The following is a 288,358-nucleotide window of genomic DNA, read 5'->3' as shown; positions in this document are numbered from 1 at the left end:
ATGTTGTATAGTAACTTCAAGCAGTATGATTTGGTTTTGGTCTGAAGATTGTAAAAGGACCTCTAACTTCTGCCCCATCCATCCTCACTTTCTGTTTGCAAAGATTCTAATGCCCCGTACACACGACCAGACTTTTCAACATCAAAAGTCTGACGGAATGATTCCGGCAGACTATTCGAACGTGTGTGGGCTGCAGCGGACTTTTGATTTGCAAAAGTCTGACAGACTTTAGAAATGGAACATGTTTCAAATTTTTCCGACAGAACTCTGCCGGACCCAGTTCCTACTGAGAAATCCGCTCGTGTGTATGCTAGTCCAACGGACAAAAACCGACGCTAGGGCAGCTATTGGCTACTGGCTATGAACTTCCTTATTCTAGTCCAGTCGTACGTCATCACGTTCGAATCCGTCGGACTTTGGTGTGATTGTGTGTGGCCAAGTCCGTTCATTCGGAAAGTCCGTCAGAACTCTGTCAGAACTCCGTCAGAACTCCGTCGAAAGTCTGTCAGACTTAGTCCCTCGTCTGGTCGTGTGTACGCGGCATAAGAGTCTTAGGCTGGATTCAAACCTATGCATTTTTTGTGCTTTTTGTATTTTGTAGATTTACAAATCTGCAAAATGCAAAAAGCACTCTATGCAGTTTTAGTGCCTTTTGCATTTTGCAGATTTGCACTACAGTCCACTTAACGTGGTTTCCTATGGAACGCAATCTGTAGGGAAAATATGCAAAAAGCACAAAAAATGCATAGGTGTGAATCCAGCCTTAATGTTTCAATATCCTTAAATTTTATTATTTGCATGGGCACAATGGGCTTGTCCTGGTATTCCCTTTTAAGTGATAGTTTTCTAGAAAACAAGTTTATGTCCTTTACACACTCAAATAGAATAAGATCATGAGTGGGAACAAAGAACAGACCTTTTTGAGAACTGCAACATGCACAGAGGATAGCAATGTTTTTGACAGATTAAAAATCTGCAGATCGCTGTTCTCATCATACACTTGTAAAAACAAATGGAATACCATAAGGAAACCATCAACGTAAAAAAACATAAAAAGTTTGTCCGTGATTCCAATGACTTTGCAACTGGCAAAATCTATGTTTGGTCAAAAAAAAAAAAAAACTTTCATAGTGGAACAGAATATGACTCAGAAACATCTAGAAAACTCTGAAAGAGATGAATCTGGGCAGAGTGATAGTAGTGAGTCCAGAAAGGAACTTGGTGCATGAAAGGGAGAGGCCAGGGCAGAAGAGAAGATCAGGAAATGCCTCTAGAGGCAGAACTGATGCATTTTTTTTGGGGGGGGGGGGGGGGGGGGTTTACCCAACTGAGGAATAGAGAACAGAGGAGATATACAGGAGCCGGGGGGGGGGGGGGGGTTACATATGTCCTCCCGAAGAACAAATTTCTCTCAGTCTGTTTGTCTCTATCTGCACTGCAGCAATTAGGAGTATATAAAGGAGTAAGGATGAGCTCCAGCGTGTTCGCACAGCCCACGTGTTGAGCCCACCAGAAAGTCGGCACTGCATTGCTCTAATCACAGGCAGTGAGGCATTTCCCGATCTCTGCAGCAGTGCATCGGGACAATGTCTCATTGCCTGTGATTAGCGTAGCGCAGTTCCTGGTGGGCTCTGTGAACACACCGGAGCTCATCCTTAATGAAGAGGTATCAGAATTGTGCTATCGCTGTTCAAATGCACCCTTGAAAAAGTATCCCTATCGCTGCTACATTTTCTGGACCCAAAGGACTGTCTAATGCTGCAGTGTACTAACACTCATAGTGTTTCAAATTAAATTCTACTATAGTATGGTCAGCTTAAAGCCATTTTTTTTTTATCTTGCATCTTACCAGTTCTTACCAGGTCTGTTGTTTTCAACAGGGCAGCTTGTTGTAGCAGTTAGAGGGTTGAACAAACCATTTACCATGGACAGGGGGTGCTTACAATGATCAGCTTTTAATTTGTGTAAAACTGTTGCTGCACACACAAGTCCGTTTACACCTAGGGGTTATTGGAAGGTCCGATGAGGTCTGCCTGAAAAACTGACAGGTGGACCTAATCGGAGCCTTTGTGTGAAAGGGGCCTTACCCAGGAGCACTGCCCAACTGCAGGCTCTTGTCTTTGTGGATACCATCCACCTGTCCCTAATCAGACTTTTAAATTGTTCTACCTGATTTCTGCCTCTCAGGCACCCTTTCTTTGCCAACAATGTCTCTCCTATAAGGCCCGGTTCCCACTGGTGCAACATCTGACTTTGAAAGCACGTCAGATGACGTGTATAAATCAATGATTCCCGTATGAGAGCTGTCTTAACTGGTCCAACTTTGGAAAAGGTACAGTTACTATTTTGGTCCGACTTCAGCCTATTAAAAATCATTGAACTCGTATCCAAGTCAGATCAGCATCTTAACTGATCAGACTTGTGACATGCGACTTGTGCTCAGAGGCAATGTTAGCACTGCAAAATCTATTAAAAAAAAACCCAAAAAATCTATACCAGACCCAAAATGCACACATCACAAGTCAGATCCTATTCATTAAAGGGGTTGTAAACCCTCGTTTTAAAAAAATAAAATAAAAATTTGTTATACTTACCTCCACTGTGCAGTTCATTTGGCACAGAGTGGCACCTATTCTCCTCTTCTGGTGTCCCTCAGCGGCTCGAATGGCTCCTCCCCGCATCCAGTGTCCATGCTGGAGAAGCGCTCTCCTTGGTGGACACCCGTGTGGGCGTGCTCCCGAGTCCCGCATCTGTGTCCATTCACACAGAATGCAGGGCTCGGCCCCACCCCCCGGTGCCACGTCATTGGATTTTATTGACAGCAGCGGGAGCCAATGGCTGCGCTGCTATCAAGCTATCCAATCAGGACACGAGACACCAGGTAGAACTGATGTGCTCATTCCCAACCAGAGAAAGATCAGGGTCAGGTAAGTAAAACGGGGGCTCGGGGGGGGGGCTGCAGCACCAGAGAAGATTTTTTTCACCTTATTACATAGAATACATTAAGGTGAAAAACCATGAGGGTTACAACCCCTTAAAAGTCTGACCGATGTTGCAGGGCAAAGTTGGATCGGAAGTTGTGGGACATTCATGTTGGAGCAGAGTAACATATATACACACTCACACTGTATACATGCTAGGGATGAGGTTCAGGTTCGCCATTACCATGAACCTGTTGCGAATCCTGCGTGTTCAAGGATTGCTGTCTTGGCAAATTAAAGCTTGTTCATAATATATGCAGGAACCTGCATTTTTCTGCTCTACGAAAATGCAGGCCTCTGCAAGAGCACACCGAAAACAATTGCTTTCTATGTGCCCTGTTCACACTAAAATGCTGGAGTCCTATGCAGCAGGTCTGAATTTCTTTGCCCAGCAAAGCACATTAAATGCATTTAAAACACACAAACGCATATAAAAGAATTGCAGCTCTAAAAAGGCAAAATTAACTTATGACACTTATGATCAGGTTAAAAAAAAGCACGTCGACTGATGTCAAAGTGCAAAAAAGTGGTGTGAACACACATCTATGCACTGCATTTTTGTATGTGTTTTTTATGCAGTATAATGTGAACAAGCCCTCACTGCAGGAGTTCAACAGACCACCTTTTTTTTTTTTTTTTTTAACCATAATGAACTGCAGCCACAATTTGAGGTTAGAATTAAGGAGGTCTTTACTATAGCGCAGTAAAAAAGTGGAACTCCTTCCCCCAGGACATGGTACTAGCTGAGAGTGTTGACAACTTAAAAAAATGTTTAGATGTGGTCCTTAGGAAGCAGAATATACAGGGCCATAGGAATTATTAGATAATAAAAATCACATAGTATGCAGTCATGTTGGAACAGGAAGGGGCTATCCTCAAATTGTTCCCACAAAGTTGGGAGCATGAAATTGTCCATAATGTTTTGGTATGCTGACGCCTTAAGATTTCCCTGCACTGGAACTAAGGGGCCAAGCCTAACCCCTGAAAAACAACCCCACACCATAATCCCCCTCCACCAAATGCTTTTGACCAGTGCAAAAATCAAGGTCCATAAAGACATGAATGAGCAAGTTTGGGGTGGAGAAACTTGACAGTCGTCCTGCCCTCGACCCGATAGAACACCTTTGGGATGAATTAGAGTGGAGACTGCGAGCCAGGCCTTCTCGTCCACATCAGACATCAAACATTCCCATGGACGCACTACCTTTTTCGTCTTTTGTTAGATCTTAATGCTCCTGCTGTTCTGCAGCCTCTTTGCAACCGTCACTGTCCACATGCACTTCAGGGATAACAGGCTGTATATGTTTTTTCACAGGGCATATTAATGGTTGCTGGTTGCAATTGTTATTTCATAAGCCTTTTTTTTCCCCATGAAATTAGAAGGTTCACTTTATTGAAAGTACCCCAACCCCCATATAGTCAACCCACCTGCAAAGGCAATGTGAAAAAAAAAAAAAAACTCTCGCTCCTGGCCTCCAACACTTCAGGGAGACACCCCTGGGATAGCTGGGTACTGTCACATACCTGACCTGCAGACGAAAGGCCTCTCGTACAGCCCCAGGTCAGACACTACCGATGTTGCAGCAGTGGCCATGAGAACGCAATGTTGTAAGGGTGCCTCTACAGTCTTGCGTGTCACGGGTGCCTCACCAGGATGGAATGGATAGCTGGTCAGCGGGTGTTTGGCAGGAACAGCAGACCCTGGGCTGGTGGCAACAGGCAGGTAGGCAGTGATGCAGGAAGACTGATGGCCCATGATAGAGGATGCTCCAGCAGGAGCCAGTCAGGTGCATGCAGAGCAGAAGAGACACAGGATGCGTGGTCAGGAAAGCATGGATGTATTTTCTTGACATTCGTGATGAAAATGTACAATACGTGTGTACACTAGTGCTGCACAGATTAGTGTATACCAAAGCAAATAAATTTAAAAGCTAAAATCGTAAAATGTAATTTATTGTTCAAAAATGCCTAATAATACATCATACAAAAATAACAGAAGAGTGATCAAAACAAGGTTGACATGGTATTTGGAATCTGTAGAACAGAACAATGCAGAGCTTTTTCTGATATGGTAGGCTGACTAACCTAGCATAAAATATAAAAACAATAATGAACACAACAGTGCAACATATGTAACATCTTTATTTGTAAAATACAACATGATTCTTCGGACATGATTACTTCCCCTGAAAAAAAAAAGTAAAAATAATAGCAAAAGTGCAAAAATCTAAAACCTTTTTTAGTAAAACCCAACATCAGCTGTCAGAAGCGATTACTTCTCATTAAAAATGTTGTGCATTATTTTTTCCTTTGTCATATTTTTTACAGTTAAACCAAATTGTCAATACCCTTACTTGCAACTATGACTTAGGGCTCATGCACACAAGAGTTTAAAGGATCAGTTCACCTATGTAAAAAAAAAAAAATGAACATCTTTTTACAGGTAAAAAATGTGTAATTATTATTATTTTTTTTTTTACTAGGAGCTTGCAAAGCATTGCACCCGCGATCAGTAGGGCTCTTGCAGACTGATTGTGTAAGCTGTCTGTAGATTGTGTGGGCAGGCAGTTACATACCGACAAGAAGCAACAATGAATAACCTAGAGTGCTAAAAAAGCGTTCTGGTAGTTCTTTGTGAACAATAAGCGGAGAGCCGCAAAGGCTGTTGGTATTTGTGGTTCTTCCATTCACAGAACTCTGAATGAATGACGTGGCCGGGTGGGCGGCGCTCCATCAAGCAAGCCATATTTTATCATTTTGACAGAAAATGTGGAGAGAATATTCCCCTGCTACCTGTCACAATAGGGGGGGGGGGGGGTGGTGGTGCCAGGGCTGCTGCAACAGTGACATGTTATATGTTACACCTTGAATAGGTGTAACTCCATATGTTACAAAAGGTGGAATTATGCCGCGTACACACGACCAGACATTCCGGCAGACTAGGTCCGACGGTCTTCCCGACGGACTTTCGGTGGAGTTCCGACAGACTTTCTGAATGAACGGACTTAGCAAAACATAAATGGACTAAGTCCGTTCGAAAGTCTGTTCATTTTGAACGTGATGACATAAAATGGGATTAAAAAAGGAAGGCCAGTAGCCAATAGCTTCCCTTGCGTTGTATTTGGCCATCTGTTTTCCCAACAGGAATTGAGTCCATCGGACATATTTAAAACACGTTCTATTTCTAGGTCCGTCTAATTTTTTAAAGGAAAAACGATTGGATTAACCCACACACGATCAGATTGTGCGATGGACTGATTCTGTTGGACCTAGTCTGCCAGAAAGTCCAGTCGTGTGTACGCGGCATTATCCTTTAAAAGCCTGTAAAAGTACCTCTGTGTATGCCTATGGGCTTGATTTAGTACAACTGGAGAGTGAAAAATCTGGTGCAGCTGTGTATGGTAGACAACTTCTAACTTCAGATTGTTCCATTAAGCATTGACACAAACAAACCTGGAAGCCGATTGGTTTCTATGCAAAGCTGCACCAGATTTCTCAGAAAAACATGCCTAAATACATATAAACACAAGATGTTTTTTAGCATTTGAGTGCAAATGCATTCCAATGGCCTGCATAAATTAGTATTCATTCATTTATGGTCAACAAATTGCATAAACTCATGTGCAATACGTGGTCTTGGCACATTTTTTTAAGCAGCATTTTCAGGTCAGGAGTTCAGAGGGGCTTAAACAGACACCCAGCATGCATGAGGCCTTACCCATGTCAACAAATTACTGCTAGTACACTATCATGAAATTATTAAAGACATTTTCAAGTTGATTCTTCCATGTGGACAACTATGATTACTGTACAGGTGGGTAATAGGTGTTTATTGACTTATCACAAACATGCAAATCCACATAAGATGCTTCCAGCTTCCTGCTCATCTGTTTAGTTAGTAAAAGCTCATCTTTTGGTTCCACTGTACAGTTTTGCAGATTAAAATCTTTTGTGAAACATATTTCAATCTGTCCCAGAGTTTGAGCATCTTCACCCTGAGAAAGACAATGAGACAAATGATTGTATGTTACCACATATTATTTAATCCTGTATAATAATAATAATATTCTACAGTTCACCTTTTATTACCATAGAACATTAAATCAAAGGGGGATTTGTTTTGTCTTTTGACACTGATAGTGTAAATATAAAAATAGTTTCTCTTATGTCAAAGTGAAAACAGATTTCTTAAATGGTATTCAAATTAATGGAAAAACATGAATAGATATTTTTAGAACATGTCTAAAGTAGTCACATGATTGGATAAACAGACATCACCTGTGTGTAATCAAGGGGTTGCAGTTTAAATATGTACCATAAATCTGAGGATTCAACTTCTGATGCTTTGGTATTGTGGTATAACCTTCACTATAAAAGCATAAAAGAACACCCAAAGCTACTATATGGAAAAGGTGACCGAAAAGCACGTCAAGGAATACATACAAGAACATTTCTAAATCATGGATCATTCCTTGGAGCACGGTTAAATCACTAAGAAATAGAAACAATATGGTACAGCTGTAAACCAATGCAGAATAGGTCATCTATTAAAAGTGAGTGGTTGTAACAGCAGGTTAGAAGCCACTAAGAGACCTATTACAACTCTGAGGGTGTTACCAGCCTCAGTATGTGAGATTAACAAAGTCTAATAGCACCTATAATTTGCCAAAAGGCAAGTGTTATACTCTTAAAAGAAGAGTTTGTGTTGTAAAATAACAAAATATTTATACTCCCGTAGCTGTAGATGGCTGCAGCACTGATCCAATTCTGCATCTGCCCTCTGATCGCTCAGTTCTCACTGCTGAGACAAACACCACTGATCACTCAGTTCTGCCCATCTTCTCTGAGCAGAGAGCCGTGACTGTCAGTCAGGGGCTCTCTGCTCTCCGCATACAGTGGAGCACTGGGCTGTGGAGGGGGCAGGAGGGGATGACTCAGGCTCTCATCAGATAGCTAAGAGGTGCCAATTCAGGCTTCTGGGTGGATCCTGACCACATGGTCAGGATCTTCCCCAAGCCTGGATAAGCTCAGTGACGTCAGCAAACAGCAGGCTTTCGCCTACTGTCAGCTGAAAACGGGTCACAGGACTGCAGAATGAACTGCACTCCTGTGATCAATAAGAGAAGTTTGGCCATACTTCAAGTCAGCTAGAAGGTTCTATGATCTTGTGAGACCAAAGTTGAGCTTTATGGCCATCAGAAGAAAAGTTTTGGCAAAGGTTAAAGACTGCGCATGATCATAAAACACACCATCCGCACCATAAAGCATGAGGCAGCATCTTGCTTTGGGAATGCTTTCCTGCAGCAGACCCTGGATGAGTTATGAGAGCAGAGGGTAGAATTAAAACAAAATACAGGGAAATCCTGGAGGAAAACCTGATGCAACCAGCAAGAAACCGAGCCTGGGGAGAAGATTTGTCTTCTAGCATGGCAATGACCTCAACCAAAAAGGCAAAACTACACAAGAATGTTTTGAAAAATGACCAGTTACAATTACCGGTAACGGGTTTTCTAGGAAATCTTCCAGGACGGCATACCTGAGATGACTGGTCCACCTGACAGGAAACACAATCAACAGCAAGTTTAAAAGTCCCCACCCCTCCCTCAGACCCTCAGTTATGGCAAAGGAAAAACCCCACACCAGTGTCAGAGGGAACATTCTGTGAGGAATGAATATACTACACCAACAAAACAAGGGTAGGGAAGTAGGCCTGCCGTCCTGGAAGATTTCCTAGAAAACCCGTTACCGGTAAGTGTAACTGGTCATTTTCTCTAGTCATCTTCCAGGACGGCACACCTGAGAGGATGAGCAAGAAGTTCAGGCCTACCTTAGGGCGAGACAACCGCTTGTAGGACCTTCCTGCCAAATGTCAAGTCCTGAGAGGACAACAGCTCCACTCTGTAGTGCCTCAGAAATGTCTTGTGGCTCGTCCATGTTGCTGCCCTGCAGATCTGGTCGATTGAGGCGCCTGCCCTTTCTGCCCAGGAGGTCACCAGGGACCTGGTTGAATGCGCCTTAAGGTGGGTAGGCACTGGTTTACCTGCCTGCCCATAAGCTATAGTTATGGTCTGTCTGATCCATCTTGCTATCGTTGGCTTAGAAGCTTGCAGATCCTTTCTCTTCCCTGAGAAGGTGATTAGTAAGTGACTGGATCTCCTAAAGTCTCTTACTCTCTCTAAGTACACTAGGAGACAGCGCCTGACGTCTAAGAGATGGAACCTTTCCTCTTCCTTATTCTTAGGATTCAGGCAGAAGGACGGGAGAATAATATCTTCTGTTCTGTGAAAACCCGAAGCTACCTTTGGCAAATAAAGGGGATCCTGACTGAGGATTATCCTATCCTCTAGTATACGCAAAAATGGCTCCTTAATCGAAAGAGCCTGTAAATCACTAACCCTTCTGGCCGTGGTAATGGCCAGAAGGAAGGATAACTTAAATGATAATAATCGAACGGAAACCTGAGCCACCGGCTCAAAGGGCCCTCTTGTCAGGGCATCTAACACCAGTGATAAGTCCCACGGAGGGCACCTGACCGACCTGACTGGGGTCACCCTTTCCCTGGCAGAACATCTTTTTATCAGGGGTTCCTGTGCTAGTCTCCTGTCAAAAAACACAGACAGGGCTGCTACCTGGACCTTAAGAGTGCTAACTGCCAATCCCTGGTCCACCCCCTCTTGAAGAAAATCTAGGATGGTAGGTATCATCTGGAGAGCCCCCTGCTTAGACTGTAACCAACAGGAGAAAACTTTCCAGACCTTTGCATAAATTCTCCTGGTGACTCCCTTTCTACTGAGGAGAAGAGTATCTATCACTTTCTCTGAGCAACCCCTATCACGGAGGATTTCCCTCTGAAGAGCCATGCTGTCAGAGAGAGACGTCCCGGGTCGGGGTGAAAGACTGGACCTTGAATGAGCAGGTCTCGTTGTACCGGCAGATGCAGCGGGGGAGCTACTAAACGGTTCTGAATGGAGGGAAACCAAACCCTCTTCGGCCACCAGGGTGCTATCAACACCAGGTCTGTCCTTGACTGAGCCAACATTTGTAGAACTCTGGGAATGAGTGCTAGTGGGGGAAAGGCATACGCCAGCCTGAAATCCCACATCTGTACAAAGGCGTCTACTCCCTCTGCTCCCTGTTCCTTGAAGAGGGAGAAAAACCTGCGGACCTTCGCATTCCTCCGGGAAGCGAATAAATCTACTTCTGGTCTGCCAAAATGTCTGCACACCAGGGCAAAGACCTCTTTGTTCAACCCCCATTCTCCTTGAAGGATGGGTTGTCTGCTTAGGAAATCGGCCTGAAAATTGAGGGACCCCTTTAAATGTACCGCTGAAAGCGAGAGGATCCTCCCCTACGCTTCTTCTAGGATCTCCTGAGTCAACTTCCTCAGTCTGCCTGACCTTGTCCCCCCCTGGTGGTTTAGGTAGGCAACCGTGACCAGGTTGTCCGAGAGGACCTGGACCTCTCTGCCCTAAAGCTGCTCTTGGAAGGAGCTTAGTGCCTTGCCTACTGCCAGAAGTTCCCTGAAATTGGAGGACTCCCTGGCTTGGCTGCAGTTCCAGGACCCCTGGGTATACCGGTCTCCCAAGTGAGCCCCCCAACCCCAGGCGCTGGCGTCCGTGGTTAGGACCAGCGGGTCTATCTGGAACCAGGAGCGACCCCTCGATCAGAGTCGAGCCACCACCGTAGAGAGAGAGCAACCTCTTCTGTGATAGACACTTTTCTTTCCAATGCTTCTTTTCTTCCTCCCCAGGAGGCAAGAAGGAAGGCTTGGAGTTGCCGAGAATGGAGTTGCGCCCAAGTCACTGCCGGTATACAAGAGGTTATGAGACCCAAGAGTCTCATGATATACCTCAGGGAGGCTACCCCCCTTGGAGGAGGGTGATAACCGCAGCCTGGACTTTCGCTACCTTTTCTGCTGGTAAAAACACCCTCTGTGACTGCGAGTCTATCAGGTAGCCCAGGTAAAGCTGGGTCTGAGATGGAGTAAGCGAGGACTTTCCCGGCTGACCATCCAACCCAAGGTCTCCAGGGTCCTCAGCACTGTGTCCCTGTCTCTCAAGGTCTGCGTCTGATCCCCCCTGTAGACCAGTAAATCGTCCAGGTAGGGTATCAAACCTATTCCCTGGAGATGTAGGTATGCCACCACCTCGGCCATTACCTTTGTGAAAACCCTTGGACTGGCTGCCAGACCAAAGGGGAGTGCCCTGAACTGCCAGTGCTCTATCTTCTGCTGCATGTGTATTGCGAAGCGTAAGTATTTCTGGTGTTCTGGAGCAATGGGTATATGCAAATATGCGTCTTTCAGGTCCAGAGTGACCATAAAAACTCCTGCCTGAAGATGTCTCCTTACAGAATAGATGCTTTCCATTCTGAACTTTTTGTGTAATAAGTAACGGTTGAGATCTCTTAAATTTATTATCAACTGAAACTTGCCCGAGGGCTTCGGAACCACGAAAACATGTGAGTAAAAGCCCTGGGTCAACTGACTGACTGGTACCGGAGCAATAACGTCTTGCTCTGCCAGTTCTCGTATACTTCCCAGCAGACCCTCTGCCTTGGTAGGATCCCTGAGGAGAAAGGTGACAAGAAAATTTTGTGGAGGGGACAGTTGAAACTCTAGTCCAGGGATATGCAATTAGCGGACCTCCAGCTGTTGCAGAAATACAAGTCCAATGAGGCATAGTAAGACTCTGACAGCCACAAGCATGACACTCAGAGGCAGAGGCATGATGGGACTTGTAGTTCTACAATAGCTGGAGGTCCGCTAATTGCATATCCCTGCTCTAGTCTGTACCCCTCTCTTAAGAGGCTTAAAATATATGGACTCTGCGTAACCTTCTGCCACTCTGAAAGGAAACCGCGGAGCCTTGCGCCTACCTTTACGGTGGCGTCATTTGGCTTCCTTATGGGAAGGAGCAGAACCGGAAAAAAGGATCGCACTTTTTTCCTTTCCCTTCCCAAGACCCCACTTCTTCCTCTGGTCACAAATTTCTTGCCCTTTTCTTTTTTAGGTTTCACCGGGAATTTCTTTCCCCTCTCTGTGGACCGGGAGAGGACCTGATCCAAACCTGAGCCAAAGAGCAGGGAGCCCTCAAAGGGAATCCCACAGAGACGAGACTTAGAGGTGAAGTCCCCGTCCCAGGTCTTTACCCATAGGGCCCTCCTGGCGGAGTTTAGAAGTGCCGCTGACTTAGCTGTGGGTCTGACAGTCTCCACTGCTGCATCTGCCACATATGTTACTGCTCTGCTGATTACCTCCAGCGAGTCTACAATCTCTTTAGCCTCTTTGTTACGCGAGACGTGTTCCATTAGTCTGTCAAGCCACGCGTCTGCATTTCTGGCTACACAGGCCGAGGCTAAGGCGGGGGCCATAGCCGCCGCATTTGCCTCCCAAGCCCTCCTGAGTAGGATCTCTGACTTCTTGTCCATCTGGTCCTGAATGCTTCCTGAATCCTCAAAGGACAGATTGGACTTTTTGGACACCTGTTCTAAGGCTGCATCCAGGCGGGGAGTCTTAAAAACTTTTCTTCCTCCTCGTCCTTGAAAGGACACCTTCTCTTCCAGGCTTTTAGCCTAAGAAGCTTGTGCTCAGGCTCCTTCCATTCCCTGAGGATTATATCCTTCAGGGACTGGTGCACAGGAAAGGTTCTGGCCTGTAACCTCCCTAAGCCTCTATATACCCTATCCTGGGCTGATACCTGAGTAGAAGGTACTTGTATATCCTCTGAGGCATAGATGGCTTTTAATAAGCCTTTCATATCGTCTGTCGAGAACAAGAGACCTCCAGGTTTAGCCTCTCCCTGGCTATCCTGGTCCGAATCCTCCTCCCCCGTACTAAAATCTGGGACCTGACCTTCCTCTGCCTCAGATAGAAAAGAGACCTGGTCCTGGGAACCCGTGTAGGACGTAGATAAGTCTTCTTGTGAAAGAGGGGTATCTCTCCCAGTGGGGCCCTCATCCCGACCTTTCTCAAGTGTAGTACGGAAGGCCTGAAGGGTAGCTAACATCTCTGACTGTAAGGCCGACAATCCTTCACTACCTGAGTGGTCTCCTTGCCAGCGAGCTTAAAAATGCACTTATTGCAGAAGGGCTTGCTGTGGTCTTGTGGCAGCTTAGAGTTACAATACCCACAGCGCCTGGACTTAGAAGCAGCCTTACCCTTGGACCTACTGGCTGACCCCTGGGCAGAATCCTGGGTCCCTAGAGACAATAAAAAAGTTCCCATTAGCTACACATGTCTTAAAGGAGAAGGGGGGTCTCTCAGAGTACCCTGCTCCTACAATAAACAGTCGGATCACTCACCCCCTGTGGCGACCTCACTGGCTGTCTGCTCGGATGCCCCTTCTATGTCCATGGCATCTTCACTGCCCCGCAGGATCGCTAAAGTGGACCGGGTGCTGTCCTGAGCGTCCCCTCCTGTTTGCTGCCAAAGTAGTGTGGTCCTGGGTCTGGATCTGCGGTCAACCCGTCTCCAGCCCTGTCCGTGCTGCCTGGGTGCTTTCCACTGCACCAGCTACAGCGTCTTGTCCTGGTGGTTGGCGCCATTTTTCAAGAAGTCCGTCGCCCGGAAGTGACGTTCGGACTTCCGGGCATGCGCAGAGACGCTGGAACGCACGCCGTCGTATCCAGCCACTATGCACCGCAGAAGGAGAGAAACTCACCACGCTTACACCAACACTACCCAGGATCCCTAAGGTAAAGGGGGGCAAACAGTACGAATGGGGAACAGAGCTGCAGAAAACAACTCCCCTGTTTATGCAGCCTGAACTTTTCCTGTAACTAGGCAGGAACCCCCCCCGAGGGTCTCTCTGGACTAACGCAGGCTCCCTGCCTACTTGAGCCCAGCTGGGGGAAAAAGGGGTTTAAGAAAAACAAGGGGTCCCCGACCCCTTTTCTAAGGGTCCCCCCTCTAGGTAAGGGAGGCAAAACCCTACAGACGGGGAGCAGCGCTACCAAGACAACTCCCCTGTCTTGTGAGCCTGTAATCAGTCTCCCTCAGGAGAAGATCACCCCATGGAGGTGAGCATCCAACCTCACTTGAGACTACCGCAGACTCCCTGTCTGCTCGAGTCTCAGTCTGGGGAAAGATTTAGAGGAAAAAGGTCCCAGACCCTCCAATTACAAACATAAAAAAAGAAGAAAATTGGTTTCGCTGCCACTTGTGGGAAACACAATCAATAACTGAGGGTCTGAGGGAGGGGTGGGGACTTTTAAACTTGTTGTTGTGTTTCCTGTCAGGTGGACCAGTCATCTCAGGTGTGCCGTCCTGGAAGATGACTAGCGAAAACTTGGTTTATAAAGTTCAGATATAGGATGGGGCGCCAATCCTCCCACTGACACCAACAATGGGGCACTAGTCCTCCCAATTATGGGGTACTATTCCTCCCCCTAATGCCAAAAGTGGTAATGTTTACCTCTGATGCCACAGTTCAGCCCCACTTAAGTCTGAAGGACAGTAAACCGACCCTTTGGAGACCCCTGATCTAGATTAACAACACATAGGGAAGCATGCCCACCTAAATACTTTTAAGTCAGTTGTGTAACTGATTAAAAATTGCTTAGATGGGTATACTTACCTATATGTTGTTAATCGAAATGGCCTCTTGCTCTCCTGAAAAAGTGAAGTACATTGAGAACAGCTTAACCTAAATGGCTCTTTAACAGAGTTTGAGGTGGTTGCACTCACTGGCTTTCTAAAAGAGTTGGAGCAAGTAATACATCCTCCTCATCTTCCTTGTTATGAGCATTTAAACCCTTGCAGTCTGAGGTAGAATGGTGAAGGGGGAATTACAAGGGTACATTTTGGCTAATTCCTGGAGATTGGCTTTAATGTTCTTCCCCCCTGCCTCTGCCCTTTACCTCTAAGGCCGCGTACACACGGGCGGACTGTTCGCCCAACTCTGTCCGCTGAACAGTGTTTCAGCGGACAGTCCGCCCGTGTGTGGGCTTTCAGCGGACAGTTTCAGCGGACAGTTTGACGGACAAAGTCTTTCGGAAATTCCGAAAAACTGTCCGCTGAAACTTTGTTTGAGCGAACAGTCCGCCCGTGTGTAGGCTACTTTCGAAATGAGCAAACTGTTCCCGCTCGGAGGAAAGTCTGCTCATTTCGAGCGCGTGTGAAGGTAGGCGGGGCCCGCGACGGAGACGTCGCGGGCTCCGCCGCCTGGAATGGACTTAAAGGGGAACCCCAACGCCGAAAAAAATCGGCGTGGGGGTCCCCCCAAAGTCCACAACAGACCCTTGTCCGAGCACGCTACCCGGCCGGCCAGGAAAGGGGGGCGAGCGAGCGCGCCCCCCCTCCTGAGCCGTACCAGGCCGCGTGCCCTCAACATGGGGGGTGCCTTGGGGAAGGGGGGGCCGCGCGGCCCCCTCACCCCAAAGCACCTTGTCCCCATGTTGATGAGGACAAGGGCCTCTTCCCGACAACCCTGGCCGTTGGTTGTCGGGGTCTGCGGGCGGGGGGCTTATCGGAATCCGGGAGCCCCCTTTAAGAAGGGGGCCCCCGGATACCGGCCCCCCACCCTATGTAAATGAGTATGGGGTACAATGTACCCCTACCCATTCACCTGTAAAATAAAAGTACCCAAAAAAAAAACACAACACACGAGAAAAAATATTTTATTGCACAGCTCCGGGGGTCTTCCGTCTTCGGGGGTCTTCTCGCCGGACTCCTCCGCTATCTTCGTGTAGCTCTTTTGCTAGCGGAGGAGTCCGGCTTTCTTCCTCCCCGCCGCCGGCCTCTTCTCCCGACTTCGGGGGTCTTGTCCCCCTCTTCGGTTCTTCTGCCGGGCCACCGCGCCTTCTTGTAGCTCTTTTGCAGGCGGTGGCCCGGTCTTCTGTCGCCGCCGCCTTCCGTTCTTCTGCCGGGCCACCGCGCCTTCTTATAGCTCTTTTGCAGGCGGTGGCCCGGTCTTCTGTCGCCGCTGTCGCCGCCTTCCGTTCTTCTTCTTCTTCTTGTTCTTCTTCTTCTTCTCCAGGAGATGTTGACACGACGCTCTCTCCGGCCGGAATGCCAGAGCCGCCCTGCGCTGCCACTTATATAGTGACAATGGGGCGGTGTCACATGGTATATGTCACATGGGTTGGTCACATGGGTTGATGTCACATGGTGACCCCGCCCCCTTACGATGTCATAGTCCCCATGTGACATCAACCCATGTGACATATACCATGTGACACCGCCCCATTGTCACTATATAAGTGGCAGCGCAGGGCGGCTCTGGCATTCCGGCCGGAGAGAGCGTCGTGTCAACATCTCCTGGAGAAGAAGAAGAAGAACAAGAAGAAGAAGAAGAACGGAAGGCGGCGACGGCGACAGCGGCGACAGAAGACCGGGCCACCGCCTGCAAAAGAGCTATAAGAAGGCGCGGTGGCCCGGCAGAAGAACCGAAGAGGGGGACAAGACCCCCGAAGTCGGGAGAAGAGGCCGGCGGCGGGGAGGAAGAAAGCCGGACTCCTCCGCTAGCAAAAGAGCTACACGAAGATAGCGGAGGAGTCCGGCGAGAAGACCCCCGAAGACGGAAGACCCCCGGAGCTGTGCAATAAAATATTTTTTCTCGTGTGTTGTGTTTTTTTTTTGGGTACTTTTATTTTACAGGTGAATGGGTAGGGGTACATTGTACCCCATACTCATTCACATAGGGTGGGGGGCCGGTATCCGGGGGCCCCCTTCTTAAAGGGGGCTCCCGGATTCCGATAAGCCCCCCGCCCGCAGACCCCGACAACCAACGGCCAGGGTTGTCGGGAAGAGGCCCTTGTCCTCATCAACATGGGGACAAGGTGCTTTGGGGTGGGGGGGCCGCGCGGCCCCCCTTCCCCAAGGCACCCCCCATGTTGAGGGCACGCGGCCTGGTACGGCTCAGGAGGGGGGGCGCGCTCGCTCGCCCCCCTTTCCTGGCCGGCCGGGTAGCGTGCTCGGACAAGGGTCTGTTGTGGACTTTGGGGGGACCCCCACGCCGATTTTTTTCGGCGTTGGGGTTCCCCTTTAAGTCCATTCCAGGCGGCGGTGCCCGCGACGTCTCCTTCGCGGGCCCCGCCTACCTGTACACGCGCTCGAAATGGGCGGACTTGCCTCCGCCTTACGTGGGCGAGTCCGTTCATTTCAAAAGTTGAGCGAACTGTTTGGCAAACAGTTCGCTGAAACAGTCCGCTCGTGTGTGGGCAAGTCCGCTCATGCAAATTTTGAGCGGACTGTTGCGGCAACTGTTTGACGAACAAAGTTTCAGCGAACAGTCCCCGCGTGTGTACGCGGCCTCAGACTAAGCCCCATTGGGTAGGGCATAACACTTCAGAGGGTGTGGCTTATGGAGTGGTGCAAGGCTTAGGCCATCTCACGTTAACTACATTGACTGGATTGGTAGAGCAGCACATTTTTTAAGTAAGCTTTACTATGCAATTTACATATCTTCTGGACATTGCTATATAATGTATTGTATCTTAAAAACTGAATGAGTGTAATATGATGTTCAGAGTGTAGAAATCCTAACAACCTATAAGCCCGATTAATCCTGCAAGCATATCCCGATGGAGGAATAAAAAGCAGACTGTTTTCACAAATCAATAGAGAGGAGTAAACAACTTGAAACGGTGACCCTAAAAAAAAAAGAAAAAAAAAAAGGTGCTTGTGGGTAAACCAAAGATCCCATACAGTTTGGTACTGTACAGAAGGGAGTCCAGAATAAGGTGGTAAAACCATTTAATGAGCTGAACAGAATCAACCCTAGTTGCAACTTGTTCAAAAGGGAAAATTCAGTGACTTCAGTTACAGTATATATTTGGGACCAATGTAACTATGCATACACCATACCAGTAGGATCCCTCTGTGGAAATCACTGTAGTAGACACTGCCACTCCAGTGATCTCCACTAGCTTTGAGGTTCTGTGCTGAGTGGCTACCCTGCTGCAGTATCCTGAACAATGCTTTCCCCACCATGATTCCATCAAGCTGCCACAATATAACTATGTAAAAAAAGCCATACCTGGGGCCAAGATCTATGACTGTACAGGGAATACATCAAAACCTAGTGTTTAGTTATTCTGGCAGTTATGGTTATCCAGATCTTCTACCTGAGTAAGGGTGTTAAATATGGTTTCATGGTCACAGCAGAGGATTTTGTGAGCTGGACGGCTACAGAGTTTTCATCATGCTTGGTCTCCAGGTTATCAGGCCATCTCCTGATAAAAACGTTTATGTGTTCTGCAGTTCACAGTCTATGGCAGGTGGTAGATATCGAGACAAGACCCGTGGAAAGGCCAGAGAAGAAAAAAAAAAAGGCCCGCAATGCTATCTTGGAGCATCTTGGGCTGCCAAAGCTGTCCCTGCAAGTTTGCTATTAGGGGCTAGGGCTTCCACACTGTGCATTCTTCCTCTGCATGCATTGCTCTGGCAGACTGGGGGGTACAGCAAGAAAGGAGTATTAAGTCCTTGTTTAGCCCTTGAAATCCTGGCTTTAGTGTTCTTGGTATAGCAGAATGATAGGGGAGAGCACCAGTCCCATCCTGAACCATGCATGTACCCCTTAAATATGAACTCTTAACAGATGATATGTGTTTGCTCCTTCAAACATTTTAACATATTGGACACATTGCAATTTGAAATTATAGGATTTTTTGTACTCACCGTAAAACCCCTTTCTCTGCAATTCACCGACCGACACAGCTCCTCTCTGTAACAAAATGGGTTGTCAGCCCTATCACTGGAGATTACTAGGCAAGTTGTAATACAACACTTCAGAACTTTTAGTTCCGCCCAGGGGGCGGTCCCTAGGCTACAACCCCACAGCCTGCTCTAGCAAACTCAGTATGTCAACAAGCAGTATAACGTAAAGAGAAAAAGGAGAGGCGGGTGCTGTGTCGGTCGGTGAATTACAGAGAAAAGGATTTTACGGTGAGTACAAAAAATCCTATTTTCTCTTATATTCACCGACCGACACAGCTCCTCTCTGTAACAAAATGGGACGTTCCCAAGCAGTGCCAAACGAGGGGTGGGAAAAACAGCATAAAAACTTCACCCACCATGGCAAGTGGGAACTAGTGAAACTAAACCCACATAAAAACAGCAGTGTGTCGAAAAACACCACGACATAATCGGGTATCCTCAACAGGAGTGATCCCCAAGACCGCAACCAAATGCGGAAGTAATGCAACAGTGCATTAACATAACAGTATTGCGTTTCTATCGAAAAAACAGGAAAAAATAAAGATTGCATATTTAATTGCAACTACACGGCCGCCTGCAAAACTTTGCGGCCAAAACAGGCATCAGCCGATGCACCGACATCTACCTTGTAGAACTTGGTAAACGTATGGACAGACGACCAGGGCTCCGCCTTACACACCTGAGCGACCAACACTTGGTGTCGAAAGGCCCAAGACGTTACGACTGCCCTCGTAGAGTGGGCCGTGACCGGAAAGAGGGGCACCTGCCCCTTCAAGGCGTAGGCTTGTACTACAATCTGTCTGATCCACCTGGAAATGGTGGCCGACGAGACCGCCATACCCTTCTTTGGACCAGACACCGAAACAAACAGTGAGTCTGACTTCCGAAAGGGAGCCATGGCAGCCAAATACACCCTCAGGGACCTCATCACATCCGGAGCGTGAAGGGCCACCTCTTTGGGGTGCTTCGGCTTAGGACACAGCGATGGTAATACAATGTCCTCATTGATATGAAAAGCTGAGACCCCCTTCGGTAGAAAAGATGGTTGCGGACGCAACACCACCTTATCCCTGTGGATGACCAGATAGGGCGACTTGCAAGACAAGGCCGCCAATTCCGAAACCCTCCTGGCTGATGTGATGGCCACTAGAAAGACCACCTTCTGGGAGCGACAGGGAGTCAACAGGGAAATCTCCCTGATATTTATAAACGGCGGTTTTTGAAGCGCCGACAATACCAGGTTCAAATTCCATGGGGGTAACGGTGGGCGCACCGGAGGGACTACATGTCGTACCCCCTGAACGAAGGTACCCACCAAGGAGTGCGATGCCAGGGGTCATTGAAAAAAAAGACAGCCAAGGCTGAGATTTACCCCTTGATGGTGCTCAATGCCACTCTGGAAAAGGAACGTGGATGCCATCCTTTCTCCTCACACATGGAGATGTAGGCCTTCCATGTACAATGGTATATCTACCGAGAAGATTTCCGTGCCCTCAACATAGTTGGAATCACCGAGTCCGACAGACCCCGATTCCTCAACACCTGGCTCTCAATAGCCATGCCGTTAAAGCCAGCGATGGTAAAGCAGGAGGAAACATTGGACCTTGAGATAGGAGGTCCTCTCGCAACGGCAGTCGCTAGGGAGCGTCTGCCACTAGACGCACCAGGTCTGCGTACCAGGGCTGCTGAGGCCAATCTGGGGAAACCAGGATTACTGGAATCCCCTCGGCTTCCATTCTGCGAAGCAGACGTGGCAACAGTTCCAGTGGATGAAATGCGTATATCAGCTGGTACTGATCCCACGGAGCCACCAGCGCGTCTGCTCATGGCTCTCTTGTCCTGGACACGAATCTTGGCACCTTCCGATTGAGACGGGAGGCCAATAGATCCACATCTGGTGTGCCCCACTTCCGGCACAGCAGCCTGAATATCTCTGGATGTCTCCGGATGTCCATTCTCCTGGGTCCAGCATCTGTCGACTCAGATAGTCCGCCTGCCAGTTTTCCACTCCTGGTACGTGTCGCTCTGCCCACCAAAGTATGTGAGCGACCTCCCGAGCAGCGGCTAAGCTCCTTGTTCCCCCTTGGTGATTTATGTACGCCACAGCCATGGCGTTGTCCGACTGTATCCTGATCGAACGCCCTTGAAGACTCATCGAACATGTGTGGAGGCACAGCCTGATCGCTCTCAATTCGAACAGATTGATCGGCAACTCGGATTCTTTCGTCGACTAGAGGCCCTGAGCCGAATGAATCCCCATCACTCCACCCCAGCCGGATAGACTGGCGTCCGTAGTAATCACCATCCATTTCAGAGGAAGGAACAACTGAATCACCGGAGACCTCAACCACCAGATCAGAGAGTCCCTGACTGGCTGGCTCACCTGGATCTATCGATTCAGGGACAACTATTTGTCCCATTTCAACAAGATCTCCTTCTGCAGTACTCTGGTGTGGAACTGGGCGAAGGGTACTGCCCCAAAGGAGGCTACCTCGAGTCCCAATACTCGCATGCAAAACTGGAGCGACGACCACTTGCGGTTCATCAGCAGTTTCACCGCGGAACTGAGAGTCTGCAATTTGTCTGAAGGGAGAAAAACTCTCGCTTCCCTGGAGTCCAACGTAAACCTAGGTACTCCAGACGCTGGGTCGGCACAATCACAGACTTCTGTGATCACAGGTTCAACAGCCACCCAAATTCTTGCAGGGTCTGCATGGTGATCGCCATATCCTCCTCTAATTCTGAGGCAGAAGATGCTCTCAGGAGGAGATCATCCAGGTAGCCCACAATCGCGATCCCACGTTGTCTCAGCAACGCCAATACTGGAGCCAGTATCTTGGTAAAGACTCTGGAGGCTGATGCCAGACCAAAAGGAAGAGCCACAAATACCAATTGCGTATTCCCCGACTGCAAAACGCTGAAACTTTTGATGCTGAAGGCATATGTTCAGGTACGCATCTTGGATGTCTAAGGACGCCAGGGTGTCCCCTTGATGGAGTGCAGCGACTACTGAGCGAACTGATTCCATCCTGAACTTCTGCACTTTTACAAAGTGATTGAGGGCTTTCAAGTCCAAGAGCAGATTTAGCCCTTCCTTCTTGGGAACCACAGATTTGAGAAGAATCCCTGGAAGCCTTCTGATTCCGGAACTGGTACAATCACCCCTCGATTCAGCAAGTCCCTTACCGCCCCCAACAGGTTCTCCCGGTGAACCGGGGATACTGGTATGCTGGAGGGGAAGAATCTATTCGGTGGCCAAGAGAGAAACTATCTTGTTGCCTGTGGAAATCAGATCGCAGACCCATTGGTCGGATAACCGGGAGGACCACCGGGCTGCAAACTCCCAAAGGCGACCCCCCACCCCAGAAATGGGTGGGGGCAAACCTTCATGCGGTAGCACTTTTGTTCGCAGGCTTGTTAGGCTTGCGGTTCCAGGGACGCTTTTGACCGTCCGTGGGCATCCTGACGGGCTGGGGACATTTTGTCGAAGCACCGGGCAGACGAAAAAGCCGCATGTGAGCGGAAAAAGAGGGCCCTTGCCTGCGGCGTGGCTCCTTAGCCTTCCTGGCCTGTGGGAGTAGAGTACTCTTACCACCGTATCCAGGGCCGCGTCACAGACGTACTTAAGGCCTTGCACTCGTTGGTCTGCTAGTTCCACGCAGACAGGGGAGGCCTGTTGCTCTCCCAATTTGCCGTGCAAAACTTTTGCCCACTCTGTGACACCAGTGCGGATGCCAGTACAGGTCGCAAGGCTGACCCCACAACCGTAAACAAGGAACGAGCCACCGCCTCGGCCTTCCTATCCGTGGAATCCTTGAATGCAGGAGTCCCCTCAACCAGGATCTTGGTTACTTTGTTTAACCTGGATACTGGGGGGTCCACAACCGGAGGAGCCAACCACTTCTTTAGAAGGCTTTCCTCAAAGGGGTAACACACCACCATGTATTTGGGGACCGCAAAGGTTCGTTGCGGGCGACCCCATTCCTTGTAAATTAACTTATCAAAATAAGTCCAATACGGGAACACCTTAGGTGAACTTGCTGGCTTGCGAGACCCAAAAGGGACCGGTACATCAGCAGAGGGATCCGCTGGCTCCTGAATCTTCAGGGTATCACGCACAGCTGTGATAAGTGCCCCAACTAGTGCTTTGTCGCACACGGACCAGGACAGGGACTCATCCTCACTGTCCAAACGGTCCTGGTCAGTGTCATCTGACAAGACAGAACAGGGGTCACCGGCCTCAGCAGGACCCGAGTCTGCATCAGAGCTCTCCCCAGAGGAGGGGGGGCAGGGGCCGCTTTTTAGCACCTTTCTTCCCACGTACCGCCTCTATCTTGGCAACAAACAAATTGAGGACCACCGTGCAGTCCGTCGGTGACCCGGTTGCAATTCCCTGGATTTCGGAGGTAGAAGCACCAGTTTCTGAAGCCATGCTGACCCTACCCTGTCTGCCACCCGAAGGGGACTTAGGACAGTGACAGTCCCAATCTCCTGCTGCCGCTGGCTGAGGGACTCTAACCCGCTGGACTCACCACCCTGTGCCGTTCCGCCCTGTATTACCGCAGTGCCCGATGATCCCCAGCACTCCCAGATGCAGAGATAGCAAAACTGTGTCGGTGGCTGGCCAGTTGCATGATCGGTGAACGATCGGTGGGAGATCAAACACACGTGTTCAGAACACAAAAACTTCCCAGCGCCCTGTGATGACCAAACAGGAAGCAGAGGGCACAGGGGCAGCTGCTAGAGAAAAAAAACACGGTCCGGCTACAAGAAAATGGCCGCTGGTGTTCTCAATAGGAAATCACCAGGAAAATGGCTGCCTGAAGCCAGAAGCCAGTCTGACCCTTGCCCATACTTAAAATGGCTGCCGACCAGCGCTATGAGGGACTAGAGAGAACATGTGGCAGACGCTGCACCAACACAGGGGCAGACCACACAGGCATCCAGCAAGATTAAGCTGCAGGACCCAGGCACCCAGCTCAGCTAAACCCCCAGGTGAGAGCCCAGGCACACACACACCGCTCAGCACATGTACAGCCCCCCCCATGAGGGGGGAAAGGAGGGGAGTTAGGGACAGGGGAGAGAAGAGAGAGGGTGAGGGGGGCCCCCGAATCGACCTCCCAGGGAATGCCCAGCTGCTCCACCCTACCAAGACAGGGAGAGCTGTACTTACCAGTCCTGAAGCTGGGAGACATTCCACGGTAGTCCACCGGACTGGTGCGACTACAAGGATAAGTGAACCAGCCTGTCACCCAGCTGGCTGTTGATAGAAGATCACAGGATCATTCATCTTGCGCAAAAAGCCAAGCTTCTGCACCAAAAAAACATGGACCTATGGACCCGCAGGGTTCCTAGGTCTTATCTCCTTACTAGGCAAGAAAAAACTGAGTCTGCTAGAGCAGGCTGTGGGGTTGTAGCCTAGGGACTGCCCCCCTGAGCGGAACTAAAAATTCTGAAGTGATGTATCACAACTTGCCTAGTAATCTCCAGTGATAGGGCTGACAACCTATTTTGTTAGAGAGAGGAGCTGTGTCGGTCGGTGAATATAAGAGAAACAAAGATTAGGGCCGAAACAACTAATCAATTAACCGACAACTAATCGATTATGAAAATAGTTGTCAACTATTTTCATAATCAATTAATCGGCCAGCCAATTAAATTAGATGGCCTGCATACAGAATACATAATTTTTTTTTACATATCAGGAAATACAGTGCAGCCCACATACAGCTCAGTACACTGTCGATACATGCCAGTAAGTGCCTGAGAACTTGTGAATGTGAGAGGAGCAATACCTCATGGGACATGTAGTCCTGGGCAATATATTATTATTTTCACTGTTTCACGGTCTGATGATATTTACCAGATTCAACCTCTAATAGTATATACAGTATATCTCTTCTGTCTATTATTCCCAGAGTAGATTAGAGATTTTGCTCTCTAACCATAGAATTGTTTATTTAGATTTACCACTGCATAGAGATATTTAAGACTAAATTGCCTTTTTTTAAACTTTACATATTAACTAAATTGTACACCACACTTTAAAAAAAAAATCATCCGATTAATTGAAACAATAATCAGTCAACTAATCAATTATGCAAATAATCGTTAGTTACAGCCCTAGAGCCATTGTCTGTCCTCCTGTCCGCCTGCTCTTCATGTCTCCAAGATGAGGCGCACAATGACTAAAGATCATACAACACAAAATGAACATGTGACCTAAGACTGCTTGAACAGGATTATACATATACATATTACAATAGCATATTTAGCTGTTTTGGTACATGTTACACCTTAAAAACAAAGACAAATATTTATGTTTAAAAACAACTAAAATGACCCAGCTCCACAAAGCAGATATCTCCAGGTCACAAGGCAGGAAGCTGGTGGACAGCGCACCAGAATGTTTGAGATCATAGCCACTCTGAAGGTAAAGCAAGCCAGTGTTCAGACACTTAAAACACACCTGTTTAACCGCTTCAAGCACTGTCCTCACTGGATGTATATCCTGTCAGAATGTGTGGTGGCAGTGTTGCGATCCCGTGATGGTTATGCCCATTGGAGGGGGATGGCTATGCCCATTGCAGCCCATCAATAATCTCTGTGCAGCTGATGATTTTACTGTTCAGCTACACACAGAATGCAGGCATCAGTCAACAGTGCACCAAGCACCATCTATCCCTGTCTACAGTGCACAAAAACATCTGTCACAGTGTACCAAATAATTTTTTTAAAGAAAGTGTAAAAATAAAAAAAAATTTGAAAGGGACCCTGCTCCCCTCACATTCAAAGGTGATCGCATGCTTTGGACAGGTACGCATACCTAAACGGCGAAACTAATTTTATTTAAATTCTTTAATTTCCAAATAATTGTGGGAAAAATGTACAACTTTAAATAACTCACCATGCCCCTCACAAAATACCTTGGGCTGTCTACTTTCCAAAAAGGGGTAATTTGTAGGATATTTGTACTGTCCTGGCATGTTCGTGTCTCAAGAAATGAGACCATCATCAGGACTTATCAATTTTCAAATATGCACCATAGGTTTGTAGACACTCTTTCACCCAGACTGAATAATATACACCGATTTGGGTTAATTTTAACAAAGATATGTAGCAGTATAAATTTTGGTCAGAATTTATGAAGAAAAATTACTTATTTGCAAAATTTTATAATGGAAACTATGTTTTTTTCTTTGTAGCGCAAAAAATGAAAAACCCAGCGGTGATTAAATACCATCAAAAGAAAGCTCTATTTGTGTGAAAAAAACTATAAAAATGTCATAAAAGGTACAATATGCTAAATGACTAAGTAATTCTCATTTAACTGCTTGCTGACCATCCGCTGCAGATATACTGCGGCAGAATTGCTCGGCTGCGCAAATCGCCATACCGGTATGGCGGTCCTTTTAAAGACTATAGCAGGTGCCCGCGGCTCATGGCCAGAGCCGATGCGTGTGCCCGCCGGTCACCCCCGATCGCACCACAGAGAGCCCGGACGGGGATCTGTCAATGTAAACAAACAGATCCCAGTTCTGAGAGGGCAGTAAAGAGAGATCTGCTTTTCCTAGTAATCAGTAACAGCGATCTCTCTCTACTCCCAGTCAGTACACTCCCCCCCACAGTTAGAAACACCTCCCTAGGGAACACTTAACCCCTTGATCAAGCCCTAGTGTTAACCCCCTCCCTGCCAGTGTCATTTATACAGTAATCAGTGGCTATTTAGTAGCACTGATCACTGTATAAATGTCACTGGTCCGCAAAAAAAGTGCCAAAAGTGTCCAATCTGTCTGCTGCAATCTCACTAAAAATTGCTGATCACCGCCATTACTAGTAAAAAAATAAAAAAATTAACCCCTTCAGTCCAGAAGGGAGAACCGCTTCCTGACTTGGCCCTTTTTTTGCGATACGGCACTGCGTCGCTTTAACTGACAATTGTGCGGTCGTGCGACGCTTTACCCAAACAAAAGTGATGTCCTTTTTCCCCACAAATAGAGCTTTGTTTTGATGGTATTTGATCACCTCTGCGGTTTTTATTTTTTGCGCTATAAACAAAAAAAAAGACAGACAATTTTGAAAAAAAAAAAAAAAAAAGCAATATTTTTTACATTTTTTTCTATAATAAATATCCCCAAAAAATATATAAAAAAACTAATTTCTTCCTCAACTTAGACCAGTATTCTCCAACATACAAAGAATAAATAAAAAATTGCAATTAGCGTATATTAATTGGTTTGCGCAAAAGTTATAGTGTCTACAAAATAGGGGATTTATGGCATTTTTATAATTTTTTTTTACTAGAAATGGTGGCTATCTGCGATTTTTATTGCGACTCCGACATTGTGGCAGACAGATTGGACACTTTTCACACTATTTTAGGTCCATTGACATTTATACAGCGATCAGAGCTATAAATAGCAATTGATTACTGTGCAAATGTCACTGGCAGGGAAGGGGTTAACACTAGGGGGCGATCAAGGGATTAACTGTGTGTCCTAGAGAGTAATTCTAACTGTGGGAGGATGGGACTGCCTGGGGGAGGAGACCGATTGTTGTTCCAAGTAGTAGGAACAGCAGATCGCTCTCCTCATCCCTGACAGAACAGAGATCTGTCTGTTTACATTGACAGATCTCCCTTCTCTCCTTCTCAGGAGCAATCGCGGCCGCCGGCCACACGCACGGGCTTTAGCGTAAACCAATCAATATACACTTATTGCAAAAAAATTTTAACAAAAATATGTAGAAGAATACATATTGGCCTAAGCTGATGAAGACTTTTTTTTTTTTGGATATTATAGCAAAAAATTAGTTTTTTTTCCAAAATTGTCTGTCTTTGTTTATAACGCAATAAATAAAAACCGCAGAGGTGATTAAATACCATAAAAAGAAAGCGCTATTTGTGGGGGAAAAAAGGACATCAATTTTGTTTGGGTACAACGTTGCACGACAGCGCAATTGTCAGTTAAAGGCAGTGCCGTATTGCAAAAAAATGGCCTGGTCATTAAGGGGGTAAAACCTTTTGGAGCTGAAGTTTTAAATTGTGAAAGCACTGAAAGCTGAAAATTGGACAGGTAGGAAGGGGGTAAAAAAGTGTCCAGTATTGAGGTGGTTGAAGGATTTGGGAACACTTTACTAGACAAGATGAGCCTAGAGGCATGCTCTAAACAGGATTCAAAAGCTTTCTGCTTTACGTTTAAGTGTTAATCTTGTTAAAAAATAAAAAGTAAATTAAGAAACAAAAATAGTCCACAATTCATAAATAATATACTATATTGCTGGTGCTACTTTTAAATGAACTGACCTAATGCATTTAAAGGAAGTGCTATCAACTGATGGAGCAGCACACCTACAGATGGTTATGATAAATATACAGAATATACACTTCAAGTTCTTTTGTTATTTATTATAGATTATTAGCAATCATAAAAAAAGTTAACAATTTCTTAAAGGCAACTGCAACTTACACATTGTAACAGATCTTATTACATGCTTTTTTTCTCAAAAAAAGGCATTGGTAAAGTTTGATATTACCTGCTGTGGTGGAATACACTGAATTTTTGGTATCACTCCATATACATTCAAAATCACATTTTCAATCTCTTCTACCTGAACAGAAATACATTAATGAAATTGATTAGCATTAGCTTTGTTCAAATGAAGTTCAGGCATATATCAGTGCTGGTTGTGCACACAATTATACCCTTTATTCTGACAATCAGAATTCACATTAGAACAAACCCTGTTATAGTGAAATGCTGCAATGTCAGAAAACATTTGATAATTCTTTCACATAATGTACAATTCTATAATGAATATATATATATATATATATATATATATATATATATATATATATATATAATATGTGTTAAGAAACACTCGGATTGAGCTGAATTGTTGGTTTAGATTATTTTCAATAGTCTAAAAGGAAGCTCAAGTAAAAAGTCGAAGGCGTTACTGCACTTTACAGCCACATTAGGGAAATTGGCACTACTTCCTGTTCCAGAAACAAGGTAGTTATTTGGACAGGAAGTGGGGGAAGACCCCTAAAATAAAAGAGCTATAAAAAGGATACAATATATGCGGAACCTAGCCTTCTCCCCACTCCACAAAAAAAAAATATATATTTTTACTGCGGTTGTGTCCTATTGCTGGCTTAATTAAAAGTTGCTGATTTTAATTATAACTATAACATACATATTTATTCTTTCACAACCATAGCCTTCTACACATGGCTCCCGATTAGCTGATTGACCAGCTGACAACAATGTAAATATGGCCGAAACCAAATACACATCCTACATACAGGCATCACAATAAAGAGCCCAGTACACATTCCTAACAATCACCAACCTAAGTACTCTATGGCTGTATGCCATACCTATAGCACTGCTATAAGATTTGTCATATGTTGTATATTAAAATTAGTAGTACTTTATCACTTTCAAAATCCATAGTGACATTCAAGAATATGTGCTTTCATGTATAGAAGGAGACATTTTCTCTATCCATACTTTTTAAACTGTTCTCAACAATGTTTTATTAGATTCACACTTTGATTTGCCACCATTTTGTGAACTGGGTAAAATAATCTTTCCAGCCTTGCTTATACTAACCTTCCCATCTCCCAATTATTATTAATTATTATTTACAGGATCATGGATTCTTCTACCAAAACCCCTCCCCATCTATTTCTTAATTATTTTAGCTTTCATTCTGTCTCTAGGTTCCCGCTTCTGCCAATTCTTGCAGTTGTTTCTTTTAACTCATATTTTCTTCAAGCTCTTCATCTTTCTTCTCTATTCTGTGTAATACCTACCTTCAGCGGTTCATTGTTACCACACACAAAACACAAGAATATAATATGCTCAGATGAACGTCACCATCTTATTCTCTTTTCAGAAGTTTGTTCTTTCCCCAACCACAACCTTTCTACTCAGCATATTTAATGTGCTCTTCTTACTTCCTTAAATTCATTTATTGTTGACCTAGTTGTTTTCAAAACCATCCTCATCCACATTATGTTACTTTCTTCTAAAGCTTTATTATATTCCATATCCTACTAATACTTTTTTGTCTCTCTCTCGCTCAATATTTTCTGTGTCTTTAAACACAGCTCTCTGCTGAACTCTGATTAATTTGTACTCTTTCATGGTTTCTCTAATTCATACTTTTACTGAGTTTCCACAATGCTTTTCTTTAGTTATTGCAGAACATAAAATATCCCCTTTTTGCCATAATAAAGCTTAGTTCTCTTTGTATGTCTAAATACTGCTACTTTTGGTCTGCCCTTGAGTCACATAGTATGGTGATCTGTGCCGCAATCTGGTTCACTACAGTCATGTACATCCAGGAGTTTTGATTTAGATCAGCTATCATCAAGCGATCAATAAATTTGGTCTCCCCAAACATATCCTTGTCAAGCAATCTTTCTTGTCGGATTACTTCTAAGGATTTTTACCTCTTTTTTACCTCTTACCTATCACCGGCTTTCTGGCATACATGGCCTCTGTGACTGAGCAAGGCCCTGTCACTGTGAAAATGGAGGAGAATATGACACAGGATTTGCATTGAAGGCTGGTTCACACAACAAAAAACACACTCCAGATCCAATCCAGGTGTGTTTCTGCCTGTGCATTTTGAACGCATTTCCGGATGCATTCCAGTTTTTTTTTAGTCTTTTTCACTGTGTGAGTCCGGTGCATTTTTGATATGTTTTGATGCGTTCCAATGCATTTTTGTTGCCAGTACAGTTAGTTACAGCTATAGTGCTGGAAAAATGCAGCATGTTCTACTTTTTTCTGTAACTGGAATGCCCTGGAACTGATGGCACCGGTGTGAACTATACCATTGGAAACCAAACATACCATAACGACCATGACACTTTCCATGCATCCTGTTTGAATACACATGAGTGCAGGGTCATTATATACTCAAGTCTGAGGATAGCTCAGGGCTCCCAGTTTGGGAGATGGAAGGTTTTATCCAGGGGTCAGAGGAGCCCCAGCCAGGAGCCAAGAGACAGCAGACAGGAGACCTCAACCCAGAGGTTAGAGGTGCCCCAGCCAGAAGTCAAGAGACAGGAGGTCTCACACAGGGTTCAGAGGTGTCCAAGCCAGCAGCCAAGAGGTCTCATTCCTGGAGTCAGTTCAGCACCTATTGGGGTGTCAGTAGAACCCCTATCTAGAAGTCAGGACTGGGCTATGCAGCAGGGCACTGCAACTAAAGGGAACCAGTAGAGCTGGACAACACTACCAGAGGGACTGGTAAGAAGAGCAGCGGTGCTGCTAACAAGGGAGCTAAGTGGCTCAGTATTTTCGGATGACTGTTCATGTTGATATGGAAGAATACCTGTGTGGACAACTGATGTCTAGATGAACATTCCATTTTTTTTTTTTTTTTTATAAAAGTGGGCTACCATGCTCTTAAATGCAGTTTTGACAGGCACAACTCAAGGGAAAAGCACCTACCACACTGGTATAATCTCCATCCTTCATTTCCTCTGACATGATGTTCCTCGATAAGCACTTGAATTGTAATAGTAATTTTTCTTATTTGTCCATTTAAATGCAGTATGGATATACTTTAATCTACTGGCACAAAACAGAGGGTGTTTCTATGCAACATGCATCGTAAAGTCAGTTCCACTTGAAAATGGTCCTTTCCTTTCTCACCTCCTTTTTTTTAAAGATTTCAACTATATTCCCTTATTTATTTTTTTATGTATAGCTTTACTTCTGCAAGGCTTCCAATAATATTATCAGAACTAAATTTACCATTTTTGACATCTCTTCTTGTTTCTATACAAATCCAAAACGTATATAGAGGAGATAGCTCAAAACAGAGACTTTCATTGTCAAAATTTTGATGAAGCACAATCCATCTTTCCCGTTTCTATATAGTTAATACTTTGCAGCCTTAGTACATTTTTCTTTAGCTCTAGGCCAGCCTCCGATCCTGGAGGACCAATGATTTTCTGTTAGCATTTTCTTTATTAAAGGGAAGTGGCTTTAAAGAGGAACTGCTGTCTGCTCACATAATTTGTAATAAAAACATCTTTGCCATTCTGAAGCTTCCCTCCAACAACTTTGCATCATTTTATACATACTGCGATTCTGTACTTGCCAAATATGCTGCAGAAATCTCCCTCCACTGAGTCTGGCTGCAGCCATTTTTAACTGTGGGCAGCTGAGGCTGCTGCCTGTTCAATTCCTGGATTTACACAGGCACATAGTGTTTTACTATCCAAAGTTAAACCAACAAGGGCAGAAGATTTAATAGCTGGAAAGATGAAAAATGACTGAAGGTTTTCTTTAAGAGCAATCCCTATCCTGGGGGGGGGTTAGGTGTCAAGCACATGGATAAACCGAAACAAAAAAAAAATTCAGCAGTTTTAGGTGTGCAGCAAAAGCAAAACAATTTTTGGAAACTATAATTTACGAGGTTAGATAGACAAACTAAAATAACTGCGCACAGTGTTTTTCACCTTGTATGTGTTTGCGGGTTTAATGCCGGACTTCTCGAGAGCACTGGAAAATAAAACATGTAAATAATTTTCAAACTGTTCAAACTCTACAATATAGTTTATACGCTCAATATCGGAAACACACAAACAAATTCATGCAATGCAAATATATTCTGAAATGATTAATATATTTTAAAGTCAAGCAATAGGCAACAGCTTAAAAAGAAAGCAGATAAGTAAGAAAATTGGAATATGAGCTGATATCTACTACTGGTCTGTCGAAGAAGCCATCTCATTGTCACACAACAGGACCCCAATTAAAATTTCTTATAAATTATGGAACCTACTTGGGTTCAGTTAACAGGCTGTTTGCCGAAATGCTATTAAGTTCTGCCTGTTAATCCAAACCGCTTTGAAGTCAATATGGGCCGAATCTTTAAAATCTATTTTGGCCATTTTTAAAGCCAACAGGAAAAGGATCAAATAAAAAGGCGTGGGGGGAACTAGGCACTGCCCTGGCATGTAAAAATGAAAACAAATATTCTTAAAATTCTGTTTAGTGGGGGACAGCTCTTTTAATAATGCATAAAGAGCCCCATTAATAATGCACAATTATTTTAACTAACATGCTTGGGGATGCCTTAAACCTGCCTGCAAAGTGGTACATTTGTAGGATGTAGAACAGCAAAATTGACATTCACGAAGAAAAAAAAAACATTTGTTGCTAAATTACATTTACTATTGGAATGCTTATTGTTGTAAAAAACACTACAAGAAACCCCCTAAATCAAACAAAGAGCATTAGTGAGTTGGGCAATACCATGAGGGATATGAACCAATTCAAACTTTTTTCAGTTCTTTTAATATGATTTAAAGATCAACATAAGTGGTGTAGTGGGTAGAACTCTTGCCTAGCAGTAAAAAGGGTCGCTGGTTTGAGTCCCAACCACGACACTACCTGCCTGGAGTTTGCATGTTCTCCCTGGGCCTGCGTGGGTTTCCTCTGGGTACTCTGGTTTCCTCCCACACTCCAAAGACATACAGATAGGTTAATTGTCTTCTGTCCAAAATTGGCCCTAGTATATGAATGGGGATCTTGGATTGTGGGCTTCTTGAGGGTAGGGACCGATGTGAGTGTACAGGGATGGGGATGATTGTAGACACTCACTCAGGTTGAACTGGATGGACTGGTGTCTTTATTCAACCTTACTAACTATGTAACTATTAAAAATGCAAAATTACTTTAAAAAGCATGCTTGGGGGTTACCCTAAACTTGCCTGTAAAAATGGCACATTTATAAAATACCATTTAAATTGTCAGAAAATGTAATCTCATGGTGCCTTTGTTCTGTCTGTAAACAATGTGGCTGGGGATTCCTTTAACCCTCCCGGCGGTAATCCCGCGTGTGGCCCGCGGGTTAAATTTCAGTCGATTAGTCGTAACCCGGAGCCACAGGCGGGATTGCATTGCAGAATCCTGGTACAGGTTACTTACCCCTGTCCCCAGGATCCTCTGATGTTCCCCGCTGAATTATCCGCCCAATGTTCTCTGTTCCAGGCTCCGTTCCCTGCAAGCGTTGGAACGCATGGGGGTGGAGCCCGGAGTCAAATTCAAAAAGTACAAAATACATAACATACATTACTGTATCAAATCATTTCACATCACATCCCTTTTGTCCAGTGCCCTGCATGCACTTTTATATTATATACTGTTCTTTCTGCCTGAAAACTTGAGATTATCCATGGCAACCAAAAAGTGTCCCTCAAGTCAAAAGTGTACGTCAAAAGTGGTTTAAGACCAGCTAGAAAACAGCGATAGTAAATTAGAATTCCAGAATTGACCGATAATGAATCGTGGGGAAATTCATTTTATTATTATTATTTTTTATAATGGTTTATAGTTATTATATTATAATTTTGTGTTTCAAACTTTATCATACCCGGGATGTCTACTAGACTCTGGTTTGGACAGATTTACGTGTGTTATTACTAAGAATTACAGGCCTACAATATAAAACACCAAATTCTATGCAAAACAACGTACCGCTTTGAGATTCAAAATTTTAACATAATCATACTGCCAGGGAGGCAAATCTACACCAGACCATTATATTAAATGATAACCTGGTACAGATGTTAATGTGGATTCCACAAAAAAAACAAAACAAAAAAAAAACACACACAACATACAGGGAGGGTATCTTGCTTTGACCACAATTTGATGAGGACAATGGCCTCCTTCACACATACCTCACCTGTTAAAGGAGGACTTACCAAAATCATGGAAGGTCCCTTAAAATTAAGGGGTACCCCAGATACCAATCCCTGCTATGTGAATGAATAAGGAGTACACTGTATCCTTGGTTACTCATTAAGAACAAAAAAAAATGTAAGTAAAACACACTGACACATTAGTTTATAATTAAAAATGAAAAACAATGTAGATCCATTGTCATTCATGATAAACAACACTCGCTGACGTGTCAAAACAAAAATGAATGACAATCTGCCGAGATAATCCACTAATCCACTCAAAAATAGAGAGAATCCCCAGCTAGCAGCAGGATTGTAAACAAAGGTTCGGGGATGTTGGTTGATGTCATTGCCCATATATGTCTATGGCCATATTTGGGCAATGTCAGCAAGTATTCTCCCTGCTTTGTTTACATTTAGCTGCTGGCCAGGAGATAAATGGGGGGCGCTGGCTTCCTAGCAACCGGGAGCCCTGGGCAGGAAGCTGTCACATTTAGCAGCAATATTAATGTACCTCATTTAGTTAATCCAGTGGCACAACAGGGTTTGAACTGAACCTTACACTGGTCTAAACACGAAGCTCATTCCTACAAATAATGCAACAATAAAAAAACAAATCTTCCTCTGCTGCAGAGCAAGGCCACTTTCAAAGAATCTTCACATTCAACACTACCTGGTGTGACAGATTTTAACATGTTCCTCTGCATGGTTTCTCCTGCCAGCTACTATGTCACTACAGGACAAAGGCCACCAGTTCAGCAGGAACCTGCCAAGATACAAACCATGTATGGGTAGGCTAAATGTACCAAGTTGATTGATCACTGGTATAGGGATTCCCCTGTCAACACGGTCTGTGTTGATGGGGGAATCAAGCAAATTTCTTAGGAAAGAAATCTGCTCCGTGTATAGCCTGCTCAAGTGAAACATACACTCCAGGCATATATCTGTTAGATTATTTTGTCTATGTAAAGCTGCTGCGGAGGGGTTTGTTACACTGTGCCAGTATAACCAATGGGTCCAGCATTTCTCTGTAGCATATGAAAGTCCATGTTAAAGAAATCTGCTGTAAAGCAATTTGATAGAAGATGCTGTAGTAACGTGTAAGGTGCTTATCTGGAGTACAGATAGTCAGAAAAGGGCAGATTCCAGTTGTGGTTGCTCGAACAGGCACTGGGTGAGTGACTTCAAAAGTAGGAAGCTAGTTTAGCATGACACCAGTCAGCTAGTAGAAGGGGAAGCCAGCACATGGTAAATGCCATACTTCCTCTGAAGAGGTTTGCTACAATAGGTTTTCCGATTACTGTCTGAACATTTGTGGCTCACGTCCATCTGTTGCAACCGCCCTCCCCCTTTCCTCCTCAGAAAGCCAAAGTGCAAATGAAGTAAAGAAAAAGAGCATAATACCTTTAAGAATAATGAGTTACAGTACCTGCTAAGACTGATACGTGTATACAGTTCCAGACCTTTGCTAAAGTACTTGTGCTGAGTGTTCATACATGGTAAGGATGCTGCACAGGTTCCATGCTTTTGCCATTCATGCTTCCTAAACAGGAAAAAAAAAGAATAATGATAGTAACCATCCCAGCTTCCCGAAGCTCTGTACAGAAAAAGACAAAACAGGTTTCCATAAAATATAACAGGGTTTTTATATTACACAATATTTCAACTAAGCTACCTGTGCATAACAGTAAGGACACTTCTCTCCCATAACTCTTGTGAATTAACTTTTATTGATGTTCTTACAAATTTCTGCTGGGAAAAACGTGGCATTTTAAAAAGTTTGTTCAAAATGCAATTGATTTTCGATTAACTTGTTCCAGTAATAAGCCAGAATAACTAGCATAATAGAAACCAGTGCAAAGAGAAACCTGGATGCTGCCATTGCTGACCTCCTTATAAAAATATGAATTGCTGGTCTGTAATGCTGCTCTGACCTCAACACAATTTGAGCCACCTGGAACAAGCATGCAACAAATAAAAGTCAAATAGGAGTCAGAACTCTTAAGCTGTATACACACACTATACAATTTTCTTTAGATTTTTTCCTTTAGATTTACCAAAACCATATAATCAGGTCAAACCTAAACACTTTCAATTTGTATGCAATCAGGCTAGCCCTTGCACTTCATAGTTGAAGTTAAATCTAAAAGAAATCAAACAACAAAAGTTGTATAATGTATATCCAGCGTTAATTAGCATGGTAGTTCTAGATCAGTAACTCAGAAAGATGTTAGATCAGCAAGACAGTCAGGAAAATAGCATTTTCAGAAGACAGCAATGGCTACACTCCATGATGTTGTTACAGCAGGATCCTTTAAATTACATATTTTTTTTACAGAAAAACTATTGTTAATTTACTTATTATTATGATCACTTTAAGCTTTTATTGTATAAATCTGGAGAAAGTGAAAACACTGAAATGAACAAGTATAAAAATAGTATGTCACTGCTGCATATCAAAAATATTGATGCATGAACGAAGAAGCTACCTGAATTTCCAAAAATGGTTGTCTAGAGTGCACTCACGCTGGGCATGGTAAAATGAACCGTGCCAGAGTTTGACTTTCCCTCCCCACTCCCCTGTCACAATGGGGTTGATTTACTAAAACTGTACACTGCAAATCTGGTGCAGCTGTGCATGGTAGCCAATCAGCTTCTAACTTCAGCTTGTTCAATTAAGCTTTGACAGCTGCAACATATTTTGCTCTCTCCAGTTTTAGTAACTCAACCCTACTATGCTTCAAAATAAGTGTTTCCGGGCATACTTACGCCATCCAGACCAGAATGATCCCTGCTTCTGTGCTCAGTGATTTATGGAGTGTTTTGTGCTCAGCAACGGATCTATTCTGGACCACCTCTTCCAAGTGGTCCGTGAAACAGCAGTTCGGAGCACTCACACTAACGGGATCAAGGTGATGAGCCATGCCTGAGCACAGTTAAAAGCTCCAGTTGTCAGTGCACCCTTAGTGTAGATTTATACCGGCCATACACGGTTCGAATTTCAAAAGAATTTTCTTTCGAAAATCACATCTAAGAATTTTCGTAAGAATTTCGCACCATTAGTGGGCTGTAGCAACAGCCGATTTTCGTGTGGAAATCAAATTTGAGAAATCGGACATGTTGGAAATTTTTAGAAAAACAAACAATTTTCTAATCAATGATGGGAGAATTGTGCGAGAAATGTAATAAGATAAGAAAATTTACAGAGAGAAAAGAAGATTCCCGGCCACAAAAATTCTTTTCTGTAGCAACATGAGGTGAAATTGAAGGCTTGGTCGGCCGAATTTAGAAAATCAATGGTGGCACCATCGGATCACAAAAATAAACAAATTTTCTGATTTCGAAAAGAGAATTAGTTCGAAATTCGACCATGTATGGCCTGCATTAGACATGCAGCTAAATATTCCTTTCCTCTGAAGCACATTCCGCGTTTAGATTGGGCTCCAGAGGATACCGAGAGGCGGTGAAAAAACAATGCAACACCTTCTCACTGCCTGTTTTAAGCACATTTTTGAAGACAAATGAGTCATAACCCTGTGTATTGTACTTGGTTTCAGGGCGTTTGTGGCGCTTCCCCATTTATTCGAATGTGTAGCTACATGTCGGGTTAAACAGCTGCGGGTGTGAAGCCGTGGCACGTAAACACCCTCTCCACTGTTTATTGTAACTTAAGGTAGCACGGTTGAAGGGCATGAAAAAACGTGGCTCTACTGCGCATTTTTGATGCCCCCAACCACATGTCTAAATGAGGTGTTAGTCACCCCACAACAAAAATAGTAATAAAACATATACATCTTCATTCATTCCTTAATTACAGAAATAATTGTTTACCAGAGCTGAGTACAGTTTGGATGGAGGACATCAGGCCACCACTTGTTCATATCTGCCAAAATGTCCTGCAAAAAAAACAAAACGTAATTTACTGATATAAAATGACTTTCTAACACAAATGTACACATAACACATGTAACTGGTATGCAACTAATCCGGTTAAACAGTGTGAAGAGTATGTATAACGTGCAGTACACCTTTAGAACTAGACTTCAGTGAATTATGACTTTTGTCTTGGTGCATTTTGCATTTTGTCATACTAAATAAGGCAGAATAAGTAGCAGACAGGGGATTGGGTTTTGTAAATGACATTTAAGGTCTAAAAAGTGTTTCAGTTATGTTTTAGTCATAAATCGTCAGCCATAAGCTAGCTTTTTAATGTGGTAAGTTCAGAGGTCTAGGAATTAAAATAGATATGCAAAATCTCACCTTTGTGGATGGAGTTAGGAATTTGGTAAAAACCATCTATTTTTTGTGCTCATTCTCTTAGTATTGCTATTACTAAATGTCTGACCACAGAATGGATGACATTTGCATACTTAAGCAGCGCAGACAGGGTGGGGGATTTTACCAAACTGGAGCAGACAGAATCCGAGGCAGCTGTGCATAGTAAATACTGGTGGTGAAATATTCCATTCCTATGTAAAAAATCTAGTGAACATAATAATGAAATCTTATGCGATTAAAATTGCGATCATAAACAATTAAAAATCCTATGCGATACTCACAATGTCAACCTGTGTAGCATACACACTTCTATATACACATGTTGCATTCATATGCAGCAGAGAAATATGCAACCTTGTGAGATAATTGTGATACATGCAATAATTGCAGTGACAAATTGTAATTTACATAAATCTATATAAAAGTCCATCAATATACAATAATCAATATAGAAATAAAGTAACCTGTGTTTAAAGTGCTCTAGTGCCAAACTAATTCATGCCTTAATCTGTGTTCACAGAATCGCAACAAAGTCCATTCATAACTACTCCATTCTTCTGATACTCTTTGCAGCTGATAAAACCGTAAAGTGCTCGAGTCCACTCTTGTGCTCCCCCTTTGGTATAGGCGCTCACCTTAGAGCTTGTGACCTTTCACCTAAGCTTGGTCAAACTACGCTTTTAAACCACCTCTGGGTTTATGGTCGGCATTCAGATCCCTGGAAGGTTGCTTGCAACAATATTCATATGGAAAACAGAGGAACTTGGATAGTATATTACCGTTTTAAAAGTTTTATTTAAAATGACAATATTCCTTATATTAGGGTACTCACATTTAATAGGCAAACATCTGACTTACAAACAACTATTTACAAACGGAGAGAGACAACAGTAAGTGAGATCAAATCTATCCCTAGGAAAGGAAATTCATTTTTGTAAGCCGTTTTATGGGAAAAAGATGTCTCCACTGAAGGTTTATAACCAATCCTTGTTTCCACAACAACCCTAAATGTTCAAAATCCAATTGTCATTGGGACAGAAAATTAGGTGAAAACTTCTGATCAGGGGCACAGACAGCAAAACAAACGTTACAGGGGTGTTAAAGCGGTTCTCCACCCTAAAGGGGAAGTTCCGCTAATCTGATTTCCCCCCCCCCTTCCGGTGCCACAATCGGCACCTTTCAGGGGGGTGCGGTTACCTGGATAATCCAGGTATCTGCACCCACTTCCGGGACAGACCGTTGCAGACCCCCGCAGATGCCCTGCCCCCCCCCCCCGTTGTGTTCTGGGAAACACACAGTTCCCAGGACACAGCGGGGACCAGAAGATACGCGCAGCGCGACTCGCGCATGCGCAGTAGGGAACGGGGCAGTGAAGCCGCAACGCTTCATTGCCGATTCCCTGACAGAGGATGGCGGCGGGGGCAGCAGAGAGACGAGCGATCGCTCGTAATCTGCCGCCGACGTCGCTGGACCCTGGGACAGGTAAGTGTCAATTTATTAAAAGTCAGCAGCTGCAATATTAGTAGCTGCTGGCTTTTAATATTTTTTTTTTTTTTTTTAGGTGCAGAACCGCTTTAATCCTTCCTTATTGCTATCCAAAAAGCTTAAAAATATTTTTTTTTGGATGGAGTTACACTTAAAAAAAAATGTACCTGTTCCGACTTACAAACAGATTCAACTTAAGAACAAATCTACAGACCATATCTTGTTTGTAACCCTGGGACCCCCTGTACTCTAATACAGTTTCCTCTGTTTTTCATATGAATATCGTATTATAATTCTCTTTTGTAAACACTTTTATTGCTGTCACAAGCAATTTAAACATCCCTTGTGACAGCAATAGACATATCACAGGTACTCTTTATGGAGGGAATTGGGTCCTTTAAAACCCCCGATCCCTCCTCTGCACTTTAAAACGGCATGCCCCCCCCAGTCCATTACCAGGCCCTTTGGGTCTGGTATGAATAGTAAGGGGAACCCTGAACCAAAAATTGCGTGAGGGTCCCTCCAAAATCCATACCAGGCCCTTCATGTCTTACGTAGGGGTCCCCCCCAAAATCCATACCAGACTAGACCCTTACTTGAGCATGCAACCTTGCAGGTCGCAGGAAAAGAGCATCCCCCCCCGAACTGCACCAGGCCACATGCCCTTAGCATGGGGAGTAGCCCCCCAAAGCACCTTGTCTCCATGTTGATGAGGACAAGGGCCCTTTCCCCACAACCCTTGCCCGGTGGTTGTGGGGGTATGTGGGGGGGGGGGGGGGGTGTCGGAATCTGGAAGCCCCCTTTAACAAGGGGACCCCCAGATCCCTCCCCTCCATGTGAACTGGTAACGAGAAATGTCAAAAATAGTAAAAAAGACAGGAGAAACTTTGAGACAAGTCCTTTATTAACCACTTAAGGACCAGGCCTCTTTTCCAGACTCGGTGTTTACATGTTTAAAACAGTTTTTTTTGCTAGAAAATTACTTAGAACTCCCAAACATTATATATTGTTTTTTTCTAACACCCTAGTGAATAAAATGGCGGTCATTGCAATACTTTTTTCACACCGTATTTGCGCAGCGATCTTACAAGCACACTTTTTTTGAAAAAAAAAAAAAACACTATTTTGAATAAAAAAAAAAAATTAAACAACAGTAAAATTAGCCCAATTTTTTTTTATATTGTGAAAGATAATGCTACGCCGAGTAAATTGATACCCATGTCATGCTTCAAAATTGCGCCCGCTCGTGGAATGGCGTCAAACTTTTACCCTCAAAAATCTCCATAAGCGACATTTAAAAAAATTCTACCAATAAATGAGGGCTCTACTACTGCCAGGATTATATGGGATACTCTTAAGGCCTTTCTAAGGGGATTAATAATACAGCAGGTTGCAAAGGTCAAAAGGAACTCCAGGGAATGGGAGGATAAGGCTGGGAAGGAAGTTATAGAATTTGAAAAACAATATGTAGAAGATCCAATTCCAGAGAAACAAGATAAGTGGCTGAAAAGGCAACAAAAGTATAAAAACATTGTTACTAAGAAAGCTGAAAATAAATGGATTTTCCAGAGCCAATCTGCTTTCGCTGAGGGTGAAGGTGCATGCTCTCCCGGCTGGTGAAGACAAATAACACTCCTTCAGTGATTGCAGCAATTAGGACTCCTGAGAGGATGATTACCTCTTGGGCCCCAGAAATTCTGGATGCTTTTACACAGTACTATACAAAAGTTATATAAAGCCAGAGCAGGAGAAAGGATGAGAGAGATGGATCTTTTCTTTGAAGGAATCAATGCACCTGCTTTCTCTGAACAGGAAAAAAGCGAATTAGATTCCCCTATAACCCTGGAGGAACTAAATTCTGCTGTTGCCAGGATGGCAAATCAGAAGTCCCCCTGGTCCTGATGGTCTACCCACTGAAATCTATAGGCGATAAAGTGAGGTAATGCTGCCGGAAATGCTTAAGATGTTAGAAGAAGTGGCTGCAGGGGGGAAGTTGCCTACCTCAATGTCAGAGGCTACAATTATAGTCCTGCCAAAAAAGCGGAAAGATTCCACTACAGACCTCTTCCTACAGACCGATATCATTAATATGCACAGAGGCTAAAATACTGGCAGGAGTATTGGAGGATAGATTGAACAAGTATATACAAAATATTATACACCCGGATCAATCAGAGTTCATCCCTAACAGAGCTACCAGCATTAATATAAAGGCGAGTATATCTTAACCTCCAGACCCTGACGCAAGGTGGGGGAAGGCGAGCTGTGGTCACCTTGGATGCTGCTAAGGCATTCGACAACCAAGGGGGAATAGAGGGATTTAAAAGAGTCAGGTGAGGAAAAGATCGCACTTTATGCGGACGACATTTTGTTATTTCTAGGAGATATGGATTTGTCTCTTGCCACAGCTATGAGTATTGTAGAAGATTTCGGAAAATTCTCATGCTTATCAATTAATTGGGAGAAATCTGCCTTGATGCCGGTTGACACAATACAGACCATACCACCTTTGGCGGGGCAATTAAGGGTGGTGGACAGGGTAAAATATTTGGGGATATGGCTAACAAAGGACCCCGACCAATATATAGAGGATAATCTCGCCCCATTGGTGTTTAGGGTTAGACGCAAGTGCGATATCTGGAGCCGTCGCCCCCTGTCATCCGCTGGTAGAATTAACTTGATTAAGATGATCTGGATGCTGTAATAGCTGTACCAGTTACACAATTCCCTGGTCTGGATTACAATGGACTAGTTTAAGAAAATTGAAACCTTGTTCAGGGAATTGATCTGGAAGAAGGGACAGGCACGAATAGGCTTACAGATATTGCAGCTACCTATAAAAGAAGGGGGAGTGGCGGTTCCACACCCACGCAGCTATTTTTTGGCTGAACAGTTGCAACATCTGAGGGGACGTAGTATTGCAGAGGACAGGAATGCAAATATATGATTGATGCTGCAAGGAGCCTTGCACAGTGATTTGGGAGAGACTTTGGAGGCATACTCCTTTTCTCCTGGACTTCTTACATTAAAAATGATGGTTAAGGTATGGCAGGCAGCTAAAACAATCATGGGGTATCGGGGGATATCTGAAGATGCCCCTATCTGGGATAATAAATTTCTCCCAGAGTTGATCCCCGTGGGTAAGATAAAAGAATGGGAGGTTTGCGTCATCAGAAAACTCGCTCAACTGTATAAGGGGGAGTACACTCAAATCATTTGCTGAGCTGAGAGTGGAGTACGGTGTCCCAAACCACTAATTTTATCGGTATCTTAAAATCAGACAGGCCCTGAGCGCTCAATTTACAACACAAATAGAATGGTGTAGAACCCCCCTCAAATAGTTAAAGGTTTGATATCCAAGATATATGAACAAATAAGTGGGAAAATTGTTAACAGTGAAAGACTGGCTAAAAATAAAAACAGATGGGAGGTAGATCTGGGAGTAAAAATTACTGAAGAACAATCGAAAAGGATAATGGAAATGAGTTCCTAAGTGTTAGTATCACCCTCACAAAAAATGTCACATTTATTTATGATACATAGGGCTTATTACACCCCAAAAAAACTTTCGGTATGGATATAGAGCTGATGATAAATGCCCAAGATGCCACGGAATAGGGGATTTGGTCCATATGATGTGGAGGTGTCCATAACTATTTAGGTATTGGAATGATATACTGAAGGAAATGAATAGTACCTTTGGGACCAAGCTGGAGATGGACACCACATTATGTCTGCTGGGTAAAATAGAAGATAATAGTATATCTAAAAATATCAAGACCGCTGTAATAAAAGGCTTAGTTCAAGCACTAAAATTAATTGCTAAAAATTGGCAATCTGTAAAGCCCCCCACAATGGAGGAATGGGGGAGGGTGATGGATGCTAATGTATGAAGGGAAAAAAAAATTGATTTTTTAAACAGCCTACCTGTAAAATCCTTTTCTTTGATGTACATCAGGCGACAGTGCCATAGTAATAACTATGTGGGTTATATTGGACCATCAGGTGCTGGACACTGGCACGCCCCTTAAGGCGTGAACTTCCCCCATGTAACCCCTCCCATTACTGGGAGTCCTCAGTTTTGTAGTCAAGCAATCAGTGTATAAGAAGAAGGGAGGGACCTCTGTGTCCCCTCATGTACAGCAAAGAAAAGGATTTTACAGGTAAGCTGTTTAAAAAAATCCTATTTTCTTTTCTTACATCAGGGGACACAGCGCCATAGTAATAATTATGTGGGATATCCCATAGCAATGGCAACTGGGGGGGGGGGGGGGGGGGGAGAGAATCAAGGAAACAGGAGGCCAGAGGACTCATACTGCAGCCTGCAGTATATGCTGTGTCCAAAGGCAATATCCTCGTGACCTTTAATATCGATTTGAAAAAAACAAAAATTGGATAAACGTCTGAACCAAAGACCAATGTTGCGGTCTTACAGATCTGAGCCATAGAGGCCGGATGATGCACCACCCAAGAGGCACTAATCGCCCTGGATGAGTGTGCTCTTAATATGAGAAGGAAGAATTTTCTTCTTTAAGCTGAAGCTTGATCAATCACTTGACAACCCCATCTGGAAAATAGTGGATCTCGACTCTGCCGGTCCATATCTTGGACCCTCTGGCAGTACAAACAAAACCTGTGTTTTGCGAACCTGAGCGGTTGCCCTTAAATAGATTCTGATTGCTATTACTACATCAAGAGACTGTAGTGCTTTCTCTTCCCCATATTCAGGCTTCTGGGGAGAAAGAAGGAAGAATAATATCTTGGTTTAAATGAAAACCTGTTACCACTTTTGGTAAGAGTCCAAAAAGAGGACATCAAATCACCTCGTCCCTATACATGATGAAATATGGCTCTTACAAGAAAGAGCAGTTAGTTCCAAAATTCTTCTAGCAGAAGAAATGGCAAGCAAAAGATTATCTTTCTTGTCAAAGAACCAAGAGAATTTCTCGTAAGGTTCAAACGGCTGATTTAACAAAGCCAACAAGACCAATCTTAAATCCTAAGGATTTAGAGGTGCCTTGATAAGGGGAATAAACCGTGTTACCCCCTGAATAAGCTATGCACCAAGAGTGGGAAGCAAGAGGCTGTAGGAAAAGACATAGACATCGGCCTGGATCTGGCTCCTGATAAAAGTCAAGGCCAGCTTCATTTCAGATCCCATATGCAGGAATCCTGCCTATTGACATACCTCCTGGGGTGCAAACCCCTGGATCCATACCAAGAAACCTACGCCTTCCAGATTCTATAGTAAGTGATTCTGGAAGCCGCTTCCTGGCATTAGTCAAAGTAGACACTACTGAACAAGATCACCCACAATCTCTTATAGAGTGGGATTCAACAGTCAAGCCTGTTAAACTCCTTGTCCGTAAAGTAGGATGAAATACCAGACCCTGTGCAAGAAGGTCTGGCTATAATGGCAGAGTCTAAGGACTTCAACTGCCCTCCTTATGATCTCGATAAATTCAGATCTTCTGGGACTCGCTGGGGCCACCAGAATCACCTCCTTCTGTTCCTGATTAATCTTGCTGAGAAGGCGTGGACGTAGCAGAACTGGAGGAACTGCATAGATCAGTGAGAACTGATCCCCTGGGAAGACTAATGTGTCTGTTCCACCTGCTAGCAGACCCCCTGTTTGACATAAAGTTGTCGACCTTACTAATGAATGTGGACATGAATAGGTCCATGTCCAGTGTACCCCATCTGACATACTGGTAGGAAGATGTCGGGGTGAAGAGATCATTCTCCCGGAAATAATTGTTGGCGTCTCAAGTAGTATGCCTGACATATTAAAATTGCCGATAGGCAGGGAGTGTTGTGTTCTGCCAAAGCTAGAACAATATCCACCCCCTTTTTTTTAAAATGTATTTATTTTTTGATGTAGGCCACCACTGTGGCTCTGTCAGACTGAATCCTGTCAGGACAGTCCTGTCCTGACAAGACCGCCACGATTATATGGCCAGATGTACTGGCTGAAACTTCCAACAAAGTTGATAAGCAAGGTCCTCTAACCTGGACAATCTCCCCTGGACAGAATCTTCTTCCAGGGCTGCTCCTCAGCCTAGAAGGCTGGCATCTGTTGTAAACACCTTGCAGGATAAAGATTTTCCCTCCTGCTGGACAACAACCACCAATTTAGGCTCTGACCTATGTCGGGAGCCAAGCGTATTGGAAACAAACCAGGCCTGAATCCTCTTTATTCTGGACCAACAGGATGGTGTCTTGAAGCAGTCTTTGAATAAAACTGCGTGTAAGGGATGGCCTTGAAGGAGTCCACCTTTCCCATAAAAATCTCCTGCAGCCAAAATGAAGGAATTTTCCTTTCCTGATAAGTTGAATTAGACCTACAATGGAACTGATTCAAGACTGGGGTAATACCTTCTTCTGTATGGTATCTATAACCAGCCCCCAAGTAACCTCCTTGAGGGTTTTAAGGAGAATCTTCCTAGGCTGAGAATCCAACCTAGAGATTTCAGCTATCTATAGGTGAGATCAGACTCTGGCTTTAGACCTGAGACTGAATCATTTATTCAAAGTAGATCTTCTAATAGGCTAGGGTCGGTATGCCTTGAGCCTTTAACCTGGCTAAAGGAGGTGTCAGAAGCTTTCAGAACACTCGTAGTGCTGTGGCTAAGCCCGAATGGCAGTGCCACGATTGCTAAAAATAATTTTATATTTCAAACCGCAGAGATTTCTGGTAAGCGGGAAACTTTGGCACATGGAGATATGCAACTCCCCTCCTTGCAGGATGGACACAGCCGATCGAATTATGAAAGGATCGGATGTTTAAGTGCAGATTCAGATCTCTGAGATCTAGACTGGGTCTTACCTCTCTGCTTGGCTCTGGGACCTTAAAAGATTTGAGCCAAAAAACCCTGTTCCACTAAGGGAATTTCTGATATCACTGACTGGGTTAACAGCTGACCCAGAGACCAGAAAGAGACACTTCTCTTTTCTCTTTCTTCTTCCTCTTTTTTTTTTTCTCTGGAACCTTAGGAGCATTCTTTGAGGAGACAGACACTCTTGCATAAGACTGTAGCATCAGCAGCCCCAAGGACCCCACAGGCAGCACCCAAACCCTCGGATCGAAAGCAGACTGGGCCATCCGGGCTCTTGAAACTCTAGATGTAACCTAGAGAAAAAAAATTGCAGAAATCACTCTGCTCTCAACATTGTTCCTGCCAGACTTTGAGAATCACAGGACCTTTCCCCTTACTCAAACAAGTGGGGGTGCTCCTTCATGAGAAGGCCTTAGCATTCTGCTTCATGGGCTCTCCTGGTGCTTCCCCTGGGAACTTTCTCCTGAACCGGACGATTGAGACCGTTGAGACTGCCTAAAGGCAGACACCCCAGGCATAGGAAAGGCTGCATGATTAAAGGAGAACTGTTTGAACCTCCTTTTACTGCCTTTTGGATGTACTTATCCACTCTAAATAGTCGTACCCCAGGAAGGGACACAGACTGGCTAAGGGTTTTCACCTGGTGCTTCAGCTGACCAATATCTCAGCCACGGACCTCTGCAAAAATGCACTAGTCCAAGTATAAGCCATAGGGCTTAAATGATTGAGTCCTTCATAGCATCTGTGAGACACAGTGCGTCAAATATACCAGCCCCTTGCCAGGCCTGCTGATTAGGCAGAATTTTCCGGTATCTTACACCTGTTCCTTAACCCCTTGGAGTCCACATTCCAATGCATTGGCTTGACTCAAAATGTGCTCCACCACAATAGTGGAGCAGACGTTGAGGGGTAAATGGACTGAGCCACTCCAATTGAGAACTGCAAAAGACATCTTGTCTTTAAAAGGAAAATCCAACCTTAACTTGCTGGATCCTTTAACAAGAGTGCATTATCCACTGGACATGTGAGTCTCTGCTCACTGAGGTGATTGCAGCACTAATAGCTGGACCCCCCCACCCCCCCCCCACTTCTTTCATAAAAATGTTCCCATGCAGAAAACATAGTTATGCATTTTCAGTGCTTTTTGCATCTTGCAGATTTGCACTACAGAACTTGTTCAATAAGACACCATGTTAAACGGACTCCCAGGTGGGGGAGGTTCAAATGGACCCTATGAGAGGTAGATACCTCAAGAGTCTGTGGCAGGCAACAAAAGGGTTAAGTAAGGGAGTAGACTAACACCTGACTTGTGCGACTACTCCCTCCCTGTTAGGATCCTCTGAAGAGGAAAATAAGTATCTTTCAATATTTGGGAAGATCTACCTGATCCCCAGCCTCCTGCACCTCAACAAAAGGGCCCAGAGGACTAGATGGGAATCTGCTATGTTTAGTCCTACTATGGAGAGACAGCATAGCAATAATCTATTAATGGTAGGAGAAAAACCTGTTTGTATGAAATACAGGGACAGAAGTGTTCTACCCTTGACGGCTTCATCTGAATGGCCGTATTTTTCTTTTTACCTCTCAGGGAAGGAAGACAGACATTCTTTTGGAAGGGTTTTTAGTTTGTTGTATACCATTAACCCCTTAGAACCCTTAGAGGGGTTCCTGGTCCCTTTGTTACTCATAGCTTACAGTACAAAGCAGAGGCAGTACCAGCAAAAGAATGTTACACTTGCTAGGCTATAGTACAGTACAATAACTGCTATTAATCCTAGCTATACAGTACAATGTTGTCAACAAAAAGGAGATGTCTGTGTCACCAAACCTGACCAGCAACCACTCTGCTCTGTCCCTCCACCGCTAGACTTCAGCTTTTCCTGCATAGCTTAAAATACTTCCTCCACATGTGGCCGGCATCTGACGCCATTTAGCCACGCCCCCCTTCCCACTAGGGAGTGTTGGTAACATGGCGGCCGGCGATGGGGGGTTAAAACGGCCGTGAATTGCCCCAAAAATAAAACTTTTTTTTTTCCTTTGGGCTGGCATCCAAAGGAACAAAAAACACCACTCTGGGGCCCAGGAGGTGATCAGAACCCCCCTTCATACCTGAAGGCTTGAGCTGGCTTGAACGGAGAGGAGAGTGAAAGCTGCTGCTGTTTCCAGCGTCAGAAGGGTGAGTGCTCAATACAGCCTCCAGTGGTGACACATAGAGATGACATGACAACATAAATACATGGAAGGAGAGATTCCTTGCAGATAATCTCCCCTACCTTTCCGCTGCAGGGCTTTATCAGAGATAAAACGCCCTATCTTTGCCCTTCACGGTAGGCTCCGAGACCTTGAAAGGAAACCTTCAGGAACAGGGGTACAGTCAGGTAATCCCGCAATCCTGGACCTGCAAGAAGACCTTGCTAGTAAACTTTTATTGGCCTTACTAGCAAAAAGTACTGGATCCCAGGGCCCAGCTTAAAAGCATTTGCAAGCAAAACCTTGTGTCTTGGGATGACAAGGCCTGGGTACCGTTCATTTAGTCCATTACAGAGGCATCAGAACGGATCCGGTCAGGATGGCTGCTCGCATCAAAGGATTACTGACTTGGAGCTCAGTACACACATCCTTACATGTGCGAAAAAACTGAGGACTCCCAGTAATGGGAACTGTTATATGGGGGAAGTTTACGCCTTAAGGAGCATGCCAGTGTCCAGCACCTGATGGTCCGATATAACCAACATAGTTATTACTATGGCGCTGTGTCCCCTGATGTAAGAAAAGAAAGTGCTATTTACAAACGGAAGACATTGGATAAATTCTTAAAAATGTGGACGCCATGGCTGGATAAAATGGGGTGCCCATTATAGAGGTTAAGGGAGATTATAAAGAAAGTTCAAGGAGAGAGAAAGTGGGATATAGCGAGGACTGGGATGGGAAGATAGGTGGTAAAGAGTGGGTAATTAATAAACATTACCTTTTTGTCTCTGAAAATTCAAACAACTAATGACGTGATAGATGGGGAAGGCTAGTTTAGGTTGCATGGGAAGGTGGGAGGGGGAAACAGGGAGGGGAGGGTTTAAAAGAGGGAATTGTTATTAAATGCAGGAAGGGAAATATGATAGGTGCAGCACATACATTTTGGTTTGCCGTCCCTGTTCAAGAGATTATTTCCTGATATGTTCCATAATGATTTGCTCCCACCATCAGTCGAGGGAGGACGGGCAAAGAGTGGAGGGGCTACTATAAGCTATAGAGGGTCTGCCCGGCTCCGTCGACTGATGAGGGGAGGCAAAAATGGCATGGTTAAATGTTCCTTTTTCTGTATTTATTTGATCAAATCGTATGAGCCTCTGGAGAGGTGTTGTATTTGTATTATATGTATGAAAGAAAGAAATATATAATAATAAGAAAGTAGTAAAAAAAAAAAAATTCTACAGGTTGCATGTTTTGCATTACAGAGAAGGTCTATGGCTAGAATTATTGTTCTCGCTCTACCGATCATGGCGATACCTCACATGTGTGGTTTGACTACCGTTTTTATATGCGGGTGCTACTCACATATGTGTTTGCTTCTGCATGCAAGCTCGCCAGGACAGAGTGTTTAAAAAAAAAAATCTTATTTATTTTACTTGATTTTATTTATTTTTACACTGTTTAAAAAAAAGGATCACTTTTATTCCTATTACAAGGAATGTAAACATCCCTTGTAATAGAAAAAAGCATGACAGGTCCTCTTAAAAATGAGATCTGGGTTCAAAAAGTACTCAGATCTCATATCTGGACTTAAATGCAATAAAAAAAAATGTAATTTGAAAAAATTACATTGAAAAAAATGTTCCTGTAAGAGGTATGGGCGGAAGTGAAGTTTTGATATCGATTCCGCCCTCCTATGGTATAGAGATGAGTGGGGGCCATCTTAGCCTCACTTGCTTTGATACCCAGCACAGGAAAGGACCCTACTGCCTCCGCCGCTGCTGACGGCTCCGGTAAGTGGGGTGAGGGGGGGCGGGAGAGCGGCGGGAGGGGGGGTGGCCCCTCTCCCGCAGCCGGTAACAGTGATGTCGCGGCGAACCCGCCACGGAGACCACCATTATCGTAAACAGGACCGCCTCCTGTAAAGATGGATCTCTCGGTTGTGGCAGCAGCTGCTGCCATTACCGAGATATCCCTCTTCAAAGTACCAACATATATATATATATACACAAGAGGCGGTCCTTAATCACTTAACCCCCGGACCAATTTGCAGCCAAAGGACCAGGTCCCTTTTTGCGATTCGGCACTGCGTCGCTCTAACTGACAATTGCGCGGTCGTGCAACGTGGCTCCTAAACAAAATCGGCGTCCTTTTTTCCCCCACAAATTGAGCTTTCTTTTGGTGGTATTTGATCACCTCTGCGGTTTTTATTTTTTGCGCTATCACAGGCATCTACCAATGCCAAAAGCCATTTTGTATGTCCTGCAAATTTTGTTATCCATGGTCAGAGAGAATTCACCATTAAAAGGCACCACATATAAAATAAAAGGAATTGACACTTCTTCCTAATTTGTGGTTTATTTTCTGGCTTGTCCATGTGGATTATACTATGTACAGAGGGTATAAAAAAGAATCACCACCCTTAAAATAACCAAATTTAGTGGCTTTGCCGCTTGAAATGAAAACAGACACAGTATTTGTTTTATCCAGCTGTATTTACTCAGTGCAACTTATAACATCCAAAAAAAGAAATAGATATAACATCATCATATCAGAAAAAAATAGAATTACTCAGTTGGAAAAAGGATCACTCCTTGCGTCAGTATTTTGTTGGACCATCTTAATCTTTAATTACAGCCTTTAGTTTGGGATATGTCTCTGCTAATTTTGCACATCTAGACTTTGCAGCACTCGCCCACTCTTTTTTGCAGAACTGCTCAAGTTCAGTTAAAACTGATGGTGATCGTTTGTGGACTGCAGTCTTCAAGTCATTCTACAGATTTTCAATGGGGGTCTCTGACTAAGCCATGCAAGGACATTCACCCTTTTCTCCTCACAACCACTGTGTGGTCACTTTTGCTCTGTGCTTTGGGTCATTGTCATGTTGGAATGTAAACCTTCTTCCCATTGACAACTTTCTGGCAGAGGGCAGGAGATTTTCCTCAAGAAGTTGATGGGATTTTGCCCTATCCTATTTTTCTTCTATCCCAACAAGAGCTTCAGTCCCTGCTGCAGAGAAACACTCCAATAACAGGATATTACCACCTCCATGCTTTTGGTGTTGAGGCCAAATAATTCAATTTTAGTCTCATCTGACCACCTTATATGCACCCGATCTTGAGGCCACATGGAAAAAGTTGTTATGGTCAGATTCCACCGCAACTTTCCTGATGCCACTTCGGGAGCATGCGTTCCACACGAACTGCATGTGTTCCACCGTGGTCCCAGAACAGTGACGGCCATCTTGACTTGACAATGCTATCTTTCCTTGTAACTGCTGGCCAGCACAGACAGATGTAAAGACACTGACAGGAGCTCTGCCAGGAATGTCATGCTATGACGAGCCTATAAAACATCCCCTTCTTGTAAGTGTTTTTAAACTGTGATCCTTAAAGCGGACCTCCACCCTGAAGTGGAAGTTCCGCTCATCTGATCCCTCCCCCCCTCCGGTGCTACCATTGGCACCTTTCAGGGGGGAGGGGGGGTGCAGATACCTGGATAATCCAGGTATCTGCATCCACTTCCGGGACAAGCTAGCCACAGATGTCCACCCCCCATTGTGTTCTGGGAAACACACAGTTCCCAGGACACAGCGGGGACCAGTGGAGACATGCAGCGCGACTCGCGCATGCGCAGTAGGGAACCGGGCAGTGAAACCGCAATGCTTCACTTCCCGATTCCCTGACAGAGGATGGTGGCGGGGGCAGCGGAGAGACGAGCGATTGCTCGTCATCTGCCGCCATCGCTGGACCCTGGGACAAGTAAGTGTCAATTTATTAAAAGTCAGCAGCTGCAATATTTGTAGCTGCTGGCTTTTAATATTTTTTTTAAAGGTGCAGCTCCTCTTTAATAAACTGCTGGCAATCTGAACTTAGAGACATCTTCTTTGTTTTTTTTTATCCTTTTCTGCTTGAGTTGCTTTTACGCTCCAAAGAGCTGCCGTAGTGCCTTTTCCAGCTGTGCGATTACCATTTAGTTAATGACCCCACTACATCCATGTAGGAAAGTTTCACCAGGCAGAAGCACCCCGATATCTCTTTCTGATAAAAATTGTATATACTTCTCACAAAAAAGTTGGTTGGCTTCTCTTGAATGGGAATGTTGGAAACGTTTATTCGATCAGCACTGAAGCATTGATCAGTGTGTTCTGACAGAGAAGGGGAGGATTTCTTTATCCACATCGAATGTGTGGATGGGGGAAGCCGTTGGAATTTTTTGATCAGCCAGCTGGTTGATCAAAAAAAAAAATTCTATATATTCCATATATGGCCAGCCTCAATGTTAGTTACTAGTATGCTTATGTCAGCTCTTAGCAACCATGGCAACTGAAAATCAAACAGAGGCTTAGATAGCAGCTTCCTTGCATAGGAGGGTTTAGTTTTCAAGGAGCTTACTGTACTTAGTTTTAAATTATAAAAGCATTTGGAAGTATTCTGTGTGTTGTTCTAAATCTTTAATATATTGCAATTTCTGAAAACATTAAATTGGTTCTAAACCCTTATATATACCCAATAAAGTGACTGGTCTCAGGTGATATACAGAGATTAAATAAATCCTGTACCTGTTTATGTGTCTTATCTACATCCGTTCAATGTCCAGAATTTATAAAGCTTGTCTGAGTTGTCAGAAAAAAGGGGGGGAGTTGAAATTACCCCACAGAACTCAGTGAGGAGAGCTCTGAGAGCTGATTTGAGGGAAGGGACACATTCCTCTTTACACAGCACATAGGAACAGAGCTAAGGCTGTCAATTACAGGCTGTGTGATGGAGCTCCCTCCTCCGTCACCTTTTTTCACTTGGTATAAAAAAAACGTGTCAAAAGTATTCATGCCGATAGCAGGGGAACAAAGTAGCAGACAAAAATGACACTTAGTGCTCTTAATTGAGACAAGTACACACTGTTCATATGTCCACTTTAACTACCGGGCTGACTTTTATGTATGCCCAGCAAACATTTCAATAATTGCAGTAAGACATAGAACAGTAGCTTCGTCTTAAAGTAATTGTAAAGTCCAGATTCTTTTTTTTTTTTTTTTTATTAAAATAGCTAACATGTCATACTTATCTGCTCTGTGCAATGGTCTTGCACAGAGTAGCCCGATCCTCCTCTTCTAGGGTCCCCCACTGGAGCTTCTGGTTCCCCCTATTCTCTGTGTGTCCCCATAGCAAGCCGCTTACTGAAAAGCTTGCTGCAAGGCTCCTGCTGCTGCCAAAGTCCCTGTGAGAAGAGGAAGAGAGGGGAGAGGAGACTGCTGACAGGCACAGCGCTGGATCCCTGAGAGGCTCAGGTAAGTGTTTGGAGAGGGGGCTTAGGGAATTAGTTAGTGGGGTGTTTTTTTTTACTCTACTTTACTTTTTACTTTCACTGCGAGGTCCATACGTCACAGCCACCAGGATTGTGTGTGAAACGGACAGGCAGACTGCTGCCTGTCAGGTGAAAGCATTCAGGCAGCAATGCTGCTGCCCGATTGCTCACCCCCCCCCCCCCCCGGTATTGGCACCCCCTGCCATGCTTTCCAGGCTCTGTTTGGCAGGCCTGGGAGTGAGATGGCAGGTGCTAGCAGCTGGAGAGGAAGGAGAAGACCGCTTTCCTCCCCTTCTTGTTGTGAGCCGGAAAGCGATCTCACTCATATCACTTCCACATTATTTTTGAGGCCCCCCACACACCCAGATATATGCACATACGTACTCAAACGCATATGTCGGGGGCACCTACATGTGAAAACATCAATTGTGATACACATATCTTAGGGATTTGTACCACAAAACAAAAAATAGAAAGGGCATAAACATTATATGACAATCTCTTCAAAACATCATTAACCCAGTATGGGCAGTGTCACTCTGGTCAAAAATGCTATATGCCTATCAAAAAAACCTGGTTTGTCCCTGTCTACACTGGCAGGAACCAGACGACCAAATGAGTGTCACAGCATACAATGTGAAGATAAATAGTAGAAAAAATGTATTTATAATTTACAAAATACACATACTATTCCAATCGTGGACGATAAAATGGTTAACACCTACAACTAATTACCGTATTTATCAGCGTATAACATGCACTTTTTTCCCCTTAAAATCAGGGGAAAATCACGGGTGCGTGTTATACGCCAATCCTCCGCGATTTCTGGGCTCTGGGCAGCCTTCAGCCGCCTTTGGCTCTTCTTGGCGGCCGAAAACCATCAAGAAGGGCCGAGAGCGGCCGAAAGCTGCCGAGTACGGCCGTAGGCAGTCAAGAGCCGCCGAGTACGGGCCGAAGGTGGGCAAAAGCCGCCGAGTACGGCCGAAGGCAGCCAAGAGCCGCCGAGAACTACCGGGCACCGCCGAGATACACAGGACATCTCGACGGTGCCATTTTTAAAAATAAAAGCTGACATCACTGAGGGGACAACGATGCACGAGGCTGCAATGACGGACAGGCTGCATGACAGACAGGCTGCATGACAGACAGGCTGCATGACAGACAGGCTGCATGACAGACAGGCTGCATGACAGACAGGCTGCAATGACAGACAGGCTGCAATGACAGACAGGCTGCAATGACAGACAGGCTGCAATAACAGACAGGCTGCAATAACAGACAGACTGCAATGACAGACAGGCTGCAATAACAGACAGACTGCAATGACAGACAGGCTGCAATGACAGACAGGCTGCAATGACAGACAGGCTGCCATGACAGACAGGCTGCAATGACAGACAGGCTGCAATAACAGACAGGCTGCAATAACAGACAGACTGCAATGACAGACAGGCTGCAATAACAGACAGACTGCAATGACAGACAGGCTGCAATGACAGACAGGCTGCAATGACAGACAGGCTGCCATGACAGACAGGCTGCATGACAGACAGGCTGCATGACAGACAGGCTGCATGACAGACAGGCTGCATGACAGACAGGCTGCATTCAGACAGGCTGCAATGACAGACAGGCTGCATGACAGACAGGCTGCATGACAGACAGGCTGCAATGAAGGACAGGCTGCACGACAAGGCTGCACGACAAGGCTGCAATGAAGGACAGGCTGCACGACAAGGCTGCAATGAAGGACAGGCTGCACGACAAGGCTGCAATGATGGACATGCTGCAATGATGGATAGGCTGCATGACAAGGCTGCAAATGACACTGACAAGTGACAAGGCTTCAGATGGACGCTGATAAGGCTGCATTGATGGGTACTTAAATGTAAGTTTTTTTTTCCTTAAAATTCCCTCCTAAACTTGTGGTGCGTGTTATACGCCGGCGCGTGTTATACGCCGATAAATACGGTAACCTCCAGAGATACCAGTGTTATATTGTCTCTGAATGTAACAACCTAGAGGACAACATCACATAAAACACTATACATACAACATAAAACAAAGTGTCCGGACGCCAAGAATCTTTGTGCGGGTGTCCCTGCCACGTCAAAACGACATTCTAGTATAAGGTATAAGGCCTCATGCACATGAGACGCAGGTGAAAACTGCTCAAAAAAAGCTGAAACACGTGTTTTGCCGCGTTTGCATGCCGCTTTTAGACGCGTTTGCGTTTATAAAGATAACATCATGTAGACCCTCCCCAAGCTCTCAAAGCATGTTTTTTTTAACTATTTCTGCTATTTTGATCAGAGTGAGCAGCAGCAGCATAGAGAGCAGTTGTACACTTGCATTTGCCTCTCTTTCTGTATATATTTTGAAATGGATCCCATATTGAATATATGTCAGGAAATGCTCCTGATGTTGCTAATGATGAGACAACAACGTTGTTGCAAATTTCGTGAGAGGTCCAGAGTCAGAGCTCATCGATATTGGACCCATCCATTGATGGGACAGCGAATGTCCGTTGGATATTTCACAAACATTTATGTGCAGCTGTGTACCTACCCCGACAAGTTTTTTAATTTTAGCCGGATGTCCATTGTCACATTTGATCTGCTCTTAGAAAAAGTACGACCTGGTCTGACATTCGTGGACACCAATATGAGAAACAGTGTGTCACCAGAGGAACGTCTGTTGGTAACAATCCGGTATGTGTATATATTTATAAAATATATTTATCTATAGATGTACAGATGAATTTTTTTCTCTGTCCTTTATTTTAAAAAAAAATAATGTCTATTTATAGCAAATTATCCAATTTTTTAAAATATCTAAAATTTTCTTGTGGCAATTTTTAACACAGAGTAAGAGCACAGAGTAAGAGCAGCCTGATGCATACTTACATGCCTTTCAGTACACACGCTCAGTGAAGCCTGGTTCTCCAGAGGTCTCACATCTCCACTGCAGTCCCTGCCACAATAAGGTAATACAGGGGTCCCACGTAGTCTGGGGGTCCCACGCAGCTCTGATGAGATTCCTTTTCCCCCCTGGATTCCGGCGGTCCTCGCGCGCTCTCTGGCTAATGGAGGAGGGAGAGTGTGGTTGTGAGCCGTGCACGTTGGTGTGCACGGCGCTGTACTGCGCAGGCACCAGGCGGCAGTTTTAAAAGCCTAGAGCGTCAGGGGGCTGTAAGTGAGAGACACAGGAGCTGTGGGCAGTAAGCATCCCAGGGGATTGGATCCAGGCAAACCTTAGACACCTACTCAGCATCAGGTTGTGCAGTATTAAGCATATATATTTTATTGTGAGACTTTTAGCACAACAGTGATTGCACTTTGTATTAGTACCTCTGCTTTGTAGCTTAGGACTATGTCTCCTCGTAAGATGGTCTCAGGGGGAGGTAACAAGGGCACTGGTAAATCACCGCCTAGGTCCAGGGGTTCTAAAAATGCCTGCAAGTTACCATCCAACCCTGCAAGACTGGAGCCAGCCTCACAGGATGAGTCAGTGCCCCTGTCAGGTTTTGCAGCCTCTCCTAATGTCTCAGCCCCGGTATACGTCACTGAGGACTCCCTTAGGGCTACATTGGAGGGTTTTGAAGGGAGAATCATGAATTTTAATATTATTTTCTGCTTCCCTGAAAGATAGCAGGAAAAGGGGTAGATCCCCTCCCTCTGCTGAGATTCCTCTTTCAGATGATTCTTCTGACAATGAGGAGAGATCCCTATCTTGGGACAGGGATCTTGAGCAGTCGGAGGAATCAGAGGAAGAGGAGAGAGTCAGAAAGCAGGTGCAGTATTATACTGAATTGGTGCGTTCCACATTCAGAATGCCTGCTGCTGAAGTCGCTACGTCCTCTGTTTCTTCCCTGGGAGTCAGAAAAATCACACAGACTGCTTTTTTCTTTCCAATTCATCCCTTAATGGATAAATTGATGTATGAGGATTGGAGACATCCCGATAAACTGTTTGCTCCTCCTAAAAGGTTTTCTATGCATTATCCTCTGGAGGAAAGTTTCACCAAGAAGTGGGGGGGTCCCATCTGTCGATGCGGCTGTTTCTTGCGTGAATAAAAACCTGACCTGTCCGTTGGATAATGCTCAGGTATTTAAAGATCCAACTGATAAGAGGTTGGAAACATTATTAAAAGCCTCCTTTTCCATGACTGGCGCTGTGGTGCAACCTACAGTCGCAGCCGTGGGGTTGTGTCAGTTCCTCAAGGAACAGGTTAAGCAGATGCTTGGCCTCCTTCCCAGTGAGGAAGTGGAGAATTATGCAGAAATACCTCAAATTCTGTGTTTTATGATTGATGCGATTTTAGACTCTGTCCAACAGGCATCTCGTTTGTCTCTCCTGTTGGTACACATGCGAAGGGCCCTGTGGCTAAAGAACTGGGCAGCTGAGTTATCATGCAAGAAGCATTTGATTGGGTTCCCGTTTAAAGGGGAACATTTGTTTGGAGAAGAATTAGACAAATTTGTCCAAAAAATTTCAGGGGGTAAATCTACTCCCCTTCCAGTCAAAAGGAACAAACGTTCATCTTTCAGGCGTTCTCTCTCTCCCGAAGCATCAAGCTCTAAGCAGTGGCGACGGCCTTCTCAACCCTCCTCTACAGGAAAGGTTCAGGGCTGAGCCCAGGGGCAGAAAAAGACTTGGGGGTGAAAGCCTGCCAAGCAGAGCCCAAAATATTTCTTGTGAAGGGGCGCCCCCGCTCGGCCGAGTGGGGGGGAAGGCTTCGGCAGTTTGCGGAAGCCTGGCGGGAAGAGATCCGGGACAAGTGGGTGATCTCTTCGGTATCTCTGGGCTACAAGCTAGAGTTTCAGGAGATTCCACCTTCTCGCTTTCTAAGGTCAAGGATCCCCAGGGACCCAGTAAAGCAAAAACCACTATTTCTGGCCTTAGATCATTTACTATTCCAGGGGGTGATAGTAGAAGTGGACCCAAAAGAACAGGGTTCAGGGTTTTACTCGAATCTCTTCACCGTTCTAAAGCCAAATGGAAGTGTCAGACCTATCCTGGATCTGAAGGATCTGAACCGGTTTTTACGCATCCGGTCCTTCCGAATGCAGTCAATTCGCACTGTGGTCTCCTCCCTGCAAGGGGGAGAATTTATGGCATCAATAGACATCAAGGATGCATATCTCCATGTGCCAATTTTTCCCGCACACCAAAAGTATCTAAGGTTCGCGGTAGAGCGGCGCCATTTTCAATCTGTGGCCTTGCCGTTCGGGCTCGCTACGGCCCCTCGAGTCTTCACAAAGATTCTGGACCCTCTCTTGGCAAACCTAAGAGCTCAGGGTATAGCCGTCATGGCTCATCTAGATGACTTGCTTCTCATGGAGAAAACAGTAGCGTTCCTGAACCTCAGTGTTTCCAGAACGCTAGAACACCTGCAGCGCCTAGGTTGGATTATAAACATAGAAAAGTCGTCCCTACAGCCTGCTACCAGGTTGGAATACCTGGGTATGTTTATCGACACCGCTCAGGGCAAGGTGTTTCTTCCAAGGCCAAAAGCCTTGGCCATTGAGGATCTGGTGCGGGAGATCTTCCCCCATTCGCTTGTGCATGAGACTGTTAGGGAAAATGGTCGCCTCCTTCGAGGCCGTTCCATTTGCCCAGTTCCACTCAAGGCCTCTGCAAAGATGCATCCTTGCGGCTTGGAACAGGAAGCCCCAATCCTTGGATCTTCCTATGCGTTTATCCCCAGGGACACGCAAGAGTCTCATCTGGTGGTTACAAACCGAGAATTTGCTGAAAGGCAAAACTTTTCTTCCTCTTCCATGGAAGGTTATTACGACAGATGCCAGCCTGACAGGCTGGGGAGCAGTGTTAGAAGAGACGTGCTCGCAGGGGAGATGGTCTGCGATCGAGAAGCTATTGTCCATAAATGTCTTGGAGATCCGGGCAGTTTACATGGCTCTCATAACTCCGGCTAGATCTGCTCTCCCAAGGTCCGATTTACTATCCTGCTTTACACAGTCTGAATTTGACGGTTTGGCTGCTGAGACCCACATTCTGAGAGACCGTGGGCTTTCGGGCCAGTCCTTTCTACTCTGGTTAATGTCAGAAAGCCGGCCTCCAGACTTATTTACTACAAAATCTGGAGGACATATGTTTCCTGGTGTGAACTCAGGAAATGGCATCCTAGAAAGCATGTCATTAGCAGGATCTTGGCCTTCCTCCAGTCAGGCCTAGAAATTAATTTGGCCGTAAGCACTATCAAGGTGCAGATTTCGGCCTTGTCAGTGTTTTTTCTGAAGCCACTTGCATCGCATTCCCTGGTGCGGGCTTTCATCCAGGGGGCTATGCGGATAAGGCCGCCAGTCAAACCTCCGGTATGCCCATGGGATCTGAATTTGGTTCTCTCGGCTTTGCAGGGGCAACCTTTTGAACCTTTGCATCTGGCTTCACTGGTTCTTTTGACCAAAAAATTGGTTTTCTTGGTAGCCATATCCACGGCTAGAAGAGTGTTAGAACTAGCAGCCCTCTCCAGCAAAGAGCCGTATCTAATTGTTCATAAGGACCGGGTGGTCATGCGCCCCAACAGGTCCTTTCTACCTAAGGTGGTTTCGGGATTCCATTTGAATCGAGATGTAATCCTACCATCCTTTTTTCCGGACCCACAGTCCGCAGAAGAAGAATCTTTGCACACTTTGGATATGGTTAGGGCAATCAGTATCCATCTTCAAGCAACTGCTCAGATAAGGAAAACTGATTGCTTATTTATTTTGCCGCCAGGCCCTAGGAAGGGCCAGGCGGCATCAAAATCCACTCTCTCAAGGTGGATCAGACAGACTATTTCTCAGGCCTATAGTGTTAAAGGGAAAATCCCTCCTTTTCAAGTGAAGGCACACTCTACTAGGGCTGTAAGTGCTTCTTGGGCAGTGCATCACCAGGCCTCCCTGGCTCAGATCTGTAAGGCTGCAACTTGGTCATCAGTCCACACATTCACCAGATTCTATCAGGTGGATGTCAGAGGGCAAGAGGATAGCGCCTTTGGGCGCAGTGTACTGCAGGCTGCAGTTTAGGTCCTCCGGCCCATAGCGGTCTATAATTATGATCTGTGTCTCCCTCCCCTCAATCTGAGCATTGCTTTGGGACATCCCATTATGTAATGAGCTCATGTGTCCCGTGATGTATGATCAAGAAAATAGGATTTTTATATACAGCTTACCTGTAAAATCCTTTTCTTGAGAGTACATCACGGGACACAGGGCTCCCACCCCTCTTGGGTTTTACGTGGTTTCCTATTGCTTTGCTACAAAACTGAGGTGCCTCCCATATGGGAGGGGTTATATAGGGGAGGAACTCTCCTTAATTGGGGTTAACCAGTGTCCAATCACCAGAGGTGCCTATATGACCCACTATGTAATGCGCTCCTGTGTCCCGTGATGTACTCTCAAGAAAAGGATTTTACAGGTAAGCTGTATATAAAAATCCTATTATTAGTAGTAGTTCACAGCGGATACATGGCGGAAATGTATGGATATGCGAGAATCCAAAATTATAGTCACTTATGTAAAGACACTCCAATATGATAGTATCGCTACCCGGATACTGGTTCCAAGTTTGCTGGGTCACTTATAGTATTGAACCCAGATGTTGGGCCTGTATAATAGCCATGTAGCACGCTTATATAGGCAGTATGTGCAATAGAAGATTGGCATACGATACCCACTCCGCGATACTATTATAACCACCAGGTTTTCCCTGGGAGATGGTGTGTCCACTGATGTGATCTCATTTCTGGAGTCCCATAGGTAACAGTGTGGATCTGTTTGGCGCTCAACGGCGCAACGTATAACCACCTCTATATGTTCCGTTGACCGTATAAGGCTCCCTGTATTAAATATTACAGTCTCCCCAGTCCATCAGGCCGCTATCACATCACAGGCTTGCTTCCGGGATCCGTGACAGAGTGGCGTCACGTGACGCGTATGACGTCAACTCGTTTTGCAAACTAAGTTGCGTAGCTTCGTCTGGACGCATGTTCTTCCTTGCGGTTGCGTTATTTCTTGTTATGGCATACCGCCACTAAAAGGTACCCGACCCTTATTAATTTGTTAAGGGAACATTGTGTTCAACGCGTATTGTCTATTTGCAGGTTTTCCCAGGGCCGTCTTTAGCGCAGGGCAAACGGGGCACCTGCCCTGGGCCCAATGTTTGTAGGGGGGCCCGCGCTGCTACCCGCGAATTGGGGCCCCAATGAAGGTTTTGCAGAGTGCGCAGAGGACACAGGATGGGAGGCTGTATTCCCGTGCTAGCCAGCTGAGAGGGGGCGGGGCCGGGAGCTCCACTGACGCTCTGACCCCGCCCCCGTGCAGCCTGTATGCTCAGAACAGAGCGGCTGTAGTGAGAGCCAGTGATCGGAGTGGGAGCGTCAGTGGAGCTCCCGGCCCCGCCCCCGGACCTCTGTATTCCCCAGCCAGTATAGAGGGGGCGGGGCCGGGAGCTCCACTGACGCTCCCACTCCGATCACTGGCTCTCACTACAGACGCTCTGTTCCGAGCATACAGGCTGCACGGGGGCAGGGTCAGAGCGTCATTGGAGCTCCCAGCCCCGCCCCCTCTCAGCTGGCTAGCGCGGGAATACAGCCTCCCGTGTCCTCTGTGAACTCTGCAAAACCTTCATTGGGGCCCCAATTCACGGGTAACGGGACCCCCCTACAAAGCATCAGTGGAGCTCCCGGCTGTTGTAGTGAGATCTGAGAATGGAAGCACTGCCCACATACCTCTAAATGTATGTAGTGTGTTTGGCTGCCCAGGTATGTCCTTGCATCCATAAAATGCCTGACTGCTTAAACCCTGAGCTGTGTTATCCAACTGTCAAGATGTGCGTTGCTAAAAGTTCTCTGACCATCACCTGTAGCATGTACGCAGTCTCTGATTGTCTCCTGCAGTATGTCCGCAGTCTCTGATTGTCTCCTGCAGTATGTCCGCAGTCTCTGATTGTCTCCTCCAGTATGTCCGCAGTCTCTGATTGTCTCCTCCAGTATGTCCGCAGTCTCTTATTGTCTCCTGCAGTATGTCCGCAGTCTCTTATTGTCTCCTGCAGTATGTCCGCAGTCTCTGATTGTCTCCTCCAGTATGTCCGCAGTCTCTTATTGTCTCCTGCAGTATGTCCGCAGTCTCTTATTGTCTCCTGCAGTATGTCCGCAGTCTCTGATTGTCTCCTGCAGTATGTCTGCAGTCTCTGATTGTCTCCTGCAGTATGTCCGCAGTCTCTGATTGTCTCCTGCAGTATGTCCGCAGTCTCTGATTGTCTCCTCCAGTATGTCCGCAGTCTCTGATTGTCTCCTCCAGTATGTCCGCAGTCTCTTATTGTCTCCTGCAGTATGTCCGCAGTCTCTTATTGTCTCCTGCAGTATGTCCGCAGTCTCTGATTGTCTCCTGCAGTATGTCTGCAGTCTCTGATTGTCTCCTGCAGTATGTCTGCAGTCTCTGATTGTCTCCTCCAGTATGTCCGCAGTCTCTGATTGTCTCCTCCAGTATGTCCGCAGTCTCTTATTGTCTCCTGCAGTATGTCCGCAGTCTCTTATTGTCTCCTGCAGTATGTCCGCAGTCTCTGATTGTCTCCTGCAGTATGTCCCCAGTCTCTGACTGTCTCCTGCAGTATGTCCCCAGTCTCTGACTGTCTCCTGCAGTATGTCCCCAGTCTCTGACTGTCTCCTGCAGTATGTCCGCAGTCTCTGACTGTCTCCTGCAGTATGTCCGCAGTCTCTGACTGTCTCCTGCAGTATGTCCGCAGTCTCTGACTGTCTCCTGCAGTATGTCCGCAGTTTCTGATTGTCTCCTGCAGTATGTCCGCAGTCTCTGATTGTCTCCTGCAGTATGTCGCCAGTCTTTGATTGTCTCCTGCCGTATGTCCGCAGTCTCTGATTGTCTCCTGCAGTATGTCCGCAGTCTCTGATTGTCTCCTCCAGTATGTCCGCAGTCTCTTATTGTCTCCTGCAGTATGTCCGCAGTCTCTTATTGTCTCCTGCAGTATGTCCGCAGTCTCTGATTGTCTCCTGCAGTATGTCCCCAGTCTCTGACTGTCTCCTGCAGTATGTCCCCAGTCTCTGACTGTCTCCTGCAGTATGTCCCCAGTCTCTGACTGTCTCCTGCAGTATGTCCGCAGTCTCTGACTGTCTCCTGCAGTATGTCCGCAGTCTCTGACTGTCTCCTGCAGTATGTCCGCAGTCTCTGACTGTCTCCTGCAGTATGTCCGCAGTTTCTGATTGTCTCCTGCAGTATGTCCGCAGTCTCTGATTGTCTCCTGCAGTATGTCGCCAGTCTTTGATTGTCTCCTGCCGTATGTCCGCAGTCTCTGATTGTCTCCTGCAGTATGTCCGCAGTCTCTGATTGTCTCCTGTAGTATGTCTGCAGTCTCTGAACCTCTCCTGTAGTATGTCTGCACTCTCTGACACTCTCCTGTAGTATGTGTATTAATGTGCCCCTTTACTTGCTCAATTATTTAGGATTGCTCCACTGCCCAGTGAGAGGTAATGATGTGTATTAGCCTGTAGCAACCAATCAGCGAACAGTAGTGATCTGCTTTAATCTCTAGCAGCCAATCAGTAAGTGGTAATGATGTACATTAACCTTTAGCAACCAATCGGCAAGCAGAAATTATGTGTTGTAACCTCTAGCAACCAGCCAGCGAGCAGTAAGGATAGGCTGTAACCTCTGGCAAACAATTGCAATCACTGCGTGATCTGCTGCAGTAAACTGATTTTGAGTCTACCTGCTATTTTTTGTATGTCTCAGAATGGAGGGGGGGGGCCCCAAGAAAATGTTTGCCCAGGGCCCAATCAAAATTAAAGACGGCCCTGGGTTTTCCTATGTGTCTACTGTGCAAGTACAGCAAAAGGGAAGAAAAGACAGGAAGAAAGGGGGCAAGAGAGGCACAACGAGGAATAGAGAATAGAAAGTAGAAAATGGAAAATAGAAAATAGAGGGTAGGTAGTAGAAGGTAGAGGGGAAAGGAAAAGACCTGTGGCTGCTATAACATGACATAGACATTAGGGTATAAAAATCCCTGTGTATATATCATTCTGTGCATGTTTATAATCAGTCACATCAAAGGCAATGAAAAACGAAAACAATCACAAAGACTGAGACCAAAACATAAAAAAAAAAAAAAAAAAAACACCCCACAGATATAGGTACAGATCCTATACTGCATCTTTATAAGATGTATCTGGATAACATGTCTGAGGTCTTGTCTAAATGTCATTGGTGGGGGAGGGGGCGGGGCAAAAATCTACATTTTTATATATGGTAAACATACTGAAGTTTCAGCATATAAATGCCTTTTTACTGTCATACCTTCCAGTTTGCCATCGGGGTATTGGGTAAATTGTTTGGCTAGGAGTTTTTTAGGGTCTTTTGCTTTTATCTCACGCATATGTTCCCCTATCCTAGTTCTTAAGGTATGTTTAGTCTTGCCAACATACATTTTTCTGCAGGGGCATGTTATCATGTAGACCACTTTAGAGGAGGCACAACTGATGAGGTCTCTAATTTCAAATTCTCTTTCCCCTCGTGCATCCTTAAATGTGTCCGTTCTGTCCACATATGGACATATCTGGCAATGTCCACATGAGAACATGCCCCTGCTCCTTAGGAATTCCGAAAACCACATTACATCCCCCTCCTTTTTGAATTCCGATATTAGTAGGCCACCTAAATTCCTTGTTCTCCTAGCTACCATGGTAAGTGAGGGGCCTACTATTTTAGCTAGACCCGGGGTACTAGTCAGTATGCACCAATGTTTTTCTAGAATCTCCCTGGACATCAAATTGTGTGACCATTCTAATGGGGCCTTGTGTAGTTAGATTGGATTTCCTAGTGATCGTCCTTTCTCCTGTTGTAGTTGTTAGTAAATCCTCTCTACTGCAGGTAGCTACCTTATTTTTTGCTCTTCTAAGCTGGTTGTGTGTATATCCTCGTACTCTGAATCTTCTATAGAAATCCTTACTTTCTCTCCTATAATCTGCAGGTTCTGTGCAGTTACGTTTCAGGCGGAGAAACTGTGCGACTGGTATGCTATTTTTCAGCCATCTAGGATGATAGCTATCCGTTCGAAGGAGGGTATTCGCAGATGTGTCCTTCCTGTATGTACATGTGGTGATTATATCACCCGATATTAAAATCCACAAATCCAAGAATGAAATCTTTGTTTGATCAAATGTATATGTTAAATGGATGTTTGAGTCATTAACGTTCAATTGTTCCATGAATTTGTGCAGTTCAATAAGGGTACCACTCTATACTAGCAGGACATCATCTATGTATCTTACCCAGGTATGTACATGGTCAAGATACATCTGATTGGTGAATACTTTTTCCTCCTCCCATAGTCCTAGGTGTAAACAAGCATACGTTGGGGCCCAAGAGGCTCCCATGGATGTCCCTTTGATTTGCTGGTAAAATGTATTTAAAAATTGAAAGCAATTATGTTCTAGTGCATACTTTAACAATTCAAGTATGAACTCATTCTGGTGAGCACATCCATCGAAGTGTAGGTCAAGGAACCCCTCCACTGCCTTTAGCCCACATTTGTGTGGGATCGAGGTGTAGATGGATTCTACATCCACTCCAACCAGCCATGCATCTTTGGGAATCTTTAAGTCTTTAATCTTGCCAAGGACATCTCTAGTGTCCTTGACATATGATCTAAGTTGTAGGACCATCTCTTCGAGTAGGGAGTCTAAGTACCTTCCAATTTTATCCATTGGGCTTTTTATAGCTGACACTATGGGTCAACCTGGGGAATTTTTTAGGTCTTTGTGTACCTTGGGGACTATCTAAAAGATCGGTATATTATAGTCTTCTATCCTCAGGTATTCATATTCGCGCTCACTTAATATACCTACTTCTTTTTAAATTTTTCATTTAATGCCTGTATTATTAGTGGGAAAGGGTTGTTCTCTAGTTGTTTATAAGTATCTCTGTCCCTTAACAGGCGTTTTACTTCCTCTTCATATTGTTTTTCACTCATTAACATGTTTCCACCCTTGTCACTCCTTTTATTTACTATCCCTTTAGCGTCTTGTAGTTCTTTTAAGGCTATTCGATCAAACTTCAACCATTGAACAGTCTTTAACTTGGGATCAGAGGGTTGGGAAGGAATTCAGGTACTCTCAATGTCAAAGTCTATAAACGTAAAAGAAATGCGCTTGCTTTGACTGCATTCAGAGAATAGCCATTCGCAGTTGGATGAACACTCAGGTTGGACAGTCCCTCTCTCACAAGGCCTAGCAGCCAACCAGGTGTTTATTCAGGAACAAAGTCTTTAATCACTGACGTTGTTGCAGAACACATAGGTAATCTAAGCTGTAGAACACTTGTAGGATACCTGGATCTTTCAGCCTGTATGGCAATATCCACAAGACCGGATTCTCTCGCTTACTTCAGCCCTTTCAGGCTCTTGTTAAGAAAACCAAACTCACACATGGTATTCTTCTAAAGAGTCCTCCCCTGGAATGCTCGAAGTTCAATGGGTCTCTCCCGAACCGGAGACAGCACCCATCCACCTTGGAATCCTTCCTTAGTTCCCTTGCCTTGGGCTAGCAAACCTCGAGGCATTAAAGTCGGGTGGATCTGCACCCCAGGCCATAGCCTTCCTGGGGGCTAGTCAGGAGGACCAGGACCATGTAATCAGCACAGCATACTGGACCAAAACCCCGAGACGTCCGCATCTTAAATACCCTCTCCCAGAGGGCACAGCGTGAGGGTCACTCCCAATGACCTGACTCCGAGAGAGAGTAAATTAAACGCCCAACCAGACCATAGTTCCACGCCTGCCACCAGAGACAGCGCCCCCCTGTGGCCAGGCTGAACATCTCACAGCCCAGTCAGACTGGCACAAAGTGGTCTAAATGATAACATGCCCCTGCAAAAAATGTATGTTGGCAAGACTAAAAGTACCTTAAGAATCAGGATAGGGGAGCATATGCGAGAGATAAAAGCAAAAGACCCTGAAAAACCCCTAGCCAAACAATTTACCCAATACCACGATGGCAAACTGGAAAGTATGACAGTAAAAGGCATTTATATGCTGAAATTTCCCCCAAGACGAGGAGATTTCAATCGTATATTGTTGCAAAAATAAAAATGGTGGATTTACCATTTAAAAAGTTTGAGTCCATTGGGTATAAACACAGAATTAAACCTCCAAGCCTTTTTGGAAACGTAACAGAATCTAAAATGCCAATGTGGATTATTATGTATCCATCTGAATTAATATCACAAATAAAGACAGTATGTTTACCATATATAAAAATATTGATTTTGCCCCGCCCCTCCCCCACTAATGACATTTAGACAAGACCTCAGACATGTTATCCAGATATATCTTATAAAGATGCAGTGTAGGATCTGTACCTATATCTGTAGTTTTGTTTTTATGTTTTGGTCTCAGTCTTTGTGATTGTTTTTGTTTATTTAAATTTTTGTCTCGATTAGGGTCTTCTATACTTTGCCCTTTACTCTCTGTTTCATTGCCTTTGATGTGACTGATTATAAACATATGTACAGAATGATACATACACGGGGATTTTTATACCCCAATGTCCATGTCTAGTTCTACTACCTACCTTCTATTTTCCATTTTCTACTTTCTATTCTCTATTCCTCATTGTGCCTCTCCTGCCCCCTTTCTTCCTGTCTTTTTTTCCCCTTTGCTGTACTTGCACAGTAGACACATAGAAAAACCTGTAAATAGACAATACACGTTGAACACAATGTTCCCTTAACAAATAAATAAGGGGCGGGTAACTTTCGTGGCGGTATGCCATAACAAGGAACAACACAAAGCCTGCCCATACGTCCAGACGAAGCTACGCAACTTCTTTTGCGAAACGAGTTGACATCATACGTGTCACATGACGCCGCTCTGTGCCAGATCCCGGAAGCAAGCCTGTGATGCGATAGCGGGCTGATCGACTGGAGAGACTGTAATATTTAATACAGGGAGCCTTATACAGTCAACGGAACATATAGAGGCGGTTATACGTTGCGCTGTTAAGCGCCAAAACAGATCCACACTGTTACCTATGGGGCTCCAGAAATAAGATCACATTAGTGGACATACCATCTCCCCGGGAAAACCTGGTGGTTATAATAGTATTGCGGAGTGGGTATCGTATGCCAATCTTCTATTGCACATACTGCCTATATAAGCATGCTACATGGATATTATACAGGCCCAACATCCGGTTCAATACTATAAGTGACCCAGCAAACTTGGAACCAGTATTCGGGTAGCGATACTATCATATTGGAGTGTCTTTACATAAGTAACACTAATTTTGGATTCTCACATATCCATACATTTCTGCCATATATCCGATGTAAACTACTACTAATATATACATTATGGTCATTGTTAACATTAGTTGCCAATATTTATGGTACCGTAAACAAATTAGTAAGTGGATATTAGATTAGTGGTCATTATAGCCGGCATATTCCTCCCCATCTCTTTCTATACTTAACAGGCTCGAGTCTTCCGGGGACCTCTGTACAGATGCCCCTGCTGAATTGGGATATTTATGCCTTACACTAGAATGTCGTTTTGACGTGGCAGGGACACCCGCACAAAGATTCTCGGCGTTCGGACGCTTTGATTTATGTTGTATGTATAGTGTTTTATGTGATGTTGTCCTCTAGGTTGTTACATTCAGAGACAATATAAACACCGGTATCTCTGGAGGTTATTTCGTTGTTTTATCGTCCATGATTGGAATAGTATGTGTATTTTGTAAATTATAAATACATTTTTTCTACCATTTATCTTCACATTGTATGCTGTGACACTCATTTGGTCGTCTGGTTCCTGCCAGTGTAGACAGGGACAAACCAGGTTTTTTGATAGGCACATATCAGAGGGAGAGCAATAAATCTAACATAAGACCACCTTCTTAACACTAAACAGATGAGCTATAAGGGGCTTTTGAAGTGTTGCCTATAGAAAACATAGGGTATCTATTTACTCAGTGCAACCTCGTCTTTTATCCTTAACCAAAAATTTGGGGCGTTTATTTGCCCTAAAATTCGTTCAAGAGTGTGTTTTTTACAGAAATTTTGTGTTCCCTAGACCTTTGTGGTAATAACGGAACAGAATTAACACCATTTTATTGTCTAGGGTGGGGGGTCGGCAACCCGTCAATCATGATCTACCTGTCGACCGTGGGCAGGTGACAAGTAGATTGCCAATGAGTCAGTGCCCCGTCGACCCACAAGTGTTCCTGCGATTTGTAATGTGTTTTGTGCATAGCAATACGGATAACTGTTCTGTGGGGTGATATGTGCGGCTGATTCACAGTGCAGGTCTAGTGCATCTTTTTGACAGTGCAATGCAAATTTGTGCTCTATAGAGATCAATGGGAACTGTCAGAAGGCAATGTATTTTTGGTTTCCCCTCTGCTATAGACATGAAGCTTTAACACTGTTACCGAGCAGAGCGTCCCTGTGTGTGCAGCGAGACAACGGTATGAGAGGAATGTAACAGGACAGACCATGCCCCCCTCCACACAGGTGCCAGGCGGGACAAGGCTGCTGAGTGTAGGAGCAATGATGCACTACTACTGTACAGTAGCGAGCATTGGTAGTTTTCTCCCTTCTGCCTCCCAGCCCCCATGTCCTCCCTGTCCATACTCCTCTGTAAGATTGTCCGGCACTGCTTCTCTCGTTGCCTCCCCTCACATCTACCTCCATGTCAGTCCCTGCAGATCACTTCCCTCTTCTCTCGCTGACCCGCCTCCGATTTGTTGTACGTCATGGCGAGGGCCTGGGTGGAGGTAATGCCATCCCAGTTGGAGGCAGTCCAGGGATATTACAATGGAGCAGCTCCTCAAGAGAGAGAAGGTGAGAGCAGAACATGGGGAGAAGGTTAGATGTGAAAGATTAAAAAAAAAAATAATAAAAAAATCTGCGCTTAGTAAAATAAAGTCAAATCAGCAGCTGAACACCATAACCCAGATACTGGGCACGCAAAAACAGAAAAAGTAAAAGTGCAGCGCTTAGCCTCTAAATATGAATGTGACTTAATAGAAAAATTATATATATATATATATATATATATATATATATATATATATATATATATATATATATATATATATATATATATATATATATATATATATATATATATATATATATATATATATATATATATATATATATAAATAGTGTGAAAAACCTAAATACCGTATATACTCGAGTATAAGCCGAGATTTTCAGCCTCTTTTTTGAGGCTGAAAGTGCCCCCCTCGGCTTATACTCGAGTCATCGCCGTCTGACTGCTCGATCAGCGTATCGAGCAGACAGACGGCGGACATACTACAATTTGAAAGCCGCGCCTCCTTCTCCGCCTCCGCCTGTGATAGGCGGAACACTGAATTTCCCAGCAGCCTGTGTTCCGCCTATCACGGACATCGTCTCATCCTCGTCCGTAGTACGAGGATGAGACGATATCGGTGATAGGCGGAACACAGGCTGCTGGGAAATTCAGTGTTCCGCCTATCACAGGCGGAGGCGGAGGCGGGGCTTTTGAATTTTAGAATGGCCGCCGAGGCGATCCTGGCAAGGCACGGGACGGAGGCAAGGCAAGGCACGGCACGGGACGGGACGGAGGCAAGGCACGACACGACACGGGACGGAGGCAAGGAGGCAAGGCACGGCACGGGACGGAGGCAAGGAGGCACGGCACGGGACGGAGGCAAGGAGGCAAGGCACGGGACGGAGGCTCGGGACACAGGTAGGCTGGACACACACACACACACACACGGACACACACACATGGACACACACACACACACACAGGGATGGATGGATGGAGACACACACACACAGGGATGGATGGAGACACACACACACAGGGATGGATGGATGGATGGAGACACACACACACAGGGATGGATGGATGGAGACACACACACACAGGGATGGATGGATGGATGGACACACACACACACAGGGATGGATGGATGGATGGACACACACACACACAGGGATGGATGGATGGATGGACACACACACACACAGGGATGGACGGACACACAGGGACGGACACACACACAGGGATGGACAGGCATGTCTCACCCTCGGCTTATACACGAGTCAATAAGTTTGCCAGTTTTTTTGGGGGTAAATTGGGGGCCTCGGCTTATATTCGGGTCGGCCTATACTCGAGTATATACGGTAATGTGAAAAATCATTAGTGAAGCATACTTTCAAAACTCAAATGTCCAATAAAGTCAAAAGACATTTATCTTTAACTCAAATGTCCAATAGAGTGAAAAACAAACTAAAAAAACAAATAATCATAAAAAATTATGTGACACAATATAAAGTCCCATGTGAAATATGAAACAAAAAGTGATTAATCTTGTTTGTTCAAAACAACAATAATGATGCTTGACCATGTGGACCCTTCACCTCTGTAAACCAATAGTGAATGGAGGCTTACCAGATCACCAATGACCTCCTGTTAAGGGAGGTCAGTCTGCGCAGATACGATCACATAGACGTTTCGATACAGGAAGCCGGAAGCCGACCCAATCCTTCGATACAGGAAGCCGGAAAACGACCCAATCCTTCGGATATGACGAAATTTCCAAGTCCGCTCGGATCCTCTCATAGGCCTGGAGGAGGGGTGCTTTACCATTAGAAAACTGCTGTCATAGTCATGACCACCGAAACTCAGGAGCTCTCAGAATTGTCTGCAGGTTTGGCTTGGAGGAATGGACGAGGCTGGAGATTGCTGTAACAGCTTCCTGTATCGAAGGATTGGGTCGGCTTCCGGCTTCCTGTATCGAAACGTCTATGTGATCGTATCTGCGCAGACTGACCTCCCAATCTCCAGCCTCGTCTATTCCTCCAAGCCTATGAGAGGATCCGAGCGGACTTGGAGATTTCGTCATATCCGAAGGATTGGGTCATTTTCCGGCTTCCTGTATCGAAGGATTGGGTCGGCTTCCGGCTTCCTGTATCGAAACGTCTATGTTCCTCTAATGGTAAAGCACCCCTCCTCCAGGCCTATGAGAGGATCCGAGCGGACTTGGAGATTTCGTCATATCCGAAGGATTGGGTCATTTTCCGGCTTCCTGTATCGAAGGATTGGGTCGGCTTCCGGCTTCCTGTATCGAAACGTCTATGTGATCGTATCTGCGCAGACTGACCTCCCTTAACAGGGGGTCATTGGTGATCTGGTAAGCCTCCATTCACTATTGGTTTACAGAGGTGAAGGGTCCACGTGGTCAAGCATCATTATTGTTGTTTTGAACAAACAAGATTAATCACTTTTTGTTTCATATTTCACATGGAGCTTTATATTGTGTCACATAATTTTTTATGATTATTTGGTTTTTTAGTTTGTTTTTCACTCTATTGGACATTTGAGTTAAAGATAAATGTCTTTTGACTTTATTGGACATTTGAGTTTTGAAAGTATGCTTCACTAATGATTTTTCACATTATTTAGGTTTTTCACACTATTTATATATATATATTTTTACTTTTTCTTTCTTTTTGTAGATGTGAAAGATGCTGAGAAAATTCTACAGTCTGGGACACAGGGCTGGGGGACTTCTACATATTGAGGGGGACTGAGACCTCCTCTCCCCTTTCTACACATTGAGAGGGACTGAGGACATCCCATATGTGGGAGAGTGGCAGAAGCAAGCAGGGGGCGAGTCCTGGACATGCTGGGACTTGTAGTGTGCAGGCAGCAGAGAAACCGCTGTGTGTCATGAATGGTCCCCAACCCGTGCTGCCTCCCTTTCCCATTTGATTTTATACCTGAACAGGAAGGACAGCAGGGGTGGCATATACAGGAACTGATTTCCTGTATTTTTCTCCTGCAGCTGCAGAAAGCTGGCTTCTCCTCCTTTCCCTCTCACCGGCATTCAGTGGCTTCAGGAGGAAAATACAGGAAATCTTAACTGTACATGCTGCCTTTTTTGTCCAGGCTACTCTTTAAATTGTGTTGCCCAGGCCCCTTGTGTACTCCCCTCCCCCACTGCATTGCCAGCTTCCCTCCTTTTCTCTCCCACCAGCTGCTGCTTTCAGGATGGAGATCAGAGGAAGGGGCTGGTAAGAATATCAATTTACAGCCCCTTCCTTTCCTGAATGAACACAGTGAGTGATTGGTCCCCCACTTGAGCTTCTGGTTCCTCCTATTCTGTGTGTCCCCATAGCAAGCCGCTTACTGAGAAGCTTGCTGAAAGGCTCCTGCTGCTGCCAAAGTCCATGTCAAAAGAGGAAGAGAGGGGAGAGGAGACTGCAGTGAGTGATTGGTACCAATCACGCCTGTGCCCATTCATAACTGAAGCATAGTAAACTATTTACTATGCTTCAGTTTGTAAATGAACAGGAAGCCTCAGAGCACTTCCTATTCATTCATTCTGTGCAACTGAGGCTGCAGAGATGGAGGCTGAAGACTGTGTCCTAGATCTGGATTCTCTGTCTCAACAGTGACAAATCAGAGGTTTATTTAGACCCCTGACAGGGCTGCTAAAAAAAATAAATAAATATGTGTAAAAAGCAGTAAAAAATAAAACCCACCTTAGGAAGAAACAAGGGTTGCGGACGCAGCACCACCTTATCCTTGTGGAGAATCAGATAGGGAGACTTGCATGACAAGGCCGCTAGCTCAGAAAGACAACCTTCTAAGAGAGCATACATAAGGGGATCTCCCTAATGTTCTCGAACGGTGGTTTCTGGAGAGCATTAGATTCAGATCCCACAGTGGCACGGCGGGCGTACCGGGGAAGCCACATGGCGAACCCCCCCTGAATAAACGTGCGCACGAGTGAGCCACCAACGGCTGCTGAAAAAAGATAGCCAGAGCCGATATCTGCCCCTTGATGGTGCTCAAAGCAAGCTTCTGATCAACTCCACGCTGCAGGAACACCAGGATCCTAAATACCGAATAGGAACGCGGATGCCACCCCACAGCCTCACACAAAGGGATGCAAGTATTCCAGGTGCGATGATAAATCTTCTGAGACACGGACCTTTCCGATTGAGACGAGAGGCCAGAAGATCCACGTCCAGTGTGCCCCACCACAGGCAAACGAGACTAAACACTTCCGGATGCAGTGACCACTCCCCCGATCCAGCAACTGACGGCTGAGGTAATCTGCTTGCCAGTTTTCTACGCCAAGAATGTAAACGGCTGACAGAGAAAACACGCTTGTCAGGAACCATGAAACAGACAGAGACAGAAGTACAATCTAATCACACTTGTTTATTAATAAAAATAAAAAGATAAATAGGAAAAAGCGTAGTCAAGCAAGCCAGAGTCTAGTAACCAGATCGGGTAGTCAGCCAGTCCAAAGTTCATAAGCCAGATCGGGTAATCAGCCAGTCCAGAGTTCATGGATCCACGGAGAGCAAGTGCAAGCAGGATGGAAGCCCGGAGGGATGTTAGCAAGCCAGTCTTGAAACAACAGCAGGAGATGATTCCTAGTGATGTGACCAAACGTGAAGGCAAAGGAGAAATGAGCTGGAGACTTATATATATAGGCAGGCCAGACGAGCATCATGGGGAACAGCTGGTAACTGAAGAGACAGAAGAGAGCTGGCAATTAGCCGACAGCTGAGCGGCCAGACCAGAGGAGGAAGGGCTAATGCCGCGTACACACGACCGGACTTTTCAACATCAAAGGTCCGACGGAACAATTCCGGCAGACCATTCGATCGTGTGTGGGCTGCAGCGGACTTTTGATTTGCAAAAGTCTGACAGACTTTAGAAATGGAACATGTTTCAAATTTTTCCGCCAGAACTCCGCCGGACCCAGTTTCTACCGAGAAATCCGCTCGTGTGTATGTTAGTGTGTGTATGATTGCGTGTGGCCAAGTCCGTTCATTCGGAAAGTCCGTCAGAACTCGGTCAGAACTCCTTCGAAAATCTGTCGGACCTAGTCCCTCGAAAAGTCCGGTCGTGTGTACGCGGCATAAGCCAGCCCTGACAACGCTCTGCCCACTGCAGAATGTGAGAGACCTCCAGCGACCCTGCTGAGCTCCTCGTACCCCCCCTGATTGACGTAAGCCACCGCCGTGGCATTGTCCGACTGGATCCTGACCGGGCAATTCTATTCCCGGAATGAAGACTGTCGATAGGCAAGGTACATTGTTTTCTGCCCAAGATACAATTCACCTTTCTCTGGGCCGCACGACTTGTCGTGCTCCTTGGTGATTGATATAGGCCACTGCTGTGGTAATGTTGGATTGGATCCTGACAGGACAATTCTGTAACCTGAACATCCAGGCCCTCAGGGCCAAGCGTGCTGCCAGGATCTCTAGAATGTTGATGGGCAAGGTCATTTTTGATCTGGACTATGTCCCTTGGACAGTCGCTCCTTCCCGGACTGCTCCCCAACTCAAAAGGCTGGCATCTGCTGTTACCATATTCCAGGTAGCTGATAGGAAAGACTTTCCCTTATGCAGATTCTTGGTTATCAACCACCAACTGAGGCTCCGGTGCACCCTGGAGACAGACACATTGCAGCGGCCTCAAATGAAACTGAGCATAAGTAACGGCCTTGAATGAAGCCACCATCTTTCCCAACAACCTCATGCAAAGTTGAAAAGAAGGATTCGCCTTTGCTATGACCATCTGAATCAGTTCCTTTATGGCACTGATCTTCGCCTGGGGCAAGAATACCTTTTTCTGGGCTGTATCAATAATCAGACTAAGTATTCCAATCTCCTTGATAGTTTTTTTAAGGAGGATTTCTCTAGGTTGAGAAACCGACCTTGATCTTTCAGGTAGTTGACTGTAGATCATACTTTGGTCTAAGTGGGCTACCGACTGGTCTAGCAAGAGCAGATCATCTAGGTAAGCTATAATCGTTATTCCAGCTACATGAGGGGCCAGACCTTTGCACATATAGTTACATAGTTATATAGTTAGTAAGGCTGAAAAAAGACACCAGTCCATCCAGTTCAACCTGAGTGAGTGTCTACAATTATCCCTATCCCTGTACATTGCACACTCACATCGGTCCCAACCCTCAAGAATCAAATAATACAAGGTCCCCATTCATATACTAGGGACAATTTGTGACAGAAGTCAATTAACCTACCTGCATGTCTTTGGCGTGTGGGAGGGAACCGGAGTACCCGGAGGAAACCCACGCAGGCACAGGGAGAACATGCAAACTCCAGGCAGGTAGTGTCGTGGTTGGGATTCAAACCAGCAACCCTTTTTACTGCTAGGTGAGAGTGCTAACCACTACACCACTGTGCCGCCCTAAATACTCGAGGTGCAGTAGGTAGACCGAAAGGCAGAGCTACAAACTGAAAAAGAAGATTTTCTACCTCGAAACGCAGATATTTCTGGTGAGCGGGAAATATAGGTACATGGAGGTATGCATCCCTGATGTCTATTGATGCCAGAAGTTCTCCACCTTGTAAGACAGAGACCACTGATCAAAAAAGAGTGGATATGTAGAACAAGTTTAGATATTTGAGATCTGGGTCTGACATACTCATTTGGTTTTGATACCATGAAAAGGTTTAAATAAAACCCCAATCCCTGCTCTTGCATGGGTACCACTAAGATTAATCTTTTGAGACAAAAAGATGGTCCAGTGCTTGAAAGAGAGACTTCTTTTTCTCTGGAGTCTGAGAAAACGAGGAGACAGTGACCTTCGGAACTCAAGTTTGTACCCTAGAGTTATTGAGGAAGTCGCCCATCTGCAGCCTACGGCACTTGCCAGTCCTGGGCGGGCTCCCATCCAGGTACTGACAAGGCTCGTAGGATAATGTGGCCGTAGGCTCCGACACTCTTCCTGCCAGACCCTTGAGAACTGCGGAAGTCTTCCCCTCAAGCGAGCGAGCGGCGGTGCCCCCTCATAAGGAGGCTTCAGTTTCCTTCTTGAACTTGACGGCGGAGGCCGTCGTAACTGCCTGGAAGCAGATGCTCCTGGCACTGGAGAAGGAGCTTGTATAAATGAAATACGTTTACTCCTTGTCCAAAACTAGCAAAAGGATACTTTTTCCACAAAAACCTTTTTGGATGTATTTATCCAAATTATCCCTGAACAGCCGTTCACCGTGAAAAGGAAAACTAGCCAGGAGCTTTGCATGAAGCTTCGGCTGACCAATTTTTCAACCATAAAATTCTATGCTTATGAACCAGCCAAGCATAAGGCGCTGGACTTGAAGAATAGAACCTCTCATGGTGTCTATTGCCAAACATAATTTGCTGGTAACTTGGCTAAATCCTGGGCCTGCTGATCAGGAATAACCTTGAGCACCTGTTCAGACTGGTATCTCAAGGATTGACAGACACCAATTGCTGCTAGTGCAGGTTGAGACATCAAAAAAAGTTTTGTTTTTGTTTTCAGCAAAAATTTGAGTCTTTAAAAAGTACCCCTGTGCTGGACGTTGCTGCACGCCAATGCTGCGCTAAACCACAGCCATTCCATCGTCCCACTGTGCCCTGCCTCTCCTCTTTAAAAAAAAAAAAAAAAAAAGAGTGTTTTCCCATTTCTCCCTCTACTCAGAAAGAGGGGGAGAGCTTTTGTCTGGGTGGGGGGTGGCCTGAGACTGCTAGCCAGAGAGAGGTCTGTCAGTGTCTTCTGACACAGCATGATCTGAGAAAGCATGACAAGGTACATGCTCTATACAGCCCCCAGTGGTGACTTTTAGGCATGACGACATTTACTTTTTAAAGGAGACAATTCACAAGAAACTTTAAAATTCTTCAGAAGTCTCCACTTACCTTTCCCGCAACAGGGTTTTCTGTGGTAAAATGAACAGACCCAATCTTCACCTCTCACGGTGGGCTCCGTTAAAAAAACCTTCAGGAACCGGAGACCCTCAGGGGATCCACACTCCTGGACCTGTAAAACACCCTGCCAGAAAAAAACTTAAGGCTGAAAAAACCGAAAGCACTGGATCCCAGGGTCTAGCTCTCAAGAGAAGCATTACGGGCTAAACCTTGTTTCTTCCAGCACGAGGCCTGGGTACCATTCAATTCGGCCTAAAAAGACACTTTGAATGGATCCGGCTGCATAGGTAGCCCCAGCAAGGATTTCACCAGTGGAGCTCAGCACAGCACACCTTTACTTGTGACCAACACCTTAGACACTGGCGAAAAAAAACTGAGGTACTCCCTGTACTAGGAGGAGTTATATAGGGAGTGGACTTCCTGTCTTAGGGTGTGCCAGTGTCCATCAATTGAAGGTGGCCTATAACCACATAGTAATTACTATGGCTCTGTGTCCCATGATGTACGATTAAGAAATTTGCTGTGTATTTTCTGCTAATCATGATTTTAGTGGATTTTTTGCAAAAATATTGATTTGATAAACATTTGCGCAAATATTGTGGGACCTTAGAAATCAGTAGCAGCTTCTTTTTATTCTACTGATCACGTGCTTTCATAAAATATATGGTTTGGGGGGGTGGGGGGTCTTTTACAAACTTTGTAAGCTATACGTGAAAAATAAGAAAGCAATGGAAAAATTGCACAAATGGTCTGGCCACCTGAGTATACAAAATGGAGCACAGGGCCTGGCAGCGAAAGGGTTAAAGTAACAATCAGACTTCCTATTGATATCTCGTTAGAACATTTCCAAAATGGGTGCTTTAAAGGGCTTAAAGGCTTGACAAAACCTTTCAAAAGTTTGTTGAAAATTTCATAAAAGCTTGCTGTTCACACTGCTGTTATTTAAGCTGAAGCCCCTGTGCAGGAGCCTGGCACCGTACCCAAGATCTGCTGACCGTAGGTGAAATGCCTTACAGGTTGTGGTGTAAAAAAATTTAAATAAATGCACATTTGTTTTTACCTTTAAAAAGATGTGCATTTATTTAGTTATTATAAAAGGTAAACTTATCCTTTAAGACTGTATCTAAACAAAATAATATATGAAAACCATGCTTACATATTTAATTCTTATTTCTTACAACATACCACTTTAATAACATGTAACAATGAAAGCTCTGTGTGTTTACCTTTATTTCAGAGTAATCAAAGGGCCAGGATTTATTGCACATTTGTGCCTTATCAGTCCTAAAAAAAAAAAAAAAAAAAAGTTGAAAAATATAATGGCTAAATAATTAATATAGGAACTAATGAGACCGTTTTAAAGGATGGACATAAGCATATAATTTTAAAGGCATACAAAATCTAAAGCCCCAAAACTGGTTATAATGTTATAAATACATTTCTGCTATGGGCTTTGATTCAGAAATAACGTTGTCATTATTGAAGCAATACATATATGCTTTTTTTCTAGTCAATCTAAGCACAAAGATGTAACACACATAGTTTTTGTTCTGGTTTTATCAGTATTATTCTGAAAATAACAACAGTTACTGTTAAAATAATTACTATTACCGTAAAAGTAGGTTTATGGTGTTGAGTTTCGTTATTACAATAAATGTTTTGAATTTTGGGTATTTCTTCTTATTATTATCTTATATGATGCTACAAAAACAAAACCAATGTACTTGCATATGAATGGTAAGGTAAAAAAAATGAATATGTAAAACAAAAAAAAAAAAAAAAAAAGCACAGGAACACTTTTAATAAACCTATACTTCCCTTGTGAGCAGTGGTGGCCCGTCCTTTAGCGGTGCACGGGCACCGCTCGCCCATCCATGCATTCCAGCCCCCTGATCTACACAAGATGCATGGATTGCAATAGTGGGGTGTGTTTTTTTGAAACATGAAATTAGAGACAGACTTCAAGAAAGGGTGGGCTCGGAGCGCAGAGCACTGTGCCCCGATCCCACCCAGTTGTGTGACAATAGCAAATTAATATTCTCTATCACCACACTGATCCTCCTCCCGGCCAATCAGGAAGTGGGTCTTGAGACCCATCACCTGATTGGCTGAAAAGACAGGCGATGCTTTTGGACCCTTAAGAGGAGGAGCTGCTGTGATGCAGAAGAGGAGGAGAGGGCACGGGAGCTGCTGCCCATCACCAGTAGTAGACTGCAACCTAGATGGGGCAAGTCCCGGGAGGATGCCATAGACCGACCAACTGGAGGGGAGAGTGGTTATTTGCCACCCCCCCCCCCCCCAAAAAAAATAATAATAATAATAATAATAATAAAAACACAGCAGCCGCCACTGCTTGTGAGGTTGCTTTGAATGAAGATATGAACTGCATATAAAAAAGCAAGTCTAAATAAATACAATGGGGGAGATTTACTAAAAATGAAAAGGTGCAAAATCTGGTGCAGCTATGCATAGTAACCAATCAGCTTTCAGGTTTTATTGTAGCTTAATTGAACAAGCTGAAGTTAGAAGCTGATTGGTTACTATGCACAGTTGCGCCAGATTGGGAGTGCTCCAGGTTTAGTAAAGCTCCCCCACTGTATTTATTAAATAAGCTGGTAAACACTGTTTGTCACTGTGTTTCCTGCAGAGACCAGGCGGGTTCCAGTGATTAGGTGAGGTACAGGGGTCACGATAAGTGATACCCAAGGTACTTAGATGACAATTTTTTTGCCTAAAGCCCCTTTCACACTGGGGCGGTGGGTGTGCCGGCAGTAAACCGATATTTTTAGCGGTGCTTTACCGCCAATTTCACGGTGCTATTGGGCCGCTAGCAGGGAGATTGTACCCCCGCGCTAGCGGGCGAGAAAGGGTTAAAACCACCGCAAAGCACTGCTGCAGCAGCTCTATTCCGGAGATATAGCCGCGCTGCCCCACTGATTTCAATGGGCAGGAGCTTCTTCACCACTCCAAAGATGCTGCTTGCAGGACTTTTTTTAGCGTCCTGCCAGCGCACCGCTCCAGTGCGAAAGCCCCTCGGGGCTTTCAAACTGGAGACACAGCAGCGGCTCTTTCAGGGCACTTTGCAGGCAATATTTTTAGCACTGTAGCGCCTGCAAAGCACCCTAGTGTGAAAGGGGTCTTAAGAGCCAATTCACACATAAACGCACAGCAACCATGGCAATTTAATGTGCAGTAGCTGTCTGGGTGCAGTGGCACGGCGGTAGGAGGCGGGGTGGTGCACAATTCAACACATAATGCAACTTCCATTTTTTTCGACCAAACTTTACTTGCAGTGCACAGTGTGTTGTGCTGCTGCACTGCAACATTTTATCCTGTCCAGTGCGCTGCAATAAAACAAAGCATGTCTGCATTTTATCGCAGAGCACTGCAGCACAGCTCCAGCTGCGTTTCAGTGTGAACAGGACATACAGAAAACAACTGTTTCTGTGTGTCCTAGCGGTGACTGGTGTTCCTCTAAAGTAGAAAAATGCCGGTCACTGCAATAGTGTGAATTGGTACTAAAATCTGCAACAAACTAAAGTGGTTGTAAACCTCTGACATGAAATATGAACAAAGCATATTCTTCTTTAGTGTGTACTTCTGACAAGTTTTCCTGACACCAAGAAGTAAAAGGAGACAGCACCCAGCCTGTAATTGACAACCTGAGCTGGTTTCCACTGTGTTTTGTAAGGTGGGCTGTGTCCTTTCCCTCCAATCAGCTCTCAGCTCTCCTCACTGGAGCTCTGCAGAGTGTAACTTCAGCTCCCCAACCCCTGCTTTTGGGAAAGCTCAGACAAGCCATTTCATGTCTGGACTATGAACAGCTGTAGAGAAGAGAAGACTGCAGATAAACAGATATGACTTATGTAGATGTAGGAGGATTTGTTATATCTTTGTGTATCCCCTGAGGCCAGTCACTTCACTGGGTATTTATAAAGGTTATGTAAGGGTTAACAACCACTTTAAAAGGGGAGATTGTTTACAGTTTTCCCCCAATATACACACAGCTGGACAAGCCACTATATCAGGGATATGCAATTAGTGGACCTCCAGCTGTTGCAGAACTACAAGTCCCATGAGGCATAGCAAGACTGACAGCCACAAGCATGAGACCCAGAGGCAGAGGCATGATGGGACTTGTAGTTTTGCAACAGCTGGAGGTCCGCTAATTGCATATCCCTGCACTATAGCAATAAAATAAATATGTAACATTTTTATAATGTAAAATATCCATTTTGTTGTAGAAATCCAGTTCCATTCAGGTCAATTACAGCTTTTAGCAAACTTTATTTCAGATCTTTGTGGGTGCGTTTTCACTTTGCCATTGTAGGCTGCACATAAAAAGAGTGTCTTATGTAGGGTCAAAAACATCTGGTCTGTCAGTGATAAGTAAATAATAGATAGTAATGAAACATATTTATTAATGTTACCACAGTCCATGTAACGTCCAGTAGTTTGGAACGTCCTCACATTTTTGTTCAGCCATCTGAAAATGGAAACACCAAAACAGAGAATGAGGAGAGCGATTTAGTTAGAGTAACATCTGTAATCAAGCAGGAATTTGTTGGGAAAAAAAAAAAAAAGGAAATGGCCAGAGATGTTTCTGGCACTTTTTGTTTACAAGTTTAAATCAGTATTTTTTGCTAGAAAATGATTTCTAACCCTCAAACATACATATATTCGTTGCGATTTTTTATGTCACATGGTATTTGCGCAGCGGTTTTGCAAACGCAATGCTTTTTGGAAAAAATACACTTTAACGAATTAGAAAAAAAAAAAAAACACGCAATACACACTTTTTTTGTATAATATGAAAGGTGATGTTACGCAGAGTAAATATATACCAAACATGTCATGCTTTAAAATTGCGCATGCTTGTGGAATGGTGCCAAATTACGGTACTAAAAAATCTCCACAGGTGATGCTTTAAACGTCTACAGATTACCTGTTTGGAGTTACAGCGGAGGTTTAGTGCTATATTATTGCTCTCGCTCTAACGTTTTACGACGATACCTTACATGTGTGGTTTGAATATGGTTTGCATATCCGCACTTCTGTGTAATTATTTTACTTTATTATTATTTTACTTTTTATTTTTACACTGCCCCTTTCATTTTTTTATCATCTCTTTTATTCCTATTACAAGGAGTGTAAACATCCCTTGTAATAGAAATAAGGATGACGGGTCCTCTTATGGAGAGATCTGGGGTCAAATCTCTTCTAATGCAAAATATAAAGAAAACAAAATGTGATCTTTCGCTTTAAAACAAAAAATTGTTTTCTTCCAGCCCAAGCCGGAAGTGGGTTTATGACATCTCACCAGGCCTCCAAGGCCATAGATTCGATTAAAGAGTGTTAACTCTTTGATCACCTATGGGAGCAGCCGGCCGCACTGTTGGATCGTTTCTCGGGTGTACCAATGGAAACGTGCAGGGGCACTGGCCCAGAGGCTCATGAGCAGCTCAAACCGGTTTCATGAGACAGTCGGCCACCTGCAGATACAGTTTGTGTATCTCCCACTCACAAAAACACACAAGGCAAAAATAATAACTTTGAGACCATTATTTAGGTGTTTAACTTCAAAGTTATGATCTGTAACAGTTATGAAAGCATACTAATTATACTAAAACTACAAATTGAGTATTGTAGTTTGTCAATTCACGAGCATACACAATTTTCTGCCTTAATCTATGTGCTATTTGTTGAGTCTCATATTTTATATTTAGATACAAATTTGGAGATTGCATTGTACTTGTGTGTTTTTGTCAATGGAAAAAATAATGTATTTTATTTAACCACTTCCCGACCAGCGCACGACGATGTACGTCGACAGAATGGCACGGGCAGGCATATTGGCGTACATGTACGTCCAATATTCGTTGCCGCCGTGCCATCGGGAGCGCGCCGCCGGCGGCGCGCTCCCGCGCTGGTCGGGGACCCCCGTGAGTCCAGTCGCGGGACCCGCGGACTCGATCGCCGCGGGCATCCCCGCGATCGTCTCACGGAGCGGCCGAATGGAGGAAATGCTGTATAAACAACATTTTCCCATTCTGCCTAGCAACTAGTGACGCTGATCTCTGCTCCATGTGATTGGAGCAGAGATCAGTGTACACTAAATGAAAGCCCAACCCCCCCACAGTTAGTAACACACCCCTAGGAACACTTAACCCCTACACTGCCACCCACAGGTTAACCCTTTCACTGCCAGTGTCATTTACACAGGAATCACTGCATTTATATAGCAGTGATTACTGTATAAATGACAATGGTCCCAAAAATGTGTCAAAAATGTCCGATGGGTCCCCGACAATGTCGCAGTCACAATAAAAATTGCAGATCGCCGCCATTACTAGTAAAAAAAAAATAATAACAAATTATTAATAAAAATGCTATAAAACTATCCCTATTTTGTAAACGCTATAACTTTTGCGCAAACCAATCAATAATCGCTTATTGCGATTTTTTTTACCAAAAATATGTAGAAGAATACGTATCGGCCTAAATTGAGGGAAAAAAATGTTTTTTTATATATTTTTGGGGGATATTTATTATAACAAAAAGTAAAAAATAATGCGTTTTTTTCAAAATTGTCGCTCTATTTTTGTTTATAGCGCAAAAAGTAAAAACCGCAGGGGTGATCAAATACCACCAAAAGAAAGCTCTATTTGTGGGAAAAAAAGGACGTCAATTTTGTTTGGGAGCCACGTCGCACGACCGCGCAATTGTCAGTTAAAGCGACGCAGTGCCGAATCGCAAAAAGTGGTCTGGTCTTTGACCAGCAAATTGGTCCGGTCTGAAAGTGGTTAATACTTATTATTAATGTGCTTGTCTTTCTTAAAAGACAATGTATTAAATAACCAGTTTTCTTGTACTTATATCTTCTCTTTAGCCCTCATTCACATCGGCATGATTTGATAGGCCAAATATCAAATCGAAGCATATTGCAATAGGAGCGTTCCAATTGATGCAACGCCGAGTTTGCGGCAACGCACCAAGTTCTAAAAGTAGTTTCTGCACTACTTTAGGTGACTTCGGGGAGATTTCAACAGACATGAACCCGCACGGATATCTTTCAAGTTGCCCATGAAGTCGGAATGATATGTGGCTTTGAAATCGCGCGAGTTCAGGGGAACTCGCACACAATTTCAAAGCCATGTTTAGTGTGAACGAGAGCTTAAAATGGATGTAGACCCGATTCATGAAATTTGACCTTATCTTATCTCTATGCAAAGCCCTTGGGCTTTCTTGTGCTCTGTTCTTCTTTTATCAGCATGATAACCTCTGACAAGTTCTCCAACAACTGTGATAAAATCAGGCTGAATTTTGTCAGGATGGGTGCTATAAATAGATTAGCAGAGAGCTGGTCTATTCACAGCACAGCTCTGCAAGTAATTAGAAAACTAAGTAGAAGTGGTGCTGACCCTATTAGCTCAAGTAGCGAACAATCTTCTCAACATACTATACAAGGACTATTTTATGAGAAAAATGCAAGACTATACATAAAAGGGAAATATAATACTAGAAAGAAAATAAGTAAAAATATGAATGAAATTTTTTTGGGGGAAAACTTGTGTTAAAGCCCCTGGCGGGTATTGGTAAGTGCTAAGAAAGGTAAGTGTTAAACCTAGTACTGTGTTAAACCCAAAAACTCTATAAATACATCCAATCACCTTATATATCATAACCTGTGTGGTAGTTGTTTACATCAAAAGTGAAATCATTAGAATAAAACATACTAAAAAGGAAAACCTGGAAAAAATGCAAAAAATATGAGTCTATGTAAAGCTTATGGAATGACTAGTGAGTGATAGGGGCAGCACCAATTCTACTTAGTTTTCTAATTATATACATATTCCGCCTGTGGGGGGGAATAAATTGTAGAGGCAGCTTTAACTCCATAACGTATAAAAAGGCATTTTTTAATAGTTTAATCCGTAGCACAGCCTCATCCCACTCCCTTTGTTCAACAGCTCTGCAAGTCTCTGCCTATGTGGAGGGGGGGGGGGGGGATGGGGGGTGTGTGCCTTTCCTCCAATCAGCTGTCTCACGGTGTATGCCAAGAATCCACACCCACAGGTGAATCTGAAAAGGTGAAAATTCTAAAAAGACGTGCACTTTCCAAACAGTATATAAAGCTGAAGACAGCAGATACAGGCAGTCTCCGAGTTACGGACAGGTTAGGGACTTCCTGTTTGTTCTTAAGTCGGTTTTGTTCGTAATTCGGACACGCATGCGCAGAACGTCGTTTTCCGATGTGCCCGCCGGCGCCGCTTGCCGTTCGTAAGTAGGAGTTGTTCGCAAGTCGGAGGTTCGTAACTGGGGGACTCCCTGTATACATGTAAAAACGTATATAGGGCGATTTGTTTCATCACTGTGCATCATCTGAGGCTGTTCAATTCAGTGGGTATATGTGAGGGTTTACATCCACTTTAAAAGGCAAAAATAACATCCTGCCCTGCTTATTTTTCTGCGATCACCCATAGCATTAAGACCCCCTTGTTACTAGGGAGACTAATAAGAATATTGTGTTATTTCCTTCAGTTTTTCTATATGTGGCTAATCACACTTTTCTTTAATTTTTTCCCTAAAATAGTTACATGGAACAGTAGACTAAAGGAAAAAAGTTCTCTCTTTTTTTTCTTTTTTAAGTATCTAAATCCAAACACAAAATGGTTATACATTGGCAGCTTATAAGTTTTTAGAGGAAGTGATTGCATTTGTTTTACTTTTTTCAGGCTTCTTTCTTTTTTAATAATTTAGTAATACTGATAATAAACACATTTCATGTACTAAAGTCGGTACGCTTAATCCTTCAGGGCGCGTTAATACCAGGTGGATTGAGCTGTGTTGATCTGCACTGATTATTGCAAGAGCACATAGAAAGTTAATTGTTCTCCATTTGCCCTATTCATACCATATATATGTGCATTGGTGTGTGATTTTATGCAGCGCAACACACATCAATGCATGTGGTTAACTTTGAGGCTGGGTTCACACTTATGCGAATTGAATGTGGATTTCTCCGCATCCAATTCGCATAGCAGGAGATTGTGACCGGCTCCCTATGGAGCTGGTTCACACATCTCTCCGCAGCGGCTCTGACGCGAATTGCACATGTAAACACTGATACCTTGTAATATACTGCACTCCAGCAGACACTAATGTGAAAGGGCCCTTTTTGCATTTACAGAGGGAGCCATGGTTGCCATTCAGGCAGGACTGCAAACATGTTTACATGGGGGTTTTGAGATAAATAGAACATTGTTTTTGCTTCCAGGCAATCTCACAATAAGTGACAATGCATTTCTGGCAAGATTAACAGGTATTATTGTATTTGCTAAAAATGAAAATATACAATATGCAAAACAAGTTTAAATACAGTAGTCACATTAGTAGGTTGCTAGATAAGTCCGCTTACCTTGCACACTGTAACTGGCCAATGATGAGTCAAAATAAGTTTTTTCCATTCTGGAGTATTCCTACAAAAATATTGTTTATTATTAATTGTAAAATAATATGTAAAAAATACTTTGCATTTCATGGATTATGCAGCGTATCTTCAGATCACTCAGAAACAGACAGAGACAGTATGTCTGCAAATAGCTCTACCCCTGCCCCACCCCCCCTTTGCCAGTGGTCCTCCTTCTGTTGGTTCAGCTGGCGAAAGTACCCTGTGCTTCTGGGTACATTGGGTATTTTAGTGTGTGAATGTCATAAGGAGCAACAGCGGCAAACTGAAAAGGTAAGTAAAAAAGGTGTGTGTGTGTGTCTCCTAATATGTAAGGAAGCAGTTTTAAATCACTCTGCCATTTACAACCAAGATATGCAGAATACCATCTCTGAACATCGAACCTTGAAGCAGATGGGCTACAGTGCCTTGCAAAGGTATTCACCCCCTTGCCATTTTTCGTGTTTTGTTGCCTCACAACCTGGAATTAACACGGATTGTTTGAGGATTTGTATAATTTAATTTACATAACATGCCCACAACTTTGAAGATTTTTTTTTTTTTTTTTATTGTGACGCATACAACAAATAGGAAAAAATAACAGAAAAAGTCAATGTGCATAACTATTTACCCCCTAAAGACAATACTTTGTAGAGGCACCTTTTGCCGCTTTGGCTGAGTCTCTATGAGTTTGCCACATCTAAACCATTGTGATTTTTGCCCATTCCTCCTTGCAAAACTGCTCCAGGTCCTTCAAGTTGGATGGTTTGCACTTGTGAACAGCAATCTTTAAGTCTTACCACCGATTTTCTATTTGATTAATGTCTGGGCTTTGACTAGGCCATTCCAACACATTGACATGTTTCCCCTTAAACCACTCAAGTGTAACTTTAGCAGTGTGTTTGGGGTCATTGTCCTACTGGAAGGTGAACCTCCATCCTAGCCTCAAATCACACACAGAGTGGTACAGGTTTTGCTCAAGAATATCTCTGTATTTAGCACCATCCATCTTTTTCTCAACTAGTTTCCCAGTCCCAACTGCTGAAAAACATCCCCACAGCATGATGCTGCCACCACGTTTTACTGTGGGGATGGTGTTCTTTGGCTGATGTGATGTGTTGGGTTTTCTTTTATGGTCAAAAGGTTAAAATTTTAGTCTCATCAGACCAGAGCACCTTCCTCCATACATTTTGGGAGTCTCCCACATGCCTTTTCTCAAAGTCAAAACATACCATTTTGTTTTTTGCTGAAAGTAATGGCTTTCTATTGGACACTCTGCCATAAAGCCCAACTCTATGGAGCGTACAGCTTATTGTCGTCCAATGTACAGATACTCCAGTCTCTGCTGTGGAACTCTGCAGCTCCTCCAGGGTTATCTTAGGTCTCTGTGCTGCCTCTCTGATTAATGTCCTCCTTGCCCGGTCCCTGAATTTTGGTGTGCGGCCGTCTCCTGGCAGGTTTGCTGTTGTGCCCTGTTCTTTCAATTTTGTTATAATAGATTTGATGGTGCTCCTAGGGATCATCAAAGATTTGGATATTTCTTTATAAGCTAAACCTGACTTGTACTTCTCAGTAACATTGTTCCTTATTTGTTTGGAGAGTTCCTTAGTCTTCATGGCAGTGTTTGGTTAGTGGTGCCTCTTGCTTAGGTGTTGCAGCCTCTGGGGCCTTTTAAAAAGGTGTGTTTAAGTAATGACAAATCGATCATGTGACACGTAGATTGCACACAGGTGGACATCATTTCACTAATTATGTGACTTCTGAAGGTAATTAGTTGTACCAGAGCCTTTTATGGGCTTCATAACAAAGGGGGTGAATATCCATTTCCCACCCGGCCAATGTATATATACGGCCGGGTGGGAGCCGCCTCCTTCTGACTGGACGTTCAGGAACGTCCTTCAGAAGGAGGGGGATCGCGCGCACGCGCGTGCCCATGCAGCGGCACGATCCCGATGCGCTCGAGTCACCCGGACACGGCACATCTCAGATCGGCAGGAGGGCTCTGTGATTGGCCCTCCTGATCACTTGACGGCCGTGTCCAATCACGGCCGTCATGTGATGTAAACAAACAGCCGGTTGCTAGGCAATCGGCTCTCCTCTCCTCACACGGAAGTCGTCGCTGAGGAGAGGAGAGCAGATCGCTGCAGCCGGCTGGTGATCAGTGAGTATGAGCTGTTTTTACTCACTGATCACTAGTCTAGTATAAACCTACAGTGTAAACCACACATGTCACCACAATACACGTCACCACACATGTCCCCAAATAATAAAAAGACATGTCCCCAAATAAAAAAAAAAACACATGTTCCCCACATATGTCCCACTAAAATCACATGTTCCAATGATTATCTGCACACATATGTACATGATCATTTGCGTACATATGTCCGTGATCACACAAACCAATTATTATACACTTAACGGATTTTTTTTTACCAAAAACATGTAGCAGAATAAATTTTGGCTTAAATTTATGACAACATTTTTTCCCAAATTTCCGCTTTTTTTGCGCTTATAATTGCAAAAAATAAAAAATGGAGTAGTGAATAAATACCACCAAAATAAAGCTCTATTTGTGTGAACAAAAGATAAAAATTTCATTTGGGTACAGTGTAGCATGACCGCGCAATTGTCATTGAAAGTGCGAGAGCGATGAAAGCTGAAAATTGGACTGGGAAGGAAGGGGGCGAAAGTGCCCTGTATTGTAGTGGATATATACGCACATGCCAATTATCAGTTTTTTATTTCTGAAAAATAGTTATGTGTGTATATTATTTTTCTAATTTTACTTCAACAACTTAGACTAGACTATTGTGTTCTGATCCATCACATATAATTCAGATTAAAAAAAAAAAAAAAATTAAAAAAATGGCTGTAATGTAACAAAATGGGTAAAAGCCAAGGGGGTGAATACTTTTGCAAGGCACTATACATCAGCAGAAGACCAGACTGGGTGCTACTTAAGAACAGGAAACGGAGGCTACAATTCACACAGGAGCACCAAAATTGAATAGAAGATTGAGGTTGTTTGGTCTGATGAGTCTCAATTTCAGCCGCAATATTCAGATAGTAGGGTCAGAATATGACGTAAACAACATGAAAGCATCCATCCTGCCTTGTATCAATGGTTCGGGGAGGGGATGAAGGTCTATTGGTGTTGGGGAAATTTTCTTGGCCCATTTTAGGCCCTTAGTACCAATTGAGCATTATTTAAACATCATGGCCTACCTGAGTATTGTTGCTGACTATGTCCATCCCTTTATGGCTACAGTGTACCCATTTTCTAAAGGCTACTTCCAGCAAGATAATGCACCATGTCACAAAGCTCAAATCATCTTAAACAGGTTGAACATGACAATTAGGTCACTGTACTCCAATGGCCTCCACAGTCACCAGATCTCAATCCAATAGAGAACCTTTAAGATGTGGTGGAAAGGGAGATTCGTATCATGGATGTGCAGCCGACAAATCTGCAGCAACTGTGAGATGCTATCATGTCAATATGGATCAAAATCTCTGAGGAATGTTTCCAACACCTTGTAAAATCTATGCCACAAAGAAATGAGGAACGAAGAATTAAGGCAGTTCTGAAGGCAAAAGGGGGTAAAATCAAGGTGTGCCTAATAAAGTGGCCAATGAGTGTATATTCTCCTGTCTTTTTTTTTCTTTAAACAAATTGTCCAAATCCTTGAAAATAATGCACTCTGTTGGCTGATCCTCAACAGCTGCCAAGTAAAGTCATAGTAGTAGCTAACCTGTTGTGCCACTAACAGCTAGTCTCTAACATATTCTACATGTAATACAACAAAAAGAGGAAGCACATTAAAGTGTAAATGGCACATGAAATATTACTATAAAGTAAATAATGCAAAAAAAAAAGAAGTCAAAAGATGTGATTCAATTAATCAATTAGTTACATTTTAAAAACAACAAAGTCCACGGAGTCAAAATCTAAACAAACTAGATTCAGGACTGATATACAGTATAAATCCACCAAATATCAGCAGTAAATAGAATGCAGCTCTTCCACAATATCAGCATAAACATAAAAATTTGTGCAAAATAAATAAATGTCAAAGTTTCTCTAACTCGGGGTCGGCAACCCATCGATCGCAAACTACCTGTAGGTGACGGGTAGACATTGATCCTTCCATGCTGACCCAGAACTCAGACAGGAGGGGTGGCAGGGGCAACGCCTACTAGTACTGATCCCCTTTCCTCCTGCAGCCGCTGAAAGAGGCCTCTCTTTCTCTCCCTCCAACTGGCATTCAGCGGCTGTAGGAGGAAAGGAGATCAGTATCTGTAAATGCCGTCCCCACCCCGCCTGTCCTCGTTCCTTTTCTTTTAGCTACCGAGCCCCCTGTGTGCTCTCCTGGTCCTAGGCCTAGTTAGGCCTTACTAATTAATTTCTATAAGCAAATAATGGCGACAAACCCTGGTGAACTTTGATCCCTTTCATGTTGTTCAGGTAGCTCTCCACCTCTCAAAAGGCTGCCTACCCCTGATCTAAGTATAGTAGTCCAAGTATATCACACGTGTGCTTCAACACCATGCAGCAGTGATCTTTATGTGTAAGCCCATCACTGACAATTAGAAGGCTTATATTGCACTCCGCATGTATTAGCCTGGGCCCGCATCAAGATACTTCTTCTCCCCCTTTACCAGCCAGGGCACAGATGAAGGAATAACGTCTAAGGAGCAGATTTCACAAGGACCAGCAGATCTTTGCTACCAATCCTCATATTCATATCTGACATCTACAATATTATAAATATATGAGGCAAGAGTGTATAGCCTAGCCATAGTTGAAGCTAATTTGGACAAGTTGGAGTAACTTGGACCTATTAGTTTTGCACAAATTTTTTTTTATGATGTTCACGTTAATATTGTGAAAATGCTGCATTATAATTACTGCAAACACATTACATTTTTTTTTTTGACATAAAGGTTTATCTGATCTTACTTACCTTGTAGACAAGGAGTTATCCATAAAGCTGCTATGTATAGCACACAGGCTGCAAGTGACCAACAAAACATATCGTAGAGAGTTTTCCATGTTGCAAAATCTAAAATTAAAAAGCACAAAATTTAACAAAAACAACAAAACTATAAGCCAATCTGTTCTTCTGTGTTACTACCATAACAAAAACAACAATTTGAAACATTTGAATAAATGTTGGTGGTATAGTTCAAATGTGAGCAAACCCCAAAACACCAGAATTTCAGACAGCAATGCGCTAGTTTCTGGGACCACAGCGGAAAGCTGACAATTATTCTTGCAACCAAACAGAACATGTAGTGCTGCAGTGCCCAGAAAAATTTTACTGAATGAAGGTTACATTTTATAATTTTAAATCCCAACTTGTGTGTAGGGCAAAAAAATCGAATTGGTCATAAAGTTTGCAGATAATATGCATAAATTATATTAAATATTTAGAGGCACACATAATGTATTTATTAACTGCCGTAAAATACCAGTCCAATAATAAGTGTACACAGACACATCCATGCACTAGCCATTTGTAAATAGAACTTAACATAATTGTTGGGTATACACGTTTAGTTTGATTGAATGATCCCCTCATCAACAAAAGCAGGCAAAATAAAAAAAATGTACGGTATGTATGTATGTATGTATATATTGATAGATAAAAAGATATATATCTCCTTATGCTGCTAGAATTTGTAAATAGATAGGAAGGTATATCATATTTACTTGTTTAAAACTTTTAACATTTCTTCAATCACTTCCTAGTTTCCAGAGGCCTTGTCAAATGATGTCACACATCCCAGGAGTCTTCAGGAAATGGGGTTTCTCAGCTAAGCACACTCTCCTGCATGCCTGACTTAGCTAAGTGCAGATGGATTCCAGGAAGTAAATGAATGAATCATATGCCCTTATTCAAGATGGCCATGGTCAGAAATGCTAGGGAAGGGTTTTTTTTCCAGCAAACTAAAGCATGGAGGCATAGATTGATGGAGGAGTTTGCCTTAATTATTAAAAATGAATTAAATTCTGGGACCCTCTAGTCCCCTGTCAGAATACACAGGCCAGAGCTTGTGACCATTGGCTGTACACATACCGGGCCTTAGTGAGGAGTTAAGTTTGAGATCGCTCTAATGCCCCACCATCAAAAACATTGAGGGTACGTTTACACCACATGCAGTGAGACTGCATTGAGTGATTATTCCAATGCAGTCCTACTGTATGACAAGGCAAAATGTCTTGCCTCCCTATCTACCCACCACTCCGTTGCAGTGGTATGCGGGCAGTGTGGGGTAAAAAAAAAAAAAGAAAACTGTGCACAGTCCTTATTTCTCATAGCAGCGCAGTGAGGAAATCCCCTGCTGCACACCAAACAGTCAACAATTTAACTTTACGTCTGTGCGACATCTAAATGAAGTTTGTTTTTAAAAAAAAGGTACAGCGTGATGCGCCAAAATTAGCGCAGCGCAACATTGCTGATCCAGCTGGGCACTGCACACTAACCACTGTGTTCTAACTAGGGCTGAAACAATGAATCGATTAATCGACAACTAATCGATTATAAAATTAATCAATTACTATTTTCATAATCGATTAATCAGCCAGTAACCTAATGGGGTTAAAAAATAAAATAAAATGAGCCCTTTATAGTATAAAAAGAGCAAATAATCTCTACTGTAAATATTACTTTCACTGTTCCACAGTAAAAAAAATTATTAACCCCTTACAGTAGCGATTTGCTCTTTTTGTACTATAAAGGGTTAATTTTAGTTTTTTTACTAAACGTCTTAGGCCTGGTTCACACCTATGTGTTTTTTGGTGCTTTTTGCAGAAACACACTACAGTTCATTTACCGTATATACTCGAGTATAAGCCGAGATTTTCAGCCTCTTTTTTGAGGCTGAAAGTGCCCCCTCGGCTTATACTCGAGTCACCGCTGTCTGACTGCTCGATCAGCGTATCGAGCAGACAGACGGCGGACATTAAAATTTAAAAGCCGCGCCTCCTTCTCCGCCTCCGCCTGTGATAGGCGGAACACTGAATTTCCCAGCAGTCAGTGTTCCACCTATCACGGACATCCGCTCATTCTCATACTACGGACGAGTATGAGAGGATGTCCGTGATAGGCGGAACACAGGCTGCTGGGAAATTGAGTGTTCCGCCTATCACAGGCGGAGGCGGAATTTTGAATTGTAGAATGGCCGCCGAGAAGAGCGGCGATCCATCGGCACGGCACGGGACGGAGGAGGCACGGGACGGAGGAGGCACGGCACGGGACGGAGGAGGCACGGGAAGGAGGAGGCACGGCACGGGACGGAGGAGGCACGGGACGGAGGAGGCACGGCACGGGACGGAGGAGGCACGGGACGGAGGAGGCACGGCACGGGTCGGAGGAGGCTCGGGACGACGGCGGCTCGGGACGGAGGCTTGGGACACAGGTAGGCTGGACACACACACAAGGCTGCACGGACACACACACACACACACACACACACACACACACACACACACACACACAAGGCTGCACGGACACACACACACACACACACACACACACACAGGGATGGATGGATGGATGGATACACACACACACACACAGGGATGGATGGATGGATGGATACACACACACACACACAGGGATGGATGGATGGATGGATGAATACACACACACACACACACACAGGGATGGATGGATGGATGGATGGATACACACACAGGGATGGATGGACACACAGGGATGGACGGACACACACACAGGGATGGACAGCCATGTCTCACCCTCGGCTTATACACGAGTCAATAAGTTTTCCAGTTTTTTGGGGGTAAATTGGGGGCCTCGGCTTATATTCGGGTCGGCCTATACTCGAGTATATACGGTAACATGGTTTCCTATGGGGAACGTTCACATCTGTACTTTTTTTTTTAACCACTGCGTATTTTGAAAGGGTCAAGGACTTTTTTCAAAGCAAAATGGTGCTTTTTTGGTTCAATATACTTTTAGGCTGGATTCCCACCTATGCAGTTTTAGTGTTTTTTGCATTTCGCAGATTTTCACTACAGAACGTGTTCCATAGGAAACCATGTTAAATGAATTCTAGTGCAAATCTGCAAAATGCAAAAAGCACAAAAACTGCATAGATGTGAATCCAGCCTAATGGAGAGGCTGCAGAAAAGCATGTAGTGTATTTTTGCAGCAATTTGTTTTTTTTTATTATCTGCCCAACAACAAATTAGCCAAAAAAAAAAGCATAAAAAATGCAAACACGCAATTCGCAGCAAAATCACGCAAAAATCAAAACGCCCTGCAAAAAGCACTGCAGAAAGAGATAAAAGCAAACTGCATAGGTGTGTACCGAGCCTTATGCTGGCCACATGGATCAATTTTCTGACAAGAATATTCATAAGAAAAATCTTTGTAGATTCGCTGAATGAAAGAATGTTGTTTGAAAAATTCACTTGCTTTTAACATTCTGTTTTAAAATTAATGTAATTTTTAAACAAAAACCATATACACAGTCTAAAAATTCCTTTGATCAAGAAGTTTTCTATTATTTCTAAATTTTCCCATCACTGTGGTTGAAAACGAATGTCGATTTTACCCCACTAATGATTAGAAATTGAACAAACGTTCTTAAAATTAAATTTTTTTTTTTTTTTGAAGGAAGACATTTTTTTCCTTTTGTATGGCCAGCATAGAATAGATTACAGTTCTGTTTAGGGCTGCAAATAACAATTATTTTCATAATCGATTAAACGGCCAATTATTTTTTCGATCAAATAAAATCATAAAAAAACAAAAACAAAAAAAAAAAAACGTAATATGCCATTTTTCGGTTTATTTTAAAGTAATAATGAAAAAAACTGAGTGTTACACTCAAACTGCAGAATAAAACACCAATGATGGGGTACTATTCCTCCCGGGAACACCAATGATGGGGCCCTATTCCCCTCCCCCCTCTCAGGATAGGCCAATGATGGGGCACTATTCCTCCCGGGAACACCAATGATGGGGCACTATTCCTCCTGGGAACACCAATGATGGGGCACTATTCCTCCCGGGAACACCAATGATGGGGCACTATTCCTCCCGGGAACACCAATGATTGGGCACTAATCCCCTCCCCCTCCTAGGAACACCAATGATGGGGCACCATTCCCCCCTCCCAGGAACACCAATGGGGCACTATCCCCCCCCCCAGGAAGACCAATGATGGGGCACTATTCCACCCATACCCGGAACACCAATGATTCCCCCCCAGGAATACTTAGGAGTTACTTAGGAGGATCATTCATGGGGCACTTGTCATAAAAATAACGTACTGAGTTTTTACTGTGTTATTACTAGGCATTAGCTGCTATGTTTCACACACAGTGTGCAGCTCAGCTCTCCTTACTGCTGCTCCTCGCCTCTCTGTTCCCTTTGAGGCAACAGTGGGTGGGGCTGAGAAGATCAGTGGGGAGCTGACGTCAGCAAGGAGGAGAGGCGCGGACGTGTGGCGAAGAAGTGCCTGGTCACATATGGTGGCGCCTTGAACACAGGAGGATTTTAACGGACAGATAGGGAGAAAAGTGCAGACCAACTAATCAATAATGAAAATTGTGGACAGCGACAGTTTCAGCGCTAGTTCTGTTTGAAAATCTGCAAAACACTTTTTTTTTTCTTTAAATAAACAAAAAAAATAAATGAAAAAATAATGATATTGGAGTCTGATATTTACCAGCTTCAGTCTCTAAAAGTATATACAGTATATCTCTTCTGTCTGTTATGCTCAGTGGATTAGAGATTTTGCTCCCTAACCATATAGTTGGTTATTTATATTTACCACTGCATAGAGATATTTAAGAATAAATTGCCTTTTTTTTTAAATTTACATATTAAACTCAATTTTTAAGGTTATTAACTGATTAATCGAAACAATAATCGGCCAATGAATCGAATATGAAAATTCGTGTTAGTTGCAGCCCTAGTTCTAAACGCAAACAAAATGGAACAGCAAAGAGCGCCAGACTAAGTACAGTAGTACGAGTACAGTTTTTATTAAATGACAATTGTCAACTTACGATTAGCTGTAAGAACAAAGCATGTCTCCAGGATTGAAAACCCTGCTCTAAATGGGTCCGAAAGGTGGATAGTAAAGATGCTGCTGTGGCCACCTGCAGGATCAGAGGAAGAAGCCACAGGACTTTAAATTGCATGACCACGCCCCTCTGCTTCCTGTTTCTCCACAGTGACATCACTTCCAATCTAGTGTCCCTGTGTGTACCAGCCTGGCGCTTGGCATTACCTGGCTCATCCACCAGTGGTATCTGATCCTGCTGGTGGCCACAGCAGCATCCTGACCATCCACCTTGCAGTGCCATGGTCCATTGAAAGCAGTGTTTTAAATCATGGAGAAATGCTTTGTTCTTAGAGCCGAGTTGCCAATTGTATTTAATAAAAACTGTGCTCATTCTACTGTACTTAGTCTGGCGCTCTCTGCTGTTCAATTTTATTTTCTCAGAGGTCACTTCACTCTTATGGAGGAGCAACCGCTGGTGTTGTGTGGAGCAGAATACAGACTTTATTGACTTATTTACATGGACTTTCTGGGGTTACCAAGGAACCTATAGATTTATAGCTTATTTTCTCTGCCTTTCCCCCCTCTTCCTTGTTCACTGGTTAATAACTATGAAGCTCCTGAACAGTGGGCACAATAAGGCGCCCGCATCATGGAATTGTAGTCATCAAAAAAAAAAAAAAAAAAAAAGAAAAGAAGGAGAGCGGGTTGGTCACGAGGCAGGGAGCGGGAAAACGTTTTTGCCTCAGACTAGGAGGCTATATAAGCTCCTGCAGGTTAGACCCGCACACATTTGCCCTGAGGCAACTTAGAGCTTGAGTGCCCCTTCCCTCCCATCCTTGTCGCTGGCACCATTATGTGGTTATGCCCCCCTTGAATCAAGGGGGGGGGACTTTCTTTGTGAACTGATGTATTTATAGTTCGAGTCCTATGACTGAGCGACTTAGAATTGGTTTAAGTTGAAATAAAATATATTTATATTTCATGGATTTGAATAAAGTCATTTGTTTTGTTTAAAAGGTGCCGCTGCCATTTAAACACCATTCTGTTGTGATGTGATTACTTATAATAAATGTATGACCTACAATTCCATGTCTTGCACCATTTGCTTGTGTTTGGTTTGTGTTGTTACTCAGCAGCTGATGTGAATATACCCTTACTCAAGTGACCTGTGCCACGCAGACCAAACAATCAAAATCCCATTTATTGTTTCCTATAGCAATTTTTTGTAAATTAAGGAACTATTGGACTTTTATGGTATTTAAAAGTAGCACTGAAAATGCTTTTTAAAAACATATAAAAAAAAAAAAAAAAAAAAAAAAACCTTTATCACTACTACTACTACAAAAAAAAAAAAAAAACACAGAAGTTCGGTACAATGACTAGTTTCATATTATTGTCAGCATTCTTGTCAGCCGATATTGAGCACTTTTGTTCTAGTTTAACACAAACAAAACTCGCTGACAAGAACAAAATGACATGCACAAAAACCACAAGCAGTGGAAGTAGATTATTTCAAGTCTCTATGGAAATATGAGGACAACATTGCAAATGCTAATATATGTAATAATAAACAAACATACTAGATAAAAAATAGATGTCTAGATGTACATTGCCCTAAACATTCCATCTGCTGATGACAAAATCAGTGCTATACTGTAAGGCCCTTTTCATATGTAATGATCCGCCCCGTGATGATCCGCTTGCTCAGCGGGGATCGCTCCGTTGTCCCCGCTGAGCCGGCGGCGGACAGGGCGGTCCCAGCACACTGTGCAGGAACCGCCCTGTCAGCTCTCCGCTCTCCTCTATGGGGGATCGGATGAGCACGGACCATCTGTCTGTGTTCATCCGATCCGCTCTGCAGACGGATAGAAAAATAGGATTTTCCTCCGTCTGTAGAATCGGACAATAGCGGAGGCGGACGATAGCGGGTGTCTGCGGATGTTTATCCGCAGACACCCGCTATCCCATAGGAATGCATGCATGTCCGTATTTCATCCGCAAACGGATGGATGAAATACGGACATAATGTCCACATGTGTGAAAGGGGCCTAATTCTGATCCACTGCCCCTAAACGGAAGGGAACAGAGTATCCTTTGGTTTTTGTGAGAGGACCTAATCGAAACGGGAGGTAGGTGGGTGTAAACAGACACAAGTGCATTTATACCTACCTGTCTATAGGGATAAATGGACTTTCCGGTCAGGTCCGCATAAAAAAGGAATAGGCAGACCTGATCGGAACTCCTGTGTGAAAGGGGCCTAAAGGAAAAGTTTGATTGTGCCCACAGCCACAAGATAGAAATAGATTTCATCAGTAGACAGATTTTTTTATTTATTTTTTTAACCTGAATGGTTGTATGGTAATGAACCCAATGTCTGCCACCAATAAATGTGTTATTACACAGGAAACCACTTAAAAGCACCAACCTAGGGTGTGACATTGTCACTTACAAGCCACAACTGTATTGCAGGGTGACCTATACTTTACAATGGTGATGCCTAGTTTAAACAGCATTTATAGAAAAAAAAAATAACAAAAAAAATAAAAAATCACAGTTTGATTGGTGCATTTTGGAACAGCCCCCATTCAAACAGCCACAGGGATGCAATCTAACTTCCGTTTACATTTCTTAGAGAGCGGGAGTCCAAAAACTATTCTACAACAGCTATTACCCAGATATATTATATATAGTTATTATTATATAGTAACTTGACCCCCCCCCCCCAAAAAAAAAACCCACACTTCACATACTCACCTGCCCAGCAAATCTAGCATTATCCTGCTGTGATCTGCCAATCTGCTGCCACAGCCTGGGTCCTCCAGCACCATCTTCTGCAATATCATCAAGCACCAGTTGTCTTTTAGGTTCAGGCATCAGGGATGATGAGGGACCAATGATGCAGGGCTAACGCTACCCACCAAACGCTGTGTGCCCCTGCAGCCTCCTGGGATGCCTGTCATAAATATCCCAGGAGGCTGCGGAAGCAGGGATACATTATTCTAGCCTAGGCTGGACTTAAAAAAATTAAAACATGTAAACAAAAAATATATATATATATATTGCTTTTTAACCACTTAAAGTGATTGTAAACGATCACCTTGTAAAACAACCCATTCGGTTTAGAAAAAAAAAAAAAGGCAACATTTTTTTGTATAGATAAAAAAAACACACACAACCACAACCACACACACACACACACACACACACACACACACACACACACACTACAACATTATAAATACCTTTTTTCTCTTAAAAAAAAAAATAATGATCACATTCCCTCTGTTCTCAGCTGCATAAGAGCGGGGGGAGAAAGAGCAGCACACTGTGCAGCGTGGATGGCAGGACAAGTCTGATCATTGGAGAAGAGTACACTGAGCTCCCAGCATAGCTAGAGAACTGACCATGTTGTGCTCTCCTGACTAGTGTGGTCAGTTTTTAATAGGAAAGCAGAGGGATTGGCCTGGAACACCAGAGATTTCACATAAAGGAAGCTATTTAAAGAAAACAGAATACTTTCTCATACAAGTACATGGTACAGCAGGCACATATCAGGAATATAAATCATTGGGATAACAAATGCTTTAAGCTCTGGAAGATTTTACCCCTTTCACCACCAGGGCATCGTTTTGCTATTCACCACTGCTCTACTTTAACTGGCAATTGCGCTGTCATGCAACACTGTATGCAAATTACATTTTTTATCATTTTTTTCTCACAAATAGAGCTTTCCTTTGGTGGTATTTGATCACCACTGGGTTTTTTTGTTTTTTCTGCTATAAAAATTAAGAGAATAAAAAATTAAACTACTATTTTCTACTTTCTGAAAAAATATCCAATAAAATGTATTCTATGTCTTTGGGGGGAAAAAAAATCCCAATACGTGTCTATTGTTTTGCATTAAAGTTATAGTGTCTACAAACTAAGGTTTGATATTTGAAAATATATAAATTCTGATGTACTGATGGCCAATTTATTGAAGCTTGTAAAATGCCAGGACAGTACAAATATCCCCCAAATTACCCCTTTTTGGAAAGTAGACAGTCTGAGGTATTTAGTAAAAGGCAGAGCGAGTTTTTTGAAGAAGTTGTAATTTTTTTTTATAACAGTTTTTTGGAAACTTACGAAATTCATTTTTTTTCTTTCCACGAGTATTTTTTTTACAAATTGTCCCCAGCGCAACTTCAATACAGGGCACTTTCCCACCTTCCTGCCGAAAACCACATTTTCAGCTTTCAACAGTGTTGCATTTTAACCACTTAAGTACCAGGCCTCTTCTTTAGATGTATTTACAAGTTAAGAATCTGCTGCAGAGACCACTTTTATCTTGTAGCGGACTGCCAGCCGAACATGAGGGTACTCGGGTTACAACGTAAACCCATTATCAAAGTAAGGACGTATATCGGCATTCGGCGGTCCGGAAGTGGTTAAATGACAATTGCGTGGTCATGCAGCACTGTACGCAAACAACATTTTTACCATTTTGTTCCCACAAATAGAGCGTTTGGTGATATTTGATCACCACTGGGGTTTTATTTTTTCGCTAAACAAATAAAAAAATTGGTACCGTATATACTCGAGTATAAGCCGAGATTTTCAGCCTCTTTTTTGAGGCTGAAAGTGCCCCCCTCGGCTTATACTCGAGTCATCGCTGTCTGCCTGCTCGATCAGCGTGTCGAGCAGACAGACAGCGGACATTCTACCCTTCAAACGCCGCGCCTCCGCCTTCGCCTGTGATAGGCGGAACACTGAATTTCCCAGCAGCCTGTGTTCCGCCTATCACGGACATCGTCTCATCCTCGTACTACGGACGAGGATGAGACGATGTCCGTGATAGGCGGAACACAGGCTGCTGGGAAATTCAGTGTTCCGCCTATCACAGGCGAAGGCGGAGGCGCGGCTTTTGAATTTTAGAATGGCCGCCGAGGCGCCGACGAAGAGCGGCGATCCTGGCAAGGCACGGGACGGAGGCAAGGCAAGGCACGGCACGGGACGGGACGGAGGCAAGGCACGACACGGGACGGAGGCAAGGCACGGCACGGGACGGAGGCAAGGCACGGCACGGGACGGAGGCAAGGAGGCAAGGCACGGGACGGAGGCTCGGGACACAGGCTCGGGACACAGGTAGGCTGGACACACACACACACACACACACACACACACACACACACACACACACATGGATGGAGACACACACACACACAGGGATGGATGGATGGATGGAGACACACACACACAGGGATGGATGGATGGATGGAGACACACACACACAGGGATGGATGGATGGATGGACACACACACACACAGGGATGGATGGATGGATGGACACACACACACACACAGGGATGGATGGATGGATGGACACACACACACACAGGGATGGATGGACGGACACACAGGGATGGACGGACACACAGGGATGGACGGACACACAGGGATGGACGGACACACACACAGGGATGGACAGGCATGTCTCACCCTCGGCTTATACACGAGTCAATAAGTTTGCCAGTTTTTTTGGGGGTAAATTGGGGGCCTCGGCTTATATTCGGGTCGGCCTATACTCGAGTATATACGGTATTTTTTTTACATTTGTCTTTGTTTCTGTTATAAAACGTTGTAAGTAAGTAAGTTTTCTCCTTCACTGATGGGTACTGATGAGGCTGCACTGACAAGCACTGATAAGGTGGCACTAATGAGGTGATACTGATGCGGTAGCACTGATGGGCATTGATAGGTGGCACTGAAGGGCAGCACTGATAGGCCACACTGATAGGTACTGATGAATAGGCACTGGCAGGCATTACTAATGGGCACTGATTGGCATCCCTGGTAGACATGGGTGGGCATCCTTGGTGGGGCTTCACTGATAATCAGCGCAGGACCCCCCGTCAGTAGAGCAGCTGATCGGCTCTCCTCTACTCATGTCTGTCAGTGCAAGTGGAGGAAAAGCCGATAAACATCTTCCTGTTTACACTGTGATTGGACACAGCTGATCACATGATAAAGAGCCTACATCAGAAGCTCTTTACCTAGATCGGAGATGCGGTGTGTTAGACTGACATCACACCAACAATCGCCAGCACTGAGTGCCCCAGCGATCACAGCTTATCCTGCTGGATGTCATGTGACGTCAATTCAAGATAACAACCACTTTGCGCACACCATTTTGCTATATGGCGGACGGGATGTGGTAAAAGTCCACCCTCTGCCGCCCACATATGTGTTACATGGGTAGCAAGAGGTTAATAAGTCTCAGATTCCATTCAAATAGCAAACATGGACAAAATTTAATTGGACTTTCAAAATAATGAAGTTGACCCAATGATGACAAGAAAGAATGTTTTGACCAATGATTTGTCCACCAATTTTCTAAGGAAAATCTTACTATGTGTGGCCAGTTCTAGTATCTGTTTATTTAAAAATCAAACAGATGACTTTGCCACTTTACAAACATTCTCAATTTTTCAGTTTCAATTGTTTTTTTGAAAGTTTTTGAAGCATAAAAGGATAACCATTACAAAGCAGAGCACCGAACAATCCTCGCTAAGCTCTGTATATTCAAAAACAAATACATAATAGAAAGAGAAAAATGATAACACAGGGGACATAGTAGAGCCATGGCAAAGAGGAGGAACTGACTGTGGCCTCCCCCATAATCCCCTACAAAGAGGGAGATCAAATATATGATAAATAGCTACTTAAAGCGGAGGTCCACCCTAAAATGGACCTCCGCTCATCGGAATCCCCCCCCCCCCTCCGGCGCCACAATCGGCACCTTTCAGGGGGGAGGGGGGTGCAGTTACCTGGATAATCCAGGTAACTGCACCCACTTCCGGGCTAGCTCTCTGCGGAAAGGGGCGTACGTTACGCCCCTTTCCGCAAGCGCCCGCCCCCTTCAGCAAGTGCCCCGCTGCCTGCTGGGAAACACACAGCTCCCAGAGGCAGCGGGGACCGTCCGGATTGCGCCACGCGGCTCGCGCATGCGCAGTAGGGAACCGGGAAATGAAGACGAAAGGCTCCATTTCCTGATTCCCATACCCAAGATGGCGGCGGCAGGACCCGACAGACGAGCGAGCGATCGGCTTCGGGTGCCGACATCGCGGGCGCGCTGGACAGGTAAGTGTCACTATTTAAAAGTCAGCAGCTGCAGTATTTGTAGCTGCTGGCTTTTAAAAAAAAAAAAAAAAAAAACGCGGAGTCCCGGTGGACTCCCGCTTTAACTTAGACCCATAATGGCCTAAGAAATGAATGAGGGCCATCAAAGAGACAGCTTGTTGGGTCTATCTGTGATATACGTAGAGATGATATGTATGATATTTAACACATCAAAAGTGCGTGACCTCTATGAAGAGATCCTTAGATTAATAAGGCAATTAACTTATGTTATACAATCCAACTGCTCTCTCCATTGTCATACAACTTTCAACAATCTTTAAAAGATTAAAGAAAGGAGAAAAAAAAGAAGGTGAGTCTGTTCGGAATCTACCACCAAGTGTTCCTGGAGTCAAGACCGTGTGTTTGGCACCTGCAAGTAGACGAGCCAAGGGGACCACATTTTAACGAAGAGGGGTTGTTTGTCTCACAAGACGTTTATTACTTTTTCATTTAACGTGATCCACTTGAGTTTATGTTTCATTAATGAGGAAGTAAACCCTGATGGTTTTACTTCCTCTTTATTCCCCTGCAAAGTAAAAGCATAATGGGTTGATATGCATCACATACTGGCCCATTATGTGGCACTTACCTGCAAACAAAGCCTGCTATAACCACAATGTCCCTGCTGGTGGAAGCATCCATCTTCGTCCCTCTTCCTTCAGTGGCTGCCGACCCTGGCTCTGTGACTGGCTGGAGCCCCGTGACGTCACTCCCGCACACGTGCATAGGAGCCACCAGTCAGGGCACACACTGGGGAAGAAACGGGACTCATGTGTCAACGTGTGGTCCGCTACAAGACAAATATCTCCTAAATGGCACACATTTAGGAAATATTTTCAGTACATATAGGTAAACCTCATCATAGACTTACCTATATGTAAAAATGTCCCCTTTAAAGCTATGTCTAAGGCTGGGCTTTTACAAGCAGTTACAATAGCAATATTGGCTGCTAAAAACATATAGTATATCATACGTGTGTCTTGTTGAATTTTGAACTGGTTTATTTAGTAGGGCAACGCTTGCATCTTTAGTAATAGTAACCAAGGTGACTGAAAAGATAAAGGAATGTACCCTCATCCAAAAAAACAATGCACTTTGAGATAAGTCCAGCATCTGTGCAGAAACAAAGACTTTCTCCATTTTTGTCTCAAAATGGACAATCCCCTTAAACAAGATATAATCCATTATTTTAAATAGATGGGAACTGGGGAATGCACATTTTGTGAAGTGACAGATTTATGTTTTTCTGTTTCGCGTTTTAGTTTTTTAATTCTCATATTCATGTGCCGTTATAAATACTAGTAAGAACAAAAAAAAAAGAAGAACAACATAAGTAAAGAAAGATCAGATAGGCAAATCCAACATGACAAGAAACAAAAGGGAACTAAAACAGGAAGTAGATATACATAATAATGCAGTAAGTTCCACTTTAGTCCAGCTCCAGATTTACTCTGAACACCTGCCTGTAGAGTAACAACTTGTGTAACAACAGAAATATAGAAAAAAACTGCTTTGGATATATGATTTCTCCTGCTTCATAAAAGGATTTTAAATTAAAGCGATAAAATCTCTATCATAAGATGTTTGCCTAACATGGTAATAGAGGTAGACATCTAAGTTTATATTCCAAATATGTGCCTGCTGTACCATCTAGGTGTATGAGAAAGTATCCTGTTCTCTTTGTATTGCTTTCTTTGTGTGAAATCCCTGGTGTTCCTCCCAGTCCCTCTGCTTTCCTATTAAAATTTGACCACATTAAGCAAGGGAAAACAGCGTGGTCAGTTCTCTGGTTGTGTTAGGAACTCAGCCTGCTCTCCTCCAATGAGAAGACTTGTCCTGATAGGCCTCCTCTGCACAGCCATTCACTGGGAAACTCAGTGCACTGTTGCCCCCCCGCTCTTATGCAGCTGAGAACAGAGGGGATGTAATCACTTGTGAAAGAAAAAAAAAAAGTGTTTATAATTTTTTTTTTTTAGATCTATACACAAAAGTTTTGCCTTTCATTTCTATTTTAAACTGAATGGATTGTTTTACAAGGTGATTGTTTACAATCGCTTTACCCTAAGAGCCAGTTCACACAGGGGCGACTTGTCAGGCGACTGACAAGTCGCATCCCATTCTGTACTATGGAACCGTTCTAATAGGAGCGACTCAAGTCGCTCCGACTTAGATAAATGTTCCTGTACTACTTTGGGGCGATTTCAGGCAACTTGCATTGACTTCTATACAGAAGTCATTTTGCAAGCCGCCGCTGAAGTCAAGTGCAGGTCGCCTGAGGCAGTCCCGCTGCAAGTCATGCTGCCTCAGTGTGAAACGGCTCTAAGTACATCAACAGAGGTAAAAGCAAAGAATCTAAAATAAATATTTATTTATTGTACATGACCAAATGTCTGCCCAATATCAGGGGACATTTCTAAAAGGTTTGAAGATCTCACTGAAGTCATTTTATACTAAATGAATGTATGTAAAATATTATTGGTGGTAAGTTGAAGATTACCTTCAAGAGGAAAGAGGGGAGAATCCCTTCTGGTTACTCACAAGTCAGCTATAGGTTTCTAAATGGGGTGCTGGGAGCTACATGTTCTCATTTTATATGCTATTTTCTACTTTGATTCCTCACCTGGGTTTACCTTTCCTAACACCATGCTTTGGGCTTTAGTCCTCCCTATATCAGACATCCACTATTTACATTGACATGTACTTTATTACTCTCCACAGATTGTCCTTTGAGACACATATTGCATCACTTTTGATTTTCAATGGGGACATCACTCCCATGGCAGTCCATTCACAATTTCTTGTGTTCTCGTGCCGCTGGCCACAGCTCCCAGAGAAGTGTCCCCCATTATGTCTATGGCCTTCACCACCCCATTTGGAACCCATAGCTGACTTGTGTGTAACCAGGAGGGATCCCCCCCCCCTTTCTTTGTATCAAACCAAATATTTTATATATATATATATATATATATATATATATATATATATATATATATATATATATATATATATATATATATATATATATATATATATATATATATATATATATACACACCCATCAATGTATTTCTTTATATTACTTGGAGAGGTCTAGGTTATTAACCAACAACATGGCGGTGAGGCGATAAGTATGTACATACAGGTATCATGTGTTACTGAGCAACATTATTTATTTACTGTATTGTGTTACAATTCAACACCTGTGTATGTACCAATAAACTTGATATTATATATTGATTTTTTTTATCACCTCAAAACCGTGTGCTTCACTTAAAGTCCCAAATTTCCCTTCTATTTTATCTGCACCAGGGATGGAGGCATATGACTCTACCTAGTCACTGCCTCATTCAAACTCGCACCTATTTCCCCCTTCTCAAATTTTTTACAGCTAATTGGCAAACTATTGCAGACCAAAGAGAAAAAGTTTGCAATCAAGCCTCTTTACCAAACCGAAAAAGTGGTTGGTAGAGGAGGACACATTTGCGCTTGTATCAGCCAACTGTTGGTGCAATGAACTGTCACATCACCGGTTTATGTTTGGTCTGATTGTTTATTTATGTATTCATTTATGCACAAGTTGTTGAAGCGCTGCACTTCTACAGTAAAACCTTGGATTGCGAACATAATTCGTTCCAGAAACATACTTGTAAATCAAAGCGATTTTCCCCATAAGAAATAATGGAAACTCAAATGATTCGTTCCACAACAATTTAATCATAAGTCCTTCCATTTATAGTCCATATAAAAATATTATAGCAATGTGATAGGTTGTGTAAACATAAAATGTCCATTCACAAATGGAAGCCTTCACAAGGGGATTAGAAGCAAAATCCAGCAGGAGCTACAGAGTATTAAAGAGAAGAGAGCTACCTCTGTAGCAATATGTTGCCAAATGTTCTACCTTTATTAAATGTAACTGTATTGCTACACTTAGAGGCGCCTCTCCTCTCTTTTATACTCAGTTGTGACGTGACGCTACTTCAGGGGTTGACAAATGTGCTTTGAATTTAGGAGCCAGTTAGAAAAGTTAGGAGCCAGTTTTTTTTTTTTGTTTTTTTTTGAGTGGTATGGATTGTCAGCTCCCGGGGTAAGGCCACTCATTTTCACCCCCTATCCCCTACTCACAATGGAGCACCCAGTCAATAACTCAATTGAAACGCTGTTACATCAGTGTTATGGGCTGACCAGAAAGAGTAAGGCTGGCAACAGATGGAACTGGCTGGCACTGGCAGGTGGCACTGGCTGGCACTGGCAGGCGGCACTGGCAGGCACGTGGAACTGCCAGATGGCACTGACAGGTGACACTGGTTGGCATTGGCAGGTGACACTGGTTGGCATTGGCAGGTGACACTGGTTTGGAACTGGCAGGTGGCACTATTGGAACTGGCAGGTGGCACTGGTTTGGAAGTGGCAGGTGGCCCTGGTTGGTGATGGCAGGTGGCCCTGGTTGGTGATGGCAGGTGGCCCTGGTTGGCGGTGGCACTAGTTGTCACTGGCAGATGGCACTGATTGGTGGTGGCACTGGTTGGTGTTGGCAGGTGGCACTGGTTGGTGGTGGCACTAGTTGGCACTGATTGGCAGTGGCACTGGAAGGTGGCACCGATTTGTGGTGGCACTGATTGGTGGTGGCAGGGATTGGCAGTGGCACTGGTTGGCACTGGCAGGTGGCACTGATTGGCGGTGGCAGGTGGCACTGGTTGCCACTGGCAGGCATGTGGAACTGCCAGATGGCATTGGCAGGTGACACTGGTTGGCATTGGCAGATGACACTGGTTTGGAACTGGCAGGTGGCACTGGCAGGTGCCCCTGATTGGCAGGTGGCACTGGTTTGGAAGTGGCAGGTGGCCCTGGTTGGCGGTGGCACTAGTCACTGGCAGAAGGCACTGATTGGTGGTGGCACTGGCTGGTGTTGGCAGGTGGCACTGGTTGGCGGTGGCACTAGTTGGTGGTGGCACTGGCAGGTGGCACTGATTGGTGGTGGCAGGTGGCACTGGTAGGTGGTGGCAGGTGGCACTGGTAGGTGGTGGCAGGTGGCACTGGCAGGTGGCACTGATTGACGGTGACACTCGGCACTGGCAGGTGGCACTGACTGATGGTGCCACTGATTGGCACTGGCAGGTGGCACTGGCAGGTGGCACTGGCAGGTGGCACTGATTGGCGGTGGCACTGGTTAGTGGCAGGTGGCACTGGTTGGTGGTGGCACTGACACTGGCAGGTGGCACAGATTGGTGGTGGCAGATGGCACTGGCAGGTTTCACATGGAGCACTGTTACTGAAATGTAACAGAGGAGCTGTCAGAATTGAGCTTAATGTCGGAACGGGCGGGACCCAGCCGGGGTGTGAAACTGACAAGTAACAGAGAGGCGGATCTGTCAGATTTGAGCTTGATGTCGGGGTGGGCGGGACCCGGCCGGGGTGGGTGGTGCTTAGTCGGGTGGGCGGGACTCAGCAGCTATCAAACACCAGCCAACTATTGGGCTGCTTAAAAAAAGGGGTGGGGCCACATACACGTAGCGGCCCGCCCCGATCCTATTGGCTGGTGTTTGATAGCTGCTGGGTCCCGCCCTCCCCGACATCAGGCTGAAATCTGATAGATCCTCCTCTCTCCGTTGCTTGTCAGTTTCACACACTTAGTGCGGTGCCGCTGAGTGTGGAGGAGGGAGGAGGACGGCAGTCAGTATTCATGTGCTGCATGTCTGGGGCATCAATAGCGAGTGGGCTGGTGGCAGCTTAGGCGCCAGGTTGCGATTTCTGGTCGCATTGGCGACCTGGCGCCTGGGGCTTGTCGAGCCCTGCGCTACTTGTATATCAAGTCAATGTTTATTTAAAAAAATTAGCTCGTCTTGCAGAACGCTCTCAAACCAAGGTTTTGCTGTATATCACATAATTCAGATGGGTGCTGGGACCTGTCCTCCCCGCTGAGCTGCTTTTTGCTGCATATGCATCCACCTCAGAACTGTGCACAGGCGGTCCATATAAGTAAATGCAGATACAGCAGCTGCCACGGACAGTCGCATTTCAAAATTTGACAACTGGGCAGGAACAGGGGCATGGCTCTGACTGCACTGTGCCTACATTCAGAGCTGTGCACCTGTTCCTGCCAGTCTACAGTTAAAAAAAAATAAAAATGCAAGTCTGTTTGCACCCCCCTACCAATATATCTACTTTGTGTCCATGGAAAAAAGGGAGCTAAACACTGAATGGTCACGGCACAAAAGTGATATCCATCCATCCTACTCCAATTCAGTAGGAGATCTGTTCACAGACAGGACTAGGTGGCGCCCTTGTAAAAGGGGCCAAATTACTCAGTTAAAACGATTTTAAAGGCAGTTTTTTATTTATTTATTTAATGCATTCTACACATTCGGATAAAAATCCTTCTGTGTGCAGCAGCCCCCATAACAATTACATGCGGTCCCCTTAGTTCCAGCGATGTTGCACAAGTGTCTCAGCCGCCCAGACTCCCTTCCTCATTGGCTGAGACAGCAGCGGGGCAGCCAATGAGTAGAGAAAGAGGGCGGTGCCGGCCCGTGGCTCAGTGTCTGAATGGACACACAGAGCTGGGCTTGGCTTGAGTGCCCCCATAGCAAACTGCTTACTGTGGGGGGCACTCAACAGAAGGGAGGGGCCAGGAGAGCCAAAGAGGAGGAATGGGGCTGCTCTGTGCAAAACTATTTTACAGGGGAGGTACGTATAACATGTTTATTATTTTTAAACAGGGGGGGGGGGGGGGAGGGTTGAGAATTTCAAGCAAAAACTTACTGCTATTAAAAATGCTCCCTGCCCCTCCCAACCCCTATTCTGACTAACTTGTGTACGAAGGATCTGTATACTTACAGTACCTGTTTTCAGGTTGCTCCAGTCCGGTCATGTGATCTCTCCTGTCAGCCAACTATGGCTGGAATGCCTGGGAGCAGCGATATCACCCATGGGCTCCTATGGACCATCCATTGTTGGTGCTTCCTCCTCTCCCCTGCAGCCAGTGCTGACACAGGGGTGATCACAGGAATGGGCTGAAAATATGGAAGTATACAGATCTTTCTTACACAGGCGAGTCAGAATAGATGTTGGGAGAGGTAAGAGAGCATTTTTAAGATTAGTTAGGCTTTGCCTGGATTTCTACTTTAAGAAACCCCCCCCCCCCCCCCCCCATAATAGGTTCAGCTGAGCTGGAAAGTTTATTCACACTGGACTGGACTGGTTCTGAACACCACTATGAGAGGTTATGTCAGAGATCTGACCCAACCTTCACCAGAGTGAGAACCTGCCATTTATCACCCAATGTACTAAACAGTCTCTGTACATTGGCATCTTCTTATCACCCTGGAAAGGAATCCATTCCATCTGCTAGATAGGATTTCCCCTAATCAGTATAAAGTATACAAAGACATTTCTCCTCCATATACAGAACACGCTCCCAGTGTACATACATGGGGATGGGAGGATTCTCAGCACACAAATAACAACCTGCCGCTCCTTTACTTACCCGTCTCCCGGTCTTCATACGAACCCCAGGTGATCTTCTCCAACAACAATCAGAACAATCCAGGAACTTGCAGAGCCGCAGCTTAGCCCCGCCCATAAACACAGACTTCCTCTTTGGTTGGTTGAATGGACGGCGCTTCTTAGCAAAGGGTGCTTTGCTGCCACCTGCTGCTGCTTTATAGGCATTACACTTCTATAATAAACCCCCTAAGCAGAGAGGTGACCGAGGAAGCGTGTGAGAAGGGAACTAATTACACAATCGTGAGGACTGGCTGGTTTCACTACCTATTTGGTCTCAGCACGAGGGCGAAGGTCTGCAAACTTTTATGTACATTCAATATTTTACTAGTTCTCAAATCTCATGGGCTGCAAAAACTGTTTTATGAATCAAAATACCCATACAATCGGGAATATCCAGCAGAGTACTGCTTAATACAGAAATGCCTATCAGAGTGCCCCTTTACATTCAAGAGTGCCCATCAGATTCCCCCTGATATCCAGGAGTGCCTAGATTCCCCCTTTCATGTGTGCCCAATGGGTGCCCAAGGTCAGTGTGTAGTGTAGTGTGGTCAGGTCAGTGTGTAGTGGTCAAGTCATTGTGTAGTGTAGTGGTCTGGTCAGTGTGCAGTGTAGTGTGGTCAGGTCAGTGTGTAGTGGTCAGTGTGTAGTGGTCAAGTGATTGTGTAGTGTAGTGGTCAGGTCAGTGTGTAGTGTAGTGTAGAAGTCTGATCAGTGTGTAGTGTAGTGGTCAGGTCAGTGTGTAGTGTAGTGTAGTGGTCTGGTCAGCGTGTAGTGAAGTGGTCTGGTCAGCGTGTAGTGTAGTGGTCTGGTCAGCGTGTAGTGTAGTGGTCTGGTCAGCGTGTAGTGTAGTGGTCTGGTCAGCGTGTAGTGTAGTGGTCTGGTCAGTGTGTAGTGCAGTGTAGTGGTCTGGTCAGTGTGTAGTGTAGTGTAGTGGTCTGGTCAGTGTGTAGTGTAATGTAGTGGTCTGGTCAGTGTAGTGTAGTGGTCAGTGTGTAATGTAGTGTAGTGGTCTGGTCAGTGTGTACTGTAGTGGTCAGAGTGTAGTGTAATGGTCTGGTCAGTGTGTAGTGTAGTGTAGTGGTCTGGTCAGTGTGTAGTGTAGTGTAGTGTAGTGGTCTGGTCAGTGTGTAGTGTAGTGGTCAGTGTGTAGTGTAGTGGTCAGTGTGTAGTGTAGTGGTCTGGTCAGTGTGTAGTGTAGTGGTCAGGTCAGTGTGCAGTGTAGTGGTTAGGTCAATGTGCAGTGTAGTGGTCAGTGTGCAGTGTAGTGGTTAGGTCAATGTGCAGTGTAATGGTCAGTGTGCAGTGTAGTGGTTAGGTCAATGTGCAGTGTAATGGTCAGTGTGCAGTGTAGTGGTTAGGTCAATGTGCAGTGTAATGGTCAGTGTGCAGTGTAGTGGTTAGGTCAATGTGCAGTGTAGTGGTCAGTGTGCAGTGTAGTGGTTAGGTCAATGTGCAGTGTAATGGTCAGTGTGCAGTGTAGTGGTTAGGTCAATGTGCAGTGTAGTGGTTAGGTCAATGTGCAGTGTAGTGGTCAGTGTGCAGTGTAGTGGTCAGTGTGTAGTGTAGGGGAAGAAGCAGATTTGAGATAATTATATACAAATGATTACTCTTAAAAATGTAGACTGACAATGTATAATACAAAACAGATTACAGCGCACACATGCAAAAATTACATTTATCCTGCAAGGCTAGTTAAAAACACCTGAACATATTCAAAAATACGGGGGTGACAATGTATAATGGGGGGGGGGGGCGATACAGATTCTTGCCAAGGGAGCTGGAGACCCTAGGTATGCCTCTGGTGCCCATCAGAGTCTGCCCCCCCTTTACATCTAAGTGTGCCCATCAGAGTCCCCCCCTTGACATCTAAGCGTGCCCATCAGAGTCCCCCTTACATCCAGGAGTGTCTAGAGTCCCCCCTTTCATGTGTGCCCATCAGAGTCCTTCTTACACCTATCTGTGCCAATCAGAGTCCCCCTTACATCCAGGAGTGTCTAGAGTCCCCCCTTTCATGTGTGCCCATCAGAGTCCTTCTTACACCTATCTGTGCCAATCAGGGTCCCCCTTACATCCAGGAGTGTCCATTGGATTCCTCCTTACATCCAGGAGTGCCTATAGTCCTTCTTTCATGTGTGCCCATCAGAGCCCTTTTTTCATCTATCTGTGCCCATCAGAGTCTCCCCCCCCCCATCCAGAAGTGCCCATTAGATTCCCCCTTTCATGTGTGCCTATCAGGATCATCATTACATCTATCTGTGCCCATCAGACCCCCCCCCCCCCCCCCATTACATACATTCAGGAGTTTCCATTAGAGTCCCCCTGACATCCAGGGGTGCCTAGAGTCCTCCCTTCCATGTGTGCCCATCAGAGTCTTTCTTACATCTGCCTGTGCCCATCAGGGTCTCCCCTTACATCCACCAGTGCCTAGAGTCCTCCCTTTCATGTATTCCCATAAGAATCCCCTTTACATCTATCTGTCCCCCTTACATCCAGGAGTGCATATTCGATTTTCACTTTCATGTGTACCAATCAGAGTCCTCCTTACATCAATCTGTGCCCATCAGAGCCCACCCCCTTACATCCAGGAGTGCCCGTTACAGTACCCCTTCACATCCAAGAGTGCCCTTTCATGTGTGCCCAACAGAGTCATCCTTACATCTATCTGTGCCCACCAGAGCCCCTCCTTACTTTAAGGAGTGCCCAGCTGAACCCCTTTACATCCAAGCATACCCATCAGAGTCAGGGCAATCGTGTCAGCCAACAATAGGGGAAGGCGTATCTGCACTGGGGACTGGGGCAAAGCTGGCTGACCTACTGGCGGGGGATGTTCCAGTCCCTATATTATAAAGATAAGATAAATTTGTTCTGAAATCGCAATAGCTTATACACATATATATATTCCATCAGGTGTTAAAGGGGTATGACCACATGTTAACACTAAACATTCTGAATGAAACCTCTGCACCCTGATTTACACCCTTTCTAGCAAACTTTTGAAAGACCCTTTTTGTGTCTTTCAGTTCACAAAAAGGGAAAGACCCTTTTTGTGAACTGAAAGATACAAAAAGGGTCTTTCAGTTCACAAACATTGCAATACAGTTTTAACCATTTGCTGACAGCCTTTTAGTCAAATGATGGCTTCAGTCCACTGACATCCGCTGCTATCCGATTTGATCCTGCCTGCAAAATCCAGACGGGTGGTGGTCCTTTTTTCCATCCGTCTGGTGGATTGTATAGGATCAGATGAAAATGGACTAGCAGATAGGGATGGGTGAACGGTTCAGCCGAATTCGGGAAAAACTTTAGTTGTTCGGCGAATAGCCGAACAAAACGGGGTGGTTTGACCGGCCCCCCGAACAGACCACAATGCATTGAGGTGCTGAACAGTGCATTGCAAGCCCTGATTGGCTGAATCAGTGCAAGCTTCAGCCAATCAGGGCACAGATTACTGTCAGAGTCATGATTGGACACTGTCATCGTGACTTTATCCAATTATGGCTCATTCCCGCCCCACAGTATAAAAGTATTCTTTCAATGGCAGTCATTTTCAGTGTGATTTCGGCACGGAGATAGATAAAACAGGGCTCTGTTCAGTGCTATTAGTTAGTTAGTGTGCTATACTGTGATATTTTGCTTCAACTGTCAGTGTAGAAGATTCGTTTAGTGTCAGTCTAGGGATAGTGTGAGTGTAGTGAGGAGGACCATCATTTAGCTTTGCATAGTGTGCAGCTAGAGTAGGAACAGCTCAGATAGTTTCGCTGTCGTGTAGTGAGATTGTGTCATTCATATATACATACATACATTAGTGTAGAGTAGGGACAGCTCAGATAGATTCAGTGTAGTGTAATGAGACTGTGTCAGTAATCTTTACATTAGTGTATAGCTAGAGTAGGTACAGTTCAGATGGCGTCAGTGTAGTGACGGTTGAACACCGTCTATTCGATTGCGCTACTGCCAGTTTAATGCCATTACCTTCCATGTGCGTTACTGCCAGATTAACGCCATATAGTTCTGTGTGTGTTACTGACAGTTTAACGCCATATCGTTTTGTGCATTACTGCCAGTTTAACGCCATTTACTTTTGTGTACGTTACTGCCAGTTTAACGCCATATAGTTCTATGTATGTTAATGCCAGTTTGACACCATATAGTTCTGCGTGCATTTCTGACAGTTTAACACCATATCGTTTTGTGCATTACTGCCAGTTTAACGCCATTTACTTTTGTGTACGTTACTGCCAGTTTAACGCCATATAGTTCTGTGTGTCACTGTACATTTGGCGCATTATATTGCAGTATATTATAGTGTATCCGTTGAGTGTGTCTGTGTAGTGTACTGCCAGTTAAACCACCATATAACACTGTCAGCTACTGCAACTTTAACCACTTCAGCTCCAGACCAATAAACACCTTAAGGACCAGAGGTCTTTTTGCAATTTCGCACTGCGCTGCTTTAACTGGTAATTGCGCGGTCATGCAATATTGCACCCAAACGAAATTTGCGTCCTTTTCTTCCCACAAATAGAGCTTTCTTTTGATGGTATTTGATTGCCTCTGCGATTTTTTTTTTTTGCGATATAAATGGAAAAAGAGCGAAAATTTTGAAAAAAAAAGATATTTTCTTCTTTTTGTTATAAGAAAAATCGAATAAACTAAATTTTAGTCATACATTGAGGGCAAAATTTATTCAGCCACATGTCTTTAGTAAAAAAAATGTCAATAAGCGTATATTTTTTGGTTTGCGCAAAAGTTATAGCGTCTACAAACTAGAGTACATTTTCTGGAATTTACACAGCTTTTAATTTATGACTGCCGATCTCATTTCTTGAGGTGCTAAAATGGCAGGGCAGTACAAATCCCCCCCAAATGACCTCATTTTGGAAAGTAGACACCCCAAGGAAATTGCTGATGGGTATGTTGAGCCCATTGAATATTTATTTTTTTTGTCCTAAGGGATTGAATAATGACAAAAAAAAAAATAAAACATTTTTTTTACAAAAAGTTGTCACTAAATGATATATTGCTCACACATGCCATGGTTATATGTGAAATGACACCCCAAAATACATTCTGCTGCTTCTCCCGAGTACGGGGATACCACATGTGTGGGACTTTTTGGGAGTCTAGTCGCGCACGGCACCCCGAAAACCAATCACCACCTTCAGGATTTCTAAGGGTGCAAATTTTTGATTTAACTCCTCACTACCTATCACAGTTTCGAAGGCCATAAAATGCCAAAATAGCACAAAACCCCCCAAATGACCCCATTTTGGAAAGTAGACACCCCAAGCTATTTACTGAGAGGCATGTTGAGTCCATGGAATATTTTATATTTTGCCAAAAGTTGCGGGAATATTACAAACTTTTTTTTTTTGCACAAAGTTGTCACTAAATGATATATTGCTCACACATGCTATGGGCAGAAGTCAAATTACACCCCAAAATAAATTCTGCTGCTTCTCCCGAGTACGGGGATACCACATGTGGGGGACTTTTTGGGAGCCTAGTTAACTAGCTACCTAGCGACACTAGCGACACTGATGCAGCGTTCAGAAAAATTATCGCTTAGTGACACTGGCAAAAGGGGGTGAAAGGGTTAACTAGCGGAAATCAGGGGGTTAAAACCATTATTGGGTAGTATATCGGGGTACCTAGCGCTATAAAAACCTGGCGGTGAACCTAAAAAAATAACTAGCTACCTAGCGACTGTAGCGACACTAATGCAGCGATCAGAAAAACGATCGCTTAGTGACACTGGCAAAAGGGGGTGAAAGGGTTAACTAGCTGCAATCAGGGGGTTAAAAACATTATTGGGTAGTATATCGGGGTACCTAGCGATATAAAAACCTGGCGGTGAACCTAAAAAAATAACTAGCTACCTAGCGACACTAGCGACACATGCAGCGATCAGAAAAATGATCGCTTAGTGACACTGGCAAAAGGGGGTGAAAGGGTTAACTAGCGGCAATCAGGGGGTTAAAAACATTATTGGGTAGTATATCGGGGTACCTAGCGCTATAAAAACCTGGCGGTGAACCTAAAAAAATAACTAGCTACCTAGCGACTGTAGCGACACTAATGCAGCGATCAGAAAAACGATCGCTTAGTGACACTGGCAAAAGGGGGTGAAAGGGTTAACTAGCGGCAATCAGGGGGTTAAAAACATTATTGGGTAGTATATCGGGGTACCTAGCGATATAAAAACCTGGCGGTGAACCTAAAAAAATAACTAGCTACCTAGCGACACTAGCGACACATGCAGCGATCAGAAAAATGATCGCTTAGTGACACTGGCAAAAGGGGGTGAAAGGGTTAACTCTAGGGGCAATCAGGGGGTTAAATCTTTATTGGGGGGTGATAGGGGGCTACCCTGGACCTAACACTAACTGTCCTGACAGTTTTTACTGTCACAACTGACACTGAATGCATTGATCAGTAAAGAAATGATCAATGCAATCAGTGACACTGTGACTGGGGGGGGAGGGGGGGCGGGGGGGGATCGGGGGGGGATCGGGGGGGGTTTGTGTGCCTGTGTGTACCTACATGTCAGTGTAGTGTTCGTGCAGACTTACTTTTACTCTTCTCCTCGTAGTCCGGTCAAAAAGACTGCCCCGAGGAGAATGACATCACTTCCTCCTTCCTGTGTAAACAATACACAGGGGAGGAAGCTTCTCATTGGCCAGGAGCGATCCAGAGGGGGTGGCCGAAAACGAACGGCCATCCCCTCATCACGGAGCGCTCCTGGACCGAATCGGACCGCCGTAACCAGCGGGAGGGGGTCCGATGGGACCCCCCACCCGCTGGAAGGCAATCACGTAGATGTACGTGATTATGCCTGCCTGTGCCATTGTGCTGACGTACAATGGCAATACGGCGGTCCTCAAGTGGTTAAAGGCATATAGTACTGTTTGCGTTACTGCCAGTTTAACATCATATAGTTCTGTGTGCACTACTGCCAGTTTAACATCATATAGTTCTGTGCTTTTCTGCCAGTTTAATTTCATTTACTTCTGTGTGCGTTACTGCCAGTTTAACGCCATATAGTTCTGTGTGCGTTACTGCCAGTTTAAGGCCAAATAGTCATGTCCGTTACTGCCAGTTTAACGCCATATGGTCCTGTGTGCATTACTACCAGTTTAATGCATATAGTTTTGTGTGCGTTACTGCCAGGTCACTCCTGGGGCAAGGCATCATTTCCTCTGTTTAGTGAGTTTGCCCTTGCTATCCAGCCACAGCAGGCAGAGGAGGTGGTGGACTGGCTTTCCTCACCGTCTTCATCCTCTGTCATGCAAGCAGAGACATGTGTGCAGTCCCCTGCAGTTGCCAGAGTGCATAAACCTGCCTCCTTGTCCACATCTATTCCTACCATAGCCCCAACATCAGCAATTGAGTATTCAGCTGAATTATTTGACCACAGCGCCAGCCACTTGCACCTTGATGATGCCCAGACATTACTGGATTTAGATGTTGGTTCTGAGGTTTAGAATGACAGGAACATGAGCCTAGGGAGAGGGGAGAACACTGGTAGACAAATTGGCATTCATGTTCCCCAAGCCACAGCGTATTGCCAAGTTGTCTCCAGTGGTAATGAATGAAGATGGCAAAGATGGAGATGATGATGATGAGGTCATTGATGTGACTTGGGTGCCAAATAGAGCAGAGGAGGAAACTCAAGGTGAGGCGGCACAACCCCAAGGAGGCCGACATCAAGAAAGAATAGAGAGTGCCCATCCTGTTCCATCACATTCTGCAGCTCCCAGCCCACTCCTCAAAGCTCAGCTGTCTGCGCCTTTTTCAGCACATCTGCAGCAGATCACACTGTTGCTATCTGCAAACTGTGTCTCAGGCACATCAAACGTGGCAAAAACACCAACCATTTGGGTACCACATGCTTAACAAGGCATTTACTGTCCAACCACTTAGCCCCTTGGCAAGAGCACCTAAAAGCCACACAAAAGGGGCACAAACCTGTCCCTCCTCCTCACCCACGTCAGTCTGCCCCTGCTATACCGAGTCATTACCTCTCAGCAGCCTCCACTGACAGGTATGATAGTATAGCACAGGGTGTCCCAGGTCCTAGCAGCACATCTGCCAGCAGCACACCACCAGATGTAGACTGTAGCTGGTAAATTCCTCTGCCCCATCTGCTGCAGCCGAAAAAAAAATACAGTCATTGCCACCCACATGCCCAGTGTCTAAATGCAAGCTTTTCGAAGCTGTTGGCTCTCCAACTTCTGCCTTTCAGCCTGGTGGATTCTGCCCCCTTCCGTGAATTTGCACAATGTGCTGTACCACAATGGCAGGTTCCCAGTCACTATTACTTTTCACGTAAGGCCGTTCCATCTCTCCATATCACATGGAAGGGAATGTTCTGGCATCATTGGGCAAGGCAGTCAGCTGTAAAATCCATCTTACTGCTGACATGTGGTCCAGCAAGCATGGACAAGGACAATATATTTAATTCACAGCACATTGGGTAACGCTGCTTGCAACTCAAAAGGATGCAGAATGGGGCTCGGTGCTGCAGCTGGTTGTGCCCTCATGTCTCCATACAGCTGGTGGTGATGCCAGACCTGTGAGCTCTACCCCCTCCTCCTCCTCCATGCCCTTCTCTGCAGAATTGTCCTATGAACATCAGGTACCACCTAAGCGTTCAAAGGGCTATTCCCAGAGTCAGGCTAAAAGGTGCCATGCGGTGCTTTAGCTGGTGTGTTTAGGGGACAGGAACCACACCAGAGCAGAGTTTTTTTCAGCTCTGCAGGGACATGCCCAGAGGTGATTCACACCACACCAGCTGGAGCCAGGAATGGCGGTGTGCGATAATGGCTTAAACCTCCTGTCTGCCCTTAGGGAAAGTTGACACTTGTGCCATGCCTGGCACATGTCCTCAATTTGGTGGTGCAGCGTTTCCTAAATACATACCCAGGGTTGACATGTGAAAAATATGTCACCGGTGCAAAACTATATAAATCTATGTAAAAAAATGTGTAAATGTGCCTTTAACTAGATGCTGACTGCCGGCCGTCAAATGACGGCCAGGCGGCGCACCTAGTGTGGCGGGAGGCAGTCATATGACGGCCTCCCGTTTAAACAGGGAATGCGTGCAATCGTGCGTGTGCACCCCTGTTTCTTCGGTGGCGGCGTGTCACGGAGACACCGTTCGCCACCGAAGGGGGTGAACAGCCATTGGTTATGGCTGTTTACCACGTGATCAGCTGTGATAAAGTCACGGCCGATCACAGATGGTCACACCCCGACTGTGCACGGCGCATGCGCACGTTCATGAGCGCGCTGCGCGTGCACGTTGGTGGTGGTGTGTTTCCCGGGAACACTGCTCGTCACAGACGCTGGTAAACAGCTATTGGCCGCCTGTTTACCCACGTGATCGGCTGTGATCCTTTCACAGCCGATCACTAAAATGTAAACAAACCGCGGTAACGAGATGTTACCGGGTTGTTTTCCTCCTCACACACCGATCGTGTGTGAGGAGGAGATTGCGGTAACATCTCGTTACCGCCTAGTGTACACCAATCACACTGATTGCCTGCCTGCCCCCCCCCCCCAATAAAGAGGACCTGTCACCACCCCTCATAGTACCTGTCAATCACAGTCCATCAGAGTACCTGTCACAGTCCATCAGAGTATTTGTGTACCTGTCACAGCCCATCAGAGTACCCGAGTACCTGTCCCAGCCCATCAGAGTACCCGAGTACCTGTCCCAGCCCATCAGAGTACCCGAGTACCTGTCCCAGCCCATCAGAGTACCCGAGTACCTGTCACAGTCCATCAGGGTACCCGAGTACCTGTCACGGTCCATCAGGGTACCCGAGTACCTGTCACGGTCCATCAGGGTACCCGAGTACCTGTCACAGTCCATTAGAGTACAGAGTACCTGTCACAGTCCTCCAGGGTACCCGAGTATCTGTCATAGCCCATCTGAGTACCCGAGTACCTGTCACAGTCCATCAGGGTACCCGAGTACCTGTCACAGTCCATCAGGGTACCCGAGTACCTGTCACAGTCCATTAGAGTACAGAGTACCTGTCACAGTCCATCAGGGTACCCGAGTACCTGTCACGGCACATCAGAGTACCCGAGTACCTGTCACGGTCCATCAGAGTACCCGAGTACCTGTCACGGTCCATCAGAGTACCCGAGTACCTGTCACGGCCCATCAGGGTACCCGAGTACCTGTCACGGCCCATCAGGGTACCCGAGTACCTGTCACGGCCCAACAGGGTACCCGAGTACCTTTCACGGCCCAACAGGGTACCCGAGTACCTTTCACGGTCCATCAGGGTACCTGAGTACCTGTCACGGTCCATCAGGGTACCCAAGTACCTGTCACAGTCCATTAGAGTACCGAGTACCTGTCACAGTCCACCAGGGTACCCGAGTATCTGTCATAGCCCATCTGAGTACCCGAGTACCTGTCACAGTCCATCAGGGTACCCGAGTACCTGTCACAGTCCATTAGAGTACCGAGTACCTGTCACAGTCCATCAGGGTACACGAGTACCTGTCACGGCACATCAGAGTACCCGAGTACCTGTCACGGCACATCAGAGTACCCGAGTACCTGTCACGGTCCATCAGAGTACCCGAGTACCTGTCACGGCCCATCAGGGTACCCGAGTACCTGTCACGGCCCAACAGGGTACCCGAGTACCTGTCACGGCCCAACAGGGTACCCGAGTACCTTTCACGGTCCATCAGGGTACCTGAGTACCTGTCACAGTCCATCAGGGTACCCGAGTACCTGTCACAGTCCATTAGAGTACCGAGTACCTGTCACAGTCCATTAGAGTACCGAGTACCTGTCACAGTCCATCAGGGTACCCGAGTATCTGTCACAGCCCATCTGAGTACCCGAGTACCTGTCACAGTCCATCAGGGTACCCGAGTACCTGTCACAGTCCATTAGAGTACCGAGTACCTGTCACAGTCCATCAGGGTACCCGAGTACCTGTCACAGCCCATCTGAGTACCCGAGTACCTGTTCCATTCCATCTGAGTACCCGAGTACCTGTCACAGTCCATCTGTGTACCAGAGTACCTATCACAGTCACCGCACTTCAGAGTACCCAAATACCAGTCACCAAACCATCAGAGTACCTGTCACCAAGCCATCAGAGTACCTGAGTACCTGTCACCAGGCCATCAGAGTACCCAAGTACCTGTCACCAGGCCATCAGAGTACCCGAGTACCTGTCACCAGGCCATCACAGTACCCGAGTACCTGTCACCAGGCCATCACAGTACCCGAGTACCTGTCACCAGGCCATCAGAGTCCCAGAGTACCTGTCACCAGGCCATCAGAGTCCCAGAGTACCTATCTCCAGGCCATCAGAGTACCCGAGTACCTATTTGCAGCCCATGTCTCATACAATATACGTTGGGGTGTTTGCTTTCCAAAATGGGGTCATTTTGTGGGTAATTTCACTGTCCTGGTGGTCCAGGACCTTCAAAAGTGTGATGGGTAGGAATGAAATGAGATGTGTCATTTATGCTCCTAGAACGCCTGAACATACTACTTTAATGTTCGGCCTCTCTATGTGGCCAGGCTGTGTAAAAGTCCTACACATGTAGTATCGCCATACTCGGGAGGAGTAGCAGAATGTATTTTGGGGTGTAATTTTTGCTATATACATGCTATGTGTTAGAAATATCTTATAAATTGACAATTTTGACAATTTTGCGTTTTAATTTTTTCCCACATATTCCAAAAACTTCTGGAAAAAAATTAACCATTCAAAAGACTCATTATGCCTCACAGATTATACGTTGGGGTGTTTGCTTTCCAAAATGGGGTAATTTTATGGGCAATTCCATTGTCCTGGTACTCCAGGGCCTTCAAAAGTGTAATAGGTGGTTGAGAAATGAGATGTGTCATTTTTGCTCGTAGAACGTCTGAAGGTACTACATCAATGTTAGTGCTCTGTATGTGGCCAGGCTGTGTAAAAGTCTCACACATGTGGTATCGCCATACTCAGGAAGAGTAGCAGAATGTATTTTGGGGTGTAATTTGTTGTATGCATATGCTGTGTGTGAGAAATAACCTTATAATATGACAATTTTGTAAAAAAAAATAATAATAAAAAAAAAATCTTCATTTTGCAAAGAATTGTGGGAAAAAATCACAACTTAAAAAAACTCACCATGCTACTTACTTAATACCTTGGAATGTCTACTTTGTAAAAAGGGGTCATTTGGGGGGTATTTGTACTTTTCTGACTTGTTAGTGTCTCAAGAAATGAGGTACACCTGATGTACTGAAGGCCTGATCAGAAGTGATCAATTTTCAGTGATTGGCACCATAGTTTGTAGACTCTATAACTTTCACAAAGACCAAATAATATATACTAATGTGGGTTATTTTTACCAAAGATATGTAGCAGTATAAATTTTGGCCAAAATTTATGAAGAAAAATTGCTAATTAGCAAAAACTTATGACAGAAACAAAGAAAAAGGCATTTTTTTTCACAAAATTTAAATTTTATTTTATTTATAGCACAAAAATTAAAAAACCCACTAGTGATTAAATACCACTAAAAGAAACCGGAAAATTGTATACTTACCTTCCCGTAATTTTCCTTTCCTGTCGCATCTTCATGGCAGCATACACTCTGGGTTGTGACTCCGCCCCCACAACCTGATAGGACCACATAGCTATAAGATGAAGATACGCCCCCCGCCCCGGTATTCTCTGTATATATGAATCACCTTTGTGGGTGGGATATTGTATGCTGCCATGAAGATGCGACAGGAAAGGAAAATTACGGGAAGGTAAGTATACAATTTTCCGGTTTCCTGTCACATCATGGCAGCATACACTCTGGGGATTAACTCGCAGACTGGGTGGGAGATGCAAAGGTAAATGTTTATTAGCAAGGAATAGAAGAGTTGGCTTGAATAATGGACTTTCCAAATTCTACTGTTGATAGCCGAGCTGAGTCCACCTTGTAATGAGAGATAAAGGTGTTCCTGGAGGACCAAGTGGCCGCTCTGCAGATGGTTTCCGCTGAGACCCTACAATACGCTGCCCAGGAGGTGGCCACTGCTCTGGTGGAATGAGCCCTCAGGTATTCAGGAATTTGCAGCTCACTCAGCAAGTAGGCTTTTTTAATGGTCTTCACCAACCAGGAGGCAATGGTTCGGGCCGATGCTGCTTGACCTCTCCTAAGGCCGTAGGGAATGATGAAGAGGTTTTCCGATCTTCTAAAGGATTCGGACATGGAAAGATATTTTATGATGTTGCCCCTTACATCCAGAGGATGAGGGTCACCGTGGTCTGTGTTAAGAGCTGGCAAGTTGATTTCCTGGTTGAAGTGAAAAGAAGATGCCACCTTTGGGATAAAGCGATCCGAGGGTCTTAGAACTACCCTGTCCGGATGGATGATCAGATACGGCTCCTTAGTCAGTAATGCTTGCATCTCTGAAACTCTCTTCGCTGATGTGATTGCGACCAGGAAGGCAACTTTTAGTGTCAGGTGCCAGAGGGAGATGTTTTCCAGCGGAAAAAAGGGTTCTTTGGATAGTACCTCTAAGACGACTGATAGGTCCCATGTTGGAAAGGAGGGCTTCCTAGGTGGTCTTAGTTTAAGACAGGCCTTCTGAAATTGCATAACAAGGGGATCATGAGCCCATTTTACCCCTGTCAGGGCGGATAGAGCTGACACCTGAACTTTCAGAGTACTAGAGCCAAGACCTTTGTCTAAGCCTGATTGCAGGAACTCTAGGATCAGAGGAGCCGAAAGGGAGGATAGATCCCGGCCAAGGTCCTGAGAGAAGGAAACAAACCTCTCCCAGACCCTGCGGTAGGTGCAGTTGGTGGTAGGTTTTCTGGCCTGGAGCAGGGTATCAACTACCTTCTGGGAACAGCCCTGACCTAGATACCTAGCCCTCTCAGCCTCCAAGCCATCAAGTGTAGCCTCCCCAGATCTGGATGTAGTAGCTGGCCCTGGGAGAGCAAGTCGGCTGACAGGGGGAGAGCAAGAGGGTCTGCTGTGCTCAGTTGTAGGAGGGTGGTGAACCATGGCCTCCTGGGCCAAAAAGGAATCACTGCTATCACCAATGCTGTTGATCTCTTGAGCCTTAAGAGAAATCTCGCTATCAGGGGAGTCGGAGGGAAGATATACCCGAGATGGAAATTCCAGGGATGCTGGAGGCAATCTGTCCCCTCCGCTGAGTGAAAGGGAAACCTCGACAGGAACCTTCGGCACTTGGAGTTTGCCGGAGTCGCAGCAAGGTCTATGTCTGGTTGACCCCAGGTCTGGCAGATGAGGGAGAAGGCCTGAGGGCTCAGGGACCACTCGTTGTTGGAGGCGAACTCCCTGCTGAGCGTGTCGGCTAAGATGTTTTCGACCCCCGGGATGTAAGTCGCCCTCAGGTCCGACAGGTTCAACTGTGCCCATTCCATCACAGGGAGAACTTCCTGCATCATGGAGGGACTCCTGGTCCCCCCCTGTCTGTTTATGTAGGCGACAGCAACCTTGTTGTCCATCCTTAAGAGGACCTGCTTCCCCCTTAAAAGGGAGCTGAAAGCCAGGAGAGCCTGGAGGGCCGCCCTCATCTCCAGTACGTTCGATACCAAGTCCCGTACTTCGAAAGGCCAACGGCCCTGCACTACATGGGACTGGTAGTGGGCTCCCCAACCTTCTAGACTGGCATCCGTGGTCACTACCTCCTGAGGAGGGATGACTATGTGTTTGTAATTGTTTAAGTTGTGGGGACGAGTCCACCAACGCAATGAGCGCCTGACTGTCTCTGAGATCCTGATCGTCTGGGTCATGGATGAACCATCCCACTGATGTAGGAAGGAGTTCTGCAGAGGTCTGGTGTGCCACTGCGCCCAACGGACCATAGGAATGGTCGCTGATAGGGAGCCTAGAAGGCTGAGGCATACTCTGGCCGACAGGGATCTTGCTAAAATGGCCTTCTTCACCTTCCGAACCAACAGGGAAGACTTCTCCGGAGGCAGCTGCACTGTATTCAACTGGGTATCTAGTTGGGCTCCTAAGAAGATCATTCTCTGGGTGGGCCGAATCTGGCTTTTCCCCCAGTTTATCAGCCATCCCAGATTCTGCAGAGTGGAGATGAGGATCTCCCGACGTTGTAACAGCGACTCCCGGCTGTCTGAGAGGAGGAGAATATCGTCCAGATAATGGTGGACTCGCAGCCCCCTCTCCCTCAGATGCGCGATAACGGGAAGAAGGACCTTTGTAAAGGTCCTGGGAGCCGTAGAAATTCCAAACGGAAGACTTCGGAACTGAAAGTGTCTGTGGTTTAGCGAAAAGCGGAGGAACTTTTGGAGTTCTGAATGGATAGGGATATGGAGGTAGGCGTCCTGTAGATCTATGGAGAGCATCCAGTCCCCCAGATTTATAGCCTGGAGGATAGACTGGAGGCTCTCCATTTTGAAAGCTTCTACCCGGATAGAGCGGTTTAATTTTTTTAGATCCAGGACCGGACGTAGGTCCCCCGATTTCTTTTTTACTAGAAATAGAGGGGAATAGTACCCCTGACCTCTTTGGGATAGGGGCACCTCCATAATTGCTTCCTTTTGGAGCAGATCCTGAACGTATTGAGCCAAGGCTAACCTCTTTTGCCGGGATGACGGGAGGTTTGTTGGGCAAAAATAGTCCCCCGGGGGAAGTCCCCTGAATGACCATCTGTGCCCGAAGTGAATGGTGGCTAACGTCCAGGGGTCGCTTATCATTTCCGCCCAGACCAGCGTGAACTTTGACAGTCTGGCCCCCACCACTGCTGGCTGGGCGGACGCACCTTCAAAAGGACTTCTGGTCAGTAGATGCCGGGGTCCTGGGCTTCTGGAACTTCAGGAAGGATGTTTGAGGGGCCTTCCAGTTCCTTCTGTACTCCCTACCAGGCCTGTAGGACTTGGCATCCCTGTACCTGTCCGGGAGGTTACGCTTAAAGGGAGGAGGCCTCTGAAGCTTTGGCTTTCTATCCGAGGGGATAAGCCCTGATTTTCCGCCAGTAACCTTAGAAATAGCAGAGTCCAATTTGGCGCCGAAAAGATTCTCGCCATCATATGGGATGTGGCACCAATTGGACTTGGAAGCAGGATCTGCCACCCAGGGTTTGAGCCAGAGAGCCCATCTGGCCATTACCGAGGACAACATAGCCCTGGATGCAGACTTAATAGCATCCACAGATGCCTCTGCCACAAAATCCCCTGCAAGGTTTAGTTCTTGCAGGGCCCTAACTATCTGGTCCTGATCAGCGCCTTCACATACAAGCTTTTCTGTGCTTGCTGACCAACTGGCAATCGCCTTTCCCACAGCTGCAAGAACCACTGCTGGCCTGCATACGCCTCCTGCTGCTAGGTAAGCTCTTTTGAGATCAGTATCAATCTTCCTATCTAGGACGTCCTTGAATGACATGGCGTTCTCGATAGGGAGCGTAACGTGCCTGGCCAGGCGCATGAGGGATGCATCCACCACTGGCGGTGACACAAGAGATTTAATTTTAGCCTCCTTTAGAGGATATAGTTTGGCAAGCCGATTGTTAAGACTTGCTTTCTTCTCGGGTCTCTGCCACTCGTCTCTGATAAGTTCCTCCAACTCATCAATGAAGGGGAAGGCTTCGGGTTCTCTCTTCAGGTACGGGAAATATTTTTTCTTTTTGGGTTGGGCCTCCTGGGGTTCCTCCCAGCTAATGGCCTCCTTCACTGACCTCACAAAAGGCTCTATTAGGGAGAAATCAAAGCCAGCTGAAGCCTCTAGTTCTTCCTCATCTGAAGGAAAATCATACTCTCTGGAAGTACTTGGGGGAGCCGGCGAAGCACCCCGTGGAGATAACTCCATGTCCCGAGCGACACGTGGGGCAGAAGACTCCGTGAGCTCTCTGTGTTCTTGCCCTTTTTCTCTGGTGGCTTCTTCAAAGCACCTGCGGCATGCCAACCTGTCTGGAAGGGCTATGGCCCCGCATACCCAGCAGGTATTTTCAGAAGGATGGGAGTGGTGTGCTGGTGAATGGCGCCTCCGGTCAGGGGATCTTCTTTGGCGGGAATGGCTGCGCCTTGAACGAGACCTGGAGCGACTCCTCATGCGACTCCTTTTCCCTGAGCGACTTCCTCCACCCGAATGGCTCCGCCTTTGGCCAGAGCGGCTTCTTCTATGCGAGGAATCTCTGCGAGATGATCTTGCGGACCTGATGGGGCTAACCATTTAGGTAGCGTTAGTGCGTCCTGCTCTCTTTTTCGATCTTCTCTACTTACCAAACTCCTCTCCTCTTACCTATTATGCTGGTGGTGATCTGCTGGAGCAGTGGTCTCCATGGATAGGGAACAGAGGAAGCCTGAAGACACAGGTAACACAAAAAGGGTAAGGAAGATAAAGCCACAATAGAAACAAGAGGGGAAGAAAAAATACAGGGAAGATACTTACCAAACAGAGAGGCAACACTGGGGCAGAAAAAACAGAAAAGCAGCAGTCATGAAATTCAGCTGAGCACAAAAACAGGCAAAAAAGGCATCTGCATTAAAAAAAGGCATCTTCCCCTTTTAAAATTGGAGCCAGGTTCACGACCTGCCCGCACATGCTCAGTAGCGCCATGCGGCCGCCGGCGCCATCTTGGAAAAGGGAAAAGACATAGATAGACATACACAGGCTGCCCAAAGTGCACAGTGAGCATGTGCAAAGCGGCAGAGTGACCAGGAAGAATGCTGATGCTACTATGGTACTACAGAGCTCAGGAAAAGGTAAAATATGGCAGAGAGGCAACACTGGGGAAAGGCACCAGGCAACTTAAGGTGACAAGAGATACTGAAGGCAGAGAGTATGCTGTCAAGCTGCAGACAGAGTGACACCAGGGAGGAAGAGGAAACCAGAGACCACCGCAGGTACTAAGCCTGTTTAAGGCTTAAAGACCAATCTTTTTGTTATATGCCTTCAGCCTGTTTAAGGCTTACTTCCAACGGCTATAGAGGCAATGCTCTGTTTGCAGAGAAAAAGTATTCACACCCCTGAGATCACCAGAGTGGGGTTCCTTCCATTTAGCTTCCTTTAGAGGCTGTACCGGTAAGGACTTCCACCCAGGAGAGGCTAGAACCTGGCTGGGGCGGAGCGGTAAGAGGGTGATGATCCGTGCGGTCCCAACAGGTGAGGAAAAATAAGAGAATACCGGGACGGGGGGCGTATCTTCATCTTATAGCTATGTGGTCCTATCAGGTTGTGGGGGCGGAGTCACAACCCAGAGTGTATGCTGCCATGATGCGACAGGAAAGCTCTATTTGTGTGGAAAAAAAAAAAAGGATGCAAGTTTCATATGGATACAGTGTTGGATGACTGAGTAATTGTCATTCAAACTGTGAGAGCGCTGAAGGCTGAAAATTGGTCTGATCAGGAAGGGGGTGTAACTGCACTGTATTGAGGTGGTTAAATAGCGGATCTGCTGCAGTCATATATTCCCACCAGTAATGTGAAGTAAACAATGTTATAATCAAAAGTGTAACTGTGCTGACCCTAAATTATATACATATCTTACCAAATAACTAAAGCAGTGAATAATATTTATCAATAATTCATAAAGTCAATCAAGTGCATAATTAGTGAGCTACAGTAATGTATAAAAATAATAATTTTTCCCTTAATATAAAATATTTGTGAATAAATCAAAATCATGTGTTTAACAAAAAAGACAGTCCCAGTATTCCTCTTCAAGAACTGGTTATCCAAATACCACATGCACAAATCCACATCCCTGATTGAAAAACTTTTACCAATTCGTGAAACACCACCACCTTCTAAAAAGAATACTCACCAGAGAAAAAAATAAAAAGACACCTTTGGTTTATGCCTGGGTTCACCACTGCACTCATATGGATATATCTGAAGGTTTCCAAACGGTATGCCAGTAATCACTCCATATGTCTCAACAAATAACTCAGGATCTCATAGAAAGCAAACAGCCATCATTGTGCACCACATTATACTTTATTCCATCAATAAAATAGATATAAAAAATTTCCACTCACAAGTATGGTGCCTACAGACTGGCACTGAGTCTTCCCAGCAATACTTTTGGGGTTAGCAAATGCTGTTCTGTCTCCCGTGATCTGCACGTGTTGGGGCAGGCCATCCCGCACCATATCGAGACTTTAACCACACGCCGATTCCAGAAGACGGAACAGCGTTTGCTTTAGTTATGTGGTAAGATAGGTATATTTAGGGTCAGCGCAGTTACACTTTTTATTGTAACACTGATTTCTGACATGCCCACCAGATGGAACACAGTGGCTATACACGCACCAGAGGGCTGTCAACAAGTACCTGTGCGAATATGGCACAACAACAGGCTCAGTCCACCTGGGCTTTTTTTCCCCATGCCAATGGCTAATCAATAAAGTGGAATTCCACTGGTTTTTGAGTTTATTAAAAAAAAAAAGTATAGCTGCTGACTTTTAATAAACAGACACTCACCTGGCCCACGGTCCAGCAATGCGGCCACCCGAAACCTCTATTCACTCCCCCTCCTCTTCTTTGCACCGACATTGTGAGTGTGGGCACCTGGCTTGGACAGTTTGCCACAGCTGGGCATGCACTATGCATGTGTGAGCCAAGCTGGACACCGTCAATGGCCAGGCAATGTTCTGGGACCTGTGACGTGTCCCAGAACATTTCCGGGAGGGAGGGGTCCGCCTAGGAGTTACCTAGGCTGCCAGAAGTCAGAAGGAGGAAGTGGGACAGGAAGTCCCACTCCAAACCAGATACCCAGCCCCCCCCCCCTTTCCAGCTGACAATCCACTGACTTACTGGGTCATGAGAATAGAACATTGGCCAGAGCTGACCCAGTATGCTATTGAGTTGTTGGGCAGTCCTGCATCCAGTGTGCTTTCAGAACAGGCATTCAGTGCTGCAGGAGGTTTCCTTACTGATCATACAACACGTCTGTCCACAGACTCCGTGGACCGTTTGACTTTTATAAAAATGAATCAGTTCTGGATTACCAGCTATGAAGCCCCTGATGCCGATGTCACTAATTAAATATTTTTGGGATGTGGAATCTCTGCAGGACTTCCTTGGCTGGCTAGCTTTGAGTAGAGCTACAGGATTCTGGCCAAAATGAGAATCACAATTTTTTTGCTTAGAATAAAAAGATCAAGATTCTTGCAAAATAAAATCTTTCACATTATACAAAAAAATGGGCTAACTTTTCTGGTTACTTTTTTTTTTAATTCATTAAAGTAATTTTTTTCCCCAAAAAAATGCATTTGAAAGACTGCTGTGCAAATACAGTGTGACATAAAATATTACAACAACCACCATTTCAATCCCTAGGGTGTCTACTAAAAAATATATATATATATATAATGTTTGAGGGTTCTATGTAATTTTCTAGCAAAAAAATGATTTTAACTTGAAACCAACAAATGTCAGAAAAAGGTTTAGTCTTTAATTGGTTAAACGTTTTTCACTTACACACAAAGTCTATTCCATTGACAAATTATTACAATGTTTATACTTAAGTTCAACTGATAAAGAATGTTTTGATTCTTGGCAGACTGCCCAGTTTTTCTCTTCCTTTCCTTTGTTGGGGTAGGCTTCAGAAGAGCAGAGAGAATCCTTTGCATAGAAAGAATTGTGAAACACTTTAGTCAAGATTGCGATGACGATTCTTGAAGATTAATTGTGCAGCTCTAGCTTTGAGGGTGTTCAATCATTTCATCTGGAAGAATTTTTTTGTTATAGGTTTCATGGGCACAATTTACACCCAAAGATCAATTTTTCACCACCTGTTTGACAGGTGCATATCATTGCAATGTTTTACAGCAAGGCCAATTCATGTTTTCATCAAGATTACCTCTATAGGGTTACAGTGGGAAGGCGCCAATTTTTACAAAGTCTATACAAAGTCAAAGTGACACCAGATTATATCCAAAACTTTCTAATCTTGTTCCCAGTGCACTACATTGTGGCCTCATCATACACACTGGCTCCTCAGCTGTTGCTGAGCAAAATAAACACAGCTTGCAGGGAAAATTTCATTTTTTTTGGCTTTATAAATGCAACTATTCCTGCAGCAGATTCTAGACATGGTAAAGATCTGCCACTTTACAGGTAGACTAAGGGGACCCCCCCCCCCCCCCCAGCACTACATTGGAAGGAATTTTTCATTTCTAGGCTTTCAAAAATCACTGCTCATTTAAAAATGATGTTTTTCACAAACTTTTTATTGATATATGTCCCCCAGGGCAGGACCCAGACCCCTATAAGCATTTTATGCCCAATTACTTGTCTTTAAGCCTTCAAAATGGCACTTTTGATTTTTGACGTTAGGGTCCCATTGACTTTAATGGGGTTTGTAAGTTTTCGCTGTTCGAATGCTCTTGTGCGAACTGAACATGAGTCCGTTCGGCCCTTCCCTATTAGCGGTCTGTTTTCACTCGATTTCCACATAGAGGAGAGCTGGATTGTCTCACTGTGCATAGCGGAGGCAGACCTGTCATCTGCCTGCTCAGCGGAGATCAGTGGAGCGATCCCCCCACTGAGCAAGCGGATTCTGCAAAACGGAGACGCCTGCGTGAAATGGGCCTAAAGGAGTAAAGAATCTTCACTCAAGATCTGAATACCTACTTCAGTTATCAAACCAAGTCAAAAGCATCTGCATATAATCCAGCATTCAAAGTGAACAAGGATTTGCTTTACTATATAACTGTAATGGATGTGATCATGAGTGTTATATGTGAAATGCCTATTTCTGGTACTCTTATAGATATAAGTGCTTATCTTTCACTGTCAGCTATCAACCTTAATCATACTCAGTTAAGATGTCTGCCAGCTTCTCCCTTCATGTGGAACGAAACTGCAAGGGTTAAAAAGAGCAAAGTCAAAAAGAAGATTGCGCCTGTTTTCGGCACCATGAGACTACACCCAAGAGGAAGAAGGGGCTGAAAACAAGACCCTAAATAGCTACAATAGTCTGCTTTTCCCTTTTTAAGACATAACCCAGCTAAAAAGCTTATACTCCGTCACAATAATGAATATGTATAATTTGTGGTTTGTACACGCTGTCTTTCATCTAATTTTTGATTTGATAGTAAGATATCCGGTTCATTGTATGTCTTAGAAAAAATAGCTGCGCTAAAACTTATAAAACAAAATTATAAAGTGACATAATCTTTCCAAAAAATCCCAAAACTTGCAAAATAGTGCCAAAGTAATAATTTCCAAGTATATAAGCAGTCCAAAGAAGAGGGAAGATGAATAAGGAGCTGAATCTCAAACCGTTTTCGGTGACTTTCAAAACCACCCTTTACACACGTAGCAGGTGCACCCAGAGGAGAAAGGAATTATCCACCACCAAATTAGAGGAGGCTTACCAGCTGCCAAGATCTCTTTTTTAAGGAGATCATACAAGCTTGCAAAATGGTACGTTCCTGGTCCCCTTGCTAGGCTCTGTTGGTAACTCCAATTCTCCTGCTCCCTTCTTATAGTATATCTCGTTCCGCCACGATCATTTAGCAAGACAAGAAAAGAGAAGCTCCCATAGCATAACTCCGTAAAATTTTATTAAAATGTAAAAAATAAAGTAACAACTCACGAATTTCCAGCAGAGTATAAGCGTATAGCGTATAGAAAAACACGAGCCAGCCGGCTCTCTCCTGTTTACACTGCCCGCCCTTCCTGGTTAACGTGGAAATGCGGTGACTTCAGCACGCCGCTCACCCTACGTCGTTTCGTCAAAAGCGACGTAGGGTGAGCGGCGTGCTGACGTCACCGCATTTCCACGTTAACCAGGAAGGGCGGGCAGTGTAAACAGGAGAGCCGGCCGGCTCGTGTTTTTCTATACGCTATACGCTTATACTCTGCTGGAAATTCGTGAGTTGTTACTTTATTTTTTACATTTTAATAAAATTTTACGGAGTTATGCTATGGGAGCTTATCTTTTCTTGTCTTGCTAAATGATCGTGGCGGAATGAGATATACTATAAGAAGGGAGCAGGAGAATTGGAGTTACCAACAGAGCCTAGCAAGGGGACCAGGAACGTACCATTTTGCAAGCTTGTATGATTAGTGACGGTTAAACTCCTCTTGGGAGAATAAATAATTGTACTAAGAAGTACGGGAAGACCAAGAGGGGGCTTCACATACGTCCGAGGGCGTGGGGATCCCGTGAGAATAAGGTCAATCAATCCCATATTTCACCTTGGTTGCCACATTGATTGTGGTGATGTCATGTCCTAAGTGTATTTGCGGACTGTTTTTTGGTATTAATGAGGACAGCTGGGGTCTGATTAAAAAGGTAGAACCAGGTTATAACAGAACTCTCCTCGGTTATAAACCCCTGTTCCCAGAGGCCCCGCATGTGATGGTATTCAGATTAAATGTGCATTATCCAGTGACATTTTTACTCGGCAAGACATTGGCAGTTATTGAGGCTGAGGCTAGAATAAGAGGACAGGGAAGCAAAGGGTGTCCCCTACAGCCTCAGCAACCAGAAAACTACGAGGAGGCGGAGAAAGATGGAGTAAGGAATTTGAGTGTTGCACTGGGACTTGTTAGGAATGTATAGAAAGGCCCATTGAATATTAGTTGTTGATTTTCATTGCATGTTTCCTCAATAACTGTCTTACAAGGGATCTTTTAATCATCATCTTGTCTCTCTGCCTTTACTAAGTGTCTTATTACTAGAGATCTTCTTACTTCCTCATTGTCTACATCAACCTCAAGTCTCTAATTTCATTTCTCTCTCTCTCTCTCTCTCTCTCTCTCTCTCTCTCTCTCTCTCAATCTCCCTTCCTATCTTTCATTTAACTTGAGAACTGTGAAGGATGGGGAATAAACTGATTAGGCCCACAGAGGGCCGTCTAGCTTGTGACTTGGTGTTAGAACGGGAGGGAGAAGATGCCATTAAAAAGGGAAAGAAATTAGCAAAAATATGTGAGATTGACATGCATTTGGGTAGGAGATTACAAGTAGACGAATGGCGCTCTCTCTTGAGAAGGAAAAGAGGCCTATTAAAAGATCATGGCCTACTAGGTATAGCAGACTCCTGGTTTAAGGTTGCAAAAGCTATTGCTGAAGAAGGGTGGATTAAGGAGGAAACAAACCAAAATGGCCGTATTGTGTACGTGTACAAGAAATTAGGAAAGAGGAAGTTGAGTAGGCAGCCACCGCCCTATGATGGAGGCTGTCTTTCAGGAAATGAGTATCGCCCTTCGTCTACCGTCCCTCTTTCACAGATGGCACCTCCCCTTTCTGCCTCTACGCAGCAAGAAATAGACCAAAAGGGAATACCTCCTCCGCCATGTTTGACGGTTGGCAAAGCACACCTATCTTTGTACCCCTCAGTCAACTGCCATCACTATAGTACACCTCATTCACCTGACCCACCAGCACCGCCGCCCACACTGGAGCCCACACACATATACCCGGTGATAGACCAATCGACTGGAACATACTACAAGGCCCAACTCATCCCTATTTCTGCTCAACCAACCCCTCTGATGATTGCAGGTTCCTGGAATGGTAAGGCAAGCCCCACTAGCTCTTACGCTCATTCTGTGACTGATTCAATAGACCAAACATGAGACCAGTTTGTGGTGGAGATGCTGGGGCCAGACCACATTGATGGAATGGATCAGGCATCGCCAGTTCATGCCAGTCCCACTCACCACAGCCGGATACATCGGCAGTTCATGCCGGTCCTTCCCACCGTAGTCCTGACCAAAGTAACCAGACAAATCCCTGTGCACAGAACATTGTGGTGTCCGGAGATATAACTAACATAGACATCAGTGCAACCACGGTCCCACTGGCCCCGAATACAGTCCCATCAAGACATAATGTTACATTCCCACAATATGACCCACATTCCGAGACTAAGGCCGCGTACACACGGGCGGACTGTATGGCCTACTTAGTCCGTCGAAACACATTTCAGCGGACAGTCCGCTCGTGTGTGGGCTTCAGCGGACTTTTTCAGCGTGCAGTCTGGCGTACTAAGTATTTCGGATTTTTCGAAATTCTGTCCATCATACTTTGGTTTCAGCGGACAATCCGCTCGTCAGTAGGCTAGTTCGACGGACTAAGAATGGCGCATGCTCAGAAAGGATTTACACGGCGAAAGGTTGCATTGCTGTGTATTGGACTTCCTATTTCTAGTCCCGTCGTACGTGCTGTACACGTCATCGCGCAAGCTTTCGACGGACTGTTTGTGCGTCCGTGTGTGGTCAAGTCCGTTCATTCGAAAGTATGACGGCCTGTCCGTCGGATTGTATGACGGACTAAGTAGGCCATACAGTCCGCCCGTGTGTACGCGGCTTAACATGGATTCCCTGTTCAACGACTCATATGTGTCACCACAATACCCTTCCCAACCTCCTCACCCTTCTCAACACTGGCTTCAAGGACTTAATTCACACTGGCCTGTTCCTGGGGGAAGGGGTCTAACACGACCCCCCATTGACCAACCACCCACACACAATGGACCACCCCCCAGGGGGATAAGTGCAGCATGGGGGGCCCCCCTGATGTATGTAACTTTCACTCCCAAGAACACTGCTAGCCTGGTTGCCGGCCTGCCGGACCCAGAAAAACAGCCCATGGCTTTTTATAGAAGGATTGAGCAGATCCAGAAATCATATAGTTGTGCATGGCGGGATTTGATAAGTCTGTGTGAATAAAAAGCAGGGGACACCTACTGACCATTAATGGAGATATGCTTTAATGAGAATATACGGTATGACCTCGATACTTGGAATTCGGGGGTCGAATTCATGGCCCAGTTGAAAACATGGATTCAAGATCGCTTGGCAGAACAAGCGACCAGTATACAGGATATGACACAAGATAAGAGCGAAACAGTTGAGAAATTTCATACCAGAATTACACAAGTGTTCAATGACCTGGGGTTCAGCATGCAGATCAAAGCACATCTGCAGATGGTGACTGCTGCCTTTGTCTCAGGTCTTAGGGAACCAATCCGGAAGGGTCTGCTTCTAGCACGACCAGAGTACAAGACAATATAGAGTGATAAGTTGTTGTTGGTGACAAAGGGTTTAGAATCAGCACAGGGTAGTAAAATAATTACTCCTCTCATGATGGCCTCTGGTACACCATATTTGGACTGCCCACCAAGACCAATACCACGCCTCTGTTACACCTGGACTGTCATGCCCCAAGGTGCACAGAACTCTCCTACCCAGTTTGCCAAAGCAATGGGACTCATCCTGGGCACGTGGATGAAACTCCACCCGGACATTGTGATCCTCCAGTATGTAGATGACCTCCTACTGTGTGCGAATACCTTCGGTGACGCCTCCATATTTTCAGAGAGCCTCCTCCACTACCTGGCTGAACAAGGTTGTAAGGCTTCAAAGCAAAAAGTCCAGTGGTGTAGAGAGAAAGTGATTTCCCTAGGTCATTGCATCTCCCAAGGCACCCGAGACCTTACTGAAGAAAGGGTTGCTACAATCAAGGCCATCCCCCTGCCACAAGGACAGAAGCCGCTCCATGCTTTCCTAGGACTAATCTCCTACTGCCGTGCTTGGATCCCAGAAGCCTCCCTTTTGATGCAACCCCTCTACGAAGCTTTGAAATCCGACCCCGTCCTGCTTTCACCAAAGGCTGTGAACAACTTTGAAATTCTGAAGAAGATACTTTTGACGGCCCCCGCTCTGGGCCTACCTGACTATGGAAAGACTTTCAAACTGTTTGTCTCAGAGAGACAAGGATATGCCACAGGAGTTCTAACCCAAACCCATGGCAGTAGACTCAGACCCATTGGGTAATACTCTGGCCAATTGGACTCAGTGGCGAGGGGGGACCCTCCTGCCTCAGAGCTGTTTTTGCGCCCCCAATTTCTCCTAGACAAGACTGCAGACCTCATTCTGGGCCATCCCTTAACCCTCCTCACCCCACATGACATCACTGCCATACTAAACCAGACCCAGCCCAGACACCTCAGACTCCAGTGTGCCTTGCTTCTCCCCGACAACATTACCATCCTTCGATGTAATACTGTAAACCCATCCAATCTGCTTCCCATTCTCGAGGGGGGGACGTTTTTGGAAGATGATCCTCACCAAACTGCTCATGACTGCTTTGAAGTGATGAAGATGGAGACATCACACCTACCGACAGTCAGTGAAATGGCCCTTGAGAACCCTGACCTGACAATTTTTGTGGATGGTTCCAGATATGCAGATGAGGCTGGACAGTACCACACAGGATATGCAGTCACTACTGAAGACACAGTTCTCCAGGCCTCAGCGTTACCCCCTCTATGTCTGCCCAAGAAGCAGAACTGCAAGCTCTAACTATGGCATGCAAATTGGCCGAAGGCAAGCGAGCCAACATTTACACAGACTCAAGGTATGCTCTGGGAGTGGCCTGCGATTTTGGGATCATCTGGAAAATCAGAGGGTTCCTGACAGTGGCAGGAACACCTGTGAAACACAGCACGGCTATCAAGAACTTGATGGATGCCTTACTTCTCCCAACACAAGTAGCCATACTTAAAGTAAAAGCGCACGGCAAAATGGTCTCCCGAGAAGCACGAGGCAATCACCTGGCAGATACTGCCGCAAAGCAAGCAGCAGATGGGACGTGAGAAGTGGTCAGCAGAGTGAATTCAGCACCTATCCTAGATGACCCAATAGATGACCCGATAGATGATCTCGAAGAGACAACGCAAACGGTCATGACTCTGCAAAACCCTCCTGTGAGCAGAACTCACCTCAAGGAACAACAGGAGACAGTTGACAAAGAAGAAAAGGATGTGTGGATTAAGAAAGGAGCCACAGAAGTTGAAGAAATCATGGAGTTGAATAAGAGACCGTGCCTACCGCGGACAATGTTCCCTGCAGTGGTACAATGGGCCCATGGTGCCTCTCACCTGTCGAAAACTCTGATGAATGCCTTAATCAACAAATACTACCTAGCCCCAGGCATCACACCGCCCCAACAACTTCTGCAGATCATGTGCTATCTGTGCCAAATGCAATCCTGGAAGAACAGAAAAGGTACCCTTGAAACACTTGGCAAAGGCCCAGTACCCCTTCCAGCGGATACAGATCGACCACATCCAGATGCCAAGAAGCGGCCGATATGACTACGCTTTTAACGGTCATTTGCATGTTTTTGGGATGGCCAGAAGCGTATACGGTGACCGCCAAGACTACCGCAAAAAGACTCTTGTCCGAAATAGTGTGCAGATATGGTGTCCCGGAGGTTATATTTCATGGCCTCAGTAACCAAAGACATATGGACAGCCGTAGGGGTCACACTAGCCTTTCACACCCCATACCACCCTCAGAGTGGTGGGAAGGTGGAAAGACTAAATGGTACAATAAAGTGCAAGATGCTGAAAATGTCTCAGGAAACAGGAATGAGTTGACCAGACAGCCTACCCAAAACCGCCAAAAATAGGAAAGACAAGAATGGGAAATCGCTCTTAGACAGAATGACAATTAACAAACAACAAGGTCGGTATGCTGGAAAGGAGTTTAGACTGACCATTGAAAACCCCAGCCCAGGAGACAGCGGGACCTATGTTTTCGGTATATGGTGGGGAAGTGGGTATTACAGCGATAGGAAACCTTTCCAACTAAAAGACATGTTCAACAATCCAGAGTGGACATTTTCCAAGTTTGCACCTAACTCTAACCCCCTGAGGCCCCATATGCGAACAGTAGGGGACATGGTAGCCATAGCGAACCCTACCTTTGAGGATACATTGGCTGCAGAAACCGGATTCTCAGACCTTAGTCATCCATAAACTTGAAGACTTGTCCAAAGAGCTAAAACAGAATTCAGGGCTCACCAATCCCTGGGATCAGTATTTCACCTGGATAAAGGGGGGGTGGCAGGGATTGTTCACCCAGGTAGGAATAGCTATCCTGGTAATGGCGGCTATAATCTGCTGCATTCTCCCCTGCATCAGGATGTGTGTGGAAAAGGCTGTTGATCAAGCTACCCTTACATTGGTGAACCAAGAAACCCCAGATGATGACGACGATGTTTATGTAAGACTTGATGATGCCTATGATGACAGTTATGTGTTACGCTCCATTACAGTCACCCTCCCCCGAGATGCAACACTGTAGGGCCATAGGGACAGACAGCAGCTGGCTACCTTTCACCAGCTGTATCGGGGGGGGGGGGGGGGGTGAGCTAGTCACTGCCCTTTCCCTATATACAGCTTAAAAGAGTTGCAGAGGGGAATGAGCCGGTGGTCTTTTAGTGTGAGGGACAGTTTTGTGAAATAAGCATTTCAAGGGGGGAACTGTAATGGATGTGATCATGAGTGTTATAAGTGAAATGCCTATTTCTGGTATCAGCTATCAACCTTAATCATACTCAGTTAAGATGTCTGCCAGCTTCTCCCTTCATGTGGAACGAAACTGCAAGGGTTTAAAAGAGCAAATTCAAAAAGAAGATTACGCCTGTTTTTGGCACCATGAGACTAAACCCAAGAGGAAGAAGGGGCTGAAAACAAGACCCTAAATAGCTACAATAGTCTGCTTTTCCCTTTTTAAGACATAACCCAGCTAAAAAGCTTATACTCCGTCACAATATTGAATATGTATAATTTGTGGCTTGTACACACTGTCTTTCATCTAATTTTTTATTATTATAGTAAGATATCCGGCTCATTGTATATCAGCTGGAGTTCAGGAAATAAAATAGAGAAGTATCTGAATACTGAACTGTGTCTGCGTCAGTGTTTGACTTCAAGTGTGCACACTTTTATATTGAAGACTAATTTGGCCAGGGGGACAGAAACAAAGGTACAGAGTGGTTCTGGTTCGGTCCAAAATTGAAGTGAGCATTCACATTTTTTGAGTGATGATTCTTAATTTCTTTAGTAAATCAGCTCTATTTGGGCAAAATTATTTAGTCTGTTAACCCCCCTGACGGTATTCCCGAGTGTGGCTCGGGGTGAGATTTTTGTACCATTAGCGGTAACCCCGAGCCACACTCGGGATTGCATCGCTGGATCCAGAAAGAGATAACTTACCTTATCTCCGGGATCCCGCGATGTATCCCCGCTGTGTACGGCGGCCGGACCTTCCGCCCGATGCACTGTGTGCCCTGGCTTCTGTTCCCTGCGAGCGTAGCGACGCAGGGAGGTGGAACCAGCGCCAAATTCAAAAAGTTAAAAACACACTGATACATTGTAATCCTATTGGATTACATTACTAAATAAAATAAAACTGACCTTAGCTTGCCCCCATTGCTTTATCCAGTGCCCCTGCCTGCAGTTTTACTGTACTTTGTGTCTGGAAACTGCAGAGCGACCATGGCATCAAAAAAGCGCGCCTCTACCTCAAAAGTGGCATATGACCTGTTTGAAAACAGCGACAGCGATGCAGAATCGCTTGCAGAAGTGAGTGATAGCGATTCGTGGGGAAGTTCGTCGTCAGGCACGGAAAGCGATTTTAGAGATCATCCTGCGACTTTGCCCAGTGATGTGCGGACTTGGTGCTCAATTGATTGCAGTACGGAGCATGCAGCGTCCCCAAGATTTCCATTTACTGGAACACCTGGTATCAAAGTGGATGTGGATGACAATCCATTGGCATATCTCCAACTCTTTTTGACCGATGAGGTTATAGAAAAAATTGTTATGGAGACAAATCGGTACCAGGAACAACAAGCTGCTACGCATCAGAGGTTTGCAAGGAGCAGAAAGTGGGAACCAGTAACCAAGGAGGACATCTGGAAGTTTCTGGGCCTCATAATTCTACAGGGAGTGGTTGGGAAGCCCCTGCAGAAGTGGTACTGGACCACCAACAAATTGCTAGCAACTCCTTTTTTTGGCACCGTCATGTCGGAGTACAAATTTTCCCTTAGTATGAAGTATCTGCACTTTGAGAATAATGAGGAATTCGACGAGACTTCTCATCCAGCACCAAAACTAAAAAAGATTTGGGGGCTTTACCAAATGATTCAGCAAAATTTCCAGAAGACCTATGTACCCGACAGAGACATCAGTATCGACGAAAGTCTGATGGCCTACAAAGGAAGACTCAGCTGGATACAGTTTATTGCGTCCAAGAGGGCACGTTTTGGAATAAAATCATTCATGCGCTATGAATCCAGCACTGTGTACATATGGAATTCCAAACTTTACACTGGGAAAGGAACCAAGTTCAATGAGAGAATCGGTAACTATGGACTGGCAACCACTTCCGTGCTTACTCTGATTGAACCGCTGCTGAATCAGGGCTACTGTGTAACCACAGACAATTTTTACAGTTCTCCAGAACTCTATGAGTTCCTTTTGCAGCATAAAACAGATGCATACGGGACCGTTAGAGGTAACCGGCGTGACTTGCCACCAACCTTTGTCAATAAAAAGCTCAAGGCAGGAGAAATAGTTGCCTGGCAAAAAGGAAAAATGATGGCACTGAGATGGCGCGACAAAAAAGACGTGTGCCTAATGAGTACCATTCACAACACCTCTACTGTCATGGTACAAACAAAAGGTGGAAAAGACATCATGAAGCCCCAAGTCGTGATGGACTACAACCATACTATGGGAGGTGTTGACCGTGCTGACCAGGCCATGACATTTTACCCAGCCATGAGGAAGCAACAGAAAAAATATTATAAAAAAAATCTTCAGGCACCTTCTGGAGCAGTGCCTGTGGAATGCTTTCATTCTTCTAAAAAAAAGTAGTGACAAGCCTGTTGTTAATGTGAACTTTGTTTGGAAAGTTGCCGAACTTATTTTCCTCAGGCACCAAACACCAACGACAGTAAACAGATCTGGCCGTCGTGCTGCTGGCGTTGTGAACCCGGAACGCCTGACTGGTCGGCACTTTATGGACCACGTTCCACCAACAGAAAAGAAGGCAGCACCCACAAGGATGTGTGTCATTTGCTGCTCTAAGCGTGACGACACTGGAAGAAAAATTCGAAAAGAAACAAGGTTCTACTGTCCTGACTGTGATGTTGGACTTTGTGCTGTACCATGTTTTAAAATTTTCCATACCAGAGAAGTTTACTGAAGTAATATGACTACCAATATTGCACCCTTGTTTGACAAAAAAAAAAATTCAGTTTTTTTGATTATATTATTTACTAAAATTTATTGAATAAAAAGTATGATTATTATTATATTATTATTTGTTATTATTTACAGTTATTTATTATATTATAATTTATGATTTTTGTGTTTCAAACTTTATCCTACCCGGGATATCTACTAGACTTTGGTTTAAACAGATTTCAGTGAGTTATTCCTAAGAATTGCAGGCTTACAATATAAAACGCCAAATTTCCATTCAAAATAATGATACCGCTTTCAGCACCTAAAATCCGAAATAATCATACCGCCAGGGAGGTTAAGAATCCTCACACATTTTAATTGTGAATATTCATGGCAACTATCTAAACAAAAAGGCAGATTAAATACATAAATAGGAATTTTGCTTCTCACATGAATATATAATCAATATGAATATTTACACATTTGATTGTGAGAAGATTCTTAGCTCCTTAAGTAAATCTGAGTCAATGTGTCTAGTCCGGGCACTGCAAAGCATATCACAGCTCAAGTGTCAGCAAAGTTTGAAAAGGTATTTAATTACTAATGTAGCAGTACCCCCTTTCCAGTCAGCCCCTTGCAGACCCTGCCAACCATCCTGGCTGCAGCGGCCCGACTTCACCGCCAGTAACATCACGGTCTCTCCCGCTGGCTCTACATCCATCTCTGACTGCACACTCCCAGTCTTCTCCGGCATGCCTCTCCCAGCTCTCCCTACTGTGCCTGCCACTCACGACACCCGATGGATCCCTCCTGGAGACTTGCCCAGCAGTATTCCTCACTGTCCTCTCCTCCTCTTTTTCAGGACACCCCGTTGGTTGTGAAATGGCTGTGGTAATTACTAAGGCAGGGAAACTGATCAAATCACCTGTGCAAAATAATGGAAAACCTGAAAACATGAGGGCGCCACGTGGACTGGAGTTGAGAAACCCTGCCTTAGAATACCCCAGATAGCTCCACCTTTCTTCCCTACCTTCCTTCTAGAAGAAGCAGGGAGGTAACTGAAAGATGAAACTAGCTGTGAGTCACCAGCCTATTCTAAGCCACTCCCAGCCCACAGATCAAAAAAAATATTTTTACAGATTACAGTACTGTATAAAAAAATCACACACCCCTTTGTCCCTAGTGGTCTGTGCAGTGCCCTGCATGCACTTTTATATTATAAATACTGTTTTTTCTGCCTGGAATTTGGAGATTGCCCATAGCAACCAAAAACTGTCCCTTTACGTCAAAAGTGATTTTAGACCAACTATAAAACAGCGATAATAAATTAGAATCACTTTCAGAATTGAGCGATAGCGATTTGTGGGGAAATTCATCATCAAACACTAAATCTAATGACAGCGACAATTCTGCAAATTAGCAAATTTCTGTGTTTTTGGATTTGATTACATTATTGAATAATTTTTATTATTATTTATTATATTATAAACTTTATCATACCCGGGATGTCTGCTAGACTCTGGTTTGAACAGATTTAAGAGAGTTATTCCTAAGAATTACAGGACTACTATATAAAACGCCAAATTTCCATGCAAAATAATTGTACCGCTTTCAGCACCTAAAACCAGAACTAATCATACCGGGAGTTTAAGGGGGAAAATCTTCCGGGGCTGAAGTGATTAACACTTAAAACTAAAAGCAAAATAAACAATGATATGCTTGATATGATGCAGTCTGTTACTAGCATTAAAGCAATATTAAAATTGTTAAAAAAGCAAGGTCCCTGCAGCTACAGTAACTCACCAAAGTGAGTACACCCCTCACATTTTTGTAAATATTTTATTATATCTTTTCATGTGACAACACTGAAGAAATTACACTTTGCTACAATGTAAAGTAGTGAGTGTACAGCTTGTATAACAATGTAAATTTGCTGTCCCCTCAAAATAACTCAACACACAGCCATTAAATCTAAATCGCTGGCAACAAAAGTGAGTACAGCCCTAAGTGAAAATTTACAAATTGGACCCAATTAGACATTTTTCCTCCCCGTGTCATGTGACTTGTTAGTGTCACAAGGTCTCAGGTGTGAATGGGGAGCAGGTGTGTTAAACTTGGTGTTATCGCTCTCACTCTCTCATACTGGCCACTGGAAGTTCAACATGGCACCTCATGCCAAAGAACTGTCTGAGGATCTGAAAAAAAGAATTGTTGCTCTATATAAAGATGGCCTAGGCTATAAAAAGATTGCCAAGACCCTGAAACTGAGCTGCAGCACAATCTCCAAGACCATACAGCATTTAACAGGACAGGTTCAGCTCAGAACAGGCCATGGTCAACCAAAGAAGTTGTGTGCACGTGCTCATCGTCATATCCAGAGGTTGTCTTTGGGAAATAGAAGTATCAGTGCTGCCAGCATTGCTGCAAAGGTTGAAGGAGTGGGGGAGCCAGCCTGTCAGTGCTCAGACCATACACACTGCATCAAATTGGTCTGCATGGCTGTTGACCCAGAAGGAAGCATCTTCTAAAGATGATGCACAAGAAAGCTTGAAAACAGTTTGCTGAAGACAAGTAGACGAAGGACATGAATTACTGGAACCATGTCCTGTGGTCTGATGAGACCAAGATAAACTTATTTGGCTCAGATTGTGCCAAGCACGTGTAGCGGCAACCAGGTGAGGAGTACAAAGAAAAGCATGCCTATAGTCAAGCATTGTGGTGGGAGTGTCATGGTCTGGGGCTGCATGAGTGCTGCTGGCACTGGAGAGCTACAGTTTATTGAGGGAATCATGAGTGCCAACATGTTCTGTGACATACTGAAGCAGAGCATGATCTCCTCATTTCGGATACTGGGCTGCAGGACAGTATTGTAATATGATAACGACCCCAAATACACCTCCAAGACAACCACTACCTTGCTAAAGAAGCTGAGAGTAAAAGTGACGGACTGACCAAGCATGTCTCCAGACCTAAACCCTATTGAGTATCTGTAGGGCATCCTCAAATGGAAGGCGGAGGAGCGCAAGGTCTCTAACATCCACCAGCTCTGTGATGTCTTCATGGAGGAGTGGAAGAGAACTCCAGTGGCAACCTGTGAAGCTCTGGTGAACTCCATGCCCAAGAGGGTTAAGGCAGTGGTGGAAAATAATGGTGGCCACACAAAATATTGACACTTTGGGCCCAATTTGGACATTTTCACTTAGAGGTGTACTTACTTTTATTACCAGTGGTTTAGACATTAATGGCTGTGTGTTGAGTTATTTTGAGGGGACAGCAAATTTACACTGTTAAACAAATTGTGCACTCACTACTTTATGGCAAAGTGTAATTTCTTCAGTGTTGTCACATGAAAAGGTATAATAAAATAATGACAAAAATGTGAGGGGTGTACTAATTTTTGTGATATACTGTATATGTTATAATATAGTATGCACTGCTTACTAGCACATTATGACAGACCTCAAGCTCTGTGCTATCAGTGCTGTGGCACTTACATCTTCACCCAGTCTTCCTCCAGGATTCACTACATTCTCCTGCTTGAATGGCCAGGCTACAAATGACGTCACACGCATGAGCGGGTGCCATAATGTATTCTAAATGGTTTATCGTAAGCCTGGGTAAATCACTACTTCATATACAGTATGCACCAGTGCTGAGTAATTTGCTGTTCTGATTTCCTGTATGCCTTATGAAGCAACATGTGCCATTAATACTTGGACTATTGCACTGTATCTGACACCTGGACTGTACTGTGTAGAAGAGAAGTATTAGCTACTGCAAGTGTTACTGTAATGCTGCTACACACGACCGGACTTTCGGTCAGAATTAATTCTGACTGTCTTTCCGATGGATTTCCGGCAGTGTTCCGCTGAAATGGACTTGCCTACACACGATCACACCAAAGTCCGTTCAATTAGTACGCGATGACGTACAACGGGACTAGAAAAGGAAGTTCAATAGCCAGTAGCCAATAGCTGCCCTTGCGTCGTTTTAAAACATGTTCTATTTCTAGGTCCGTCAGAATTTTTGTAAAAAAAGTCAGCTGAAGCCCACACACACAATCGGAATATCCAATGAAATTATTCTGTTGGATCTTTTCTGCCAGAAAAGTAGGCTCCTTGAGGGTAGTGACTGATGTCAGTGTGCAATGTACAGGGATAGGGACAGTTGTAGACACTCACTCAGGTAGAACTGGATGGACTGGTGTCTTTATTCAACCTTACTAACTATGTAACTATGTAAAGTCCGGTCATGTGTACACGGCTTTAGACTGCTTTCACACTGAAAGCGCTGGCCATTAGTGGTAAAGCACCGCTCATTTGAGCCACGCTTTAGAGCTGTTTAAGTGGCACTTTTGCACCATTTTTCAGCCACTAGCATTTCACTTTTAACCCCAGGCAGGTGCTTCGGAAGCTCTGCCCATTCATTGCAAGGGGCAGGGACATTTTGGGGGAGCTGTATACAGAGCCCAAACCGCTCCAAAGATGCTGCTTGCAGGACTTTTTCTAAAGTCCCGCAAGTGCACTGCCAGGTGTGAAAGCACCCATTGCACCCATTGCAATGCTTTACAGGTGCTATTTCTAGCGCTAAAAGACCTGAGAACTGCCTCATTGTGAAAGGGATCTTAAGCATACTGCCATTGTCACTATAGGCACTTAAAGCGGAGGTCCACCCTAATGTGGACCTTCCGCTCATTGGAATCCTCCCCCCCCTTCTGCGCCACAATTGGCACCTTTCAGGGGGGAGGGGGGTGCAGGTACCTGTACAGTACAGGTATCTGCACCCATTTCCGGCATAGCTATCTGCGGAAAGGGGCGTAGATTCTGCAGAATCTACGCCCCTTTCCGAAAGTCCCCCGCTGCCTGCTGGGAAACACACGGATCCCAGAGACAGCGGGGCCATCTTTATTGCGCAGCGCGACTTTTCAAATACAAGAACTTTACCACCAATTGGTATCTGTGTGAGTGCTCTCACTTTATTGAGTACCGCAGCTACAGATCCCGCCACATGTGCATGCCCGGCTCAGTGTACATTACTGCTACGCTGACAGACAGGAGGAAGCCTTTGTGGCAGAAAAGACTATCAGGATCTCTTGTGCCATAAAAACCCTGCCTATCAGCATTTATTTTAACACGTTAAAACGGTCTTAAACACAGAAACAAACCTTTATTATATTACAGCTTACCACTTCTTAAATGTAATGGCTGCATTCGTTTTCTTTTTCTTTTTCATACATCATGGGACACAGACAGGCCCGGACTGGCCATAGGACACACCGGACACTTGTCTGGTGGGCCTGGAGCCGCATGTCCTTGTGGGGTCAAGACAGCTGAGCTGCTCCTTGAGCCCCCACCCCCCCCCCCCCCCCCCGCCACTCACCCAACCTCTCTGTGACCACCATTTCAGCTTGACTGTTGGGCCGAGACTACAGGTCACGTTACCGGTGACCATGAAGAGGGCTGGGGATCTATATGAGACACGGTAAAGTGAGTGTGGCTCCCCATGTGTGTGCCTGGATAGGAGGAGCGGCTGCATACACAGTAGATGAATCCATCTCTTTATTTTTTTCCTACATCCTCTCCCTCCCGTGGGCATTCAAAGGCTGTAGGAGAAAAATAAAGAAATGCATTCTTCTACTGTGTATGCAGCTGCTCCTCCTATCCAGCTTCTTTATACTGCCCCCCAGTGCTCTCCAGCCCCACCCAGTGCTCTCAGGCCCCCCTGTGCTCATCAACCCCCCTGTACTCTCTGGCCCCCCAGCACTCTCCAGCCCCTCCCAGTGCTCTTAGGTCCCCCTGTGCTCATTGGACCCCCAGTGCTCTCCAGCCCCCTAAGCTCTCAGGGCCCCCCAGGGCTCATCGGTCACCCCTGTACTCTCAGGCCCCCCCAGTGCTCTCCAGCCTCCTTCTCTGGCTCCAGCTTCTTTATACTGCCCCCCAGTGCTCTCCAGCCCCACCCAGTGCTCTCAGGCCCCCCCTGTGCTCATCAACCCCCCTGTACTCTCTGGCCCCCCAGCAATCTCCAGCCCCTCCCAGTGCTCTTAGGTCCCCCTGTGCTCATTGGACCCCCAGTGCTCTCCAGCCCCCTGTGCTCTCAGGCCCCCCTGTACTCTCTGCCCCCCAATGCTCTCAGGGCCCCCCAGGGCTCATCGGTCACCCCTGTACTCTCAGCCCCCCCCCAGTGCTCTCCAGCCCCTCTGTTCTTCCCCCGTGCTGTTCGCCTCCCGTGTTCTCTGCCCCCGCTTGTGCTCTACAGCCCCCCATGGTCCCCGTCCTCTCAGTGCTCTCTGACCCACCCAGTGCTCTCCAGCCCCCCTGTGCTCTTTGGCTCCCCCGAGTGCTCTCCAACCCCCAGTGCTCTCTTGCCGCCCTAGTGCTCTCCGTCCCCCCTGTGCTCTCCACATCCCCCCACATTCTCCGTGCCTCCTGGTAAATATGCCATGGGCCGCTCAGTCTAAAATGCCCGGGCCTATTTTTTATTCCAGTCTTGGCCTAGACACAGAGTTAGGCTAATATTCAATACCTCCTGGGTTATACTTTATCTCCAGGTGAATGGAAACTGGTAGACAAAAGATCTTTAGACAGAAAGTGATCCCCTATATAACCCCTCCCATACAGGAAGCACTTCAGTTTTTTACCAGCATCTGCAAGGTGGATGGCATGGTTTGTTTGAGCTCTCTGAGCTCCAGGTCTTTAGTCCCACAAACGTCACACGTGCATTCGCAAGAGCGCTGCTGGGCTCAGCAGTTTGTTTATTTGGTGACCATGGCGCATGCGGCTTTGCTGCACAGGCACCATAGCCTTTATCTGGGCGCACAAAGATTTGCGTCATATGCGAATACAGCCACGCCAGTTCGCCAGGACCATGCACGTGCAAATGCATGCATGCACAGAATGTTCTGGCGTACAGCCAGCTTATTTAAACAGTGTATGCCAAGTAGGGATGAGCTTCGAGTTCGAGTCAAACTCATGTTCGACTCGAACATTGCCTGTTCACCGAACAGCGAACAATTTGGGATGTTCGCGGCAAATTCGAAAAGCCGCGGAACACCCTGTACAAGTCTATATGAGAAATATAAAGTGCTAATTTTAAAGGCTTATATGCAAGTTATTGTCATAAAAAGTGTTTGGGGACCTGGGCCTGGCCCCAAGGGACATGCATCAATGGAAAAAAAAGTTTTAAAAACAGCGTTTTTTTTCGGGAGCAGTGATTTTAATAATGCTTAAAGTGAAAAAATAAAAGTGTAATATTCCTTTAAATTTCTTACCTGGGGGGTGTGTATAGTATGCCTGTAAAGGGGCGCATGTTTCCCGTGCTTAGAACTGTCCCTGCACAGAAAAGTGTCATTTCTGCAGGAAAAAAAGTCATTTAAAAGCACTCGCGGCTGTAATGAATTGTTGGCTCCCCGTAATACAGATAACAGTCATTGAAAGTCATTGATAAAAAAAAAAGCGGGGGGTTCCCCCAAATTCAGTTACCAGGCCCTTCAGGTCTGGTATCGATATTAAGGGGAGCCCCACGTCAAATTTAAAAAACAAAATGATGTGGGCTTCCCCCCAAATATCCATACCAGACCTATGGATGGATTTTAAAGGGAATTCCATGCCAAATTAAAAAAACAAATGGCGTGGAGTTCCCCCCAAAAATCCATACCAGACCCTTTATCTGAGCACGCAACCTGGCAGGCAGCAGGAAAAGAGGGTGGGATGAGAGAGCGCCCCCCCTCCTGAACCGTAACAGGCCACATGTCCTCAACATTGGGAGGATGCTTTGGGGTCCCCCCAAAGCACCTTGTCCCCATGTTGATGAGGACAAAGGCCTCATCCCCACAACTCTGGCCAGTGGTTGTTGGTGGGGGGCTTATCAGAATCTGGAAGCCTCCTTTAACAAGAGGACCCCCAGATCCCGGCCCTCCCCCTGTTTGAAATGGTAAAGGGGTACACAAGTACCCCTACCATTTCACAAAGAAAGTGTAAAAAAATGTTAATAAACACACACAGACTGTTGCAAAAGTCCTTTATTAAAAATAAAAATAAAAAATAAAAAGATTTCAGCGGTGGTAATCCACTCTTGCTATCCAGCGATGGGATGATCATCTCTCTGGGGTCCGGCAATGGGTGATCTCTCCCTCAAGGGCAGTGCATTCATCCTCTGTCTCCACCGGAGACACTGCAGGAATCCTGGCAGCCTGACACTTTTTAGCTGAGGAGGGCGGGATCACCCGTCACCTGACCCCATCCCCTCTGACGCAAGGGGAAAGCCCGGCTTCCCCAATGACGTGCTATGTGCTGGCAACATGGAATGAGAGTGCCGTCCTGTAGACACAATGAGACCGATGTCACTGGTGAGGTAAGACACCACTCAGTGTCTTCTAGTCACTAGCTGGGATTCTCTGTGCCCCCCCCCCCCACACACACACCCGGGGATGTCTGCTTACTCCACTTCCCTGACAACTAGAGAAAAGACACGCATCTCCAGGAGGTGACCTACCCCCAGCACCTGCCAACACTGACAGAGAAACCTTCAGAAATTGCTAAAACAAATCCTTTAACATCTCCTGAGGGGCCCCTGAAGGGCTGCACGCTCCAGAGTTCGCTTTGCCCCCCCAGATCTAAGTTGTGCCCCCCCAAAGCCCCCTAACCACTCCCTCCACCCTGGATGCTATGCCCTGCTGCTGAGCTTCTTTCCCAGTACAGCACTCTATACTGCTCCTCCTCCGCAGGGCTGAAATCACATTCCTTTACAACACAGCCAGTCAGGCATGATCTGCATGGGGTGTATCTGCCTCTTAAGTACAGAGGCTTTTGATCCTGATTCTTACAGAAATGGTTCGTTCTTCCTTTAAGTTGCCTTTTGCAGAGGTTACTGAGCCTCCCTGGGCCTCTTTGGGATCCCTGAGTCCTCTTCAGTCCACATAGGCTTTCCCCTTATACCCTCTGTTGCCCCCTGACAGGCCTAGCAAGGAGGGTGATCTGCCTCAAAATAAGGCAGATATTCCTTGAGCATGGTGTTTTGCTGTTGACGCCTTAAAGGATTCAATACAGCAGGTTTTTTGTTTGGCTCTCTTGTCTGTACATATGCGCAGACTTTTGTGGCTTAAGAACTGGTTAGCCGAGCTTCCTTGTAAGAAGTTATTGGCAGGCTTCCCCATTCATGAGGAATGTTTATTTGGTGATCACTTGGACAAATATATCCAAAAGATTTTCGGAGAGAAGAGTTCTCTACTTCCTGTGAATAAAAGCACCAGGCGTCCTTCGTTTTAAACCTCAGGGACTGCATCCTCAAATGTCTCAGTGCCAAGGCAGTTCCACCACCAACAGGGCGCATGGGCCAGGGACAAGCCGCAAGACCAGGGCCAGAAAAAGCCCTGGATCCAAAATTCTTCTAAACCCAGCACCAAGCCCTCCTTTTGAGGTTACGCCCCCCACTCCATTGTGTGAGGGGAAGGCTGTTGCACTTTGCGGACATTTGGAGAACAGTAGTTCAGGATGAGTGGGTCACCTCAACTATATCCCCCGGCTACAAGCTGGAGTTACGGGGGGTCCCCCTCAGAGGTTTTTAAGATCCACAGTTCCCTCGGATCATCCAGAAAGAGACTTATTGCTTCAGGCTCTACATCATCTAGTGCATCAAGGAGTGATTGTAGAGAGTCCTGTACCCGAAAGGGGCTCTGGGTTTTACTTAAACCTATTTACAGTTAAAAACCAAACAGGGACACAAGGCCCATTTTGGACCTAAGATCCCTGAACCAGTATCTACTGATCCAGTCCTTTCGGATGGAGTCTGTCCACTCAGTAGTAGCCTCACTCCAGATGGGAGACTTTCTAGCCTCCATTGATATAAAGGACGCATATTCACACGCACCTATATTTCAGCCTCATCAGAGGTTCCTGCGATTTGCAGTAGAGGAACGGCATTTTCAGTTTGTGGTTCTACCCTTCAGGCTTGCTACAGCTCCCCGAGGTCCTAGCACCAGTACTGAGTCTTTTAAGGGCCCAAGGGATCTTGGTGCTTGGATATCAGGATAACCTCCTGCTCAGAGATCACTACAGAGACTACAGGCTCTAGAACAGAGCACGATCTGCACAGTGCAGTATTTTGAAAGCTTAGGCTGGATCAATAAATACCGAAAAGTCAACCTTGAGATTAACTCAAAGTCTAAAGTATTTAGGTCTGATCCTAGATACGGTGCAAGCAAGAGTATTCTTGCCACCCACAAGGATCCATGCCCTGAAGGATCAGGTGCGTCAGATAAGGGGCACCAGACAACCCTCCATTCGGCTCTGTATGAGTCTTCTAGGGAGGATAGTATCCTCCTTCGAGGGGGTGCCCTATGCCCAGTTCCATTCCAGGCCTCTACAACAAGACATCTTGTTGGCTTGGAACAGAAGACAAGCCCTGGATTATCCTATGTTCTTATCTCCTCGGGCACGCTTAAGCCTAAACTGGTGATTCCAGGATCAGAACCTGCGAAAGGGAAAGACCTTCCTCACAGTAACTTCGAAAGTACTGACTACAGATGCCAGTCTCTCCTTAGCTAGCTCAAAGGAAATGGTCAAGGACAGAACAGATCCTGCCCATCAATGTCCTGCAATTACGGGCAGTACGACTGGCCCTAGGGATCTGGATGGTGGAGCTTCAGGACTGCCCTATCAGGATTCAGTCCAACAATGCCATTGCAGTGGCCTATATAAACCACCAAGTGTCAGAAACCATGAATCATATTGAGACAGAAGTATAGTTAAATCACACTTGTTTAATAATAATAAAAAAAGGTAAACAGAGTAAACATAGTCAAAACATAGCCAGCGTTCAGAAACCAGAGCGGATAGTCAGACAAGACAAAACGTCAGGGAGCCAGAGAACACCGTAGTATAACAGCAAGCAGGATCTGGAGCCAAAAGGATTGTCAGCCAAACAAGTCTTTAACAGGAACACAAGAAAGCATATCTAGAGATGTGACCAAGCAGAAGGCAGAGATCATCTGGACTGGACGGCTTAAGTAGGCAGGATTGATGAGCAGGATATCATAAACAGGTGAGTCACTGTGGAGCTGGCAATCAGCTGACAGTGGATGTTCGAGCAGCCAAGGATTCAGCTGTCAGCTACAGTGTACTGTGGGCTGCTGTATAAGGTCTGATGGCTATTGTTTGGCAGATAGACATAATATATAGAGTAGAGTAATAGATAGGGCTCAAAAGCCATGTATATCTTCCTCCAGAAAGCAATGCTTGTCCTCATCAGTCTTCATGCTTTTAAACTAGATCTAAATGCCAATTTAGCAGCATACACCTCTAAATCACCTGTAGCACCCTCCTAGATAGGTACTTAGGTTAGTTATATTTAGTGCTGGCTCACTTTGATCAGTGGAGCTGGGTGTGTTTTTGATAGGTAAATTTAGCTTTCCTCACTGTAACCAGTGTGGCTGTTGTGGCTATTGTGTTGGGTAAATTAAATTCTGCTGACTGTAGCCAATGCAGCTAATTATTTGGGTCAGTTCAGTGTTCTCAGCTGCTGCTAGTCTGTTTACCCCCTCTGCTGTCCAGAGAACTGGGAGAATTCTTTGGAACATAGGTGTGGAGATATGCAGTACGAATATTTATACAGCCCTGGCCAATCCCAAGGAGCAGGGCTCTCAAGTCTGCTGGGAGTCTGTATATAATCTCTGGGACATTGAGATTTGGGTCTTTTTCCTGGAGAGGATCAGTCCAGCCTGGAGGGCTTGCTGCCATGTGCTTGCTGTTAGTGAGGCCTCGGGTGGGTGACCTGAGAGCCTGGATGCTGAAGCTAAGGAAAGCTTACTGGGGGGTCTGCTGAAGATCTGGTCTGGTATCACTGGAAGAAGGTGTTGCTTGGGAGTTGGAAGGAAGCAACCAACTGTCCCTGGACATTTTGTGAGTACAGACTACTGAGAGATCTTAGAGACATTTGGGCTGCTGCCATCAGTGTTGGATTTATAAGGGGGCAAAAGGGGTAATTGCCACAGGCCCCCCTGCCTGGGAAGGCCCCCCAGGCTTCCTTTAGAAAAAAAATAAATAATTATAATATTGGTTTTAGTATTAAAAAACACAAAAGTGTGTGTGTGGTTCTGTGGTTGTCAGGATATAGAATGGTTAAACCTGACTTCAGGGGCAAAAAATAGGATGAGGGCTTCTGGCAGATGTTTTACATTTCAACTTTTGTAATTTTACAATTTTAGATGTTTGTTTTAACATGACTGTATTGAGGAATGTATTGCCTTGTTTATGAAAGTGGCTGGGGCAAGGGAAAAGCTTAAAAAAATGTTGTGCCAGGCAACAGCTCCAAACCCATAGTGTTTGAGTGAAGTTAATGACCAGCCATGATTTTTCGCAGCGAGAAACATCAGAGAGAAGCTCACTCCCCCACTTGATCCTGATTGGGTCAAGGGGCAAATCCGACACTCCGCAATCTCAAATAGGGTAAAACTTTTTTTACCAAGTTTTATCCAGAATTCAAAGAATGGTCGAATTCGCCCTGCATTAAAATTAGGCTAGAATGACATAGAAGAATGTCAGTCAAAATTGGCAGAGAATAGAGGATCTTCCTTCCTTATGAATTGCATCGCGTGTAGCAGTGGGTTTTATCCTAAATCCTTTCACCAGACTTCCCACAAATTAATTTCCGTTTGCCAAATTTGTCAGCTTGTGGATCTGTACACAATGCCTCCTGTGTGCATGTGAAAGGCTAAGTATTCTGTGCCTACTGGCTGTCAAGGGCAGTGTCCTCAAGATGATAAAGTTTAATGAGTTGAAGATTTTTAAGTGCAGGAAGAAAGAGTTTTTGTAAATATGGCAGTGTGATGCATAACTGTGAGTATATATATATATATATATATATATATTTTTTTTAGAACAAATGTGGAGTATCATTCATTTCAGTATACTTTTTTAATTGTCATATAATTTAATTCATACGTTGAGGAACCCCCAAACTTGAAGTGGCCTGGGCCCACGATGGTCTAAATCCAGCACTGACTGCAAAACTCCAGTGTGCTAGAGAGTCAGCTGTGTGATTGCTAAAGAGGACTTCAACTGGTGTCCTGCGGAGCTCAGTCTATCTGTAAAGGGACTCTGCTCTTGGTGTTCTAAAAGAAGAAGCTTGTGTGCTGTTAACTGCTTCTATTACAAGCCAAGTCCACGGTTGATACAAGCAAGGACTTCTGCTTCAGCTATACACAAAGGAGTTTACTATCCCCAAAGTGTACATAGTTCTGTTTTTGGAATATCCCACTCAATTCCCTCAACCCTATCCAAGTTCTCCAAAAATAAAAACAACAAAAACCACCCCTAGACTGGTTATTGAGGAAAAGTGTGGGTGAGATTGTGTATCTGGCTATGGGGCAATCCACAAGGAAAGAACCTGGGTAAATTTCCAGTGCCCCCCCCCCCTTCCTTTTTAGTAACCAAAACTGCAGTACTTATCCTCATGACTCGTCGCAGGAAGCACCCTCATGGCTAACAGAGGACAGAATTAGAATTAGACTTGGGAAACATTAATAAATCACAGGGACCAGGTGGCTTGCACCCAAGGGTACTTAGGGAACTCAGTAAAGTAATTGCCAGACCATTGTTCCTAATTTTTACTGACAGTCTACTGACTAGAATGGTACCAGCGAATTGGAGAAAAGCCAATATAGCACGAATATTTAAAAAGGGACCAAAATACATACCTGGGAATTACAGACCAGCCTAACATCAATAGTATGCAAGCTCTTGGAGGGCATGATAAGGGAATATATACAAGATTTTAGTAATGAAAACGGTATCATTAGCAGTAATCAGCATGGATTCATGAAAAATCATTCTTACCAAACCAATCTGTAAACATTCTATGAGGAAATGAGTTGCCATCTAGATAAAGGAAGGCCCGTAGATGTGGTGTATCTGGATTTTGCAAAAGCATTTGACACAGTTCTTCATAAATGTTTACTGTACAAAATAAGGTCCATTGGCATGGACCATAGGGTGAGTATATGGATTGAAAACTGACTACAAAGGTGAGTTCAGAGGGTAGTGATAAATGGGGAATACTCGGAATGGTCAGGGGCTGGGTAGTGGGGTCCCACGGGGTTCTGTGCTGGGACCAATTCTATTTAATCCATTCATAAATGACCTGAAGGATGGGGGTAAACAGTTCAATCTCTGCATTTGCGAATGTTACTAAGCTAAGCAGGGCAATAACTTATCCGCAGGATGTGGAAACCTTGCAAGAAGATCTGAAAAAATGAATGGGGAGGGCAACTACATGGCAAATGAGGTTAAATATGGAAAAATGTAAAAGAATGCATTTGGGTGGCAAAAATATGAATGCAATCTATACAATAGGGGGAGAACCTCTGGGGGAATCTAGGATGGAAAGGGACCTGGGGGTGCCAGTAGATGATAGGCTCAGCACTGGCATGCAATACCAAGCTGCTGCTAACAAAGCAAACAGAATATTGGCATGCATTAAAAAAGGGATTAACTCCAGGGATAAAATAAAAATTCTCCCACTCTACAAGACTCTGGTCCGCCACACCTAGAGTATGCTGTGCAGTTCTGGGCACCAGTCCTCAGGAAGTATGTACTGGAAATGGAGCATGTACAAAGAAGGGCAACAAAGCTAATAAAGGGTCTGGAGGATATTAGTTATGAAGAAAGGTTTGCGAGCACTGAATTTATTCTCTCTGGAGAAGGGACGCTTGAGAGGGGATATGATTTCAATTTACAAATATCGTACTGGTGAGGCCACAATAGGAATAAAACTTTTTCACAGAAGGGCAGAAGGGAGTTTAACAAGACACGTGGCCACTCATTAAAATTAGAAGAAAAGAGTTTTAACCATAAACTACGTAGAGGATTCTTTACTGTAAGAGCGGCAAGGATATGGAATTCCTTTCCACAGGCGGTGGTCTCAGTGGGGGGCATCAATGGTTTCAAAAACTATTAGATAAGGACCTGAACAACCAAAACATACAGGGATATACAAGGTAATACTGGCTTATAATCACACACATGGGTTGGACTTGATGGACTTGTGTCTTTTTTCAATCTCACCTACTACGTAACTATGCAACTATATTCATCATGACCGCTTCATTCATCATGACTGTGTGGTCCTCAGGAGAGCAGGACATGAGGATCAAATGTGGTCTGTTTCTGTCCTGGGGTTCAGATGGAAGTCTGTTGTGGATCCCAAATCTGGAATTCTACAGTTAAGCTGGCTTCACCTATCCAAAAAGCTACTTTTCTTTGTTTTATTTCAAGGTCGGCCTGTTCAGCGCGTGAGTTTTGTGCCCCCAAATGGTGACCACCTTCCACTGCCAGTTATTGAAGTTATGTCTAAAGTACAGTTGATGCTGAACCTTCCTTTGTGTTTCAACAAGGACACTGAAAGTGGGCAATCCTCCTAATTTCCTGATTAAAAAATACCCTTCCCTTCTATCCTTTTAAAGGAGAAGGATACTTCAGCTCCTTTGTGGATGTACAGCTGAAATGAAGTTTGAGTGAGTTTCTGTTGTCGCAAAGGGCAGTTGCTCACTAAAGTTCTATACAAGAACCACGTACCATTATGTGGTGCTAAATAATTTGTATGGGATTTATTAATGATAACAAGAAAAGCAGTAAAATAGATGTGCTGCAGCCAGCAACAATAGGCCCAACCCCAACAACAATAGAACCCACCCAGCAGTAATAGATAGCAACTAGGGTTGCCACCTTTTCTTCAAGCCAAACCAGAACACTTTATTGGCCTGGGACACCTTTTGGTGCCCCAAGGAGAGTAGTAATGTGGTAAACATAGGGTGCCCCAGCAAACAGTGGGTGTGGCCAAATTGCTTTTGGTGATATCATCTTCCTGCCCCCAATTAGTGCCAAACCTGCCTGCAGCTCTTAGACAGCAACAGATTTGTGTGTCACTATCTTGGTTACTTTGGGAGCCACAGCCCAATCTGAATAATGTGTCCGGGTTTCATTCCGCCTGAAACCCGGACACATGATTCAGAACCCAGACTGTCCAGGTGAATCCTGAACAGGTGGTGACCCTACTAGCAACACTAGACCTACCCCAGCAACAATAGATCCCCTACACAACATTAAACCCCACCAGCAACAATGGACTGCCCGTTACAAAATACCACCTCAGAAAAAATAGATCCACCCCTGCAGCAATAGACCCCCAGCAACATCAACAGATTCCCCTGGGTATTATACAACTGAAGTAGCACCTTGTTACCAGCAGATGACATCCTTGCTATATATAAATAACACAAATTTAAAATAAGGCAAGACAGTACAACCTAGCAAAAGTGTCTAAAAAAAATCTTCAAAAAACAGAATCATAATTTTTCCCCACTCTTATAGGGACATTAGGAAGTTTATTGTCAAACAGCTTTATTAGAGAAACAGAATTTGAACCAATATGACACCTTTAACATTCTATTGGATTACTGCATCTAGCGTTAACAGCACCAACAAAAAAAACCTGGTCACAACCAAACTTCAGTTACATTTACTAACGTATTTGTCCTGTGAGGCGGTTGCACTGGTGGAAAGTAGAAGTTATATAAAACTCTATATAAAGGGGTCTATGTAAAGAAAATTTGCTATGTCTCAAGCATATGCACAGCTCTCACAAATAATAGATATAATAGTATAGAAAAATCTTGTGCTAAATATAGGTAAGACTGTTCCACAGGTGGAATCCACATATCTGTTCACTCATGTAATATATGATCTGTTATAACTGGGAGATCATTGGGATCTGGTAAGCAGCACATTTAATTATATTTGGAAAAACGGATTGAAAACATTCTTTCACTGGAAGTGGTTCACTTGATTTCATAGAAAGATTTGAATATGGATTGAAATGAAAACACCAGGACACTTTTTATATGATTTTTTTTTTGATGAAAAGATATAATTTTATTATTTTTTTGATGAACTTTTAATTTGAACTTTATTTTTTGATGAATAATTTTCTGATGAATTTGGTTTCACAATACATTATTATGTTCATTTAATCACATGGGGGTAATTTTTAAGAAAGTAAACTCTCCTCGTTTGTTTGTACTTATAGGTAAACCTATAATAAGGTAAACCTATCATAATGTTACCTATAGGTACTGTAAATAGCTCCTAAACATGCACAGTTTAGGGGATATTTGCTGTATAGTGCGCCAATTACATCATTGGCGCATTCGCTCTGAGGAAATGGCCGCCCAGGTCTTTTCTTCAGGGCCTGTGCTGGAGGCTGCAACCCCGGAAGAAACACTGGGGAAGATGTCCCAGAGGTGTGCGGGCGCCGCTGCAGGGCTTCGATCTAAGGTATTTCATAATGGGCTAGTATGCAATGCATACTAGCCCATTATGCCTTTGTTTTGCAGGTTTTTTTGTTTTTTCTTCACAGGGATTTCAATAAAATTATTATTTATTACTGAAATATAAAGAACTACAGGGCAAAACTTTAACTAGCAATGCAGTTCCTTATATTTCAATGATCTTCTTGTATTGGTCTTCCTGTTGGCAGCTGGTTTGTTTGTTTATTTTTAAAATGTATTGTTGTTATTTTCTACGTTTTCATTTCTGGGATGGATATTAGAACATTATCATTTATATTTCTGTAGCAATTTTCTTCCTGGGGGTTCAAAGTGCTTTATCTGCTGTTGGGGCAGGTGGTGAGGCAGCCATCTCAAACTAAGGGCAATTTTAGACAGGAGTCAAATAACCAATAAGCATTTTTCAAGAGTGCGAGACGAAACCAAAGCAAAGATAATGAGAATATGCAAAATACCAGATTATGGCTATTAGATGGATCTGAGGATCATAGAAAATAAACATTAGGCAAATTAGGGTCATTAATCGTGAGAGTTTTTCAAATGTTTAAGACATTTGTATAGCAATTTTTTTATTCATAGGCCCCATAAAGTTTGTTTTTTTTGTTTTGGTCATTATTTTCTTGATATCGTGTCGTTCATACTTCAAACTGCTTAATTAACACAGGTGCACAACATGATTATTTATCCTGTCCTATACCTGTAAGTAGTGGTATATCACTACTTTTACTAATAAAAAAACTTTCAGCATTATTTTAATTATTGTTATGACAAAATCAATGTATAAGCCAGTTCACAAAGATTCAGGATGCTGATAACTAAGTTTCATAGATAGTGATAAAACTACTAACTACACTTCATAAGATAATTCATAATAAATAAGGTTTTGAACAGTTAAATACCCATTAATGTGGAAAAACCATTAGTGCACAGCGAAGCCATTTTTAAAGTTTCTGAATTTAACATTTGAGTACAGCTGCTTTGAACACTATTGCTGTAGGTTTTTTTCTGTTTCAATAGACTCTATTGAAGCCGTCAGCTTATTGTTTAAGTTCGATTTCTCAATCAACCAAATTCTGATGGTAGATTGAACCAAAGTGGTTGAAATTAAAAATTGCCACATGTATGGCCAACTTTACGGCTTGTTTAAAAAGCCATCACATCCTGCACATTTTTTGGTGCAGTGATTTTTTATTGGTCTAATGCTCCTGGCAGTAACTAGAAGCTGAAGGCATAGGGATGGGATGATGGTCGGACATTGTTCTTACTGTGTTAATATGAAAAAGCATGAAAAGTAGTAAACACATAAGTTCCTTGTTGGCCAGTCATTCTATAAGTTCATTATGCAGACACTACCCAGCCCATGTTACCATGCAGGAGAACAAAGCAAAACAATCACTGCCACTGCACTGGCCAGTCAGCTGGGAGATACATCAATGTTTTATAAAAAGGTATGGATGTGTTGAAACATATCTGCCCACATGCAATTATCCTTTAGGCCAGAGTCACATCTATCCGTGACTGCATTTGTCTGTTTTTGGTGCATTTTTAATGTGTGTTGTGTTTTCATTATTATGCATCACAGCACATAAAAATGCACAGAAATACGTACATGCCTCATTTTTCAGACTACAGCGTGCAGAAGAGATCTGAACAGCCTCATTGAATAACATTGCTAATTATGTCATATGTGCTGTTTTGCTTTACTCTACATGCGTTAAAATGCAGAGATGTGAATGGGGCCTTACAAAGAACTGTGAACACTAAAGGTTCAAAATGGAAATAAACAAAAACATGGCACAATAATAGCAAATACAATGATAATGCAACACTGTTACAAGAATTTTCAGTACAAAATATGCGGTGACAGACTTTCTGGATCAAAAGTAATACTTCATATTCCGATCGCACGCGTTCATTCCTGGTATAAGCTCTCAAGGTTTCGGTGCTGCAGCAACAACCAGCTGGATACTGGTTCAAGTCACAACAGATATTTGCCAGCACACCAAGGATCTGCACAAAGTGGCGTCCAAACGGGTAGTTTATTGCAAGATCACAACACAAGAAAGGTGCAACGTTTGAGTCAAGCAGAACCACATCACATGCCTGACAAGGGGGTCCTGCGTGACTCCGAAACGCTGCACCTTTCTTGTGTTGTGATCATGCAATAAACTACCAGTTTGGATGCCACATTTTGCCGATCCTTGGTGTGCTGGTAAATATCTATGTTGTTTCTGGATCAAAAGTCGCAGACCCTGTGGCTTTAACACTTAAGCATGAATAAATGGATTGAAATGTGACTGGTTCAGCAGGGACTGTCCGAATTTCGATTCATGTATGGGCAGGGAGGTTGTACAGAAGTCAATTTATCTACCAACTCCTGTAGCACAGCCCTGTCAGATTTTCTCTGCTTGATCGCCACCACTGACTATAGCCTGCAACGCTGATCTGTGATTTCTGATGGTGGGTAAGACTCCTCGCTGTTAAAATACAATAGCTCAGCGGGGAGGACTCCCCTATTCACACTGAGTGTGTGGATAGGGGAATCAGGACATTTTTTTTTTGTTCAACCCATTGTTTAAACAAAAATATGACTCACCTATGGGGTTGCCTTGATGTATAATTATACACCATTAGACTGTAAGGCTCCATTCACACTAGTGCGATTTCAGACTTGAGTCACACAGAATTGCATGACAATGGAGATCACATTGTTTTCAATGGTCCCTATTCACATGAATGCAACTCAGCACACTGCAATTTTTGAAAATTTTCCTGTCCTAATTTGGTGCGAATCCAGTGGGATTTTGGCCCCAGTGCTGCTCTTTATTTTCAGACACTGACCTTGGGATACCAAAGCCTTACCTGATGGAGGTGCTGGGTCTCCTCTGATCAGTACTATTCATGTGGAATTTATTTACTTTCTAGCCATACTCTATACCTCAAATATTACATTTATTAGTAATCTAAAGGTAAATTCCAACCAACAATAGATATATTTTTTTTCTGAGTTAAATGAGCTATTAACAAAATCATAACTTTTAAATACTGTACCTGGCAATTACGATGTCAAGAGAAGGAGTAAACACGGTATACATTAGATTGTGTATACATCAGCATCAGAATTCAGGCAGACTGCATACCTACCATTATCTCCTTAACACCAATGCAATTTATTTTTTATCACAACTACAAAATATTACAAAAAATTCCCTTATGCTTTTATAAATAAGTAGCAAAACTGTTTTTCACATTCACAAAGAAGAAAGCATTTTATAAATACAACTTTGCCCCAAACATTTTGTTTAGCCATCAAACTTGGGATTTTTTTTTATTTTAGCAAGCTCTGGTGCTACCCATGTGTTGGTTTAATATGTTTTTTTAAATCAAAATTTCCCTTTTCATATTCTTTTTACTGAAAATGTATATGCAAGTTCAAGTGCTAGTAACATCTGTAGGTTGCTTCAAATTGTAACACTGATAATGAAACTAATGTGCTATCCAACACAAACCAGGATTTGTTAAATTAATCAATAGAGTATAAACACCAGTTTTCTTTATATACTACAAAGTGGTATCTGTTTTAAACATTTGAAGAGGGGGTGGAATGATGAAAAACTAATGTTACCGCTTCACTTTTCAATAAACTCCAACAGTATTTTGCTGCATTTTTTGTACCATGATCAGTGCTAACAATAGCAAAAATGATGTCCTAGCAAGGGGAACTGATGAACCATTAAGTGCTAGAAACCTTCAGCAGACCACCCACAATAAATGCTTCCTTCTAGCAAACATGAAAAGAATGGGGTCATGCAGAGTCAATAGGGCTGTCTATTTTACAAAGATTATCTACACTAGTAAGTCTGCTCTACTGAAGCCATCAGAATAAGAAGTATCTGTTCTACTAAAGGAGTATACTTTACACTAATCTGCAGACTTAAGGTCCGCTCTACACAAGCCACCCACATTGGAGTGGAGGTTTACTCTACACTACTAAAACTGGTGGGAATTTAAACATCGGGGAGGGCTCTATCACACTGGAAATAAAACTGGGGCAGCTGAATACCACATCATTTCTCTTGGTAGTCTTGCATGATATTACTTATTTTAATTGCTACTAAAACACAACACACCTATGACTGAGGTAAGTGACACACAGGGAAAAAATTGTGCAACTTTGGGCGCATGAATGGCAATTTGGATACACATATGGCATATTTAATTTTGTTATTTACACTTTCACTGTACTGAACACTGGTCTATATAAATCTTTCTTACAGTACAGTATTAGCCAATAAGTATGCCTTTACAGAATATATATGCACTTGTGATTTCTCTTAAACCTGCTTTGTTTTATAGCCCTGTGAATTGATCAACATTTTCCCTGATTTGCTTCAATACACTTATGCCAATTTGAAAGTACAATTATGTTACCAGGGTGCTACAACATATTAACTGCATCACTCGCTGTCTGTAGTGCTTTTATCCCTGCCACTCCAATGAATGGGCACTATTAAAGTAAAAGTATGTTATATAATACATGAGAAGCGATTTATTTTTGTTGAATACTGTGTTTGTGTGTAATCTATTGGTTAACTTAAAGTCACATTATACTGATATTATACTTAATGTGTGTGTCACAAAACCACATTAAAGAATAGTACAAAAGAATTTCTTCTCCCTAAATGGGTTTTCTGAGGCAGGCACTGGAAGTATAAGTGGATCTTCTCTAACATGGGCATCACAATAGGCCATCAAATCTGCTGCAGCTTTGGATATCTGAAAAAGAAAAAAAAAAGGAAAAATAGTATCTTGGTCAGCAGTCACTGGGAACAAATGCAGATTTTTTTTTCCAAGTACACCCATCGCCCATACTACAATGGAATTCAGATTGAAAAAGAAGTAAAATATAGGATTATTTGATCATTTATTTTTGTATGTTTGGCCAGAATGACAGCTTCTGCTGGCATATTTCTGACCTCATACTAGCAAACATTAGAGTTGATGTATGAAAAGCCTCAACAAAACTTTCCTGTTGACCAAAGCAACCAGCAGTGTTGCCAATCGTCAGTATGTTTACTGGCAGTAAAAAACAGACAATTTTCTTCTGCCAGTCTGGAACCATTTGTTCTGATGCCTGAGAGGTTTGATGGGAATTGTGCTTCATTCTTGAACTTTAGGATGGATTGCGAGCTGTTTGCTCTTAAGCCTAGGACTTATGCCTCTGACTTTATAAAGGTTCACACATCCATCAATCTGCTCACTGAGCTAATCAAGATATGGGCTTTTCAGCTATTACAGGAGAAGAGTCCAGTCTTGGACAGCTGGGAAGCTTTCACATTTGCTCTGGACTCTTATATTACAGTTTCTAAGAAAACCAGTGTTCCCAAGTCTATGAGTAAGCATCTAACGATGTGAAATGCGATCCCTATGTTGTCTTTGCTTGATGTGACTGTCATGTTGGGTTTTTACGCTTCACAATAAAGATGCCTTTCTATAGATTGCGGCAGTCCAAGACCTTTTTGTTTCTACCTGTTTAGTGCTCCTGTTGCTTTGCATCTGTGCCACTCCTCAGTTCTTAATTCTGCCTACTTTCCAGCCAAGCCTAGTTCTGTAGGCAATACTGATGGCTTTTCTCTGGATCTTTCCTTGCAATCAGTACATGTCACTCCTGGATCAGCTGAGGCGGGTTACCTAATCAGCTGGGTATAAAACACTGCCTCACTCTGAGGGCTTTGTGAGTTAATTGTCTTTCTCATGTTTGTCAAGTGTTCCTGTCTTCTGTTGCAGTGTTCCAGTGTTCCAAGACTGACCCGGGCTTCAGACCCTGGCTTTGTTCATCTTTATCCTGACTACTGGAATCCCTGCCTGCAGCTTTACCTCGTCTGTCCCTTGGCTATTCCTGGCAAGCCCCCGTGCACAGATTCACAGCCAAGGTAGCTTGTCCCTTTGTTACAGTGGGCTGTGTGTATTTGCAAGGGTGAGCGTACATCTCTGCGCCGTAGACTCCAACATAGGTAAGCCCTTACAGACTGTCACTGTGACTCTGGAGGGGATGTGTTGTGTCAGTAATCTGTACTGCTACACACTGCTGTCAGTATCACTGTGAGAGTCAATTACATGTGTGTGCCACCCATTCTGATTTCTTGCCCTCCCGAGTCCTGTCCCTAAGATACTTACTATAATGGAAAATAAAATAAATATGTTTTTTCCCTTATTATCTACCTTAAATCACATTGCTAATTACATATTGCACTTGTTTGTAGCCTAAATAGTGACATTTGTAACCTTTGGAAATGGCAGTAAAAACTTGGCTGTGCCAGTAAATTTTGGGTGTTGTGTCAGTAAATTTCAATCTGTTAGCCAGCCTCCAACTGTTGTTTTTGCTTACTAAATATGAAACTGAAATACATTCTGAGTATGGGCAACACAATTTGTGCAAATCAGCCTCATTGAATCTGCATAAACCATGACAAGTCTCTGGGTTAACCACTCATAGTTACTTGGAAAGAATTATGTCAGTTGACAGGGCACAACCACGAGACCTCAGGGGAATTCTCAGCTCAGATTTAGAGCCATCTTTAATTAAAATTAGAAAGGCTAAATAAAGTAATTAATATAGAGCCATCACAATCGTAGAGGCTAAATGTTCACTTTCTATTATATGCTCAATTGTGAGTGGTTCACTTTCTGTTTTTTCATGTTTTCTATGTAGGCAGCCAGCTGTACTTTCATTATGTAGGTAAGAGTTTTACAGTTTGGATTAGTGACAAGGAGATATGCCCATGGATATCATAGGTATTGCTTTCCCATATTTATGATAGCACTGACATATTATGCAGCCAGTACAGTGACAGAGTACATAGAACCAACAAAGTAAGTATGTGTCCCCAGGGGAATTTACAATCTAATGTCCCCTATATGTACTGTAAAGTTTTGGGGGGATTGTAGCTCCACAGGACTGAGTGCAAGGCTGTTAAACCTTTAAACAAAAAGGCTTTTATTTTTAGCAAGCAATTCACAGCAAGGCTTCCAGCAGCACACAAGCAAAAATACAAAATAAAGTCTGCTTATCTTTAGCACAAAAGTAAAAAGGCGCATACAGTTCATGGATGGGTCTTGGTCCCAAGGGTTTAATAGTCCTTGCAAAATCTTTTTAGCAGTCACCAGCAGATGCACAACTTTTCAAGACAGGTGTGTTCACCAACTCCTCCTCACCACCACACCTAGCACTACTTCCTGTCTTTTAAGAGCTGCTTCCTGAAGGCTCTCAACCCTGTGTGTGCTGGAACCCGTGTTAGTCAGGGGTGGAGGCTCTTTCCCATCCGAATATCACTTGAGAGCCTCCGAAATTCCGGGCCCCAAATATATCTTTATTAAACACAGCGAGAACTGCGAGTCAGTCCTCTCCTGACTAAGGCTATTCATGGGAATTCCTCACCAATCCTGGGTGATGCCCTGAATACGACCACACTTCTCTTAAAAGGGACCATAACCCAAATATCGGTGCTATATAGCACCCATCCAGGACCCAACCTTGGTGTCCTGTACATATTCCCCCCCTCCCCTGCCTCAATGCAGAGGTGTTGGAGGCACCATTCACCACCATGCAATGGACTTGAGAGAGGGCACCAGCATTCTAATGTCTCCCGGGTCTGTGCTCTACCCTGAAATTAAACTCCTGGAGATAAAGGAACCACCTTGTCATCCTGGCATTGGTGTGCTTATTTTATTTTATCTAGGTCAATGGTGCATGGTCTGACACCAGGCAAAGCCTCCTACCTAGGAGAAAATATCAAAAGGAGTCCAGAGCCCACTTGATGGCAAGACACTCCCTCTCTACCACAGTGTAGTTTTTCTCCGCTGTCATCAGCTTCCTACTCAGAAGGATGACGGGGTGCTATTCCCCATTGATCTCTTGATACAATACTGCTCCTAAGCCCTCACTAGAGGCATCTGTCTGCACCACAAACTCTTTTGCAAAATCAAGAGCCACAAGCACCGGATGCTGGCACAATGCCACCTTAAGCTTCTGAAAGGCTTCTTCAGCATCTGTATTCCATTTTATCATTACTGACTTCCTGCCTTTTGTTAAGTCAGTCAATGGTGCAGCAATGGTGGTAAAGTTGGGGACGAATCTTCGGTAGTTCTGTAAGGCTTCTACCTTATTCAACTGAGGTTTCACTAGCCCCCTACCCACAATGTACCCTAGGTACTTGGCCTCTTCCGTCCCAACCGCACATTTCTCAGGATTAATTGTGAACCCTGCTTTCCTCAGAGGGTCTATTACTGTCTGAACCCAGGGAAGATGGGACCCCCAATTGGTGCTAAAAATGACAATATCATCCACGTAGACAGAGGTGTATTGTCGATAGGGGCGTAATGTTTTGTCCACTGACCTTTGGAATGTGGCAGGGGCAGAGTGTAAGCCAAACGGCATCCTCTTATACTGAAAGTGGCCTTCGGGAGTGGAAAAAGCAGTTTTCTCTCTGACTTCTTTGGTAAGGGGAATCTACCAATACCCTTTTGTGCGGGACCCAACCTTTCAATTAACTCATCTACCCGGAGCATTGGATAGCTATCAAATTTGGACACTTCATTAAGTTTCCTAAAGTCATTGCAGAAATGCAGGGAGCCGTTGGGTTTCGGTACCAAAACTATTGGACTCGACCATTCACTCTGCTATTCTTCAATGATGTCAAGTTCAAGCATCCTTCTCACCTCTTTGGACACTGCCTTCCTATGAGCTTCTGGGCTGCGATATGGTTTTACTTGGACTCTTACATTGGGTTCTGTTATAATGTCATGTTCAATGACATTGGTGAGACCATGTAACCCCGAAAACATTGCTCTGTTTCTCTGCAGAAACTTCTTCGTTTGTTCAGTTTGAAGCTTAGAGAGGGTAGTAGCAATCTGCACCAGGTCAATTCTGGCAGGGTCTCTTGCCTTGACAACTCCCACGGTGGACACCTATTCTCATTCTCTCCAGGGTATTAACAAATTGATGTGATAAATTTGGTATGGTTTTCTTTTACCAGGTTGGTGCACCTTGTAGTTCACCTCACCAACTTTTTCCATCACCTTAAATGGACCCTGCCATTTGGCTAAAAATTTGCTCTCTACTGTGGGAATCTTAACATCCACCTGGTCCCCCACTTGAAACTGCCTGATGTTAGCGGACCAGTTGTATACCCTCCTCTGGGCATCTTGGGCCTTCTGGAGATGCTCCCTCACTAATCACATCACTCTAGCCACCCTCTCCTGCATTTGAGTGATATGTTCTAAAACCATTTTGTGTGGTGAGGTCTCACTTTCTCAGGTTTCCTTCACTAGATCCAGCAGTCCACGGGGTCTTCGCCCGTAAACCAGTTCAAACCTCAAGAAGCCTGTGGATACCTGTGGAACTTCTCGGATGGCAAATAACAGGGCAGGGAGCAACATGTCCCAGTCCTTACCATCCTTCTGGACCACTCTTTTTAACATTGACTTTAGGGTCTTATTAACCACTTCAGCCCCGGAACATTTTGCTAGCTTAAGTACAGGCCACTTTTTGCGATTCGGCACTGCGTTGCTTTAACTGACAATTGCGCGGTCGTGCGACGTGGCTTCCAAACAAAATTGACATCCTTTTTTTTGCACAAATAGAGCTTTCTTTTGGTGGTATTTGATCACCTCTGCGTTTATTTTTTGCGCTATAAACAAAAATAAAGCGTCAATTTTGAAAAAAACGCATTATTTTTTACTTTTTGCTATAATAAATATCCCACAAAAATATATAAAAAAAGTTTTTTTCCCTCAGTTTAGGCCGATACGTTTTCTTCTACAAAAAAAAATTGCAATAAGCGATTGATTGGTTTGCGCAAAAGTTATAGCGTTTACAAAATAGGGGATAGTTTTATGCCATTTTTATAAAAAAAAAAAATTTCACTAGTAATAGCGACGATCAGCGATTTTTATTGTGACTGCGACATTATGGCGGACACATCGGATATTTTTGGGACCATTGTCATTTATACAGCAATCACTGCTATACAAATGCAGTGATTCTTGTGTAAATGACACTGGCAGTGAAGGGGTTAACCAGTGGGTGGCAGTGTAGGGGTTAAGTGTTCCTAGGGGCGTGTTACTAACTGTTGGGGGCTGGGCTTTCTTTTAGTGAACACTGATCTCTGCTCCAATCACATGGAGCAGAGATCAGCGTCACTTGTCGCTAGGCAGAACTGGGAGATGCTGTTTACAACGGCATCTCCTAGTTCAGCCGCCCCGTGAGACGATCGTGTGAATGCCCGGGGTGATTGAGTCCGCAGGACCCGCGACCGGCACGCGATGGCAGGGAGAGAAATTTAAAGGGACGTACAGGTACGCCCATTTGCCTGCACGTGCCATTCTGCCGACGTACATCGGCGTGCACCGGTCAGGAAGTGGTTAAACCTCTCAACGAGGCCATCTGTCTGACGATGATATACGGACATCTGCAACCGCTTGATCTGAAACAGTTTGCACAAGTCTGCCATCACTTTTGACATGAAAGGGGTGCCCTGGTCCATCAACGTCTCCTTGGGGAACCCAGTTTGGGAAAACATTTGAAACAACTCCCAGGAAATGGCCTTAGAGGAGTTTTCCTTAAAGGGACCACTTCAGGATACCTAGTTGCATAATCCAGGACTACTAATATATATTAGTGTCCCCTGGCTGACTTTACGAAGGACCCCACCAGATCCATAGCAATCCGTTCAAACGGCATCTCAATTAAGGGCAGGGGTACCAGGGGGTTTCTGTAGCGGGACAACGGGGCGGTTAACTGGCAAGTGGGGCAGGATGCACAGTACCTTTTCACCTCAGCCTTTACCCCTGGCCAGTAAAACCTGTCAGTTATCCTGGCTTCTGTTTTTTCAGCTCCCAGGTGTCCCCCCAGTGCATCGTTGGGGCTAAATCAAGGAGCATCTGCTGATAGGACTGGGGAATCAGCAACTGCTCCACAGTTTCCCCTCGGCTTTCAGCTACTCTGTAAAGCAAGTCCCCGTTCAATGCAAAGTGAGGAAACCTTTGTTCAGCACCGGACACTTGTGGGACTCCATTAATTACGGATACCTGCTCCCGAGCACGGACCAAAGTGGGGCCCTGTAGCTGCGCAGTGCCAAATACACCTCTGGACACCCCCAAATCTGGTTGCACTAGCCTAGAGGAAGTTTCCCCCTCAACCAAGGTCTGCAATGGGGAAGATTCCTCTTCGTCCTCCCCCAACATGACCTGTAGCAAAGAGATCCCCCCGAGGTCAACTCTGTCTTGAGACCTGAAAGATGAGCATTATCAACTATATTCATATTTTCTGAAATTACATTATCAGTGACAGGTATCTCAACATTATGGGTGTGTGTTGCAGGTGGTTCTGGACCAGACCCCTCAAGGTTTGTCCCCTAAAAGGCTCAGTGCGCTCAGTTCTCCTGGCTGTCATGGCAGCCCCGTCTGTACCTGGTTCCACAGTTCAATAAACAGGCAGTCACGCCCCTCTATGATGTCATGTACCAGACTTATAACCCCAACCTCTTGTGTCACTGAGGTACAGCCATAAGAAACAGTCACAGGAACCAGGGGGTACTCTCTGGTGTCCCCATGTATGCACACTACCTGTAGATTCTTACTTACAGGGCCTAGTCTCCCGATCACCCTGTCATGTACCAGCGTCACCATGCTACCGGAGTCCAGAAGAGGCCTGGCAGGAAGGTAGTTCACCCACACTTCACACTCAAACCGTCCTGCAGCAAGATCAAGATGTGTGGCACATGCTTTTTGCACATAGAAGGATCTTCTTTGACCGAAATCCATAGGCTCCTCCTGAAGTGGGCATCGTGCCCAGGTATGCCCCTAGGACCTACATCGCCAACACTGTATGTCCCCCATCCTTGGGACAGAAACCAACCTCCATGGTTCTGCGGAAGATGATGCAGATTTGTGAGTTCCAATGTCTGGCAGGGCTTCTTTCCTAGGTGCTGTGGCTGGCCTGGTTGCCCTTGGTGTGTGTTCCCAATGCTTGGCAGGCCTGAGCAGGTTCACAGATTCTCCACCACGGTGTACCTTTCAACCAACTCTACCAGCTGGTCAGCAGTTGCAGGGTCTCTATGGCTTACCCATCCCTGTAGGTTGTTTCAACCCGGATGGCTGTGGTCACTCCCAGGCGCACCAGGATCTCTGCCTTCAGATGCTCATAGTCACTGATGTGCTCAGCTGGGATGTCAAAGTAGGCCTTTTGCAGGTCACCGGTAAGAAAAGGGGAAATAATGCCAGCCCATTGGTTACGGGGCCACCCCTCTCTCTCCGCTATCCTCTTAAAGGTAGTGACAAAGCCCTCTACATCTTCGCTGGGTGTCAGTTTTTGCAAGAAATGGCTGGCTCTCATCGATACCTGGTTTCCAGTGGCAACGACCACTTGCTCTCGTCCCTGAGCCAGACACTGCACTGCCTCCTGCAAGATAGCCACCTGTGTTGAGTGGACGCCTGCTGGGCAGTAAACTGAGTGGCTAGCAACTGTGTGCTTCTCTATTTGTGTGCCAGGGCCTGCTGCTGCTGAGCCATCAAAATCAAAGCAAGGCTTCCAGCGGCACACAAGCAAAAATACAAAATAAAGTCTGCTTATCTTCAGCACAAAGTAAAAGTAAAAAGGCACATACAGTTCATGGATGGGTCTTGGTCCCAAGGGATTAACGGTCCATGCAGGATCTTTTTAACAGCCACCAGCAGATGCACAACTCTTCAAGAGTTGTTAACCAACTCCTTCTCACCACTACACCTAGCACTACTTCCTGTCTTTTAAGAGCTGCTTCCTGGAGGCTCTTAACCCTGTGTGTGCTGGAACCCCTATAGTCAGGGGTGGAGGCTCTTTCCCACCCAAATATCACTTCAAAGGCTCTGAAATTCCGGGTCCCAAATATCTCTCTATTAACACAGAGAGAACGAGTCAGTCCTCTCCTGACTAAGGCTATTCCTGGGAATTCCTCACCCATCCTGGTTGACCCCCTGAATACGACCACACTTCCCTTAAAGGGACCATAACTCAAATATTGTTGCTATATAGCGCCCGTCCAGGACCCAACCTTGTCGTCCTGTACAGTACAAATTGCCAACCTACTAGTATGTTTTCGACTTGTAGAAGAAAATGTTAAGCAAATATATGGAGAACATACAAACACCTTGTACAAAGTGTTTAGGTGAAATTCAAACACATAGTTGCCAACAGTCTCGATTTTCCTGGGACAATCCCGATTTTGGGACCCTCGACCTGATCAGAGGCCGTCCCGATTTGGGATTTTGCCTTTTTTGTCCAGGGAAATCAGGAATTTTTGCTTTTGCAGCAGCTGGTTCCAACAAAATGTCCGCCAGCACCACTGCTAGATCATTCCCCTTGTGTTCAATGGAGAGGGGAGAGGGCTCCATCAGAGAAAATTAACTATACTGCATGAAAAACAAAAACTGTTTATGGGGGGGGGGGGGGTCTGCATGCATTCATTTACAGCAGGGATCCTCAAACTTTTTAAACAGGGGGCTAGTTCACTGTCCCTCAAACTGTTGGGGGCCGGATCAATGCAGACTCACCAGTGGCCAGCAATGCAGCGTGGCCAGTGCACAGCAATGCAGCTTGGCTAGTGCCCAGCAGTGCAGCCTGACCAGTGCCCAGCAGTGCAGCCTGACCAGTGCCCAGCAATGCAGCCAGATCAGCGCCCAGCAATGCAGCCAGATCAGCGCCCAGCAATGCAGCCTGACCCATGCCCAGTAATGCAGCCTGACCCGTGCCCAGTAATGCAACCTTACCAGTGCCCAGCAATGCAGCCTTACCAGTGCCCATCTTTGCAGCCTAGACAGGGGTCATCTATGCAGCCTAATCAGTGCCCAGCAATGCAGCCTGACCTGTGCCCAGTAATGCAGCCTGACCTGTGCAAAGTAATGCAGCCAGCCTCTCCAGTGCACAGGGATTTCGAGAGAGGAGTGCCAGGGGTCTTATCACTATCCACAGGGAGGGTCCTTGTGAAGCTTTGCCATTCTGGAGCGGGCTCTCTGTGTCTCTGTCCCCACCCTGGACAGGGTATGAGATTGATCTGGTTTCCCCCTATGGGACGGGGTTCACGGGGAATGGATCTCTCTGGGCAGACCGTGCATTGTGGGGTCTCCAGTGCCCGAACGGCAGGGCGGGCTGGGTAAAAACCTTGGTGGGCCGTAGTTTGAGGACCCCCGATTTACAGTATGCATAGAATTCATCTAGTGGCCAGTTGTCATCTTTTCCCTTTATTTTATATTACTGTATGCAGCACCATCTAGTGTGCTACAAGTAGAATAGGTTTTGTTAGTGTAGGTAATTTGTCAGGCTAGGCTGGCAACCAAGCCTCTGTTGTTTGTTTTATCTGGGTTGGTTGAGTGACTAAGGCCGCGTACACACGGGCGGATTGTCTGCCCAACTAAGTTCGTCAGACAATCCGACAGACAGTCTGTTCAACTTTTGAATGAACGGACTTGACCACACACGATGAACAGACAGTCCGCTGAAAACTTGCGCGATGACGTGTACAGCACATACGACGGGACTGGAAAAACGACGTCCAATACACTGCAATGCAACCTTCGGCCGTGTAAATCCTTTCTGAGCATGCGCCATACTTAGTCCGTCCAACTTGCCTACACACGAGCGGACTGTCCGCTGAAACCAAGTTTGGATGGACAAAACCAAGTTTGGACGGACAAAATTACGGAAATTCCGAAAGACTAAGTCCGTCAGACTGTCCGCTGAAAAAGTCCGCTGAAGCCCACACACGAGCGGATTTTCCGCTGAAACACGGTTCAGCGGACTAAGTTGGGCAGACAATCCGCCCGTGTGTACGCGGCCTTAGGGAGGACTGGATGTCTCACAGGCAGCATCTCTAAAACCTCCCCCTACTTCTCTAAACTGGTAGAAGATTCTAGAAGAATGGAAGTGTAGGTGATGAGGAGCTGCCTGGAGTATTCTGAGGACCCTGACCAATCCCCAACAGATGGGTTGGCAGGGGGCAGGCCCCCACAAATACTCAGGGTCAGCCCAGCTGGGAGCAGTGGAGTTCAGGGGAAGCTGGAGATGGAGCGTTATGCTGTTGATGGCCCTTGAGGGAGCCCCTAGCCTGGGGGGGGGGGTGACCTCAGGCCTGGGCTGGGTTGCGGAAGGGACCTTCTTTCAGACACACAGAGATGTCCTGACCAGAGCCTTTGTTGGATCATTCAAACAGTGCCAGCTGGTCCTGGGAGAGGTAGTTCTACAAGCAAGATTGTGCTGGAGGTAGAAGAAGAAGTGTATATAACAACTGTAAATAGTTGTGTCCCTGAAGAATTCTTTGTTGATCAAGTGGGCATCCCATTAATACCCTCAACCCTATCCAAGTTCAATAACCCTAAAAAAATACAAAAACCAAAGCTGCAAAGACTGATTTTTGACTCCAGCGTGTGGTGGAAAATTCTGTGTGCTTGGCTGTACAGGGTGGGAGATACCTTCATTCACCAGCGGCTCCTGCGGGGGTAGCTCTACGTGTATAACCCTCTGCAGCTTCCATTCCATCTACCCCTTTCACCCATATGGAGAACAAATGTGCATCAACTGAAAAATGACCACCATTTTCAAGTAGTTTGTATTGGTAATAAGCAATCTGTAATCAGCTTTACTGGTAAGCTTACAGATATCTACCTACATCCAGTTTGTGCTGCACCAGTCCACCATTTAAAACTAGGGGGTCAATTTACAAAGGCTTTACCACATTTAATATGTGAAATAATATGCTTCATTTTCATCGTTTTTTTTTTTTTTTTACTCTTTCAGATATCATTAGCTACTTCTCGGTGATAATTTTTAAGTTCTATAAGGGGAGTGGGAAATAATAATTATATACTGGTTAAAAGGGAAAATGATGCTTTCAATAGTTGAAAATTCATTGTATGCAGGGGCGCAACTATAGGGGGTGCAGCAGTCGCGGCTGCAACTTGGCCCTGTGATGCAGGGGGCCCATGCAGCCCCCTCTACATATGGCCAGCAGCAGCATAGGCAGCTAGGGGTACCAGTGCACCATGCACACGGGTGGCTGGAGGTGGAGGGTGACTAGCAGAGCTCCATGCTCGACTATCGCACTGGCTGCTCTTTAGTTGTGCATTCCCCGCATGACCTGTGTCCTCAGCCGGCTCCTCAGAGTACCCCTCTCCTGCTGCATGCATTGCCGCTCAGTCCGATGCCTGTTCTCCCCAGCCAGAGTCCCCCCCCCCCCCCGAGTCCGGCCCACACTGCACTGCATACTTCTCCCAGGTAAACAAACTTTAAGCACACAGATGCAGTGCAGCCCTATGAGAGCCAGCTCCCCGGAGGACCCTGCAGGCTTCTCTGCCAACCCCCCTCCTCCCCCGTCATACACAGATGATGAAAGGTCTTTCTGGGAGATATGCTGATCGCCCGTCCAGCACACTAGATGGAGCCCAGGCCAACATGGATGAGTGTGCGGCCTGCAGCTTGGTCATGGTGAGTGAGAGGACCCCATCCCCCACACACCATTACATACCCCCTCCATCTCCCCCTGGGGATAGGGATCCCTTCTCCCGTGGGGACAGGGACCCCCACCTCCCCTGGGAACAGGGACCCCTTCTCACCTGGGGGCAGTAACTTCATCTGCCCTGGAGAAAAGGACCTCATCTCTTCTGGGGACGGGAACCCCATCCTGCCTAGGGACAGTCCCCCAATGGGGCACCTAAAAATAAAAAAAATAATAATAAAAAAAACTACTAATACCAGTGGTGGAACTACAGGGCTCAAAAAAGGTCATAACTGTGACCACGCCCTGGAGTTCCACCGCCGGACTCGGAGGGAAGGGCCCTGGCTGGGGTTCAGGGGGGCCCTTCATGGTTTCTTGTATCGGGGCCCTGAATGTTCTAGTTACTCCACTGATTGTATGCATCAAAAATTACTGATTCTTCACCAATGTTCATAGTAATGTTGGTGACACAATTTCTTCAGATCATTACCATACAGACAAAATGCTGTTAAATAAAACTAATGCATTTTAGTGAATTGATCCATTTGTTATCATTTATGCCATTTTTGTCACCGTAGCCTGCTGCATCTAACTTCTAAAATGCAGGCTTGCTAAAGGTGCTCTTACAATTGTTTAATATGTCTGCCTTGCATCCATCCTGCATAGCTGTGTAAAAAGAGAAGTATGGGGTTTCTAAGCAAAAAATGAAAAAGAACTGAGTGATCAAAGACCACAATTCTGTGAACCACAGGAGAAGCAGTGCCAAAAAAAGCGTTGCCCATTCTTCTCCTTTAACCTTTTCACTGCCAAGTCCGTATGCCATACAGTCCTACAGAAGTGCCTGCAGGTGGCCAGGTCAGTACGGTGTACGGACCTCTTTTCTCCCTCTCCTATGAGCTTATGGTCACTTCAATGACCATAAGCTTATATTACAATTGTTCAGCAGACTCTGCTGAACAATTCTATAACTCTGATCAGTGGATTACAACCCGCTGATCAGAGTTATTAACCCCTAAGGTGACCGCTCCCCTCCCCCTCCATGCCGCCGCTTCCCTGTTCCCAGCCTCTCCACCCCCACGATAAATGTCATCTATAGCTACTCCCCCTACTCTCATTGCCTATCCCCTTCACCCCACCAAGCACTGATTACCCCCCTTCCACTTGATCCGACCCCCGCAAATTCAATCCCTTGGGGGATCGAGATGTGTCCCCCATCACTCAGATAGCCCCCCCATACTGGCCCCCACACCCCGATCCATCCCTGCTCCAGCGGCATCCTTCCTTCCCCTTCCGCAGCCTGCAACTTCTGCTCTGGTACTCTAATAGGCTGGGGATCGCGGCATGGGGGAGCAATGTGGGTGATGTTTGGGCTTGGGGGGCTTGGTAAGCATGTGTTCACCACCCCCCCTCAGTGTAACACCCTGAGTGCATGCAGCGATCACTATGATTGCTCCTATATGCCCAATGACACTGGCTAACCGCAAGAGCTACTATGTATCAGACTGTCAGTTTATGAATGAATGTAATCTCTATACAGATTCCATTCATTCATTCAAGTAAAGTGATACAGAGAAAAGGACTATGGGGGTCTCTTTAGACCTCTGATATCTCAAAGACCCCCCCCCCAAAAAAAAAATAAATATATAAAATGACTACAATTTTTTTTTAAAAAAAAGTAAAAAACAAAACAAAAAAACCTGCAAACATAGGGACATAGTGAGACCCCGCAGGTCCGCCCGCACCCCTCCATGGTGATGGTGCCCCCCCCCCATTCACCACTCCACGAATACCTCAGCTTCTCCTCCCAGCCAACCTGATCCATCCTGATTGGCCAGGAGGAGAAGCCAGAAGACGATAGCGAATATTAATTTGCTATTGTCACAAGTAGGTGGGGTTGGGGCGCAATGCTCTGCACCCGGAGCTCAAGCTTTTTCAAGCCAATTAGAGCCTCAGGCTCTAATCACGTGGCTTTTAGAATAAAATAAACTCATCCAAACATATGAGTCTGGCGCCCTGCGCCCCTAATTGCCTGGCCGCTCCTGGTAAGACTTCTTTAACATGGATAGAGTCTGTCAAGCAGATCCGCCCGCTCAATGAGGGATCTGTCTGCTGATCCCCACTGAGCAGACGGATGACAGAGCGGACATGGACACAGCTTGCTATTCTCTATGGGACGGTCGGATGAAAGCAGAGTGCCTGTCCATTTCCATCGGATGCCATCCGATTCGATCTGCTAGATGGATGGGGAATGGAATCCCCATCCATCTGTTTTTAGCGGACTGGATCGGATGCAGGTGGGGGGTAAATGTACACATGGGCATTTACATCAACCTCTCCATAGAAAACAATGGGTGGTCCAATTGGGCCCGCCTGAAAAACGGACAGGCAGACCCGAACAGTGTGCTTGTGTGAAAGGGGCTGAAGGCCTTGTTCACAAAGGGCATACACAGTGTATCTTTACAGGGATACATGGGTGTTCTGTGCAGACAGTCCCATTCATGTCATTTGGGATGTAACACCTGCCCGAACAGAGCCGTTGCTCCCAATTTTACATCCATGTAGGTCCGCATGCATATCCCTGAGCTCGCACTGCCTGCATTCAGTTCATGTACCCACACCTACACAGACGTCAGATTAGGAACAGCAGCTATGCCTGTGCAGCCGTTGCATCCCAATTTACATAAATGTGACTGCTTGTACGGGGATGTACAAAACACCTGCTTATCCCTTTGCGGGTAAACATGGCTCCCCATGGGCATACACATTCGTATGCGACATCTGAACGAGGCTTTAGTACTAATTTAGCAGGAATTTTGTAAGTTACTTTGTGTTTATGTGCAATATTAATTGATTTTAGTGTATTTTTAGTGAAAATAGCGATATGATGAACATTTGTGCAATTATTGCAGGGCCCAAAAAATCTGTAGCACTTTTTTTATTCTACAGGTCATGTGCTTTTAGAAAATGTATAGTTTGAGGGGTCTTTTCAAATTCTGAAAGCTGTAAGTGAAAAATTAAAACCTCCAGATTTTTTGAGAATTTTTTGGGTACGTTCGATTTTCACCATTTTGCAAAAAGGTGCAATGTAAAAATTAAAACTTTTTGTTATTTTTTAACTCCATACAGGTTAAGCTTTTAAATTTTAATAGAATTTAACAGGAATTTTGTGTATTTTTTGTGAATATATTGGTTTGATAAAAATTTGCGCAAATACCGCAGGATCTAAAATATCAGTAGCACCTTCTTTTTATTCTAGAGGTCATATCCTTTTAGAAAATATATGTTTTTTGGGGTCTTTCACAAATTCTGAAAGCTGTAAGGGAAAAATTAAAGCCTTCAGATTTTTTGAGAAATTTGGATATTTACACTTTTGCATCTGTTCAATTTTCTCCATTTCACAAAAAGGTGCAATTTAAACGTTACAAATATTTGTTATTTATTAACTCAATACAGGTTAATCTTTTATATTTAGTAGGGATTTTGTAAAATGTGCTGTGTTTTTATCTTTTAATAATGGTTTTAGTATTTAGTATTTTTCGCAAATATATTGGTTTGATAACCACTTGCGCAAAATAAAATAAAAAAATCAGTAGCACCTTCTTTTTGTTTGGGGGGGGGGGGGTCTTTCACAAATTCTGAAAGCTATAAGTGAAAAATAAAAAAGCAAAGGAAAAATTGCAAAAATGGTCTGACCATCTGAGTGTACAAAATACAGTACAGGGCCTGGCAGCGAAAGGTTTAAATGCAGTATGCAATTTTTTTGTTTGTTTGTTTATTGGATACCTTTCTAATTTTGCTTATCAATTTCATGTATACCATTTCTTCAATAAATTATTAAGACATCAACATTATTGGTTTTCAGAGGACAGGAAGGTTTAGTTGCATGTCAGACAGAAAACAGGTAACATGTATTAAGGGCCAGTTCACGCCAGATGCAGTTCCATTCAGTTGCGTGTGCTTTTTTTCTGCACTAAAAATGCATGCACAGTGTTTTTCATGTATTCCAATGGCTCTAGTTCACACCATGTAGTCAGTTTCTGGTCAGTTTTTGGTCAGTTTCTGGTGCAGAAACTGACCGGGACGGACTGTATTGGTGCAGAATAAACTGAACTGCGCGGAACTGCATCTGATGTGAACTGGCCCTGAATAAGGACAGGATAATAAGGACAGAATAATGAGCCTTCAGGTAGAAAAACACAGTGGTTAGCACTTTTGTAGGGCTGGGCTCCTTGCTTGATACTGACCAAAAACATAACTTTCATAGAATTTATTTTAAATATACTCCCTGTGCTTGGGTGGGTGCTCCAGCTTCCTGGTACAATCTAAAAATATACTGGTGGGTTACTGGTTTCCACCCAAGATTGGCCCTGACGTGTTGCTGAAAATGACATTGTGAGCTCCTTGATATAGATAGAAACTGACTGAAATGTCTCATTGTCCCCTGTATATCACTGCAGGAACAGTGTCAGTGTGATGATAACCGTAAATACAATAGAGTGGTATATCGATGGGGAAATTGCATTTCATATTTCCTTATTATTATTATTGGCTCACAATATCTAATAAGGAATTCTACACCTGGTTAAGTGGCCATGCAAGACATATAGGGATGGTTACTTTAGCTCAGTGGTCATCAACCCTGTCTCCAGGGCCCACTAACAGACCAGGTTTGCAGGCAGGGCCGGACTTTCCATAGGGCTTGATGGGGCTCAAGCCCATGGGCCCCGTCCAATAGGGGGCCCCGCGAGCCCTGCCTTTTAATACTTTACACTAGGCATCTGTGCTATAGCGCGGATGGCAATTGCTGGCAGGGCGTCCCTGGACGTCCTCTTGTTTACTTCCCCAATGCATGCCGTGGGCGCACATTGAGGAAGTTCTGTGTTGGCAGTGTCCCTTGGACACAGCCAATCACAGATAATGCTAAATGGCCAATCACAGCGACCATTTAGCACTGATCTGAGTGTCCAATGAGAGATGATCTCATGAGATCATCTCTCATCACCGGCTCTCCCCCTCACAGAGAGAGCGTGTGAGGAGGGAGAGCGACGTGCATCTCGTGAGTAAAAACAAAACAAAAAAACAGTGGAAAATAAAGTGCTGTCACTAGTGCCATGATAATCTGTCCCCAGTGCCACCTCTCCCCAGTGCCACCTGTCCCCAGTGCCACGTATAAGTGCCATCTGTCATCAGTGCCACTGCCACATATAAGTGCCATCTGTCATCAGTGCCACCTGTCCCCAGTGCCACCTGTCATCAGTGCCAGCTGTCCCCAATGCCACCTGTCCCCACTGCCACGTATAAGTGCCATCTGTCATCAGTGCCACTTGTCCCCAGTGCCACGTATAAGTGTCATCTGTCATCAGTACCACTGCTACATATTAGTGCCATCTGTCATCAGTGCCACCTGTCCCCAGTGCAATCTGTCCCCAGTGCAATCTGTCCCCAGTGCCACCTGTCCCCAGTGTAAATCTGTCCCCAGTGCCACCTGTCCCCAGTGCCACATATAAGTGCCATCTGTCATCAGTGCCACTGCCAAGTATAAGTGCCATCTGTCCTCAGTGTCACGTGTCATCAGTGCCACCTGTCCCCAGTGCCACGTATAAGTGCCATCTATCATCAGTGCCACTGCCATGTATAAGTGCCATCTGTCATCAGTGTCACTACCATGTATAAGTGCCATCTGTCATCAGTGCCACTGCCATGTATAAGTGCCATCTGTCATCAGTGTCACTACCATGTATAAGTGCCATCTGTCATCAGTGCCACTGCCATGTATAAGTGCCACCTGTCCCCAGTGCCACTTGTCCCTAGTGCCACCTGTCCCCAGTGCCACGTATAACTGCAATCTGTCATCAGTGGCACTGCCACTGCCACGTATAAGGGCCATCTGTCATCAGTGTCACATGTCATCAGTGCCACCTGTCCTCTGTGCCACCGGTCCCCAGTGCCACCGGTCCCCAGTGCCATCTATCCCCAGTGCCATCTATCCTCAGTGCCATGTATAAGTGCCATCTGTCATCAGTGCCACTGCCACATATAAGTGCCATCTGTCATCAGTGTCACGTGTCCTCAGTGCCACCTGTCCCCAGTGCCACGTATAAGTACCATCTATCAGTGCCACTGCCACGTATAAGTGCCATCTGTCATCAGTGTCACCAGTGCCATCTGTCCCCAGTGCCACGTATAAGTGCCATCTGTCATCAGTGCCACTGCCATGTATAAGGGCCATCTGTCATCGGTGTCACGTGTCATTAGTGCCACCTGTCCCCAGTGCCATCTGTCCTCAGTGCTATCCCTTGGACACAGCCAATCACAGATCAAGCTAAATGGCCAATCACAGCGGCCATTTAGCACTGATCTGAGTGTCCATGAGATCATCTCTCATTGCCGGCTCTCCCCCTCAGACAGAGACAGCCTGTGAGGAGGGAAAGCAACGTGCAGCTTCTTGTGAGTAAAAAAAAAAGTGGAAAATAAAGTGCTGCCAGTGCAACCTGTCCCCATTGCCACGTATAAGTGCCTTCTGTCATCAGTGCCACTGCCACGTATAAGTGCCATCCGTCATCAGTGTCACGTGTCATCAGTGCCACCTGTCCCCAGTGCCATGTGCCATCTGTTATCAGTGTCACGTGTCATCAGTATCATGTATTAGTGCCATCTGTCAGCAGTGCCACATATTAGTGTCATCTGTCATCAGTGTCATGTGTCATTAGTGCCACGTATTAGTGTCATCTGTCATTAGTGTCACGTGTCATCAATGCCACATATTAGTGCCATCTGTCATCAGTGCCACATCAGTGTCACATGTCATCAGTGCCACATATCAGTGTCACCTGTCATCAGTGCCACGTCAGTGTCACGTGTTATTGTCCTGGTGCTCCAGAGCCTTCAAAATTGTAATAGGTAGTCAAGAAGTTAGATGTGTAATTTATGCTCCTAGAACACATGATGGTGCTCCCTGCATGTTGGGCCTCTCTAAGTGGCCAGGCTGTGGAAAAGTCCCACACATGTGATATCGTAATACTCAGGAGGAGTAGAATGTACAATTTATCTTGCACTTTGTTCAATTAGTTATTTTGTTATATTCTTGCAATTGATTTGTTATGATTGCAACCTTACAAGGTAGTTGATTGTTTTTCAATATTTTTTCCAGGTAAATGAGTGTTTTATGTTCTCATTCTGACCAAGACATTTATGCATTGCAATAAACACTTGATCACTTTGAACTTTTTTAACCAATTGCCGACCGCCGCACGACGATGTACGTCGACAGAATGGCACGGGCAGGCATATGGGCGTACATGTACGTCCCTGCCTTCCCGTGGGTGGGGGGCCCGATCGGTCGGATTCCGTGCAGGAGCGATCCGGGATGAGGGGGCGGCCATTCATTCATGGCCACCCCCTCGCGATCGCTCCTGATGAATGAAATCCCTCCTCTACATCACTTCCTCTCCTGTAATGTAAACACAGGCAGAGGAAGTGATGTAATCTCTCCTCCTTGTCGGTCTTTTTCTTTCCGGCACCGAGGAGTGAGTTGCACCTAACACTACACTAACAGTAGAACACGCCAGGCACACTTTCACCCCCCCTTCACCCCCGATCACCCCCCCCCCAATCACCCCTGCACCCCCAGTCACAGTGACACCAATTGCATTATTTTTTTTTATTATTGCATTGGTGTCATTTGTGACTGCAATAACTGTTAGGGCAGTTAGGGTTAGCCCCCTTTAGCTCTAGGGTACCCCCCCTAACCCCCCCAATAAAGGTTTAACCCCGTGATCACCCCCCCGTCGCCAGTGTCACTAAGGCTGGGTTCACATTGCATCGGTTTATGAGAACGGATGTGATTCGCACCGCACTGCAGTGCAAATCACATCCGATCTCTGTGCGATGCGAGTTCAGCCATACAGATAGTATGGCTGAATTCGCATCGCACCTGCCGCAAACTCGCACAGGACCCTATTTTTGGTCCGCAGCAGAATCGGATCGCATGGGTGTTCACACCATGCGATCCGATTCCTGTCCGAGTTTGCAGATCGCACTGCGATATGCGAACTGATCTGGGGGTGTCATTAACATTTCACTGACACTCCCAGCAGTTCGCATAGGGCAGTGTGAACTGCCGCCGGGAGGCATGCGATGCGGGAACCCGCCGCGGATTTGCAGTGTTCCCGCATCGCTCCAGTGTGAACCCAGCCTAATAAGCGATCGTTTTTCTGATCGCTGTATTAGTGTCACAGGTGACGCTAGTTAGGCAGGTAGGTATTTAGGTTCGCCGCAGCTTTTTATAGTGCCAGGGACCCCCATATACTACCGCATAAAGTCCCCTGATTGCCCCCTAGTTAACCCTTTCACCAGTGCTCACCATATAACTGTTACAGGTGACGCTGGTTGGTTAGTTATTTTTTTATAGTTTCAGGGCACCCGCCATTTATTACCTAATAAAGGTTTAACCCCCTGATCACCCGGCGGGTGATATAAGTTTGAGGGTCAGATAAGGTCTGCGTCGCCCCAGGCAGCGTCAGGTTAGTGCCAGTACCGCTAACACCCACGCGCAAAGCATACACCTCCCTTAGTAATATAGTATCTGATCAGATCTATATTAGCGTCGCCAGCAGTTTAGGTTTCCCAAAACGCATTTTTAGCGGGATCAGCCCAGATACCTGCTAGCACCTGCGTTTAGCCCCTCCGCCAAGCCCAGCCCAGCCCACCCAAGTGCAGTATCGATCGATCACTGTCACTTACAAAACACAACACACATAACTGCAGCATTCGCAGAGTCAGGCCTGATCCCTGCGATCGCTAACAGTTTTTTTTGTAGCGTTTTGATACAGTCGCTGACAGCCTAGGTGCTTTTTTACCTGTGAGTCTCACTAGTGTACCCCTAAATTTAGGGGTGTCTACTTTCCAAAATGGGTCATTTGGGGGGGGGTTTGTGCCATCTTGGCATTTTATGGCCTTCAAAACTGCGATAGGTAGTGAGGAGTGAAATCAAAAATTTACACCCTTAGAAATCGTGAAGGCGGTGCTTGGTTTTCGGGGCCCCGTACGCGGCTAGGCTCCCAAAAAGTCCCACACATGTGGTATCCCCGTACTCCGGAGAAGCAGCAGAATTTATTTTGGGGTGTCATTTCACATATGCCCATGGCATGTGTGAGCAATATATCATTTAGTGACAACTTTGTGAAAAAAATAAATAAATAATAGTTGGTAATATTCCCGCAACTTGTGGCAAAATATAAAATATTCCATGGACTCAACATGCCTCTCAGCAAATAGCTTGGGGTGTCTACTTTCTAAAATGGGGTCATTTGTGGGGGTTTTGTGCCATCTTGGCATTTTATGGCCTTCAAAACTGTATTAGGTGGTGAGGAGTGAAATCAAAAATGTACGCCCTTAGAAAGCCTGAAGGCGGTGCTTGGTTTTCGGGGCCCCGTACGCGGCTAGGCTCCCAAAAAGTCCCACACATGTGGTATCCCCGTACTCAGGAGAAGCAGCAGAATTTATTTTGGGGTGTAATTTCACATATGCCCATAGCATGTGTGAGCAATATATCATTTAGTGACAACTTTGTGAAAAATAAATAAAGTTTGTAATATTCCCGCAACTTGTGGCAAAATATAAAATATTCCATGGACTCAACATGCCTCTCAGAAAATAGCTTGGGATGTCTACTTTCTAAAATGTGGGGGTTTTGTGCCATCTTGGCATTTTATGGCCTTCAAAACTGTGATAGGTAGTGAGGAGTGAAATTACAAATGCATGTATGCCCAAATCCTGAAGGCGGTGCTTGGCTTTCGGGGCCCCGTACGCGGCTAGGCTTCCAAAAAGTCGACCACATGTGGTATCCCCGTACTCAGGAGAAGCAGCAGAATGTGTTTTGGGGTACAATTCCACATATAACCATGGCATGTGTGAGCAATATATGATTTAGTGACAACTTTGTGTAAAAAATAAAATAAAATTTTTTTTTGTCATTATTCAATCGCTTGAGGCAAAAAAATTAAATATTCAATGGGCTCAACATGCCTCTTATCAATTTCCTTAGGGTGTCTACTTTCCAAAATGGGGTCATTTGGGGGGGTTTTGTACTGCCCTGCCATTTTAGCACCTCAAGAAATGAGATAGGCAGTCAAACTAAAAGCTGCGTAAATTCCAGAAAATGTACCTTAGTTTGTAGATGTGACAACTTTTGCGCAAACCAATAAATATACAGTTATTTACTTTTTTTTTACCAAAGACATGTGGCTGAATACATTTTGGCCTAAATGTATGACTAAAATTGAGTTTATTGGATTTTTCTAATAACAAAAAGTAGAAAATATCATTTTTTTTCAAAATTTGCGGACTTTTTACGTTTATATCGCAAAAAATAAAAATCGCAGAGTCAGTCAAATACCTTTAAAAGAAAGCTCTATTTGTGGGAAAAAAAGGACGCAAATTTTGTTTGGGTACAACATTGCATGACCGCGCAATTACCAGTTAAAGCAGCGCAGTGCCAAATTGTAAAAAGACCTCTGGTCATTGACCAGCAAAATGGTCCGGTCTGAAAGTGGTTAATCATTATTTATTTATTGGAAAAAAGCTTTTCAAGCTTCAATCAGTACTGTATATACTCGAGTATAGGCCGACCCGAATATAAGCCGAGGCCCCCAATTTACCCCCAAAAAACTGGAAAACTTATTGACTCGTGTATAAGCTGAGGGTGAGACATGGCTGTCCATCCCTGTGTGTCCGTCCATCCCTGTGTGTGTGTCCGTCCATCCATCCCTGTGTGTGTGTCCATCCATCCATCCATCCATCCATCCCTGTGTGTGTGTCCGTCCATCCATCCCTGTGTGTGTATCCATCCATCCATCCATCCCTGTGTGTGTGTGTGTGTGTGTGTGTGTGTGTGTGTATCCATCCATCCATCCATCCATCCATCCCTGTGTGTGTGTGTGTGTGTATCCATCCATCCATCCCTGTGTGTGTGTGTGTGTGTGTGTGTGTGTGTGTGTGTGTGTGTGTGTGTGTGTGTGTGTCCGTGCAGCCTTGTGTGTGTGTCCAGCCTACCTGTGTCCCAAGCCTCCGTCCCGAGCCGCCGTCGTCCCGAGCCTCCTCTGTCCCGTGCCTCCTCTGTCCCGTGCCTCCTCTGTCCCGTGCCTCCTCTGTCCCGTGCCTCCTCTGTCCCGTGCCTCCTCTGTCCCGTGCCTCCTCCGTCCCGTGCCTCCTCCGTCCCGTGCCTCCTCCGTCCCGTGTCGTGCCGATGGATCGCCGCTCCAGGATCGCCGCTCTTCTCGGCGGCCATTCTACAATTCAAAAGCCGCGCCTCCGTCCTCCGCCTGTGATAGGCGGAACACTCAATTTCCCAGCAGCCTGTGTTCCGCCTATCACGGACATCCTCTCATACTCGTCCGTAGTATGAGAATGAACGGATGTCCGTGATAGGCGGAACACTGACTGCTGGGAAATTCAGTGTTCCGCCTATCACAGGCGGAGGCGGAGAAGGAGGCGCGGCTTTTGAATTTTAATGTCCGCCGTCTGTCTGCTCGATACGCTGATCGAGCAGTCAGACAGCGGTGACTCGAGTATAAGCCGAGGGGGCACTTTCAGCCTGAAAAAAGAGGCTGAAAATCTCGGCTTATACTCGAGTATATACGGTAATATATTATTACTTTTTTTAGCATTTAACACTGTCTACGGTACCAGTCACCTTTTAAAAGTAGCTTGGCACTTTAAATAACGATTGGATCGATTATATTGTTACGGCACCAGATGGCGGCAAATTAATATAGAAGGTAGGGCCCGAAAGTGACTCAAGCCCAGGGGTTCCTCAGCACCCTAAGTCCTGCCCTGTTTGCAGGATAAGTAAAATACATCAGAGGTGATATCATTTGCTGCTCAGTGATTGCAGTATTCTAGTCTGCATCTCCCCAAGGTAGTACATAAAACCTGGCCTGTTAGTGGGCCCTGAGGACAGGGTTGATGACCACTGCTTTAGCTGACCTCAACCCTTCCTTGATATCAAAGGAATGTATTTGTAAACTGACTATATGTGACAAGCCAGCCCACTAATCTACTTCAGGAATGTGCCATTTTCCTTAGAAGGTAACTTTTCTCAAGTGGAGGTGTGTTGGCCGTCCCTTACATACAAGCACTATAATTAAACTTGCAAGATCTCAGTCTCGTATCAGAGCTTGTAATAATGCATGTGTCTATGATTACTTGTGCCACACCATATGAAAAGCAGGTGAGACTCTGTGGCAAAACAGCATCTTTAGTTAAGTACAGGCATACCCCACTTTATGTACACTCGTGAGTATGGACATACCCATGAGCAGTGGCAGATGGTGTTTTTTTTACCTCGCCCCATTCAGCCAGTGGCGCCCCCCACACTGTTGGTCATCCAGCCCCACACTTACCCCATCTAAGTTGCAGGCGGGCAGCACTCCTACAGGCGACAGCTCGCAGCTTCTATAGCATCTCCTCCTCCTCTGCATCATGGCGGCTTCTTCCATGCGTTTCTTCTCTCCTCCTCCTAGGTGTCCAATAGGATTGCCTGTCCTTTCAGCCAATCAGGTAACTGGTCTCAGGACCCGCTGTCCTGATTGGCCTGGGAATAGGATTTGTGTGACAATAACGAAAATTAATTCGCTATTATCACACAACTGGGTGAGCATGGAGTGCAGTGCCCTGGGCCCTGAGCCCACCCTTTTTTGAAGCCCACTAGAGCCTCTGCTTCTAACTACGTGCTTGAAAAAAAAAAAAAAAAACTAGATTAGCACAAACTTTAATCCATCATTGAACATCTCCACAGTGAACCCCATTCAAAAGCAGCAATAGTCTAATTAGTTTTAGGCCGCATTCCTATCTGCTCAAATTACATGCGTTGCACAAGAAGATTGCCATTTTTTTTTCTTGGCCTATTCACACTTGTGCATTGAGCTGCCACACATTGAGCAAGATTTTTTTTTTTGGGTTCATTGCATTTGTGGCGCCATAAACTTCAATGCAACATGCATTTTCATATGTTCTAGCACATGCAACAAGCTCCCACTTCTAGCAACTTCTGCTTTATTTTACTTTTTTTTGGACAAACAAAAAAATGCAGAACACATAAAAACACACTAAAACATGAATCAACGTGCATCAAAATGCACAAAAAATGGAAAATGCAGACACAAAAGGTGTGAACCTAGTCTAAGCCCTCATTCAATTGACTGCGGCTTTGAAATCATGCAACTTCATCTGAAATCGAATAATTTCAAAGCCGCATGTCAGTGCGACTTGGAGGACATCTGTGCGGCCTCATGCACAAATGTCTATGCAAGTTGCACCCGAAATTGCAGGAACTACTTTTTCAAATAGACGCAGCACCGCAAAGCTGGCGTTGTAACAGATTTTAACATGGTGATTACTGTCAATAGGGTGCGACTTGTCATGCAATTTGACTTGTCAAAATGATCAGGGCTAAATTATTATTCTTCCATTACATTCCTGTTTAACTCTGAAATAACCTAATTCAAGTTCCATTTCATTGTACTAAGGTTGGCATAAATGTGTTGACCCAAAACCTTTCTTGTTCATTTTTGTTAGTCTGTACTGCAGGATATAAATGCTTTTGTAGAAAAAAATATTCTGAAAATACCTTTATTCTGTCCATGCAAGCTTCCATCTTGAGTTGCTCTACCGCATTTCGTGCTTGAGAGATGCTAGTTGTGCTGTTGTTAGACACAACGTCCTTCATTGTACGACTCTAATTGCAAAAAAAATAAAAATACAAGGATTAAAAACAAACCGTAACATAGCAGAATGGTTGGCATTTAGATGTAGAAGTTCTTTTTGCCTGTTTACCATTACATTGTGAGGCACACAAAGAAAAATTATCTGCTTTACATTGCTAGTGTAACATTAAGATAAGATCAAGTAGGGTTTGTGCAGACACAAATCAGCACAATGCAGTTTTCTCAGGCTTGCAAACATTAGACTCAGAATGTTATCGCACTTGCTTACATTAGTATTTGATGTTCACATAGTAAAGGCGAATGTCATCAAGAACAGCCATGTATTTGTTGAGACCTGAGGTTTAATGGGGAGAGAGGATATTGTAATGTTGTTAGTACCTGAAACTGATACCTTGCTTTTAGCTATTACAGCCTGTGCGCTTACCAATGATATAGTGGAGTGAGAAACAATCTAGTGATAAACAATAATACTTTCTCTAATGTTTCCTGTATTAATGTTGCTTAACAAGGTAGTTAAACCGTTGCTGCACCATTCTTGTATCCTTTTAGATTCCTGCTATGAACCATGCAAACATGTCTCTCCTTAAAGTTTTAAACACCCAGTAATATTTACAAATGGTAACCACTTGACAACTGGGCACTTAAACCCCTCTTTTTTTCCACAAAATTGCCATTGTAATAGGTTATTTCTCTCACATGACATGTGTATACCACAAATGACACCTCAAAATACATTCTACTCCTCCTGAGCATTACAATGCCACATGTGTGGGACTTTTTCACAGCCTAGCCACATAGAGAGACCCAACATGCAGGGAGCAGCATCAGGTGTTCTAGGAGCATAAATTACACACAAGTTGTTGAATACCTATTACACTTTAGAAGGCCCTGGAGCACCAAGACAATGACATGTTCAACTGATGTGGCACTGATGACAGATGGCACTGATAAGTGGCACTGATGGCACATGACACTGATGTGGCATTGATGACAGATGACACTAATACGTGGCACTGATGACATGTGACACTGATAACAGATGGCACTAATATGTGACACCGATGACACATGGCACTGATGACAGATGGCACTAATATGTGACACTGACAGATGGCACTAATACGTGGCACTGATGACAGATGGCACTGATACGTGGCACTGAGGACACGTGACACAGATAATAGATGGCACGTGACACTGAGGTGGTACTGATGACAGATGGCACTGATACGTGGCACTGATGACACCGACAGGTGACACTGGGGACAGATGGCACTGATAGGTGGCACTGGGAACAGATGGCACTGTATTGTGTTAGTGTAACTGATTTTTTTCACTCCCGCTGCAGCATGGAAGCTCTCCCTCCTCACACGCTGTCTCTGTGTGAGGAGGGAGAGCCAGCGATACATAAATAACAAATTTCACCCTTTTACAGATTTATGCAAACTATATAATCTCTCAATTTCAGAATTGCCCCACTCTAAGCCCTTGTACACACGGTCGGAGATTCTGACGGAATGTGTCCTATCGGACCGTTTTGTCAGATAATCGGACTGTGTGTGTTCTCCATCGGACTGTTTCCGTCGGAGTATCCGACGGACCAAGTTTTCCAACTTGTCCATACAATTTTCCGACAAAATGCTCCGATCGGACATACTCCGACGGACAAAGTGCCACGCATGCTCAGATCAAATTCCTAGACCAAAGCTATTGGCTACTAGCCTGAACGTAGTCCCGTCATAACGAAATAACGTCCAAACGTGGCCGAAGGGATCTTGTAGAATAAAGTACAGTTATATACCTTTTTAGGCCTTTTCATGTTTATGATCCTCTGAGCTGTTACTCAATCCTGTGGAATAGACTGAGGCTGCAATTTCCATGGTGCAATAGGCACTGTGGTCTTCAGTGTTCTACCCAGTAGCAGCTGTGCGCGGGTGAGCATAAACCTTCAATAGGTGTTGCACTATAGTTTAATAGTCCTAGGTACACATCCTGCCCTGATGATAGCGCTTTCAGTATCATGTATTTGACTATGCCAACCTACTTCTCTTCTAGATCATTGGCCTGTGAGAAATAGGGGTTGGTGGGTTTGTGCCTAATTCCCCATTCACGCAGGAAGCACTGGAACTCATTGTGGGGCATTATCAGACACAAGTTTTTCAAATAAGCTAAAAAAAAACAATCAAAAATAGTGTAGCGCTGCTGACAAATATATGTGGTAAAACATCACATCTAATTAAATAAACAAAAAAAAATGATGTAGTGGTTAGCACTCTCACCTAGCAGTAGAAAGGGTGGCTGGTTCAAATCCCAACCACAACACTACCTGCCTGGAGTTTGCATGTTCTCCCTGTGCCTGTGTGGGTTTCCTCCAGGTACTCTGGTTTCCTCCCACACTCCAAAGACATACTAGTAGCTTAATTGGCTTCTGTCCTAAACTGGCCCTAGTATATGAATGGGGACCTTGGATTGTGGGCTCCTTGAGGGTAGGGACCGATGTGAGTGAGAAATGTACAGGGATAGGGACAATTGTAGACACTCACTCAGGTTGGACTGGTGTCTTTATTCAACGTTACTAACTATGTAACTATCTCAATAACGTCCACACTTATCCAATAATATGTTTAGTGAGTAGTGCAAATAGTTCATTAACACAATTCAGTGCAAAAATCTTCACGCACTCTTAGGCCGCGTACACACGGGCGGACTGTTCGCCCAACCTTGTCCGCTGAACAGTGTTTGGGCGGACAGTCCGCTCGTGTGTGGGCTTTCAGCGGACAGTTTCAGCGGACAGTTGGACGGACAAAGTCTTTCGGAAATTCCGAAAAACTGTCCGCTGAAACTGTGTTTGAGCGAACAGTCCGCCCGTGTGTGGGCCTGTCCGCTGTACTTTCGAAATGAGCAGACTGTTCCCGCTCGGAAAGTCCGCCCATTTCGAGCGCGTGTACAGGTAGGCGGGGCCCGCGAAGGAGACATCGCGGGCTCCGCCGCCTGGAATGGGCTTAAAGGGGAACCCCAACGCCGAAAAAAATCGGCGTGGGGGTTCCTCCAAAGTCCACACCAGACCCTTGTCCGAGCACGCTACCCGGCCGGCCAGGAAAGGGGTGCGAGCGAGCGCGCCCCCCCTCCTGAGCCGTACCAGGCCGCGTGCCCTCAACATGGGGGGTGCCTTGGGGAAGGGGGGGCCGCGCGGCCCCCCCACCCCAAAGCACCTTGTCTTCATGTTGATGAGGACAAGGGCCTCTTCCCGACAACCCTGGCCGTTGGTTGTCGGGGTCTGCGGGCGGGGGGCTTATCGGAATCCGGGAGCCCCCTTTAAGAAGGGGGCCCCCGGATACCGGCCCCCCACCCTATGTGAATGAGTATGGGGTACAATGTACCCCTACCCATTCACCTGTGAAATAAAGTACAAAAAAAAACACAACACAGGGAAAAAATATTTTATTGCACAGCTCCGGGGGTCTTCCGTCTTCGGGGGTCTTCTCGCCGGACTCCTCCGCTATCTGTGTGTAGCTCTTTTACTAGCGGAGGAGTCCGGCTTTCTTCCTCCCCGCCGCCGGCCTCTTCTCCCGACTTCGGGGGTCTTGTCCCCCTCTTCGGTTCTTCTGCCGGGCCACCGCGCCTTCTTGTAGCTCTTTTACAGGCGGTGGCCCGGTCTTCTGTCGCCGCTGCCTTCCGTTCTTCTGTCGCCGCCTTCGGTTCTTCTGCCGGGCCACCGCGCCTTCTTGTAGCTCTTTTACAGGCGGTGGCCCGGTCTTCTGTCGCCGCTGTCGTCGCCGCCGCCTTCCGTTCTTGTTCTTCTTCTTGTTCTTCTTCTTCTTCTCCTGGAGATGTTGACTCGACGAGCTCTCCGGCCGGAATGCCAGAGCCGCGCTGTGCGGTCACTTATATAGTGACAATGGGGCGGTGTCACATGGTATATGTCACATGGGTTGGTCACATGGGTTGATGTCACATGGGGACTATGACATCGTAAGGGGGCGGGGTCACCATGTGACCAACCCATGTGACATATACCATGTGACACCGCCCCATTGTCACTATATAAGTGGCAGCGGAGCGTGTCCCTGGCATTCCGGCCGGAGAGCTCGTCGAGTCAACATCTCCAGGAGAAGAAGAAGAAGAACAAGAAGAAGAACAAGAACGGAAGGCGGCGGCGACGACAGCGGCGACAGAAGACCGGGCCACCGCCTGTAAAAGAGCTACAAGAAGGCGCGGTGGCCCGGCAGAAGAACCGAAGGCGGCGACAGAAGACCGGGCCACCGCCTGTAAAAGAGCTACAAGAAGGCGCGGTGGCCCGGCAGAAGAACCGAAGGCGGCGACAGAAGAACGGAAGGCAGCGGCGACAGAAGACCGGGCCACCGCCTGTAAAAGAGCTACAAGAAGGCGCGGTGGCCCGGCAGAAGAACCGAAGAGGGGGACAAGACCCCCGAAGTCGGGAGAAGAGGCCGGCGGCGGGGAGGAAGAAAGCCGGACTCCTCCGCTAGTAAAAGAGCTACACACAGATAGCGGAGGAGTCCGGCGAGAAGACCCCCGAAGACGGAAGACCCCCGGAGCTGTGCAATAAAATATTTTTTCCCTGTGTTGTGTTTTTTTTTGTACTTTATTTCACAGGTGAATGGGTAGGGGTACATTGTACCCCATACTCATTCACATAGGGTGGGGGGCCGGTATCCGGGGGCCCCCTTCTTAAAGGGGGCTCCCGGATTCCGATAAGCCCCCCGCCCGCAGACCCCGACAACCAACGGCCAGGGTTGTCGGGAAGAGGCCCTTGTCCTCATCAACATGGGGACAAGGTGCTTTGGGGTGGGGGGGCCGCGCGGCCCCCCCTTCCCCAAGGCACCCCCCCATGTTGAGGGCACGCGGCCTGGTACGGCTCAGGAGGGGGGGCGCGCTCGCTCGCCCCCCTTTCCTGGCCGGCCGGGTAGCGTGCTCGGACAAGGGTCTGGTGTGGACTTTGGGGGAACCCCCACGCCGATTTTTTTCGGTGTTGGGGTTCCCCTTTAAGCCCATTCCAGGCGGCGGAGCCCGCAACGTCTCCTTCGCGGGCCCCGCCTACCTGTACACGCGCTCGAAATGGGCGGATTTGCCTCCTCCTTACGTGGGCGAGTCCGTTCATTTCAAAAGTTGAGCGAACTGTTTGCCCAACCTTGTTCGTCAAACAGTCCGCTCGTGTGTGGGCAAGTCCGCTCATGCAAATTTTGAGCGGACTGTTTGCCGAAACTGTTTGACGAACAAGGTTGGGCAAACAGTCCGCGCGTGTGTACGCGGCCTTACTGTGAAAAATGTGACCAAAATGCCAGTGCTGCAAACACAAATCCACACTCAAGATACACCTCCGTACTGGGGTGTTCTCTCACCTTAATTAATGGACCTATAGATGAATATAGGTATATATGTGCCTTTCCCATCTTCAGGGGTATACTGTATATACAGTGTAGGGATGAGCTTCAAGTTCGAGTCAAACCAGCACGCAACCTGGCAGGCGGCAGCAAAAGAGGGGGGATGAGAGAGCGCCCCCCATGAACCATACCAGGCCACATGCCCTCAACATTGGGAGGATGCTTTGGGGGTTTGTGACCCCTCAAAGTACCATGTCTCCATGTTGATGGGGACAAGGGCCTCATCCCCACAACAATGGCCGGTGGTTGTGGGGGTCTGTGGGCAGGGGACTTATCAGAATCTGGAAACCCCCTTTAACAAGGGGACCCCCAGATCTGCCCCCCCCCGTGTGAAATGGTAAGGGGGTATAAAAGTACCCCTACCATTTCACAAAGAAAGTGTACATAATTGATAAAAAACACACACACACACACCATTGGGAAAAGTCCTTTATTAAAAAGAAAAAAAAGATTCCAGCAGTGGTAATCCACTCATGCTATCCAGCGATGGCTGATCTCGTCTCCGGGGTCCAGCGATGGGTGATCTGATCTCTTCTCCGGGGTCCAGCGATGGGTGATCTCTCCCAATGGTCCAGCACAGCGTATCTATCCTGTCTCCACCGAAGACACTACAGGAATCCCGGCAGCCTGACACGTCTTATCTGAGGAGGACGGGCCACCTGTCACCTGACCCCGCCCCCCCGATGCAAGGGGAAAGCCAGGCTTCCCCAGTGACGTGCAGGTGACCCCGCCCCCCTCTGATGTAACGGAAACCTGCGTTACATGAGAGGGGGGCGGGGTCACCCGTACATCACTGGGGAAGCCCGGTGTCCTGACACAAAGTGTCCTCCTATCGAATAGTGTCCAGACCGTACTGCGCAGGCGCAGCGCTTGCGCAGTACGGGGGACAAGGAGAAGCCGGACATCTCAGAAGAAGAACAGCGCCTGCGCACTGAGTCCAGGTTCAAGCCCCACCATCCAAGTGGACATAGGGTTGCTCATAGTAACAGGGTCACTCGCTTCGGGCACGGCCTTGCTTCCCTCAGCTTTTTATATTCTAACTCTATGTCCACTTGGATGGTGGGGCTTGAACCTGGACTCATGGAGCAGGCACCGTTCATCTTCGGAGATGTTTGGCTTCTCCTTGTCCCCCGTACTACGCAAGCGCAGTACAGGGTGGACACTATGTGATGGGGGACACTATCTGACCAGACACCGGCTTTCCCCTTGCGTCAGAGGGGGCGGGGTCAGGTGACGGGTAGCCCTGTCCTCCTCAGCTAAGACGTGTCAGGCTGCCGGGATTCCCGCAGTGTCTCCGGTGGAGACAGGATGGATGCACTGCGCTGGACCATCGGGAGAGATCACCCATCGCTGGACCCCGGAGAGGTGATCATCCATCCCTGGATAGCAAGAGTGGATTACCACCACTGGAATCTTTTTTTTTAATTCTTTTTATTTTTAATAAAGGACTTTTCCCAACGGTGTGTGTGTTCTTTAACAATTGTTTACACTTTCTTTGTGAAATGGTAGGGGTACTTTTGTACCCCCTTACCATTTCAAACAGGGGGGGCTGGGATGTGGGGGTCCCCTTGTTAAAGGGGGCTTCCAGATTCTGATAAGTCCCCCGCCCGCAGACTCCCACAACCACCGGCCAGGGTTGTGGTAATGAGGTCCTTGTCCCCATCAACATGGGGACATGGTGCTTTGAGGGATCACAGATAGTGATGGACGAACGTTTCGCCCGGCGGTCGTTTCGCGGCGAATTTCCGACATTCGCGGTCCGCACGTTCGAACGCCTTTTTCCGTCGTTCGCCGCGGCGGACTTACGTGTTTAATGTATACAAGAACTTTAACCTTTGGTGACACGTTTATCATGTGATACAGGACAGCCAATTGAGACATGACAGCACATGGACACTTGGACATTCCCCCTAACCTATAAATACACCCGATCCGGTGGCCATTTTACATTCTTTCTTCTGTTACGATAGGGACAGGTTCCTGTGTGGAGTAGGGAGAGATAAACCACTAGCTATTTGGTACACAAAAGTTCTTTTCAGGACTGGTATAGGTGTTAGGCGTTGATAGGTTTGCTGTGCTGCTGATTCTTGCAGCAGCCTGAGTGTCTTTTGTTAGTTTAGAGAAAGGGAAAGGACGGTGTATGCTACAGGGACAGCCAGATTAGTCTTTCATCATCATCATCATCATCATCATCATTAGCTGTTACTATCAAGGTCCACAAAAGAGCTGTTCCAGTAACCACTAATCGTTCTCTTTTTTTGCCAATTTGTATAGGGACAGGAAGGAAGCAGTGTTGTCAGGCAGTGAGGGTAATTTTAAAGACTTGCTGTTATTATTAGTTCCACAAAGGTTCTTTTCAGGACTGGTATCAGTGGTACAGTAATAGGCTTGTACATGTATAATATTCTTTCTTCCAAATATAGAAAGGATATTATACTTGACTGCTGCCCTTCTGCTGCAGTCTGCTAAACATTCACAACTCACTTGTTCCACAAAAGTTCTTATAAGGACTGGTAACTTGGTATAGGGTGCTACGGTACATAGGCTTGAGTGCGGTACAGTCTGCTGTTCTGTAAGGACCGCTATCGGTCCACAATAGATAGGGTTGACGTGCACCACTGCTGACCGCTGCCCTATACTGCAGCAGTCCTTCAGCGGTATAGGGACTGACGTACAGTCTGCTAATCACTAACACACAACCTGCTTGTTCCACAAAAGTTCTTATAAGGACTGGTAACTTGGTATAGGGTGCTACGGTACATAGGCTTGAGTGCGGTACAGTCTGCTGTTCTGTAAGGACCGCTATCGGTCCACAATAGATAGGGTTGACGTGCACCACTGCTGACCGCTGCCCTATACTGCAGCAGTCCTTCAGCGGTATAGGGACTGACGTACAGTCTGCTAAACACTAATACACAACCTGCTTGGTCCACAAAAGTTCTTATAAGGACTGGTAACTTGGTATAGGGTGCTACGGTACATAGGCTTGAGTGCGGTACAGTCTGCTGTTCTGTAAGGACCGCTATCGGTCCACAATAGATAGGGTTGACGTGCACCACTGCTGACCGCTGCCCTATACTGCAGCAGTCCTTCAGCGGTATAGGGACTGACGTACAGTCTGCTAAACACTAATACACAACCTGCTTGGTCCACAAAAGTTCTTATAAGGACTGGTAACTTGGTATAGGGTGCTACGGTACATAGGCTTGAGTGCGGTACAGTCTGCTGTTCTGTAAGGACCGCTATCGGTCCACAATAGATAGGGTTGACGTGCACCACTGCTGACCGCTGCCCTATACTGCAGCAGTCCTTCAGCGGTATAGGGACTGACGTACAGTCTGCTAAACACTAATACACAACCTGCTTGGTCCACAAAAGTTCTTATAAGGACTGGTAACTTGGTATAGGGTGCTACGGTACATAGGCTTGAGTGCGGTACAGTCTGCTGTTCTGTAAGGACCGCTATAGGTCCACAATAGATAGGGTTGACGTGCACCACTGCTGACCGCTGCCCTATACTGCAGCAGTCCTTCAGCGGTATAGGGACTGACGTACAGTCTGCTCACTTCCTTGACCCAAAAAAGCACACCGTACTATATGCCCCTACCCTCCTCTTTGAAGAGGTTGAGCGGTGTCATATTTCTACTGGGGCTGCTTATGATATCCCTGTGCTGTGCTGACTTCCTCCTGGGGGTTCTTATTATGAAGGGATCACACTATCCCTGTGCTGTGCTGACTTCCTCCTGGGGGTTCTTATTATGAGGGGATCACACCATCCCTGTGCTGTGCTGACTTCCTCCTGGGGCTGCTTACGGTGCTGCTGTCAGTGCTGTATGTCACGGTGCTGCTGTCAGCGCTGTATGTCACGGTGCTGCTGTCAGCGCTGTATGTCACGGTGCTGCTGTCAGCGCTGTATGTCACGGTGCTGCTGTCAGCGCTGTATGTCACGGTGCTGCTGTCAGCGCTGTATGTCACGGTGCTGCTGTCAGCGCTGTATGTCACGGTGCTGCTGTCAGTGCTCTGTATTACGGTGCTGCTGTCAGATGCCTCTATCACGGTGCATGTGTCATTCCGGTATGTCACGCTGCTGGTGATCATCTCCTGCACCCTCTTCTTTGCCTACCCTGGTCCCTGACCTTCCCTCTCCTCCATTGCCTTCATTAGCTCCATAGTCCTGAATTGTTAGAACAATTTCCCAAATAAAATAAAAATGCTTGTAGTTATCGATCCCAAATTCACCTCATACATGTATTATGTCATTGTCCAGATGGTGGGACTACGTTTTACCCCCTAATAATTACCACGTGGCCGCAAATTCGACATGAAGGTTTGCAAAGTTCGCCTCCCATTGAAGTCAATGGGGCCCGCGGCGAACGTTCGGTTTCGCGAACGTTTGGGTCCGTTCGCATTTCGCTTTCGCGAAACGTCCCGTCGGAAGTTCGTCCATCACTAATCACAGACCCCCAAAGCATCCTCCCAATGTTGAGGGCATGTGGCCTGGTATGGTTCAGGAGGGGGGCCACTCTCTCGCCCCCCCCCCCTTTTCCTGCGGCCTTCCAGGTTGCGTTCTCAGATAAAGGGTCTGGTATGGATTTTTGGGGGGAACTCCACTCCATTTTTTTTTTTATTTGGCGTGGAGTTCCTCTTAAAATCCATACCAGACCTGAAGAGGTTTTTTAAAAATTTGACATGGGGTTCCCTTTAATATCCATACCAGAACTCTACGCTTTTTTTTTATCAATGACTTTCAATGACTGTTCTCTGTATTACGGGAAGCCAACAATTCATTATAGCCACGAGTGCTTTTAAATGACTTTTTTTCCTGCAGAAATGACACTTTGTGCAGGGACAGTTCTAAGCACGAGAAACATTCACCCCTTTACAGGCATACTATAGATACCCCCCCAGGTACGAAATTTAAAGGAATATTACACTTTTATTGTTTCACTTTAAGCATTATTAACATCACTGCTCCCAAAAAAACTTCAGGTTTTTAAAACTTTTTTTTGCATTGATACATGTCCCCTGGGGCAGGACCCAGGTCCCCAAATGCTTTTTAGGACAATAACTTGCATATTAGCCTTTAAAATTAGCACTTTTGATTTTGAACGTTCGAGTCCCATAGACTTTAATAGGGTTCTAAAGTTCACACAAAGTTTAGGTCTGTTCGCAGGTTCTGGTGCGAACTGAACCAGGCGGTGTTCGGCTCATCCTTAATACAGTGCCATTGAAAAAGTATTCACACCCCTTGAAATTTTACCCATTTTGTCATGTTACAATCAAAAACGTAAATGGATTTTGGAATTTTATGTGATAGACCAACACAAGTGGCACGTAATTGTGAAGTGGAAGGAAATTGCAAAATGGTTTTCCAAATTTTTTATACATAAATATCTGAAAAGTGTGACGTGTATTTGTATTCAGCCCCGTTTACTCTGATACCCTTAACTATAATCTAATGGAATCAATTGCCATCAGGCTACCTAATTAGTAAACAGAGTCCACCAGTGTGTTATCTCAGTATAAATTCAGCTTTTCTGTAAAGACTTTAGAGGTTTGTTAGAGAACCTTAGTGAACAAATAGCATCATAAAGGCCAAGGAACACACCAGACAGGTCAGGAATAAAGTCGTGGAGAAGTTAAAAGCGAGGTTAGGTTATGAAAAAAGATCGCAAGCTTTGAACATCTCATGGAGCACTGTTCAATCCATCATCCGACAATGGAAAGAGTATGGCACTGCAAACCTACCAAGACATGGTCGTCCACCTAAACTGACAGGCTGGTCAAGGAGACCTTTAAAGTGGATTAGGATGTTATACGACAAACCTAGTGCGAGACTAAAAATTAATAACGAGTTATCCGGGAAAATAGAGCTGGGGAGAGGGACGAGGCAGGGGTGCCCACTATCACCCCTGCTCTTTGCATTGGCTATAGAGCCCTTGGCATGTGCAATTAGAGCAAACCGGGAGATAGTCGGTTTTGTAAGAAAAACTGGAGAGGAAAAAATCTCACTCTATGCAGACGATATCCTATTGTTTTTAGGGGATATGAGGTACTCACTACCAAGGGCAATGGGATTGGTGCAAGGGTTTGGAGGCTTCACAGGACTGGAGATAAATTGGGAAAAATCGGAATGTCTTCCTTTGGACCCAATTGGTCAGCAAACGGCCCTGGGAACCCCCCAAATGCCAACAGTGGATAAGTTGAAATATCTGGGAGTAACCTTGTCAAGGGATCCTAAGCAATATATAAGTTATAACTTAGTCCCATTATTGGTTAAGTTTAAACAAAAAATTGCTATATGGAAGCGAATGCCTCTCTCGGTGGCTGGCAGATGTAATTTGATAAAAATGATATGGATGCCCCAACTTTTATACATATTGCATAATGCTCCAATATGGATTAATAGAAGTTGGTTTAATAAAATCGAGATGTTGTTCAGGGAGTTAATATGGAAGGGAGGACAGGCCAGATTGAGATTGCGGATGCTTCAGCTACCGGGAGAGGAAGGAGGGTTCGCGGTCCCTTAACCGGAGTGCTATTTCTGGGTGTCCCAATTACAACAGCTAGGGGGGATTGATGAGATGAATGGAGGAACCCCAAATGGGAGATTAGTATTAACAGGCTCCCCACATAGCACGCTGATTGAGACCTTGGAAGCGGACTCATTCCAGTGTAGATGCCCTACAGTAAAAATGATGTTAAAGCTATGGGATATAGTTAAAAAAAAATGGGATATAGTGAAATAACAAAGTATACACCTCTCTGGAACAATAGGAAGCTACAGGAAATATGGCGGGTTGGAAAAATTGTAGAATGGGAAAAATGTGGTATTGTAAGGCTTAGCCATTTATATGGCGGCAGGGGTATTAAATCTTTCGATCAACTGCAAAAAGAATTTAAGATATCACAAAACTCATTCTATGCCTATATACAAGTGAGGCACGCTTTAAAGACCCAGTTTGGAAACTTGTTACTAACATGGGAAGAACTGCCCTTGCTATACCCAGTAGCACAAGTAGGACCCACTAAAGGATTAATATCTAAATTCTATGCCCAGTTGGGTGAACAGATTAATTGTGAGAGGAAAGGGAGGGTCGAGAAGGAGAAATGGGAGCAAGACTTAGGTAATATAACACGAGCACAGTGGAAAAATATCCTAGCGGCATGCCCAAAGGTCTCGGTCTCTCCTCCCCATAGGATTTCCCACTTGATGGTAATTACTAGAGCATACTATACTCCCCAGAAATTATTTAGATTTGGAAAGAGAACAGATGACTGTTGCCCCAGGTGTGGGGGGTCAGGGAATTTAATGCATATGCTCTGGAAATGTCCCAAATTATTTAGATACTGGGAAGGAGTGGTAAAGACAATAAGTAGGGCCTTTGGGACGGTGATAGAATTAAATCCCATAGTGTGTATCTTAGGATATAGAAATGAGGAAGCAGAGAGAAAGGGAGTAACAACGGTAATTCTAAGATGCTTATTCCAAGCCAGAAGGATGATAGCTAGGAGATGGCAATCAAATCTAGCCCCCACAGTAGAGGATTGGATAAGTGCTGTAAATGAATACCTATGTAAGGAGAGAGCAGTATATGCAAAACGAAATAACTTAAAAGAGTTTAATAGAAACTGGCGAGAGTGGATAGAAGAGATGCATACCCCAGTTTAAACCATGATAGGAAAAGGAAGAGGAGAGGGGGAGGGGGGACGGGTATTGGGAAGGAGCAGGGTAGAGTACATTAAAGGTATGGGAAGCATTATAACACACTTATGACACATTGTAGGATAAAAGCACAAAGATATATATAGGCGGGGAGGGGAGGGGGGGGCAGTGTCGATAGAAAGGGAGGGAGGGAGGGGAGGGGTTATATCAATAGGAAAAATGTAGGAACTGCAAAAAAAGTTGAGGAAGGATAATGGGGGTTATGGTATTGTTCAGATATTGTTTTTTTTTCTGTTAATTATATGTGATGTATGGTTGTATTTTCATGTCCCCCGTCCCTTCCTAGAATTTTAAAACTCAGACTCCTGAATGGAAGGAAGATGTATTGGAATTTTGGCTACGTTATTGTAAAATGTGGTCTGTATATTGTGAAAATTTAATAAAGATTAATATAAAAAAAAAAAAAAAAAAGTGGTTGTAAACCCTCCACCACACTAATGAACACTGCTTGTAGATATATCCTTACTTGCTTAGTATTGTTGTAATCCTTGTTGTTCTGTAGAATGAAGTCACTGAGCATGCCCAGATCTCCCCTGATTTAAGGCACACTCTCTATGTCTTATCTATCTGTTATCAGGACTTCCTACGGCACAACACTGAACTCTGCTAATTACTCAGAGCTTCCTCCTACACACCATGTGACCTCACATACAGTCCATACAGTCCATACTTGACCATTACTGCAGTCTTATCAGCTGAGGCTGATAAGTCTGACAAAGGGAAACAGACATCGGCACAAGTAAATACTATGCAATAAACAAATAAGCTATGAACAGGGAAGCATGGTTGCCATAGAAACGTTGGATTGAGAAGGAGGCTTGGATAACAGTACAGGAAGTTCTCCCAGAATTCCGCTCTCGCCCGCCCCCTGGGGCGCGCACTCGAGAGCATCCGAAATCGCAGTGCATTGCTGTATGATGATTGGCCAAAGCATGCACCTGACCTGCATGCTTTGGCCAATTACAGCTTGCTCTGCTGAGAGAGCCATAATTGGCACATGCCCCACACTATATAAGGCTGTTTACATGGTGACCCTGTGTAGTGTTGTTGCCGTGGACAGAGAGATAGCTTGAGTTAGATTAAGCAGGCAGGTTATTCAGTTAGTGGCAGTGTATTTGATGTATACAGTATCTCACAAAAGTGAGTACACCCCTCACATTTTTGTAAATATTTTATTCTATTTTTTTATGTGACAACACTGAGGAAATTACACTTTGCTACAATGTAAAGTAGTGAGTGTACAGCTTGTATAACAGTGTCAATTTGCTATCCCCTCAAAATAACACAACACATAGCCATTAATGTCTAAACCACTGGCAACAAAAGTGAGTACACCCCTAAGTGAAAATTCATATTTTTTCAGGTACTTTTAGCTCTGTCACACATATTTTGCTCAGTTTGGGACCTCGCAACTGATCCTTACCTCCTCCACAATGGAGATCCTGACCTTATCAAACCACTCTTAAAATATTAACAGACGATCAATGCCTGATGGCTAAAAACATATACAGTCTGCATGGAGGTGCAGGACCTTTATACTGAGGACTGGTAGGAAGCCTTGGAGTACCCCTTCCTGCAGTGAGAGATAAATTAATTCAGTTTAATATTCTCCACCAGATCTATCTCACCCCTCAGAAGTTGCGCAAGATCTATCCGAGTGTTCCCCTTGTCTGTTGGAGATGTGGGAGTAAGTCAGCTGACTATATCCATATGTTATTGGATTTCCCACAGTTGCAACAATATTAAAGCTCCACAGCTCAATTTATAGCTTGAATTACTTCTATTCCTGTACTTTTACAAATTAAAGTGTACCTAGTGGCCCTTGTGGACCCGCTGGCCTATGTGAGGGCTGCCAAGACTTTACTGGGTCTATTTCTGTTGTACGCAAGAACAACCATTATACTGAAATTGAAATAACCGACAGCACCATCTTTAGACTGATGGCAATCTCTGATGAATTCGGTGATACTGTATAAAGCTCCTCTAAATCAATGCAGTTGGCACTATTGGATTGTATTAGGGATGAGCCTCTTTGGTTCACAGCAGAACACGCGAAAAAGGCAAAACATTCATACGAACACTGGTAAAGTCTATGGGACATGAATGTTAAAAGCAAAATTGCTAATTTTAAAGGCTTATATGCAAGTTATTGCCATAAAAAGTGTTTGGGGATCCGGGTCCTGCCCCAGCGGACATGTATCAATGCAAAAAAAGTTTTAAAAACGTCCGTTTGTTTCGGAAGCAGTGATTTTAATAATGCTTAAAGTGAAACAATAAAAATTGAATATTCCTTTAAATATCATGCCTGGGGGTTGTCCTTAGTATGCCTGTAAAGTAGCACATCTTTCCCTTGTTTATAACAGTACCAGAGCAAAATGACAATTCTAAAGGAAAAAATGTCATTTAATACTGCTCACAGCTGTAATTTATTGTCAGATATATAGATAAAAATACCAAAAATACCCCCCAAAAAAATAGCGTGGGGGTCCCCCAGGCACTGTAACTCACAGTTACACTTGTTAGGCGCAGGAATGGGCCCTGCATTGAAATATTATATCAAAACCAGTAATTACATGCCCCTGTTAAACAGGGGCAGAAAAGTTTGGCCTTGGGTTGCGGTGCCACAACACTGTAAGCCCTCACAGTTACACTGGTTGGGCACCGGAATTGTCCCTGTGTTGAAATATTATATCAAAAATTGTAATTACATGCCCCTGTTAAACAGGGGCAGAAAAATTGGGCCTTGGGTGGTGGTGCCACAACACTTTAAGGTCTCACAGTTACTCTTGATGGGTGCAAGAATGGGCCCTGCATTGAAATATTATATCAAAAGCAGTAATTACATGCCCCTGTTAAACAGGGGCAGAAAAAGTGGGCTTTGGGTGGCGGTGGTGGTGCCACAACACTGTAAGCCCTCACAGTTAGACTGGTTGGGCACAGGAATGGGCCCTGTGTTGAAATACTATATCAAAAATTTTAATTACATGCCCCTGTTAAACAGGGGCAGAAAAATTGGGCCTTGGGTGGTGGTGCCACAACACTTTAAGGTCTCACAGTTACTTTTGTTGGTCGCAGGAACGGGCCCTGCGTTGAAATATTATATCAAGGGGCAGAAAAATTGGGCTTTGGGTGGTGGTGGTGGTGTGACAATACTGTAACACCTCAAAGATACTCTTGTTGGACACAGGAACAGGCCCTGTTGTGAAATATATCAAAAATTGTAATTACAATTGGCCCTTGGGTGGTGGTGGTGCCACAACACTGTAAGCCCCCATAGTTACTCTTGTTGGGTGTAGGAACGGGCCCTGCATTGAAATATTATATAAACCATTGTAATTACAGGACCCTGTTAAACGGGCAGAAGAATTGGGCCTTGGGTGGTGGTGCAATAAACCAAAAATATTGTGGTAAGTTAGCATCATCAAGATTAAGGAGGAATAGGATAGTCAGCATAGGCAGTCTTCAAGGGATCTCACATCCATAGCAAATTCAATCAGTTACATCAGCATCAGGGGCTTGATAGCTGCTGATCCAAGACTGATTCATTTTTATGAATGTGAGCCTATCAATGGAGTCTGTGGACAGGCGCATTCTTTGATCTGTTACAAACCCTCCAGCAGCACCGAATGTGCATTCGGAAAGCATGCTGGATGCAGGACAGGCTAGTAGCTCAATTGCACTGTACACACCACCAGAAGTGTAGTAAAAACTGTACACACTGTATTAGATACTGTGTACACCACCTGCACTGTATTAGAAACTGTACTACAGCTGCACTATATTGAGTACTGTGTACACCACCAGAAGTATATTAGATACTTTACACACGTTATATACCACCAGAAAAGTAGTAGTAGAAACTGTGCTATGGCTGCACTGTATTGTGTACACCACCAGAAGTGTAGTAGAAACTGTACACACTGTATTAGATACTATGTACACTGCCTTCACTGTATTAGAAACTGTACTATAGCTGCACTGTATTGTGTACTATGTACACCACCAGAAGTGTAGTAGAAACTGTACACACTGTATTAGATACTGTGTACACCACCTGAAGTGTATTAGACACAGTACACCACAGAATGCACTGTAGATATAGGCTACACTGGATGCAGAGTATATATATTGCACAAGGCTGTATATACATATTAATACACTGCCTGTACTGACTGAATATCGAATAAAAACATGATATAGTCATATATATATATATATATATATATATATATATATATATATATATATTAGGGGATCAGAGGGGTGAAGAGCTGGCTCAGAGGCAATCCAGTAAAATAAAATTGGCTTTTATTCAGCAAAACAAAACATAAGATCAGACAGGCTTGTCTTATCACACAGGTACAGCTCACAGTTCATCAGTCCACAGGCTTAGAGGTAACAATTCATAGCTCCAAACACAGCTAAAGTCTTTTTGTGGTTTAAGCTCACCCAGCAGGTACACCTTCCAGCAATGGACGTTTCCACACAGCATGCTGCTGTGTCTCTCTCTCCTACTCAACAACTCCACACTGACACTTTTAGCACACCTGATAATAAGCCTGAAGGGGAAGTACCTGCCTTCTTCAATTAACCCCCTCTTAACCCTGCCCCAGGCTGACCCTCTACAATTATATATATATATATATATATATATATATATATATATATATATATATATATATATATATATATATATATAATATATTATATATGCAGTAATATTCTATTTTTTGATGTGACAACACTGAGGAAATTACACTTTGCTACAATGTAAAGTAGTGAGTGTACAGCTTGTATAACAGTGTAAATTTGCTGTCCCCTCAAAATAACTCAACACACAGCCATTTATGTCTAAACCACTGGCAAGAAAAGTGAGTACACCCCTAAGTGAAAATGTCCAAATTGCGCCCAAAGTGTCAATATTTTATGTGGCCACCACCATAACCCTCCTGGGCATGAATTTTACCAGTGCTTCACAGGTTGCCACTGGAGTCCTCTTCCATTCCTCCATGATGACATCAATGAGTTGGTGGATGTTAGAGAACTTGCACTCCTCCACTTTCCGTTTGAGGATGCCCCACAGATGCTCAATAGGGTTTAGGTCTGGAGACTTGCATGGCCAGTTCATCATCTTTACCCTCAGCTTCTTTAGCAAGGCAGTGGTTGTCTTGTGTTTGGGATCGTTATGTTGGAATACTGCCCTGCGGTCCAGTCTCCGAAGAGAGGGGATCATGCTCTGCTTCAGTATGTCACAGTACATGTTGTCATTCATGGTTCTTCCAATGAACTGTAGTTCCCCAGTGCTCCCCACTGCCAGCAGCACTAATGCAGCCCCAGACCATGACACTCCCACCACCATATTTGACTGTAGGCAAGACACACTTGTCTTTGTACTCCTCATCTGGTTGCCACCACACACTCTTGACACCATTTGAACCAAATATGTTTATTTTGGTCACATAAGACCACAGGACATGGTTCCAATAATCCATGTCCTTAGTCTGCTTGTCTTCAGCAAATTGTTTGCGGGTTTCTTGTGCGTCATCTTTAGAAGAGGCTTCCCTCTGGGACGACAGCCATACAGACCAATTTGATGCAGTGTGCGGTGTATGGAGCATTGGCAGGCTGACCCCCCACCCCTTCAACCTCTGCAGCAATGCTGGCAGCACTCATACATCTATTTCCCAAGAACAACCTCTGGATATGATGCTGTGCACTCAACTTCTTTGGTCAACCATGGCTGTGTGTTGAGTTATTTTGAGGGGACAGCAAATTGACACTGTTATACAAGCTGTACACTCACTACTTCACATTGTAGCAAAGTGTAATTTCTTCAGTGTTGTCACGTGAAAAGATAGAATAAAATGTTTACACAAATGTGAAGGGTGTACTCACTTTTATGAGATACTGTATATATCAAATACACTGCCACTAACTGAATAACCTGCCTGCTTAATCTAACTCAAGCTATCTCTCTGTCCACGCCAACAAAACTACACAGGGCCGCTTTGTAAACAGTCTTATATAGTGTGGGGCGTGGACCTAGTCCCCCTGAGCCATGATTGGCCAAAGTCACGGTGCCTGTGGCCAATTATGGCTCTCTCAGCAGAGTGAGCTGTGATTGGCCTAAGCATGCAGGTCAGGTGCATGCTTTGGCCAATCATCATACAGCAATGAACAGCGATCTCGCAGTGCATTATGGGGCATTCCGCAGCGCTTGAATTCGCCGCTAATGCCCCATAATGTTCACTGTTTGGCGAACAGGCGAATACCCAATGTTCGAGTCGAACTTATGTTTGACCTGAACATCGAGCTCATACCTAATTTCTATGATGGGTCCTAATTCATTATTTGGTTAACTAGCTCCTGCACTATATACTTGGCAGACCTATTTTTTGCCACTTATCCAGTAACAACGCCCTACCTGGCTCTACCTGCAGGGTTCTCTAGGGCAGGGGTTGTCAACCTCGACCCTCCAGCTGTTCTGAAACTACAAGTCCCATGAGACATTGTAGGACCCTAACAATCACAGGCATGACTCCAAGAGGCAGAGGCATGATGGGTGTCAGGTCACCTTGAGGCGAGGTGACAGATGCACACCATAGGGATCAGGAGTGCACCGCAAGGTTGTGGACCCTAAGGCTGACTGCTGCGGAAGGGAGACAGATCCCACCGAGGTTAGAGCCTAAGATTCTCTGGGGCACGGAGTCTAAGAGCCAGCAGGTGTTCACCAGAGCCTCTAGTGGTGAGGATGGACTTGGCTGCAACTGGCTCCAGGTCACGATCCCCAGGGTCCCCCAGCTCGCACCCACAGTAGGCAACAGGAGGATAGGGATAGTGAGGGATGAAGCCAAGGTCGGGGCCACAAGCAGACAGGAATAGTCAGGGACATGCCAATAGGTCAGGATCACAGGCAAACAGGGATAGTCAAGGACACGCCAAAGTCGGTAACGGAACAACAGAAGAGCACACGGCAGGTAACAGGACGCTAAACACACATAGGAATACACAATGGTTGATCAGCAGGGTTGGCCTGCAGTGCACAGGTTAATATAGAGTTCTCTGATAGGAGCTAGGGTGGAGTCATGCCAGAGGATGGATTACAAAAGCAGTCAGGTGAGGGTCAGCTGGTCTCTAGAGATGAACACATGGAAACATGTAAGCAGACAAACTCTATTGTATAACCATGACAATGGTATTTGTAGTTTCACCACTACTGGAGGGCCGAGGTTGCCTACCCCTTCTCCAGTGCTTTAGATAACGCACCATGGATTTCTCTCTTCTAGATTATATATTCTGCCCATGAGTAAGTACTGGTTGATATAGTAGTACTAGTTTTAGGTACTTGGTTATTGTACTTTGATATATAAGACGATATATGAGACGATTTGTTTCTGTCAAAGACCTAAAACATACCACATATCAATACTCAACATCTCCCTTTCATCTCACAATTCCATCCTTATTCCACCAAGGTTTATAACAAAATAAAAAGATACTGGTCTATCCTGTATGATAGTTATCTGTCAGTGCAGGAATTGCAGTTTCCTCCTCTACCATCTTATCGCTGATGTCAGACGATAAATAACAGATTAGTCAAATCTGATCAATATTCATCCTCCATCCCCTCTTACCACCTTTCTGGGACCACGTAATTTTGACTCTTTCCCCTGTCTCTGTTGCAATCAGTGCAACTGTATGATAAAAGAGAAATTTTTCCCATCCACATAAAGAACATTGATATCAAAAATCATTATACTTGTCAATCCTCTTACGTTATATACATAATAAAATGCCCTTGTGGGTTATTATATGTGGGATAAACTACTCAGAAAGTCAAAGACAGGATTGCTAGACACAAGTATTCCATTAGAGACAAATTAGCTAAACTACCCTTAGCCAGGCATTTTCTGGAGAACGGACATACTGTTTCTCACTTAAAGTTTATGGTTATAGATGGCATATCTAAGAATAGACATGGATGGAATAGAGAATTAACCCTTAGGAAACGGGAGGTTCAATGGATACATTCTTTGAATACATTATTAATATTTATTTCTTTGATTCTTTATTTTTTCCTTTTCTTCTTTTTTTTTCCTTTTAGGGTTGTGAAATAATGATAACACTTATAATTTTTTGAATATAGCTGGTCATATATACAAATTCATGATGTGTGTTTGTTGTTCTTTAATGCATATCGAATGTAATGAGAAAAGCGATAGCGATTTGACACATGTCTACATGGATTTTTCTATTTTGATAATTAGCTTTACTGCCATTGAATGATTGATCCCATATGAGAGAAAAGTGTGTGTATATACACACACATACATATATATATATATATATATATATATATATATATATATATATCTTGTAAAGATCACCATTATTGTATGTGTCTTGTTCTAAAGAAGGGTGCTGTCTGTACAGCATAAAACTCATGCATTTGTCACTGAATGGAACCTGAATTGATGTCTTCTTTAATTACATTTTAAGTGCAGCAATCCCATTTGTACATTTTTCTTTATATGGCCTGTGGAAGGGTCTTATTGCTCTACACTGCTATGTTGGATTGTGTGCACTCCACCCTCAGCACATGTATGTATGTATATATATATATATATATATATATATATATATATATATATATATATATATATATATATATATATATATATATATATATATATATATATATATATATATATATTATTCTAAACAACCATAAAAACAATAAATATATAAAATGTGGAGAAATCTATATGATAGGAAGTAGGGGTGAATATAAAGATAATCATTAAAAATATTAAAACATATATATACTGTATTTATTAATATTTATTATAATAACTCAGACCCTGGTTAATACCTAGATAATGACTACTAATCCTAATTAAAAATGATCAATAAAACAATTCAAATCAAATTCTACATTTAATCCATTTTGAATTAATAGAAAAAAAGTTAAAAACCCCAATTTTTTTTTAAGAAAACTAAATTTTCCAGTAAATTTTATATCAACAGTGAGCCAAACTAACGTATCCTTCATTCCCACCCAGATTTAAATGAGCAGTGACTGTTTTACTGATATTAATTAAAAATCTAAAAAGCAATCATCTTCCAAAGAAACAGCCATCCAGCATCAGTGAAAAAGTCATTACTCAACGTACACCTATAGTCATCTCATGGTGACTGACAAAGTGGGAAAATTCCACAGAAATGGTTAGTAGAGTAAATAGGGGTTACTCTGCTTGTTTATCAGGAGAGGAATTAAACTAAAAACTTGACCAGAGAAGAAACACTGGTAAAAAGAAAGCTTTATATGTGGGTTATACTACATACAGTGGTCTGATAACCTGTATCACAAGCAAACACAGGCATAGCCTAAAGACAAGGAAGCATTTTTATTAAACTGAAGCAATTCACTGTATGTGTGTATATATATATATATATATATATATATATATATATATATACTGTCATTCTGACACCCCGCAACTACGATCTCGGTAAAGAGTCTCCGAAGGAGACTCTTTACCACGTGATCAGCCGTGTCCAATCACGGCTGATCACAGTGTAAATAGGAAGAGCCCGTGATCGGCTTTTCCTCACTCGTGCCTGTCAGACGTGAGTAGAGGAGAGCCGATCGGCTGCTCCTCTGACAGGGGGGGTCTGTGCTGATCGATTATCAGCACAGCCCCCCCCGAGGATGCCCACACTGGACCACAAGGGATGCCACCAGACCACCAGGAGATGCCCAGCACCAGGTATGCCCCCTAGACCACCAGGGATGCCAGCCACTGCCCATAATGAATGCCAATCAGTGGCCATAATGGATGCCAATCAGTGCCCACAATGGGCATCACTGATTGGCATGCATTATTGTTTGGCACTGATTGGCATCCATCCCTACAAAACTTTAAATTACAATGCCGCCTATCAGTGCCCATCCATGCCGCCTATCAGTGCCCATCCTAGCCACCTATCAGTGTCCATCCATGCCCATCCATGCTGCCCATCTGTGCTGCCTATCTATGCCCATTCCTGTCACCTATCCATGCCCATCCATGCCGCCTATCCATGCCCATTTGTGCCACCTATCCATGCCGCCCATCCATGCCAATCCATGCCACCTATCCATGACAATCCGTGCCACCTATCAGTGCCTATTTGTGCCACCTATCAGTGTCTGTGTCACCTATCAGTGCCACCTATCAGTGCCACTTCATTGGTGCCACCTCATCGGTGCCCATCAGTGCCGCCTTATCAGTGCCCATCACTGCAGCCCAGTCAGTGCCCATCAGTGAAGGAGAAAACGTACTTATTTACAAAGTTTTGTAACTGAAACAAAAACAAACATTTTCGGTCTTTTTTTATTTGTTTAGCAGAAAATAAAAATCCCAGAGGCGATCAAATACTACCAAAAGAAAGCTCTATTTGTGGGAACAAAATGATAAAAATTTAGTTTTAGTTTTAACTGACAATTGCACGGTTGTGTGACGTGGCTCCCAAACAAAATTGACGTATTTTTTTTCCCCACAAATAGAGCTTTCTTTTGGTGACAATTTTGAAAAAAAACACATTATTTTTTACTTTTTGCTGTAATAAAAACCCCCCAAAAATATATAAAACAATGTTTTTTCCTCAGTTTAGGCCGATATGTATTCTTGAATATATTTTTGGTAAACAAAAAAAAAAAAAAAATCGCAATAAGTGATTATTGATTGGTTTGCGCAAAATTTATAGCGTTTACAAAATAGGGGGTAGTTTTATGGCATTTTTATTAATAATTTTTTTTACTAGTAATGGCAGCGATCAGCGATTTTTATACAGCAATCAGTGCTATACAAATGCACTGATTCCTGTGTAAATGACACTGGCAGTAAAGGGGTTAACCAGGGGGTGGCAGTGTAGGGGCGTGTTACTAACTGTGGAGGGCGTGGCTGTGTGTTAGTGAACACTGATCTCTGCTCCAATCACAGGGAGCAGAGATCAGTGTCACTTGTTGCTAGGCAGAATGGGGAGATGCCGTTTACTTCCGCATCTCCCCGTGCAGCCTCCCCGTGAGATGATCATGGTTAACCCCACAGCAATCGAGTCCACGGGACCCGCGACCAGACTCACGAGGGTCCCGACTGGCACGCGCGCGCACCAGCGTGCACGCGATGGCACGGTGACAATTTTAAATGGATGTACCTGTATGCCAATTTGTCTGTCCGTGCCATTCTGCCTATATACATCGTCATGCGCCTGTCGGGAAGTGATTAAGAGACATATTTTAAGCTCAATGATTAGAGTTAGACAAAAAAAAGCCCTACTGGTTCGTATTTTTGATTGGTGCTTTCTGGCAGAAAAAACGCTAAGCACTCCTAAGCTCTCCTAAACTCCTGTACAAAAACGCTCTATATGAGTGTTTTTTTTAAGCCTAGTGTGCATGAAACCTAAGTATATGCTATTATTTCAACAACATTGTTTCTGAGTCTACTGTGCTGTTTCCTAACTCATTTAGGAACAGTTAAAGTGCCTGCATACAGTGACAGCCCACTAATCTACATTCAAGGGAACCAGATGCATGGATTTTTTTGAAACACATGATTAAAGCCAGAGGCTCTCTAATAGGCTTCAAAATAGGTTGGGCTATTCTCACACTGATTCTCCTCCCAATCAATCAGGAAACAGGTCGTGGGACCCGTCACCCAATTGGTTAAAAGAACAGGTGATCCTATTGGATGCCTAGGAGGAGGAGGGATGAGACGCATGGTGGAAGCCGCCGTGATACAGAGGAGGAGGAGACGACCGCCCACCGACATCACAACGCTGCCTGCCTGAGACCTAGATGGGCTAAATGCTGGGTAAGTTTGTTTTCATACTAGGCCTACCAATGTACATCAAGAAGCTTTTCTTTAGCCAGTATTCAACTGGCAACAGCTGCAGTGACAGAAAAACATAATGGTTTAAGCCTTCAGTAAGATTTATCCCTCGCCATCCCCAACAACTCTCCCGCTTGGAAAAGTGTAAACAAAGTGTGGCCTCTAGAAGAGGTGCAGTATTTAACCGCATACTGACCAGCCGCCGCAGTTGTAATGGTTCGGCTGCGCAAATCGCCATTATGCTACATCGGTAGCATAAACAGCCACTAGAGGATCGCTCGCTCCCCGAGCCAATGCGAGTGCCCAGCAGTCTCGATCGCCGACAGGCTCCCGTGATCGCTCGGGGCACACGGAGAACTGGCAGCTGTGTGTGTAAACACACAGTTTCTGGCTTTCTGAGCAGGAAACAGACAGATCGTCTGTCCATACAGAGTATGGACAGCGATCTGTTAGTTTCTCTGCACAGTCCCATCCCCCTTCAGTTAGAACACAAAACAGGATACATATTAACTCCACCCCTGCCCCCTAGTGTTAACCCCTTCACTGCCAGTGCCATTTTTACAGTAATCAATGCAATTTTAAATTGCACCGAACGCTGTATTAATGCCAGTGGTCCCAAAAATGTGTCAAAATTGTCCAACGTGTCCGACATAATGCCGCAGTCATGATAAAAATCGCTGATCGCCGCCATTACTAGTAAGAAAAAAATATATATTAATAAAAATGCCATAAAACTATCCCCTATTTTGTAGGCGTTGTAACTTTTGCGCAAACTAATCAATATACGCTTATTGAGATTTTTTTTTTACCAAAAATATGTAGAAAAATACGTATTGGCCTAAACTGAGGAAAAAAAATGTTTTTTTTTATATATTTTGTGGGGCTATTTATTATAGCAAAAAGTTAAAAGTAATGTGTGTTTTTTTTCACAATATTCACTCTTTTTTTATTTATAGCGCAAAAAATAAAGTGTTCTACAGCTTAGTTTCCCTGCGTGTTCTGCAACAACGTCTGTGACAAAGACTTTGTTCCTGAGTAAGGACCTTGTTGGCTGCAAGACTTTGTGAGAGAGGGACTGTCCAACCTGAGTGTTCATCCAGCTGCGAATGGCTATTCTCTGGATGCAGTCAAAGTAAGCAAGTTCTTTAACGTTTTTTGGACTTTGACATTGAGAGTACCTGAACTACCTTTTCCAACCCTCTGATCCCAAGTTGAAAGACTATTCAATGGTTTGAGTTTTTGCAAATAAAATCCATTCAAGTGGATCTATTGTCAGTCTCAAGTTACTGGGTCATCTACCACGGGACATCCTCTAGACGTGTCACAAGGAGAACGGAAGGTAACAGTAAGTCAAAAAATAATTAGCGGCTCCTTCGGGGGTTAGTGCTACGTGTGGGGGCTCGTAGTCCGGGATTTTACCGTTACCTCGCAAAGGAACTGTACACGTGGTAAAGCAAGGACAGAGGGTTGTGTTTTGTAACTGCGCCATCAGTGCCATCTCTACTTGGACTTTCAGTGAGGTGCATAAGCGTGGGAGGAGCCCTTGCCGAAAAGCCCACAGAGTTGTGCAACCTGAGCACCCCAGTGGGAGGAGTCTGAGTTGTTCTTTCCTGCACGAGGCACCGCGTGAGAGTGTGCTGTGGAAGGAGGAAAGAGCGATTGACATTTTTTTCTCTGAGTTTGGAGAAAAAGTTTGTGTGAAGATGTACCCTGCTCCGGGTGTGCAGCCTGCGCAAGGACCCAGGATGCCTCTCAGAAGGGGTCCCGCAGGAATACAGCTACCTGGTACTGTACTTAGACACGGGCATCCGCCTGCTGCCGCAGGGAAGGTTTACTCTGTATACCACTGGAGACATTGAGGGCCTGGGTATGCTGTGTGGAAAGTGCGACGGCCTAGTCGCTAACCCTCGGCCATTCTCCAGGTGCAAAAAGTGTGGGGAATACACTTTCAAGGTTGAGCAGCCCACTGAGTTACCTCAGACCTACCTCATGAATTGGGTCACGGGTGTGCCAACTGAGGAGGCGTTTGTCTACGCCCCAGTATCATCGGTTGGAGCTTGCATTGCGCAAGAGGATGCTGCACCCTCAAAAGTTCGGTAAACTGCCCGGAGGTCGCAGACACGACCCTTTCTGTGAGTATTGCTGCAGAGAAACTCAATAGCAAGGAAGGGAAGCAGCCCAGCGCTCCTTGTGGCCGTAAAGTCAGATCGTCCGTAAGCCATCCCGGGCCAAACATCTGGAAGAGGATACCCGCGGATAGACACAGGAAAGCTCCGGGTGTTGCTACCAGAAACTGTCGGCCCGCAGGGGAGTCATCGCAGAGCTCGGGAAACAGCTCTGGTACTGATGAGGGAGACGACTGGCACTTTGAACCTAAGTTGCCGTAAATCCTCTTTTAAACTTTTTGTTGAAGGCTGGTAGTTACTAAGCCATGCTGAAAAATAAAACTGCCCGATCATGACGAGGCCAATCGGGTCTCTGAGACTGTTAGAATGGGTGGGTGGCAAAAGAATATGGGGTCGGGATTTCCCTATGTTCCAAGAGACATTATGACTGTCATTGAAAATAACCATGAGGCCTGGTACGAGGATGATGTTTGGAGCTATTTGAAAGTACCAAAGCCGCTCCAGAAAAAGGCTTTTTCATCTGAGCTTTATGAACGGTTTGTCGGATGTCTACAGCATTGGAGTTATGGTCGGCACATCTATGAGGACAAAGTCGTGATCTGCAGACCAGATAAAGACAATGCTGTGTACTTTATCACTACCGTAGATGCACAGGGGAAAGATTTAACTTTGCCTGATCCCCGTTTTTACTGGTGAACTGTTCCTGAGTCAAGACTTTAGATTTGCAAGGAGAGCTTCTTCGGGTCTTCATCTCTTTTACATTTTTCTTTGAAACTACTGAACTTTGGGGCAGTTAGTCAGAGTAAGTCACACAGAGAATGAAACATCCACTGTGTCAAGAATAATTAAGCTGTTTTAGGTTAAAGACTGCACTTCAGTGATGCATACTACTAGGTGGCATGAGTCGGCGCAATTAGTACTGTACAGAAAAAAAAATGGTTTTAGAAATTTAAAGAATTTTAGAGTTTAGAGGAGAGGAATTCACGGAGATTGGTGGAATCCTGCCTTCTAATAGTTAGGTGTAAAATATTGTATATATGTTCTTTTTCTTTTTCAGGATTCACCGGAGAGCATCTGTCAAACTGCCGGAGACTGGGTGGGTTAGATAGATAGGCTTGGGTGGTAACGTTGGTGTAAGATAATTCTGTATTTGCTGCAATGTGAAAGTTTTACTACTGTTTCCCTTCCCTTTTCCATCCCAATATTCAGGTACTCTAATGTTTTTTTTTGATAGGCTTAGTTGTTGATTACATGCAATTAGGGATATATTAGTGGCCCTGGATCCAGACAGCTTGGCAGTGATGCAGGCAATGCATACCCATAGCAGAGAAACTCTGATTCAGCACCCATATCTTCAGGCAACAGCAGGGGAGGAACAATGAATGCCTGCAAATCTGTGGTGATAAGCATTATTTGAATTTAGATTTTTCAGGAAGTTTAGTGAGTTTGAATGGGTGAAAACTAAGTTTTTGTCACATCTTTATTGCACATAACACAAATATCTCCAGCTTCATTAAACAGAAACAGATTAATATAAAAACCCTAACATTTAGAATATGACTACATCTATCTGAGAGTGATGGTAGAAATATAAAGCTTTGTAGTGAAAGGTATCATCATATTGTTCTTGCGCACGCGCACGGGAGCCGAGACTCGCGGCATTGCCGTCATCGACGATGCCCCGCTCAGTGCGCCTGCGCGCCGCTGTCTACGGCGCATTCGCAGTAGATAGCGGTGCCCTTCTTCGGGCAAATATCTCCTAAACCGTATAGGTTTAGGAGATATTTCTTGGACCTACAGGTAAGCCTTAATCTAGGCTTACCTGTAGGTCAAAGTGGTTTGTAAGGGTTTACAATCACTTTAATACCTTTTGTGTGCTAGATAGTAGAGCACAATACCACTAGTTTAAAAAATATTTCAAAAGGTCAAAATATACCATATACTGTATGTGCTAGGGTACGAATACCTACAGTAGTTTTAATGGGAAGTGCTCTGATATCTGACAATGTACTTGAGTGTATAAAAGTGTGCACTGCTGGCAAAAATTGTCATACAATTAAAATCCAATTTTGATTCAAAAGTTTGATCAGATCGTTCTGCTGCTTCTGTGAACCAATAAATTGGACTGAATTGTTGGTGATGCACAGCACAGGGCCAGGTTCACACAAAATTGAAACCCTACTGAGGCTGAAATCAAATATAATATCTTATGTATACCACTTTGTTAAATCCAGGGTAGATGCTTATGGAGATGTCTGCTAAACAAGAAACAGGCAAGGATCAGACATACTGGGCACATGGACAAAGGTTTCATCACCACTTTCATTCCATCAATTGAAAATCATGTGCTTACTCCTGGTAGGAGCCGCTGGAAATTTTCCCAGGTTCTTCGCCAGTGGATTGTCCAGCAGCCAGGCACAATCTCAGCCACACTTTTCCTCAAAAAGCAGTCTAGGGGTGTTGTTGTTTTTGTTTTTATTTTTGGAGAACTTGGTTGGGGTTGAGGGAATTGAGTGGGATATTCCAAAAACAGAATTTTTCTGTAAAGCTGAAGCAGTCTGGACTCACAAAATGTCCAGGGACAGTTGGTTGCCTCCTTCTAACTTCCAAGCTCTCTGTAGATTCAGCATTCAGGCCCTCAGTGCAGGCTCTTATAGTATTTATGCTATTTCCATAGCTCCCAACTGTTCCTGATTTTGAAGGACTGTCACTGATTTTAAACAAAGTACTTCTGTCCCTATTTTCTCCTCATTTGTCCCTCAATTTGGTCTGATCTATATAGTCGTATATAACATGCACTATTTATCTTTCAAAATGTTTCACAGTGCTAAACCTTTTATCCAATTCCTAAATTGCTGCATTTGTAAAATGTCAAAAGACAGTATAAAGGAATAATAGTGGTGAAAAAAAAACAAAAAAACACTTATGGGTTTAACTAATTTTTTTGTATAATTCTCTTTTAATGGGGCGTGGCAGGGGAGTTTGCAATATATTTCTACATAAAAGGTGTCCCTCATTCGCATCTCAGGAAGTTGAGAGGTCTGAGTTTCTCAGCAGCCTTCAGGGCCTACCTGGGATTGGCCAGGGGTACATACATATTCATACTGCCATTTGCATAGCTTCACACATGTGTTTCAGATAATTCTACCACTCTCTAGAAAGCAGATGGAGTAAACAGACTAGCAGCAGATGAGAACACTGAGCTGACCTAATTAATCAACTGCACTGGATACATTGAGCACAGCAAGACTTGCCTAACACAGTGGTTCTCAACTCTAGGGATGAGCCGACCACCCCCCAGTTCGGTTCACACCAGAACTTGCAAACAGACAAAAAATTTGTGCGAGTACTGTTAAAGTCTCATTTTATATGCAAGTTATTGCCATAGAAAATGTTTGGGGACCCGGGACATGTATCAATGCGAAAAAAGGTTTTTGAAACGGCCGTTTTTTCAGGAGCAGTGATTTTAGGAATGCTTAAAGTGAAACGATAAAAATTAAATATTCCTTTAAATAGTGCCTGGGGGTCCCCTTAGTCTGCCTGTAAAGTAGCGCATTTTCTCCATGTTTAGAAAAGTACCGCAGAAAGGAAAAAATGTAAGTTAAAATTGCGCACAGTTGTAATGTATTGCCAGATCCCAGCAATATACATAAAAAAATCATTTAAAAAAACAGCGTGGGTTCCCCCCCCCCCCCCCCACCCTCTTAGTCCACACCAGGCCCTTTGGGTCTGGTATGGATATTAAGGTGAACTCCACCCCAACATGGAGGGGGGAACCCATGCCATTTTTTTCTTAATTCTGTCATAAGGCTCCCCTTAACTACTTCAATACACTATATTATATATTGTACACTGCACTATATATCCTGCACTGTAATATATATACTACATTGAATGCACTATATACTCTAAACTGCAATATATATACTATATATTCTGCTGAAAAATTGCGTATATATATATATATATATATATAGCTCAAATACACTGCCACTAACTAACTAACCTGCCTGCCTAATCTAGCTCAATCTCTCCATCTCCATCCACTATAACACACTATACGGTAAGCAGTCCTATATAGTGTGGGGTGTGGACTTAGTTCCCCTGAGCCATGATTGGCCTAAGGCACCCTGCCTTTGGCCAATTATGGCTCTTGCAGAGGAGCGTTCTGTAATTGACCAAAGTATGCAGGTCAGGTGTATGCTTTGGCCAAATAATCATGCAGCAATGCACTGCGGTTTTGCAGTGCATTATGGGGTGCTCAATCAGCCGATTGAGTCAAATTTACTCTAACTCGAAGCTCATCCCTACTCAACTCCTGTCCTCAGGACTCACTAACAGGCCAGGTTTGCAAGATAACTGAAATACATAACCGGTGATATAATTTGCTGCTCAGTGATTGCAGTATTCTAGTCTGTACCTCTCCAAGGTAATACTTAAAATCTGGCCTGAGGACAGAGTTGAGAACCACTGCCCTAATACAACAGATGCAGCCACACTGGTTACAGTGAGCCAAGCTAAACTTACAAAAACAAAATAACATCCAGCTCCACTAAACACTAAAGCACTAAATCTAACTAACTCTAGCACCTATCTAGGAGGATGCTACACATGCATTCATCACAATACAAAATTTCTGTTCCAAAACTGAACAATTCTAATTCTCATAGCTCATTACAGTACACCGTTATAATAATTAGTATAATCAAAGCTAAAATTGGTTTCAGTGAGACATTTAAAAGATGTAAATGTACTTGGAAATCTTGAGTTATTAAAAATCTGAATCCCTCCTGGACTTGGGTGTAATTACTAAGCATATTTATATATTTTTATCACATAGTGCTGCTCAGTTATGTACAGTCAGGTCCATAAATATTGGGACATCAACGCAATTCAAATCTTTTTGGCTCTATACACCACCACAATGGGTTTGAAATGAAACAAACAAGATGTGCTTTAACTACAGATTCTCAGCTTTTTGAGGGTAGTTACATCCAAATCAGGTGAACGGTGTAGGAATTACAACAGTTTGTATATATGCCTCCCACTTTTTAAAGGACCAAAAGTAACAGTAATGGGACAATTGGCTGCTCAGCTGTTCCATGACCAGGTGTGTGTTATTCTCGCATTATCCCATTTACAATGAGCAGATAAAAGGCCCAGAGTTCATTTCAACTGTGCAATTTGCATTTGGAATCTGTTGCTGTCAACTCTCAATATGAGATCCAAAGAGCTGTCACTATCAAGCCATCATTAGGCTGAAAAAACAAAACAAACCCATCAGAGAGATAGCAAAAACATTAAGTGTGGCCAAATCAACAGTTTGGAACATCCTTAAAAAGAAACACACCGGTGAGCTCAGCAACACCAAAAGACCCGGAAAGACCATGGAAAATAACTGTGGTGGATGACCAAAGAATTCTTTCCCTGGTGAAGAAACCCTTCACAACAGTTGGCGAGATCAATAACACTCTCCAGGAGGTAGGTGTATGTGTGTGAAAGTCAACAATCAGGAGAAGACTTCACCAGAGTGAATATAGAGGGTTCACCACAAGATGTAAACCATTGGTGAGCCTCAAAAACAGGAAGGCCAGATTAGAGTTTGCCAAATAACATCTAAAAAAGCCTTCACGGTTCTGGAACAACATCCTATGGACAGATGAGACCACGATCAAATTGTACCAGAGTGATGAGAAGAATATGGAGAAGGAAAGGAACTGCTCATTATCCAAAGCATACCACTTCATCAGTGAAGCATGGTGGTGGTGGTGTCATGGCATAGGCATGTATGGCTGCCAATGGAACTGGTTCTCTTGTATTTATTGATGATGATGTGACTGCTGACAAAAGCAGCAGGATGAATTCTGAAGTGTATTATCTGCTCATATTCAGCAAAATGCTTCAGAACTAATTGCACTGCACTTCACAGTGCAGATGGACAATGACCCGAAGCATACTGCGAAAGCAACCAAAGAGTTTAACCACTTGCCGCCCGCCCTATTACAAATAGACGGCGGCAAAGTGGTTTGATAATCCTGACCGGACGTCATATGACGTCCTCAGGATTATGAGCCGCTGCGCGCCCCCGGGGGCGCGCATCGCGGCGATCGTTGTTGCGGGGTGTCAGTCTGACACCCGGCAACTACTATCTCGGTAAAGAGTCTCTGACGGAGACTCTTTACCACGTGATCAGCCGTGTCCAATCACGGCTGATCACAGTGTAAATGGGAAGAGCCGGTGAACGGCTTTTCCTCACTCGCGTCTGCCAGACGCGAGTAGAGGAGAGCCGATCGGCTGCTCCTCTGACGGGGGGGGTCTGTGCTGATCGATTATCAGCACAGCCCCCCCGAGGATGCCCACACTGGACCACCAGGGACACCACCAGGGAAAAGGTAATCCTCCCTAGACCACCAGGGATGCCCATGGTCAGCACAATGGATGCCAATCAGTGCCCATAATGGATGCCAATCAGTGCCCACAATGGGCATCACTGATTGGCATGCATTATTGTTTGGCACTGATTGGCATCCATTAGTACAGTATAAAACCAATGCCGCCTATGAGTGCCCACCCGTGCCGCCTATGAGTGCCCACCTGTTATGAGTGCCCACCTGTGCCACCTATGAGTGTCCACCTGTGCCGCCTATGAGTGCCCACCTGTGCCGCCTATCAGTGCCCACCCATGCCCATCTGTGCCGCCTATCCATGCCCATCTGTGCCGCCTATCCATGCCCATCTGTGCCGCCTATCCATGCCAATCCGTGCCAGCTATCAGTGCCAATTTGTGCCACCTATCAGTGTCCATCCGAGTCGCCCATCCGTGTCGCCCATCCGTGCCGCCTATCAGTGCCGCCTATCAGTGTCCATCAATGCCACCTCATCAGTGCCACTTAATTGGTGCCCATCAGTGCTGCCTTATCAGTGCCCATCAGTGTAACCCCATCAGTGCCCATCAGTGAAGGAGAAAACGTACTTATTTACAAAGTTTTGAAACTGAAACAAAAAAAAACATTTTTTTTTTCAAAATTTTGTATTTTTTTATTTGTAGCGCAAAAAATAAAAACCGTAGAGGTGATCAAATACCACCAAAAGAAAGCTCTATTTGTGGGAAAAAAATGATAAAAATTTCATTTGGGTACAGTGTAGCATGACCGCGTAATTGTCATTCAAAGTGCGACAGCGCTGAAAGCTCAAAATTGGTCTGGGCAGGAAGGTGTTTAAGTGCCCTGTATTGAAGTGGTTAAGGGAAAGAAGTGGAATGTTATGGAATGGCCAAGTCAATCACCTGACCTGAATCCGACTGAGCATGCATTTCACTTGCCGAAGACAAAACTGAAGGGAAAAGGCCCCAAAAACAAGCAGGAACTGAAGACAGTTGCAGTAGAGGCCTGGCAGAGCATCACCAGGGATGAAACCCAGCGTCTGGTGATGTCTATGCGTTCCAGACTTTAAGCTGTAATTGACTGCAAAAGATTTGCAACCAAGTATTAAAAAGGTGAAAGTTTCATGGATGATTGTTAATGTGTCCCATTACTTTTGGTCCCTTAAAAAGTGGGAGGCATATATACAAACTGTTGTAATTCCACCACCGTTCACCTGATTTGGATTTAAATACCCTAAAATTAAAGCTGATAGTCTGCAGTTAAAGCACATCTTGTTTGTTTCATTTCAAATCCATTGTGGTGTATAGAGCCAAAAAGATTAGAATTGTTTCGATATCCAAATATTTATGGACCTGACTATAGGTTTATTTTTCTTGCTAAATCTATACATACATATTAATTTAGCATGCAATTGATGACCCTCACATATGACTGGAGAAAGGTAGCAGCCAGTAGTTGTACTTGATGCAACTGTATAAAAATTTGATAGTTTTCCCTATTTCTGTAGTTCATTTGTTCACAGGGGTATCTTTCAAAATTCTCCAAGCCCCTGGAGGGTGGTCATTTTTATGTAATTTCCTTTTGTATATTAATTAATTTGTATATGGGTTCATTCACACAGGTGTCTAAAATGTAATGTTTAGATGCATGCAACATATATGTTGTACACATCTAAAAGCAGCACTATAGGAATCAATAAGGCCATTGACACAGCTGTATATATTAACAAAAATGTGCGCCGCTTTTAGCAGAATAAAAATAAAGTTGTATACAGGGTCAGGGGCCGCATATGTTTGCAGATTTTATGCGTAAACATGTGTAAATGCATATATAAGTAAGATCACTAGAAGATTTGTACTCACCTTAGCTAACTTGTTTAAAGTGGTTGTAAACTCTCAAAAAAAAAACAACCTGCTAGACAATGGCATAATGAGCTAGTATGCATCACATACTAGCTCATTATGAAATACTTATGTAGCACTAATCCCCGAAGGAGCTGCTGATTATTTTTGGGCTTACCGTTACCTTCCGTTCTCCTTGTGACACGTCTAGGGGATGTCCTGTGGTAGAAGACCCAGTAACTTGAGACTGACATTAGATCCACTTGAATGGATTTTATTTGCAAAAACTCAAACCATTGAACAGTCTTTCAACTTCAGATCAGAGGGTTGGAAAAGGTAGTTCCAACACTCTCAATGTCAAAGTCCAAAAATGTTAAAGAACTTGCTTACTTTGACTGCATCCAGAGAATAGTCATTCGCAGCTGGATGAACACTCAGGTTGGACAGCTCCTCTCTCACAAGGCCTAGCAGCCAACAAGGTGCTTACTCAGGAACAAAGTCTTTGTCACAGACATTGTTGCAGAACACGTAGGGAAACTAAGCTGTAGAACACTTGTAGGATACCTGGATCTCTCAGCCTGCTTGGCGATATCCACAAGGCCAGATTCTTTCGGTAACTTCAGCCCTTCCAGGCTCTTGTTAAGAAAACCAACCCTTACCTGGTGTTCTTCTAAAGAGTCCTCCCCTGGAATGCTCAAAGTACAATGGGTCTCTCCCGAACTGGAGATGGTACCCAGCCACCTCAGAATCCTCCTTTAGTGTCTCCTTGGAGACATCTCTGGCCATGTTTCTCCTTAAGGATGTACTTCCTATGTACTTCCTATTGTCCAACTACTGTCTGGGTAATAGGTTGAGTTCACATATAAACAAAAAAAAAAATGAATTTATTCAAAACGGATCTTAACTGATCAGACATTGTCCGTTAACGTCAGTTATTATCCGTTTTCACGGATCTTGACCTAGCCTTGTACGTTCAAAAAAACAGACAAGATCAGAAGCGGAAGGTGGACGGATGGTAATGGATGAAAAATGGATAGCTTGTGTGTGAAAGTGGCCTCAGGTGTAGGTATTCATCAGCATATATTTTACTTATTCTGAGTGGGAAAAGCATCAACACATGTATCCATGTCAAAAAAAAGAGAGGACTATGCAAGATTGTATAAGTATTCACACAATAGTGAAAATGCAAATAACAAAAAATATTAAATATAAGCTATATGGACTATCATGATCGGAAAAAAATAAGTTTGTTTACAATATTAGCTGGCTCTCAATTGAAAATCGCAGAGATGCACCTACTTAACTCCCCCGCGGTGGAACGGCTGAGAGTAGTTACCTCTTTCCGGAACCGCATCAAATCTTCTGACATGAACAGGATTTCCAAATCTATGCTATGGGCCAGGTAAAAGTTCTATGAATTTGCAAACAAACCACATAGAATGCTTGTTAATAGATTGAAATCACGTCCCTTCCTTTCGATACCTGACCATTTGATGCGATCGGATGGCACTCCTACCCAGGTATTTGGTGAATTTTACAAAAAAACTTTATAACTGCTTAAGTTCGGATTCTATGTCCCAATTCTCCCAGACAAAATTTGATGACTTCATGTCCTCCATAGACCTACCCAAACTGTCCATTGCACAAAACTCCACGCTCAACGCCCCTATTACTGTAGATGAGATAGCGGAGGTGATTAAAGCCTTGCCGGCTCACAAATCCCCAGGCCCGGATGGGCTCCCTTATATTTACTACAAAATCTTGACTCCAATTCTAAATCCCCACTTGCAGACTTTATTTTCCTCTTTGCTCAAGGGTTCCATCCCACATTCACAGTTCCTACATGCACACATAACCGTCATCCCTAAACCGGGTAAAGATCCGTCACTCCCAGATAATTATCGCCCTATCGCGTTATTAAATTCGGATTATAAGATCTTCACTAAAATACTGGCCAACAGACTTTCCCCACTACTACTGATGTTGATTCACAAAGAACAAGTAGGCTTTGTCCCAACGCGACATGCAGGTGATAATACGCAACGGACTATAGACCTGATAGATCTTTTGACTAAAACCAAACAATCCGCCATCGTCCTAAGCCTAGACGCACAAAAAGCTTTTGACCGCCTAAGTTGGCCGTTTATGTTTGCGGTCCTTTCCAGATACGGATTCTCAGGACCCTTTATACAAGCCTTGCAAGCTCTATACTCTACACCTTCCTCTCAGGTTCAACTGTCCTCATACTTGTCGCAGCGGTTCCCCCTCACCAATGGCACTAGACAGGGGTGCCCTTTGTCACCCCTGTTTATTCTAAGCTTAGAACCTCTAGCTTTGGCCATCAGGTCCCACCCAGACATCCGGGGGGTATCGTTGCGACAACAAGAATACAAACTATCACTTTTTGCTGACGATATTTTATGGACACTCACCCATCCCCTCATCTCCTTACCTTCTATACAGACAATTCTCTCCGCCTTTGCATTTCTCTCAGGGTTTAAAATCAACCAGTCAAAAACGGAAGGCCTACCCATTAACATTTCACCAGCATTGCTTGACACCCTCCAACGCACCTTTAGCTATCGTTGGTGCCCTTCTTCCTTGAAGTACTTAGGAGTTCATCTCACTTCCTCGTACGACTCCCTTTATCAAGCTAACTTTCCTCCCATGTTTGCAGAAATAACCCATCTCTTAAACCTGTGGTCCTCTCTTCCTATTTCTCTCCTCGGTAGAATTAATGTCCTTAAGATGTCGATACTTCCTAAATTACTGTATCTATTTGAAACACTTTCAATTCCAGTGCAATTGTCGCAATTGAAACTTCTCCAAAGAAAATGCCTCAAGTTCATATGGAATAATGCATCCCATAGGATTGCACGCTCCGTAGTCTACTCTTTAAAGTCTAGAGGTAAATATTATTATGCCTCTCACCTCCGGGTATTGTCTTCCTGGATCTCTAGAAAGGCTCCAAGCAGGTGGGCTGAGATTGAGATGGGGGTTACTGTTCCAGTACATCTGTGCTACATGTTATGGCCTTCCTCGGCTAAATTTATGCCTCAATTGAGATCCTTATGCCTGGCACCAATGCTTTTCCCTTTCCATTTGGAAGAGATGTGCGGAGCAGTTTTCCCTATCCTCTAAATGTCCTCCATTTCTAAATGTACTCTTTAATCCGGATATTCCCCGATGGTCTGTCTTATACGAGGATGTTTCCCTGGACTCAGGCGGGAATCTTTCAGTTATGACACCTCGTACATCCGACTACACGTAAACTTATGCCTTTCTCAGACCTGCAAACAAAATATGACCTGCCTACCTCCCTTCTATACTCATACATACAGTTTAAACATTTCTTCCACTCCAACTCCCCCTCTCTTTCGTTGGAGAAACCGATTTTGAGGCCTTGTGTGCCAACTGCCCCTATGAAGCCAAACAGATTTCATCTATATACAAAATCCTACAGGAAACCCCACCTCTAATAGAACTCACTCATAATTACATGAAAAAATGGTCTTGCATACTGCAACGACCAATCTCTCTATTAGACTGGGGTAAAATATGGGAATCTACATCCAAAACTTCACGTTGTGTAGTGCAGAGGGAAACCGCCATTAAGATCTTGATGTTTTGGTACAGGACCCCAGACTTGCTGCATGCTCGCAACCCAGCCATCTCCAATATTTGCTGGGGATGTGGCGAGTCCATAGGTTCTCATTTCCATATATTTTGGGATTGCCCTTTTATTAGCCCTTATTGGACTAAAATTCAGGATCTTTTACAAACGTTACTAATGACACCTATCCCTCTGAATCCCATGCATTTCCTTCTAGGCCTCCCTTTTTCGGGAGTATCTAAAGCCTCACACAACCTGATGTCCTTTATCCTTCTGGCCGCTAAAAGAGCAATTCATGGACATTGGCTCTCCACCACTCCCCCCACACTCCATATTTTTCTTTCCATAATGGCAGATATACGTAGGATGGAACATTTGACTGCTAAAACAGAAGATACACTACCCTCCTTTTATAAAATATGGAAGAAATGGGACGACTCTGGGTTCCCCCTTGAGTCTGATAACCCTCAAACCTCCTGATTCTCATGATGCAAACTTCCGATTCAGTTGTACCTTGCTATCTTTTTCTTTCTTTTTTCCTCTGTATTGTTGTTATTCATAACTATATATCCTTTTCCCCTTTCGTTTATCACATGATATGGTATGCTAACTGTACTTGAATGATCCATAGTTGGAAGATGCTTACTTTATGAACATACCTGTATGTACGCTCAATTTCATACGTTTATATATACATGGCTTTGTATTATCGAAAGTTGAAATGCTTTTTCTTTATACTGTATTGTACTTTTTTTTTTGGAAAAAACGTTATAAATAAACTATTTAAAAAAATATTAGTTGGCTTTTTAGGAAATCACAACAAAAAGTTTAATTAGTGAAATATTTTTGCTAAAAGTATGCGTACGTTTTTCTTTTCTTACAAATCTTTTTATTAGGTTTCTTAACAAACAAAACATCATACACATTGAGCCAAGAATATGAATAAAAACTGTTTCAGAAACCAATATAGCAATAATTAATCTATAGGAGAAAGGAAAGGAAAAAAAGAAAAATTCCTTCTCTCCCCAATGGCTCCAAACCTATACTCCTATGGAAGCACACATATTATGGATAGTGGCCCCCATGGGCATTCAATGCTGTAAACGGTTTATCCAGCCACTTATCATATTTACTAGGGTAACCCCTATTTATATGAGTATCTCTATATAATGGAAGATTATTATTTACCAATTGTTTCCAATATGAGAGTGAAGGAGAATGAGGTTTCTTCCAACACAATACAATGGCATTTCTTCAGTGCACTGTAGGAAGCATAGTCTCTATCAAACCCAATAAACAAACAGACATTGAAACCGGTAAAGGAGCGGTGATAGAATTCAATGAATCCACCACTTCTACCCAAAAAAGTCCAGAAGATATGTGTAAAATCATCCTCGCTCCATATCGCCAACACTCTGAAGAGCACACAGGATTTATCTATCCCGTGGAAATTGTGTATGGAAAGTATGATGAAGCTGAAAATATCTAGATGAGAATTTGGAACATTAAAAGTCAAAGTAAATGTAGAGAAATTGGATAATTTCCCATCAATGTTCACATGAGAAAGTATTTTTATATTCTATTTAGTCCATGCAATAGGCTCTGATGTTTTAAAAAATTGAGGAAGAGTAGGATTAAGCCTTAAAAGGGGCATTTGGAGAAAAAACGCCCTTGGGATAATGCTTACATCTAAAACCAGCCTCCCAGGCTCGCATAGTAATGAGCATTAGTGATGGACGAACGTTTCGCCCGGCGGTCGTTTCGCGGCGAATTTCCGACTTTCGCCGTCCGCGGGTTCGAACGCCTTTTTCCGTCGTTCGCCCCGGCGGACTTACGTGTTTAATGTATACAAGAACTTTAACCTTTCGTGACACGTTTATCATGTGTTACAGGACAACCAATTGAGACATGACAGCTCATGGACACTTGGACATTCCCCCTAACCTATAAATACACCCGATCCGGTGGCCATTTTACATTCTTTCTTCTGTCACTGTAGGGAAAGGATCCTGTGTGGAGTAGGGACAGAGAAAACGCTAGCTATTTGGTACACAAAAGTTCTTTTCAGGACTGGTATAGGTGTTAGGTCAGCAGCCTGAGTTTCTTTTGTCAGTTTAGATAAAGGGACAGAGCGCTGTATGCTGCTATTTTAGGGACAGCTCAGCCAGATTAGTCTTTCTTCATCATCATCATCATCATCATCATTAGCTGTTACTATCAGGTCCACAAAAGAGCTGTTCCAGCTAATCGTTCCAGCCTACTCTTTTTTGCCAATTTGTATAGGGACAGGCAGGAAGCAGTGTGTCAGGCAGTGAGGATAATTTTAAAGACTTGCTGTTACTATTAGTTCCACAAAGGTTCTTTTCAGGACTGGTATCAGTGGTACGGTAATAGGCTTGTACACGTATAATATTCTTTCTTCCAAATATAGAAAGAATATTATACTTGACTGCTGCCCTTCTGCTGCAGTCTGCTAATCATTCACAACTCACTTGTTCCACAAAGCTCTTTATCAGGACTGGTAACTTGGTCTGTCTAGGGTGCTACGGTACATAGGCTTGGGTGCGGTACAGTCTGCTGTTCTGTAAGGACCGCTATCGGTCCACAATACATAGGGTTGCCGTGCACTACTGCTGACCGCTGCCCTATACTGCAGCAGTCCTTCAGCGGTATAGGGACTGACGCACAGTCTGCTAAACACTAATACACAACCTGCTTGGTCCACAAAAGTTCTTATAAGGACTGGTAACTTGGTATAGGGTGCTACGGTACATAGGCCTGAGTGCGTTACAGTCTGCTGTTCTGTAAGGACCGCTATCGGTCCACAATACATAGGGTTGCCGTGCACTACTGCTGACCGCTGCCCTATACTGCAGCAGTCCTTCATTGGTATAGGGACTGACGTACAGTCTGCTAATCACTAACACACAACCTGCTTGGTCCACAAAAGTTCTTATAAGGACTGGTAACTTGGTATAGGGTGCTACGGTACATAGGCCTGAGTGCGTTACAGTCTGCTGTTCTGTAAGGACCGCTATCGGTCCACAATACATAGGGTTGCCGTGCACTACTGCTGACCGCTGCCCTATACTGCAGCAGTCCTTCAGCGGTATAGGGACTGACGCACAGTCTGCTAAACACTAACACACAACCTGCTTGGTCCACAAAAGTTTTTATAAGGACTGGTAACTTGGTATAGGGTGCTACGGTACATAGGCCTGAGTGCAGTACAGTCTGCTGTTCTGTAAGGACCGCTATCGGTCCACAATACATAGGGTTGCCGTGCACTACTGCTGACCGCTGCCCTATACTGCAGCAGTCCTTCATTGGTATAGGGACTGACGTACAGTCTGCTAATCACTAACACACAACCTGCTTGGTCCACAAAAGTTCTTATAAGGACTGGTAACTTGGTATAGGGTGCTACGGTACATAGGCCTGAGTGCGTTACAGTCTGCTGTTCTGTAAGGACCGCTATCGGTCCACAATACATAGGGTTGCCGTGCACTACTGCTGACCGCTGCCCTATACTGCAGCAGTCCTTCATTGGTATAGGGACTGACGTACAGTCTGCTAATCACTAACACACAACCTGCTTGGTCCACAAAAGTTCTTATAAGGACTGGTAACTTGGTATAGGGTGCTACGGTACATAGGCCTGAGTGCGTTACAGTCTGCTGTTCTGTAAGGACCGCTATCGGTCCACAATACATAGGGTTGCCGTGCACTACTGCTGACCGCTGCCCTATACTGCAGCAGTCCTTCATTGGTATAGGGACTGACGTACAGTCTGCTAATCACTAACACACAACCTGCTTGGTCCACAAAAGTTCTTATAAGGACTGGTAACTTGGTATAGGGTGCTACGGTACATAGGCCTGAGTGCGTTACAGTCTGCTGTTCTGTAAGGACCGCTATCGGTCCACAATACATAGGGTTGCCGTGCACTACTGCTGACCGCTGCCCTATACTGCAGCAGTCCTTCATTGGTATAGGGACTGACGTACAGTCTGCTAATCACTAACACACAACCTGCTTGGTCCACAAAAGTTCTTATAAGGACTGGTAACTTGGTATAGGGTGCTACGGTACATAGGCCTGAGTGCGTTACAGTCTGCTGTTCTGTAAGGACCGCTATCGGTCCACAATACATAGGGTTGCCGTGCACTACTGCTGACCGCTGCCCTATACTGCAGCAGTCCTTCAGCGGTATAGGGACTGACGCACAGTCTGCTAAACACTAACACACAACCTGCTTGGTCCACAAAAGTTTTTATAAGGACTGGTAACTTGGTATAGGGTGCTACGGTACATAGGCCTGAGTGCAGTACAGTCTGCTGTTCTGTAAGGACCGCTATCGGTCCACAATACATAGGGTTGACGTGCACTACTGCTGACCGCTGCCCTATACTGCAGCAGTCCTTCAGCGGTATAGGGACTAAGAGTTTTGTCACAGGGTGATTTAAAAAATGACAGGCAGAGGAAGAGGCAGGCCCTTCCGCAGGGGTGGTAGGGGTAGGGCAGGAGCAACAGCCTTGAGCCAAAGTGGGAAGTTGCAGAAGGTGCGTTCAATTACTTTAAAGGACGCACCAGACTTGGTTGAGTGGCTCACTCAGCCTTATTCTTCTGCACCCTCCTCATCCTCTCGATCTGCACCCTCTTCTTCACTCTCTGCTATGTGCACCCCCAAAGACACTACCACCAACAACACCACCACCACCACATACCTTCCGCTTGAGTGCAAATGGGGGCCTTCATGCTCCAGTGTTTTAATAGGGACCCCCGTATAAAAAGCATGAGGGTCAAGGACCAGTACTGGGTGGCAACGTACTTAGATCCCCGGTACAAACACAAAATGGCGGAAATGTTACCGCCGTCGCAGAGGGCTGTCAGAATGCAGCACTTCCAGGCCTTGCTTCGAGAAATGCTGCATTCTGCTTTTGCGTGCGCTGGCAGAGGAGCAATTCCCACTCCCAGAGAAGGATTTGCGGGTACCAATCCAACAGCGCCTGCAAGAAGAGGCCGGTTTGAAGATGTGTTGGTGACTTCGGATATGAGGTCATTCTTTCAGCCGACCCATCGACAGGTGTCATCCGGATCCAGCATCAGGGAACGCCTAGACCGTCAGGTGTCCGACTACATTGGGTTAACGGCCGATGTGGACGCTCTGAGGAGTGATGAACCCCTAGACTACTGGGTGGGCAGGCTTGACCTCTGGCCAGAGCTTGCCCAATTTGCAATCGAACTGTTGGCTTGCCCCTCATCCAGTGTCCTGTCCGAAAGGACGTTCAGCGCAGCAGGGGGGATTGTGACCGATAAGCGTACTCGCCTAGCTCACGACAGTGTTAACTACCTCACATTTCTAAAAATGAATGAGGCATGGATCTCGGAGGAATTCAACACATGTGATCAGTAGACCATGTATATGTCTATAAACAATTTTTGGAATCAAGCACACAGACCTTCTTAATTCATTTGGCTCACTTCCCTGACCCAAAAAAGCACACCGTACTATATGCCCCTACCCTCCTCTTTGAAGAGGTTGAGCGGTGTCATATTTCTACTGGGGCTGCTTATTATGAGGGGTTCCCACCATCCCTGTGCTGTGCTGACTTCCTCCTGGGTGTTCTTATTATGAGGGGCTCCCACCATCCCTGTGCTGTGCTGACTTCCTCCTGGGGGTTCTTATTATGAGGGGATCACACCATCCCTGTGCTGTGCTGACTTCCTCCTGGGGCTGCTTACGGTGCTGCTGTCAGCGCTGTATGTCACGGAGCTGCTGTCAGCGCTGTATGTCACGGAGCTGCTGTCAGCGCTGTATGTCACGGAGCTGCTGTCAGCGCTGTATGTCACGGAGCTGCTGTCAGCGCTGTATGTCACGGAGCTGCTGTCAGCGCTGTATGTCACGGAGCTGCTGTCAGCGCTGTATGTCACGGAGCTGCTGTCAGCGCTGTATGTCACGGTGCTGCTGTCAGCGCTGTATGTCACGGAGCTGTTGTCAGCGCTGTATGTCACGGAGCTGCTGTCAGCGCTGTATGTCACGGTGCTGCTGTCAGCGCTGTATGTCACGGAGCTGCTGTCAGCGCTGTATGTCACGGAGCTGCTGTCAGCGCTGTATGTCACGGAGCTGCTGTCAGCGCTGTATGTCACGGTGCTGCTGTCAGCGCTGTATGTCACGGAGCTGCTGTCAGCGCTGTATGTCACGGAGCTGCTGTCAGCGCTGTATGTCACGGAGCTGCTGTCAGCGCTGTATGTCACGGTGCTGCTGTCAGCGCTGTATGTCACGGAGCTGCTGTCAGCGCTGTATGTCACGGTGCTGCTGTCAGCGCTGTATGTCACGGAGCTGCTGTCAGCGCTGTATGTCACGGAGCTGCTGTCAGCGCTGTATGTCACGGTGCTGCTGTCAGCGCTGTATGTCACGGAGCTGCTGTCAGCGCTGTATGTCACGGAGCTGCTGTCAGCGCTGTATGTCACGGAGCTGCTGTCAGCGCTGTATGTCACGGTGCTGCTGTCAGCGCTGTATGTCACGGAGCTGCTGTCAGCGCTGTATGTCACGGAGCTGCTGTCAGCGCTGTATGTCACGGAGCTGCTGTCAGCGCTGTATGTCACGGTGCTGCTGTCAGCGCTGTATGTCACGGAGCTGCTGTCAGCGCTGTATGTCACGGAGCTGCTGTCAGCGCTGTATGTCACGGAGCTGCTGTCAGCGCTGTATGTCACGGAGCTGCTGTCAGCGCTGTATGTCACGGTGCTGCTGTCAGCGCTGTATGTCACGGAGCTGCTGTCAGCGCTGTATGTCACGGAGCTGCTGTCAGCGCTGTATGTCACGGAGCTGCTGTCAGCGCTGTATGTCACGGAGCTGCTGTCAGCGCTGTATGTCACGGAGCTGCTGTCAGCGCTGTATGTCACGGTGCTGATGTCAGTGCTCTGTATTACGGTGCTGCTGTCAGTGCTCTGTATCTCCTGCACCCTCTTGTTTGCCTACCCTGGTCCCTGACCTTCCCTCTCCTCCATTGCCTTCATTAGCTCCATAGTCCTGAATTGTCAGAACAATTTCCCAAATAAAAAAAAAATGCTTGTAGTTATCGATCCCAAATTCACCTCATACATGTATTATGCTATTGTCCAGGTGGTGGGACTACGTGCTACCCCCTAATAATTACCCCGTGGCCGCAAATTCGACCTAAAGGTTTGCGAAATTCGCCTCCCATTGAAGTCAATGGAGCCCGCGGCGAACGGTCGTTTTCGCGAACGTTTGTGTCCGTTCGCGTTTCGCGTTCGCGAAACGTCCCGTCGGAAGTTCGTCCATCACTAATGAGCATTGATATTGTGCCCTATGGCCCCTAAATAAAAGAGCCTTAAGAGCATGCAGTTTCCAGCCGGGTAGAGGAATTATATGTATCAGGATTTAGTCACCATGTGGCCAAAACCAGCTGGTTGACTAAAAAGTATCTATAAAAATCCAGGAAATCTAGTCCTCCCTGCTCACAAGGACATATCAGAGTGGTTAATTTATATCTAAGATTCTTCGATCCCCATAGAAAATGAAAAAAGCTGGTTTAATTTATAAAAAAGGGAAGCCACTGGGGAGAGTGTCTAAATAAGTACGTGAATTTTTGTATAATTTTCATTTTTTAAAAGATTAATACGTCCCAATAAAGACAATGGTAGAGACCTCCATACTTTAAATTTTGACCCAATCTCTCCCAAAATAAGTATCAAATTTAAGAAAATAAATTCAGAAGCTTGGTGGGGAAATTACAAGTATTTGAAATTCTCCACCCATTGCAATTGGATTTCATTCAGAACCGTACTGCGGGCCCCTATATCTATTGGAAACAACATAGACTTACTCCAATTTACCTTCAACCCTGTGACTATTGAAAGAGTCCAATATCTTCAAAGCCCCTTGGAGAGAAGGTCCAGTATAGTTTAAAAATAATAAAGGGCATCTGCATACAAGGCTACCCTCTCTTCCAACCACCCAATCCACTGTCCCTTAATATTGGGGGAGGTGTGTAAAGCCTTCACCACAGGCTCCATAGCAATAGCAAAGAGGGACGGAGACAGAGGGCAGCCCTGCCGAGTTCCCCTAAACAATGAGAAGGCAGTTGACAATCCTCCCCCCATCTTCACTGCAGCTTTTGGATTTCTATATAAGATCTGCAACCATTTTATAAACATCATTGGAAAGTCCATTCTGCGGAGTGCTTATGGATTAAAACAATATGGGCATGACTCGTTGATTTAAGTAAGGCACCTTCCTTCAGACAATCAGAGTAAAATAAGGCCAGTACAGGAGGTAAATGCTTTCCATGAGTTTTATAAAATTCAATAGTAAGCCCGTCCGGCCCCGGTGACTTCCCAGATGGGAAGGAACACAATGACGGGGAGGACCTCCTCCGAAGCTATTGGATGTACTAGCATCTCTTTCTCATTATCTGTTAACCAGGCCAGTACAACTGAATCCAGCCAAACTGCTAATTCTGTCGGCTCAAAATCAGGACACAACTTAGATGTATACAGTGTCTGATAAAATTGGCAAAAAGTCTGCAGAATTTTGGGCTGTGTAGAGACCATATCCCCAGAAGCCGTACGTATTTCCGATATCGGAATACTCGGTTGTTCATGTTTGGCCATCCTGGCCAGAATACTACCATTATGATCTCCCTGTTCAACAAACTTCTGTTTAATTTGGTATAAATCCATCCTTGTAACCTCCACCATATGCAAATGTAGCACCTGTTTACTATGGAGTAGAGCGCTGAAATTTAACTCTGAAGGATCCACTGCATATTGGCTTTTTTTTTCCTCCACTATAAATTTCAAAGCATCATTCCTTATTTGCCGAGCCTTATTAACTGCTTTTATAGCGGATATATACTGTCCCCTTGTATAAGCCGTAAAAACATCCCATATTATTGCTGAATTAGACGACTCTGCATTAAATTCCGAGTACTCCGTTAAAAGTAATGTAATTTTATTAACCACATCTGTAAAATCCAATGAGTTCCCAATATCCATTGTGCTGCATCTCGGAAATGGTGCATGTGAAGTGTAAGCATAAGCTGAGCATGGTCAGATAACCCACTCGGCAGGTATTTAACATCTACCATATCCAACAATATTGCCAAATTAACAAATGCTAAATCAATGCGAGAGGCAGTCTTATAAGAGGTTGAAAAACAGAAGTATGCTATAGTTGATGGATTTTTCCATCGCCAAGCTTCTACCAGATCTACCATCTTGGCCCAATTGATGAGTTCTCCCAAAAAATATTTGGGATGAGTGGGTCTATCCAGGACAGGATCATGTATAGCATTGTAGTCTTCCATTATCAATAACTTAGCTGGAACGTACTTGACACAATACTCTTGCTTTACCAATAAAAATATTATTAAAGCTAATCTTCAGCCTTACCTTCAGTTAGGCTCCCTTCCTGTACTGAGACTGCTTATTCTGATGTCACTGCACAATGTGAGCTTCTCCTAGTGGGCATTAGAAGTTGTAACAAGTCAGATAGAGTCCACCGTCATTTCTTAGCTGAAGCACATTCATACATCTGGCCTTTCTTCCCCAGCCTTACTGTTCATTGCCCACCACTTTCATTCATTTGATTTCAATGATGGAGACTCAGTGTCACATATAGGTGTTGCCTAGGTCCACATACTGTATATTGTCAAAAGTATTGGGACACCTGCCTTTACATGAACCTAAATGGCATCCCAGTCTTAGTCCATAGGGTTCAATATTGTGTTGGCCCACCCTTTGCAGCTTCAACAGCTTCAACTTTTCTGGGAAGACTGACCACAAGGTTTAGGAGTGTATCTATGGGAATGTTTGACCTTTCTTTCAGAATCACATTTGTGAGGTCAAGCATTGATGATAAGAAGGCCTGGCTCGCAGTCTCAGTACACTGAGGCCATGATTAACAATTTTTTTTTAGATAAAGTTTGGTGTCTCTTTTGACTCTTCAGGCTTTGGATAGAAGTAATAGGTGTGGAAAAATTGGACTTTGGGTGTTGGTGGTGCCTTCACACCATAATCCTATAGAGGTACTCTTGATGAAAGCCAGAATTGGCCTTGTTGTAAAAAAATTTTTTTATGACATGCACCTGTCAAACAGGTGTGTAATATTGGTCCTTTGGTGTTAATCGTGCCCATTCAACCTATACCAAAAAAAATTACTTGAAGATAAAATCAACATCCACAAAGCTAGGCAGCCTAGATAGTCTTGCAGAGATTCCAGATCCCAAAAACATTTAAACAGCGGCATTGGCTTCAGGGGCTTGATTGAGAGCTGAGTGTTTCCATCCACTCCCTATGTTCTTGTATAAAGATGGCCATACACTATGCAATCTGATTGTATATATGTGTATTTAGTGAGAAGGGTGATCACTGATTGATTGCATTTCATTTAAAAACATGCAGCTGGGAATAGATGGGTAGGTAGGAGGGCAGATGATTCAGGGTGTGTGCCAATGAGGTCAGCTGGTCAACTCCTTCCTGTGTCATGACTTCTAGTTTGACCAGGAAGTAAGGCATAAGCAATAAATACGTTTCTTCTGATAGGCCAATTTGAATATTGGTTTAGGTCCAATATAAGGAGAATGTTGCAGGGAAGGAGGATTAGTAGATGAGAATGAGTTAATATATATTTAGGAAAGGAATATTTTCTCCACTTACCAGAATGATTAGATTTCTGCACTTTACTTATTTTCGGCTTATTTAATTTAATTAATTATATTCTTTTTTCTCTTTTCATCTATATAGTTACATAGTAGTTACATAGTTAGTAAGGTTGAATAAAGACACCAGTCCATCCAGTTCAACCTGAGTGAGTGTCTAAAATTGTCCCCATCTCTGTACATTGCACACTCACATTGGTCCCCACCCTCAAGAAGCCCACAATCCAAGGTCCCCACTCATACACTAGGGCCAATTTTGGACAGACGCCAATTAACCTACCTGCATGTTTTTGGAGTGTGGGAGGAAACCGGAGTATCCGGAGGAAACCCACACAGGCACAGGGAGAACATGCAAACTCCAGGCAGGTAGAGTCATGGTTGGGATTTGAACCAGCGACCCTTTTTACTGCTAGGTGAGAGTGCTAACCACTACACCACTGTGCCACTCATCTTCTCCTTGGAAAGGGTCTGTTTAAATTTTTTTGTAAAATGAAGATTTGAAGTCTCTGGTTGCTTTAGTTTTAGAATGCTTGGGGAGTACTAGGTACTCTATTCACCCCATAAACCATATCCAATTACTGACTAAATCCTGCCACCTTAAAATCCGCAACATCTCCAAAATTCTATCCTTCCTGACTAATGACACCACAAAGCAACTTATTCACTCCTTAAATATTTCCCACCTTGACTACTGCAAATCTCTACTTAATGGCCTACCCTTAAGCAGGCTATCCCCCCTTCAGTCTATTATGAATGCTGCTTCTAGACTAATATACCTCACTAACTGATCCGTGACTGCTGCTCCTCTCTGCCAATCCCTTCACTGGCTTCCCCTACTCCACCATGTAAAATTCAAAATGCTAACCATAACATACAAGGCCCTTCACATCATCGCCCCATCTACATCTCCAACCTCATCTGCAAATATCACCCAAATCGTCCCCTCTGCTCCTCCCAGGAGCTCCTGCTCTCTAGCTCCCTTGTTACCTCCTCCTATGCCCGCCTTCAGGACTTCTCCAGAGCTTCTCCCATCCTCTGGAACTCCCTGCCCCAGTTTATCCGATCAGCCCCCACCCTATCCACCTTTGAGAGATCCCTGAAAACTCATTTATTCAGGGAAGCCTATCCCACACCCACCTAACAACTGTCCCTGAGTCACCCCCATCAAATATCATTCTCTGCAGCTATTATCCTTTTGTACCACCACCCCCTCCCTTTAGAATGTAAGCTCTATGAGCAGGGCCCTCCTGTACCTTTTGTATTGAACTGTACTGTAATTGTGTTGTGCTCCCTATACATTGTAAAGCGATGCATAAACTGTTTGTGCTATATAAATTATGTATAATAATAATATTGCTACATAGGGGAGCTGAAATTTAGAAGAAAAAAAGGTGAACAAAGGTGAACTTATCCTTTAAGCAAGGGGCTATGACATTTTTAAGAAGCCATGTACAGCACCATCCTGGGCAATCCCATCAAGTCAAAAATGAAGTACCGTATATACTCGAGTATAGGCCGACCCGAGTATAAGCCGAGGCCCCCAATTTACCCCCAAAAAACTGGAAAACTTATTGACTCGTGTATAAGCCGAGGGTGAGACATGGCTGTCCATCCCTGTGTGTCCGTCCATCCCTGTGTGTGTGTCCGTCCATCCATCCCTGTGTGTGTGTCCATCCATCCATCCATCCCTGTGTGTGTATCCATCCATCCATCCATCCCTGTGTGTGTGTGTGTGTGTGTGTGTATCCATCCATCCATCCATCCCTGTGTGTGTGTGTGTGTGTGTGTGTGTATCCATCCATCCGTGTGTGTGTGTGTGTGTGTGTGTGTGTGTGTGTGTGTGTGTGTGTGTGTGTGTGTGTGTGTGTGTGTGTGTGTGTGTGTGTGTGTGTGTGTGTGTGTGTGTGTGTGTCCGTGCAGCCTTGTGTGTGTGTCCAGCCTACCTGTGTCCCAAGCCTCCGTCCCGAGCCGCCGTCGTCCCGAGCCTCCTCCGTCCCGTGCCGTGCCTCCTCCGTCCCGTGCCGTGCCTCCCCCATGCCGTGCCTCCTCCGTCCCGTGCCGTGCCGTGCCTCCTCCGTCCCGTGCCGATGGATCGCCGCTCTTCTCGGCGGCCATTCTACAATTCAAAATTCCGCCTCCGCCTGTGATAGGCGGAACACTCAATTTCCCAGCAGCCTGTGTTCCGCCTATCACAGACATCCTCTCATACTCGTCCGTAGTATGAGAATGAGCGGATGTCCGTGATAGGCGGAACACTGACTGCTGGGAAATTCAGTGTTCCGCCTATCACAGGCGGAGGCGGAGAAGGAGGCGCGGCTTTTGAAAATTAATGTCCGCCGTCTGTCTGCTCGATACGCTGATCGAGCAGTCAGACAGCGGCGACTCGAGTATAAGCCGAGGGGGCACTTTCAGCCTCAAAAAAGAGGCTGAAAATCTCGGCTTATACTCGAGTATATACGGTATGTAATGAAAATGGCAAGGCTTTGTAAAAAAAAATAAAAATAAAAATAGTATATTGATGAGGAAGGGAGTAGGAAACCAAGTAAGGCAAAATATAAGTAGATTAAAGTTCAGCTTTAAAGTGGTATTAAACTAAACTAAAAAAAATATCATGGTCGTGGAGATTACGGCTGAGGGCCTCGGTTGAATTCGGGAGTGACGAAACGCATCAGCTGCGTGATCTCCATGACTACCAGAAGTGACGTTTGCGTGTCATGACCAGCTGTGAACTACTAGGAAGAAATATGACACAGGTGGCTTCCTATACTTTTCCTATACAGCGTATCAGGCTAGGAGCAGATCTAAGCATAGCAGGTCAGCTGGGACTTGTAGTTTACTGCTGCAGATGAAGGGGGATGTTAGCTGGTGCTTGTAGTTCACTGCTGCAGGTGAAGGTACTACAGTAATATCAGGCAATGGTAGTCTAGACAAGCTGAGTCATACACAGGTAGATCAGCGTCCAAACAGTACCGAATCAGAAGCGAACAAGCAGGGTCAAACGAGCCGGGTCATACATGAAATACACAGAGCAGATATCAGCTGGATCAAACAGTGGCACACAAAAGGTAAACTGTATCACAAGCACTGATTGAAGGCTGATACAGGTGATTTAAAGGTGAGCTGGCCAATCACTGTTATTTCCCAGGCAAAGGCTGTGTCAGGTGAGTTGTGCTGGGTCCTAAAGGGATCCTAGTACTGATAGCCCCCCTTCTGGAGGGATTGCTCCCGCACTCCCAGGCTTACTTGCATAATGAAGATAGAACTTCTTCTTAAGTCAGTCAGCATGAAGATCACGAGCTGGGACCCGAAATCAATCCTCTGGGCCGAAACCTTTCCAATGAATGAGATATTGTAAGGAATTGCGCACTCGTCTGGAATCAAGAATAAATGCCACTTCATATTCCTGACTGTCCAACACATCCACAGATTCTGGTTCATTTACTAGGAGGCTAGAATGAACAGGTTTCAACAATGAAACATGAAAGTCATTTGAAATGCGCATGATGGGGGAAGTTTTAATCTATAGGACACAGGATTAACACTGTCCGAAATTTCACAGGGCCAGATGCATTTTGGGCCAAGTTTTTTAGATGGAACATGCAGGGACAGATTCCTAGATAGCCACACTTTGTCACCAACTTTATATCCTGGTGTCTTTGAGCGCCTCTTGTCGGCCATTTTCTTAAAAGCCTGCACAGAGCGAGAAATAGCACGATTAACATCGGACCAGATTTGGGAGAAATTTTCAATCGTGGTGCTGGCATCTGGAACATCAGAGGGTGGAAGATCAAAGGAGCATACACGAGGATGCAACCCGCAAAAACAGAAGAAAGGAGAGGTCCCTGTAGATGTGCTGGCACAATTATTAAAGGCAAACTCTGCCCATGGAAGGATGTTGACCCACTCCACTTCATCATTGGCCATCAGACCATCTTCTCTAGAGTCTGATTAGTCCTGTTCGGCCATTTGTCTCAGGATGATATGCTGAAGAATATGATAACTTAACCCCCCTGACGGTATTCCCGAGTCTGACTCGGGGTGGATTTTTTATACCAAAAGCGGTATCCCCGAGTCAGACTCGGGACAGCGTCGCTGGATCCAGGAGGAGGTTTCCTTACCTTCTCCTTCGAATCCAGCGATGTCTCCCCGCTGTACGAGCGAGCCGTGCCTCGCTCGATCTATCACATCGGCGATCTCCGTGCCCTGCGAGCGTTGCGACGCACGGGGACGGAGATCGGCGCCAAATTCAAAAAGTGAAATAAACAGTATACATACAGTATAATGTAATCTTACAGATTACATTGCTGTATGTAAATATTTCACATCCCCTTTGTCCCTAGTGGTCTGCCCAGTGTCCTGCATGCAGTTTTATATTGTAAAAACTGTTCTTTATGCCTGGAAACTGGAGATTGTCCATAGCAACCAAAACTGTCACTGTACATCAAAAATGATTTTAGACCAGCTAGAAAACAGCGATAATAAATTAGAATGACTCGCAGAATTGAGCGATAGCGATTTGTGGGGAGATCCGTCATCAAATAGTGAAAAGTAATGACAGTGACAATTCTGCAACTCAGCAAATTTCAGTGTTTTTGATTAGATTACATTATTGAATAATTTTTATTATTGTTATATTATTATTTGGTACAATTATTTATAATTATTTATTATATTATAATTTATGATTTAATTTTTCAAACTTTATCATACCTGGGATGTCTGCTAGACTCTGGTTTGGACAGATTTAAGAGAGTTATTCCTAAGAATTGCAGGACTACAATATAAAACGCCAAATTTTCATGCAAAATAATGGTACCGCTTTTAGCACCTAAAATCCGAAATAATGGTACCGCCAGGGAGGTTAATTGCCAGCTGAGAGCAAAGGGTCTTCCAAAACTGGGCTATAAACTGAGAGCCACACTCTGAGACAATGTTAATTGGTGCCCCATGGAGCCTGAAAATATGTTTAATGAATAAAGATGCCAGTACTTTAGCAGATGGAAGTTTCGAAAGCGGAAAAAAAGTGGGCCATCTTACTGAACCTGTCTACCACCACCCAGATCATGGAACATCCCTGGGGTGGAGGCAAGTCAGTTATAAAGTCCATAGATAAATGGGTCCAGGGACAGATAGGTATTGGTAGAGGATGTAGGAGACCGGGGGGCTTAGAAGTACTGCTCTTGCTTCTGGCACAAACTTCACAGTCCTGGACGAGGGCTAGCACATGCTGCCTAATTGATGGCCACCAGAGGTTGCGAGAGATAATCTCAAAAGTTGGTCTGAAACCCTGGATGTGCTGCATGTTTTCATGCATGTACCTGCTGCAATAACTGCACACGAAGAGCCAGGGGCACAAAAAGCATACCAGAGGGAGTAGAGGGAGGGGCTTCAGCTTGTGCAGGCAATAAGGCCTCAGAGATATCAGTCTGGGTGAAAGCCAAAATCCTATCCTCAGAGATAATGGGTTGTGGAGGAAGCAGAGGAGGAGACTCTGATAAAAAGCTACGAGACAAGGCGTCAGCCTTAATGTTTTTTGGCCCTGGTAAATAATAAATTGTAAAGTCAAATCTGGAGAAGAACAAATGACCACCTGGCTTGACATGAGTTCAGTCTTTTAGCAGAACGTATGTATTCAAGGTTTTTTTGGTCAGTCAGAACTATGAATGGATAGCGAGCTCCCTCCAGCCAATGTCTCCATTCTTCCAAAGCTAGCTTTACGGCTAAAAGTTCTTTGTTGCCTATATCATAATTGCACTCTGCTGGGGAATATTTACGGGACAGGAAGGCACAGGGGTCAATGGCAGCATTTACAGGATCTTTTTGTGACAGAAGCGCCCCCACCCCTACTTCAGAGGATTCTACCTCCACAATAAAAGGCAGCTCAGGAACAGGATGGCATAGAATTGGTGCAGAGGTAAAGGCTTTCTTCAACTGAGTGAAGGCCACCTGGGCTTCAGTAGTCCATTTAAACTTAGTCTGAGTCTTCCTGGTGAGAGAGGTGATGGGATGTGCAATGGTGGCAAAGTTCTTAATGGATTTGGATAGGAATTTGCAAAGCCCAGGAAGCGCTGAATTGCTTTTAGGTCAGAAGGTGGTGCCCAGTCTAAATTGGCTTGAATCTTAGCTGGACCCATGGCTAGGCCTGTGTCAGAGATTAGGTAGCCCAGGAAAGGTGCTTGTTTGACATGGAATAAGCATTTTTCGGGCTTAACAAAAAGGTAATGAGCCTTTAAATGGGCCAATCCTGAGCAGAAGTGCTTCTGATGCATTTCAAGATTGGGAGAGTATATCAAATTATCATTTAAGTATACGAGCATGAAGCGACCCAACAGGTCATGGAAAATGTCATTCATAAAGTTTTGAAAGACAGCTGGTGCATTTCTGAGACTGAAAGGCATGACAAGGCATTCGTAATGGCCATTTTTGGTGTTAAAGGCCATCTTCCATTCATCTGCTGCACAGATGTGCACTAGAATATAGGTTCCCCTTAAGTCTAGTTTGGAGATTTTTGCTCCCCGGATTTGGGAGAACAACTCTGATGAGAGGATACCGATTGGGAACAGTTATTTTATTTAGACCTCTGTAATCAACACAAAGCCTTAGTACCCCATCCTTCTTTGAGACAAAGCACCTGCTTCTGTGGGAGAAGTGGAGGAATGGAAAGAACCCTTAGCTAGGTTTTCCAGGATGTATTCTTGCAAAGCAAGATTCTCTGGCTCAGACAGTGGAAAGACTCTCCCTCGAGGAGGTGTAGTGTCAGGCAAGAGGTCAATGGGACAATCATAACTGCGATGAGGAGGTAAAGCGTCAGCAAACCCTTTAGAAAACACATCCCAAAAGTCCTTATAACAAAGCAGAATCTGTTCCATTCCCACTTGACAAGTAGCAAGCCAAACAGGGTCCGGGATGCAGTTTTTATTACACTGATTGTACCAAGCCAGAATATTTACTGTTTGCCAGTCAAGTATGGGTTTGTGCTTCTGAAGCCAAGGAAGGCCTATGATCAAAGGAGTGGATGGAGAGTCAATGACAAGACATGAAATCTTCTCCCAATGCAAGGCCCCCCAATTGTGACTGGAAAGGGTTGGTGGATTGGAGCACTAGGTCTTGTGAGAGAGGCTGATTATCCATGGAAATCAGGCGGACTGGGCAACTAGAGCATGAGTTTCTAGAGACAAAGAGGTAATCAGAGTTTTATCAATGAAATGCTCAGCGGCTCCAGAATCTACCAAGGCTAGCAGTTCATGAGCCCCTGTCCCAAAGTGAATGACAGAGGGTAAAACTATATGATTGTCCCCCTGTGGAGATGAAAGCAGACCTAAGGTGACCTCCCCGCAATCACCTAGGTCCTGGAGTTTCCCGGACGTGCAGGGCACGAATGGAGCATATGACCCTTAAGGCCACAATATAAGCCCATGTTACGCTGGCATGTGTGTTCCTGGACAAATAACTGGGTGGAGCCTAACTGCATAGGTTCTTCCTCAGATCTGGCACTGGAGGTGGAATAGTCAGATGGCAAGGGAGGTATATAGTTTGCCACAGCTGTAGTTTGTTCTCGCCTCCTCTCTCGCTGGTGGTGGTAAATTCTAATGGCTAGACACATAGCCTCCTCCAGTGAGGCTGGGTAGGAAAAGTTGACCGGAGCATCCTTAGTTGCATCTGAAAGGTGCCTATTCTAAACTGGCTGCGGAGTGCTGCATCATTCCAGCCAGATTCCGGGGCCCACCTGCGAAAATCTGAGCAATACATTTCAGCTGTGGTAGCTCCTTGCTTTAAGTTACGCAGGGTTGATTCTGCAGTAGCAGCACGATTTGGATCATCATACAGCAACCTGAGGGCTTCAAAGAAGGCATCTCCTGTTAGCAGGGCCGGATGGTTTGGTCCCAGGTTAAAGGCCCAAGACTGAGGGTCACCCTGTAGTAGAGAGATAATGATTTGAACCCTCTGAGTTTCAGGGCCAGACAAGGATGGCCTTAACTTGAAATATAATTTGCAGCTGTTTTTAAAGTTGCAAAACCCTATACAGTCACCAGAAAACCGGCCAGACAAAGGAATTTTTGGTTCAGAGTTTTTGTAGCTGTGGTAGTAGAAGGAGATTGCACCTTGGTGAGCTCTGTTGCCATTTCCTGAACTTGATGGGATAAACTGAAAAGTTTCTGTGCAAACAACTGAGCCTGCTCAGGATCCATGATAGGTTTCCCTTTTTATGTATGTTTGTGATAATGTCAGGCTAGGAGCAGATCACAGGTAACAGTTCAGGTGTGCTAATTATGCAAAGAGTTCAAAGAACAAGAGCACATACCATGAGCAGGTCTAAACAGATCAGGGCAGCTGGACCTTGTAGTTCACCGCTGCAGATGAGGATAGATGTTAGCAAGTGCTTGTAGTTCATCGCTGCAGATGAAGGTGAATGTTAGCTGGTGCTTGTAGTCTACCGCTGCAGATGAAGGTACTACAGTAGAATCAGGCAAAGCGAAGTCTAGGCAAGCTGGGTCATACACAGGTAGATCAGAGTCCAAACAGTACCGAATCAGAAGCGAGCAAACAGGGTCAAACGAGCCAGGGCATACATGAAATACACAGAGCAGATATCAGCTGGATCAAACAGTGGCACACAAAGGTAAACTCTATCACGAGCACTGATTGAATGCTGATACAGGTGATTTAAAAGTGAGCTGGCTAATCACTGTTGTTTCCCAGGCAACGGCTGTGCCGGGTGAGTTGTGCTGGGTCCTAAAGGGATCCTAGTACTGACACAGTGGGACCGGTGACTATGCTAATTTTTTTATACATATTGCTCTATGTTTTTACAAGCTAGAACGAATATTCTGTACGGAGGCGTTTGGCTACAACAAAATAAAATAAATTTTTATTTACAATAAAATAAAAAAGCTGGATTATGCTATATGGCATTTTTACTTTCCTATACGATCCTGCTACATTGGAACCATATACCTCCACCCCAACAGAATTAATGGATGACTTGCCTTTAAAGTGACATCAAAGGATTACCTTAAGGTGTACGAAATATTAACATCTGGTGAGTGTATACCTTACGGTGAGTGTGACTCACTTGGCAGTGTTCTGGGTATGTGGTGCATGAGTGATAACAAATAGGATCTCTGTAAGGAAAGCTTCACCCATCTAAAGAAGCCATTTCACCTTTTTCTTATATGTTGAATCATATAAAAGCTTGTCACATGTAAATGGGCTGACATGAGCGCTGCTATGACATTTTAAGGGCATAAGATGTATTGGACTTTTTAAATGCTATTAGTCTTACTTCGGGGAATTTGCAGTGTGACAGATATCTGTGTGACAATGATTTTATACAGAGAGCTGTCACTGATCCCCCTACAAACAGTACACCAAGCACCACTGATAACAATGTCCCCATAAAAAGTCTGTCACAGTGCACAAAACATCTGTCTGTCCCCATCACATCTGTCACAGTGCACAAAACATCTGTATGTCCCCATCACATCTGTCACAGTGCACAAAACATCTGTCTGTCCCCATCACATCTGTCACAGTGCACAAAACATCTGTCTGTCCCCATCACATCTGTCACAGTGCACAAAACATCTGTCTGTCCCCATCACATCTGTCACAGTGCCAAAAACATATGTCTGTCCCCAATCACTGCCAACATCAAATAAACAGTGATTTAGGTTATTTTTACCAAAGAAATGTAGCAGCATCATTATTGGTCAACATCTATGAAGAGAAATTACTTATTTGCTAAATTTGATAACAGAAACTAAGAAAAATGCATTTTTTGTTTGAAAATTGTCGGTCTTTGTAGCATACAAAAAAAACACAGTGGTGATTAAATACCACCAAAAAAAAGCTATATTTGTGTGAAAAAAAATTATGAAAATGTAATTTGGGTACATTGTTGCATGACCGCGCAATTCTCATTCAAAGTTCGACAGCGCTGAAAGATGAAAATTGGTCTGGGAAGGAAGGGGGGTGAAAGGGTCTAGTATAGCAGCGGTTGATCATTAATTTTAATCACCCTCAGCCAGTGTTTGTCTTATCCATCTAAACTGATAAATTCTGCTGAAGAGCTTGAGCTTTTTAAAAACAGCTGACTTGCTGGCTGGATCGCCAGATGAAAATAGAATAAAAAATGCCTAAAAAAGAAAATGAATGCAGCCACCACATTTAAGAATTAGTAAACTGGAATATAATAAATGTTGGTTGGCTATTGGGTTTAATACTGCTTGTGTATCTTGTCAAAACTACCCAATTTTACTAACCATAGTAAGTCCTTTGGATATGATAGTCTACTTGAGCTAAACAAACCATTGGATTTAGTAGATTATACCCCTAGTGTGAAATTTTGTGGAATGGAATGTCAGTATGAACATTTTTTGAATTTGTACTTGGAAATATTAGTTTCCTATCAGCACACGGGTTTAGTGGATAAATTAAGCACGCACCTTTATAAAGCATAGAATATATTTGTGTTGGAATATTTGCTTCTGTGGTTTGTATTGCAGAAAAGATATACCAGTTATATACAACTCAAATGTAGATGAGAAGCAGAAGCACATTTGGGTGCAAGAGACGAATACTGTATAATTTCACCATGGGCTTGATGCAATAATGCTAGTAAGCTACATGGAAAACTTATAATTAACATTCAAGTTTACATGCTAATTACTACTGGATTTGTTAAATGATGGTAAAAGAAAAACAACATGTAATGACAAGGGGTAATTACAAATGGGCCTTGTGCTGCATCACATTTCATTTGACACAAGATCTGGGTTGAAGGAAGATCCAAACCCTAACTGGATGACATTTAGTTTACTAATGCAAAACAACTGCCATGGCTTTTTTCATAAAATAGTGATTCACTTTTTTATCATCCTTATTTGCAACTCAGTGCTGCTGATCTCTTCCAGTCTTGTTTGTGCTTTTTCTGTCTACATGCTCTTGCATAGTGTATGTAACTATAAGGTCATCACAGAGGACACGGGGGCACTCTTTTAGATTTGGAGGAAAAAAGATTTAACCTCCAATCACAGAAAGGCTTCTTCACAGTAAGAACTGTGAAAATGTGGAATAGACTCCAGTGGCGGCTGCTGTTTTTTTTGGGAGTGGGAGTGGCAAACAACTCCCCCGGGCTGTCAATGGAAGGGCAGTAGAACATCTGCCACCTACCCTCCCCCCGCGGCATGGCATGGCACTAACACACACACCCCACCACTGCCAACACCCGCTGTCCTTACCCTGGATGTGAGACCAGCGGTCGGATGTGGCCATCTTCCAGCTTTGCAGACTCGGAGGAAAGCTGCCCGGCATCCTGTCCTGGATCAGCTTCCGCTGTGTCTCCTCTCTGCTCCTCCCAGCGCTAGGAGTCCAATAGATTGCGTGACATTTTGACCTATTGGGAAATGCCGGGCACCCCTAATGGATGGGCCACCATTGATAGACTCCCTCAGAAGCTGATTCTGGCCAACTCAGTACATTATTTTTAAAAAGGTCAGGATTCTTTCCTAAATGCATAAAATATAACTGGTTACTTGTATTTATAGGTAATAGCACCAGGGGTAGATTGTCCAGGGTATATGCATCCTGGGGAATTAGGAATGATATTTTTCCCCGGGTGGAGCAAGTTGGATCATGCTTTATTGGGAGTTTTTTTGCCTTCCTCTGGATAAACTTTAGGTAAAGGACAGTACATATGGAGATTTCCTGTTTTGTCTGCATGTGCGTTTTATTTTCTATTGGATGAACTAGATGGACTTGTCTCCTTTTTTCAACCAGACTAAGTATGTAACTACATATCTACGGCTAAGGTTGCACAAGCTCTGAAGCTCTGGACAATAGACCATGTCTTCACAATGTGAGTAAGCATGACACTTGTATGTTTAACAACACAAGACCACAACTGTTAGTTGCCACCTCATTACAGAAAGTCTATGACAAAGGATTGTCATGGTATAATCACCTAATATTTTGATGGAAGTTGCAGATGTCAAAACATTAAAAACAACGTCTGAAATTACATCAACGTGTCAAAGCTTATATGAGTTTATTGTAATTGGGTTTACTTCTACTTTGATGCTAAACAGCATTTCACATTTCAGGAGCTGTCCAGTGCTGATTCTGTGATATTACAAGAATGTTTTTTTTTAAATTAATTACGTACAGTACAGTTTTTAAAAGAGACGTTAGTATGCCCTTTCCCTATTCCTCCTGTGATAACAGTCTGGTTCAGCACAAGTCCCTGCTATAATGATAATGCTCCATGTGTCCTTGTTCCAATTGTTTCTGTTTAGCTAAAATACAGGACAGCTCTCATATTCCCAAATTCCAAAACCCTTGTGTGAATTCAGATGATATCCACTTCAGACCTTTTATCTTTAATTATGTTTTTTTTTTTTTTTCTAGGTGACCAGTATGGTAATGGAGAAGGTGCCCTGGGATCTATTATTACATAGAAGTGGGGAAGGAAAAGAGAGTTAATTTTATTTAAAAGGAAAAAAACAATTTTTTTCCCCATTTAAGGGGTTTCCTTTTTTATTTTATTTTGCATTCTACTGAATGGATACAGGTAATGCCGTGTATACACGACCGGACTTTCCGGCAGACCTTCCCGACGGACTTTCGGAGGACTTCTGGCGGACTTTCCGAATGAGCGGACTTGGCCACACACAAAGTCCGACGGATTCGACCGTGATGACGTATGACCGGACTAGAATAAAGAAGTTCATAGCCAGTAGCCAATAGCTGCCCTAACGTCGGTTTTCGTCCGTCGGACTAGCATACAGGCGAACTGTTTTTTTGACCCGACTCAAGTCCGTCGGAAAGATTTGAAACATGTTCTAAATCTAAAGTCGGTCTGATTTTTCAACAGCAAAGGTCCGATGAAGCCCACACATGGTCGAAAAGTCCGGCCGTGTGTACACAGCATAAATCAAAAATAGTAAAAGAGTCTACTGCACCCAGTGTTTTCCATTATATCTGGAGTATGGGAATAGGCTTAGATTGATCACCTGATACTACTCCGGTTTTTACTTTGTCTCTTTGATACCATCCCCACCTTTAATCCACTTCACTCTAGTACTTACTGGGGGATCAGGAAGGATTTTTTTCTCCTGCTGGAGCAAATTGGATCATACTTTGCTGGGCTATTTTTTTTGCCTTCCTCTGGGTCAAATGTGGGTATAGGATTGTGTAATTTATTTTTTCTTTTTGTTGGTTAAACTGGATAGACTTGTGTCTTTCTTCAACCAGACTAATTATGTAACTTACTATCTGTAAAACAGGCAGTAGCTGGAGTGAAAATGACTGGAAGTAGTAGTGTTTTACTTGAACTGGTACATGCCTTTTTTTAGATAAAATCACTTATGGTGCAGTTTCCTACAAGAAAAAACTCTATATGTATGCATGTTTTCCTGACACTGCATATCATGGTAATTTCTGTAGTCACTAATGACTGGAAAAAAACTGCACTGGTTTGCAATTACACAATGTACACAGAGGACTACTACATCGCACAGTGTTATTGGATTTGGCTGCTTTTCTTTAGTTTGTATTGTTTGCACTTGGTTTATCTCACAGAATAATTAATCTGTATATGCAACAACATCGAAAGTGATGTTGTGAATTGTGATATAGAGTAGTTTGAGTATAAATTGAGGTCTTGAATCTGTATATCGTTAGCATGATAAAATCACTATGGAGTAAAACATTGCAGCGTACACATGGTGAGCTGAAATAAAGTATCTATTTTTAGCCATCCCAATGGATGGTGCTGCTGCTTCTTTCCCACATTGATTTGCTGGGATCCGAGAGGAGTTTTGACTGCAGAATCGATGCCTTTTTCTTACCTTTGGGGTTTTGTAATGAATCTTTTTGCATCGAACTCACGTATTATTTTTTTTTAGAAATAATTAGACATTGCAAATGATATTACTGCCATTCCATGCTATATTAAAAATAAAATATGCACCCCTTTCCAATTTCCTCTTTTAGAACCAAGTCTTAGGGGATTTCATAAATGTAATGTTTAACTCAGCTACATTTCTGCATCAATGCACATGCCTGACATTTTCTGTGCAACCCACATACCGTATACTATGCTTTATTACTGCCATTGTTACTGTGGAAAGCTGCATTTGCATTTGACAAATATATCAGATTTTATGAGGTTCAAGAAGTTTTTCTTCAGTTTTTCTCATATCACAGGACCTACTTTAGGAATCTATTACTCAATCTGACTTATTCTCCAGTATAAAATTTATATTTTTTCTGTAGCAACGATTGTTGCTTAGGGTTGAAATTAAAATACAGAGCTGGACCAAATTACTAAATTTCACCCCAGTTATTTGGATTAGTTACTTTTATACAATTACAATTTTGATGTGGAGGCGCATGGGTGGAAGCTGACTGAGCAGACATGCCACATTAGAGCTCTGCTCCTAAAGGGACATTTCTGCCATATTGTCCCGGCTCAGCTTCACCCAGTAAATATTGTTACTCGGTCTGCTAATAACTCCTGCCACTTAATGTAATGGTTCTTGGGAGTTCGCGTCTGAAAATTAAGCTAAAAAACAACAAAGCAGCGCTGTCTCAGGCTTTAGTCAGAATGTCACTAGCTTCATCTCCTCCCCGTTACCTCACACACAGTGAAATCCTCTCAGCGCTCTAAGGTGTGTGTGGCAATACATGGGGAATATGACTCAGATTAAGATATACAAACTTCACAACTTACATCTTTTACAGACCCTGCTCATTTTTGTGTTTTGAGGCAATTTGAAAAAAATGCTTCACAAAGCCCTTGAACAGACCTCAGATCATATTACAGACAGTCTGACTAGGGAAACCAGAGAACTGGGCCAACGTACTGTAGATCTTGAACTGCAGGTTGATGAACTGGAAAAAAAACACCCAAACTTATGCAGTTGAATTTGAAAACCTCAAAGAGGAAAACTTACTCTTTCGATCTCGTTTAGAAGATTACAAAAATAGGGCCTGGCGTTCCAATATCTGTATATGTGGAGTACCTGAATCTGTCACTGATTTGCGAGCCACTATGCTATCCCTATGTCAAGAACTACATCCCTCCATACCAGATGAACAAATGAAGATGGACAGGGTTCATAGAGCCCTCACACCTCGCAAAGCTGATGAACCATCGCACAATATTATTGACAAATTTCACAATTTGCGTACCAAGGGACAACTGCTAGCTGCAGCTAGAGCAAAAGATTCACTGATTTTCCAACATACCTATCAACTTTTTACTGATCTATCTCAGCTCACCATCTCTAAGCTTCAGGCTTTGAAGCCACTTCTTCAAGTTTTACAGAGACATCAAATCACCTATCAAAGGGGCTTTCCGTTTTCAATTCACTTCACCTACCAAGGATCTAAATATGTCTGCCGTTCTGCTGAAGAACTCCAATCTTCTTTACAAAATATCCAGCTTTTAGAATGCCCTCTCAACCAAAGCAATGCACAAAGTCAAATGGTTCCTCATTCCCTGCAAAAATCAACTGGCGCTGAAGGAAATAAAAGTCGCCAGGGGCAACCAAAACTTGGTTGTTTTTCTTCTCCTACTCAACTCATGAGGACTTTTTTTTTGACTTGATGTCAGGTGGTATTCTTACATCTTCCATACAAATTGAATACTGCACATGTGAAAAAAAATCATATATCCAAAATTTCTAAAATTTGAAGAAATTGAACTGTAAAATATCCAGCAGCACCCCTAAAGTGAGATATAATCACAATAAATATATACAAAAAACAGTGTTGCGTTAAACATAAATATGCTCATATAAGTGTTTGATATAAATAGTCCAAAAAAAACCTCAAAAACACATTTGTAAAATTGCAGATGAATCTAAAAGGCCCTCCACCCAGGGCCGTCTTTTCTCATGGGCACGCTGGGCAGTTGCCCGAGGGCCCCATTTACCTGGAGGGGGCGCCCACCAGCCCAGCGACCCCAGCCAGGGCCAGACTGGCCTACCGGGATACCGGGAAAGGCCGCCTGCCCTTGGGCCACTTTGAGTTGTGGCTGCAGCGCTCCGCTCTTTCCCTCCCTCCTTCTCCTCCTGTGTATCATGGGGCTTGCTGGGTTTGTGTTTGGCGGCCTCGCTGTAACAAGGTCCTGCCCCCCTAGACTGGCTTGTGTAATAGATTGAATCAGTGTTCCGCCTATCCCATGAGCCGGTCTAGGGAGACAGGACCTTGTTACAGCAACACAGACCCAGCCAGCTCTGTGATACACAGGAGATGCTCGCTGTGTGTGTGTTACCAGGCGATGGTGAGTCTATATTTATTATCACAGTGATGCTGCATTCATGGGCACAGTGAGGGTGCAATTGTGGGCACAGTGAGACTGCAATGGTGGGTGCAGTGAGGTAGCATTCACAGGCACAGTGAGACTGCAATGATGGGCACAGTGAGGCTGCATTAATGTGCACAGTGAGGCTATAATGGTGGACAGAGTGAGAGTTCAATGGTGGGCACAGTGAGGCTACAATGGTGGGCACAGTGAGGCTACAATGGTGGGCACAGGGAGGCTACAATGGTGGGCACAGTGAGGCTACAATGGTGGGCACAGTGAGGCTGCAATAGTGAGCACAGTGAGGCTGCAATAGTGGGCACAGTGAGGCTGCAATAGTGGGCACAGTGAGGCTGCAATAGTGGGCACAGTGAGGCTGCAATAGTGGGCACAGTGAGGCTGCAATGGTGGGCACAGTGAGGCTGCAATGGTGGGCACAGTGAGGCTGCAATGGTGGGCACAGTGAGGCTGCATTTGATGGGCACAGTGAGTCTGTATTCACGGGCACTGTGAGGCTGAATTTGATGGGCAATCGTACGCGATTATGCAGACAGGGCTCCAGTGCACTGTATTGCCTGGGGGCCTATAATGCTCTTAAGATGGCACTGCCTCCACCTCGTGCATGTGCAACCTCCGCTAGCAATATAAACTCTTACCAGAGAGCCTGGACCTTGTATTATGAAGGGTCAAACAGGCTTGAATCAATAATCTTTGCAGGGGTCACCAGTTGGTGGAGGGAGGGAATCTCAATACCTCCACCTTCTTTAAAAGTACAGACCGTAATGCTTATATTTCTAAGGACAGTTGCCCCCATCAATTGTGGCTGAATGGGGTCTCTAAAGGACAATTCCTCTGAATCATACAAAATTGTTCTGATTTAAAGGATGTTGATACTCAATCTCAGGTTCTGTTCCACAGATTGGAGGAGAAGGGTTATGATCCCTTTTCCTTGAGTTTGGTATTAAAGTTAGAAATATGTATAGAGAGGTGTTATTGGACTTGAAATTTTTGAGAACTCGAGTAACTTTGGTTCTTCTTTTGTTACTACTTATTCCTCTCAGCATTATGCCATTAAGAATATTATAGGGAAACATTGGCACACCTTACAGAGTGATAGATATAAGTCCCCTTCTCCCCTCTAAACCACAGGTCATTTACAGAGGTGTTCCCGTTTGTAATCGGAACAAATATGAGAACAAAAAAAAATTGTGATTTTATGTCGAATGTTACTCATAAGAATTTTACGGTTAGACAATTTATTATATGTAGCACTACACACATGGTGTATATGCTCCAATGCCCAAGTGGGCTACAGTATGTGGGATGGACCACCCATGTGTTAAATGTTAGACTTAATGAGCATATAGCTAACATTTGAAAAGGGTACCTTAAGTAAAATGTCTCTTGACATTATGATCTCACGCATAACGAAGATTCCTCTGGCTCCCTTTTTATGGGGATCCATCACTTCGTTCCCCATTGGAGGGGAGCTATAAGGTCAGGGAACTGTGCAAAATAGAAAACCAAGTGGATTCATATCCTCAAAAGCTATGTTCCACATGGCTTAAATATAGATTGGAATGTTAACAGTTTTATAGACAATTCATTAGTTTGCTTCCTTTTTGTTTTTTAATCATTTTTGCATGTATCATGCATCAATTTTATTTTATAATTTTTATCATTTGGTACAAATATTGTTTATTGAAAAATATATTATTTATTTTTGTTGATGTTTTTATGTATAAAGGTTTAGCCAAACATTCATATTTGCATCTCATAGTTTTAGATGATTTAGAGTTTCCCTTTAAATACATTTTTCTAGAGATTAATGTTTTTTTTAGATTAATTTTATTACTTTTGGATTGAAATATGTTTCTCTTCCCTTTTTCTCTTGTTAAGATCGTAATGTCCAAGGCCGATTTAGTCTGTCATTTATTAAAATATTTACTTGAGAACCAGGTTTGGATGTGATATATCCTTCCTCTCTTGTGGCTGCAGGGATGAAAGCGAGGTTTGAATTGCCAGCTTCCTATTTATTGTGATGCCCAGTCGGCAAAGGAGCCATGGATGTTTTATAGCCGCCTATGTTACATATAACGCTGGTTTTTATCTGAACAAATGTAAGTGCAATATTTTCTTCCAATAAATGAGTCTCTTGGGGATTTTACACTCTGGCATCTCTTTCATCTGTATGGTTGAATATGGTCGGATGAAGCCTGGTTTGAGTATCTAGTGAATGTTCCTGACTTGACCTGTGGCTACATCTCTAGCTGGTGACCCCTGCAAGAATATTACTTCAAGCCTGTTTGACCCTTCATAATAAAGGGTCCAGGCTCTCTGGTAAGAGTCTATATTGTTGGAGGTGGCAGCACATGCATGAGGTGGAGGGCCTTTTGGATTCATCTGCAATTTCACAAATGCGTTTGAGTTTTTTTGGATTATTTATATCAACACTTTATGAGCATATCTATTTTTTAGTGCAAAATAGTTTTTTGGTAAACCCCCCTTTTTTTTGTCTTAACAGTTTAGAAGTCATTCGATGCAAACCTTTTTTCTATTTTTTAACTCCTTAATTTTCTGCTGGAATTTTTATTTATTTTTTTACCAACAGCAGCGAGTTGTTAGCTATATTTCTTTACATATTCTCTGGCTATTTTTCATTCTTTGAATGTTTTCGGTGATGTTTTTTGTTACTTGTATACACCTCACCCCATCCCTTTCATCCCTCTACATATGCTTTCTCATGACACATTGATAGGTATGGAACTTAATGGGACAATGATATCATTTCTATTTATGTATTACTTTTTATTGTTGGCAGTGTTCCCTTTAGTCGTGTTTTTGTGCCTCCAGTTTTCTACCCTTGGATCCCTATTATTATGTGGGCTTCTGACAGTAGCTCTTTGGCCTCTGGTGGACAGCTTGTCACTCCCCCAGTACATCATTCTGTTGAGCTATTAGCTCTCTTTATTATTTTACAAATCTTATGCAGCATACACACAACTGGACTTTTCAACTAACTAGGTCCGACGGTCTTCCCAAAGGACTTTCAGCGGCGTTCCGATGGACTTTCCGAATGAACAGACTTAGCCACACACAAGCACAGCAAAGTCAGACGGATTCGAACGTGATGTCATACAACCGGACTAGAATAAGGAAGTTCATAACCAGTAGCCAATAGCTGCCCTACGTTGGTTTTTGTCCTAGCATACAGGCGAATGGATTTTTCGTCCGGACTCAAGTCCGTTGGAAAGATTTGAAACATGTTTTATTTCTAGGTCTGTCTGACTTTTGGGGAAAAAAAGCCAGCTAGCTGGAGCCCATACATGATCGTAGTATCCGACAGATTCATTCCGTCTGACCTATTCCATTGCAAAGTCCGGTCGTCTTTCCTTTTCTTCCAGACTTTCCTTTTTCCTACTCCCTATACTGAATTGTATGCGATCCTACTGTCAGAACAGGAGACCCATTTTACTGAACAGTCTACTTCTATGTTTTTCAGATCCTCTTATCCACGGGGAATATACAGCCTCAGCAGATACTAAACAATGAAGGGTCCTTATAGCTATTCTCCGTACAACCCCATTTGTACTTTCATCTGCAATTAAAGATCCACAATCCAGCTCGTAAATGCTTTACATATTACTCCCTTCCACAAAAATCTTTTTTTGGATTGATCATATCTTCCTAAGTGTTGGCGTGGCCAACAGATAACAGCCCCAAAAGGATCTTAGGGAATACAGATAAACACGACCGGTCTGATGCCTGCAGCATCCTTTTGGGGCTGTTATCTGTTGGCTTTAAACAACCCCTAAATACTTTCCACATTTGCCATGCACATCCATCTGCAAGAATCCCTGTTTTGCCTACCCACAAGATGGTAGGTCAGTCAAGGGTGCCTTGAGTCTGCGGTCCTCCATTTTGGTCGCAGGATGCCCTATGTGTTTGGTCTTCGACCTGAATCTGCGCGCCTCTCCCTGTGGAGGTCTCTTCTATAGATTTGATCCCCGGCAGCAAATTACTTATCCCCATTTTTCTGAAATTGGATGCCACTTGGTGTTGGCTCAGGAATTATACGATAACCATACACTCCACCAATAGCCCCTGAAGAAGAGGTTCCATCACTTACAACCTTGACATGCATCTGGCTTTCTTCTCCTAGTCAAACTGCCAGGACAGAGTTATGTGGTGTTTATTGTATCATTGCATTTATTTTGTTATCACCTGATTTATATATGCATCCATATTTCTTTTACTTTCATCATGTTTTAAGTTTTTTCAATAAATGTACCTTTTGATACAATTCTATTTGTACAATAATCCTTATCTAAACAATAGAATAAGCAGCGCTAAATATAATATAAATCCACACCAGTTAATTAAAAAATATTAAATACTATAGATCCACTCCAGTGAACATGAATTACTAAATATTACTTCACTGTGCAAACCCGGCCCTGTGCATACAGAAATATAAAAAAATAAAAAAATAACTTGTATCAAAATCAATTAACACAAATTTTTATATAGTGCATATCACCAGATGAATAGTGATGGCAAATACATACACTCTATTGAAACAAATCACCCTGTGACTAAATATTGTTCAACACTGAAAACAAATAAACAGAGAACGAGAATCAAGTGACCACTTCCTAAAAAAATTGTTACAATCACCACTGTGAAACTTCCTGAGAACATAATATAATGTAACCCAGTGAAATCATAGTCCATACGTTGAATCTTCGGATCATAATCCAAATAATGAAATAGTGAAGAAATAGTGAAAAAAATGTTAACCAGTGTCTCTTGAATAAAAAGCAGATTACATCTACACTCCTCCACCACATTGATCTAGATGTGACTCCTCTCCCCTTAAGTGGTTACACTCACCCGCTGTATATGCCTCACACTTTCGTGTTTGGCTGGATATGCTTTTCCCCTTTACAGAGTTTAAATGGGATATCCAAATTTCGAATTCGGAATACAGGGCTGGTGCCACGGCTGTTCTCATATATGCCACGGCTGTTCCCATAGATGCCACGGCTGTTCCCATAGATGCTCTCATGCAACAAAGAAAAGATTTTTTCCCATAGCGTGATACAGTATAAAACTTAATCACACATAAAAAAAACTCCTCACGTTGCACTTGTTTGAAAACTCTGCCTCCCAAAGTCCTACAGAGGAAAATTTCCCATTGTGCATTGTCTAGATATTAAACATGCTCTCAATAATTCTTTAATAACACTTCTGCAGATATTTCCCCTCTCACTCTTTAGGAAGCCCATAAACAGTTCAAGGTACGCTTATCTGGCAAGCATCATTTCTCAAATGCAAGCCTAAGCTCCTTCATCAAAAATTAGAAAATGACTTCGGTCTGCGTCACAATGCATTCCAAAATTCTCCCTCCCATTCTGCTAAAGCTAAGCTTGATAGAGCCCACTTTAGAATTTGACCTGTTTCTCACTGACTCTGCAGATAAATTTATACGTAAATCACAAGACCTTTTTTTACCTTGCAGCAAACAAACCAGATACCCTATCACCTCGAACCTTAAGCTCACTGCATCTGTGCGACTCAAACTAAACCGTGATTCATACACAAGTAACCCTGTCAACATCTTTACACACATTCCGCTCAAATCTTGTAAAATTATAAGCGACCATCCATAATTTTGACCATGCTGCTGCTGATTCCTTTTTTTCACAAATCTCCTTCCAACACTCTTTAACCCACAGAGAGTCGACTCTGCAACAGAAGTCATCATGTCGATTAAGGCTTTAAAACTTAATAAACGTCCTGGCCCAGATGGCTTTTCTGCTTCCTACTACTAGAAATTTTCTGATACATTTTCTCTTATCCCGAGTCCTTCAATACGTTGCTGGAGTAGACATAATTTCCATGCTTCCCAAATCTAAATCTGATACAACCTCTTGGACCTCTATTTCACTTCTTAATATTGACATTAAACTTTTAGGTAAAATATTTGCAACCCTCTTGGATCAAGTGTCATCGAGATCAAGTTGGGTTTATCCCTTCACGCCAAGCAAGTGATAATATTTGTAGAGCTTCTTTACTCGCCCATGTTGCTAAATCCAGATGTCTACCTGCATGTTTTTTATCGCTCAATATAGAGACCTTTCACACTGAGCTGATCTGGCCATTGACGGTAAAATTCTAATATTTCTAGCAGCGATTTACCATTGTTTTTGCAGAGTTATTCAGCCGCTAGCGGGACGCTTTTAACCCCCGCTAGTGGCCGAAAAAGAGTTACATAGTTACATAGTTAGTCAGGTTGAAAAAAGACACAAGTCCATCCAGTTCAACCAAAAAAAATAAATAAATAAAAATAAATAAAATAAAATATACTATACATATACATATACATACATACACACACATACATACACACATACATATACCAGCCCATATACCCACAGTTGATCCAGAGGAAGGCAAAAAACCCCAGCAGAGCATGATCCAATTTGCTAAAGCAGGGGAAAAAATTCCTTCCTGATACCCCGAGAGGCAATCGGATTTCCCCCGGATCAACTTTACCTATACATTTTAGTACCCAGTTATATTACGTACACTTAGGAAATAATCCAGGCCTTTCTTAAAGCAATCCACTGAGCTGGCCATAACCACCTCTGTAGGGAGTCTATTCCACATTTTCACAGCTCTTACTGTGAAGAAACCTTTCCGTATTTGGAGATGAAATCTCTTCTCCTCTAGACGTAAAGAGTGCCCCCTTGTCCTCTTTGTTGACTTTAAAGTGAATAACTCGACACCAAGTTCCCTATATGGACCCCTTATATATGTGTACATGTTGATCAAATCCCCCCTTAATCTCCTCTTATCAAGAGTGAATAAATTCAGTTCCTCTAATCTTTCCTCATAGCTGAGTTGCTCCATGCCTCTTATCAGTTTGGTTGCCCTTATCTGCACTTTCTCCAGTTCCCCGATATCCTTTTTGAGAACTGGTGCCCAAAACTGAACGGCATATTCCAGATGAGGTCTTACTAATGATTTGAACAGGGGCAAAATGATATCTCTCTCTCTGGAGTACATACCTCTCTTAATACAAGAAAGGACTTTGCTCGCTTTGGAAACCGCAGCTTGGCATTGCATGCTATTATTGAGCTTATGATCTACCAAAACCCCCAGATCCTTCTCCACTATGGATTCCCCCAGTTGTACTCCCCCTAGCGTGTATGATGCATGCATATTCTTAGCCCCCAAGTGCATAACCTTACATTTCTCAACATTAAACCTCATCTGCCACATAGTCGCCCAATTAGACAGAGCATTGAGGTCTGCTTGTAAATTGGTGACATCCTGTAAGGACGTTATTGCACCACATAGCTTGGTGTCATCTGCAAAGACGGAAATGTTACTCTTGATCCCAGACCCAATATCATTTATAAAGATATTAAAAAGTAAGGGTCCCAGCACTGAACCTTGGGGTACACCACTGATAACCTTAGACCATTCAGAGTAAGAATCATTAACCACTACTCTCTGAATTCTGTCTTTTAGCCAGTTTTCTATCCATCTACAAACTGATGTTTCCAAACCTGTAGACTTTACCTTACACATGAGCCGTGTGTGCGGAACAGTATCGAATGCTTTTGCAAAATCCAAATATATCACGTCCACCGCCACCCCTCTGTCCAAGGTTTTACTTACCACCTCATAAAAAGAAATCAGGTTTGTCTGACTCCTGTCTTTCATGAATCCATGCTGTCTGTTGCTCAAAATATTTTTTTCCTGCAAGAACTCATCTATGTGGTCTTTTATTAATCCCTCCAGTATCTTCCCAACTATAGAAGTTAAACTAACGGGTCTATAATTACTTTGTAAAGACTTTGTTCCCTTTTTAAATATAGGCACCACATTGGCCCTGCGCCAATCCAGTGGTGCTATTCCTGTCATTAATGAGTCCCTAAAAATTAGATACAATGGCTTTGAAATTACAGAGCTCAATTCTTTTAGGATCCGTGGGTGGATGCCATCAGGTCCAGGTGCTTTCTCCACCTTTATTCTGTCCAAATATTTCTGGACCATATCACTTATGAGCCATTGTGGATTAGGGGCTGCGTCAGTACCACCCCCATTGTGGACATGAGCTCCCCCATGCTCCTTTGTATACACAGAGCTGAAAAAAGTATTTAATAAGTTAGCCTTCTCTTTGTCCCCAGTCACCCACTCCAGCTTATTTTGCAAAGGGCCTACATGCTCAGACTTAACCTTTTTACTATTAATATATTTGAAAAAAAATTTGGGGTTTGTCCTACTGTCTTTTGCAATCTGTCTTTCATTTTGAATTTTTGCATCCTTGATTTCCTTTTTACATATTCTGTTAAATTCCTTGTAACATTTAAATGACACTAGTGTTCCTTCATTTTTATATTTTTTGAAAGCTCTTTTTTTATAGTTTATAGCTTTTTTAACTTTGGCCGTGAGCCACATCGGCTTTATTTTTAACCTTTTAAACTTATTGCCCATGGGAATATACTTTGCCGTGAGATCACAAACAAGCTTTTTGAAGAATTCCCATTTCTGTTCTGTGCCCATTGGTGCCAATATTCTCTCCCAGTCTAAGTCCTGGAGAGCAGCCCTCATCCTTGGAAAATTTGCTCTCTTGAAATTAAGTGTTTTTATCTTTCCCGTATGTGATTTTTGCTTACAGCTAACATCAAATGAAATCATGTTATGGTCACTGCTACCCAGATGTTCCTTTAATTGAACATTAGTAATACGTTCTGCATGGTTTGAGATTACCAGGTCCAACAGAGCATCATTCCTAGTTGGGGCCTCAATAAACTGTACCATAAAATTGTCCTGTAATAGGTTTACAAATTTTTGCCCTTTAACTGTCCCAGCAGTGCCATTACCCCAGTCAATTTCTGGGTAGTTAAAATCCCCCATTATTATCACTGTCCCAGCCCTTGCAGCCCTTTCTATCTGTGCAAGGAGCTGAGTCTCCACCTCCTCATTAACATTGGGTGGTCTATAACAAACTCCAATGATTAACTTTGAACTACGCGCATCTGTATGCAGTTCTACCCATAATGCCTCAGACTCATCACACTCTCCGCCCACCAGGTCCTCTTTCTCACTTGCTTTGAGATTATTTCTCACATACAGACAGACCCCTCCACCTTTCCTTTTTACTCTGTCTTTCCGAAAGAGTGCATAGCCAGGAATATTAATAGCCCAGTCATGTGAGGAATGAAGCCAAGTTTCAGCAATACCGATTACATCATAGCTCTCCTGATGCACCAGAGCTTCCAACTCGCCTATTTTGCTTGGCAGACTTCTGGCATTGGCAAACAAACATTTTAATGTATTAATATATTTTGACCGGTCACACACTATCCTCTTGGGTGTTCCAAGATTACAACTAGGACTTGCTACTATATTTACCTTGGGTTTATGTGCTTCGGTTACCCCACCACTAATGCCCCTAATATTACCCTCTGGAATATGCTCCACGCTGACTATCTCTATCTCTGAACCCACCCCCCCATCACCTAGTTTAAAAAACCCTCTAACTTTTTGGCCATCCTCAATCCCAGCTGATCTGCACCCTCCTCATTTAGGTGCAGTCCATCCCTTCTATAGTACCGGTTGTCGACTGAGAAGTCGTCCCAGTCCTCCAGGAACCCAAACCCCTCCTTACTACACCAGCTTTTGAGCCACTTGTTTACTTCCCTAATCTCCCTCTTCCTTTCTGGTGTGGCTCGATGTACTGGTAGTATTCCTGAGAATACTACCTTGGAGGTCCTTTTCCTCAACTTAGCTCCCAAGTCCCTAAAATCATTCTTTAGGACACTCCATCTGCCTCTGACTTTGTCATTGGTGCCAACGTGCACCATGACAGCTGGGTCTTCCCCAGCCCCTCTCAGTAATCTGTCCACCAGATCCGTGATGTGCCGAACCCGAGCGCCCGGCAGACAACATACAGTTCGGCACTTCAGGTTGTTGTTACAGATTGGCCTCTCTGTCCTCCTAAGAATTGAGTCTCTTACCACCAGAATCTGTCTTTCCTTTCCCTTCTCTCCCCCCCCCCCCCCCCACTCTCACTGGAGGAGTTCTTCTCCTGGCAGCTAGGAGAATCCCTCAGCTCCAGCAGTGCTGGTCCCTGACTGGGATCACCAATGTCACTCAATGGAGCATACTTATTGGGATGCTCCAGCCCTGGATCGACCTCCCTGGCACTTGCCCCTCTACCCTTCCTGACTGTCACCCATCTACTCTCTGCTACTGCCTGCACCTCCTTGTCTCCACCCACCTCTGTGCTGGCCCCTGCCGGCACCTGCCGTGTACTATCCTGGTTCTCATTTAGGGTGGAGGGGCCTCTCAGTGCTGACAGTTGCTTCCCCAGATTCAGAACCTGGGCTTCCAGGGAAACAATGTTGATGATCAAGGAACGCATACATGCCGCAAGATGTACACCGAGTCGCCTCTCCACACCCGCCAGTCATCGCACCTATTAATTTATTGAGGATTAGAGATTATACCCAGTCCAAATTACATAACAACTAGCTTCCTGACACTAATACTCAACAAGACAGTACACAGGTACTCACAGACCACTGTGCACCCACAATACACAATTACTAATGATACACACACACTACTCAGACAACACTCAGGTACTCACACTACACAGGTACTATGACCCCTGTTATAACCTCCTGTTTTAAACTCTGGGTTTTAACTCACCACTTTGACCAGTTCCACTTGGACAGAGTTCTCACAAACTCAAGATGAGCAGGCTTGAGGCCACTCGGTTTGGCAGCGCTTGCCATTTATTTCAATGGGCAGGGGAGCTTTAGGAGCCATTTCAGGGTGCTTTGCAGACGCTATTTTTAACGCTATAGCGCCTCAGTGTGAAAGGGCTCTTAAAAAAAGCTTTTGACACCGTCTCATGGCCAAACTTACAATATATTCTTCATAAATGGGGATTTGGACCGCATTTTTGCAGTGGATTTCATTCTTATACGACAAGCCAAATGCATTTATCAAATATGTTGGTTTTAAATCAGACCCTTTCCCTATTGGAAGAGGAACCTGTCAAGGATGTCTTCTCTCCCCCCTCCTAGCTGCACTCCTCATTGAACCCTTGACCCATTTAATTAGATCTGATCCCAACATAAAAGGTATTGAATTAGCTGGATGCCATCATAAAGTATGTGTTTTTGCAGATGACATCTTAGGGCGCGTACATACGGGCGGACTGTCTGCCCAACTTAGTCCGCCTAAACACATTTCAGTGGACAGTCCGCTCGTGTGTGGGCTTCAGCGGACTTTTTCAGCGGACTGTCTGACGAACAAAGTCTTACGGAATTTCCGTAAGATTGTCCGTCCAAACTTGGTTTGAGCGGACAGTCCGCCCGTGTGTGTGCCAGTCCGCTGTACTTTCGAAATGAGCGGACTTTTCCCGCCCGGAGAAAAGTCTGCTCATTTCGAGCGGGTATCCAGGTAGGCGGGGCCCGCGACAGAGACGTCGTGGGCCCCGCCGCCTGGTATGGACTTAAAGGGGAACCCCAACGCCGAAAAAAATGGGCGTGGGGGTCCCCCCCAAGTCCACAACAGACCCTTGTCCGAGCACGCTACCCGGCCGGCCAGGAAAGGGGGCCCACCCCCCTCCTGAGCCGTACCAGGCCGCGTGCCCTCAACATGGGGGGTGCCTTGGGGAAGGGGGGGCCGCGCGGCCCCCCCACCCCAAAGCACCTTGTCCCCATGTTGATGAGGACAAGGGCCTCTTCCCGACAACCCTGGCCGTTGGTTGTCGGGGTCTGCGGGCGGGGGGCTTATCGGAATCCGGGAGCCCCCTTTAATAAGGGGGCCCCCGGATACCGGCCCCCCACCCTATGTGAATGAGTATGGGGTACAATGTACCCCTACCCATTCACCTGTGAAAAAAAGTACAAAAAAAAACACAACACAGGGTTAAAATATTTTATTGCACAGCTCCGGGGGTCTTCCGTCTTCGGGGGTCTTCTCGCCGGACTCCTCCGCTATCTTCTTGTAGCTCTTTTGCTAGCGGAGGAGCCCGGCTTTCTTCCTCCCCGCCGCCGGCCTCTTCTCCCGACTTCGGGGGTCTTGTCCCCCTCTTCGGTTCTTCTGCCGGGCCACCGCGCCTTCTTATAGCTCTTTTACAGGCGGTGGCCCGGTCTTCTGTCGCCGTCGCCGCCGCCGCCGCCTCCTTCCGTTCTTCTTCTTCTTCTTCTTCCCCAGGAGATGTTGCCTCGACGATCTCTCCGGCCGGAATGCCAGAGCCGCGCTGCGCGGCCACTTATATAGTGACAATGGGGCGGTGTCACATGGTATATGTCACATGGGTTGGTCACATGGGTTGATGTCACATGGGGACTATGACATCGTAAGGGGGCGGGGTCACCATGTGACACCAACCCATGTGACATATACCATGTGACACCGCCCCATTGTCACTATATAAGTGGCCGCGCAGCGCGGCTCTGGCATTCCGGCCGGAGAGATCGTCGAGGCAACATCTCCTGGGGAAGAAGAAGAAGAAGAAGAAGAAGAAGAACGGAAGGCGGCGGCGGCGGCGGCGACAGAAGACCGGGCCACCGCCTGTAAAAGAGCTATAAGAAGGCGCGGTGGCCCGGCAGAAGAACCGAAGAGGGGGACAAGACCCCCGAAGTCGGGAGAAGAGGCCGGCGGCGGGGAGGAAGAAAGCCGGGCTCCTCCGCTAGCAAAAGAGCTACAAGAAGATAGCGGAGGAGTCCGGCGAGAAGACCCCCGAAGACGGAAGACCCCCGGAGCTGTGCAATAAAATATTTTAACCCTGTGTTGTGTTTTTTTTGGTACTTTTTTCACAGGTGAATGGGTAGGGGTACATTGTACCCCATATTTATTCACATAGGGTGGGGGGCCGGTATCCGGGGGCCCCCTTATTAAAGGGGGCTCCCGGATTCCGATAAGCCCCCCGCCCGCAGACCCCGACAACCAACGGCCAGGGTTGTCGGGAAGAGGCCCTTGTCCTCATCAACATGGGGACAAGGTGCTTTGGGGTGGGGGGGCCGCGCGGCCCCCCCTTCCCCAAGGCACCCCCCATGTTGAGGGCACGCGGCCTGGTACGGCTCAGGAGGGGGGGCGCTCCCTTTCCTGGCCGGCCGGGTAGCGTGCTCGGACAAGGGTCTGTTGTGGACTTGGGGGGCACCCCCACGCCGATTTTTTTCGGCGTTGGGGTTCCCCTTTAAGTCCATTCCAGGCGGCGGGGGCCAGCGACGTCTCCTTCGCGGGCCCCGCCTACCTGGAGACGCGCTCGAAATGAGCGGACTTTCCTCCGCGTGTGTGGGCGAGTCCGTTCATTTCAAAAGTAGAGCGGATTGTATGGCGGACTTAGTCCGCCATATTAGTCCGCTCAAAAAGTGCCGTGTGTGGGCAAGTCCGTTCATTCAAAAGTTTGGACGGACTGTCTGTCGGATTGTCTGACGAACCTAGTTGGGCAGACAATCCGCCCGTGTGTACGCGGCCTTACTCTTCATGTCATCTCCCCATATCACAGCACCTAATCTCCTCTCTGTCCTAAACCATTTTGCACGCATTTTGGGCTTAACTGTTAACAATCAAAATCAAGTGCACTCAACATTTCCTTGCCTCTTTCAGACCTTCAGCTTGCTAAAGATTAATTTCACTTCTCTAGGACAGCTCATAGACTTCCATACCTAGGAATACAACTCACTCCTAAGATAACTGACTTATACTCAGCTAACTTCCCTCCATTACTAAAACAGGTTACTGAATTATTATCACAATGATCCTTTAGCCCGCTATCCTGGATAGGCAAAATTATTGTAATTAAGATGGCTATATTGCCCAAGTTTTTATATCTTTTTAGAGTCTTGCCCATCCCAGTTCCATCAAATTTTTTACGGATTATACAGTGCAAAATTATTTTCGTTTATCTGGGGTAAAATGAAACCTTGAACCTCTAAATCCACTCTCTATCTCTCACAAGGTTTAGGTCTCCCAAATATTTCTGCTTACTAACATACTGCACACCTTGCACATTTACTAAAATACCATGCGATCAAAGAAATTCCTTTATGGGTAACAATTGAGTATATTGACTGTGACCCTATTTCAGTATCTAACATGTTATGGTTAAGACCAACTGATTGTACTTTTATTCGCAATCCTATCACAAAACATTCTTTATCCATCTGGAACAGATTCAAAGCTTTTCTTGGTCTCCAATCTCCTCATTTACCGCTCCTTTCTTTTGTTAAAAAATCATGCTTTTTACCCTGCCTGGATCACTCCTAATTCTTTCAAAGCATGGAATACAGCTAATTTATCCAGTTTATATAATTTGGCATCTGTCTACTGTACTTTGTGTAATACATTTGGACTTCCTCAATCGGACCTGTTCCAATATTTTCAAATCAAAATGTTTTTCCAACCTTATCTCAATTCCAACTCACAACTATCCCAGATGTCACGTTTTGAATGCATATGTATTTCTCACCCTCATGCTAGAGGACTTGTTTAGTTTCTCTATAAGCTCATTTTAGTTAGTACCAACACTGGTCACCCCTCATATGTCTCCAAATGGGAACTAGACCTTAATCGCTCATTTAATGCTACAGAATTTCTAGAATACGGTCTGCCACTAAGTATGCTTCTTCAAATTTTGTTGCTGTGGAAACTAACTTTAAGGTGCTAACCTGTTGGTATTTGGTCCCTGCTAGAATATCGAAATATGCTTCTGGCTACCCTGGAGCTTGTTTTTCCATGGCTGTTCAGAGTCTGGCACTCAACTTCATATTTGGTGAGATTGCCCAATTGTCCAAAAATTCTGGAAGGCAGTTTTTGACTTGGCCTCCAAATCTTTGATACACCTTTACAGCCCAATCCTGCTGCATCCCTATTAACCACTTCAGCCTCAGAAGAATGTACCCCCTTCCTGACCAGGCTATTTTTTGCGATAAGACACTGCGCCATTTTAACTGACAATTGCGCAGTTGTGCAACGTTGTACCCAAACAAAATGTAGGTCCTTTTTTCCCCACAAATATAGATTTTTTTGGGGGGTATTTGATCTCCTCTGCGAATTTTTTTTTTGCCCTATAAACAAAAAAAAGAGCAACAATTTTGAAAAAACACAATATTTTGTACTTTTTTGCTATAATAAATATCCAAAAAAAAAAACTTAAAAAAAATTCTTCATCAGTTTAAGCCAATATGTACCCTTCTAAATATTTTTGGAAAAAAAATTGCAATAAGCGTATATTGATTGGTTTGCGCACAAGTTATAGCGTCTACAAAATAGGGGATAGATTTATGGCATTTTTATTATTTTATTTTTTTTACTAGTTATGGCAAGGATCTGAGATTTTTAACAGGACTGCAACATTGCGACGGACACATCGGACACATTTTTGGGACCAGTGACATTTATACAGCGATCGGAGCTAAAAATAGCCACTGATTACTGTATAAATGTCACTGGCACGAAAGGGGTTAACACTAGGGGGCGATCAAGGGGTTAAACGTGTTCCCTAGATGTGTTCTAACTATGGAGGGGAATGTGCCTGACTAGAAGACAAGCCAGATCGTTGTTCCTACTTAGTAGGAACACACAATCTGTCTCCTCTCCCCCGACAGAACCGGGATTTGTGTGTCTACACACACAGATCCCAGTTCTAGCTCTGTCACAAGCGAACGCGGGTGGCTGCTATGGCGTCTTAAAGAGCTGACATACAGCTATGACGGCTCATGCAAGGGAGCCATCCTGCCGCAGTGTAACTGCAGTGGCTGGTCGGGAAGAGGTTTAAACCTGAAACCTGATGGAATCACACAGAATCGATTTTGCCTTCTTTTACAGCTCCTAACAGCCACAAAACAAACCATTGCTAAGGCATGGAAAACTCAATATTTAATTCTAGCTGAAACCATACACAGAAGTAATAAAGCTCTTATTAATGCTTATATGGAAGCAATCAAAAGAGATTGAATCGGTCGATTTGAGAAACTCAGACTTGTGTTAAGCATAGTTTTCCTCCAGACATTGATGACACACTATTATTGTTTTGGTAATTATACTCTGTTTGCCTTGACTATGCTTTCTATTCATTTGGGATCACATCACCACTTGTAACCCCCCCCCATTCCCCCCCCCCCCTTTTTTCTACCCTGTTCTCATTATCTACTCCTATTTTTTATTTTCTATCTTTCTTTTAATATTGTGTGGTGCTAATAAACACATTATCTCTTCTGTTTTTAATATATACATATTAGATTGATCTAATTACTGCTCTTGTAAAATTAAACAATAGTCACTAGTTTACTTGTTCCTTCTGATGGAATTTTCTAATGCTTTCAAAGTAATACTTTATTGTTTTATTCCTTCCACTACTCATTACATTTTTACATTATGTACTCATCCTGTTCATAAATTGATAGGTTTAGCTTTATTGCTATTTGAATATTGTGCCACCATCCTTGTATGTACTCAATTTGTCAATCTATATATAAAAAAATAATAAACAAATTTGACGAAAAAAATCTTTGTGATGCAATTAATCAGTATGTATTTGTTTTTCATTAGAGACGCTAATATTCATGAAGACAGCATGCCAAAATTTAGAGAGGTAAATGAATGATAAAATTGTAATGGGATACATTTTCTTTTCATTGTACTTTATCTCCCAGCATTGTTTTTAAATATGACTTGGTAAAGTATAATAACACAATGAAAAGTAGAAAAATAACTATTTTTGTAGATACACTTGCTCAAAACACCAGATATTTCTTATGATCATAGGAATGCATAAAATAGTTGACAACTGAATTGCATGTTGCTTTTTCTTTTTTACAATAAGCCCTGCCAAGTTTTATCATTGCTACATCAATGGTAACCTGATTTCAAAAGCAGCTGACCAGGCGGTCATATTTATAGTATTATACTACCCCACAAGAGGCCTGAGACAGATGTCCCATTGTGAGCACTTGAAAGGAGTGATTTATTAAATGGCCAAAAGACCAGCTATCTTGTGTTTGCTTGTAACTGGATTATGTGGAACATTCTATTAGGAAAAAAGGAGTTAAAAATTATTAGTTACATAGTTTTGTTGGTTTGAAAATACACCTATACATTTAGTTAGAAATAAACCTGTAAATGATCCAGAGGTATAAAAAATTTTTTTAAAATAAGATATATCACTGTCTCAATATTCTACAATATTTTTCCACATTCAACATTTTTACAGCTGTTACAGTTTAGAAATATTTCTGTATTCAGAGGTTAAACCTCTTTTTTTTACAGTCACAAAGAACGCCACTGGGTCTTTTGTGGATACCCTAAAATGTATGTCAGGGCAAAATTACAAAAACAAAACATATTCAGTACATGAAAATGATTATAGTACATAAAAATACATGTTGATCTGCCAGAATTAATTCATTGCTCTCCTAATGTCCTGTTTAGGCTGACAACACAGTGCCTTTTTTACTCTGAAATCCCAACCAGTATTGTAAGCCCTGCCTTCTGAACTGTACCTATACAACACCATTATCCCCCATATTGCTGCTGCCTTGACGCCAACAGGTCTAAAACACCAGGAACAGTGTCAGCAACCAAGGAGCCACATGTGGGGTGCATCAGAAACAATGCCTGTGGCCAGGAGCAAAAAATGAAGAGTGCTTACAGCAGTGGCTATGGACTGCATAGATCTTTGCCAATGGCATCAGGAGCCCCAGAAAGAGACAAGGCACTTCAGGGCAGGCTTCAAGGCACACAAGGGAGCTCAGTGTCATGTGGATAAACATTGCTGCCACACTAAGGATAAAACCTGGTGTGCTACTGTAGAAAGGAAGGCAACTAGCCATTACACTAGCCTATGTAAATAGGCACTGAGCTTCCAGCAGCTGCCCCTGCCAGAATATTACAAACTTGGAGATGATGTCACAGGGAGTAAAAAAATTCTCTAAAAGAGAAGCCGGGGCTCTGGGGTTTACTTTGGGTTCTTGCCAGGACATAATACAGCCACTGAGTTGTATGGGTTGCTTATTTATGCGTGTATATAATATGTCCCTTTACCATTTTTTTCTCCCTCAAAACAGAATAAATACCATGTATGCACTCTTTCAATGAAAACCCTTCTCCATCATTCATTCATCCAGTTTTACGTTCTCTAGTTTTCATGATAAATGGATGTTTTATTCCATCCATTTATCTACATTACAACCTGATTTTCTATGTACAGGATGTGCCCAGCAATCTAGTGCATCCAGCTTAGCTTACACATTAGAGACATTTTACAAAGACTTTATACCACTATGTATATTTTTTTTAGAATACTTCAACAATTTTGTACTTTTAATCCAAAATTGTATATCAATTACAGTGCCTTGAAAAAGTATTCATACCCCTTGATATTTTCCACATTTACATGTTACAACCAAAAACGTAAATGTATTTTATGACAGACCAACACAAAGTGGCACATAATTGTCAAGTGGAAGAAAAATGATAAATGGTTTTCAATTTTTTTTACAAATAAATATCTGAAAAAGTGTGGCATGCATTTGTATTCCGCCCCTTTACTCTGATACCCTTAACTAAAATCTAGTGGAACCAATTGCCCAAAAGCCCAAAACCTAATTAGTAAATAGAGTCCACCTGTGTGTAATTTAATCTCAGTATAAATATAGATCAAAGCACAATTATGTGTTATGTCTTGTACACACGGTTGGACATTCCGACAACAAAATCCGTCTGATTTTTTCAAACAGATTTTGTCCTAAACTGGTGTTGCATACACAAGGTCGGACAAAGCTGTCAGAAAATCCAATCGTTCGGAATGTGATGGCATTTGTTCAATATGACGGGACTACGTTGAGGCTAGTGGTCAATAGCTTTGCTCTCATAATTTGATCTGCGCATGCCTGGCACTTTGTCCGATCGGAATTCTCTACAAATGATTGGAAAAAGTCAGATTGAATTTTTTGTCAGAAAATTTGAGATCCTGCTCTCATATTTTTTACGTCGGAATTTCCGACAGAAAAAGTCCGATAGAGCCCACACACGATGGGATTTTCCAACAATATAATCCGATCGGACCTTTTCGATCGGAAATTTCTGACCATGTGTTCAAGGCATTAGAATGGCCCATTTAAAGTTCAGACTTTAATCCAATTGAGAATCTGTGGCAAGACTTGAAAATTGCTGTTCACAGATGCTCTCCATCCAATCTGACAGAGCTTGCAAAGAAGAATGGACAAAAATGCCACTCTTTAGATGTGCAAAGCTGGTAGAGACAGATAAACCATGTAATTGCAGCAAAAGATGGTTCTACAAAAGTATTGACTCAGGAGGGCTGAATACAAATGCATGCCACACTTTTTAGATATTTATTGGTAAAAAATTTGGAAAATCATTTCTCATTTTCCTTAATTATGTGCCATTTTGTGTTGGCCTATCACATAAAATCCCAATAAAATACATTTACATTTTTGGTTGTAGCATGACAAAATGTGGAACATTTCAAGGGGTATGAATACTTTTTCAAGGCACTGTATAAACAGGTTAAAAGTAATGGGACCTATGGGATACACTGCTTATAACTGTACACCATTAAGAGTATAAATCAATAATAACTACTCCCAGAATGTGATAACTAACCCTTCCATAACCAGAGAGGTCATTGATGCATAGATGCCTAGACCAAATTAAGCAGAGCTACAATGCATTGGTTAACTTGACAAGACTACTCTAAATAATTTTACTAATTAAATCATTTTATATTATTCCAAAGAAAGAAAATTAAAATGGGAAAATTTAAAGCCACTGACCACCAATGATTGTAGGATCTAGGATAATTTTTTAAAGATGGAAGGGTTTAAAGAGCCACTGGCCATCAATGATAGTGAGTAGGCTTGTGCAATTCGTTTCGTAACGAATCTAAATTCGGGCGAATTTTGCATCTTTCGGACATTCGGATGCATCCGAATGTCCGAATAAAAAAATAACGAATAACAACGAATACGAAAGAAATATAACGAATGAATTCGAATGAATTAAAATGAATTTGGTAATTCTTTAAAGATCCAATGAAACAAAAGGTCAGCTCAAAGTAAATCTTATAGTCCAATCAGCTAATTAATTTTGTGTCAGAGGTTGGATTACTGGCAAAGTGCATTCCTGAGAACTGAGTTAGAAGAGTGTTGTATTGTATTTGAGCCGAGGAGAAGAGACGTTGTCATTGTGTGTGTTAAAAGATTCAATAAACAAACGACTTTCCAAACTACGAATCAATGCATCCGAATGTCCGAATAAAAAAAATAACGAATAACAACGAATACGAAAGAAATATAACAAATGAATTCAAATGAATTCAAATGAATTTGGTAATTCTTTAAAGATCTAATAAAACAAAAGGTCAGCTCAAAGTAAATCTTATAGTCCAATCAGCTAATTAATTTTGTGTCAGAGGTTGGATTATTGGCAAAGTGCATTCCTGAGAACTGAGTTAGAAGGGTGTTGTATTGTATTTGAGCCGAGGAGAAGAGACGTTGTCATTGTGTGTGTTAAAAGATTCAATAAACAAACGACTTTCCAAACTACGAATCACTACGAATGTCTATACATACATAAATATCGAATTTCAACTAATATGAATGAATGAATTCGACACTCTACGAATAATAACGAATTATCCGAAAACGTATTAACGTAACATAACGAATATAACAGAACGAAATTATGTATTTTACGAATGACAACGAACCGAAACTAAACGAAATTTTCCATTGTGCACGAGTCTAATAGTGAGATCGGTTTTTGAAGGTGGTGTTGTTTTAAAGTACCACTGACCACCAATAATGGGGGGGGGGGGGGTTAGATACCACTGGCAACCAATGATAGAGGGGAATGTAGGATTTTTATTGCTACTATTTGGCTTGGGTGATTTTTAAAAGGTTAACTGCATTTTTACCACCCCAATATCTGCAGAGTAAACTTGGGCCCAGGCTATTAACATTCATTTATCCACATATGCTCAATAAGCAGTAAAAGAGCTTCCCAACAAGCCATCCCCAACCTTTTTACTGCTTGCAATGTGAGGTAAGTCATTCTCAAAGATCACAATGGTGGCTTTTCACAGTTTGATTTTAGTGTCTGATCAATGTGTGATTCTATCAAAATTATTGCATTTTCAATTGATCAAATAGGCATAACTTCCCTTCTGATCAATTTAAACTTGATTTAGAGTAGATTAAACTGAGTTGATCCACCAGGGTGGAAAATTATTGCTTGTGTTGCACTGATCAGCAGTATTGAGAGGCTCATGCATTTGATCATATTTCAACTGATCAGATGAAGAGGTTGCATGGTGAAAACAGAGATGCGATTGATAATATACAATTGTATCTTCCATAATATTGTATCTTCCAGGGAGATTGACTGAAAAGAAACCAAACATTTATATAAGTATGTATAGTTGGGATGCATCACGATACAGTGGCAAAAACACACACAGTCCAAGTGCAATGTAAAAACTTGTATTGAAGTAATGCAAAGACAGTTCACAATAAACCTGGTGGGAAGACAGCCCAAGCAGGAACACTCACAGGCCATTACAAAATATATACACATCAACAGTGCTAAAACCATTAACTATTCATAGTACAATGATTGCACCATTGGAATATATGAACACACCACCATATTGTTATATCAAATGTAGAATTGGAGAATAGGAGGTGTGCCATAACTTAGCTCAGCTCTACATGTTTGCATGTGAACAGCTACCATTAACACGCTGGTTGGTGCAGATACAGCGGAGCTCTGCAGCGGGGTTTTCCCTCAAATTGTGAAGACGTGGGAACACACTACTACCTATGGAAATTTATGATAGGTTTTTGATAATCTCCTATAATTTCAAATTACCAAACAGCACCCAAGCTGAAATTACCTTTGTCTATTCTATGTTGGTTATCTTATTAACTACAAAGCACTATTGAGCCAGGTCCCTGTACTACATACAGATCAGCACAATATTTGGTGCTACATCCCTGTATCCTCTGCTGTATCCTGGATATCTGCCCCTTTTTTTGTATGTTACCATGCTGGAAAAGATAATATGCCTAAGCTCCTGAAGAAGCGTTCACACGCGCAATGTGTAAAGTTGAGCTGAGTTGCGGCACACCTCCTATTCTCCAATGCTACATTTAATGTAATAATATCAATGGATGACAATGCATGATTCCCTTGGTGAATAGTTAGTCTAACAATTTTGTCAATAGGTGGTGTGTTCATGTATTCCAATGGTGCAATCATTGTACTATGAATATGTTCTTAGCACTGTTAATTTGTATATATTTTGTAATAAAATGTATTGAAAAATCGTTATTGTGGTGCCTACAAAGTCCATCACTTACTCCTCATTCTGTCTTGCAATTTATCGGGATGTGGCACTTTTGTACACATCTTTGTATCCACAGTACCACTCTGATGATACAAATAAAATCTTTCCTGTCAATATTTTGGTGTAATAAAAAGTAACAGAAAGAACAGACTGCACTGCTTATGGATTTTAAAGATTAATTTCTCTATGTCGCTTATAGCTATAGAGATTATAGCTTGTTCAGAATATGTAAATACTTTAATGTGCAGATTCTGGGCACAGGTTAAGCTCCATTCCCTTTTCTGCATTGTGCGTGGTACAGGCAATATTTAGGAAAATGTAACCTTGGAGGCCTAAATTAAAGCCCAGTTAGCTAAACAGATTAATATAGCCCAAATCCTGGCTCTCCCCTGCCACCCCCTGCAGTGCCCCCCTTCTCTGCCAGAGCCTTTACCTTTACTTCAAGCTGGTTATGCAACATGAATTTGTGACATTTATCAGCTTGAATGTGTCATTTAACCCAAAAGACTGAGGATGGTGATGGAAAATAATTATTGTTGGGCAGCTACGGAGAGGAGATGAGTATTGCGGCCAGAGCTGTTTTTTTTTTTTTTTTTTTAAACCTGCTAGTGGACCTTTTTCCAGGAGTTGAGCTTTAAGCAATTTATTTAAGCATCTATCTTCCTTATAGATGTTAAAATATCAGCTTTTCTGTCATCCCAAAATCATGAAATTAGTAAAGAAAACCCCCTCTTCCACCTTCACTGACCTATACACTTTAATACATGAAAATCTTTAGAAAGCATGCTTATATGCAACTTTAAATTGTAAATTTTAAGTAGAACTGAATAATGGTAAAAAAAAACTAAAGTACAGCTGTGTTTTACCACCCCCGACTGCCCCCAGACAGCCTAACAAGGCAGCCAAAAGGGATCCTAAACATGCTGTGCATGCGATGCTTTTCCAAGCACCAAACTCACCCATTACAGTCAGTGGGACAGCACCAGGGAAGGAAGAGAAAAAAGCCCCAGGAATTCAGGTGGTGTGCAGTACGACTTCCTGAATGCCTGGAAGCCGCAGCGCGAACACCCCATGAAAAGTGATGCATGATGGAATGTTTTTCAGCGACTGCTGAACCTAACCTTTAACAGCCTCCCACTATGCTAATTACCTGGGTTTAACCGCAGGAGGAGCAGATGGTGTAACTGTCATGTTTAACTAGAACTCCTATTCCATTTTACTAACCTGCTTTATTCTCACATTATAGTACGCTAAGAACAATATCATTTGACTTTATTTTATTTTTGTTCTGTTAACTGCTGTTTTTGTGTCTTAGATTTTTTTTTTTAAATATCAAAGTATATCTTAAGCCAGAACTTCTGTTTTTATTCTTGAATTGCGGGGGAGTGGTTAAAAAACTTCAACAAGAGCTTTTTTGCCATCTGTGCCCCGATAGGAGGATTTCCCTTTACTTCCTGTCCTACAGACAGAACTGAACGTAAGAGGATAGTCTTTACAAAGTAAGCAACATTCCAGTCTGTAAAAACTGTCAGAAGAACAAGTGCCCCCATGGGAAGATTGACACTCATCTAATATTTGGTAACAACAGCAAAATGTTGGATTTCCACACATTTCTCATTAGTAATGGTCACCTGCAGACGGTAAGGGCCTGTGTGTACCGGCTTTTGGCTTGTGTAGATAGAATTAGTTTGACATCAGAACTCCCTGACAGGTGCATTTGACCTCCTTAAGACCTGCATTTGACCTGCTTCAAGCAAGTTTTACATTTCCATAGACTTACATATGAATGTGAAAATCGCTGATGCAAATGAAAGCTCAGATCTCCCCAGTAAGAACACAGGCAGAAATAAAAACCTGACAGCGGTTATAATCCTCACCTACTCTATTAAAATATAACGTAAAAGGTTTGCTTTACATAAACTTTAAGATTAGCAGCCACAGGGCATAATAATAATAATTTCTATGAGATAGGAGTGACCCCTGTTGTTATACACTAGACCGTAGAGGTTTCATATAATCCACCGCCCTTTTTCTGAATGCAGAACTGTTCCACATTTCTCAAACTCCACAGAGGTAGAGAGGTGGAAATGGGGGTAGGACCATGTTCTGAAGCTTGTAGGCTGATTCAAGTTTTGCCTGGGAAGACATCATAGATGTGAGATTACTGCTTTGGATTATACCTAGCTAGGTGTGGAGGAGTGAAGGATTATAAGCCAGCACTTGAATCCAGCATATGAGTGGAGCACCTGGAAGGCTGAAGCAGTGTACTTTTCTTTGGCCTCACAGATTTATGTTTTACTAGGAAAAAAAAAACACTGAAACTTGTAATGCTGGTTAATATCAGGAAACTGTGGAGTTAAAGCCCAACTCTAGTCCCACTGGAGGAATTTCCCATAACCTCCCTCCTCTGTGACCTGCTATCATCAGGAGGAATGGTAGTAAGGGGTAATGTCCCCCAACTGGACTTATACTTTCAACACACAGGAATGAAACAGCTGAATACAGTCAAAATACATATGTGAACAGTTTTACCTGCTTGGATGTGTATAATACTGTGCACCCACTTTTGCATTTCACAAACCCTTTTTGTACCGCAGGGCCAGGAAGGTGCCATCACTCCTTTCTATTTCAGACCCTTCTTGGTATTACCTATCTGCTCACTGGACAATGAATAAGCAACATCTTACTGCTTTCTATAAGCTACTTATAGGGAAAAAATTCTGCAGGTCTGAATTTAGCTCTGTTGTGGTGTCAAATGAGGTGGTTTCAATGAACGAGCTGTCTTAATATAATGTTTTAAAGCAAAACATTTTGCTTTAATATTCACCCTCCATCCAAAAATTTCCTATAGCCCTTTTTTTTTCTGCTGCTTGATTGCCTCAGTTTGTTGGCCAACATCATTCAGCCCACTCCCTCTGAGCCCATATCCTGGACCCAGCCTGTGACTGGACAGTGAAAAAAGAAGCAGAACAGTGATGAGCTCATTTCTCTGTGACTCTACTTTCTCCTCCTATCAGCATGCTTCTTGTCAGCACAGGAAATGATTGGCTCCTTTTTCTGCTTCTTCCTTTAAAACTCCAGCCCTGTTGTATATGGATTGCAAATATGATATCATTCACAATACTTGAATTAATAACATACATTTACGGATTATATACATTATTTTCAGAGTTGCACTCATTAGTTTATATTTTATCTGCCTGAAATTCAACTTTAAAGGCATCCCATTTATTTATTGTGTGCATTAAATGCACCGCACTGAACCTGAGTGGGGTGAATGTACTCCAAATGAAAGTGATCACCCTAGAGCAGGAAGCGTGACGCTGACAGAATCACCATGTGAAAATAATGGGAAAAAAAGCCTGATAAAGAAGACTAATGCGGCCACGACATCTACGGTCTGGTTAGCTGCAATATATTACAAGTTTGTTCTTGGGTTTCGCCACACTTTAACATTGTGCTGTCAGTTACATTTTTCCCATCAATTTAATCAATTTGCTCTGTTGCTGTACCTTGTTGGGTTCATCAGTCACTGTGCTTCAGTCATTTTTTAATCAGCTTCTAAAAAGGAAAGTGAAAGCAACCTACAGATACACAAGTACAGTATATGGAAACCTTGATGTCACCAACTGTGTAATTCGAAAAGATTTGGCAATTTTTTCAATACTTCTGGTGAAAATCAACATAATCTGCAATCCGACTCACCTCCTTTTCGCATGCATGGTTTGCTTGTGTGTCAAATTTTTTTGCAAAGCTCTATAACCTATACGCTGTTTACACCGACTCATCATCTTCACATACTAAGTATATCAGTGCTGATTTATGAAATATTATGTATATGAAATACAGCAGTGGTGGAGTGGTTACCCATAGCAATGAATTTCCTTGAATCATTGGAAAGAGAAACCTTGGTTGCCATGGTCAGGAAATCCATATTTGCTCCAGTGATCTGTGTTCTTTTTTATAAAAAAATCATGGCAGTGCCTCAAATCCACAGACAAGAGCACATTGCTTTTTCATGCATGTAGCTCCAGAAATTTCTGTACAAAGAATTATGCACCCGGGAGACTGACACGCATGGTGACCATGTCCCAGATTTTTTTGTACTTCACGTGAATAACTGCCAGCTAGACAAAAACAGTACCAAGTGCAAATTATAGTAACCTATAGCAACCAATCACTTGCAACGTGTCAGAGTCAAATTCCCACAAGACCATTTACCTTCAATAACTAAGAATTACCAGAAATATACTAAATAAGCCCAATAGTGATGTAAAAATGTATGCTACACATTTTCTATACAAAACATGTTTCACTTTGAATTGAAAATGGACCCTTAATGCAATCAATCTGGTTTCTTTACTGTACCTCGGTGTACACTACTATGTAGTGGGTAGATGGCAGAATTCATTTCCATCGCCTGATTCCCACTAAATATGCATGTAGAGTTCGTACAAATCATCAGCCTACAAAACAAGGCCATTTACGAGCTTGCAAGGGAAATCCCTTCAGAAGACATGAGCTAGTAGGTAAATATAACAAGCAATGCTTAAGCTTCTGTATATAACAAGTCATTATGATCACACCACTGTCACTGCTGCGACTCACCAGTTCTTTGTGTCTGTATTATAGAATACAGACTTGGATGGCTGTACTCCAGAGCGAAGTAATCTTTTTCAAGCAATCCTTGTATCCTTCTTTCTGGCTCTTCTATCAACACTGACATACCACCCACGGAAAATGAACTGCAAATACATAGAAGAATTAGGAAGTGCGTTAGACTTTGAAACTGAAGCGACTGCACAGTGACCTAGATATGAAATATTAAGCGTGTTGACACAATTACGGCATAGGCTGCAATCAATACAGCAGCTAATTATCCTTTGCACGATACGTTACATATTGCACCAATAGAAGCAGAAGAAAATCCTAAATATCATTCAGCTTGTTTATGATATGCCCATAAAGCAGGGGATTTGAAAGAAAATCTTTGCTAATGCAGCGTCTCAAGCCTATTCTTGAGATTTCCTTCTTTCATGATGTAGATTATTGTGCTAGAGATAGGAGAAGTCCATCTGTCACTTCATCCTTCTACAAAGCAAGGGGAGTATCCGATTGCTCCAGCCCAGATTCCGAATACATGGAAGAATTGGCACTGTTTATAGGCACAACTTACCGGCGGGGAACATTGTGGACAGGCAGATCACCAATGACACCCACGAGTGAGCCTCCTAGAAAGATGCGCGGCTTACAAGACAAATAGGGTGAAGGGAATAGAAAGAAAATGCCAAAAGGAATTTGCTCATGGCAGCTCCTGCGCTTGACTGCTGTTCTAATTGATTCACTATAGAAACACACTGTTCGCACCCACGCTCACTTCACCCCATCACAGAAATAGCATCGCAGCCTGTCAGCACAGGAACAAATCCCTTCCATCACCTCCATGCATCATATAACAAAAGGCTCCTTATTTGCTACCTCGCTCTATTCTGTTAGCCATCTTTCACCGACGATGCCTGGGCTAATGGATTCCCAGTGATTTTTATGCATTCTGCCCTCTGGCAGCATTCTAAATTTAGCTTTTCCCATTTTGTCATCTTAAAAGCTGTGCTTTACAATGGTATAGCCCAAAAAAAAAAAATTCAATAAAAAAAAAAAAAATGCTCAATACAGACGGCAGCCTTCCAATCAAACACAAATATTTGAAATGATCAACACATACACGTTCATGTGTAAAAGAAAAGAGTTGTTTCTCACTGTGGTGGCCAGGGCAGCTTCTCCTCCTCACTATGGAGCTGTGCTCGGTGTGTGCCTTTGTGGCAGCTCCTTGTACGTCACTGGCTCCAGTCGCTGCAGGATTCCCCTTGTGGAGGAGAGTATGTGCTGTCATCACACAGAGGACTCACTTGCAGCTGAACCACAGCCTGCTAGCCCTGCATCTTAGCCCATGGCAAGACATTTCTAAAGGCAGGCTGAGCGCCAATGCGATTTACATGCCCACCAGGCCAAGTGTTGTCACTCTGCCATGGCATAGCAGTTGAGCACTTCTCTTTTATAATATAACATGCAGTTTTGTTGCCTTGGGCTGCTCTGTTAACAACATGATGTACTATAAAAAAAGACCATTACACAAAGGGAAGGCAAAGCAATTGCACAAGCAAAGTGCTGCATATGTGAAAAAAGGCCTCTGTGTCAGCCCATCAGAACATTGTAAAGAGCCTCCCGTGTGTACTGTACATTTTTGGCTTACTTACAAAATTAAAGCTCAATACTTATCATCCCCGCTTTTCTGGGCGGATACAAATTAACTCTTAGATATCAGTCTCAATAACAATAATGCCACAGTAATCAAAGTCTCTCCTCACAGCAGCCTGGAAAAACAACAACGCCCTCAGGCGTATATCAAATGTGTCTCATAAACCAGTGCTTAAAAAACACTTATGGGTTTATCTTCCTTATAAATTAGACTTAATGGATTCTCGCCAGATTATTTGACCCCTAGTGAGTGTGCATCAAATAAAGCTTGATTCCAAAAAAATACATTTTTCAGAATCAATCAAAATTGGCTAGACAATTATTATTATTATTATTATTATTATACAGGATTTATATGGTGCCGACAATTGACAATAAAAATTTGTACTCATAGAAATTAAGTAAATTAAAAGAAGCGAGTTCTCAGTATTATAAATGCTCACTATTGTTAAAAGAGATTTGAATCCTGGGGTTGAAGCTGCCCTGGATTTATTTAAAGCGTAACTCCACTTTTGTTGAAAATAAAATATTCCCCCTCCCCCTTGGATGATCTATGTACATTGCAAGGATTATAACAACCTTTGTTGCAGATGCCTACCTTTTGTTATTCTGAAGTAATCTCTGTTTGTTCCCCTGTGCTGAGTGGGTCTAATGGGAGTTGTTTCATAATTATCAGTTATGCACTAATGAGGAAAACTGTTGTGCCTGCATCCCTTTAGACGCGATTTCCTACTGGAATTGTCTCACCAAAAATTATATTTTTGTTGAAGGGGATGCTGAAAATCTGACTTATATCTTAGGCAGCCTTCTGGGAAAATTGGTGAGCCAATGACACCAGCAGGAAATTAT

At 44.3% G+C, this 288,358-nt stretch overlaps 2 protein-coding genes across 6 annotated transcripts; both read right to left on the bottom strand.

Annotated features, from left to right (window-relative positions):
- Positions 1–4,913: 4,913 nt before the first annotated feature.
- Positions 4,914–113,445, bottom strand: RNASET2 (ribonuclease T2). 2 transcript variants are annotated; one of them, XM_077486626.1, is made up of 11 exons: positions 113,324–113,370; positions 106,427–106,587; positions 93,600–93,698; positions 88,603–88,663; positions 83,615–83,670; positions 80,411–80,468; positions 38,192–38,256; positions 35,790–35,903; positions 32,129–32,171; positions 28,174–28,248; positions 4,914–6,976 (listed from the first exon to the last, which is right to left on the bottom strand). In XM_077486626.1, the coding sequence occupies exons 2-11, from the start codon at positions 106,561–106,563 to the stop codon at positions 6,785–6,787; spliced, it is 900 nt and encodes a 299-aa protein (XP_077342752.1). In that variant the 5' UTR covers positions 106,564–106,587; positions 113,324–113,370; the 3' UTR covers positions 4,914–6,784. The 2 variants fall into 2 exon arrangements, with proteins under 2 accessions (XP_077342752.1, XP_077342754.1); XM_077486628.1 differs by lacking the exon at positions 106,427–106,587 and having other exon boundaries at positions 113,324–113,445.
- Positions 113,446–165,735: 52,290 nt separating this feature from the next.
- GNG4 (G protein subunit gamma 4) lies at positions 165,736–287,169 on the bottom strand. Of its 4 annotated transcripts, none has more exons than XM_077486624.1 (4): positions 287,012–287,169; positions 285,863–285,999; positions 192,792–192,899; positions 165,736–167,417 (listed from the first exon to the last, which is right to left on the bottom strand). In XM_077486624.1, exons 3-4 carry the CDS (start codon positions 192,888–192,890, stop codon positions 167,289–167,291), a joined length of 228 nt encoding a protein of 75 aa, XP_077342750.1. In that variant the 5' UTR covers positions 192,891–192,899; positions 285,863–285,999; positions 287,012–287,169; the 3' UTR covers positions 165,736–167,288. The 4 variants fall into 4 exon arrangements, with proteins under 4 accessions (XP_077342750.1, XP_077342748.1, XP_077342751.1 ...); XM_077486622.1 differs by having other exon boundaries at positions 286,977–287,134; XM_077486625.1 differs by lacking the exon at positions 287,012–287,169 and adding an exon at positions 286,733–286,753.
- Positions 287,170–288,358: the final 1,189 nt, after the last annotated feature.

Source organism: Lithobates pipiens, unplaced genomic scaffold, assembly GCF_037356315.1.
Source record: "Lithobates pipiens isolate NorthernLeopardFrog02 unplaced genomic scaffold, aLitPip1_a1.2 Scaffold_18, whole genome shotgun sequence".
Lineage (NCBI taxonomy): Eukaryota > Metazoa > Chordata > Amphibia > Anura > Ranidae > Lithobates > Lithobates pipiens.
The sequence above is the reverse complement of the archived record's forward strand: the minus strand, read 5'-3'. Positions and strand labels throughout refer to the sequence as shown.

Coding starts and splice junctions, on each gene's coding strand:
- RNASET2 (XM_077486626.1), bottom strand. CDS start 106,563: ATGCACGTGTGCGGGAGTGACGTCACGGGGCTCCAGCCAGTCACAGAG. Junction 80,469..83,614: donor TGGACGTTACATGGACTGTG/GTAACATTAATA, acceptor TTTTTTTTTTAG/GACTGATAAGGCACAAATGT. Junction 28,249..32,128: donor AACCCGCAAACACATACAAG/GTGAAAAACACT, acceptor ATTTCTGTTCAG/GTAGAAGAGATTGAAAATGT.
- GNG4 (XM_077486624.1), bottom strand. CDS start 192,890: ATGAAGGACGTTGTGTCTAACAACAGCACAACTAGCATCTCTCAAGCA. Junction 167,418..192,791: donor CTTGCATGGACAGAATAAAG/GTATTTTCAGAA, acceptor TTTCTTTTTCAG/ATATCCAAAGCTGCAGCAGA.